The 216,055-nt window shown below is 42.3% G+C and overlaps 2 protein-coding genes across 6 annotated transcripts; one reads left to right on the forward strand and one right to left on the reverse strand.

The window, feature by feature from the left end:
- Positions 1-8,830: 8,830 nt before the first annotated feature.
- On the reverse strand, positions 8,831-43,868 carry LOC144668175 (regulator of G-protein signaling 7-binding protein-like). Its single transcript, XM_078529924.1, has 6 exons — positions 43,714-43,868; positions 43,239-43,405; positions 33,529-33,659; positions 20,890-21,049; positions 19,473-19,543; positions 8,831-9,394 (listed from the first exon to the last, which is right to left on the reverse strand). The coding sequence occupies exons 1-6, from the start codon at positions 43,744-43,746 to the stop codon at positions 9,309-9,311; spliced, it is 648 nt and encodes a 215-aa protein (XP_078386050.1). The 5' UTR covers positions 43,747-43,868; the 3' UTR covers positions 8,831-9,308.
- A 41,760-nt stretch (positions 43,869-85,628) lies between these two features.
- Positions 85,629-206,635, forward strand: LOC144668356 (SHC-transforming protein 1-like). Of its 5 annotated transcripts, none has more exons than XM_078530286.1 (13): positions 85,646-85,660; positions 122,778-122,900; positions 139,356-139,426; positions 172,287-172,350; positions 175,931-176,050; positions 178,110-178,163; positions 181,431-181,482; positions 182,047-182,173; positions 182,352-182,529; positions 183,174-183,246; positions 189,380-189,568; positions 202,020-202,285; positions 205,204-206,635. In XM_078530286.1, exons 2-13 carry the CDS (start codon positions 122,805-122,807, stop codon positions 205,318-205,320), a joined length of 1,407 nt encoding a protein of 468 aa, XP_078386412.1. In that variant the 5' UTR covers positions 85,646-85,660; positions 122,778-122,804; the 3' UTR covers positions 205,321-206,635. The 5 variants fall into 5 exon arrangements, with proteins under 5 accessions (XP_078386413.1, XP_078386412.1, XP_078386411.1 ...); XM_078530285.1 differs by lacking the exon at positions 85,646-85,660 and adding an exon at positions 92,052-92,216; XM_078530287.1 differs by lacking the exon at positions 122,778-122,900 and having other exon boundaries at positions 85,629-85,660.
- The last annotated feature ends 9,420 nt before the right edge of the window (positions 206,636-216,055 follow it).

Consider the following 216,055-nt stretch of genomic DNA (forward strand, 5'->3'; position numbering starts at 1 on the left):
CACTGTACCTGTGGTGCTGTCGCTTAAGCAATGACGGCAGTAACTGAGTAATATACTCGATGGATTATCTTTGTGAATCTAGTTACTGAGGTAACATTTTTATGTCTTAATAGCATTTAAAAATTGACTCTACATTCAAAAGTTAACACATGAGTAGCCTAGATCCATTTAAGCTGAAATTTATTTAGCAGAATTTATATACATATGACTGGTCAAATCATACCAGTGACTTTACTTGCATCATGATCGTTGTGCAAACTTATTTTACATTGAATTGCTGGCAGCAGTTTCAGTAAATCCACAGGTTGTATTGTATCATAAAATACACAGGGGCAGCATATTTTTAATGTCATTAACAATTAACTATCAGATCTTCAGCTCTGCTTGAATATTTACAAAGTAAATAGGTTTGCTAGTTGCAGGACTGAATGTAAAGAAATTATGCTTACTTTTATTACTCTGAGTTGCAAGGCTTAAATGAAGTGTGCATTAACCAACTGCAGGTTTTCTTTATTGACATTTCTCAACTAACGCAAGCTAATCTCGACAAGTGTTGAGTTTAACAGTGGGCAACACTATGTTGCACATGTGCCAGAGCTAAATTTTCAGATGGCTTATGATGAAACCAAATTGAATTGAATGTTGCGTCACATTCAAAATGGCATGGAACCCCGACTGGTGATTCTGTCACTCATTAATGCAAAGGAGAAAACATTTACAGTATGAAAACTTTGTTGCTTTATAGAAATGATGGGATAAAACTACTGGTGTATGGTGATGTTTTACAGAGGGTGTTTGCTGATTCCACAGTAATGCACTTAAATGTACTTGGAAATTTGTATTTTCTGGTAGCACCAGTAGGTGGTGTAGAACTTGATCTATAGCAACATGTGGTGCTGTTAAGACTTTTAGGAAAATATTTTTAACCTTTTTAGAGAGACCTCCTTTACCTTTTCGTTTGAAATAGTTAATTGCATTTGTAAATTTATACCTAAAATAGAACAATTGGTATACAAAACAGTGGAGACTTTTGAACAATCTCCAGTATTTAATTCTTAATAAAGAACTAATATATTAAGCAAAGCAACTTTCAAAATGAATTGGTTGCCTTAAGTTCTTAAATGATTTGGCTCTTTTCTAATGTAAGCAAATGTCCTGAACCATCTTAAATCCTACATTATATTAATATTGTTCAAAAGGAGGGAAGTGTATTCCATCAAGGTGATGGTTTTAAAACTAACTTAAAATACCATCCAAGTTGAATTTCAAACCATGGTTATCTGCAGTTAAGATATTAATGGTGTGTGGATAATCCAGTGGATCCTCCTTCATATTCCAGTTAATAGGAGCCAGGATTTTTTTTCATGTACATTGCTTGTTTTGAAAAGCAAACGGTTGTGAGACATAAACATTTCTGTTTGGACACATTCCCAGTTTTGCATCCCGGTGAATACAGGATTTATTAGGCTTCTAATGCTCAGTGCTAAAGGAATTGCAGTTGAGAGATGTGACCTGAACATGAAGTGTACTATTTGGAAATGTTAACCAGATTTGCCTAATCAATCCTGTAAATTAAGTCGTGCGATTGTGTTTCCTTCGAAGAGGCAGAGAAAACTGAGATTGTTAACAATCAGTAATGTACCTCTTGTTTTATGTTAAATAAGAAATACAATTAATATCTTTGTATTTTATTGTCTCATAAGTTATTTTTAGAATATGAATCAAAACAGAAAAAGTGCAAAGTAAAGATTGGAAAATTAGTTATATGAAGGGTGATCTGTTTTGTGCATGAAATGACAGCATACTGCATCGCATTGTAGTGTACATAATTCAGTAATTAAAGCATACTTTGCACTATGTAAAATATCAGTAAATTTTCCCTTCTGTAACTAATAAATTATCCAGATTATTGAAGATTGTCTTGCATTGTGTAATTCATTCATAGTTCAATTTGTCCTCTCAGCATTTAAACAGGGGTTCAAATGTCTAAGATTAACTGAACTGCTTTACTTCCACAACTTTTACTTTGCTGTACAAATTCTTTTCCACAGCTTTAGGAGGTAAACAAATTTGGAGTAATGCTGGAGCATTGTGCAGTAATACTGAAGAACTAGGGTAAATAATACTGTTCTCTCGCATTGTCTAGTGTGTTTTTATACATTGCCATCCCTTTGTGTTTCAGTTACACCGATATTATATCTTGCCTTTCAGTAAATCAAAAATAAAGTACTATTAGCCATCCTGTATTGTTATAATTGCTAGTAAAATTGAGAACACCTCGACTACAGCTCCTCACACCCCGCTTCCTGTAAGGACTCCATCCCATTCTCTCAGTTCCTTCGCCTCCATCGCATCTGTTCTGATGATGCTACCTTCAAAAACAGTTCCTCTGACATGTCCTCCTTCTTCCTTAACTGAGGTTTTCCACCCACGGTAGTTGACAGGGCCCTTAACCGTGTCCAGCCCATCTCCTGCGCATCAGCCCTCACGCCTTCTCCTCCCTCCCAGAAACATGATAGGGTCCCCCTTGTCCTCACTTATCACCCCACCAGCCTCCGCATTCAAAGGATCATCCTCCGCCATTTCCGCCAACTCCAGCATGATGCCACCACCAAACACATCTTCCCTTCACCTCCCCAGCAGCATTCCGTAGGGATCGTTCCCTCCGTGACACCCTGGTCCACTCCTCCATCACCCCCTACTCCTCAACCCCCACCTACGGCACCTCCCCATGCATAGGCAAAATATGCAACACCTGCCCCTTCACTTCCTCTCTTCTCACCGTCCAAGGGCCCAAACACTCCTTTCAAGTGAAGCAGCATTTCACTTGCATTTCCCCCAACTTAGTCTACTGCATTCGTTGCTCCCAATGCGGTTCCCTCTACATTGGAGAGACCAAACACAGACTGGGCGACCGCTTTGCAGAACACCTTTGGTCTGTCCACAAGAATGACGCAGACCTCCCTGTCGCTTGCCATTTTAACACTCCACCCTGCTCTCTTGCCCACATGTCTGTCCTTGGCTTGCTGCATTGTTCCAGTGAAGTTCAACGCAAACTGGAGGAACAGCACCTCCTCTTCTGACTAGGCACTTTACAGCCTTCCAGACTGAATTTTGAGTTCAACAACTTTAGATCTTGAACTCCCTCCTCCATCCCCACCCCCTTTCTGTTTCTTCCCCCTCCCTTTTGTTTTTTCCAGTAATTTATATAGACTTTTCTTTTCCCACCTATTTCCATTATTTTTAAATCTATACCTTTTATGCCCTTTTAGTCTTATTTCACCCCACCCCCACTAGAGCTATCTGTACCTTGCGTGTCCTGCTATCCATTCTTAATTAGCACATTCTTTTAGATAATATCACCACCTTCAACACCTCTTTGTTCTTTTGTCTATGACATCTTTTGGTTATCTGCTCCTATCACTGCTTGCTTGTCCCAACAACCACCCCCCCGCCTTAAACCAGCTTATATTTCACCCCTCTCCTATTTTTACTTAGTTCTGTTGAAGGGTCATGAGGACTCGAAACGTCAACTTTGTTCTTCTCCGCCGATGCTGCCAGACCTGCTGAGTTTTTCCAGGTATTTCTGTTTTTGTTTTGGATTTCCAGCATCCGCAGTTTTTTCTTTTTATCTTTGAGAACATGGGTGTTCTATCAGAATCCTTTGTTACACACATGTTTAGATCCAGAATCACAACATTAAACAAATGTAATTAGAACATGTGAAGTGACATCAGGCAAACTAGTTTTAAAATTAAAAAATTAACATTTTAAAGTGCCAGTTTACTCATGCAGATCATTTTAAATGTTATTGTTTTGTTTGTCGTCTTGCCCTATGATCTTCACAAAAGGAGCCAAGGACTTTGCAGAAACTGGTTTAGACAGCATTCTATAATTACAAAGGCTAAAAGTTGTAACAATGTCCCTGATGCATGTGGTTTTTTTTTTTTTGTTTGCACCCTGATGTGCTCCAATATAAACAGATTTTCCTGGCACATTGTTAATTTTCTCCCCAAATCCTTGCTGAAGTATGGTTCCTCAGCACCTCCTCTGTTTCTGCCTGGGTAGCCACTCACATGTGCGCCTTAATGGTGAGCCTCAGGTTTTCTGAAACAGAGCATCAAAACTAACCCCAGATTAATCCTTACATGAAGTTGACACACTTTGTTTCACATAAAGCATGATACTGGATGTTGCATGTAAATTAGTCTTCATTTTTCCATCTACAATAGGGATCACTTCCAAGCCTTTTAAATATTCACCATGTTAGGCGGGCTAGCTGTTAATATTTGCCTTATTAACATTCTTAAACTCTCAGCTATGCATACTCAAGTAACACAGTAGTAAAAAAGGAAGGTAAATTCTCTTTATCCCCCTTCACCAAATCTCAGCTGAGTTAGATTATGCATCAGGAAGGTTACTGGCACACAAAATACTAATGATCTAGATACTACTTCATGTATGCTAAATTTTTTTTAAAAATGCAGCTGTTTATCTTTTTTCTTTATTTATTCTTTCACGGGATATGAGCGTCGCTGGCTAGGCCAACATTTATTACCCATTTCTAATTGCCCTTGGTGGTGAGCCACCTTCTTCAACTGCTGCAGTCGATGTGGTGTAGGTACACCCGGAGTGCTGATGCAGCAATTTGATGAAATAAAGTACAAAACAACCTCAATTCTGCAACTTTCCATCAAAGAACCTAAGCAACTATCTCCCACATGCCATAAAAATTGCAAAATTACGTTTTCAAAATTGCATTGAGGAAAGTAACAATATGAACGTAACTGCTTAGACAAAAAAAATTCAACTAAATAACCAATCATTATTTCTTAACTCCTTAATCCAAAAATATTATAGTTGACTTAACTAAAATGTGCCTGAGCATCATAAATCAGCAGTCCATTGTAGTTGCTGCTTCAGCAGCCTTGTGCTTATTTAGTTTAACAATTGCCCCTAGTACTTTGTTTCTAAATATTCAACTGCAAAAAAGCAGTGAAATGACAAATTTTAATTTTTATTTCCAGTTTTCTCATACAGTCTGTAACAAATTCTAGTAGGCTTTCTGATATCTCACAATACTCTCCTTAAGAAATCAAGGTCTTCAAAAGCATGAGGGGTCTGGACAGAGTAGAGAGGGAGAAACTGTTCCCATTGGCGGAAGGACCAAGAACCAGAGGATATTGAAAAGGAACAGTGGTGACATGAGGAAAATCATTTTTATGCAGCACGAGGTTAAGATCTGCCTGTGTGTGTGGTGGAGGCAGATTTAATCAAGCCCTTCAAAAGAGAATTGGATAATTGTCTGAAATGAAAAGAAATTGCAGTACTCTGGGGAGAAGGCATGGAGTAGGACTAGGTGGGACTAGTTGCTCTTAAGAGAGCTGGCACAGACATGATGGGACAAATGGCTTTCTGTACTGTAATCATTCTTTGATTCTATAATAAGATTTACAATGACAAGATTATGTATAAATCAGATGGTGCACCCATAAAATGTGATATATTGCCGCTTGTATATTGGTTTCACCAGTTATGCATGCAGAGCTTCAGCAGCATCTAACTGAGTTATGGGACTCTTTTTGTTACTCAGAAGGATTTCCAATATCTGTTGCCTGTTAAGTGAAAGATATCCATCTTCTATGGGTGGATACACTAGAAAACCTTTCACGTTAGAGATATATCACCAAGGGTAAGAGACTTCTGAGATGTCTGATGGTTTCACAACCATAAATTGGTATTCTTACATTCTTGGTTTATTTTCATAAGTTGTTTCCTGAGCCTCAAACAAAGCCCCAGCAATGTTTGTACAACTTTCCACTGTCAGGAGGCTAATAAAATGCATTAACACTATCATGCAATCTTAATCTTGTTTAATAAATGTTTCAGCTGTTACAACCAGGTGAGAAGGGGGTCAAATGGCTCCCCTCTCCTCGTTTTACCGCAACAAGCTTTTTTTGTTTTAAAAGGTTATACTTGCCAATTCAGTGAAATATTTAACTGTTTACAAGCTGTGATCACAAAAGAATCAATAGGAGAGGCTTTTTTAAGTTTAATAAAGAGAGGGGTTAGCTTTATTATCCTTGAACCGATCTAAGTAAGATAATATATGCACACGCCTTCCTCTCTCACACGCTCAAGTTCGCACACACACCTACAAATTAGAGTGGGAAAGGATAGGCTGGCCAAATTAGAGTCTCTTTTTTAAAAAAAAAATGAGTATACAGTTAATACTTTCGTGACTTGGCAGGCATCAGGCTGAATTCGATGCTCTCAATGCTTCTGATTTTAAAGATATGGTCGACTGAGTTGGTTCTTCTGGAGACATGGCTGTGGAATTGAGTTCTTTCTTTTAAAATTTCTGTCTGCTGCACATGGAGAGAGAGTCAAAAATAGCAGATGTGGCCCAAAAGTTTGCAAGTTGGGTGGAGAGAGAGAGAGAGAGAGGGAGGAAGGATCTTTCTCGGCTTCTCAGCTGCTTGTTCAGTTCTGCAGAAAAATGTGTTTAAAATGCACTAAAGGTTTTGCTTATCATGTGACTGCCCTCTCCATTTCACCAGTAATTCAAACATGGTTGTGTATTCAAATTGTAAATGATTAGGTCAGGCCTAGGAATTCCTCCTCTTAGACAAGTACCATCTTTCAAGTGATTAGTCAAAATGGCCCTTCTCCAACAATTGAATACATGGTTGTCATAGATGACTTGCTAATAAATCAGGAGATTAGAGTCCTTCAGACTCCCTTGGAGCCATTGTATTTGATGGGTTTTGCAAACATGCCGTCTTTATCTCAATGGAGATTAGTATGTGGGATGTACAGTAATGCAAATTAGGTGACCATCTTGGCTGTGAGTTCAAGTTATTTTTAGTCTGTTTTAAAAAATACTTTTTTTAAAAAGCTTAATTCATGTTTCCAGTCAGTGGATTAAAAGTTATTGTTTGGCATTAAGCACATCTTCAGACTTAAAATTTTTTAAAATCCTTTTCACAGGAGTTGGGGATCGCTGGCAATGTCAGCATTTACTGTCAATCCCTAATTGTCCTTAAAGGTTGTGGTGAGCTATTTTGCAATGCTGCAGTCCATGTGATGAAGGTACTCAACATTGATTGGTAGGGTGTTTCAGGATTCTGACCCAGCGCCACTGATGGAACAGTGATATATTTCAAAGTCGGAATGGTGTGACTTGGTGGCGGCCCTACCTGCTGCCCTGACATTCTAGGTGGGGTAGAGCTTTGTGGATTTGGGAGGTGCTGTTGAAGAATCGTTGAGAAGTTACTGTAATGCACCTTGTAGATGGTGTACACTGCAGTCATGTTGCATCAGTGGTGGAGGGAGTAAATGTTTAAGGTGGTGTATAGAGTATCATTCAAGAGGGTTGCTTTGTCTTGAGTTGAAGCTGAACTTATCCAGGCAAGTGGGGAGTATTCCATCGCAATTCTGGCTTGTATCTTGAAAATGGTAGAAAGTCTTTGGGGTCTCAGGAGATGGGTTTCTCACTGCAAAATACCAAGCTTTTGTCCTGTTCTCGTAAGTACAGTATTTATGTGGCTGCTCCAAGTTTCAATGATAACTCCCCGGGATGTTAAAGGTAGGGTTAAATATGATCTAAAGTACCCACATCATGTTTCTAAATGGATTAGCATTGCAAGGTGGTGCAAGAAAAGCTCATTTAGGTTATCATGACTTTATGGAAGCATTGTTAAGAGTCAATTGGTTGGATTAATTGATACAGTGGGTTAGCCAATTCTTTTTTGGGATATGGATTTAAATCCAACTCATTGAAAGAAAATCTCTTTGAAGTGAATTTTGGATGCTCAATCTACCTTCTAATGAAAACAGGCTCTCAGCCCAAAGCTGTCCAAAAGTGATTAGCTTACTCAGTCTAGACAAAAGAATGGCTTGTGTGTGAAAACAAAAAATTACATCTGTGTAGCAGAGGTATTCTTTTAAGTTTGGCCTTGTTGATGTAGTGTTTTAAATAGTGTTGTGCAACAATGCTTAAGGCACCTCTTAATATTACGTCCATTCCCATCTTTGGCAAACATAGTTTAAGTCACGTGATGGATAAATAGGGGAAAACATTTCTTTGCTATTTTCTTGCTCTTGAAATTTATCCCACCCTCTTTACCTCCTTGCTCTGTGAGATTTGGAGTGTTTGGACGTGGTTTAGTTTTAACTGTTTTGTTTACTGTGCATTCATTACACACGTTACAAAGTCTGTCAGCCGAAATGAATCGGAAGCTGATCCATAGCTTTGAGCTGTAACGAGATTGGAATGAAGTCATGTGACTTCAGATTATAGCATTTCTGATTGAAGAATAAAATACTTGTTCTGCCCTTGGTGCTTCCTTAAAACATTAGGATAAAGTTTTTAGCTCGGCGGGCAGCCCGACCTGCTTGACCATAAAATGACGCACGTTGATATTTTGTTCGGGTACAGGCCAGAGTCTGCAGCCTATGAAGATCATTAAATTATCAATTAAGTTGAATTTTTCGCTGCCCATCCAACCTTCTGTTGGCAGGCAGGCAAAGGCTAAGCGGCCTTTGCACTTTTTAGGAAACCTCATCCACAGGCAGGATGAGGTTTCCTAAAGCAAGTAAAAATAAAATAAAAGTTTTAAAACTTAATTAATACCATGTCCTACATGATCAGACGTTTCATTACGTTTTTATTTTATTTTTTTTATATAACACTTCATCTCCCTGAGGGAACCCTGTGCCTCAGGGAGACTGTGAAGCACGCACTCGCCCGACTTGCACCGTAATCTCTTATATGTTTAAAATGTGCACTATCCATTCACCAAAAAAAATCATTTGAGAAGAAATTATTGCTGCATACAATTTTATTTTTTGTTACTGAGTCATATAGATTCCTGTAGCTTCTTCACACAATATAAATTTCATTTAACCACATCTTACTGGCCATATCAGTCTGTACAGCAGGTTTATTTTTCCATGTTTAGTGCTCACTTAAGTAAATGCTTTTATATTTTTCATATTTCAATACAGAGGAGGGGATTATTGTAAAAACAGCAAGGCACAAAAGACGCTAACACGGCATTAAATAGTATTATAGCGTTTTAAGAATCCAAAATAAATACCCGAGTGTTGAGACAAAAAAACAATTCTACATTGGTAACTATTCTACACCACTGATTAAAATTGCTAAAGCCGTTTCTTTGATATTACACTTGGTTTGCTGAATGTTTCATAAACAAATGTATTCAACAAATTTAAATACCTATAATTCCAATTATCCTAAGCTATGACTTTTTATTAGTAAGAATTGATGGGCATAACAAATGGTTTCATTTCTTTATACAACATAGTCCGCATTTTCTCCTCTTCCGAATTTTTGGATGTGTGGGAGATGGAGTCAACAAGCAGTATTCATCTGTGGGGGGGGAAAAAAAAGTACAGAGTAAGGAATAAATCTTGGCGTTACCAAGAGTTTAAAAATAATTAAGCACCTGTGGCAAGTGTTTTTAGTGTGTCATGTAAAAGACTTTCTGATTTTCTAGCCAGAATGTGTGGTTGAGTGGGTTTGTGCATTTGTTCAAAAGCATGTTGCCAGCCTATGGGTTTAACAAAACATAAACCAAGGATGAATCCCCTCCAAAATATTAGTTCCTCATCTCTAATATATAAGGATTCTGGAATACTTTATTTCTGTATTGGACAACATTACTCCTAAGGAAAAATCAATTTGATAGTTCAATGCGTTGTGCCATTAAATGTTAAGATCTGAAACTGATTTTAGGTCACCCTTGTTGTCTTGTATCAGGCAGCATTGCAGAGCCATGGGACCATGTCACGTATTTGATTATAGGCTGTAAAGTGTACAGAAATTGAACGAATGGCCTGGTTGCCATCAACCAGATGTTTATTAATTTAATTTTTTTCATGCCATTTATTTCCTCTGTGGTGACTGCAGTATTGCCGTTGCGTTTTTAAAAAAGAGAACTTTATTTTGTTGGGTCAAAATTACCTTTATTTCATTACTTTGGGGAAATCATAACACTAGTAATATTTAGCAGTAATGCCTGCATGTTTAAATTGAATGAAATGGGTATTGTGCTGTGATTTCCCTTCCCTCCTCATCAACCACACCCTAGGAACATTCATATGGATTGAGTAAAAATTGCATCCCTCACTTAACAATGGGCACAAAGGAATCTGTTAAGATAGTCATCAAAAAGCTCCCCACCCATTTAAAGACAGTAATTAGCTCAGGGCTAACATGCATAATGCATAAATCAGAGAAATTGAACCTAAGCCCTTTCCAGATTAATAAATTTCAGGCACATTCAGAAACAACAGGTATTTATGGAACTACACAAATCAGCCAATGCAATGCTGCCCCCTGGAGATGGTCTGGAGGAACCTAGGTGAGCATTTGCTTTGTTGACACTGCCTCCTTGCCTTCAGCTCCAGTGCTGCAGTCAACCATTTTAAGCATTCACTTTATCAATCCTCACCAAGTCGCAGTTTTCTGAGTACCTTAAGCCAACTAAATCTTCAGTCTATATAGTTAACAACATAACTCACGATTGTGCTAAATACAAGATCACAAGTTTTCAGCATGACAGCTTTATATAGCTATATGGTGTAGGTTTTGTTTCCACAAAATCATAAAGCATAGGAGGTGGTTATTCGTGTCTGTGCCAGCTCTTAGTCACACTCCCCTGCTCCTTTTCTAGCCCGACAATATTTTTCCTTTTCGCGTATATATCCAGTTCTCCTTTGAAAGTTAGTATTGAATCTGCTTCAACCACCTTTTCAAGGAGTGGATTTCTGATCATTATGGGCAGGATAATCCCCCCCCCCATCGGGGGCGAAGTTGAAGGGCGGGGGCGCACAGGCGCCCTTCCGATCGGTGCCCCCGATCGGGGACGCGGCGCCATTTTACGAAGGCGGGGCCAATTAAGGCCTGCCCAGCGTGACGTACGCACAGAAGCTCTCCCTGTGCGGGCGGAGGGGGGATTCCCGAAATCGAGAGCGCGCTTTTTCACGCGTGTGCACGATAGAGCGCACTCGTCTCCCTGAGGCTAAGTGCAGCCTCGGGGAGATCGGCTCTAAATGTCAAAAAGCTAAAAATAAATAAATAAAATTTCCCTAACGTCCCCTCGTGTGACACTGTCGCACGAGTTGGGACATGTCCATAATTTTTTCAAAAATTTTATTAAAATTTTTAAAAACCTACATGAAACCTCATCCTGCCCGTAGATGAGATTTCATACCTTTTCTAATTCACGCCTGGGATCCTGGTCTGCCTGTCAACCTTAAGGTTGGACAGTAGGTCCTTTAATTACTTAATTGACTCTGTCTATGGCCTCAATTGGCCATTGACAGGTCAGTGGGCGCGCAGCTGATTTTGCTGCGCCCCCACCTTCCTGAAAATTTAAATGGGGCGCAGTGACGTCAGGAGTTCCACCCGACGTCGCCATGCGTCATTTTACGCGTCAGTGAGTGGGCCCCGCCCCTGCTCGCCAACACGTAAATTCCTGCCCTATAACTTGCTTTTATCAAATCTCCTCTTAATCTTCTCTCCTCTATGGAGAACCATCCCAGCTTTTATAGTCTCCTCACATAACTGAAGCCCTTCATCACAGGTACCATCTCCACTACTGCCTTGCTATAGTTTTTGAACTTAAATAATTGAAAAATATATACATACAAAACTTTACAAACATTTTTTTAGAAAAGGGGTTGTGTTATAACAAATAAGAGAGAAATCGCCTCTAAATCTCTCAATTCTTGTAATTTAATGTGCTAATGGTTACATGTAATTTTGTCTGTATGATACACCAGGAACAGGTTATACTTTCTACAATGTCCTGCCATTGGATGTCATTGTTCTGCTCCGTGGATTCTATATTTTTAAAAAATCGTCTAACCAATTATGGTAATAATTATAAAGTTTACATGTGAAATAGATTTTTCAAAACACTGCCAAAAAAACAGTTAAAAGTTCTAATCAGAATGAGTTTAATATAGTTACTTTGTCCAGCATACTTTTTCTCACTTTATCACTCGGACTATTATAGCACCAGAATATATAATATATTGCTGAGCCCTGACATGTCTTCTGCTTGGATTCAAAAATAACCTAAATCTACACCATGATACCCAGTTAATAGAGTTGGCATGTTGCTTTCTATCCCACTTTTCATTCAGATCTCTTAACGTTTGCCATTTTAAGCAGATATATATGTAAAATTTTAATTTTAATTAACTGCATTGGGAAGATAGTTTAGTGCTTATCAAGGTGAGATGTATTACTGCTGATAAATGGAACACACCTATATCTTTTGTACCTAGTCTGCAGCAAGTATTCCCAAAGGGGTCATAGAGCAGCCAGACATGGAGTACAACTCCTTATCCTCAGTCTCTTCAGAAACATTGGCATATCTGGGCTGGTCAGTAAAGCGCTGATTACATCTAGCAGAAGGCGCCTTCTCAGTTTTTGTTTTAACCGTCCATTCCCCAGCGTCCTTTAAAATCCTGTGCATTGGATCTTTGGGGTCCCACTCACCAATTCTCTCATGCTGCTTCTTGCAGTTTTGAAGTATAACAGCTCCGATGCCTACAGGAGTAAAAGTGGGAGGGGAGGGGGAGACGGGGAAACAGTTGAGGAGGCAAAGCAAAAGAGAGGTGAAAACGAGGGAGGAAAGTAACAAAAATGGAGAAGACATGTACGCAAGGTGAAAAAGTGGAGGAAAGTAAAACAAGCGAGAGGAGTAAGTGTGGGGGCGGGGGAGAGAAAAGGGAAGGAGATGAAGGTACCGAAAAAAAGGAAAAACAAAGTAGAAGACTCTATCCCTGCATCAGAAATTTTGTCTGGTTATTGCCACAAGTGAGCTTTATTGTGTGGAGGAACTCCTTTTGAATATTGATGCACTTCTGAGGAACTGTGAACCAAAACTCCTGAAGGATTTGTAATCTTTCATGGGATGTAGGCTACAGTAGCTAGGCCAGCATTTGTTGCCCATCCCTAATTGCCCTTGAGAATGTGGTGGTGAACCACCTTCTTGAACCACTGCAGTCCATGTGGAGTTGGTACACTCAGCAGTGCTGTTAGGGAAGTAATTCCAGAATTTTGATTCCGAGACAGTGAAGGAAGGGCAACATAGTTACAAGTCAGGGTGGTGCGGGGTTTGGAGGGGATCTTGCAAGTGGTGGTGTACCCGTCCATCTACTGCCCTTGTCCTTCTAGGTGGCAGAGGTTTGGAAGGTGCTGTCGCAGGAGCCTTGGTGAGTTGTTGCAGTGCATCTTATAGATGGTACACACTGCTGCCTCTGTGCATCAGTGGTGGATGGTGTGAATGTTTAGGGTGGTGGATGGAGTGCTTTGGCCTGGATGGGGTTGAGCTTCAGCGTTGTTGGAGCTGCACTCATCCAGACCAGTGTAGAGTATCCCATTACATTCCTGACTTGTGCCATGTAGATGGTGGACAGGTTTTGGGGAGTCAGGAGGTGACTTACTTGCTGCAGAATTCTCAGCCTCTGACCTCTCTTGTAGTCACAGTATTTACATGGCTGGTTCAGTTTCTGGTCAGTGGTAATCCCCAGGATGTTGTTAGTGGGGTAATACTATTGAATGTCAAAGGGAGATGGTTAGAATATCTCTTGTTGGAGATGGTCGTTGCCTGGCACTAGTGTGGCTTGAGTGTCACTTGTCACTTATCATGCCACGCCTGAATGATACGGACTGCTTCAGTATCTGAGAAGTTGTGAATGGTACTGAACATTGTGCAATCATCAGCTAAAAGCCCCACTTAATTCTGTACTTATGGCGGAGGGAAGGTCATTTATGCAGCAGCTGAAGATGGTTGGGCCTAGGACACTACCCCGAGGAACTCCTGCAGCAATGTCCTGAGACCGAGATGATTGACCTCCAAAATGTGGAGATTTTTCCCTCTGATTTCCATTTATTTCAATTTTGTTACGGCTATTTGCCATATTCCGTTCAAAAGATACCTCAATGTCAAGGTCAGTCACTATTATCTCACCTCACCTCTGGAATTTAACTCCTTGTCCATGTTTGGACCAAGGCTGTAATTGGGTCATGAGCCGAGTGACCCTGATGGAACCCAAACTGAGCATTAGTGAGCACCTGCTGTGTATGTGCAAGTGCCGCTTGATGGCATGTTGACAACATCTTACATCACTTTGATTGAGAGGAGGATGATGGGGCATGTTGGATCTGCCAAACCTCAACACAGAGGTTTCTGTATCTTCAAACATATCGATACAGAAACCAAATCGATACTGTGTAAAGATACTGGGATATTATCATCTCAAAGACACAAAGCAAGTGCCATCAGACAATCCAATTAAAGGAACTGGGAGCCTATCACTGCAAATGGTCCTAGACAGCAGCCACCTCACAAACAAACATCAACAACAGCTAAGGAGCAATGGATCTTATAAAAGCAAAAAACTGTGGATGCTGGAAATCTAAAACAAAAAGAAAAGTACCTGAAAAAACTCAGCAGTTCTGACAGCATCTGCGGAGAGGAACAGAGTTAAGGTTTTGAGTCCGTGTGACTCTTCAACAGAACTAAGGAAAAATAGAAGAGAGGTGAAATATAAGCTGGTTTAAGGGGGGAGGTGGGACAGGTAGAGCTGGTTAGAGGGCCAGTGATAGGTGGAGATTGCCAAAAGATATCATAGACAAAAGGACAAAGAGGTGTTGAAGGTGGTGATATTAGCTAAGAAATGTGCTAATAGGTGACATTAAGGGTAGAAAGCAGGACGAGCAAGGTACAGTTAGCCCTAGTGGGGGTGGGGTGGGGGAAGGGATCGAAATAAGCTAAAAGGTAGAGATAAAACAATGGATGGAAATACATTTTAAAATAATAGAAATAGGTGGGAAAAGAAAAATCTATATAAATTATTGGAAAAAGGGGGATCGGAAAGGGGGTGGGGATGGAGGAGAGAGTTCATGATCTAAAGTTGTTGAACTCCATATTCAGTCCGGAAGGCTGTAAAGTGCCTAGTCGGAAGATGAGGTGCTGTTCCTCCAGTTTGCGTTGAGCTTCACTGGAACATTGCAGCAGGCCAAGGATGGACATGTGGGCATGAGAGCAGGGTGGAGCGTTGAAATGGCAAGCGACAGGGAGGTCTGGGTCATGCTTGCGGACAGACCGAAGGTGTCTGCAAAGCGGTCACCCAGTCTGCGTTTGGTCTCTCCAATGTAGAGGAAACCACATTGGGAGCAGCGAATGCAGTAGACTGAATTGAGGGACGTGCAAGTGAAATGCTGCTTCACCTGAAAGGAGTGTTTGGGCCCTTGGACGGTGAGGAGAGGAGAAGTAAAGGGGCAGGTGTTGCAACTTCTGCGGTTGCATGGGAAGGTGCCGTGGGAGGGGGTTGAAGAGTAGGGGGTGATGGAGGAGTGGACCAGGGTGTCCCGGAAGGGGTGATCCCTGCGGAATGCCGCCAGGGGTGGTGAAGGGAAGATGTGTTTGGTGGTGGCATCATGCTGGAGTTGGCGGAAATGGTGGAGGATGATCCTTTGAATGTGGAGGCTGGTGGGGTGATAAGGGAGGAATTAACTTGAGATTCAAAGACATCACATTGTAATGGGGTCCATTGTTTCGGTTGTGGAAACAACATCGCGATGAATGGGTTGCCTGAACCAAGGCAAAAACCAGACTCGAGATTAAGGGGTGCTAAGCACCGACCATCCAAATAGAATGTGCTCCAGGAAATGTACTTTGATACTATCAACAAGATTTGTAATAAAAGGCCAAGGCCGTGGGGTCTGGCATTGCAGTCATCAAGGAGGATCAGGAACGGTCAACCTGATTCACCGACCTACACCTCACACCGGAACGACCAACCGTGTGGGGAGTTGTAAGTATCAGCCAGATCCACGGGTTTTGGGACTGAGAATTAAGGATAGCTTTAAGGGTAGTAACTAAATCCTGAAAGGGGGTTTGAGTTGGACCGAGTAAGTTTTGGGGCAGAAACGTGGGATTTTACCTGTGGCTCTACTTTTCAGTGGAGTTTTATAAATGAGTTTGTGGTTTAGAGTGTTGTGCGGTGTCATTACACTAGTTTAGAGCTCTTGTATTAGGAGCAGTGGAGGTGTTCTGTCAATAAATAAGTTTGACCTCAACCTCAATTTAGCAGTCCAAACGCACCACAGACAAGCCAAAGACTGATTCATATTTTTTTTAAACTTCTATTTGGACTCTCAACTTCTCATTTCTGATCTGTGTATTTGTTTTGCATTTTTATTATTTTTCTCAGGTTCTAGTAACTAATAAACTTGCTTTCTTGAGTCAAAGTGTTAAATTGGCTCCTTCTAAAAAAATACATTGGGACTGCGAAAAGGTATCCACAGGGGGCAGGGATTCCTTTTAAATTAATCTTGTTACAATCAGTAAAGAAAGGGAGCCAGCTCATTCCACCTCACCCAGGCGCATAACAAAATTGGGATCCCGTTCGGGAAATTAACAAATTGGGGGACCTCGTCTGGGACCCGGTCGCAACATTGTGGAGTGAATCGAATTGGCTGAAGATTGGCAACTGTGATACTGGGGACCTCAGGAGGAGGCCAAGATAGATCATCCGCTCGGGACTTCTGGCTGAAGGTGGTTGAAAATGCTTTGTTTTTTGCACTGATGTGGTGGGCTCCCCCATCATTGTAGATGAAGATATTAGGGATCTTTCTCCAACTATTAGTTGTTTACCGCCATTCAAGGCTGGTTGTGGCAGGACAGCAGAGCTTAGATCTGATCTATTGGTTATGAGCTAACTTGGCTCTGTCTATTGCATGTTGCATCCATTGTTTGGCATGCAAATAGTCCTGTGTTGTATCTTCACCAGGCTGACACCCCATTGCCTGGTGCTGCTCCTGACATACCCTCCTGCACTCTTCATTGAACAAGGGTTGATCCTTTGGCTTGATGATAATGATAGACCGAGGGATATGCCAGGCCATGAGGTTATAGATTGTGGTTGAATATAACTCTGCTGCTGCTGATGGGCCACAGCGCCTCGTGGAAGCTCAGTTATGAGCTTCTAGATCTGTTCTGATATCCCTTTAGCCCGGTGATAGTGCCAAACAACACAATGGAAAGTCTGTATGGTGTAAAAGCGGGACTTAGTCTTCACAATTACTGTGTAGTGGTCTCTCCTGCCTTGAGTGTCATGGACAGGTAGATTGGCGAGGACCAGCTTTAGTAGGTTTTTCCCTTGTGTTGGTTACCTCACCACCTGCCAAAGACCCAGTCTAGCAGCTATGACCTTCAGGACTCTGCCGCTTGGTCAGTTGTGGTTCTACCGAGCCACTGTTCTTGATGGACTTTGAAGTCCCCCACCCAGAGTACATTCTGTGCCCTTTCCATTTTCAGTACTTCCTCCAAGTGGTGTTAAAGATGGAGGAACACTGATTCATCAGCTCAGGGAGAGTGGTAGGTGGTAATCAGTAGGAAGATTTCCTTGCGCATGTTTGACCTGACGCCAAGAGATTTCAATCTCGAGGACTCCCAGGGAAACTCTCTCCTGACCTTTATATCACTGTGCTGCTGCGTCTACTGGATCCAGTCCTGTCGGTGAGACAGGACATACCTAGGGATGGTGATGGTGGCGTCTGGGACATTAGCTGTAAGGTATGAGTCCATGAGTATGACTGTCAGGCTGTTGCTTGACTAGTCTTTGGGATAGTTCTCCCAATTTTGGCACAAGCCCACAAAGGTAAGGAAAACTTTGCAGGGTGGACAGGGCTGTGTGCACATAATTTGATGCCAGGAGGTCCATCCAGTTTTTTTCTATTTTGCTGTAGTGATTTTGTATAACTAAGTATCTTGCTAGGCCATTTCAGAGGACAGTTAAGAGTTAACCACATTGCTGTGGGTCTGGAATCACATGTAGGCCAGACTAGTAAGGACGGCAGATTTCCTTCCCAAAAGGGCATCAGTGAACCAGATGGGTTTTTACGACGCTTGATAGTTTCATGGGCATCATCACGGAGACTATTGAATTTAAATTTGAGATTTGAACCCATGTCCCCAGGGCATTAGCCTGGGCTCTGGATTACTAGTCTGTGACATGACCCATTTACGTTCAGGTAAAATGCTGATGCACTTCTGGGAACATTCTGTCCCACACTTTTTCTCTCTCTCTCCCTCCTCATGCACTTTTATTACACTTCCTCCATTTCTGTTTTATCCCACTCTTAGACCCACTCCCGCAGCCACTTTGCTCTCACTTCCAAAGCAGAGAGAGTTGGATGACATGCTCTTCCATTGTGGAAAACATGCTTTATTGACGTATCGCCCCAAAATTAGCCATTTAGTAAGCTAACATGCAAAAAAGGGCAGAAATCAGGATTTTTTCATGGATCCTCTGGGTGCCAAGGAGCCCAATTTGAAAATCTATGCCCAATTGTACCATTGTGGTTTTTCTTATTTCCCACACCAATCATTTTATTCATTTATGGGATGTGGGCATCACTGGCTAGGCCAGTATTTATTGCCCATCCCTAATTGCCGTTAAGAAGGTGGTGGTGAGCTGCCTCCTTGAACCGCTGCAGTCCATGTGGTGTAGGTACACCCACAGTGCTGTCAGGGAGGGAGTTCCAGGATTTTGACCCAGCAACAATGAAGGATCAGTGATATATTTCCAAGTCAGGATGGTGAGTGGCTTGGAGGGGAACTTCCAGGTGGTGGTCTTATGCTGCCCTTGTCCTTTTGGACGTTAGCGGTCATGGGTTTGGAAGGTGCTATCGAAGGAGCCTTGGTGAGTTGCTGCTGTGCCAAATTGTCTCTTATGTTTTGAACTTGTACCCCTATGAACCAGGTTGAGATTCCCAAAGATTTTAATATTTAAACTTTTTAAAATATAATATTCCTCCTCCAGGATATTGGCATCCATGGACTTCCATTGGATTGGTCCTTGATTATGCTTGGCAAAGTTGTGCAGTGATTTGCCATTGCCGCCTTCAGTGTGGCTGACCAGGAATCTTTCCCACCCTTACCACCTGCCTTCAGGTGTATTGGAAAGATTTACAAGTTGATAATCAACCTGTTCATTTGTGCTATGAGCACACTGCCCGTGGCCAGCAAGCTCTGAAGTGAGCCTGGAGATTCTGGCCCAGCGGTAGGGATGCTACCACCATGCCACAGAACCTCCTATTTCATTTTAGACCACTATAATGAGGTGCAACTTTATTATCATCTCATTCAAACCCAGGGCCAAAGATGTTGTAACCCACTGCACCACTTTGTTCAGATATCCTGTCTTTCTAAAGTTTGCTGTTGTTGTCTGCTCGCTGCTTTTAAGAGTTGTGCTTTTAAATAGAATGGAAACATTTCAAGGTTATATGAGTATATCCTTTGCCCCTATGAAGATCTGTCTAGATGGCATGCAAATATAAAGTGAACATATTGTTCAAAAGGAACTTTTCAAACATGCAGTTTTTTTATATGCTTACACTTATAAATAAGTGAAATACATACCCTGTATTTTAAGATATTGTGGCATGGATTCCCTGAGATTTCTCATAAGGTATCTCATTTCCTGAATGTCACTGAAATGACAAATATAAAGTGTTTAAATGCTTTTTAAAACATTTATCAGCACTGTATTGATCACACCTGTAGTGCAGAGCCCATACTGTATTTGACTGGGTGTCTGGTTACTTTTAAACCCATAATAAACAAATTAATTATGAAACCATTACATTATTTGAACATGTAAATTAGAATTCCTGTTTTTTCACTCAGGCAGTTCCATTCATGGCAGAAATCATGACATTTTGAAACACGATCACTATGACAAAACCACAAAATGGCATGTTGAAGCTATCAATAAATAGTAAAAGATAAAACTACTACCCTGATTAAATTGAGCTAAAATAAAAGTACAGTAATTGTAAAGGCAGTACCAGCTTTTAACACACACATTGTATTAATTCCTAACACCATTCTACACCAGGGAAACCTAACACAAAATGGCTAAATACAGGAACACTGTAGTAGAAGGATCCAGTTCATTAAGGGTTAATCTGGGACTGAGTACATTACCGCCCACTGGTGATGTAAGAAGGCACCTGACCTAGAGCTAGGTAGCAACCAAGGACATGCCATGAAGTCCTCTCCTCCATACCTCTACCTTCTACTGTAAATATGTGCATAGTTCAGTAATGTTAATAAAAACTTCTTGGTAACTTCTACCTGACTGCTAAATGGTGTCTAAGCAGTACACACCACTGGTAGCGACAACCCAACCACAGCTTCCCTGCAACACATCAATTCAATCCCCCTGCCCCACCAAGTTTGACCTTTTCTGTCTCTAGTGTCTTAACTGCTACCAACAGATTCAGCAAAAATACGAAGAAAGGTATCTTATCTTCCTCCTGCCTACGTGCAGTCTTCTGATGTCAACATTGACGTCAACTTCAGACCTTAGCGGCTCCCACAACTTTCCTGTGAGAATCTCCCAATCCATTTCCACTGTTTCCTCTTTTATTTGGGAGCCATTTGACTCGCCTATTACTTTTCTAATGCCTTTTCACAGGCCTCACTGAGCTGAGTTCTGTATAGTACTCTGTTTTGCATTTTTAAAAAATCACTCGTTATTAATTTGCTTACTCTTTGCGAAGAGCCAGCACATCTGTCCTCATGATCTCCTTCTGTTATTGTCTTGCCCTCTTTGCTTTCTTTAGTCCTAACCAAGAGAGATTTAATGATGATGTTTATCCAAAAGGTTAACCAGATTTTCAGCATTCTGTTTGATAAGGTCTCCTGTTTGGTAGGGTTAAGGTTGCGTTTTATTTAACTGTCCTTATCTGCACTTGTATGAAAAGTAATTAATATTAATAGATGTATGAAATATTGTAACATCACGGCAAAATGTAAAGCCCAAAGAGCTTACCTTTCTGTGGATTCAATTTCCAGCGCTGTATCTAAGTGACATGCCAACATGTCCAACTCTTGTGAAGACGATGAGCAGGTGACATCTTCTAGGAATGGGGCCTGTGAATGTTCCTCTTCTCTTTCATAGGGAATTCCAGAAGCAGGACAAATGATTTGTTCTGAAACGGAAGAATACTTTTTTAAAAAAAAAAATTACAGGCTTCAAAAAAAGTCAGGTAGTGGCATTTTGTATTGTTGTTTATGAAAATATTAGAGATGGTTTTGTTTAAACCATTTCAAACTAACTTCTTTATTTATTCATTCATTTTGGCTTTCCCCATTAAACATGTGTCTGTGTGTGTGCACATACACTCATTTGTCTGAAGCTGTGCTCGGTGCTCTATCATCATCAGAACTGTTGCATCATTCCATCTTTTCCAATCCAAGATGAGGATGATTTTGCCAATGGTGAAAGTGTAATTTTTTTAAGGGATAATGATCCCCCTCCTATCAGTATGTCACTGAGCTCACCCTGCAACTTCTGACTTTGCTTGCAACCTTTAGGTTACTTTTTGACCTTGTGAATATGACCAAGTACTTGTTAAATCCTATTCATTTTTCAGTTAACTATATTTGCACATGCACCATGGATTTCAAGTGAAATTAGCTTAAAACTGGTACGTACGCTAGTGATCACAACCTCCGAATATTTCTGTCCCGTTTAAGGTGTTCTTTAACTCGTGCCTCTCCCACACTCGGGGGATCATTTTTCGCTCGGCGTGTAGGCGCGTGCCTGACGTGCTCGAGCATAGAGTAGCGCGCGATGATGTCGGGTGAGCGTACTTGTGTGATATTTCACTTGGCAGGTGCTGGAAACTGCACCCGCCATTAATTAAGAGGCCAGTTAAGGCCATTGAAAAGCCAATTGATACTGATTTTTCGTTGCCCGTGCAATTTCACGCTGGTCACACGGGCAAAACGGGCGGGATGCCAGCCGACATTTTCAAAAACCTCATCCACGGGTGGGATAAAAGAAGTCAGCAGCGTTGCCAGTGTGAGTCGTGAGGAGTTTGGTAGAGAGTTTGCTGTTGGTGACTTATTGATATATGACAGCTTCACCTCTGTTCAGGGCTTCAGTCTTAGCACTTTCAAGCTTCATTTCAGGATTTATCGGTGTCTCCAAGGCCCCTGGGGGATTTAGACCGTGTGGACCCTTCCAGGTATCAGGCAGCCTTCCCTTACCCTGGGAATGAGGATTGTGGTCTCCGCTGGTGACACCTCCTCTGAGGAGGAAGAGAGGGGCAGAAGGGAGAGGAGGCCAGGTGTCCCAATGCAGCCTCCAGGGGAGGGACCTGTGGGAGGAGAGGCGCAGGCACAAGGGGCACAGGGCCAGAGGAAGTCCAAGGCGGAAGGGGCCGCCAAAGGCACTACTATCCTGCTGCCATGGTTTATAGGCGGCGATGCAGCTAACTCTGTCTGAAGTGCAATGCTGACAGAGGCTCTGCCTCTCAAGGGAGACCGTGACCTCCATCTGTCAGATGATTGGGCTGAAATCAGCTCTGACTGTGGGTGGACACCCCATGCCTGTGGCTCTGAAGGTCACAGTGGCCCTCAACCTCTAAACCTCCAGGGGTCAGTGGGGGATCTGTGTGAAGTCTCCCAATCAACTGTCTACAGTTGTATCAAGCTGGTGACTGAAGCTCTGTTCGCGGGTCCTGATCTTTGTTCTTTACCATACAGACGAGGTCAGCCAGGCTGAGTGATCCAGAGGCTTTGCAGCGATTGCTGGGTTCTCCCGCGTCCAGGGTGCCATTGACTGCACACATGTGGCCATCAAGGCACCAGTGGGTCAGCCGGGTGCCTTCATCAACAGGAAGGGATTCCACTCTATGAATGTGCAGATAGTGTGTGATCACAGGATGCAGATTCTGCAAGTCTATGCAAGGTACCCTGGCTGTTCCTATGACGCCTACATCCTGAGACACTCCCAGGTGCTGAGGCTCTTCAGTGCTCCAGCCCGACTGGATGGATGGCTGCTGGGTGATAAGTTCTATCCGTTGAAGAGATGGCTCATGACACCTCTCCACCACCTAAGAAGAGAGTCAGAGCAGCGTACAATAGGAGTCACGCCTCCACAAGGGGGGTGGTAGAGAGGACCATAGGCCTTCTTAAGATGCACTCCCGATGCCTAGGCCGTTCTGGGGGTACGCTACTGTATCCCCCAAAGTGGGTATCACTGATGGTGGTTTATGCTGTGCTCTCCACAATCTGGCACTGGCAAGGGTGTACCCACTGGAGGAAGAGGATCTTGACATAGCTACACAGGCCACAGATGATGAACCCAGTGGTGAGTAGGAAGAGGAGCAAAGTGAGGAGAATGCTGAGGGCATGGAGGCAGACCTCGGTAACCTCTAGGGAGGCAGGTAGACCAAGGATGCCTTGATCCAAAACTCCTTCAACTAGGCTACGAAAGATCTGCTTCCATCTCATGCCAGGGCTGCCGCCTCCATCCCAGAGTCTGAAATGACTCTTTCATTTGCACCCAAAGTCCGCTCAATGCCTGTGCAATAAAGTATCCAGCCACTCACATCCAGCATTACATACTGGCGTACCCTGCACTAGAAAGAAAAAAAGGTGAAGCGTACTCAGGCCATAATGTTATCGTCAAATTGAAAGCATAATGGCATTACCATTACTGGTGTTGATATCCACACCAGCAGACATATAAACCAAACATAAATGAACAGAAAATCACTCATGAACTGTCCCTCTTGTGCTCTTGGTGCCCTACCCTCCCCCCTCTCATTGGCACCGGCGTTGGAGACAGCCTGCTGACCGGCCTTGATGGCCTTAGCAGTCGTCCTCTAGTTAGTGGAGCCTGTGCTGGCCCTGCCTGGGAGGGAGAGGCCAGTGCCACAGCTGGCATCTCCCCAGTCATCGCAGCCTCATCAGATGCGACGGTCACTGACGGAGTTTTGGAGGAGCTGCTGCCATCATCCAGAGCGCCCTGAGAGGAGCCCGCAGAGACAACAAGCAGCTTATGCCCCAACGTGAGGTCGCTCTGGATTTCCCTGCTCACCATTGATGGACGGGCTGGGATACTGGGTGCCTCATCCATCCCCCACGTGGACACTGACCGCCTGAGGTCATTGCCAGTGTGAGGCCTTGCAGGTCCAGGCACAGCCCCAGGAACCCCTCATTCTGTTCCTGGAGCTGCCTCTCCATGAGAGTTGCCACTCTCTCAATGGAGGAGGCAGTGTGCTCGGCTATGAGAGTCAACGCAGTGCTCATGCTCCGCACGGTCTCCTCCACAACAGAGACCACGGCACGCAGACCCTCATGGATGTCCGCCGGATGCTCCAGCACATCTTGCTGGATATCCAGTATCTGCCGCCTAATGGGTGACTCCAGAGGCCCATCATCTGCCTTCGACTGCCGACGCCCTGGGCACTCTCTGCCTCCGCCTGTACCTCAAGCGAGTGTGAAGTGCTCTCACCAACGTGCACCAACATTCTAGCCACTGATCTAATGCCCACCGAGGTGCTGGTATCTGTGCTGGTGCCTGGTTCAGACAGCGGGGGTGACGCAGGTGTAAATGAAGCCAGGTGGTCCTCTGGTATCAGGGGTGGCCCTTCGGGTGCCAGAGAGCGAGAGCGTGCTGGCGAATCTAAGGGAGAACAAGGACATGTCATTAGTTAAAGTCATCACTCTGTCACTGTACATGCCAGGCACCCTGGCGAGGCAACGGAGATCTGCATCACGGTGCCCTCATCTTTCAATGATCAATGGGGACTCCAGGTTCAGGCCTCCCATCAATGAAGAGACTAGAATGGTTGCACAATCTGAAACTCCCTCCTCTGTGCACTGCACCCTTACCTTCGTCTTGCACCCCCGCCACTCCACACCCGGCTGCAGGTCCCCATCTCAAGGGCATCCTGCTCGAACCTGGTGAGCAGCAGCGGGTTGGGCGTGTTGTCCGTGACTTCTCCAATCGGTTATGGCTTGTCGTCTCCTGAAAGAACAGAGGAGCATTGAATTTTTTTTTTTATTATTCATTCTCGGGATGTGGGCATCGCTGGCTGGGCCAGCATTTATTGCCCGTCCCTAGTTGCCCTTGAGAAGGTGGTGGTGTCCCTCCTGGCAACCACTGCCTCCAGGAGGACCGCGACTCATCTGAAAAGTGAGGGGGGTGGGGTGGGGAGAGAGGGGGCGAGTGCCCACCCGACCTGGCCCCCTGCCCGCCCGCCGGGTCGCCATTGGTCCTGGCGGCCGACAGGCACCCGCCCCCGTCCGCCCTTTCCCGACCAGTGAGAAGCTGCGTTTCACACTGGGCCCGCCAGCGCGAAATTGCGGTGGGTGGGGGGGGGGGGGGGGTGGGGGTGGGGGGGGGGCGATCACCGGCGGTGGGCCATTTCCCAGCCGCTCCCAGGCCCGTCGACCACGCCCGCCTGCCAACCTCAACATTCCAGCCTGGGTTTTCTATTTATCCCAACATCTTATTCCAGGTGTTTTCTCCTTTCCCAGAACAGCCAACCTACTTTCATTCCTGTCCATTTTCACATGTTCTTCTTTATTCCTTCCACTCTGTTGTGGTTCAGTAATTCAGGACACAGTGGGAACTAACAGCTGCTCCAAACAGTGGTAATTACAAAACATGACTTTGAAACCAAAACTCTATAATTCTTCTTTCAACACACAGGCATCTTTTTGTTCTAAATATAAGCTGAAGCTCCTCTAGCTGTCTGTTTCTAAGGATTACCCCTCAATGCGTTCCTTTTTGGCTTTTCGGTTACAAAACACAAATCTTTCCATCCCATTTCATTCTGATATATGTCATTCAATGGCTATATCTAAATGTGGGCTGTTACCTTCCTGTGAGCTGTTTGCTGCACACTTGCATTTCCGTTCTTTTCTCTTTCTCTCTCGATGTCAACGTGTCCACTATTATTGTCAGCTTCTCAATGACTGACTGACAAATAATAAATCAGTGCACAGTTGGGATACTGTTCATTTATGAATTTGAACCACTATCTGCAGACTGCAGAATTTTACCCAATATACACACTTGTGTTAAATGCCAGGTGAACACCTATTGTTGTGGATCAGTGATGCATGGTAAGGATGACCTTTTTTTTTTGCAACTTGACATATGACACGTATGTCACATGTGAATAGGCCCTATATGATCACATCAGAATCAGACTTCTCCATATACAGAAAATTCAAATAGCCTCATGCACCAAAAAAAATCTAAACTCCCTACAACATGAAAAAAAATACAAGTCCTCATGTACAAAATCTCCACGGTACACAAAACACCAAAAATCCTTGGGAGCCTCAACTCTAACTGCAGCTCTTTAAAGTTCCCAGGCTTCAATTCTTAGCCATGATGCCTGAATGGTGCAAAAAAAAGTTGCTCCCTCATTGGTCTAAAGCTACCAGTCAGAACAGCCTTTTCCAGTAATGAAAAAGCAAAATGCTGGAAATCTGGAATAAAAGAAACGCATTCTGATGAAGGGTCATCAGGACCCCCAAACGTTAACTCTCTTTCTCTCTGCAAGATACTGCCTGACCTGCTGAGTTGTTCCGGCATTTCCTGTTTTTATTTCGTCTCTTTCCCAGTTCTGCAAACCTGTGAAGTTTAAAGTTGAAGCCGGAACCCCCATTTCCCAAAAGTGGCCTGCCTTTACATATCTGGGTCATTTAGGCGCTCTTCCCTATTCGTGTAAAGAAATGAAATTGAAACGGGTATTCAAATGATTGGAGCATGGAAGACCAGTGGGTGGGCAGGGGGACATTTAAGCTAAACGTGCAACTGCTGAACCCAGAGAACATTGAGGAACTTGAGGGATTACAAAGGTTGGAGAACCGTGAAACCTCTCGTCGAGTCCCTGACACACTGGTGGGAAGCGATCAAGGAGAACATCAAGAGGTTTTTCATTCTCAAAGGTGTCCAGAAGGCTAGAAAGGAACAGAGGGAAATGTCTCCACTCCAGAAAAACGTGTAGAACCTGCTCCGGCTGCAATTGATGGGGGTCGATGTCAAGAGGTGAAGAGCCAGCAAGCCTCGCTCTTTGCCTCAGAGGCCTCCAAGATCATCTTCTGGTCCAGAGTCCGCTCTGTGGAGCAGGATGAGATGTGTTCACATCTCATCTTCCAAAGGGTACACAGAGAGAGCTCTGTGATCAGTAGCCTGAAGGAAGAAGACAGCTCAGTAAAGTCATCGCAGTCCGACATTTTGAGGATCAGTAAATCCTTTTGTGCCGGATTGTATGAGGTGAAGCCCACAGACAGCACGGCCTCCCAGTCCTCCCAGTCCTCTATCATGGAGGTCTTAGACGACAGTAAAAGGGAAAGCCTGGACAAACCGCTAACTCCTGATGAACTGACTAAGGCCCTTGAGTCCTTCGAGAAGAGTAAAACTCCCGGAAGCGACAGCTTGCTGGCGGTGTTCTATTCTGCTCTGTGGGACTGGATCAGCCCAGACCTGCTAGAAGTGTTCGAGAATATGCTCCTGGCTGGCAGCATGTCAGAATCCATGAGGAAAGGCATCATCACCCTCATCTACAAGTACAAGGGGGAAAGGGAGGAAATTAGAAATTGGCGATCCATTTCACTGTTGAATATGGACTATAAGATTCTGTCCAAGGTCATCTGCTCTGGATCCACCCTGACCAGACTTGCACTGTGCCAGGCAGGAACTTCTCTGACAGCCTCGCGCTGCTCAGGGATACGATTGCCTATGTGCAGGATAGGGGTGTGGACACCTGCCTCATTAGCCTGGATCAGGAGAAGGCCTTTGAAAGAATATCACATGGTGGATGTGCTCTCCAAAATGGGGTTTGGGGAGGGAATTTGCAATTGGATCCAACTGCTCTACACTAACATCAGTAGCGCCATCTCAATCAATGGGTGGGAATCAGATAGCTTTCCTATTAAATCTGGAGTCAGGCAGGGCTGCCCTCTCTCCCCTGTCCTGTTTGTGTGTTGCATAGAACCCTTTGCTGAGTCCATCAGGAAGGATCCGGGCATAAAAGGAGTGACGATCCCAGGCAGTGGAGGCACTCCGGTCAAAGCCTCCCTGTACATGGACGATGTCGCTATCTTCTGCTCGGATCCGCTGTCGGTGCGCAGACTGATCCACATCTGCAACCAGCTCGAACTGGCCTCGGGAGCTAAGGTAAATCGTGGCAAGAGCGAGGTCATGTTCTTTGGGAACTGGGCTGACCGATCCTTTTATCCCCTTCACCGTCTGGTCAGACTGCCCGAAGGTGCTGGGGATATGGTTCGGAGGGAGCAGGACATGCGTTAGAAACTGAAAGGAGCGAGTGGCTACGGTGAAAAGAAAACTGGGCATGTGGGAGCGACACTCCCTCTCCAATGCGGGTAAGAACCTGGTCATCAGGTGTGAGGCTCTCTCAGTCTTGCTGTACGTGGCGCAAGTCTGGCCCATTCCTCACTCCTGTGGAGTTCACCCAAGTCATCTTTTGCTTCAGTTCTGCTGAAGGGTCATGAGGACTCGAAACGTCAACTCTTCTCTTCTCCGCCGATGCTGCCAGACCTGCTGAGCTTTTCCAGCTAATTCTGTTTTTGTTTTGGATTTCCAGCATCCGCAGTAGTTTTTTGTTTTCATCTTTTGCTTTATCTGGAGGTCAAAAATGGATTGTGTTCGCAGGGACAGGATGTACAAGCCCCTAGATAAAGGGGGAAAAAACATGCCCAACATCGCCCTCATCGTGATGGCCACCTTTTGTGTGCGGCTGCATCCAGCTGTGCGTTGACCCTCGGTACGCAAACACCAAGTGTCACCACGTGCTGAGGTTCTACCTGTCCCCAGTGTTTGGAAGGATGGGTCTGGCCACGCTGCCACATGTCCAAGCAGTTGGATCGTGCGGCGTCACCTGTCTCTCGTGGAAAAATTTATACAGAGAAACAGCCTTGACCACAAGTCCATCAGGCAGTGGTCGGCAAGTATCATCCTAGAGTCCCTGCGGGAAAAGGAGAGGGTGGATCCTATTGGATGGTTCCCCGAGCAGACTGTCAAAGTTATTTGGCAGAATTCTTCATCGCCAGAACTTTCCAACAAGCACCAAGACGTAGCTTGGACTGTGCTGAGAAAGGCCCTCCCCGTCAGATCCTTCCTACACACCAGGAGTCTCACCCCCTCTGCACGTTGCCCTCGAGGTGGCTGTGGTGGGGAAGAGACCATTGTTCACCTCCTTGTGGATTGTGCCTTTGCAAAGAAGGTCTGGAGAGAGATGCAGTGGTTTTTGTCGAGCAGTTGTGTGACATAGGGCTCTATGCTCTGCAGGCTGTTCCCAGGGACACACACCGAGACAAACATCAACTGCAGCTGGAGGATCATCAACTCAGTGAAAAACACTCTTTGGTCTGCCCGAAACTTGTTAGTCTTCCAATGCAAGGAGTTGTCTCTGACCGAGTGTTGCAGACTGGCACATTCCAAAGTCCAGGACTACGTGCTGAGGGATGCACTAAAGCTTGGGGCAGTCGCCACAAAGACCCAATGGGGAAAGGTCGCTGTCTAAGACCTTTCAGCCATAGTGCACCGAGGGGCTAGGAATTGTATTGACCCCTCAGGCTGCATTACATTGCATTACTTACATTGAATGTATGCACTGAATATTACATGTATCACAGTTGTATTGAAGCACTCAGAGTGCAACATGATATATGTAGATAACTTAAATACCATTGCACTGTCTGACTGTTTGTAATGACCATGTTGAAATGTCTGTAATGTTCATTGATTGTATTGAAGCACCTCATGGTCTATGTGGAAAACTTGAGTATGATTGCATTTTTTGTGATGGTCATTTTGAAATGTTTTGTAATGTTCTTTCAGATATTTTATGAATAAAGTATATTTTTCCCAAAAAAAAAGATTGGAGCATACTCAAAAGGCTGAACTTAAAGTAAGACTAATAATAACAGTAAAAAAAAGTTGCCGTGCTTTCACCTTTGCAAGCCTCTTTTTACTGTAAAATGCCTCACTCATATATTACTTTCCTGCTCCAACCCATTTTGTAGATGGCTTTCTCTCATTAAGTTCCCAATACCACAAAAAAACTCTGCAACTTGGCACATGTCTGGCCTCTTGCCAATAACACCCTGAACTGCTTATTAGTATTGTACTATCTTTCAAATACCTTCCAGGAACAAAGAAGCTAAACAATAGTGCCCTTTGTTCACTCTCTCCTTTGATGACCAGTACTGGTCTCAACCAGGTAATTCAATCTCCACCTGGAGACAATACCCACTAAACATTTATCACTAACTAGATCTCCAAGTTACCTCCAGGAGCTCACATAAAGACCTACTCATCAGCAAACTAGTGACTACTTGTTGACATCCAACAACTGCTGTACAATGTCACCTCCAAATGTCTTTCGCAAAATCGGATGGTGGAAAAGAAAAATGCCACAAGTTGAGTTTTCCAATTTGACAAGCTCTAAAGTGGTTCTGAATCTACATCCAATATTTGCTCATCATTTGGAGGGCTGCATTACTTTTCACTGATTCTCACATTTCCTTTTGAATTGTTACTTACGATGATAGGGTTTGAAATAATTTTTGGACCTGTGTACAATGCGTTTTGAAGATATTGTTTCATTTCTGTAAACCTAGTCAGGATCAGTTCGAATTTATATGGAATATAATGGTCTTTAGGAAATGTTCTGTATAATAGTTCCTCAAAAGTAGCAAGCTAGTTTTAGCGACCTGATAGCCATATTATTTTCAGGTGGAGCGACATGTTTTTATACGATGGATTTCAAAAGTGTTCACTTGTAAATCTGTTCTTGTTTTTAAAAAAAAAAATTGCGTAGCCAATTTATTTTCTTTTTGAAGGGAAAGGAGAGAATAGCCAATCTTCCCTTGTATTGGGAAAAAATTCCAAGCAAGCATCTGCTTCCCTCCAGTAACGCCAGGCGGTCCAGCTCATTTAAACTAATGTAGAAGTAAAAAGAGTTAGCCACATGAGGGAAAAACATGATCATTTTAGGTACTTCCTAAAGTCTACTATTTAAATTTAAAATTACAGTTTCAGATTATCGATTAGAACAGGAGTGGGGATTTAAACTTGTTCGAAGAGGTCATTTCTGGGTCTCTAAAACAAACCCAACAAAATAATTACCATTTCTTCAAAACTGACAATGTTTTAACAAAATTAGTTGATTTAATCTTGTTTTAATTTAGTCTCACTTTTTTTTTAAAAACTTAGGAGTTTAATTTATATTGTTTTCTTAAATGTTTAAAAAGTTCAGGTAACCATCTAATTTGCCTTTAACTGCCTTGGATTCCATCTCTGTTTTACCACAGCATTTCTGAAGAAATGTAGGGAACCTTTATGTGAGTTGAGTGAATGGTTTTGCTTTTAGGACTGAGGGTTTATTCCATTTAAGGATGTTCATGAAAAATGCAGAAGTGCAGTTGTTTCAGACCTTTGGTTTGCAATCTTGAACTAAGAAAAATTCCTGCATTCTATTAACGTCCAATTCTTACAATAAATTTACCTAATTTTGAATTTAAAAAAAACACGAAATGGCAAGTATGTACACTAATTTTTCTGCATTGAAGCAGCCCATGTTTGGCATCTGGAAAGGAATATTATAGCAAAGGCTTGGCTGTATGGCATAACTAATCCTAGAAGTACTTAAGTATAATGTTATGACCAGGAACTTTCATTCCAGGTAGGAGTTAGGGGAAAAATATTAAAGTTGATGATATGAAAATCTTTTTCAATGCTTTAAAGTGCAACACCCCAACTAAACAGCTATTTATTGGAATTAGCTTACACCATCTGAAGGAAAGATGCTGTACAAATAATTGAAGAAATGGTTAGACAGGGAAGCATAGCTCCCTATGTGAACAGATTGTGGTCACCACACGTAGTCAATCATAAGTGGTGTGATAAGATCCTGAATGTACATTTATGTAGGAGGCCATCAGGGTCAAGTGATTAGCCTCATTTTATTCCTCCTCTTCGTCTATGATTAATTCACCATCTTAAGGTGAACTGTGATTGTCAGTAAATATGAACAAAAACTGGAGGGTGAACAGACAAATGACGTTCTACCTTCAATAGTTAATAAGAGCATGATCAAGTTAGGAAAGATGCTTTAGTGTGAACTATTCTCCAATATGTACACTTGAGTCTCTCCAGTCACAGAGATTCGGTTCCTTGGCTTTGGAATCATGTCTGAATAATACCAAAACTAACAAATGGTGAAAACATTTTGAAAATTAGTAGAAGAATGGGTTCTATACAACTTGCCAATATTGGCAACATTGTGCTCTAGAAAATTTATATCCATTCAGTCATGAATATTAAATTTAGCATGATACAAAGGAAACCTGTCTTCTTCATTTGGACATGACATAGTCCAAAGCCATGTGGACCATTGATTTTACAGAGATGGGCTTGCAACCACATATCAAAACTCAGCCTATGGAACATCGGCGAGATGTAGCTGAGTTGACAGTCATCTGTAAGGTTGTAACCGTAACAGACAAGAGTTATGCCAGAAATAGGACAGCTGCACCTCACAATTCTGTATAAAAAAAGTTGGTATGATATATATCTTTATACTGTATTTTCCTTGCCACTGGAGTATTTTCCAATACCATGTCATTAATAGAATTGGCCATTGCATGTAGACTTGTCAATGATTGTTCACACCACAATGAAACAATGTTATTGGAATCAATTGAAAAATCTCTGGCTCATTCACTTGCATCTTAGAAGAACTTCTCTCAGTTGATTTTTGCCCCCACCAAATGCCATGGTCAAATTCATTAAACATCTTTATAGTGATCACCCTGCCCACACCCAACGTGCACCTTTCTGTTTCTTGTTATGCCCTTAGTGCACCCAAAATAAATATCAACTCATGAACCAAATTTCACGCAAGGTTACAAAGTTCTAGGTGTAAAATTATTTAAATTTACTGTACTGTCAAAGGATCATAGTTATAATGATATTTCTAAGATCAAATAATACTTTGGTTCACTATTTCAATTGATAGTTATTTAATATGAAATTCCTTCCCATGTTGTAAAAACTTGTTAAATCAATCAGAATGGTTTATGTGAATAGTGTTGGTACAATGACCCTATCTGCTACCAGATGTCCAGCACCTTGTGAAGATGCTTTATTCTTTACACTGTACTGTGTACACTTTACAAACTGAAATAGCAACATCTAATGGCAGATTCTGCACTGACGCTTTACCAAGTCTGCTGCAATCTGATTAAATCCAATCCCTGTTGAAACTAATCCCTTCCTTGGACCTGTGAAGGGTTCCACTGCAGGAACGTTTAATAGAGAGAATCCAAAGCTTTGTTTTGTTTATTTTTTATTTTGTTTTCTGCACACTTTTAAAGGTAAGCTGTGTTGTGAGGCCATTAGCCTCCATACCGATATGAACAACAGAATAAATGCAGGTAATCTCCTTATTCCCAAGGTGCAATGATATAGCCAGTGGTATACCTTTGCTAAGATGATAATGTTTATCTAGCATATAAAATTCTGTTTCCAAACAGCAGTTCGATACTTTTCTTTACATATTCAGTTCTTCACAGTTAGTTTGAAATCTAATCAATTTTCTATTTGTAAGAATGTCAGTAAATTCAAAAATACCTGTTTTTCGAAGTTGAAAAGATTCCATCAAGTATGCTGATTTAAGCATTTCAGTGATAAACATCTCCAGACACCCATAAAACAGCAAATGAAGTCTGCAGATACCAGGCTGCAAATTTTCATCTTCGAGACTATAGAAATTCCAGCACAAAAAAAAATCAGCAACTGTTAAATCAAAAATGCATTCTTCATAGGGTCTTGTCATGCGTTTTTCCCCCTGAAACGTGTTTCAAACAATATGTATTGTATATAAATATTTTATTGATAATTGTTAAAACAGAAATGCAGAGGTTTAATTTTCTAGACGTGCGGGGTTTGAAAATACAGTCACTATTAGCGCAGGCAGCAATGGTTTCCTTTTGATCAAAGGCACAAAATGTTAGGGGGGGCGGAGATTATCATGTGGACCCAAAATGAATGAAAAGGGAGCTTTGGAGTCTGTGGCACCTGTCCAATGCCATGATCAGGAGGCCTAAGCCACTTCTAGGTTTGGAATCAATTGTTCATACGTTATTGAAATATAAAATTGAGACACAGCAGTAGCAAATTAAGTCCTCAGCAATGACTTCCTTGATTCCTGAATGAAATTAGTCCAAGATTATGAGGAAGGTCATATCTTGCGATTATGAAAAAAGACATTGACAGTGTAAAAACTAATATGGGCTTTGACCCGTAAGTGCACTAGTTTAAAAAATGTACTTTTTGTAGAATTGACCTGCTCCACAATATCTATCTCATTGACCTCTGGATTCCACCACCCATTCCATTAGCTGCTGCTCAGTATCCATTTCTCCACCTTGCAAAGGTTTTTTTTATTTATTCATTCATGGGATGCGGGCATCACTGGCTAGACCAGCACTTATTGCCCATCCCTAATTGTCCTCTAGAAGGTGGTGGTGGGCCGCTTCTTGAACCACTGCAGTCCATGTAGTGTAGGTACACCCACAGTGCTGTTAGGGAGTTCCAAGATTTTGACCCAGCGACAGTGAAGGAACGGTGATTATAGTTCCAAGTCAGGATAGGGTTGGAGGGGAACTTGCAGGTAGTGGTGTTCCCATGCATCTGCTGCCCTTGTCCTTCTAGGTGGGTTTGGAAGATGCTATCGAAGGAGTCCTGGTGAATTGCTGCAGTGTATCTTGTAGATGGTACATACTGTTGCCACTGCGTCAATGGTGGAGGGAGTGAATGTTTAAGGTGATGGATGGGGTGCCAATCAAGTGGGATGCTTTGTCCTAGATGGTGTTGGGCCTCTTGAGTGTTGTTGGAGCTTCACTCATCCATCACACTCCTGACTTGTGCCTTGTAGATGGTAGACAGGTTTTGGGGAGACAGGAGGTAAGTTACTTGCCACAGGATTCCCAGACTCTGATAGGCCCTTGTAGCCACAGTGTTTATGTGGCTGGTCCAGTTCAGTTTCTGGTCAATGGTAACCCGGTTACTATCAATGGTTGATAGTAGGGAATTCAGTGATGGTAATGCCGTTGAATGCCAAAGAGAAATGGTTAGATTCTCTCTTGTTGGAGGTGGTCATTGCCTGGCACTTATATGGTGTGAATTATACTTGCAAGTGCTCAGAGCCATTCTTTCATGTGAACTATAAATATGTATTTGATGTATATGCCATGTTTTAAAAGGAAATATTTCGGGTCTTGTTTAGAAAGCTTAATCACTTTTCAAACTACTTTAAAGTTTATTTGGAAAATGCCATTTTAATATTGTTGGGTTTGCTTGTTTTCATTGTAAGGCCTTTGGGACAATAACTTACCATCAGGTCTCAGTGACATTTCTTCCTTTGCCTTATTTCCTACCTTTTCATGTTCTGACATGTTAGCTAATTAACAAGTTAACACCCCAGCACATCCTTACAACAGTTCTTTGTTTATAATGTCCCTTTGTCATTGCACATCTTCTTTCAATAGAATTGGCTATTCAGTAAAGATGTAAATGCATTAGAATCAGTTCAGAGAAGGTTTACTAGATTAATACCGGGAATGGGTGGGTTGTTTTATGAAGAAAGTTTGGACAAGCTAGGCTTGTATCCACTGGAATTTAGAAGAGTAAGAGGCAACTTGATTAAAACCTTTAAGATCCTGAGGGGTCTTGACAGGGTGGATGTGGAGAGGATGTTTATTCTTATGGGAAAATCTATAATTAGGAGTCACTGTTTAAAAATAAGGGACCGCTTATTTAAGACAGAGATGAGGAGAAATTTTTTTTCTGTCAAAGGGTAGTGGGTCTTTGGGACAACCTTCCTCAAACGGCAGTGGAAGCAGAGTCTTTGAATATTTTTAAGGCAAAGCTAGATAGATTCTTGATTGGCGAGGGGGCGAAAGGTTATTGGGGCTAGACAGGAATGTGGGGTTGAGATTACATTCAGATCAGCCATGATCTTATTGAATGGCGGAGCAGGTTTGAGGGGCTGAGTGGCCTACTCCTGTTCCTAAATCGTATGTTTGTATGTAAATCTAACCAGCTAACTAACTGCCATTGTACAGTAAGTGCAATTCCCAGTTTTTGAAGATATAACACATCTTCCCAGCAAAAACTAAATCTACTTTATGTTCTAGTATCTGTCTATGAATCAAAATTAAATGTATTTTAAGTCATAATTTGTATCAAAATAGTGTTACATAAGTTATATTTGTATTAGATTTTATATGCTAAAAACATTTATTTCTATTTTATTTTATTGAAATAAGTTGTCCTAATTTTTAAAAGCATAATTTCCAAATTTAGAATTATTCATGCTAATTTAACAACTATTTCAACTCCTTTTTTACTTTATTTTCTGAAGATCTTACTTCAGAATTAACAGCATGTTGACAACAGTGTTTCCACTAACAGTGCTCAAGAAAGTATGAGTTTTTTTAGGCGCAGGACAGAATGCGTCTGCACAGAGATGGTTAAAGCTAAATAGAAGTACACAATGGCAAGAGATGTGACCGAATGGGAAGGACATCAGGGATAATTCAAAGATTTAGATCAGAAAAGAAGGGGAATAAATAACTCATAGTCCAAAGAAAGACCCATCACCGCCTTTATGTTTATGCATTTAGGCGCAATGGCAAACAGGACCTGGAAGTAGAGAAAGGATATTTGGATTTTTAACCAAAACTAGAACAGGGGAATTATTACTAATGAAAACACCAGCCAACTGCTTCTTCTGCCCACCAACCCACATAAAGTACTGCTCCCTTTAGAATAAGCTTGGGAAGCAACACATTGATGTCTGATATGCGTGCTCTGCCCAAAGGCAGGTCTTTGGCTCATTATCTGCTGATATTTCATCCTGAGCCATTTTCCATGGCAGTTTTTGCCATTTCCTTCCACTCTCAGACAGGGCAAGGAAGTAGGTCCTGAGTCTACCTCAGCCAGAATGGGAATCGAACCCTCAATGCTGGCGTTATTCTGAACCACACACTAGCCATCTAAGCTAACTGGCCCCCTAACATATGGGTAGGGTGGAGAAAAGAAACCTGCCAGTTTCAGGTCTTGTTTGTAGCACTGAGTGACTATAACATTACAGGATAACTCAACATTTGCAGATGGAGGTTTCAGCAAGGCCTGAGCAAGTGTATAGCGATTAGCACTGTTTCAGTAAGGGGGACAGTGATTTGCCTGCCATAACTGCAGAGGAGTTACTAGCAGGATGGTAAATACTTTAGCAATTGCTTCTTTCTTAAGAAGTGCAAACTAACCATTATCTAGATGATCTGGCAGCATCTGTGGAGAGAGAAATGCAGAATTAGCATTTCAGACCGATGGCCTATCTTCAGTTTGAAAGACCATCAACCTGAAACCTAAATTCTGTGTCTGACTTGCTGAGTGTTTCCAACATTCTTCTATTCTTATTTCAGATTTCCAGCATCCACAGTATTTTGGTTTGTGTAGCTGTTATGCAGAGTGCTTACACTGGTTTAAATTCGGTTAAGCATGTCATGGGCCAGGTGATATAGCAGAGAATCCAGTGGTAAAGTGATTCTGTTCCAATGCATGGTCTTGTGTTGGCTGGATTTGACAGTGCTGGCAAATGAATCGTTTGACTGTATAACTCAACCATTATGCTGCTGGAATCAAGGTTTTTTTTTTACTGTTCAGGTTTGTCCTATTGATTCTGCTGCTCCTCGATTTTTCTTTCCAGCATTTTATTGAGCTGCTGTAAGGAATTATACCTAAATTAATCAGCTTAAACTTCTTTGTTGAAGTCTAGACATTCACCTCAAATGAATTCATCTATGTCAATAACCAAGAATCTGGGCTGTTTCTGCATTTCAATTACCCAATGCCAACAATATACACCATCTCGTCATTCATCTCATTTGCTGTTTGTGGGACCTTGACAAACAATTCAGTGACTACACTTGAAGATTATTTCATTGTCTGTGAAGCACTTTGTGATATCCTGAGGACATGTTAGGCATTATTCCAAAACAAGTTCATTGCTTACATTTACCAAAAGTACATACCAGTCACATTTTTCTAACCTCTTTAGGAGAGACTTTTGTTGCCCAATTGATTACAAAACAATTGTCTATACTCCAAGACCTTGGTAGAACATTAGAATGAAAGTACATCAGTACAGAATGGTATTTGGATATTTATTCGTAGTGACGTGTGCTGAAGAATGCTATCTGTATTTGTAGCATAATGGAGTATGTTACACCAAGTCCCACAAAGGGTTAACTGTAATAGTGTATGATGTGATGGAAGGGAGTCACATACACTCATGCGACTGGAGAGTCTAAAGTCAAAGTAGAAGAAAAGCAAGCATGATTAGAAGTTTGTAATAGTGTTCTCCATAATCTGTAAATTTGTTAAAATAAATGTTAAAGTGTTTATAGCTAGCCGTCTTCGGAAATCATTGAAACTGGTCCTGGGAAGACTTATCGTGGGCGAAGGTGGTTCAATTAGGTGGGCAAGCAGAGATCAGAAGGCAGAACCGATCGGTAGTCAGAGGGGAGAGAGAGAGAGAGAGAGACACAGCCCAAGTCCCAAACTAACAGATACAGTTGAATTTGTCCGACGTACAAAAGAGAAAATGGAGAGAACGAGAGACATGAGGCATGAAAAGCAATTAATAGCAGCAGCCGGACTAGCTGATGCTGGTGCGGGGAAGAAAGGAATGGGCGTGGGAAGTGTCCCACCAAAGACACACAATGCTATTGGTGCAAAAAGATGAGGCATTTTCAGGCAGTATGTAACAGTAGCAAAATGGGCAGAATACTCAGAATGAAAATTTTTTTAAAAGAAACAGATTCTATGAAGTTGGAGATTCACAGGGCATTGGGATACCCTTCTTAGGGGAGATTAAAGGTTAAACAATTGGTGTGCAGAGATCCTAGTAGAAGGTCACAGGACACACTTTAAATTAGATACTCGAACTGTAGTTTCAGTTCTTTCAGACTCTGAACCATGGTTAAACAAGATGGTTTTTCCAGGTAATTATGTTTTTGTTTTGGATTTCCAGCATCCGCAGTAGCTTTTAGCTTTTTGTCGTTAAACAAGAGAGCTGTTCATCCATCCTACAAAAAGCTACATGGACCAGGAGGAGCAGAGCTGAAGGCTCTGGGAGAAGTAACAGCTACTTTAAAGCAGAGAGAGAAAGTAATTATCTGAAGTACTATAGGGAACTCAGGATCAGAGTTGTTCACTTAAATTAGAAAGGCATGCATGGAATTGAATCTAATCCACAGAATAGAAGAAATAAAGAATGGTGAAGATCGATCAGCAGACTTCAGAGCAGAATTCCCAAAGTTGTCTACAGGGCTGGGAGAGCTAAAAACAGCATATTGTATGACACTAAAACCAGAAGCAAAACCAATACACCAGGGAAGGTTCCACACCTTTTACTTCCAAAAGTAAAGAAAGAGATCAACTCAATAGTAAGACAAGGAAAAGAAACCAATGTGTTGATGCTCAGGGATGGTACTGATTCCAAAGCCACATGGTTCCAAAGAATGTGTTCATCTTACACAACTCAATAAAACTGAAAAGAAAGGTCCATCCAATGGTATCAGTAGATGAGAGTTGAGCAAAATTAGGGAAGAGCTCACTGCTCTGAGTTAGACACTAATAATGGATTCTGGCAAATACCACTAGAAGAGGAGTCCAAGCTTCTCACAACTTTCACAACACCATTTGGAAGATTCAGTTTTAACAGGCTATCCTTTGGAATAACATCAGCACCGAGGGTCTTTCAAAGAATAAATCTTTTAGAGGGCTTACACGGAGTTGTTTGCCACATGGATAATGTGTGGATACATGGGTCCACTCAAGCTGAGCATGACATGAGAGTGAGAGCAGCACTGGGAAGGCTAAAGGAGGGAAGTTTGACTCCCAACAGCAAGTTTTCACAGATATCAATTAAGTTTCTTGGTCACATTGTGAGTGTTGCAGGAATAAAGGTTGATCCACTAAAGACCAGAGTCAAAAAAGAATTTTCAGCTTCAAGGAACATTACAGAGTTACAATGCTTTATGGGAATTATGAATCAAGTGGCAAAATTTCTAAAAAAAAACTTAACAGAGCTCAACAAACCAGCATGCCAGTTGTTACACCAAGACAATGAATGGTGTTGGGAAGAAGCATATCAGAAACAATTCAAAAAATTATGGAGAGGTTGATGTCATCAGAGAACACATTACAATCCAGAATTACCTGCAATAATAGCAGTGGACGCATCCTCTACAGGATTGGACGCAGTATTTTTTTCAGGTACAAAGAGATGGGAAGTGCAGTCTATTAGCCATCACGGTCTTTATTAAACACAGAGAAGAGATATGCAGTGATCATTAGCAGTCACGTGGGCACATGAGAAATTTGATGATTACACCTTAGGACTTCACATTACGATAGGGACACTACTGAATTCAAAAGAGCTTGCAGGAATGCCATCAAGAGTTCAATGGTTTAAATTAAGACTGAAGAGATTTGATACTCATATGTTCAAGGCAGATGCATTATCATGCTTTGAAACAGAGAATCCAGAGCAACATGATATTGAATTTCTGGAAGAAGCCAACAAGTTTGCTAAAATGATGGTCCATACATTACTGGCAATAACACAAAGATTCAGTGAAATCAAAGAGGCTCAAAAATCAGACCAGTAATGTAAGCAGATGAGAATGGCCAACACGCATACCACATAGTCCTATCTTGAGACCATATTTCGAGCAGAGAGCACATCTGACAGTGATCGATGATTTACTGGTATACGATGATAGAATAGTAATCCAAAGAGCATCGAAACTTGAAATCTTACTACCCATACATCAAGAGCATTTAGTTATTATCAAGTGCAGAGCCGGAACACGGTATTCGGTTTGGTGGCCAGGTCTTTCGAAGTCACAAGAAATTATATCCAGATGTGTCACATATACAAATCACATGGGAATCAAAAGAACCACTAATGCCATCATCTTTTCGTACAAGGCCATGGAAACACATAGGAATGGACATATATGAGCATGAAGGGAAAATGTTCATAATAGTAGTAGATTACTACTGGAGATGAATTGGAGTGAAACGGTTACATGGGCACACAGTGGAAGCAGTGTTAATGCCCTTGAAAGAAAGTTTTGCAGTCCATGGGATTCCTGATATTGTGATATCAGATAACAGTCCAAATATACGAACATAGAGTTTCAAGAGTTTACAGAATTATTTTGATGTCAAGTTCACTGAGGTTTCCTCAGGCTAATGGAGAAGCTAAGAGAGGTGTCAGAATTGTAAAGGCATTACTGAAAAAGAATGAGGATTTTCAACTGGTGCTCTTGAGGTACAGGTCCCTCACCCTTGCAGAATGGATTGGTCCATGTGAGTTACTAACGGGAAGAAGGTTGCAGACAGATTCCTACCCTGCCACACACATTGAAGCCACAGGTCAAAAACACAGACTTTGAGAGAGATTGAGAAAAAGAGGAAACCCACCAAAGTAAACAGATGAAACACTATGGTAGTTGTCACAGAGCAAGAATGTTATCAGATCTTCAACAGAGATAACAGGTTCAAATCAGAGGTCATTCAAGATTTGGAAATATAATGGAGAAATCGCCACAACCAAGATCTTACATTGTGCAGATGGAACAGGGGACAGGGAGGAGAAACAGAGGAACTTTGATTGCAATTGAGCAACAGAGTGGAAAAAAGAGACCAGAGAGGTCACAATCATCTTAAATTAAAGAAGACACTGAGGCAGTTGTTCCCAAACCATCTACCATTTCAAATTCTGTTCAACAGCATCCAGAGGACCAACAGTAGAATGAGAATACCTTATTCCCTACAAACGAGAGAAGAATGAGCTACATTAGACTAGTAAACACACCACAATGCTTATCAGCGTAAGAGGAGGTGAGAATCTCAAAACAAAAACTGGAGGCAGGAGAGGGAAGAGAGAACGAGAAGAGAACGTGGAGAGAGAAAGAAATGACATTTAGGTAAGAGAGCACAAAGAGGCTACATTCCCTATGAGACTTCAAAACATTGAAATATTCAGAACGATTAGGAAACTGAAACATTGGGTTCCTAGGAACGTCAGAGAGCGTTGAAATCTGAACATAGACTTGGCGGAGGTGGAGGAGATGTAGTATAATGGAGTATGTTAGACTAAGTCCTAAAAAAGGGTTAACTGTAATATTCTGTGGTGTTATAGAAGGGATCGACATACACACGTGTGATGTGAGACTCTGGTACAGTCTAAAATGAAAGCAGAAGAAAAGCAAGCATGGTCAGAAGCTTGTAAGAGTGTTCTCCATAATCTGTGAATACATTAGAATAAATGTTAAAGTGTTTATGACTAGCAGTTTTCAGAAATCATTGAAGCTACTCCAACCCAACAACACGGTAATATAATAACAACTGGAGGCTGTCAGGCAACTCAGGTCAACAACTATTATTGAAGAATTATTGCTAAAATCACTGATACGACACAGATCAATGGCGATTTACATTTAGACAAATTACACAGCAATCAAGATATTTCTGCATTCAAAATAGTCAAAATCACCTCCAGCTCACCCAGTTAATATAATCTACAGTAAGATCCCTGTATGTGACAGCACAGTACTAAGCATAGGGACGATTTCAGTCTGGTGTATGTAGTGTAGACCATTGCCTTGGCTGGAAAAAAAAGGCTTTGAAGGACATTGATGCACTTCACTTGCAAAATGAAAGCTTGAGTCTGGAAGTCAAGAGTCAGACTGGGCGTTGGAACCGGATAACCAATGTAGCAAAAACAAAAACCTTTTCACACGGGGGCGGGGGGTGGAATCTCCAGACAACAAGGACCTAGTGACCCATCTGAACCTAAAATGAAAGCAAAACACTGCGGATGCTGGTTATCTGAAATAAAACCAGAAAGTGCTGGAAAAATTCAGCAGGGCTGACAGCATCTGTGGGGAGAGGAACCGAATTTCGAGTCCAATTTGAATCTTGGTTCGAACCTAGAATGATGTTCCCCAGCTCGGCTGATTGACTCAGAAACCCAAATGACCTTTTTAACAGCACCAGATGTATGCGTCAAACACTGATTCGATGAGCCAGTCACTCCAAGCGTGTTATATTGGATCCTGCACACTCAGAATGACCAAATCAGGCAGGTGTGCAATTTCCTGTAAATTGCCACAATTCAGGAGGCAACTGATAGCACCGCCCTGACTGTTAGGAGTCTTGGGGATGAGACAGGTTGATAGATAGGCTGGCGCTCCGCTTACCTGTATAGAGGCGAACACACCTGGTCGGATTTTTTGGCGAGATTTTTGCAGGTGGACCTGACAGTTTTGATCTCCTTGCGGACGGCAGGAGAGTCACAGGAGCCATTCCCAATGGAGATGACCAATTCCCTGAAGACAGCCACCTGAGTATTGAAGTCCTGTATTACCTGCAGGGGTGGGTGAGAGGGAGGATGCAAGAGTTCAGCTGAGAGAGCAACTGCATTGGACAATACAAAACCAGGAGCTCCCTGGTCGGCGTGGAATCCCAAACTTCTAACTTAGGGAATTGGGGAGCGGTTATTTTAGGAAATCCGTTGAATTTTAAACACTTGACACTTGCTAATATTTTTTACCTTTGAGAGGAGGGGTTTGAACTACTCCTGCTCGCCATGGTCAGTTACCTGAATGAGTCCCACTGGTCCCATGTTGTGACACGGTTCGATGAGAAGGATTAAACCAGTGAGATCAAACCTACCAGGTTACATTCTTCGATCTGTCCTTTTGTCATATTAGTCCGCCTCTCTCCGCCACTGCTCTCTCATCCCAACGCTCACAACCAGCAAACAGGCGGGTCTCTCCCTCTCTCGGTTCCGCATACATCCAGCGGTCAGGACATCTCAGTCTCACGCCAGGCAGCACGGATTGCACACACTAACTCTCTTTTTATGTGTGTGTGTGAGAGAGAGAGAGAGAGAGATGGAAATCCAGTTTCGTGTCAATTACGCCGCCCTTACCCGCTCTAATGAGGCGCACACATCGCGCAGGAAGGGTGCATCTTAACCTTGCGCCCTCCTCTTGGCTACAATGTGGTGATCACGCTGCTCCTGATACCAGGCAACCGTGCAGCCAGTCCCCAGTGAGTGACCTGTAGATGGTATCTCTCACTGTAAATCTCGGTCAGCCACAACCACTGGTTTTTTTCACTGACAGGACAACCCTAATTAGACATTCGCCTGTCCCCACCCATAACTCACATCCCTGTTATCCACCAAATGCTGTACAGAAAGCTTCTTGTTCACCTGGCACAATTTAAGTTTAATCATTTCTTTGATAAAATGTTTCCTACTATAACGCTGATGGGGAACACAATCTACACAGTCAATATTAGACTGTTCTTATAACTGAGATGCGAAGGAATTTCTTCTCCCAGAGGGTAGTGAATGTCTGGAATCCTCTACCACAGAGAGTTGTGGAGGCTAGGTCACTGAAAGTATTTAAAGGGGAGGTAGATAGAATTTTGAACCGTCGGGGAGTTGAGGGCTATGATGAACTGGCAGGAAAGAGGAGTTGAGGCCCAGGGCAGATCAGCCATGATCTTATTGAATGGTGGGGCAGGCTTGAGGGGCTGAATGGCCTTCTCCTGTTCCTATTTCTTATGTTTTTATTTGAAAGGAGAGAGTGGGCAGGGTTATGGGGAGAATGGAACTAGGTGAGTTGTTCATTCCGGGAGCTGGTGCACACATGATGGGGCAAATGGCCTCCTTCTGCACCCTAACAATTCATTGCAGGTGCTTCAGAGGTTCTATGTTGAGAGATTATATAACAAATTACAATTTACAGCATTCGCCACCCCCATTCTCGCCAAACCAAACCCCCTCTCCCCACCTTTCCCATCACCCTGTCCTTTCCAAGCTCTAGTGGCTCTATGTGCCCCAGAGAACTGACCCCCAAGATTCTTGTCCTTGTTCTCAATTCCCTTTAAGTCCTTGCCTTACCGTACCTCTGCAATCTCCTCCATATATACCTACTAATCCTTTGGATTATCCCTTGTTCCCTCCTTCACCCCAATATTGCCCTTTCAGCCACTATACTCGTGTCCTCTGCAATTTTCCTCACTAAATCCCTCCATTTTGCTGACTTGCTCCCTACTTTTTAATACCTTCTCAAAGTGCTTCTCCTATCGAGTGGTGGGTTTCCCTTTTCTCCCCCATCAACTTGTTTTTCTTCCTCTGCACCCTGCAATGTACTTGTCCTTCTGCCAGCCAGGGACACTATACAAAGCTAAATTGTAGGTGAGCTTGTAAATTGTAAACTAATTCCTGTCTGCTCATTCAACTCAGAAACTGCCCATTAGTTACTTACATGTAATAATTTAAGGTCAATCATTTATAATTACCAGATTTATTTCTGCTAGATAATTATATTAGTTCTGATCTTCAAGAGAACACAATGTACTGGTTTTCAAAATTTGACTTTTATGTATCACAGTGGATGAATTAATTCCTCATTCCCAGAGCCACACAGCTGATGTTATTCCAGGTCATATAGTTGATATTTATGGATAGTCATCTGTATTAAATATGTAATATAGGCACATTGCTGACATTACCACGATTTATCCTTGGATATTGACCCACATAAAGTAATTTTATGGTTGTAATGGGCTCTGGGGTATTTTAAAGTTTTGTGGTGCAGCGGTAGTGTTCCTACCTCTGAGCCAGAAGCTCTGGTTTCAAGCATCAGTTCAGGACTTGATGTCCAAGGAAGGTGTGTTCATAATGTGGCCAAACAGGTTGACTATTAGCCTGTAAATCCTCCCTGTAGGCCTGATGGCAGGCAGTAAGAGTGGGAGATTTCCTGGTCTTTTTTTTGGAAAAATATACTTTATTCATAAAATACCTGAAAGAACATTACAAAACATTTCAAAACGGCCATCACAAAAAGTGCAATCATATTCAAAATTTCCACATAGATCATGGGGTGCTTCAATGCAATTAATGAACATTACAGACATTTCAATATGGTCATTACAGACCGTCAGACAGTGCAATGGTATTTAAGTTATCGACATAGATCATGTTGCACTCTGAGGTGCTTCAATACAATTATGATACAATTAGTATCCACTGCATACATTCCTTGTGAGTCATACAGCCCAAGGTGTCTATACAATTCCCAGCCCCTCGGTGCACTATTGGCAGAAAGGTCTTAGACAGCGACCTTTCCCCATTACGCCTTTGCGGCGGCTGCCCCAAGCTTTATTGTGTCCCTCAACACGTAGTTCTGGACCTTGGAATGTGCCAGTCTGCAACACTGGGTCGGGGACAACTCTTTGCACTGGAAGACCAGCAAGTTTCAGGCAGACCAAAGAGTGTCTTTCATCGAGTTGATGATCCTCCAGCTGTAGTTGATGTTTGTCTTGGTGTGTATCCCTGGGAACAGCCCGTAGAGCACAGAGTCCTGTGTCACAGAACTGCTCAGGATGAACCTCGACAGAAACCACTGCATCTCTCTCCAGGCCTTCTTTGCAAAGGCACATTCCACAAGGAGGTGAACAACGGTCTCTTCCCCACCACAGCCACCTCGAGGGCAGTGTGCAGAGAGGGTGAGACTCCTGGCGTGTTGGAAGGATCTGACGGGGAGTGCCTTTCTCAGCACCAGCCAAGCTACATCTTGGTGCTTGTTGGAAAGTTCTGGCGATGAGGCATTCTGCCAAATGACTTTGACAGTCTGTTCAGGGGACCATCTGACAGGATCTGGTCAACCACACTGCAGAAGGCAATGCAGTAGTTTGCTAAGCATAATCATGGACCAATCCAGTGGAAGTCCATGGCTAACAAAGCCCTTTTAAGGCATGGTAGCCGATCGAGGAGGAGTATTTATAAACTAGATAGATCTGTGTGGGAGCCATCTCAATCATTCTTTGGATCTCTCCCATTAAATCTCTCTGCCTCTCGCCCTCTCCCTCCACTCTTAACAATGTTCTCAAATCCCATCTCTTCAATCACCTTTTCTTTCAATTCTGGTCTCCATCTTCTATCAGTTAGCCAGTCCTCTATCCATGCTAATATACTACCCCCAACACCATGGGCTCTTAAATTATTAAGTAGTCTTATATGCGATACCTTATCGAAGGCCTTTTGGAAATCCAAATATATTACATCTACTGGTTCCCCTTTATCTATCCTGCTTGTTGCCTCCTCAAGGAATTCTAATAAATTTGTTAGGCATGATTTCCCCTTTATGAAGCCATGCTGACTCTGCTTGATTAGATTATGTATTTCTAAATGCTCTGCTATTACATCCTTTATAATAGACTCCAACATTTTCCCAATGACAGATGTTAAGCTAACTGGCCTATAGCTACCTGTTTTTTGTCTCCCTCACTTTTTGAATAAGGGCGTTGCATTGGCCTTTCTCCAGTCCTCTGGGACTTTTCCAGAATCTAAGGATTCTTGGAAGATTACTCCCAGTGCATCCACTATCTCTGTAGCTACTTCCTTTAATATCCCAAGATGCAACTCATCAGGTCCAGGCCTTTAGCCCCATTAGTTTCCCCAGTACTTTTTCTCTAGCAGTAGTTATTGTATTTAATCCCTCCACCACCCCCCACCCCCCCTCTTTTGCCCCTTGATTATTTAGTATTTTTGGAATGATATTAGTATCTTCTACTGTGAAGACTGAAGCAAAGTATTTATTCAACTCCTCTGCCATTTCCTGGTTCCCCATTATTATCTTCCCAGCCTCATTCTCTAAGGGACCTTTGTTCACTTTGGCATCTCTTTTTTTTAAATATATTTAAAGAAATTTTACTATCTGTTTTTATGTTACTTGCTAGTTTACCCTCAAAGTGTATTTTCTCCCTTTTTTTTTGGTCATCTTTTGTTCGTTTTTTAAAATTTTCCCAACCCTCTGGCTTCCCAGCAATTCATTTCTTCCATTTCTGACAACAGCAGGTCTGTCTGAGTGACTTTGTCTCTTACTGTTGAATTGGAGTTTTGTGTTGATAGCCCCTACCCACTATAAACTGTACTGAGACTGTCCAAGCTCATCTCATATAACAGCTCTATAGACAGATTATCATATCATCAACCTTGGCTGGATTTCAACCTAGGTCCAAGAAGTTAAATGTCAGTGTCTAAATCACAGCATTGTCTGGTTCCCCAAAATTTCTATGATCTCTATTCTATGTAACTATATTTGTCACATTTTAGTATATAACATCTAAATGTCCTTGGTAAGCAGAAGATACAGATTTAAGATAATTGGCAAGAAATAAATCCAAGGCTGTGGCGGAATGGGGAGAAATATTTTAATGCAACAAATGTTGAAAAGATGGTGGAAGCAGATGAAATGGTAACTTTCAAAAGAGACTTGTGTTTATATATGTACTTGAAAATAATTTTCAGGTTTATGGAGAAAGAGTAAGAATAACTGAAAAGCTTTTATAAAGAGCTGGCACAGGCTCAATGGGGCAAATGGTCTTCTTCTGTGCTGTATGATTCTTCTATGTCAACACAAATCGGTTGAGATCTCCTCAAAATCAGAGATGCAATACCTGAATGTAGCAGTGGGAGGAAGACAAGAAACTGAAACAAAGTCATTTGAAATGAGCTACACTGAACAAGTCACAAAGTGCAAAGAGGTATAGCTATATTGACGGATGTGATGTCAGATGTTGGTGGCATCGAAGTCCATAACGTGGAGATTGAAGCTAAAATACAGGAAATCATGGTTCATAGAACTGGTGGATCAATTCACTGGATCCAAGGATATTTTCTTTGTAATTTAATGAACTCTACCAACTGCAATAAACAATCATATCATATCAAACTAAAAAGTCTGAAAAGCGCCTTACAGCATGCAAGTAATAATCCTTGCAAACAACCTCATTCAGTATGTTCTCTGAACATTAGCATTCTACTGACTATGAAATATGTTGTCATTGTGAACACCACTCCCTCCCTCAAGCACCAGCTTGAATCACTTTATATTTCTTTAATAGATTTGCTAATATTGTAAAGTCTGCAAGTTGCATGAATAACATCCTGTGTTCATAGTCTTCAGTGGTATTCAAGCTGTTTAAACTATTCTGTGCCTCTCTGATGTCTGCTGCAGTCAGTTATTGCATTTCAGGCTGCGTTATTAAGGGAGCTGCATTCGCTATTCACTAATGAGTCACCTCCTGATATGAACTCCTGGTGTGCAGACTAGCCTGTGATGTAACAGACATTTGCATAAGCACATCTTGCTACCTTCCTATTCATTTATAATTATCTCAGGCTGTAAGTTAGTAATTAATTTATGGTAGAAGTGGCTGTTTATCTTTTTTTAAGTAGAAGACAAAATAATTTCCTCAACTACATTTGCAGTGTCATCTTTTGCCCTATGTCAGTTGCTCGATTCTATTTCAAAGGTGCTGTAGAAACCATCATTATGCTAGTTGTCCATATATTTGGGTGAAACGGCAATATTTTCTGGAATGTTCAGTAACACGTGGCACTTTCCTGTACTGGATATCAATGGATCTACTCCTTTATCCTGGGCAGCTATTGATCTGCTCAACCACACCTTAGATACTCTTGTCCTCATCAAAACCATCATTCTCTCTCACCCTGGCCATTCCCTTAGTATAGGCCTTCTCTCCACTTTCTTAACTTCAAGGGACTTGGACAACTAGTTTAGCTATTCATTGGTTGACCTGGCTGGACCACATAAAGAACTATTGGATCCTGCTCTCCTCTGCCCAAACCATTAGCTATTCCAGGATCATCCTAGAATATTAAAATAACCGATAGCTGTTCTTTTCTACTACAAACCACTTTCCTAAATCTGTCCCTCCTACCTCCTCCAACCTCATCTCTATCAATGTTTAAGGAACATATAGACTTCTTTGTCTCAAAGTTTTGAATCGGTTGCCTCTGCTGTTACTCTCCCTTTCCTCTTGCCCACTCGACCAAACTTCCCCTCAAGTCCTCCCCACCTAACCCCGAGCTCTCATCTTTCTCTGGTTTCTCTCCCATCTCCAATCCTGCACTCTCTCATCTTGTCAATGAGTCCCACCTTCTGCTCCTGTGAAACACATTTGGGCTTTTTAATATATTAAAGGTGTTATATAAATGCAACTTGTTGCTGTTATATCCCACTGGCATCTATCCATGCACAGGGACTATTGACCTGTGCCAATTGTAAGAAAGCAATCATTTCCTTCATCCCATTGTCGCATCCATGTTAATATGCCCAATTAAAATGATTCGCTCATAATGATGCAGGGAAGGTTTGTTACACACATAGATGTGCATTAACATGGTCAAAACTGATCAAGATTATATAATATAGTACAATATACTGATCTTACAAGGCAAATTCCTGCTGATCTTAATTATAACTGGTTGGATTTTGCGATAAGAATAATGGTGACTGCTCACTAATATAACTGGATAAATCAGTCAGAAACCTATGGCACCCACACGTGCACAGTGAGTTACACAGTTAAAAGCACAATTCCGGATGCTGGTGTCAGAGGTATCCTGTTCCTCCAGTGTTACATTCCTCACCAATAGACTTGGCATTGAAATAACTGCAACAATGTGAACAAGGGGTACTTGCCCACTAGTTTCACACTAAACACAGCAGAAAGTTAGGGCTAAAAATACTCAGCAGGTCTGGCAGCATCTGTGGAGAGAGAAATAGAGTTATTGCTTCGAACCCAATATGAGTCTTCTTCAGAACTGTCGGTTAGGTGAATGGTGTACACCAGTCATTCACCACTGACTGCAAAATCCTGTCCGTTGAACATCTGTTTACATTTTCTGTGCATAACCTTAATTTTCCTATTGTCACAAAGTTTGGTTATACCTTACGTGTCAATATTTAACATTAAGAATGTTCATTAATCCATTCCAGTTGGAAGTCCCAATGTAAACAATCCCTAATAGTGCTGTAATTGCACACAAGGGCCACTAGCTGATGCTGTAGCTCCATTGTATCCTGTACCACTGTATCATCACCATAAGCAACATCACAGTAGTGTGCCTGTTTTAAAAAGATACTTGAATCATTTTGACCCTAGTCTGTTGGTGAGTTATAAGGGCTGGCTTAAGTGTAACTTATAGGTTGGTATAGTATACCACGTGATTCCACATATGTAAATAACTTAAACCAATTGCATCCAGTCCTCCCACACTCAGTAATGAACTTGGTTCATATTTCAGTCCTGTGATTATGAAGTATTTACCCCAGTGATAAACTGTTTTTGGATATCTGCATTATTTTTATACTCCCTCAAGCAGCATTAGCGCCCTGACTAACATTTTCAGCATTGTAAGAAGAAGAAAAAAATCGCTAATGTTATGAATGCAAATTTTCATTGTGTCACTATGTCTTTTGAACTTTACCTCTTCTAATAATAAGACCTTTCATAATACCCACTTTATTAGTGATCCTTGGGAAAAGTAAACAAACACATTGTTTCTGAGCTTTACCTGCGTAGGTGTAAAATTTCACCCATTCTTTTGAATGGTTTATTTAAAAATGCGAATTGCCCCCTTTATGCTTCACCTTGTAACTTCCTTATATTTACCTAATTAACCTTTCAAACCTACTTCTCTTCATCAAAGCCTCTAGACCAGCTGGCAATAATCCAATTAAGACACACACACATAGACACAGGCATCATTAAACTCTATTTTAAAATAATTTCCAATAACGTTATAGACATGATTATTATCTTCTTGACATCAGGTAAACTCGTCAGCTTTAGCTCAGTCTTGCATCTGAGTCAGAAGTTCATGGAATCAAGCCCCATTCTAAAGACATGAGTAGATGATCTATGCTGGCACTTCCTGCAGTACTGAGGGAGTACTGCATTGTCGAAGATGCCATTTTTTTTGGTTCGATGTCAGGTGGATGTAATAGATTTAAAGACGAACAGGAAAGATCACCTCAATCAACATCACTAAGGCAGATTACCCCCTACCATTTACTTAATTATTGTTTGTTGAACCTTGCTGTGCATAAATTGGCTGCTACATTTCCCTCGATTGCAGCAGTGACTGAATACTGAACTGGCTGTAAAGCACATTGTGAAAGTTGCCAGACAAATGAAAATTCTTTTAACTTTCTTTGGAGAAGGTGCACATAAATTGCTGTGTCACCTAGAAGGACAGTGGTGAATGAAAGAAGAAAGAAAGACCTGCATTTACTTAGCACCTTTCATGACCTCAGAATCTCCCAAAGCACCTAGCAGCCAATGAAGAACCTTTGAAGTGTAGTCATTGCTGTAATTTAGGAAATGTGGCAGCCATTGTGCACACAGCAAGCTCCCACAAACAGCAGTATGACAATGACCAGATAATCTGTTTTACTGATGTTGATTGAGGGAATAAATATTGGACAGAACACTGAGAATAACTCCCCCGCTCTTCTTTGAAATAGCGCAATGGGATTTTTTATGTCCACTTTAGTGATCATATGGTTGGCAGCATAAGTGGCGGAAGATGATCTGATGAACATGAATACGAGTGAGGAAGGTGAGTTGAAGGGATGCTGTCACAGTGGTAAAGGGAGGTTAAGGGCTAGTGAAAGCAGAGTCATAAGAAATGGGCAGACACAATCAAGAGCCCTTTCAACCACTGTCAAGAGGAAACCTGATTTGAGGAAACAGGAGATATTGTATCTGTTATGATTGAAATTCCTATATCCTAGCTGCAAGGTGGGATTATTGTATGTATTTTTCTAAAATTCTTATGTTGATTTTTAAAAATTAATTCTTGGGATGTGTCACTGGCAAGGCTAGCATTTATTGCCCATTCCTATTTGTCCTTGGTGGTGGGCTATCTACAACTGAGTGGTTTGCTGGGCCAAATTTGCTGGGCCATTTGCTTGGCCATTTCAGAGGGCAGTTAAGAGCCATCCACATTGTTCAGGCTAGAATACTGTCGTCCAATCATTCAACCATTTCACAATTGCACCCCTAATTAAAAAGACAAAGGGGTGGACTGAAGCCTTAGGCTCCTCCAATGATTGCCATGTCCCTCCAATATTGGCATATCTCTCCAGTATCAGCACCATTCTGAATGAGACATAATGTAAGTTCTGAATTCTGCCAGAAACTGTCAAGACCCAACTTGCGTAAGTATAATATTTAAATTAGGCAATTCCTGCTGCACTATGTGCACTGAGGAAGTTTAATTTAAATTTCTGAAACTTTCGTTAGTAGAATAACAACATAATATAAGAACATAAGAAACAGGGACAGGAGTAGACCATTCGGCCCCTCGAGCCTGCTCCGCCATTCAATAAGATCATGGCTGATCTTCTTGTATTTCGATTTCCACATTCCCATCTAACCCCGATAACCTTTGATTCCCTTGCCTAACAAGAATCTATCTACTTCTGCCTTAAAAATATTCAATGACCCCACCTCCACCACCTTCTGAGGCAGAGAGTTCCAAGCCCCTAAGATATTTACCGCGTGGTATCTGTGTACTCTTATGGCCATGTGCTTTTCTTCAAACCCCCAATTATTATCATCAATTTTATCAGTTATGCTGATTTCAAATGCTCACTCCTCCCCTCAGTGTGTTCTGCCCTTTATTCTTTCTCTAACTGGTGCATTATCTAACATTAACGTTATCATTTGCAAAGTGAAAGCTTCCTGACCACCCCCCCTACCCCCTCATTTGGAATGCTGGGCAACAGTCCGCTCTTCCTTCAATTAGCAGAGCAGTGGGGTTAAAAGCAGCAGTTTGAGTAATGATCACCGCTCCAACCAAGCTCCTTTCTGTACAGCGTGGTAGGAGTAAATCTGACACCTTTGGGATTTGTGGAAACATATCTGTGATGGTATCCAAGAAACCCTCTGTGCTTTGAAAAAAATAATGCCTTGTCCCTGCAGTTTTGATATATATCACAGTCGATGTGGAGCTACGACAGAACCAAATCTGATTCTGTAACGCTGTGCTCCCCTCATTATTTTCTATGCATATAGTGGGATGTAAGTGGCACTGCTTCCATGCCAGAAGATGAGAATTTGCAATGCCATGCCAACATAAACACAAGATGGTTGTTGTCAAGGGTAATCTGTAGATGAATTAATTTAGACAGGATGAGGAGGAAATGAATCATATCCTTGCTTCACACCTCTCACTGTGAACCATTCAGTGAATGCTGATGTAACTCCTAACCTGTAACAAATAATAACACTATTCAGTGAGAGTAATAATGGGTGAGATCAAAAATAATTCCTGGAAATAACTTGTATCATCAAAATAATTCTGATTTTTTTTTTGCATTAGTAATGTTTTCCGGAACCATCCTCAATTTTCTCTTTGAACTCGAATGCAATAATATTTGACAAAAGATCATTGTGCTGTTATTTTCTACAATGAAACCTGGTGATGTGGTGGTTTTACAGTTGCTTTCCATTGTGTAAATTAAAGGTTGCACAGGTGAAAATGGGGTCCTACACTATTCAACTTTTTTCACACTGTGAAAAAGGTTTTCTAATTCATGCACTTTCTGTGTAGTTTAAAATTTCTCAAACAACCTGTCTTTCAAGCTAACTTGAATCGACCAAGTGAATCAGTCCTAAGTCAACACAGAAATGAGGTTTTCGTGAGAGAGTGTGGGGCGTTGAGGGAGGAAGGAGAGTGAAGGCAGAGATCTGCCCCACAAGCTCTGAGGTAATGCTGTCCTCTCCTCAATGTACCTTGTCTCTCTATGTTTCCCTATTCACCCAGGGACACACAAGTGTAAACTCAACCGCGATAATATCACATGCAATGAGAGCATTGTTTGAAGATATTTCTTAGAGGCTGCATTTTGACCTACATCCTGCTTCATGACTTATACACATGGAAGATGAGAATGCCAGCAAAGCTTGTGGTCCTGAGCAAGCCAGAGCCTCAAAGCGTCCTGCGTCATTCACACCTACCTTGGCATGGTCACACACACCCTGGAGGATGTATTTAGTCAGCTTGAGGAGCTTGTACCAGGTGAGACACAACGCATGGGTGAGGAGCAGCAAATGGTGGTGACAGATGATGAGATCAAAGCTCAGTTGCAAAGGCCTAGGGATTGTGACCTGCTGGGGTAAAAGAGGATTACAGTCCAAGCAGGATAAAGTATGGGAGTCACTCACATTTGTACGAAATACTCTGTAAAGTCTGCCTCAGAGAATGGAAGAATCCACTAGGTGCATTTGCACAGTTGTGGATGATCAGCTGCCCACACTACAATCTACCGTGCAGTGCATGGCAACTCTAGGCACCTGAAGTTGCGTCTTCCAGTGGCACAGGTGCCATGTCTCATGAATGCTCAGACTGTTGCTAGGGAGACCTTGGGTCTCAATCTGCAGGAGATTGTCATGTACAGCTTCAACATGATTGGATTGAGAGAAGCTTGAGGCAAGATTTCAATTGGAAGAAGAAAAGACAAGGCTACAGTTAAGAGCCACATGCAGCCCACCCGGCAACACTGCAGAGAGTAACTGAAGAAAATTTATTGTTTATGTGGACAGATTCCTTAATGGGGTAGTTCAGGATTAGTTAAAAGTGCCTTAGACAAGCATCTGCCACACTAGTATAATTCGGTGCATTGGTGTTTTTAGGGAAAGTCAGTGTGTTTTAATGTGTGTTTAGGTAACGTGGATGACATCTATAAGGATGCATTTATTGCCCGTTCTTAGCTACCTTGAGAAGCTAGTCAGGGGACAAAGTGGTATAATGGCAATATCACTGGGCTAGTAATCCAGAGGCCCTGGCTAATGTTCAGGAGATAAAGGTTCACAGACCCCCACAGCAGCTGGCGAAATTTAAATTCAATCAATAAACATGGAATAGCTAGTCTCAATAATGGTGACCATGGTGATCATCAATTGTTCTAAAAACCCATCTGGTTCACTAATGTTCTTTGGGGAAGGAAATCTGCCATCCTTACCTGGTCTGGCCTACCTGTAACTCCTGACCCACAGCAATGTGGTTGACTCTTAACTGGCAGTTAGGGATGGGCAACAAATGCTGGCCTTGCCAGTGATACCCACATCCCCTGAAGGAATGAAAAAAAGATCCTTCAACCATTGTGCCTTTGCGGTGATTGTGCACCCATGATAAAGTTAGATAGAGAATTACAATGATGAAGGGTGGGTGAGATTTGAGCAAGTCAAAATAGTGTGTGATTTGGAGGGAAACTTGGAGGTGTTGATGTTATCACAATATCACTTTTCTTATTCACATTGGTGGGAGGTATTGAATGCATCCTGCTTTTGTTTTGATTCCAGATTTTCTTCTTCCATGGTTCGACACCTTTCAGTAGCAAAGTCATGGAGCAAGAAGAAAATGATGAAACCAAAAGGAAAGCACTGCTGGAAATCAGAAATAAAAAAAACCCAGAAACTGCCGGAAATACTCAGCAGGTCTGGCAGCATCGGTGGAGAGAGAAAACAGAGTTAATGTTTCAGCTCGATGGCCATTCCTCAGAATCGGACAAGAAACAAAAGACGGTGTAAGTGGGAATAGCAAAATCATCACCAATGATCATAAAGGTATATTCTCTTTATTTGGGAGACATTTTATATTTGAAAAGGGAGAAGGTCAATTTGGGATGGCATCATTTACAAGTGACATGTTGATGGTGCAGTTTACATCATTGTGTCGTGCACTTCAGGTCAAATTTAAAGATGGGCTGGGATTTTATGAGATGGCAGTGACCCCCACCTACTGGCTGGAAAGTCGGAGGCAATCCCACCTCTGCCAACTCTGGAAGCCATGACTGGATTTTACAGTCCCCAGGCAGTTAATTGCCTTCAGTTGCTTCCAGCCCCTCAGTTGCATACCAGAGGACCAGTCTCCAGTCCCAGCAGCATCACCCAGAGGCCACTGTTGGGACTGCAGCAGGCCCCAGACCAGCCACAATGGAGGAGGCCTGGAACAGGTGGAGCCAGGGATCGGCCTGACCAGGCTGGCAGGCCCTGGCAAGGGTAGAGGGGGCAATTGTGAGAGTGGGGGGGGTGGGGGTCTTCCAGTTGGGGTGGCACTTATGGGGGTTCTTCCATGGCCACAGGGTGCATGAGCAGCAGGGACACACCCACCCAAACAGCCCTGCAAGGAGGCCGCCAGGTTTTATTGGGTGGCCTCTCCATGTGGCGAGATACCCATATGCCGCTGGTAAACACATTAATTGGCCACTTAAGGACCTCGCTTGGCCTGGGTAAAACTGTACCTCTAATTGCATTAGAGAGGGTATGGAGGAGATTTACAAGGATGTTGCCAGGACTGGAAAATTGCAGCTATGAGGAAAGATTAGATAGGTTGGGGTTGTTCTCCTTGGAACAGAGGAGGCTGAGGGTAGGATTGATTGCGATGGACAAAATTGTGAGGGGCCTGGATAGAGTGGATGGGAAGGGCCTATTTACTTTAGCAGAGAGGTCAGTGATGAGGGGACATGGATTTAAAGTGATTGGTAGAAAGATTAGAGGGGAGATGAGGAAAACTTTTTCACCCAGAGGATGTGGGTGTCTGGAACTCATTGCCTGAAAGGGTAATAGAGGCAGAAACTCTCGACTCATTTAAAAGGAGCCTGGGTGTGCACCTGAAGTGCTGGAACCTGCAATGGCTCATTTTTCAGCTGGCACTGACACAATGGGCTAATGGCCTCTTTCTGTGCCGTATGATTCTATATAGCATAAGGGTTGGCACGTACAGGGTTAATGTGAGGCTGATTACAGGACCCCTCACCTAAGGTAAAATAACAGTCTAGGCGGGAAGACACTCTGCCATCCGACCCGATTTTAGCCCCCACCCCTCCCTCCCCAACCTCAAGGCCTGCTCTCAGCTGGCTTCAAATATCCACCAGAGTAGCAATATCTTTTCATGACAATAGTGCCCCTTTAAATTATTATGTTTCTGGACACACTTTGTACATGGGGCACACAAAGTGATGTGGAACCAGCTGATCTTGGTGATAGCAGCTGCACTTACAGCAGTTGCTGTGTTAATGTCAGTGCCAACATTCACTTGTTTACAGTACACCTCAGCAAGAAAGAAGCCAATTGTTATTGAGATCACAAACAAGTTGAGTATGATTCTACATATTTTAATGGTACATTAAAATAAGATTTATTTGGATGTGCAAATTAATCTAAGTGCAAAGTAATGCAGTAGCACTTTAAATCATAGATAAGAAAAGCATCTTTTTTTAAATTAAATTTTTTCAAATATCAGTACATACGACAGCATTTTTTTTAAAATATAAAATTATACAATGTGCAAGCATAGTGCCAGAGAGAGATGGAGAGAGCAATAAGCTGTTATCTCAGGCTGGTTCTTACTTCTGGGCATGGAAATTGGAGTTGCGACTGTTTTCAGGCCCCTGTTCAATTCAGGGTGGCTGGTGGGCTCTCAAAGCTGGAAAGCCAATCAGAGGCCTCCCAGCTTGAGAAGAGCAGCAGGCTGCACTAGAGGGTAAGTAACTGAGAGGTCTCTTCAATAGGGAGACACCCTGTTACCCATTTTTTAAAATTGCCCCGCCCCACCCATCGCTTCAGGAAACTGGAGTTTGACTAGAAGAAAATCCCAGACGGGCTCCTTTAACTGTCGTTGACAAGGCTCTGAATTTACTTATTTGGCTGCCCACCTCTTTGGTGCGGGTGGCCTTGCCAGCCCTGAACCCACCTTGGCAAAAGTGACCAGTGCCAGTAATAGGGGGCGGGAAACCCCCTACTACGCTGGCCGGAGCTGGTATTTTCAGGCTCCATTCACCTTTGTTCCTGACCCTCGGCATGCCCCGAAAATTCAGCCCCTAAAATCCCGACCATTTTTGGTTGAGTGAGGTCTTGCTCACCACCCCCAACCACCACCACCTCCTCCACCCCTCACTCCTCCCTTGTGACTCATTTCAGGTTCTCCAAACCCAGCTTTAGCAGAAGATTGAAACCTTGCTCATGTTTGCGTCTGCAGTTTCTGCTGAATTTACAGCAAAGGATCGGCAGTACACCCCACCACTGCCCCCCGCTCCCCAAATTATCCTCTGAGGAAATTCGCACTGCAGCAATCTCACGGAGGCAGGTTGAGTGGGAAATTGAAAACTGTCATAGTGGCGAGTCAGGGGGTGATGTGCTGAGGGAAGGGGGCTGAAATTGGTAAGTGATACACTCAAATATTGCTTCATCTTTCATCCCTTATGTTACAAACTGTGAAAAAATCTGTTGCACAGCGGGAGGATCTGGCATTGAGATCACAGTTGGCAGCGAAGCCAATTAGTTATTGCAGCACACGAATATAGATTCAATAACTGACATAACCCGGAATTAATTCTAAGGAAGCTGGCCATCGTACCTTTTGATTTATTCCTGTTTCAAATGCCTACTGATTTAAAGTGAGGTGATTTTATCCTCATCTAAGCACTAATTGCGCCAATATGCTCTTGCCTCAGTCACTGGGGATTGTGCAAGTTCAATTAACTCTGGAAACAGTTGCTTCATTCCAAAGGTTCCGAGTTCAATCCAGAGCTCGAATGCAACAGTCAAAGCTGACACTCCAGTATCGTACCGACAGAGCACCACATTGTTGGAGGTGCCATATTTCGGATCAGGCATCCTCCTGTTCAGGTGAAGGTAAAAGATTCCATGGCACTATTTTGAAGAAGAGCAGGGAGTTATCCTCGGTGTCCTGGCTAATATGTATCCCTCAATCAACATCACAAAAACAGTTGATTTGGTCATTATCATATTGCTGTTTGTGAGAGCTTGCTCTGTGCATATTGGCTGCTGTGTTTCCTATATTACAACAGTGGTTACACATCAAAAAGCACTTAATTGGCGGTAAAGTGCTTTGCGATGTCCGGTAGTTTTATGTTTTGGGTTATCGGGTTCACTATGTCCCATGAACACGAGCTGCGCCCTTGATATCTACAAACTAGTCGGTGCTTGAAACAACATCGGCAGAGAAAGACGGATTTACTTAACAAACACTGGTGGTTTATTGGAACTAAGAACAGAGCAACTAACACGTTGTGTGTTCCTTCAATCACCTCCAGCTCTAGACTCACAGGGCAGAATTTACTGCCTGTCGGGCGGGCGGGCCCGACCCAATCTCCGGCGGGCAGGGAGCCGATCCCCTCCGGAGAAGTGGGCCCCGCCGCCATTTTACGTGGGCGGGCCAATTAACGCCCGCCCAGCGTGACATCCGGCAGGAAGCGCTATGCGCTCCCTGTGCGGGCGAGGGGGAATTTCCCAAAAGCTAAGTGCTGCCTCAGGGAGATCGCTTACACTTTTAAAAATATTAAAAATCGAAAAAAATAAATTCCCTAACATGTCCCCCTCATGTGACAATGTCACATGAGATGGGACATATTCATAATTAACATAATAACTTTATTAAAAATTTTAAAACCCTGCATGAAACCTCATCCCCAGTGGATGAGGTTTCATGTTTTATCTGTTTGCCGCCGGGGCTCCTGGTCTACCCGACAACCTTAAAGTTGGACAGGCAGGTACACTAAGTAATTGATCCTGTCAATGGCCTCAATTGGCCATTGACAGGTCGGCGGGCCCGCAGCTGATTTTGCTGAGCCCCCGCCTTCCTGAAAATTTAAAGGGGCCGGGATGACATCGGGGGTTCCCCCGGACATCATCCCGCGTCATTTTACACGTCGGCGAGCGGGCCCCGCCCCATGCTCGCCAATGGCAAAATTCTGCCCACAGATACCAAAGTAGCCCGTGCTGTATAGCAATTGGTCGATACAGTCACGTGTTCGATTAATTACATTCTCTTAAAGGTACATGGCACTCCACTTTACCACAGGTAGTCATGAAATGTACTATATAAATGAAAGCCTTTTTTTTACGGTTTGTGAAACTGTACCCACTCAACTTGGAACTGGTAATGATTACAGAGAGGCTTACAACATAGACCTTCCTGCGACTCCTGCTCTCCTGTTGCAGTTGACACACGTTTGCACTGGACGTAAATACTTGTAGGTCAAACAAACTCATTTTCAGACTCAGAAACAGCATTGATCATGTCAGTAGAAACTCATAGCGGCATGAAATGTTCCTTTTTTCCAGAATGGCATGACTGCAGTTATCATTTTATTTATTCATTCAGTACAAACATGACCCATTTGACTCATGCAACATTACAGCCCTGACAGTCCAAGGTTCTTCCAGATGAATTAATGGAATTAAAATGCTTGAGTGGGATAACGGGAGAGAGGAAAAAAATCAATAGTGCTGAATACTGCCATTGTTCAAGAATGAAAGTCTTGTTTAATGTTCCTTGCTGTACATTATATTTATCGGAAGCTAATCTGGTGGACTCTTGAAAATTAAATAAGGCAGAATAATTTTGTTACTTCGAAAATTAATGACTATAGAGTAAACCGAAACCAGTTTTTAGAATATTTTCTTTTAAATCATTTTAACTTTTGCCTTTACACAAGCACGAAAAAATACAAAAATCGTAGGAGGACCCATCTGTTAAATAACATTTAATACACCTTAAATTCAACCTTTTTAAGATTGGTTTTCAACTTTTCCAGCGAATTGTTGTCATTTCCAATTTAATTGAAAAAATGAAGACAGTGGGAATGTAGTTATAAGTTTTATTTCACTTGTGGGTTGGTTTAAGCCTAAGTTTATCAAATACTGAGTAAATGATATGATTCAGGAAGGAATCTTAATGAGCCATCCTTGGGTCATACTCTTACCTCCTCTTCAAAACAGCAGATACTTGCTTCCAAACTGTTTCTCTGATTGGGTGCATGTTGAATTAAGAAAAACGCTTTCAATTAGTCATGGGCCCATTGCAGAAAAGCGCCCAGACTTTGACACTCACAATCATAAATTTTCTTAGCACCTTTCCCACTTGCATGACATAACATCAGTGGATGATCATCAGAAACCTTGTTCATGCATCTACTTGGGATTTCTGCCAATATTCCTCTAAAGTCATCGTAGCCAATCAGGAAAGCCTGTGAGGAAATTCCTGACCTAACTGGGAAATCATTGAGAGGCTGGAGTGGGAAATTGAAAACCTTCTCAGTGGTTAGAGGGGTGGTGTTCTAACACTGGGGGGGCTGAGGTACAATAGGAACTTTGCGCTACATCTAGCTGTATCGTACCTCAGCGCTATCCAATCTTTTTGGGCAGGGAACCAGATTTCAGTGCCAGAGTGAGCAGGTGGCATATGATTTAGCAATGAGAACTGAATGACTTGGCATGTCATACTTTCTACTTCAAACAACAGAGTTATTAAACCAAACCTTTCATATCTCAATATTACCAGCACTCACAACTTATATGAGCATGTCATTATTAAAGTTTTTTTTTTATTAACATTCAGGTTTAATAAAAGAAACTTATCTGTAGAAAACTAACTTTTAAATTTCCTGTTTACCTCAAATATTTAAACAAAGGTCTTCCAATGATCACAAATTTTGTGAGTGTTGGCAACACTGACTACATTCTTCCTATTGATCCTCAGGAAACAAATTAATCTGCTGTACGTAAACATTCATGTTAGTCTGTACATAAAATATTAAAGCCACCATTCATAAAGCCTCAAAGCTCTTAATACACGGCGGCTGGATTTTATAGGCTGCTGTATCTCTTGGCCACCTACCCCCAGCTGGGGAGCCCTCCCATCAAAAAGCCAGCTGTCCTGCAGCCATTTTATGCTCAGAGGGGCGCTAATTGGCTCAGGGTGAGATTTCTGCACCCCCCCCCCCCCATCTTGGCGGGGGGGTCCCGTCTTGCAGAGCCAATCTGATGGGCCAGTAACCCTGTAGTCCCAGCAGGGCCAGGTTCAAGCGATGGCCCCTGCTGGGATTACAGGTAGTCACCAGTGAAGAGGAGGTTATGGAGGCAGGAATTCAGGTAAGTCTGGGCTATCAGCGGAGGCTGGTTGGCAGACCCCAGTGAGGGGTTGAGGAGGGTGGGGGCTGAGTTTGAGAAACTGGGGTGAAGGGTTAAAGAGCGGGTGTATGACCTTGTGGGGGGGTGGTGGGGGGGGGGTGGGGGGAGGTGGGGGTGCCTCTGATGGGCCTCAAAAGAGGTCACCCCCCCTACCCCTTGCCTCTCTGTTCCCCAGTAAAAACTGCAGGGCTGCCCACTCCCCCTGATGTGGCGAAGGTGGGATGATTCACTTAAGTGGCATTAATTGGCCACTTAAGGGTCTCAATAGGCCCAAAGGCTGGCTGGCTGCCTCCACTGCCCTGTGTAAAATGGGGAGCCAGTCAGGGAGGAGGCAGCGGGCAGGCCACACACTGCATTTTAGAAGCTTCTGCTTTCTAATGTGCTGGCAAGAGACTGTGAAATCTAACCTAAGCCCCTAGTGCACGATTCTAAAGGCCCAAGTGTGATTCCAAAGGCCCCAACATAAGATTCCAAAGCCCCTCACAGGATTCCAAGCTTCATTCACAAAATTCCAAACTTCCTTCATCAAACACCAGAGCCCCAAACAAAAAATTTCAAAGCTTCCTCCTACATAAGCCCCCAAAGCCATCCCCATACACAAACCATTGAAGCCTCCAAACACAACATTCAAACTTCATTTGCAAAATCCACCGGTTGGCAATCTTTTTGTCACCCCTCCCCCCTCCCTCCCTCCCTGGCTTGTCCTGGTCCATCATCTTTCACTGGTGTTTGCTTCTCACTCTAATTTCTGCCACTTTATCTCTGCCTCTGCCTATTCCCCAGCACAGCTCAGTGTCATTCCTTCCATGTTCCAATCTCCCTGAATTCTAACACCGGAAAGCCTTTTGACCCTCCCACCCTGGTGCGCTCGTAATAGCTACTCCACAATTGATGATAAAATGCCTGCACTCATCAGTCGTGGATTAGGTGGCCTTTTCTAATGCTCCAAACTGGGGAAGTTCAAACAGGCTAATGGTTATGCACATAAGAAAGAAAAATTGAACTTGTGTTTATATGGTGCCTTATCACATCTCTCAGGATAGATGAAGGCATTTCACATCCAATGAGTTACCTTTGACTTAATCGGCGGGATTTTCCACACCCGCCCGCCGTTGCGATCTTCCGGTCCCGCCGCAAGTCAATGGACTTCTGGTTGGGGGGGCCAACTCACCCGCGGTGGGGCAGGCAAATCCCGGCCACTGGTATATATATCTCACTATCTCATGCAAAGGACAGCGTTGCTGACAGTGAAGCACTTACTCAATAATATGCTTAGTGTCCTTGTGCTCACAACTTCCTGAGTGAGAGGCAGGAATGTTGCCAACTGAGTCAAGCCTACACAAAGAAGCTGAGTAATGGAATATTTCAGCACTTGACATGCCTCCTGACTACCTCTTTGACACCCCAGGGACATCTGACTTGGGAATGCATGAATATTCTGAGGCTAGGTGCCTGAATTGGGAAAGGAGGGCCCTAATAATATGTCTCTCCAGTAAGCACACACATTCATTAATAAAGGTTAAAGAAAACCATCAGTTTATTGTTATGAGTGCTGTTGACAGCAGATGGGCTGGGCACCTTTAATTGACAGGTTCTTAGTGTGAAGCTGAGTATGGAGTCAGTAAAGCAGGTGTAATAACAGCAATTTCCAGCAGAAATAATTTGCAAGTAGTCAAGTGACTATTTTTTTTTAATTCTTGGGCGATACAGGAGAGAAAGGGATTGTCACTGTTGTCATAGTAAGTTCATCAGAGCTCACAAATTAATTCCCCATTACACAAAATAAGCTTTTAGTCACCAGGCATTTCAGTTCACAATAGTAATAGTGATGAATGTCAGCAATTACATAGAGACTTTATGTGTTGATTCCTGCAATAGCATAAACCTATGTTTAGGCTTGAAAAAAATAACACTTGGGATGCATTATCCTGCAGTTCTTTGTGCATCATTGGGCAACATGAATGAGTTGCAGATAAAATCATTGTAGTTTATCTCTGCCTATAAGGGTCGTGTACCAAAGTACATTGAAAAGACCAAAAACACTGTAGTTTCCATGCTTTGAAGATTTATTAGTCATTAAATCAGCTGTCACTTAGAAAATTGAAAGAAGATCTGTATATCCTGCCATGTAGATCAGGAAAGCAATAATCACAAGGATTAGCTATTGGGCACTGCTGATTAATGTAAATTAAAGGCATTAATGCATTATTGAGGAAACAGGATGGGAATGGTAACAAATGGTGTAAACATCTACATTTGTAGAAATTTTCATTACTTTTATTATTAAGTACCATTCCTTAGAGAGCAATTTTTAGAACACACGACTTAATGAAAAATGTAAAGAGAAAAGTAACTTGCATTTATATGTCACCTTTCACATCCTCAGGACAACCCAAAGCACCTTGCAGTCAATGAAGTTCTTCTGAAGTGTCGTGATTGTTGTAATCTGGGCAAAAGCAGAGATTAATTTGTACATGGCAAGATCCCATAAACAGCATTGAGCTGAATGACCAGTTAATGTGTTTTTCGTGACATTGGCTGAGGGGATAGTGCTGCCTTTCCACTAGCAGAATTTCTATGTACTTGATCGAATAGTTCCATGGGATCTTTTTACATTCACCTGAGGGAGCAGATGGGACCATGGTTTAAAATTTCACCTGAAAGATGGCACCTCTGGGCCTCAGCACAGCACTGAAACGTCATGAATAAAGTAAGACTTCTTTTTATAAAAAAGCATTCTCACAAAATTAATTTCATCAATGCACGTCGCCAAGATTTAATATTTGACTGATCATTGGAATAGTTAAGTAAATATTCAGTATGATATAATTGTGCAGAGTTCTATACCCACAGTTATTAGGAAGCCTGAATCACAGGAGGGAAAAGAGGTGGAATGCTCGGAAGGGAATTCCAGCATTTAGGACCTGGACATCTGAAGGCATGACAGCCAATGCTGGGATGTGGGGATGGGGTGAGAGGCTATAATCAGAGGGAGGAAGTTGATGTGTTTGTGTATGTCTTTGTCTCTGGGTGGGTTGTGGTGGGGGCTTGTGGGCAGTGGAGTTAGAATCTTGGAATGGTTGCAGCACAGAAAGAGGTCAGTTGGCCTGTTAAGTCCATGCTCTGAAAGAGCAACCCAGCTGGTCCCACTCCCCTGCCCTTTCCCCATAGCCCTACAAATGTTTTCCCTTCAAGTAATTATACAATTCTCTTTTGAAAGCCACATTCAAATCTGCCTCCACCACCTGTTGTGTGGTGCATTTGTTACGATCCTTGTTCTGACCCCATCTTGTGGGTAGGATCCAGCGAGGGACCAATAACGTTTTGTTTTAAGTAGACAAAGTTTGAGATTCAAGGCACTCAGTCAGTGAAGAAAGCCACAAGATTCCATGGATTTTGAACAAACAAAAATAAACTTTTCTATACAAGGTCAAAAAGATAAAACAATTCACAATATTTATCTTATTTCTAGCATTCAGGGTAATTATGAAGTACACGTGAATTAACAAGGCAACTGTGGTCAAACATATCACAATGAATGACAGATACGACCAAAATGGATTCCATGGATTTCTCAACAACCCATCTAGGCTCACAATGTGAGTCAACAAATCTCACTGAAACTCCATCTTTCTCCTGAGGGTTTCCAATCTTCACCTTCAAAGATCTTGCCTCAGAATTCTCTCCAAAAGTCACTCCAATTCGGACGGCCTCAATGATAGTCAACCTCGCAAGGTTTCATTCTCACCTTCTGAGATTCATTCCCATGGATTCCCGAGTACACTCAAACACCATCCCACAAGCACAGTTTCAGCTTTTCGGTCAGGCCAAGCAGAACACGGCTGCTGCAAAGGGGTACTTTGCCCCAGCGGCCCACAGCGCAGAGTCACCAACCTTTAGCTGCCTTCTTGGATTTTCAGGGCTTCTCTCGAGACCACTTCACTTAAAGTCAACTACCCAAAGGCCTTTGGAGTCTGTATCGCTGTTCCTTTCTTTTTTCTTAACTTAATTGGGTACTGTTTCTATCCCCTGTCTTTGTCCATTACTTGGGACTTCCTTTTGGGACCTCTCATTGTCCCTCTCCCTGAGATACCTCTTTTCTGATTAAAACTGACGGCGACTACTGACTCAAATTGACTGTTAACTGACTCTTGAATTGATCTGGTGACCTATCAAAACACCCCAAGAGGATTCTGCCCTTGTTACTAGGCAGGAACAAATATATCAAGCTATGGAGCATCCTGTACCTTAAATGTTACAATCTCCATAGTCTGCTAATTTAGCATACAGAGACATAGGAAGAATGGATTTCATAACACATTCCAGCTCCTACCAGCTGATGCGTGGTAAAGTGTTTATTTTTCTTTGTTACTTTTGCCAATCACATTAAATCAGTGTCCATTGGTTCTTGACCCTTCTGTCACTGTGAATTAATTGTTAGGTAAAATTTAATTCAAAGGTTTATAGGGTTGGAGGAATTTACACAGAAAGGGAGGGGGCAAGGCCATGAATGGTTTTCAACACAAGTACAAGAATTTTAAACTTGAGGCATTGGACGGACCAAGAACTGTTTGCCAACTTTTCCGTCTGGTTGGCTTGCAATGATTGTAAATGTGTGGCTTGTAATTCCATCTGGTTGAATGCCATATCTTGAAATATGTAATAACTAGGTGATCTTGCCCTTTGAAGGACCCAGCACAGAAAGGCTAAAAGAAGTATTTCATTACAGCAATAAACCTGAATAGGGTAATTTTTCTGTCTTCACATGTGTGCACTTGGTTAACCAATCAGTATGAGCGCCATCTTGCTGAAACAGAATCCCCTGAACCTGTGTCTGTAAAACATATTTATCGGCAGATCGGGGCTCAGCCTAACTTTTGTAACTCGTGACCTTATCAGCATTGCTTCCGCTTGAAATGAACGTTTGCTGTGATGTTTTATCACCCCCCCGCCCCCGACTGAATTCATTTTAACGTTAACATTTGTAAGTTTACACTTCATTGCTACCTTTTACCTATTTAACGATTCTGTCCACAAAAGGCATGCAGCTTTACTGGAAAGGAAGTCTTCCCTCGGGAAAAGAAAACGTTATTAAAAGTTAATCATCCGCAAATTAATTGCTTTGCTCTTCCTGTTGCTATGTGATTCTTCCCTGGTATAACACCCTGGGATGCCAATAGCCCATGGTACTGCTCTGCGTTTTGATGTCAAAAATATCAGTTGCAGTGGATTCGACATCTTCAGAGTTCCGCTGTGGACGACTTTTCTACCATGGAACTTCCCGGTTTCATAGATAAAATTAGCCCCTTTTTCCTTATCTGTGCAGAACAAGAAAGCCGTTGCAGCAGTGTGCTTTTGGTATGGGGCTCCATTTCTAGAAGAAGGGCCTGGAACAACCACTGATCAAATATACCCCACCTTCAAAATACATCAGTCGGCATCATGAGAATTTTGTAGTTTTTAAATCACTTTTATGAAATGTAAACTGTATTGGAGCACAGGAAGGTCACTAGGCTGACTTCCTAGCTCAACTTAATTACTTTGAAATGCCTGAAAAAGTAAGGAAGATCGAGTTAAATATTTTAGTTAAATCACCACTAAGCTAGGAAAGCAAGATGCAATACTGCTCAGAGATTGATCAGATCAAGGAATAACAGCTTATATCGTAACCGCTTAAATGGAAGCTCACATTTAGGTCTGAGAAATATTTGCTGTAATGGTTTATAAATGTAATCGTGATATAATAATAATTATCTTGGCATAATTGAATTTTGTGGTTGAGAAATTGCCAATAGTGCTACTTGTGCTCAGGTTTGCTTCTCTACTCAATTCTGATGGCATTTTTCAACTTTGAGGACTGTTATCATCATTGAGAAATGTACTTTCCTCTTTTTGAAAGGATCAATTTTTTACCGCACACATCACCATCTATCCTAAAGAGATTCAGAGTACATGTAAGAGAGAGTGTTAATTTCTCATTGAACTAGTGATGATTTGAAAGAAGAAAAATAGCCCATCTCATTGGCAGATGTTCAAGCAAATTTTATCTGTTATACTGACACATTTATAGTAAGTGCCTCCAAAGAAATAGTGGACTGAGGAATGGCATAAAACTCAATGGTTGTTTGCTATGATTACTGACAGAGATTTCTAGCCCATGTTGCTCTTTTCATCCTCTCAAAAAAATTTAATTTCTAACAAGGTTTGACTATTCAAACACAGTCCTACTCAGCCTCCCACATTTCTACCCTTCAGGTTATCCAGCTGCCTGCGTCCTAACTCTCACCAAATGCCTAAACCCATCATCCCTGTGTTTGCTGGTGCGCTCATCATTGTCTTAAAATCCTCCTGTCCCCTTCCTGTCTCCATAATCTCCTCCAGTCCTATAATCCTCTGAGATAACTGTGCTACTCTGATGCCAGCCTCTTGAGCGTCCCCAATTTTAATTTCCCTGCTATTGGTGGTTGTGCCTTCATCTGCCTAGGCCCTAAGCTCTGGAACTTCCCCCACTCCCCATCCAAACTCTCCACCTCTCTACTTCACTTTCCTTCTTTAAGACACTCCTTAAAACCTACGTCTCTGGCAAAGCTTTTGGTCATCTGCCTTATGTGGCTCAGTGTCATATTTTGTTTTATAATGCCTCTTTGAAGCATCTTGGGATGCACTGTATAAATACAAGTTGTTGTTGTAGAAATCATTGCATATTGCAATCGTTAAATAAAAACATGCAAACGTGAATTGCAGATACAAGAATGGGTAGCAATGCTTTTTGGCACCAAACCTCTCCAATTCAATTGGCTGAATGGCCTTATTCTGTGTTATAAATCTTTCTATATTTCAGCAACGCAGACCCAGCAGCAGTGTGAAGAAACTGAATAGTTTGCCAACGGGTAAGCAATGGGCAAGTGTGCCGCTCGTTGTCAATGAGCTCCCTCAAACGTACAGACATACGAATTAGGAACAGGAGTAGGCCATTTGGCCCGTTTGTGCCTGCCCCACCATTTGACAAAATTATGGCAGATCTGATTTTGGCCTCAACTCCACATTCCCGTCTACCCGTCTAATACCCTTTGACCCCTGTGTTAGTCAAGAATCTATCTACCTCTGCCTTAACAATATTCAACGACCCTGCCTCCACTGTTCTCTGGGGAAGAGCATTCCAAAGACTCACAATCCTCTGTGAGAAAAAATTTCTCCCCATCTCCATCTTCAATGGGCAGCCCCTTATTCTTAAACTGTGCCCCCTAGCTCTAGTCTCTCCCACAAGGGGAAACATCCTTTCAACATCCACCCTGTCAAGCCTCCTCAGGATTTTATATGTTTCAGTAAGATCATCTCTCATTCTCCTAAACTCCAATGGATACAGGACCAGCCTGTCGAACCTTTCTTCGTAAGGTAACCACCCCCCCCATCCCAGGTATCAATCCAGTGAATCTTCTCTGAACTGCCTGTATTGCATTTATATCCTATAAGGAGACCAAAACCATACACAGTTCTCCAGATGTGGTCTCACCAATACCCTATACAACTGTAGCAAAACATCCCTACTTTTATATTTCAATCCCCTTGCAATAAATGACAACTTTCTATTTGCCTTCCTAATCACTTGCTGTTTCTGTATCTTTCGTGATTCATGTACCAGGGCACGCAGGTCCCTCTGTACCTCAGAATTCTGCAATCTCTCTCCATTTAAATAATAAGATGCTCTCATATTAGCCCTCTCAGGTTAATCGGAGCATTTATATGCAACTCTATGCACAATGTGACATCTGAGGCTGAGGGACATGTCCTCATTGCATAACAAGGCTCAACAAGGATGCCAGTCAAATGTCGATCTAATAGCCATTACGGAAACATGGCTACAGGATGACATAGATCGGAACCTGAATATTGAAGGGTATGTCGCATTTAGGAAGGACAGGAAGTTAGGAAAAAGTGGAAGGGTGGCTCTGTTAATTAATGATGGTATTGGCACATTAGAGAGGGAAGGCCTAAGTTCAGGAAACCAGGATATAGAAGTGGTTTGGGTTGAGATGAGAAATGATAAAGGCAAGACGTCACTTGTAGGAGTGGTGTACAGGCCCCCTAATTGTAACTACACAGTAGGACAGAGTATAAAGGAAGAGACAATGGGAGCTTGCCAGAAAGTTACAGCCATAATCATCAGGGATTTTAACCTACATATTGACTGGGAAAATCAGATGGGCAAAGGTAGCCTAGATAAGGAGCTCATGGAATGTTTCTGGGATAGTTTCTTAGGACAGCATGTTGTGGAGCCAACCAGAGAGCAGGCTATTCTAGACCTGGTATTGAGCAACAAGATGGGAGTAATTGATAGCCTCATAGTGAAGGGGCCCCTAGAAAGCAGCGATTATAATATGATTGAATTTTACATTTGTTTTGAGGGAGAAACAAGTGTGTCCAAGACTAGTATTTTAAACTTAAATAAGGGCAATTATAAGGGCACGAAAGCTAAAGTGAACTGGCAAATGAGGTTAAAAGATAGGTCAATAGAGGTTCCGTAGCAGATATTTAAAGGGATATTTCAGAACACACAGTTTTAGATATATTCCAATGAGAAAGAAAAAGTCCTAGGGGAGGGCCCACCATCCATGGTTAATTTAAAAAGTTAAAAGACAGTATCAAATTTAAAGAAAAAGCTTATAATTATGCAAAGATGGGTGGCAGATCAGAAGTTTGGAAAGAATATGAAGAATAGCAAAGAATGACAAAAAGATTAACAGGGAGGAAAAAATTAGAGTACAAGAGAAAGCTATCTAGTAATATAAAGATAGTAAGAATTCCTAGAGATATTTAAATAAGAAAAGAGCTAACAAAGCGAGCATTGGTCATATAGAAAGTGTGTCTGGGGGATTGATAATGGAAAGTTGGGAGATGACAGATGAATTAAACAGGTATTTTTCTTTGGTCTTCACTATAGAGGACACAAATAACATCCCAGAATTGGTGTAAATCAGGAAATGGAAGGGAGGGAGGAACTCAGGAAAATTACAATCACCAGGGAAGTGAGTGGTATTGAGCAAATTGTTGGGGCTGTGGGCTGACAAATCCCCAGGTCCCGATGGACTTCACCCTAAGGTCTTGAAAGAAATGGCTAGTGAGATGGTTGAGGCATTGGTTTGAATTTTCCAAAATTCCCGAGATTCAAGGAAGGTTCCATTAGATTGGAAATTAGCAAATGTAACTCCTTTATTCAAAAGGGGAGGGAGACAGAAAGCAGGAAACTACAGGCCAGTTAGCCTAACACCTGTCATTGGGAAAATGTTAGAAGCTATTATTAAAGATGCTATAGCAGAGAACTTAGAAAAATTCAAGACAATCAGGCAGAGTCAACATGGTTTTGTGAAAGGGAAATCATGCTTTCCCTTGGTTAATTTATTGGAGTTATTTGAAGAAGTCACATGTACTGTGGATAAAGGAGAACTGGTGGATGTACTGTACTTAGATTTCCAGAAGGCATTTAATAAAGTGCCATATCAAGGGTTATTGTAGAAAATATTAGCTCATGGTGCAGGGGATAACATATTGGCATGGATAAAAGATTTGCTAGATAACAGGCAACAGAGAGTAGGCATAAATGGGTCTTTTTTTGGTTGGCAGGATGTGATGAGTGGTGTGCCACAGGGAACAGTGCTGGGGCCTCAACTTTTTACTATTTATATAAATAACTTGGATGAAGGGACCGAAAGAATGGTTGTTAAATTTGCTGACAACACAAAGAGAGGTAGCAAGGAAATTGTGAAGAGGACATTAAGAGGCTACAAAGTGATATAGGTAGGTTAAGTGAGTGGACAATGATCTGGCAAATGGTATATAATGTGGACAATTGTGATATTATTCATTTTGGCAGGAAGAATATAAAAGCTTATCATCTAAATGGTGAGACATTGCAGAGCTCTGAGATTCAGAGGGATCTGGGTGTCCTCAAGAATGAATCACAAATGGTTAGTCTGCAGGTACAGCAAGTAATTAGGAAAGCTAATAGAATGTTATAATTTATTGTGAGGGGAATTGATTACAAATGTAAGGAGATTATGCTTCATTTGTACAGGATGCTGGGTAGACCATGTCTGGAGTATTGGGTACAGTATGGTCTCCTGAGTTAAGGAAAAATGTAAATGCGTTGGATGCAGTCCAGAGAAAGTTTACTGGTCTAATACCAGGAATGGGCGGGATGTCTTATGAGGGAAGGTTGAACAGGTTAGGCTTGTAACCCCTGGAATTTAGAAGAATAAGAGGTGACTTGATTTAAACCTTTAAGATCCTGAAGAGTCTTGACAGGGTGGATGTGGAGAGGATGTTTCCTCTTGTGGAAGAATCTATAACTAGGTGTCATGGTTTAAAGCTAAGGGGTGGCTCATTTAAGACAGAGATGAGGAGAATTTTTTTCTCTCAGAGGGTAGCAAGTCTTTGGAACTTTCTTCCCCAAAAGGCGACGGAAGCAGAGTCTTTGAATATTTTTAAGGCAGAGCTAGATAAATTCTTGATTAATAAAGGGGTGAAAGTTATCAGGGGTAGGCAGGAATGTGGGGTTGAGGTTACAATTAGATCAGCCATGTGGGTATAAATTCACCTTGGGCAGTAATGCAAAAGAGGCAATGATGAATCAGACACCCCTTTTGCACTGCACCTTAATTTCTTTTCCGTGGATAGCATGCCACTGTTTTGATAAATACTCGTTTTGCACCACAAAGTCAGATTTAAATCCCATGGTCTCAGGACCACCAATTCCCTTGATCAAAACAATTTCAATGTTCTGCAGAAAAATCTACATTTCTTTTTAGTGTGTCATAAGTCGACTCTAACCTCACCCTGAATACTGTGAACACTCACAATCAGATTTAAAGTTAAGATCTGAAATCAGTGTTCAGGGAATACAGGTAGATTTGAACATTTCTCATTACGATTTTAATGAGGTAACTGCATGTTGCAGGGGTCATTTTTGGAAATGCTGTTTTCGAAACACGAAGTCCTACAGTTCACATCAGTCTGAAAAAAATTGCAGTGCTGAATAAAATAACTTGTAAACAAACATTTGTCACCTATGCTTCACTATAAGTCATCTGTGAAGTGACTCTTCTCAACTGTGGGTTATGTATCACTAACAGGCGGTGTCTATGGCTAGATAAGTATCACATTTTTCTCTTCTCTGTTTGGTAGGGCAGCTTAGTTGCTGTGCTGATCATCTACTCATGGATATTATTTTATACAGAGCCTGAAAACAACGCATTCCCAGAGCTGTCCAGTCAGATTCTGGTTTGGTGTTACACACAGACGGAGGATTTTATGGCCACACACATGTTTTACATATTGCAAAAACAGAATCAAGTTCTAAGATAAATTAGCAGTTTGACTAACAGAACTGAAAACACAAATTGAAGTGTAGAAAGTATGTAAGGGTAGAATTTATGAATTTGCTTCATGTTACGGGAGTTTATAGCGGGCATATGGGTGCAGATGTCAGTACATGTTTATATCGGACATATGGGTGCGGATGTCAGTACATGTTTATATCGGGCATATGGGTGCGGATGTCAGTACATGTTTATATCGGGCATATGGGTGCGGATGTCAGTACATGTTTATATCGGACATATGGGTGCGGATGTCAGTACATGTTTATATTGGACATATGGGTGCGGATGTCAATGCATGTTTATAGCGGGCATATGGGTGCGGATGTCAGTGCATGTTTATATCGGACATATGGGTGCGGATGTCAGTGCATGTTTATAGTGGGCATATGGGTGCGGATGTCAGTACATGTTTATAGCGGGCATATGGGTGCGGATGTCAGTGCATGTTTATATCGGATATATGGGTGCGGATGTCAGTACATGTTTATATCGGACATATGGGTGCAGATGTCAGTACATGTTTATATCGGGCATATGGGTGCGGATGTCAGTGCATTGCCAATTTGTGGGCTGTAGAAAGCATAAATTGCTTTGTGGAGGCCTGAAAATGGGCCAGATCCCAGCTCCCCCATGATTCTGCCACATTTTGACCCATCTGCTCCATCAGCCACATCAAAGTAATGTTGTCAGAGATGTTCCCTGGCTTTTCATCCTTGAAAGTCTTTAGCAGAACTCACATCAGTGGATAGCTGGTTTAAGTCCCAATAAGGTCTTCTAAAGGCCCCAATATTGGGCAAGAACAGACAGGAGTATCACTCCACAGCACACTTACATTAGCAGAGCAAGGCCCCAGAAAATTCAGGACCAGGATGTGCACAACCTCCTCATGCACATCGTATCTCAGAGGAGGTCTCCGACATTCATTTCTAATATCACACCAGATGTTCTGAAGTGCTTTAGGCATGCAACATCTTGCATTGGCATCAACAGTTGTTGCACTTATTTTCCAGGTGTGAAGATCACAATTTCCTTAAGCCAATCTTATTTATAAAGCCATTGGGTCCATTTATTCTTCTGTATGATCAGCTGTCTTAATACAGATCAGAGGGATATAAGATTCTATACAGATATAAATACTGTTTTGGGACACAGGTACTCTGATTTAAATTTGTTGTTCAGTACGTGGTTACAACTTTTTTTTCACCCAATCTTTTTTTGAACCTCAGGACTGATTTTCCACATTGGAAGAGCACAGGGTTGCCAACCTTCCAGAGTTGGCCTGAAGCCTCTATGAATTGAAAATCAATCCCCAGGACACTGCTGTGTGCAACCCTGGAGAAAAATCATAGGGACATCTAAAAAAGTTTTTTTGTCATTTTCTTTGAACATTTCTCTGTAAATATAAATATATTTCTCTGTAGGTGTAAAGATATTGAAAATGGGAAAAAAGGCTAAATGGCTGACAGTCAAGCATCATGCAATTGGGTAATGAGTTGTTTTGCTCTCCAATTGGCATAGCAAGGCAGTATATCACAAGGATGGGTGTGTTGGCCGACTAATGGCAGGAGTGTGGGGGCAGGCTTTGTGATGAAACCTCCAGGAATACATTTAATTGGAGTTGGCAACCCTAGAAGAACAAGGCTGCCAAAGTCAGCTAGGCAGTGAGCATGTGCTAGCTCTGAAAGCATTGAAAGCTATCACAGTGTGTTCCCACACTCCCTCAGACTGTTCATCTTGTGCATTGGGCGTCTGTGAAGCAGATTTGTTTTTGCCACTATTTGAATTGTGTGAGAAGGAAGCCTGGAAGATAAGAGTGGAAAAAAGCTGAAGGTTGTTGTAGAGAAAGTAATGCAGACATGAAAAGCTGAAAATTTGTCGTTAGGCCCACACAAGCACACATATACACACAGGCTGTCATTTTGACTTTGAACGAATGTGTAAAACAAGAGGTATTGATTCAACCACCCAATTTTATGTCTCTCCTGGTTTTAATTTGCATTGTTCTCTAATAAATAGATAGAGTATATTGTGGGGAAAGGTGAGGTTTTTCACATTGGTAGGAAGAATAGAGTAACAGAATTTTCTTTAAATGGTAAGAAACTGTTAAATATTGGTGTTCTGAGGGACCTAGATATCCTTGTACAAGAAACACAAGGGGCAGGATCTTTCGCTCGATGTGTGGGTGGGCGCCTGACACGCCCGAGCGTGAAATAAAGCGCGTCGACGTCAGTCGAGCGTGCCAACGTCAACATGCACTCTCAATATAGTTGGGTCGGTGGGCGCTTGCCGGAGCTGACAGCGCATCCTCCGATAATTAAAAGGCCTATTAAGGCCATTAAGTTAACAATTGTGCTGAATTTTTCACTGACAATTCAACCTAACGGTTGACAGGCAGACGAAAAGGCCAACTGGCCTTTGCGTTTTTTAGGAAAGCTCACCCATGGGCGTGATGAGGTTTCCTAAAGCAAATAAAAATAAAATAAAAATTTTACACTTGAATTAAAAACATGTCCCTGTTTATGTGACAGAGTCCCCGCCCACCCCCGCCGAGCATCCCCGCCAAGGGCAAAATTCTGCCCAAGAAGTTAACATGAAGTTACAGCAAGTAATTAGGAAGGCAAATTGTATTCTGGCCTTTATTCTAAGGAGTTGGATTACAAGAGGAAGGAAGTCTTGCTATAATTGAACAGGGCTTTGGTGAGACTACACATGGGATATTATTCATAGTTTTCATCTCTATAACCTATAGTACCTAAAGGAAGGATATATTTGCCTTAGAGGGAATGCAACAACAGTTCACAGATTGACTTTTGGGATACAAGATTGATTTCTAAGAGGAGAGATTGAGTGGAATGGGCCTATACTCTTTAGAGATTAGAAAATGAGAGGTGAGCTCATTAAAACTAGATTCTGAAAGGGCTTGAAATAGTCGTTAATGGATGGCTGTATCCATTGACTGGGCAGTCTAGAACAAGAGGGCGTAGACTAAGAGCAGTGCCATGTTGGACAGAAATGAAGGGAAATTTCTTTACTCAGTTGGTTGTGAGCCTTAAGAATTCTTTAACTCAGAGAGCTGTGGATGTTTAGTCATTGAGTAAATTCAAGGCTGAGGTTGACAGATTTTTTGACTCTAAGGGAATCAAGAGATCTGGGCAGGAAGGTAGAGTTGAAGTCGAGGATGAACCATGATCTTTGTTAAATGGCAGAGTAGGCTCGAAAGCCTTGTAACCTACTCTTGCTCCTATTTTTTTATGTTCTTATAACCAATTCACTGTGATCAGGGTTAATTATTAAGTCTGGTCCACATTAATTTAGTGCAGCTGAAAGTACTAGGTGCAGATTTCAGTCCTTTTGTATTATGGCCTGCTTATAGAAATAGCCATGAAGCCATATACACAAGAAAGCTATTGGAAAAAAGACAAAGTCTAACATGCTAATAAACAGTCAGGGCCTCCCCCTAGTTTACCCATTTAGAAATGTCTTTACATAGAAGTGCTAATCTCATAACAGAACTCTGCTTAGAATTAGTCAGCATGATGTTATGGTTAAGCTGAGACCAATCACCTGCTTCTTTTATTTCAGGTTGGCATAGCATCATCGAAGTTAGCAAGGTAAGTATGAGTAAAGGAGGTTGTCATAGTTTATTCATCTGTGAAAGAAAAATACTTTCCATCCTTCACAGTATCAAAGCAATTTTTTTTTTTCTATCCTACCCAGATATCCATTCTACATGTAATCACTGTGTAAGGAAGAACTCCTGACATCAGACTTCTCTTTCATTAATTTGAACTGTGAACTCTGGTTCTACAGTCCTGGATTAATTTGAAACAGTGTTCCAGATTTATCTTTTCCAAGCCATTTACTAACTGTCCGTGCAGATCAACAACAAATTGATCACGCACAATTACAAGGCATCTCTTCATGCTCTCAGTCTGACTCCAAGCCAATAATACAGTCACTATTTCAAGGGAATGTTAATAGACTAGGCACACAAGCATCATATGCCTGTTATATTACAGACACATGTGAGCCTGGATTCTGCTCAGTGGCACAATTGACCCCATCCCACCCTCCACCACCAACCAGCACACTTATAGTGACCCCTCCCTTCATTTTTTGTGGCCAGTTCAGTTTAATTGGAATAACGTGAGTGAGCTCCAATTATTTGTCACTGGGAACTCATCCATGTAAATGCCTGCAGCAGTTTAAAGGCCTGGGCATCATTGAAAGACTTTGTTACAAACAGGACCTCGGTCAGAAGAAGTTCAAAATCAAACAACTACCTCACACCCTCTTCCCATTCAGATGTTACCTCGGAGAAGCACTAGGGTAGCGTGAGTTCACAGTACACACTCCAACACACAAACACAGTGGTCAGAAGCAATAGGCATGAACATACATGATTGACTTTCATTAAAATGAAGATTTCACTGGAGATATTGTGCATATTGACATAATTCTTGGCAGGATTTGGAAGTGACTTTCTTTTAGAGCTTTGAATGGAACTGTGTGATTGTTATGTAGAGAGAAGGGCCTGTGGATGGTGACTTACTTGTGTTGCTACCAGTTGCCCATGGCAAAGTGAATGGATTGGCTAACTCTAGTTAACATTGCAACTGTAACTTTCTTGATGTATCTTTGCACGACCAATTGGCTGATATTAATAATGACTCCAGTGCCAGCCTGGAATGCCCGTGTTGAATAAATGGTCAGGACATTTGGGATATTCAGATCAACAGATGTTTGTGGTGAAAAACCCTCATGTCCCAACCAACTAAGTACTTTTTGAACCGTGGTTACTGGGAATGTAGCATATTTACATAGAAAATGGCCTCTAATTTTACCCAAAAAGCAAAGATCTGGGAGAATTGTCAATGGGAAACTTCTTGTGGTCTCACAGTAGTGGAGAGGTGGAGAGGAGAGTATGGTAGGGTTAGAGAATAGCAGCCCCACAGAAAAAGGCACAAATGTGGATGATAAAGTAATTGCGACAGCAGTGTAGAAACAACATAAATATCAACTGAGAGCCCTTTGAGGATATGTACTGGGCATTTTATACCACTTCTGCTTTTACTGTAGCACTTGACAATATTGGACAGCCAGTTTACACAAGAATTGATTGCAAACAAAAATACTGCTGGAAAATGTCACCTATATTATTATCACTTCACCCCGTCTCATTTAAAGACTCAGGCCTGTTTTGAGATGGGAAGTCCAACATTTATGGCAACAATGGCAAAACACTGCAGGCAGAAATTGGGCAATATTCATAGGAAAATATGGTAACCCCACATTTGCAGAGACACCATCACGAGGGTGGGTCACATGACTGGAACTGATTCTTTCTCCTAACCTCATGCTGAAATGAAAGGTCTGTTCATTATAATATTCAATACTGCTGGGTGCTCAGTGCCTGATACGCTGGGAGCTAGAAGTTTAAAAGCTGTGTAAGCATCTCACACGTGAGTCGTTCTTCACAATATTCATGAATGCTTGTGTGTCGTATAATATTAAATATTAAAGAAAATCAGCTCTTTGCATAATTTTGAATAACTTTTTAGCCCATTAATTTTTAGCAACGAGCTGATAAAAAGTTGATCTTGCTGTCCAATGACTGAGCCTTGTGTGTCAAGGGAGGCACATCTCGATTCTCAGAAAATTATACAAATTGGCTGACCGCATGTTATCTCGAAAAGGGTTGGAGGCTGTCAGTTGAGCCAGTAGATGAGCTGTCTGTGACTCACTCTGACTCACTCTGACATGCCTATCAGTACCAAGACTGCTGTGTGCAACAGATGTTGAAGGCACATTTTTAAAATTCATTTTTTTATCATTCATAGAATGTGGGTGTCGCTGGCTAGTCCAGCATTTATTGCCCACCCCTAATTGCCCTTGAGAAGGTGATGGTGAGCGGCCTTCTTGAACGGCTGCTGTCCATGTGGATTTGTGCAAAACTGATTAATAGAATCACAGAATTTTTATGGTGCAGAGGAGGCCACTTGGTCCATCGTGTCAGCACCAGCTCTGCAAATGGCATCATGCATTGTCACTACACTGCTCCCGTGCTCCTTGACACTGCTTCAAGAGACATCACTTCATGATGTCCAGTGATTTGTCAAAGCGCAAAAGAGTGGCTATCTACAAGATCAGTCTTTATAAGATGTTTGATTTTTTTCTCTGCTGACTGTCATTAAGCCTGCTCAATGTAAGTCAACCTGTGATATTTCTTCAATTTGGAATCCTAAAGCAATCGTAGCAGCAGTGTGAGCATTCATGAGAGATCCATCTGCATGTCTTTTTTTTTATTCTTTCATAGGATGTGGGTGTCGCTGGCACGGCAGCATTCACGGCCCAGCCCTATTTTCCCTTGAACTGAATAGCTTGCTAGGCCATTTATTGGGCAGTTAAGAGTCAACCACATTACTGTAGGTCTGGAGTCACACGTCGGCCTGACCGGGTAAGGACAGCAGATTTCCTTCCCTAAAATACCTTAGTGAACCAGATAGGTTTGTATAACAATCGGTGATAGTTTCATGGTCATCATGAGACTAGCTTTCAATTCCAGGTTTTTTTTATTAATTGAATTTAAATTCTACCAGCTGCTATGATGGGATTTGAACCCACGTTCCTAGAGCATTAGCCTAGACCTCTGGATTGAATACTAGTCCAATGACATTACCACTACACCCCCATCTCCCCTCTATGAATATTTTTACTCCACAGAAACCAGAGCTGTTACTTCATCAGTGCAGGAACCAGTTGTCCTTCCTTTACAATGCTGTGGATATGGAGCCAAGACTACTCAATACAGTGTATGTATTCAAACATTCCCTGTTAAAAAATAGAACCACTAAGGACTATTTCCTACAACTCATGATGGGCATTCAGACCTCTGTTCTCTACCAACTGACCCCTAGGTAGCCCCATATATGCTAAATTTTGGCCACTATGACTTGTTCTTCACCCAAAGGTGCCTCATCCTAATGATGAAACGATAATGCAAAACGCCCATTTTTGGGTTGTGGATTAGGTTGGTTGTGGCTTATTATGTTTCCTGCTGTAGTAGTTGTCCTGGGGTTGGTTGATCTCAGTTTCTAGCCACAACCCTACTCCACTCTCTCTACCGAAGGCTCCCAGATCTTAGACTCCCTACCAGCCCACTTTAAGTTCTGCCATGCCCTAGACCCAAATGCTGCTAGATCAAAGTGCCTCCTTCTGCCTGATTGCTGAAATGTCATAACCCCCCACCCCCAGAATGCTCAGAAGACCACAACACTTCGTGTCACGGGTGCTCCTAAACTTCAGAGTTCTGCTTGGCTCCGAACTGCTGATTGCTCCCAGATAGTGCTACACATCAGCCATGGTTTGGAGTGGTGCCAAGCATTGATGCTCTTTCATTGAGCCAGAGCTCCTCCATCAAATGCTGCAAGGGCTCGCTCATTTGCTCACATGCTTTAGCCCTGAGCTTCCAGGCTCCAGATTCACCATTACTGCCAGGTCCCAGAACACCTCTTACATTTAAAACTCTGGCTTGAATCCAGGCTGTCCTACTCCTGCCCAACACCCTGCTGTCCCAACCCACCCACTGGATCGCATCATCTGCTCCAACCATCACTGCACCCCTACTGCTACATCTTCTACCTTCCTTCCTCTCGCCCTGAGCTTCTCTTTAATTTTCACCAGGCCACCCCAACCCAATCCCCATCTTTAACCAACTACATGTTAGTTGCCATTTTGCAATATGTCCTATGTTTTTAGCAATAGTAACATTGCAAACATGAGTACTTTAGTTAAACAACGTGTATGAAAGCCAAATAGAAATATTGGATGAGAGAATAGGAAGACAGAGTGAAGAAGAGATTCCAGAAAGAGTGATAGAGAAAGAGTGAGGAAAGGAATTGAACAAAAACGCAAAGATACAGACTCCAGAATGAAAAAAGTGTCTGATATTCAGTCTGAGTGAGAAAAAGAGAGAGATAAGAGGAGTGGAACAGAAAACAGGAGAAAGGGGACTGGGGGAATTACAGAATTGGAAAGCAGCAGTGAAACATTTTCAGAAAGATTTATATTTCTGCAACTCCTTATCATGTTCAAACACTTTGAACAAAATGCTACATGCATAATGAAGTACTTTTGAATTGCAATGTTTGTTTTGCACAAGCAAATGTGAAAGGCAGTCAGGAAGATCCCACAAATAGCAGTGAGTTGGAAAATGAGTTCATCTGTTTTTGGTAGTATTGGATAAGGGATGAATGTTGATCAGTGCCCTGGAAGAACTCATTGTTTTCCTTTGAGTGGTGTAATGGGATCTATAAAGCATTTATGGACCCCCTGAGCAAGCAGAAAAATCCTCAGTTTAGCTCCTCATCAGGAAAATGGCATCTTGGACAATTCAATGCTGCCTCAGTAATGTCCTGTAGTACCAATATTAGGCACTCAATAAAGTGACAATTTCTCTTGAACATGAGTAATGTGGGAGGCCTGCTAATATTTTGTGAAAAGTGAGGGTCAGGCTGTACACTCATTGAGCTCCGCAAGTACAGACAGTCCAGATACTGGCATATTTTCTCTGTGTAAAGTGCAGCTCTTTATTATGTTGGGCAGTTAAGTCCCTGTGCTCTTTTTGAATGTTGCCGTCTGAGATTTTAACCGAGAGGAAAGCACATTACTATTTCTGTGCTATGAGCCAAGCTGCTTCATCAATATTTTCAGAACAATGTGTAGTGATACTAATCCTGCTAAAGGGCATTGAGTCTTCTCAGGCAAATGTTTTGCTAATTACTTCACTGTAATCATGGAAAGCAAGGCCAACTTCAGCTGCTCTTCTCCATCACAGCATTTCTTCCAACCATTGCCTCAGGCTTGCTTCTTGTGCTAAATGGGAGGAGCGCTTTCAATCAAAGCACTACATTTGAGGAGTTCTCCTGAATTAAAACTGTTGGTTCAGCTGCCTCTTCCTGAGCTCCTAAACTGCTGGCATTAAAAAGAGCTCCTTAGCACTTGCTGGAAATGGCTGGTTAATGTTACAAAGCACCTTCATTTTGTGATGTGGCTTTGCAGGCATTTGCTCAGGATGATCTCCCTTCCGCACCCCCCGAAACCCATCAATGGATATGCTAAAGAAGATATGCCTAAGAAAGCTGGAATGGGCATTCAGAGATTGTTGCCTCTCAAGGCATAACCCCATTCAACCCTCTCCCATTCATAATAATAAATGGTATGCAAACAGACAGGACCAGTTATCACAGCATCTCATGACGCATCACAAGGAGATCCAGAGCCTTTTAATGACAATGGTCTTCCACTGTTGAGTTAGTGTGGAGAGCAAAGTTGGGCCACTGCACTATGAATGTGTGTAGGACTATTTGAGCATTGCATGGACATGGCACTTAGCTGAAGGTCTCCTCTAAATACCTGTTCCATAGTTCTTGTTGCCTATAGTGTTGCTTTTGTGGTAGGGTTGGCAGCTCTGGTTGAATATATTTTGGGAGGTTTCATCACATGTCTTACCTCCGACTGCTTTACCCCCACACTTGCACCATTGGTCACTTGACTGATCCATTCTCACTTTGCACAACCTTTCCATGCCAATTGGAAAACAAACTCTTCCTCACCTGATTGGCTGATTCTTGACTGTCACTTAAACAGCACTTTTTCCCCATCATCATTATTTTTTATAACCAATAAATAGGCATTCAATGAAAATCAATAAAACTCACAATAATTTTAATTCCCATATGATTTTCTCTTGGGTTGTGTCCAGAGATTCATCCTTAATTTAGAGAGACACAACAGTCCTAGAAGTGTTGGCTGCCTTACTCAGCAAGGACATCTTCATAGAATCAGACGGAGATGAAGTAGCCATTCAGCCCATCATGTCTGTGTTAGCTTTTTGAAAAAGGCCATCCAATTAGTCCTAGTCCCCGCTCTTTCCCTACAACCCTGCAAATCTTTCCATTTCAATTTTATATCCAATTCCCACTGGAGATTCACTATTAAATCTGCTTCCACTGTCTTTCAGGGTGCATTTCAGGTTCAAATCTTCTCCCTGATCATCAATGTATTGTATTGCTGTGCCTGTAGCTGCAGGTGGATAATTTCTTCCACCACCTGCTCCGCCTTTTGGGGTATCTGGATAGCAAAGTTGTAAATTGTGCAGTAGCCTATGATAATCTTTGAATAAGCCTTGCGCGGGGTTGTGTGGTGGCCCTTACTGCCACTGGCAGATTTGTACCCCTGTGGTAGAGGCTATCTGCAGGTCATTTTCGAGCAAGTCACAACACTTTGTCTCTGCCCCTTTGTGAAGAGCAGTCTACAAAGACAACTTAGCTGGCACAGCCGAATCCAGGCTTATAGACTTTTAAAAAATTAATTCTGAGGAAGTGGTTATCACCGGCAAGGCCAACATTGATTGCCCATTCTTAGTTGCCCAACGAAGATGTTGGTGGGCCTTCTTGAATCATTGCAACTGGTTGATACAATTTGCTAGGCCACTCCAGAGGACAGTTAAGAGTCAACCACTTTGGAGCCAGGCCAAGTAAGGGCAGTGGGATTCCTTCCCTAAAGGACATTAGTGAATCAATTGGCTGAATAGGCAAGAGTACGGAAAGGCAATCCATCCCAGATGCAACTGAGCCTATCTCACAACACTTACTTCATCCACTTCTTCCTTCATTAAATAACAAATAAAGGAAGAATCCCCACTGGAAATGCCATCTATAGAGTTTTGATTGTAACAGTCATACATTTTGTTGGCAAAAGTCTGGGCCCTCCATTCATGGAATTGCATTCATGGAGTGAGCACAAAGTGCATACATGGCATGAGTTCAAAGTCATTCTACCAATGTTGCATCATCACTGGCGACTGGGAGAGCAATCGCCTCTAACTGGAATATTTAGACTTGTCCTATTGGAGTTCATTATGACTTTACACAGTAAAGAATTTATCTTGATCAATTATAAAACACAATTCATAGATTTAGTATTGTTGTAAATTAATGGACAGCTTGAGTGGTTACCATGAGCATATGAACATACGAATTAGGAACAGCTATAAGCCATTCAACCCCATAAGCCTGCTCCAGCATTTGATAGGATCATGGCTGATTTGATTGTGGACTGAATTCTACTCTCCTATCTACCCCCTGATACCCTTTGACACTCTTGTCAATTGAGAATCTATCTATACTACCTCAGGTATTAATGAGTAGTTGTGCCGAGCAATATATCTAGCAACATAAAAAGCAGTATTACTAATAGTTTTAAAATAAATTTCAAGATACTACTCCCACTACTTCCTTAGTTTCTGTTCACAACTCACTAAATAGTTATTGAACTCTAGTCAAGTTCCTCTTTTTCTCTGAGGGGTTACATGCAATCGTTTGGTCTAGCTGAAAAAATCACTTTTGCACGTAAGTACAGTTTATTTTTGAATAAGAATCTGAACTTGAGCCTAAGGTTTTGTCTTTTCACAATTAATGTACTTGATTGGGAGGCAAGCAGCTTTTCTCAAACTTTCAGCTTCCAACTAACGGCTGCCCTCCTGCAGCATACTATAGACACGGGTTCCATTTCATATTTTTCATATCTTCTCCACCAGATCCTGCAGCTTTTCTGGGTCTGATTTGCTAATGTAAGAGGGGACTTGTTGGCTTCACTTAGGCTGGTTAAGCTGCCCTTCACACCCACCATTTAGCTCAGTTTTCTTGATCTCAAGAACGATTAAGGGTGATTGTTTTTGATTTCAGCTAAAATAATACCAGGATTGGCAGAGTGGTGTGCCAATGAGTGCAAAATGAATACAGCTGCTGCTCAGAACTAAATGGATGATCCACTGAAAGCTAAGGGGAACTTCCTTTGCTTCCAGTCCAAATGAGCACACAAGCAGAAATAAAGCAAATGCCTCTGAATTTTGCAAAGTGTTCATTAAATTATTTCTGCATCAAATTTGGAATGTTAATAAGCCCCTTGCATGAAATGTGCATGAAGGCATCAGCTCACCAAATGAAGAAGAGCACTGAACTGCCACCCAGAAGCAGTCCAACAAGTGCCAGACGATGTGCTTATTCGAATACGCCAACAAGAGAGGATCCATCCATCACCCCTTGACATTCAATGGAATTACCGTCATTGAATCCCCCACGATCAACATCTTGGGGGTTACCATTGACCAGAAACTGAACTGGACTAGCCATATAAATACTGTGGCTACAAGAGCAGGTCAGAGGCTAGGAATCCTGTGATGAGTAACTCACCTCCTGACTCCCCAAATCCTGTCCACCATCTACAAGGCAGAGTTCAGGAGTGTGATGGAATACTCCTCACTTGCCTGGATAAGTGCAGCTCCTACAACACTCAAGAAGCTTGACACCGTCCAGTACAAAGCAGCCTGCTTGATTGGCACCACACCTACAAACTTTCACTCCCTCCACCACTGACGCACAGTAGCAGCAGTGTGTACCATCTACAAAATGCAGTGCAGGAATTCACCAAAGCTCCTTAGACAGCACCTTCCAAACCCACAACCACTACCATCTAGAAGGACAAGAGCAGCAGATTAATGGGAACACCACCTCCTGGAAGTTCCCCTCCAAGTCACTCACCATCTTGACTCAGAAATATATCGCCGTTCCTTCACTATCATTGGCTCAAAATCCTGGAACTTCCTTCCTAACAGCACTGTGGGTGTACCTACACCACATGGACTGCAGCGGTTCAAAAAGGCAGCTCACCACCACCTTCTCAAGGGCAACTAGGGATGGGCAATAAATGCTGGCCCAGCCAGCGAAGCCCACACCCCATGAATGAATTAAAAAAAACTCAAATTGAGATGGGCAGGGGGAGACAGGGCATTCTCTCCCAATTCTGCAGTCCCTCTCTGAATCCCTGACACATAGGACAGCAGAGCCAGGCCTTTAGTTTCATCTTTTACGTCAGCTCAGTGAGGTATTTAGCACTTTCATGCTCCTGCCCATTTGAAGCTTGCGTCGGTTACAGTTAAAGTACCTACCCTGCTTTGGTTTTTTTTCAAGGGTATCATTTGAGGAACCTCTCACCCAATAATGTAGCTGAGGTCTGGAATTCACCAAGTGGGAAGTCACAGAAGTAGTAGAATCTTTGTACCTCGCTCTTTCCTGGATCAGTACGTTAGCGTGTGCTGTGGCTGATGCCAGCACTTAGGTGCTATGAGTCAAGTAACAAAGACTCTATGCATGGTCAGCTGTGTGCCCCCAGGGTGGGCATCAAACATTCACAGGTCAGAATTGGCACAGCCAGTTATAGGGTGAAGCTCTTTCTGCACCCTCAATTGACTTTGAATATAAATAGGACATCATATCCCCTTAACTCATAGCGGGATAGGCATGTGTATTTACCCAGAAAACTAGGGAATGAGAATGTGCAGCTCCAAACATGTCAGCCGTTTATATGTACAATGAGAGCTACTTGACTTTTAGTTAATAAAAAATAGATTGTTCATAGAATTAATGATACTACTACTAACATATCCTGCCTATGGTACTACTCCTCTGATAGACTTCATTCATTGGTGTTACATTATGTCCAACATTTCAAATGTTGGTCAGCCCGCTGAATGAATCCTTCAGACTTTTTTCTTTATTCTTTCACGGAATGTGGGTGTCGCTGGCAAGGTCAGCACTTGTTGCCCATCCCTAATTGCCTTTGAACTGAGTGGCTTGTGAGGCCATTTCAGGGCACAGTTAAGAGTCACATGTAGGCCAGACCAGGTAAAATTGGCAGATTCCCTTCCCTAAAGGACATCAGTGAACCAGATGAGTTTTTTTAATGACAATCCACGGTGGTTTCAAGGTCACCATTGCTGAGATTAGCTTTCACTCCCAGATTTTTATTAACTGAATTCAAATTCCACCAGCTGCCTTGGTGGGATTTGAACCATTTGAAACCCATGGATGAGGCTTCGTTAAAAGTGCAAAGGCTGCCTGGTCTATTTGCCCACCTGCCAACCGAACAGGGCAGCGAAAAATTAATTATTAATAATTAATTAAATGATTGATTAAGGGCCTTAATAGGCCTTTTAATTGTTGGCGGGTGAGATGCCACCTCTCATGCTTGGCCGCTGAGCGAAATATTGCAAGCTTGCCCGACGTCATCGCGCACTATTTTACTCCTGTTTGAGTCAGGTGCGTGCCCGCCCAACGAGGGAAAAATTCTGCCCCTGGACTCTGTATCAACGATAGAAAAGAGCACTAGAGAAATTCCATCAGCAATGCCTGTGCCGCATCCTTTGTGTTCAATGGGAGGACCGTCAATCAAATGATATTTTCCTTCATGAAGCCTGCTCCACGAGCATTCTGGCAAAATAGCAAAATCAAATTCCACGGGACTGGACATTATGTCCAGGGGACTGGACATTATGTCCAGGTGACTGAAAAGCGTCTCCCCGGCCAAGTCCTGTTTTCTCAACTCTCAAATGGCCAATATATCAGGTGTAAGACTCTTAAATGGAGGGCACACTTCCTTCAAAGGTCCGGACCCCGTAATAAGTATCAATGACACGAAACAACTTTGGATATAATTTCTACTTTGTGTGGAAAACCTTTATTAACCTACTAAGCAATAGTATTTACTTACAAAGCCGGTTGCTTAGTAAGACCTGCATGCAGGAGCTTGTTCCCGGGTGGTCAGTCCGCTGAATGAATTCTTCCGCAAAACCTCCGGTGACTGACCAAGCCATGCTTTCTTGACTGCAACAACAATGTCCTTGTAGGCGCTGGCTTTATACCCCTTTCTGACCCTGATCCCTGAGATTGGGCATCTCTGGCTAGGCCAGCATTTATTGCTCATCCCTAGTTGCCCTTGAGAAGGTGGTGATGAGCTGCCTTCTTGAAACGCTGAAGTCCATGTAGTGTAGGTACACCCACAATGCTGTTAGCAAGGGAGTTCCAGGATTTTGACCCAGCAACAGTGAAGGAACAGTGATATAGTTCCAATATTTTGGGGGGGGAGTCAGGAGGTTAGTTACTCGCTGCAGGGTTCCTAGTCTCAGACCTGCTCTTGTAGCCATAGTATTTATATGGCTAGTCCAGTTCTGTTTCTGGTCAATAGTAACCCCTAGGATGTTGCTGGTGGGGGATTCAGCGATGGTAATGCCATTGAATGTCAAGGGGAGATGGTTAGATTCTTTAATGTTGGAGATAGCCATCAACTGGCACTTGTATGACCCAAATATTACATGCCATTTGTCAGCCCAGATATTGTCCAGGTCTTGCTGCATTTGGACATGAACTGCTTCAGTATCTGAGGAGTCGTGAATGGTGCTGAACATTGTGCAATCATCAGCGAACATCCCACTTCTGATCTTATGATGGAAGGAAGGTCATTGATGAAGCAGCTGAAGATGGTTGGGCCTAGGACACTACCCTGAGGAACTCCTGTAGTGATATCCTGGAGCTGAAATGATTGATCTGCAACAACCACAGCCATCTTCCTTTGTGCTAGGTATGACTCCAACCAGCGGGGAGTTTTCCTCCTGATTCCCATTGACTCCAGTTTTGCTGGGGCTCCTTGATGCCACACTCGGTCAAATGCTGCCTTGATGTCAAGGGCAGTCACTCTCATCTCACCTCGGGAGTTCAGCTCTTTTGTCCATGTTTGAACCAATGCTGTAATGAGGTTAGGAGCTGAGTGACCCTGGCAGAACCTGAACTGAGCATCAGTGAGCAGGTTACTTCTAAGCAAGTGCCACTTGGAAGCACTGTTGATGACCCCTCCATCACTTTGCAAATGATCGAGAGTAGACTGATGGGACATATTGACATATAAGGTAATACCTCGAATCGGGCCATCTGCCTTATCAATCCCACCATGGTCATGCAAGACCACCTGCATGTAGTAATTTCCTGCTTTCAGCAGGGGGGTGTATCCAGGTCCATACTGGCAATGGATGTAATATCTGCATCTTGATAAGGCAGGAAGAAAGCCATTCACACATATCCATGCAGAGAGGCAATTGTCCATATGAGAGCTGTTATAGAAAGAGTGTCTGGTGGTGAACCACAACCACGGTGACATGTCCTGACATGCCTGTGTGTGCATGTCCCCATTTAGTTGAAACCCTCTTTATTTTTAAAAAGTTCAATATGAACCTCAGTGACGATACCTCTGGTCAAAATTCTTCTTCCTTCATCCCAATGTCCTCCACACTCCATGTTCCCACCATCCGGTGTTGAGCTCTGCACACTGGTCTACACCACAACTTACATTTTACTCACAAACAGAAATACAAGACATATTAAAATGCCTCACAGCATAACAGGAATACACAAAATATCAAAATGTCTTACACAGGAGAGGACAAAGAAAATGCTTCAGAGACATTCTGAAGCTCACCCAGAAGTACAGCAGCGTTGACATTAATGGCTCGGAGGAGCCTACTACCAATCGTTCAAAATGGTGTCAATTTGTCCATCAAGCAGCATCATGCATTGACTCACAACTTCTTAATGATGAGGCAGAGCAGTGACAGAGAAGGAAAGGAAAGGAAGCAAATCCTGCACTCCAGATCCCATTACCTCATGGGACCTCCTGCCCCACGGAGCCAAAAGATATGTGGGTCGGGAATCAGCCTATTCAGTCATACAAAGACCCACGGCAGAAACTCGCAACCCTGAATAGACACTATCCTCAAGTTGAGGGACAGCCGACGATGTCAACAATGACGACAACCTCCAACGGTGGAGTGATTAAAATCTCGGATGCTCAAAATTGCTCAGAATCGGCGGGGCATAGTCTCAGAGGCTGGAAGAGATTAAAGAACTAGGGAGGGAGTGATTCCACGGAGGGAGTTGAAAACAACAATAAGGATTTTAAAATTGAGGTGTTGTTTAACAGGGAGTCAAAGCAGGCCAGCGAGCACAGAAGTGAGGGTGAATAGGACTTGGTATGAGTTACGACGTGGGCAGCACAGTTTTGGATGGCCGTGCATGGGCGATGGGAGGCTGGCTGGGAATGGGTTGGAATAGTCAAGTCTCATGGTCAAAGGCGTGGATGAGGGTTTCAGCTAGCGGTAAGCTGAGCCAGGGTAGGAGTTGGAAAATGTTACAGAGGTGAAAAATGACAGTCCTGTTGATGATGTGGATATGTGGTTGTGGGGGGTCCAAGGTCACTAGCAGTCTTGGTCCAGCCTCTATGCACTGGGAGCTGTGTGATGCTTGGGGTTTTGAACACCTCACATCCAGCGTCTGTGCATCTGGTGCTGATATTCTTGGGAGGACCTCAGTAGACCCAGTAGTAGTCTTCATTGCATGGTTGCAGCAACTCTCCGCTTGACCAATCACTTATCATTTTGGGGACCCCCTTGTCACTTGGGGGCCCTGTGCCACAGCACGACGTGTTTCATTGCAAATCCAATCTAGTCCTCATCGTCAAAAGCTGAGGCAGATCCCTGGGGGACCCCACTAGTCACATCCTGATAGTTGGAATACAATCCATAGTAGTCAGCAAACTTATCAACTGAGCCATTTAGGAACTCAAAAGAATACATATTTCACAAAGCTGAGATGTTTTCTCAGCTGCAGCTTTTGAAAAGTTTGCAAAACACATTTGATAAACAAGGGCCCACAACTGATGGTAAAGCCTGATATATATATATTTTTTACAATATGTATGAATTATACTGGATTTACTTTGGCAAAACCTGTATTTTTGTAGTTTGCAGGGTTTCTGAAGGAACTCACAAATTATTTCCTGTGCTTTACAGCTTAACGTGTCTTATTTTGCAAAAAATAGCAGGTTCCACATGGTTTCCTGATCCGTTACAGTATATTGCATGCAGCTGTATTGCTGCTAATAAATGTAGAGTACGCTTTGTTCAGTTACTTTCCTTCTGAATGTGATAAAAGTAAATATCCAAGACTGGGACTTAACAAAAATTCCAGCACGGCTAGCTCAGCATCTTATTTTTCTTACAGTGAAACTGATCCTTGTGAGGTAAGCCATAAATGTGTCATTTTTGAATTTGAGTTGAAACAGTTCCGTGATATTTATCCATACGGTTGCACAACAGAAGTAAAGCTTCTTTCTGTGTGTGGAAATCCAGCAGATGATCACAGCTTTTTGATGTTTCATTCCAATTTAGATCCCATCTACCAAAGATTTCTATTTTATGTTGCCCTTTGTTTTTTTGCAAAATGGATGTGTGCTGCAGCTCTGGCCACTATGCCACGTAGAATACAATGAATGGAATAGAATTAGCATTGAAGAGTTGGAGAAAGGGACCTCAAAATAAAAATAGATGCTTCTCTTTCAATGTGTGGAGAATGTGACAAAGTAACTGAGAGATTAATAGAGTGTTAGATATATAACTGGAACATGACAGCACATATCAAAAAACATTTTGCTAAGGTCTCAGGAAGTACGTGATATTTAAATTGCCTCCAGTTGTGGTCACAACTGCTGCAAAAAAGGACAAGCATTCATTGGAAGAATGGTCTCAAGTGTAAAGGGAATGAGATGTGATGAATCTCACATTCACAGTCTAGAGAGGAGGCAGGGGGATGTGGCAAACTGACAATACTGGATGGGAGTTTCACAATGCTGAGACAGTACATTATGAACTTGGACAATGACCTCAGCGGGCTCCATTACACCAGCCTGAATTTTGTAAAGTCTTTTTCTAAGAAGGGGGCAACTTCATTCAGGTGAATGAAATAAATGGTGCATTTGAATCACATAAAGTTAGTCTGCAGGTACGGCAAGTGATTAGGAAGGCAAATGGAACATTGGCGTTTATTGCAAGAGGAATGGAATATAAAAGTAGAGAAGTTTTGCTACAGCTGTACAGGGTGAGATCACATCTGGAGTACTGTGTGCAGTTTTGGTCTCCTTATTTAAAAAAAGATATAATTGCTTTAGAAGCAGTTCAGAGAAGGTTCACTGGACTCATTCCTGGAATGAAGGGGTTGTTTTATGAAGAAAGGTTGAACAGATTAGACCTATACCCATTGGAGTTTAGAAGAATGAGAGGTGATCCTATTGAAACATATAAGGTCTTGTAGGGCTTTGACAGGGTGGATACTCGGAGGAGACTAAAATCAGGGGACATAGATTATAATTAAGAGGGTTATCCTTTCAAGACAGTAATGAGGAGAAACTTTTTCTCCCAAAGGGTTGTTGGTGTGTGGAATTCTCTACCCCAGAAAGAACTTTATTTGAATTTGTTTAAAGCAGAGTTAGACATACTTTTGTTAGGCAAGGGAGTCAAGGGATATGAGGGGCAGACAGCAAAGTGGAGCTGAGACTACAGCCAGATCAGCCATAATCATATTGAATGGTGGAGCAGGTTCGAAGGGCCAAATGGACTATTCCTGCTCCTATGTTCCATTTATATCATCCACAATGACTATATAGGAAGGCACCTGTATCAGGCAAAAAATATCACTAACCATCCGTCATAATCATAGGCGTCAATTATAAAGATACTGCTTATGTTGTATTAAGCACACTGGCTATTTCGGGAAATCTTTCTCCTTTTAATAGATTTTCTAGCTTCAATAACTTCAGGTTTCTGTGCTCCATTGTTTTACTTTGTCTTTTGGTTTCTTCTCTAACTGTGCCACGTTGGTGCTCTCCTGTTCTCTTGGATAAAGGTCAGTGCTACAGTCCCACAAAGGCTGCCTCATGCCATCTGCCATTTGTTGCATCTTCCATCACTTACATTGGGCAAATTGTGCTAACACCAGCGCCCATGTTTGATAAGGCTGCACTGAAACTGTCACTTTTTTTTTAGATTCGTTCATAGGATGTGGGCTTCGCTGGCTGGGCCAGAATTTACTGCCCATCCTTAATTGCCCTTGAGGAGGTGGTGGTGAGCTGCCTTCTTGAACCTTTGTAGTCCATGTGGTGTAGGTACACCCACAGTGCTGTTAGGGAAGGGGTTCCAGAATTTTAACCCAGTGACAGTGAAGGAAGGGCAATATATTTCCAAGTCAGGATGATGGAGGGGAACTTCCAGGTGGTGGTGTTCCCATGCATCTGCTGCCCTTGTCCTTCTAGGTGGTAGAGTTCGCAGGTTTGGAAGGTGCTGTCGAAGGAGCCACGGTGAGTTGCTGCGGTGCAATTTGTGTATGGTACATACCGCTGCCACTGAGTGTCAGTGGTGGAGGGAGTGAATGTTTAAGGTGGTGGATGGGGTGCCAATGAAGCGGTCTGCTTTGTCCTGGATGGTGTTGAGCTTCTTGACTGGTGTTAGAGCTGCACTCACCCAGGCAAGTGGAGAGTATTCCATCACACTCCTGACTTGCACCTTGATGATGGTGGTCAGGCTTTGGGGAGTCAGGAGGTGAGTTATTTTCCATAGAATTCCCAGCCTCTGACCTACTCTTGTAGCCACAGTATTTATATGGCTAGTCCAGTTCTGTTGCTGGTCAATGGTATCCCCCAGGATGTTGATGGTAGTGGATTCAATGATGGTAATACCACTGAATGTCAAGAGGCGATGGTTAGATTCTCTCTTGCTGGAGTTGCACTTTGCCTGGCACTTGTATGGCACAAATGTTACATGCCACTTATGCCCAAGCCTAAATGTTGTCCAGGTCTTGCTGCATATTGACACGACTGCTTCAGTATCTGAGGAATCACAAATGATGCTGAACATTGTGTAATCTTCAGTGAACATCCCTGCTTCTGACCTTATGATGGGGGGAATGTCATTGATGAAACAGCCAAACATGTTTGGACCGAGGACACTACCCTGAGGAACTCCTGCAGTGATGTCCTGGAACTGAGATAACTGACCTCCAACAACCACAATCATCTTCCTTTATGCTAAGTATGACTCCAAACAGTGGACAGTTTCCCACCCTGATTTCCATTGACTCTAGTTTTGCTAGGGCACCCTGATGCCCCACTTGGTCAAATGCTGCCTTGGTGTCAAGAGCAGTCACTCTCACCTCACCTCTGGAGTTCAGCTCTTTTGTCCATGTTTAGATCAAGGCTGTTATGAGGTTAGGACCTGAGTGACCCTGGTGGAACTCAAACTGAGAGTCAGTGAGCAAGTTATTGCTGAGTAAGAGCCACTTGACAGCACTGTCGATGACACTTTCCATCACTTTACTAATGATCGAGAGTAGACAGATGGGGCAATATTTGGGCAGTTTGGATTTGTCCTGCTTTTTGTGGACAGGATATACATGGGCAATTTTCTACATTGACATTAGATGCCAGTGTTGTAGTTGTACTGGAACAGCTTGGCTAGGGGTACGGCAAGTTCTGGAGCACAAGTCTTCAATACTATTGCCGGAATATTGCCAGGGCCGATAGCCTTTGCAGCATCCAGTGCCTTCAGCCTTTTTTTGTTATTCATTCATGGGGTGTGGGCTTCACTGGCTGGGCCAGCATTTATTGCCCATCCCTAGCTGCCCTTGAGAAGGTGGTGATGAGCTGCCTTCTTGAACCGGTGCAGTCCATGTGGTGTAGGTACACCCACAGTGCTGTTAGGGAGGGAGTTCCAGGATTTTGACCCAGTGACAGTGAAGGAACAGCAATATATTTCCAAGCCAGGATGGTGAGTGACTTGGAGGACAATGTCTAGATGGTGGTTTTCCCTTCTATCTGTTGCCCTTGTCCTTCTAGATGGTAGTGGTTGTGGGTTTGGAAGGTTCTTTGGTGAATTCCTGCAGCGTATCTTGTAGATGTTACACACTGCTGCTACTGTGCATCGGTGGTAGACGGAATGAATGCTTGTGAATGTGGTGCCAATCAAGTGGGATGCTTTGTCCTGGATGGTGTCAAGCTTCTTGAGTGTTGTGGGAGCTGCACTCATCCAGGCAAGTGGGGAGTATTCCATCATACTCCTGACTTGTGCCTTGTAGATGGTGAACAGGCTTTGGGCAGTCAGGAGGTGAATTACTCATCGCAGGATTCCCAGCCTCTGACCTGCTCTTGTAGCCCCAGTATTTATATGGCTAGTCCAGTTCAGTTTCTGATCAATGGTAACCTCCAGGATGTTGATAGTGAAGGATTCAGGGATGGTAATGATATTGGACATCAAGGGGTGATGGTTGGATTCTCTCTTGTTGGAGATGGTCATTGCCTGGCACTTGTCTGGCGCGAATGTTACTTGCCACTTGTGAGCCCAAGCCTGAATATTGTCCAGGTCTTGCTGCATTTGGACATGGACTGCTTCAGTACTTGAGGAGCTACAAATGGTGCTGAACATTGTGCAATCATCAGCGAACATCCCCAATTCTGACTTTATGAAGGAAGATCATTGATGAAGCAGCTGAAGATGGTTGGACCGAGGACACTACCCTGAGGAACTCCTGCAGTGATGTCCTGGAGCTGAGATGACTGACTTCCAACAACAGCCACAACCATCTTCCTTTGTGCTAGGTATGACTCCAACGAGCAGAGAGCTCCCCCCACCCTGATTCCCATTGATTCCAGTTTTGCTAGGGCTCCTTGATGCCACACTTGGTCAAATGCAGCATTGGTGTCAAGGGCTGTGACTCTCACCTCACCTCGGGAGCTCAGCTCTTTTGTCCATGTTTGAACCAAGGCTGTAATGAGGTCAGGAGCTGAGTGGCCCTGGCGGAACTCAAACTGGGTGTGAGTGAGCAGGTTATTTCTAACCAAGTGCTGCTTGATAGCACTGTTGATGACACCATCCATTACTTTACCGATGATCGAGTATAGACTGATGGGGCGGTAATTGCCTGAGTTGGATTTGTCCTGCTTTTTGTGTACAGGACATACCTGGGCAATTTTCCACATAGTTGGGTGGATGTCAGTGTTGTAGCTGTACTGGAACAGCTTGGCTAGGTGTGCGGAAAGTTCTAGAGCACAAGTCTTCAGTATTATTGCCAGAATATTTTCAGGGCCCATAGCCTTTGCTATATCCAGTGCCTTCAGCCGTTTCTTGATATCATGTGGAGTGAATTGAATTAGCTGAAAACTGGCGTCTGTGATGCTGGGGACCTCTGGAGGAGGACAAGATGGGTCATCTGCTTTGCACTTCTGGTTGGAAGATTGTTGCAAATGTTTCAGCCTTATCTTTTGCACTGATGTGCTGGGCTCCCGCATCATTGAGGGTGGAGATATTTGTGGACCCTCCTCCTCCAGTGAGTTGTTTAACTGTCCACCACCATTCACGACTGGATGTGGCAGGACTGCAGAGCTTAGATCTGATCCATTGGTTGTGGGATTGCTTAGTCCTGTCTATCACTTGCTGCTTATGCTGTTTGGCAAGCAAGTAGTCCTGTGTTATGGTTTCACCAGGTTGAGACCTCATTTTTAGGTATGCCTGGTGCTGCTCCTGGCATGTCCTCCTGCACTCTTCATTGATCCAGGGTTGATCCCCTGGCTTGATGGTAATGGTAGAGTGGGGGATATGCCAAGCCATGAGATTTAAGTTTGTGTTGGAGTACAATTCTGCTGCTGCTGATGCCCAAGGCGCCTCATGGATGCCCAGTCCTGAGTTGCTAGACCTGTTCAAAATCTATCCCATTTCTCACGGTGGTGGGGCCACACAACACGATGTAGGGCATTCTCAATGTGAAGGCGGGACTTCGTCTCCACAAGGACTGTGCTGTGGTCACTCCTACAACTACTGTCATGGACAGATGCATCTGGTTGGATGCATCTGGCAGGTTGATGAGGATGAGGTTAAGTATGTTTATCCCTCTTGTTGGTTATCTCACTGCCTGCCGCAGACCCAGTTTAACAGCTATGTCCTTTAGATCTTGGCCAGCTCAGTCAGTAGTGGTGCTGCCAAGCCACTCTTAGTGATGGACATTGAAGTCCCCCACCCAGAGTACATTCTGCACCCTTGCCACCTTCAGTGCTTCCTCCAAGTGGTATGCGGTATGGAAAAGTAACGATTCACCAGCTGAGGGGAGATGGTAGGCGGTAACCAGCTGGAGGTTTCCTTGTCCACATGATGCCCTGAGACTTCATGGGGTCCAAGGTCGATGTTGAGGACTCCCGCCTGGCTGTATACCACTGTGCCACCACCTCTGCTGGGCCTGTCCCGTCGGTGGTACAGGACATATCCAGGGATGGCAATGGTGGTGTCTGGGACAGATTTGATTCTGTGAGTATGACTATGTCAGGCTGCTGCTTGTCTAGTCCATGGGACAGCTGCCCCAATTTTGGCACAAGCCCCGGGATGTTAGTAAGGAGGACTTCGGAGTGTCAGCTTGGCCGAGTGTGCCATTTTCACCTCCGGTGCCTAGGTCGATGTTGGGTGCTTCATCCATTTTCACTCCTTTTAGACGTCTTAACAGTTTGATACAACTGAGTGGCTTGCTAGGCCAGTTCAGAGGCCACTTAAGAGTCAACCACATTGCTGTGGGTGTAGAGTGACGTGTAGGCCAGGCCAGGTGAGGATGGCAGATTTCCTTCCCTAAAGGGCATTTGTGAACCAGATGCATTTTTACGACAATTGTTTTGTGGTCACCATTAGACTAGCTTCTAATTCCAGATTTATTAAACGAATTTAAATTCCACCAGCCCAGAGCATTCGGGCCTCTGAATCCAGTGACATTACCACTATGCCACCACCTCCCCTGAAAAGTGAAGCCTTTATTTACAAGTTGCTAAGTGTTTGGGATAATTTGCCAGGTATAGTAATAGAGAGAAAAGTTCAAAATGCCAAGGTGTGTGTGATTTGGGATACTTGAGGGATCCAATATGATAAATCGAATGGCCATTTTCCTGTCCGTGGCTGTTCTTATACAGCCACGTAAGGAGTAAATCATTTGTATGCATCTACTAGCAATCTTTGGGATTTGGACCATATCAATAAAAGTAATGAACATTTCCTTTAAAAAAAAACTTCCAGGGTGCAAGTTTCTAGTACCAGAAGGCTATAGCCAGCATCCTGAAACAAACTGGTGTAGGTGCCGGTATTTTTATACAGTCCTGTGATTTTATGGTTTTTAAAAATTGGCAATTAGATCTACAAGCCTTTGAGTTTGCGGCACTGTCTCCCATGTGCAAGTTCAAACCTGTTTCTGGTTATTTTGCTGCAGCTTCGCTTTTGTGCTAATCCTATATTGTTTGCAGAAAACCTAACTGATACCATACAATTGTCAAACAAATGTGACAGTTCAAAGAACAGGAGCCAAGAATCTAACCTGTGACACCCTGGCAACAAACCCTGACACCAGCAAACCTTAGTTACACACTCACCCATACACGCACACAGTCACACACCACAATCACACACAGTTTCATACACAGTCACACATACACATACACACAGTTTCATACAGTCACATATACACACACATATACACACACAGTCACACGCTCAATCATGCACACACACAGTCACACAGACAGACACTCACTCATGCACACAGACACATACACACAGACACAATCACGCGCACGTACTCACGCACACGCAGTCACACACATACATCTACACACACACATACACACACACACTCATGCACACACACATTCACGCAGGCACACACACAGTCACACAGATACACTCACTCGCTTTTGCACATTCTTGAGTTTCAATTTGAGTTGATTTCCTTCATTACACTCTGTCACTTCTCTCTTTGGCTACTATTAGATGTGTTAGCTCTACTGCATCTGTACTGGAACAACTCCTGGTCTAGTGTCTTGACGGCTATTGCTGAATATACAGAAGAACAAAATATTGCATTGTAAAACAATAGGGTGTAGAAAGTTGCAGGAGATATTTGATGGACAGATTTTATATCTATGTTTTCTTTCCCTGCTGTTAATTTTCCTAAAAAAAAACTCTTAAATGAGTTTCACAATCTGTGCTAATGGAGGGCAAGCTGAGTTTAAAATGCTATAGCTGTCAGCTTTCTTCACTTTCAGGTTTGATTGAGAAACATCAAAGGCATGCACGAGCTGCTGTGACATTGGGTATGGTAACCAACCCTCCAAGGTCATGAAGCTAGAAATATGTAGGGACAATGATAGTGATGATGAGCTGTATTGGAGGGTGACTGTTAGATAACAATTCCTGTAGCTTGAATACTGGATAATTGAGTGGTGCAAATTGTCTTGTGATATTAGCATGAAAATTAGTTACTGGGTTTGTCTAAAATCCCCATGCTTGCTAACACAGGCTTTAACCTGTTTAGATACAAATATTTGTATGCCAATATTGAAGGCACAATTTCACCCAGTTGTTCCTCCTTTCCTTCTATATGTGCCCCACATGGTGTATTCGAGGCATATGGCAATGGTATAAGGTCCACATTTGGTATAAACGTAATGCACCCAAAAATTTTCATTTAACTTTCTGAGGGTCAGTAAGCATATTCTCCTGACTGGATGGAGACAGCATTAAAAAATAAACAATTAAAATAAAACTACCATTCTTTAAAAAATATTGTTCCGATGCCCTTCTTTCATAAAGGTACTGACCCATTCTGGTGTTCAGTCTGGTGGGCATTAGCCATCGTGCTCACAACAATGAAGGAACATCAGCAGGCTGAGGGAATTGACCTATGAGGAGAGATTGAGTAGACTAAGCCTACATTCTCTAGAATGAAGAAGAATAAGATGATCTCATTAAAAGATATCTAATTCTTAAGGGATTTGACAGGGTAGATGCTGGGCGGATGCTTCCCCTGGTTGGAAAGTCTAAAGCTAGGGGGTCACAGTCTCAGAATAAGGATTTGACCATTTAGGATTGAGACCACTCAAAGGGTTGTGAATTTTGGGAACTCCCTACCCTACCCCAGAGCTGTGGGTGCTCGTTGAATATAGTCAAGGCAGAGATTGATAAGTGTTTGGGTGTTAAAGGAACTAAGGATGGTGCGGGATGGTGGAGTGGAGGTGCAAGCTCGAAGGGCCAAATATTCTACCCCTGCTCCTATTTCCTATGTTCTTATGGAAAGTTAAAATAGCTCAAAGTTACAAAAGTTTCTGTTGAGGTAAATAGGATAAAATCTGTTTCTGCTGGTCAGTAACTTGAGGGCATACCAAAAAGAATGCAGAGAGAGATTAAGACCATTTTTTTAATGCAGCGGGTTGTAAGGACGTGGAAAGCCCTGTTAGAAACAATGTTGGAAGTAAAATCCATAATAACTTTAAAAGTGAAGTAAGTAAATAATTCTATAAGAAATGAAAAGATACGGGAAAAGATATGGAGTGCTGTCTGAACTGTAGTCTCCTCAATCCTGATTGTAGGTTTGCACCAGTGAAAGGGTTAATTCAGACCAGCAGGAAATGCCTTTATTATACACGACTGTGCGCCCCGTAGCGTTGTGAAGAGGCAAGAGTTTGATTCATGCACGGATGTGTTCAGATTGTCATTTGCAGTGAGCAGTCCACAGTGACTACAACCCTCAATATTGTGTCAGGGAGGTACACTGCGCTCACTAATTGATTAGCCACTGGCTGCTCAGGAAGTCACCAGAATGCTGAAGCTGCTAAAAATACTTGATGGCAAGTTTGCAATTATGCTTTAGGGGATTACTTTCCATACAGCGGGAAACAGAAGTCTGCTGAATTGGATATGGAATATCACGACTGTCAAATTTGGGCACCAGTTAGAATCAATGCACATTTTCCTTTCATTTGTTGTCTTGCTCCTCTATTTGCTCTTAATGGCCCTGTCTCCCTTTCTTCCTTCCTTTATTGATTAAATTTCATAAGAGTTTAAACTATTCAACATCATCTGTGTATGAAAGTGGTGTTGTAAATTTTCAGTGATGTCCTTATAGGCAGACTGTATTATACTGAATCAAATTAGATTATACCAATATTAAATTATTAAATTACAAAATTTACATGAATAACTCCATTTAGAAGAAACACAAGCAGCCTTAGTAAAATGCCACCTCCGCCTACGATCTCAATCTTTTACAAATAAAAAGATCAGCTACAGTTAGTAGTTCCCCTAAGTAAAAGTAACTAGGCATTCACATAATTTCTGCATATGTAGTTTGCCTGAGAATTTTAAATTTTTTTAAAAACTTGCCTAACTGAAAAGGGAATAAGTTGGAGTGATGGAAGTCCAAGGATCTCAAACGACTCAATAACTAGGACCCTGCTCTCCCTAAAGCAGTTGTTTTCCAGTTTTTTTCCCCCTGTGAATATTAACAGACAGCGGTAGATCACTTCCAAAATATTTACAGACCCAACTAGGGCTCCATGCAAGGATCCCTTTCTTTGTTTGCAAATGACTAGCATCAACTATCTGAAGAAAAGTACTCCTATCACTGCAGAATTTGCTTTATATGAATATAGATACAGAAACAAAAGTGACATCAGAGAATCAAAAAGTGCAAAATTCTGAAATAAATCCAAGCTTATGTGTACTCCAGGATTCTGTTACAAACCTCTTCATGCCCAGGAATCCCAGATTGAAAACTTATGGCCTAAAGAAAGCACAATATTCTCATTAGCAGATTATTTTGATTTCTGTTTGCTGTGCAAAAAATGGCTGCTGTGTTTGTCCATGTGACAACAATCACTGCTCTTCCAGTTAACCTTTGGTATGGGTTGGACCGTTCTGAAACATTTCTGAGAAAAGTTACAATGTAAATAGGGATCCTACTTCTGTTTGTGTGGACACACAGAAATGTTGGGCAGGAAGTGAGCAGCTGATCTATTGAGCCTGTTGTTACCTTAAGCAACGCGATTCACCAAACCCTCCCAACTCACCCCCGCACCTACAAGCGGACATATCATCTCCTGGGAAGGGCAAAAAAAGTTTAAAATTATAAGGGAGAAACAAATTTGGAAACTACCACCCTGATCCTCTCCAAAATGGTGCAGGAGACCACGTATTGGCCATTCTTGATATTACTTAGTATTCCACTACCTTTTTCATGCGGTGATCTCTGCCCCAACCAGCAACCAATCCCAATCTCTCTTCTTCCATAGCTCCATTATCCTCTGGGAAAACTCTGCTGCTGAAGTGTGTGTGGCAAAACAGAGCTTCAGTTACCTCCTTAACAGAGTTAGACATGAAGTGGCTGACTCCTGATATGACTGTTAATATCTGAAAGAACCCTGATATAAAGCTTGATGCAGCAGCAACCTTCTCTGTTACTGATAACATAGAGAAAAGCTGTTGATTGTCCATGCAGGTCCTTGGATGGACTGTGGGCAGCAAATTTTGTTCACGCCGCTTTGAAAATTCCTTTTATGAATCTCTTCAATTTAGTTTCCAATCTGTCTTGATCACTGACACTAAGTCAAGGAAATTCTCTGTGACTGTGGTCATGGCCCATTATCTATCCTCAAACTCCCCACCCTGTGTGCCATAGTTGACCACTCCATCCTTTCCCACCATCTCTCCTCAGACATCCACCTCCAAAGAGACTGCTCGCAGTTCCATTCCTACTTGTTCTAACGGAACCAGCATATGTCCAGAAACGGTTTCTCCTCATGACCTTGCAGGAACATCTCCAGAATATCGTGTAGTTCTATCTTTGGTCCCCCTACTTTTCTTTATTTACATGCTCTCCTCCTAGAGACCTTATCTGTGGGCCTGGGATCAGCTTTCATGTACATGCTGATGACACCCAGCTTTGCCTCTCCACCACCACCACCACCACTTTGACCACTTGCGTGTTGTCAGACTGCCTATTTGACATTAGGTTGTGGGTGAGCCTTTGGGAAAACCAAATCTATACTATGTCTCACTCCAAATAAACTCCATTCCCTTGCCTCTGACATGTCCCCACTTCCCAGCTGTTTGTTTAAATTGAACCAGATTGTGCATATTTTCAGTGTCTTGTTTAACCATGAGCTGAGCTTCAAACAACATATCCTAGTCGTTGCTAAGACTTTCATTTACTTTTTGCTTTTGTGGCATTGCCCACCTCCACCCTACTCCATGGAGTGATGCATTTTGGCAATAGGATAGGGAGAGGAAATATAGAATAAATGCACAGGTCTCAACGATACGCAGGGACAGAGGGTCCTGGGGTTCATAGATCTTTGAAGGTGCCAAGACATAGCGAGAGGATAGTTAGCAAAGCATATGGGATTTTGGGCTTTATAGATAGAAATATTGAATACAAAAGCAGGGAAGTTATGCTGAACCTGTATAAAGCTCTGGTTAGGTCACAATTGAGTATTGTGTTTGGTTCTGGTCACCTTCACTTTGGGAAGGATGCAAGGCTCCTTGAGAGGGGGCAGAGGAGATTTACCAGAATGGTTCCAGGGATGAGGGATTTTAGCTGCAAGGTTAAGTTGGAGAAACTGAGGTTGTTCTCCTTGGAGCAAAGGAAGTTAAGGGAGACCTGATGGAGGAGTGGAAGATTATAGATAAGGTAGATAAAGAAAAGCTGATCCCATTAGCTGATGGTACACGAACTATGCGACTCAGATTTAAGGTTTTTGGCAAGGGGTACTAGGGATTGCGGGGGGCGTGGTGGAGGCAGGGAGTGCAGCGGTGGTGAATATGAGGAAGAACTTTTTATGCAGCAAGTGGCAATGACCTGGAACTCAGGAAATTGAATAGGCATTTGAAGGAAGTTAACCTGCAGGGCTACTGGAATGGAATGAGGGAATGGAACTGTGAATTGCTCTACAGAGAGTCAGCATGGACCCGATGGACCAAATGGCGGCATCCTGTGTTATGATTCTATGACTTTATGACCTCACCCCCAATACCATGGAAAACCTGAGTATTGCTGAAAAAAAAGAGACATTTTTTGTCGGCTTTTCATCTTGCACTCATCAAGACAATCCGCAAGAAAATGCCAATGTCTCTTTTTTCAGCAATACTCAAGCTCTGTATTACAAAACGATTATTTGTATACCATGGAAGCCCTTATCTATAATTGTTTTACCTTAAGCTTAACTTCTTCAAAGCCCTCAATTCTGGTCTCCTAAGTGTAATCTTAAACTCATGTAAAACTCTCCTCAACATTTACTCCTCTTGTTGCTACCATCACTGTTACTTTGTTTCCCAACTCACTAAGTTCAAAGTTCCTTCTTTGAAAATCGCTCTGTAGCTTCCTCCAGCACTACATTCCAACCCGCACCCTATTCCTTTTCAACTCTGGATGCCAGAATGTCCCTTCTCTTGTTACTGCTCAACCATGAAAAGGCTTTGTGATCTGAGGCCTACTACTGACATGTCACTAAAGCCTGTTGCCATACTATTTGTGTCCCCACTGTAGGGATTTAGACTCTATACTAAACCCCAGTGTAAGAAAATTCTTGTTGAGGAAGAACCTTGTTGGCAAAAGGGACAATCATTAACTCAGAATGCAAACTAGCAAGGTTTATTGGACAACAGAGATTAATACTTAACATTCCACTAGTCGAGGCACGGCATGATACATAAGTTCAATGCGTATTGGTCTGTCTTTCCATGGATCCCAGGATTTCTGGGGTCTCCTCTTCTTCCTAGTTCCTTGAAACTGGCCTCTTGACTCACAGCATCCTTCAATATTTTGATTTATCAACTTAACTCTAATATACCTACAAAAATCCTTTGCAGCTTTAAGACTTCAACTCTAGTAGATCCTTTTCCCTCTCTCTCTCTCTGATGGAGACAGTTTACAAACAAAGACTATTCACTTTCTCTTAAGGCAATCACCTTTAGCCCTAACACTGGATTCAAATACTGGTGTCTATACTGGATTCTTATGGCAATCCTCAACCTATGACAATTATGTTAGTCACTTCTGGGTTCTTACTGCAACTCCCAAACTATGACAATTATTCTCGACTGGCAATGTCCCATATAAGTACTAGCTTCCTAGCAAGTTCTCTACTACTAACTCCTAGCTTTCTCTCCTGACAAATGCCCCCAGCATGTGTCCTAAGGTGAATGCTACCCAGTGGCAAGTACAAAACCCCCAGTGATGCTTCCCTATTTTTATACCCTTATTGCAGGCAGCTTTTGCAACATCCAGCCCAAGAATATGCGCCTGTGTCAGCACAACAAACGATTTTTAACCAAATATTTGCAATTCTTGACCAATGGGAAGAGTGCTCCTGGTTTCCCCAGAACAATACCTGGTAATAACCATTCTACCTATGCTCTGGAACATCAAACTCCTCTGTCCCTGTTGTCCTGATCCATTGAAATATTAACCTTCTATAGTGACCTTTTCTGGGGTCTTAACAAGAAAAGAATTCGGTGTTTCTGTCACTGTTAATTCATGTTCATCCATTTTGGAGTAGGAGAAACTTACAATGGGACACCAAACAGAGTCAAATACTTGTTCTCGCTGACCTACACTGGTTCTCTGTCCTCCAAAGTATTACATGTTAAATTCTCACGTATACATCCTTTGCGACCTTGACTAACTCAATCTATACAAGCTCCTCAAGCCCTTATTATTCTCCTTGACCCTCCACTCTGCAAATTTTGGCCCGCTGAGCATCTGCCATGCCCCCTCACCCCATCTTTGGTAGCACAGCCTTCAGCCGCCTTGGCTTTGTCCTCCGGAACTTCCTCCCTAACCTGTCCACATCTCTCCACCTTTTAAAAAACCTCCTCCAAACCTGTCTTTTTGACAAAGTTTTCGGTTGTCTCTCCTAAACTTTCTTAATAAGCGATTTCTCTATCTATGTTTATCTGTGATGCACCTTGGAATACTTTTTTTACATTGCAGGCGCTCTATGAATTCCAGTTATTGTTGTTCAAAAGAAAGAGCCTTTTATGGACAACCAAAACCTTTTGCAGCCAATTTTGAAGTGTAGTCACTTTCGTACAGTAGAAAAAGCAGCATCCAATTTGCACACAGTGAGGTCCCACAATCAACAATGAGATAATGACCATTTTTGGTAACGTTAGTTGAGGGATAACTGTGAGGAGAACTTCCCCACTCTTCTTCAAAATAATGCTTTAGCAGCGTTTAGATCCACACCTGAGAGGGCAGTTGGGGTCTCAGTTTAATGTCTTATTCAAAGGACGGTATTTCTGACAATGCAGCATTCCTTCAGCGCTGCACTGAGGTGACAATCTATCATTTTGTACATAAGTTTGAACACAACCTTCTAACTCAAAGGCAAGAGCCGTGGCTGATACCTTATTTAGTTTAGTTGTTTCTATAAGAATTACATTACTCATGTCTGTTTTACTAGGAAGGAAAGTGTGGGCCTTTCCAACCAATGTTATTTTAAATAGATTGTTAACAGTGCTAAAATAACGCTGACTGAGAAATCTAGATTAATAAAAGGAATTCCCATATATAACCACAAGGTGGCATTTTAAACTTCCTGAAAATATTCAGCTAAATGATTATTGTAAGCGTGTTCAGAATGTGGCAGTGTAAATACTGCTTAAAACCAAATTCATAAGAAATATAGAAATTGGTCTCTCATGCATTCTAAGGCCTCAATGTAGGTCAGTGAGAACAACTATTTCACTCTGTTTAGTGTCCCATTGTACGTTTCTCCTACTCCAAAATGAATCACTTTTTCCTCAATAATAAAATATATACATTTATATACAGGACTGAAGGTGTTGTATCTGAACGCATGCAGTATACGAAATAAGGTAAATGAGCTTGTGGCGCAGATTGAAATTGGCAGGTATGATGTGGTGGGCATCACGAAGACATGGCTGCAAGGGGATCAGGACTGGGAGCTAAATATCCAAGGATATACATCCTATTGAAAAGATAGGCAGGTTGGCAGAGGGGGTGGGGTTGCTTTGTTAGTAAGATATGAAATTAAATCGATAGCAAGAAACGATGTGGGGTCAGATGATGTAGAATCTGTGTAGAGTTGAGGAACCGCAAAGTTAAAAAAACCATAATGGGAGTTATGTACAGGCCTCCGAACAGTAGTCAGGATGTGGGGCACAAGATACACCAGGAGATAGAAAAGGTGTGTAAGAAAGGCAAGGTTACAGTGATCATGGGGGATTTCAATATGCAGGTAGACTGGGAAAATCAGGTTGGTAGTGGATCCCAAGAAAAGGAATTTGTGGAATGTCTACGAGATGGCTTTTTGGAGCAGCTTGTGGTGGAGCCCACTAGGGAACAGGCAATTCTAGATTTAGTGATGTGTAATGAGACAGATTTGATAAGGGAGCTTAAGGTGAAGGAACCCTTAGGAGGAAGTGACCATAATATGATAGAATTTACCCTGCAATTTGAGAGGAAAAAGCTGGAATCAGATGTAACGGTATTACAGTTGAATAAAGGCAACTACAGAGGCATGAGGGAGGAGCTGGCCAGAATTGACTGGGAGATGAGCCTAGCAGGAAAGACAGTGGAACAGCAATGGCAGGAGTTTCTGGGAGTAATTTGGGAGACACAGCAAAAATTCATCCCTAGGCAGAAGAAGCATACTAAAGGGAGGACGAGGCAACTTTGGCTGACAAGGGAAGTCAGGGACAGCATAAAAGCTAAAGAGAAAGCATACAATGCGGCGAAGAGCAGTGGGAAGCCAGGGGATTGGGAAGCCTACAAAGACCAACAAAGGACAACTAAAAAAGAAATAAGGAGGGAGAAGATTAAATATGAGGGTAAACTAGCCAGTAATATAAAAGGAGATTGCAAGAGTTTTTTTAGATATTTAAAGGATAAGAGAGAGGCAAAAGTGGACATTGGGCCGCTGGAAAATGACGCTGGAGAAGTAGTAGTGGGGAACAAAGAAATGGCGGAGGAACTGAATAGGTACTTTGCATCAGTCTTCACGGTGGAAGACATGAGCAACATCCCCAAAGTTCAAGAGAGTCGGGGGGGCAGAGGTGAGTATGGTGCCATTACCAGGGAGAAGGTGCTAGGAAAACTGAAAGGCCTGAAGGTGGATAAATCACCTGGACCAGATGAATTACACCCCAGAGTTCTGAAGGAGATAGCTGAAGAGATAGTGGAGGCGTTAGTGGTGATCTTTCAGGAATCACTGGAGTCAGGGAGAGTCCCAGAGGACTGGATAATCGCTAATGTAACCCCCCTGTTTAAGAAGGGAGTGAGGCAAAAGATGGGAAATTACAGGCCGATTAGCCTGACCTCGGTCGTTGGTAAGATTTTAGGGTCCATTATTAAGGATGAGATTTCAGAATACCTGGAAGTGCATGGTAAAATAGGGCAAAGTCAGCATGGTTTCATCAAGGGGAGGTCATGCCTGACAAATCTGTTAGAATTCTTTGAGCAGGTAACGAGTAGGTTAGACAAAGGAGAGCCAAAGGATGTTATCTACTTGGACTTCCAGAAGGCCTTTGACAAGGTGCCGCACAGGAGGCTGCTCATTAAGATAAGAGCCCATGGTGTTAGAGGCAAGGTACTAGCATGGATAGAAGATTGGCTGACTGGCAGGAGGCAGAGAGTGGGGATAAGGGGGTCCTTCTCAGGATGGCGGCCGGTGACTAGTGGAGTTCCACAGGGGTCAGTGTTGGGACCACAACTTTTCACTTTATACATTCATGATCTAGATGAAGGAACTGAGGGCATCCTGGCTAAGTTTGCAGATGATACAAAGATAGGTGGAGGGACAGGTAGTATTGAGGAGGCAGGGAGAAGGATTTGGACAGGTTAGGAGAATGGGCAAAGAAGTGGCAGATGGAATACAACGTGGGGAAGTGTGAGGTCATGCACTTTGGTAGGAAGAATAGAGGCATAGACTATTTTCTAAATGGGGAGAGAATTCAGAAACCTGGAGTGCAAAGGGACTTGGGAGTCCTAGTCCAGGATTCTCTTAAGGTTAACTTGTAGGTTGAGTCAGTAGTTATGAAGGCAAATGCAATGTTGGCATTTATTTCGAGAGGACTAGAATATCAAAGCAGGGATGTGCTGCTCAGGCTTTATAAGGCTCTGGTCAGACCACATTTAGAATATTGTGAGCAATTTTGGGTTCCAGATCTCAGGAAGGATGTGCTGGCCCTGGAGAGGGTCCAGAGGAGGTTCACGAGAATGATCCCAGGAATGAAAGGCTTAACATATGAGGAACGTTTGAGGACTCTGGGTCTATACTCGATGGAGTTTAGAAGGATGAGGGGGGATCTGATTGAAACTTACAGAATACTGAAAGACCTGGATAGAGTGGATGTGCGGAAGATGTTTCCATTAGTAGGAGAGACTAGGACCTGAGGGCACAGCCTCAGAGTAAAGGGAAGACCTTTTAGAAGAGAGATGAGGAGAAACTTCTTTAGCCAGAGAGTGGTGAATCTATGGAATTCATTGCCACAGAAGGCTGTGGAGGCCAGGTCATTGAGTGTATTTAAGACCGAGATAGATAGGTTCTTGATTGGTAAGGGGATCAAAGGTTACAGGGAGAAGGCGGGAGAATGGGGTTTAGAAACTTGTCAGCAATGATTGAATGACGGAGCAGACTCAATGGGCCGAATGGCCTAATTTCTGCTCCTGTGTCTTATGGTCTTATATTTTGGTATTCTATAAATTTAGATTTATAATTAGAAATTGTAAGGATGGAAATGTTATGCAAGCTTTAGTGAGTTGCAAAAAAGCAAATATTGAATTCCTACAAATTGCCAACATCTTGTTATCCGATTTCCACTGAGTGATCTTGGTCAATGGGTTTGGTTCCCAACCCACTTTTTGTCTTTGGACCTTCTGAACATGATCCACTCTATAGGGGTCATTTTTTGATTTGGCATTTCCGTGGGGAACTTTGTTCATTGGAGCATGTATTGGAAATTTGGGCTTGAACTGTGCAGTGTAATCTGAGTAATCAAGTTCAATGGTCAGGAAATCATGTGTGGCACTTGCTCAAGTTTCCAATTTGGGCTGTCCATCGGCAATAAGGCTCACTGTCACAGTGTGGAATTGGGAAATTACCCGCCAGCACGCATACTTGTAGTTATTTGTGCAACTGAACCACTGAATTATTCCCCTCAGGAGCCAGTTGGAATTCCCAGGATTTTAGGATGGTGAGGTTTCCCGTCCTTCCATCCAATGAGTGGGCAGAGAACACATCCCTGCTAACAAATGTTAATTGGATGGAGGTAGGATTTCCACCCATCACTCGGGAGGAAGTCCCCGCCCCCGAGGGCCGCCAGCCAACCAGATTAGCCAGCAGCTTTCTAGGCCCTGCAGCGCCAGAGGTTGTAGTGGGCAACACTGGAACTGCAAGCAGTCCCCACACTCTTAAGACCTGGGAGTCCAGGATCGGGTAAGTGTGGAGGCCTCAGGGCAGGTGGGGAGGTGAGGCCCCGGAGTGGGTGTGGGGGTGGTGGGTATTGGTGGAGAGGTCAGGGAGGTGGGAGTATCTGCAAGGGCCAGAACCTTTTGGGGGGAGGGACGCCCAATGTTAAAAAGAGGCTGCTGATGGAGAAGCTCCCCCCGACCCCCCCACCCTCCCCACCCAAGGCCTGAACATGGTTCATTTTCGGGCATCCCTCCTGCCCCTGAACTCCCTCCGCCAAGCCTAAAAATTGAGGTTAGGCGGGAAACTGCCCTTAAGTGGTCAATAATTGGCCACTTAAGGGCCTCAATTGGGGGAAGGGTGGGCAGGCCAGCCCAGGCCTCACCTGTTCAAGCGTAAAAATTGCGGGGAGGTCAGGGCGAGTGGGAATCTAGTGGGAAGGCCATCTGATAAATTTTATGGTTACTCCCTAGCCATAAACAGCAGGGGAACTTAAAATTCTGCCCTTAGTGGGATCTAAGACACTGCTTGTGTTTATATCTTTGAGATACAACACAAACATGGTCAACAGTAATACATGTGAAGTCATTTTGCTCTAAAACTGGTCACATTAACCTAATACAAATCTCTAACATTATGTCCTTCGAGGCCAAAAATTGGGGGATATTGTTCCTACGTGTCACTAGAAGAATAAAGGTACCTTAACCATTTGGCTTTGATATTCTAAAGCATATCAGTGTAAAATTTACAATTAATTGGAGAAGTAGTAACTATAGTATAATATGGTGCAGCTATGCTTAATGTGAGTGCTTTAGGGAACGTATTAATGCAAACATGCCCTTACGACTCGCAGAACAACCAAGTGTACAGAAACCCTGAGATATTACATCCCCACTAGGAGGCCCTCTGGCCTGTTTCAGTTTGCAGGGAGTGCAGTTTATGACAGTCCAGCCTAAGAGGTATCTTTGAGAAAGATTGCGTCACAATAAAGATATAGAAGATATCAACTCAATGGGCCAAATGCCCTCCTTCTGTGCAGTAATGACTTCATGACAAAAAAAAGTGCTTCTTTTCACCCCCACCTATATCCTTACTGGTTTCCTGTTCTCCAACAATTTGTATAGGGGAAATTCTGTTAAACTGTAGTGATCTGAGCAGGGGCCAGAGGACAACTGGGTACAGTTACTGGGACCCTGAGTGTTAGAAAATTCTGGAATGCCAAATTGTTTAAGTTTAGCTTCGTGTCAACATTGTGGAGCCCCAGGAAAGTGGGTTAAGTCACCTTGTCTATTGTCAGAGCACAGAGAAGCATTTTGACTTTGATGGCTGGCTGATGCTTCAGGTGTTGCTGGCATAAACAATGAGGACTGTGGTTAATTCGAACTCTGCAGAACTCTAATTTGCCTGACACACCAAACCCTCCTTAAATTCTTCACAAGGACATTAAATCAATTATTTGCTTAACTGAAATTTAGTGGTGATTGTGTCGCTTAATAAAGGAAACCAAATGTGACCTTGATAAAGTATGTCTATATACCAGTAAAATTGTTTTTACTGATTTCTACTGATATATTCCTGGATTGCTCTGGACTGGTGTGTCAGTAAAATCTAATTTGGGGTCACTTTTCATCTTCAAAAACCAGAATGTTCCCTACTCCAAGTGACAGGGCCACATGTTTGTACACAATGATACCATGAACATGATGCGTGCACAACTTGGGATCCAAATTTCAGCAGGAAATTTTGGATGGGAATCAACCCGAGCGAAGATATTTGATGATGTTGCTGACAGACTGTGTAACAACAGCAAGAGATATGAAAATATTGCTCTAAATCCTGAATAAATATGAATGCTTAGGTTTATCTTGTCAGTATGTTTGCTGACTGTTAAATGATTCCTTTAACTGTGCCTTGTTGGGCTCTTGTTTATTTTCTTGTGGTTTAATACTGTCCAAAATAAAAAATATATACATTTACTGGGTTTCTCTGAACTTTAAACAAGACAGGTAAAGAAACAAAGGTTGTGTCTTGAGGAGGTGTTAATGGCAGAATCATGAACAGATGCCATCCGAAAGCAAAAAAGAAAGATAGAAACAAAAGAGAAAATCCAAAACCAGCAAAGAGAAAGGAACAAAATGAGGACAAAGGTTATGATCTAAAATTGTTGAACTCAATGTTAAGTGCCAAGTCAAAAGGTGAGGTGTTGTTCCTTGAGCTACGTTGGAGAAGGCTGAGGACAGAGAGGTCAGCATGACAGCAAGGTGGAGAATCCAAATGACTGGCAACAGGAATCTTGGGGCCATGCTTGCAGACTGAATGGAGATGTCAAAGTGGTCATTTAATCTGCATTTAGATTCCTCATTGTATGGGAGATTGCATTGTATGCAGTGAATGTATAGGAAATCGTATTGTATGCAGCAAATGTATAGGAAATCATATTGTATGCAGTGAATACAATCTACTAGATTGAAAGAACTATGAGTAAATTGCTATTTCGCCTGGAAGGAGTATTTGTGGCCTTGGACAGTGAGAAAGGAGGAGGTAAAATGGCAGGTGTTTCAACATGGAAAGGTGCTGTGAGAAGATACTGTTGAAGCCGTAATCAACCACATTGGGAGGGAATCCTTGGTTGAGTGAAAAATAAGACATATTGGAAGTGCTGATATGGAAGGTTGCAGCGTTAGAGAGGGGAAAACTGGGCGAATAGAACCAAGCCCTCAGAGGCTGTGAGGAAATGTGGTCAAGATAGCTATGGGAATCAGTGGGCTTATAGTGAATTTTGATTGATAGCCTATCCCAGAAATAGAGCGTCACAAAACTACCATACTTTTCAAAATATTATTGAGGGGTATTGTAAAGTAGGCTTATGTTTGTGTGTGTGTGTGGCTGGTTCTGTCTCTGTGGCTGATTTAACTAAATTAGAGTCGGATAGACTGCAAGGTTGAATTTATCAAGAGTTAGGTGTAAGAAGTGTGTTTGAAATGCTGATGAGTGAGCTAGGGTAAAGTCAGTAGATAGGGTGTGAATCCAATTTGTACTTTTAGGTAAGGGGAAAAGTTGTTGGATTTTCAAAGAAACACATTTCATGTTTAACTGACAGGATAAATAGGGCAAGGTTATTACATTTATTTTTCCCAAAAGGGAAAAGACCATATTGACAACATGAAAGATTTTTATATTATGGGAAAAGTAATTTCCAAAGACATGTGGGAACAATGGGATTTACAGATTAAAGGGGAAGAAATATATTTAAAGAAGGATAGAAGGTTGCATCAAGGGGTGGCCATGTAAGATCTAAAAGATACACCGTCTAAAACAGACTCTAGCCACTTTGCAGAATTTTGGACTGTTGCCTTAAAGGGGGTGTGTAGTTGGGAGTCAGGTTAATTAGAAATTTTGGGATTTGTTATAATATTAAGTAACAGTGTAACTGTAATCTTGCGTATCTGCTTTAATTTTTTTCTTTTGTTAATAAGTGTTTTAATTTAATTTTTAAAAACTCTAAAGGTGTTAGTGGACTCTTTGCTTCTGAATTCGCTCAAACCTTCCTGTAATAAATATAAACTGTAAAACCATTGTGATATCGTGGCCAAGTTTTCCTTGTGGATTTAGTCAGCCTGGCAAAAACAACCTGCCGTATCATAACAAGAGGCAGAGAACTCAAGGAAGAGAAAGTAAAAGTCAGAGATGGAACATGTGAAGGCAATAGAAGGGTGGAAATTGGAAGCAACGTGGATGAAATTGTCCAGTTGAGAGTGAGAACAGGAAATGGCGTCAATACAGTCATCAATATACCGGAAAAAGACTGCAGGAGTCAGCCTGAGTAGGACCAGAACAACAAATATCCCACTTATACCACAATAGGGCAGGCATAGCAAGCAAGCATGTACCCATTGCAACACCTTTTTAATTGGAGGAAGTAAGTGGAGTTAAAGGAGAAGTTGTTCACTGTAAGAACAATTTCAACCAGGTGGAGGATGATGGTGGTGGAAGGAAACTGGTTGGGCCTCCACTGAGGGAAGAAGTGGAGAGCCCTCAGGCTGTCCTGGTGGGGGATGGTGTAGAGAGATTGGATGACTATGGCAAACAGGAGACGTTTAAAGCCAAGAAATGTGAAATTGTTGAAGTGATGGGTGGCATTGGAAGAGTCACAGATGTAGGTGGTAAGAGACTGGACAAGGGGAGACAAAATAGAATCAAGACAGGAAGAGCTAAGTTCAGTGGGGAAATGAGTCTGCCAGGGCAGTCTTGTTTGTGAATCTTGGGAAAGGGGTAGAAGCAGATTGTTCAAGGACTATGAGGTTGGAGGCCATAGACGGAAGATCTTCAGAGGAGATAAGGTCAGTGACAGTCCAGGAAATGATGGCTTGATGTTCAGTGGTGGGGTCATGGTCCAAGATTAGTACACCAAACAATAACAGCACCACCCTTGTCAGCAGATTTGATGAAAGTGTAGGGTTAGTCCTAAGAGAATGGAGCGCAGCAAGTTCAGAGGGAGACAGGTTAGAGTGAATGAGGGGACCAGAGAAATTAAGAAAGCTGATGTTGGAAGTTCTCAATGAAAAAATCTAGAGAGGGTAAGAGGTCAGAGGCAGGAATCCAAGTGGAAGGAAAATAGTGGAGATGGGTAAAAAGGACTCCTGGCCAACGGAATGGAAGAAGAAAAGGAAGCCAATGGAAGAAGAGCTCAGCATCATGCCAAGCTCAAAATTAATTAATGTAAGGTCATAAGGTGATGGAACAGAGGCCTTTGCTGAGGCCAGGTCATTCAGGGTCAGAGAGGAGATGGTCAGAGGGTATTTTGAAAATAGAAAGGAGTGAAATTGGAAGAAGGGATGGGCTCAGAGGGAGGTGAAGGGGAAGAAGGATCCAGATGAGTGTTGGTACCAGTGAGTTGTTGAAGCTCACGATCCTTCACATTTGAAAGGAATGAAACGTTTTTGCTTAAAGCGCTGGATGAGAGGAAGGATAAAATTAAATTGTGGACCAGGACACACAGAATGATTTGGTGCCGTGAAGAGAAAGGTCAAGAGTGTGCATTGACGTTGCATGGTGTTGAGTGTGGACCTCACCAGGATCTGGTGAGAACAGTGGTTCAAGGAACACTGAATGTCTCACAGATACCTGTAACCATGGGTGGATCTGAAACGTGAAGGGTGGAATTTCAGTTGGAATCCACATGAATACGTCAGAGCTGGAGACAGTTGTTGAGGAAGGAGATGTGGTTGTGAAAGTGAGTTTTGGTAGTTAGCTAATCAAACACAACGGGGGAAATAAAAAGCAATGAAGGCGAACTAGGTAAGAGAGACAGAGATTCCATTGGAGAGAAGAGCAGGTTTCTTCAAGGCGAGCATTCCTGGAAAAGAAATGGCAGGTGAATTAAACACTAATACAAAAGCAAAATTCGGTGGGTGCTGGAAATCTGAAATAAAAACAGAAAATGCTGTAAATACTCAGCAGGCCCAACAGCCTGAAACTCCCTCCCAAACAACACTGTGGGTGTACATACACCAATTGGACTGCAGCAGTTCGAGAAGGCAGCTCACCACCACCTTCTCAATGGCAAGTAGGGATGGTCAATAAAAATGCTGGCCTAGCCTGTGACACCCATGTCCCATGAAAGAACAAAGAAAAGCATCTCTGGAGAGAGAAACAGAGTTAACCTTACAGAACCAATGAAAATTCATTGACCTGAAACATTAACTCTGTTTCTCTCTCCACAGATGCTGCCTGACCTGCTGAGTATTTCCAGCATTTTCTGTATTAATCTCAGATCTCCAGAATCTATAGTATTTTGCTGTTGTTTTCTGAACTTAACCTTTTTTTTGCTCTAATTGTTTCCCCTTGATTTTTTTTCTCTTTCTGGTTTTGGATGTCACAAAGAAAAGCTAAAAAAAAACCCAAAATATAATTTATTTTTAAAAATTGTTAAGAAAAATAGATTTTAAAAGGCCCTAACTACATCCAAATAATGTTTTATTTTGCCTCACATTCATGTGTGATTGTTAGTTGGTCTAAGGCCATCTTTATTTCTCTGTCGATCCCTCTGTGCAAGCCCCAGGAGTATAATTTAATATTCTGTACTTGAAAAGGCCTTGCTGTGCTTTTGAACTGGGTATTGAGTCAAACATGCAGAGCAATTAATGGCAATAGATAGCTCTTTTGTGAACTTAATATGTGCATTGCAGCAAGATCACAAGCAAATAACGCATAAAATAGTAAAACAGGGAAACTTGTTGGGGACTGCAGATGGATTTTGGATTATAACATTGCTGGCGGGGGATGGGAGGGAAAGTTTTTGTGAGTCTGCATAGAATGTAAAATATGACCCTATGTTCACCAGCTGAGGAAAACAGGGCTGTCCCTAAGTTGTGACACTCCACCTAGTGGTCCACCTGCAATATAAATTTATTGACCCAGCATTTGCAGGGGTGGGGCACCTCATAGTGAGCAGCATGAGTTGAACTTTCCTCTTTACTCTTCAGTTCCAATTATGTTTATGTTGCAAATAGCTGGAATTCCAAGTTAATAACAGTGTGGTGCAATCAACAGGACATCTGGGACCTTGATGAACAACTGAACCAACAGTTAATCTCTATAACCAATGAAATATAAGGATAGAGAAAGAAACAGCAAATAATGGAGAAGGAAGTGGGATGAATTAGAGTTAAAATTGGTTACAGAAAAAGAAATAGAGAGGAAGAGAAACATTGGGTTAAGAGCGAGTGAGATAAAAAGACAGAAAGGAAAAGTAATGTTTTTTTAAATTAAGCTTTAAAAAGATTTAGGAACAATTTATTACCTACAAGGTTGAGATGTCACGGTTTTAATTGTTCTTTTTCTAGGCCTCCAAGTTTTACTGGCATGTCAGGACCATTAATAGGGTCCATACACTGTGAAATAGTAGCCCTAACTTTCTACTGCTGGTTTAACTTGTTTATGCCACGCAAATCCAGCAATTTCTTGAAGCTATGCAGTTGTTGACAATGAGATCTACACATGTCATCAGCACACCTGTAAATTCCAATAGTAGCTGGAAAAGTATGCCTTTCGTATATAAAACCAGTCAAGTATTGCTGAGTAATTCAACTCTTCACCTTTAATAGAGACACAAATGGCCCAGTAACAAATATTTACCAATATTTATTAAGGGAAAAATCACAATGGAAAGCCAATCAAATCCACAGTTGGGTACTCCTCCTTGTTTTTAGTATTTAATCACTGAAAATCTGGAGTAGCACACTCAAAGGACTCAGTCGTCCTCCAAAACAAGCCCATGCCTTTTGTAAACTCAATCTGGTGTCTTTACTTCTTTCCCAGAAATCCACTATTTTGGCATAATTAGAATAATAAAAACAGTTTCAACTTCTTAAGTTAATGCCTGACCTTTACATCTGCTGTGAGAAAAATAACACCATTTCTGAAAATCTGCTAAAGATCAAGAGACACATTTTGAAAAAGTAAACACAGATCAGTGAGACCACAGTATATAAAACGAAGTGGATGGAATGAAATTGGACACTGCTGGACCAGTGATAGAACATTAGTGCACTGCAAACTGCAGCAGCATAGACGAACAATTTTGGTGTAGATTTCAAAAGTGCTGAAAATCCAAGTTCACTGCAAGAAGTAACCTCTTAATGAGTGCTACTCAGGTGAAGGTACTTGCTTTCACCTAAGCCTTAGTCATCATAATTTCTTGCATCTGAATGTCGCTGATAATACAGTAATCACCTGTGTGCTTGCAACAATGGAAGGGACAGCAACAAACCCACAGGGAGTCATGTTGGAAACTTGTTGGGCTTTTCAAACATCTCAAGAAGAGTGCAAGTGTGGACATTATATAAAACTTCAGATGCCTGAGTGTCTTCCGAAGTTGATCGGAGTGCTTAATGAGCCACGTTACTTTTACACCCACAATTGATAGCATCATCCAAACCCCATGATTGTGTTACATTCTTGGAAACACATTTTCAGGCGCCTGTTGTTCTTTATGTAACACATATGAAGTGACTGCATAGCATAAATCATAATTTTAATCCAGAGATTGAGTTAGAGATCTTAGTACATTCTGAGGCATCTTACTTTTTTTATTCAAAGGTAAATGTTACAAATTAATAACAGATAGAACAGGGAGGAGCCAGGAAGTTATGCACAATACTTCTTGATCCTTAAATATAATTAGGGGAAATCCTGGAATATCATCCATCCCAAAAGAACCTTTGATTTCTTCTTGCTACCTGCCCTCCTATATGACACCCCACTCCTAACCGCTTGATTTCTGCAACATAGGATCCATTAAATCACCATGTCTTGTAGAATAATTCAGCATCTCAATCGATGCACATTAATGTATAACCCAAATAATTGGAAGCACATTAAACATGAAAACATAATTATGCATTAATCATGGGAAAAATATAAAGATAGGGATGGAAAATGTAGGAGAGAAAAACTGTTCCCACTTGTGGAAGGATTGAGAATGAGGAGGCATAGATTTAAGGTAATTGGCAAAAGAAGCATTGGAGACATGAGGAGACTCTTTTTCATGCAATGAGTGATTAGGATCTGGAATGTGCTGCCTGGGAGTGTGGTGGAGTCAGGTTCAACTGAGGCGTTCAAGAGAGAATGAATTATTATCTGAAAAGGAAGAATGTGCAAGGTTACAGGGAGAAGGTGGGGGAGAACTGATGCAGACACAATGAGCCGAAAGTTGTAACAATTCTGTGATTCTATGATAATGGAATTACAAATGCTGCCTTGGCATCAAATCTCTCCCATATCATAATAACCCAGCTGGTAAGGGTTATATGAGGATGCAGGGTGGTCTAAATTGTTCTCTCCTCAACTTATCTCTGCTGGCTCAACAGAATAATTAAGAAAAGGTCAATGCAGAGACTGTACGGATAGTGAGTTAACAGTGGAATCTGGATTTTAATACCACCCACCTGTTAGCTAAATTAAGTTATTTTGTCAACTACAGAGTCCAAAATTAGCTTAGGCAATAAAGATCCCTATGAGTACAGGCCCACAAGGACTGTGTGGGAAAGGAAATTTGTGCACTTGTTTGTAGAGAACCTTTTTCTTGGGTCAAAGGCTAAAAGTGCATTGTTAGGACCAAGGAGAGGAAGCTTATTTCTGCATCCAATCTGTCTCATGGCTGACGTAGCCTGGGGAAATGTGACACCAACATCGCATCGGCAACAAAATAGAAACGCTTTCTATTCCCTGGTTGACAGAAGCACTCAAGCGGCTCATTAATTGCATCGGGAACACTGAGGAGACACTTTTCAAGGACTCTCGTCTACTGTAATTTCCTGAGCCTAGTTTTTGATTGGCTCTTGGTTTTTAATGGTCGTGAAGCTTGGGTTTAAAGAGAGCCTCGTCAGTTAATATAATATTTGTTTCTCACATTTTTAGCCAGGAGTGTTGAGGGCCAGAATGAGAGTCCATCAGCAGTAAGCTGCTCTCTGATATTCCCATCTCTGCTCAACATTTCAGTTGAGATCGTTTAATTAATTGCGTGGTAGCAGATTGCACATATAATTTACTCATTCTGTACGTCATTGTCGTGATTCACAACAGGCAGAGTCAGATCTAAGTGAAATATTCTTATGATAGGTCAGCCGTCAATATTTAACGAAATGTTAAAGTTTAACGAACAAAAGCGGATTAGTTTTCTTTTTTCCTGTCAGCCCACTCAATTCCTGGCTTCCTGTGTGTTTGCCTTGCCTTGTCGTTTTCATTAGGTCTTCAGAGTAAATTTGAAAGGCTCAGGAAGTTGCAGCAGACCGGAGATTGAACAAGCGCTCAATAAAAGGAACTCCAAACTCGGAGGAAGATGCATCATGTCTTCCCAGGGGATTAGTACCATATTTTTTTCATGTGTGGGTTCGACACCCTGCCTGCTTTGTTTTCCCTCCTGAAAATTGATCGAGGCTCTAGCCCTAATTTTCACAACACAAGCGTTCCCCGAAATGTCCTGCTGTATGCTATTTCTAGATAGAATTCCTTTTTGTAAAAATGCGAAGGGGGACAAATATCGAGTGCCGCTCGTTTATTGTATTTACGGTGTGTGAGTCAGAGAGAACTTTCTGCTGATTGGATGAAAGGAAAGCACCCCAGGGATTGTCAGTCAATTACAGCAACCTACACTTCATTCACAGATTTATTAGCATCTACACTGCAGCAGGGCCAGGGCCAGGGCGAGGGGAGGGGAGGGGGGGGGGGAGAGAGAGAGACTCATTCATAAAAGTTCATTCATAAAAATTGCAACAACTCCCCTTGTCCATTCCATGCACAGACCTTAAACGCGGATGCCTCCGGCTTGTAATTCCAGCTGAGGGTGGCTATTGTGTAAAGTCGGCTGCAATGTCTGGAGGAACATGGTGCGGTTGGGGAATGCTGTTTAATTCGCCCGCATAGTGGGGGCAGCTTTTTCCTTAAGGAAGCGGCTATGCGGGGTCTCTGAGGATGAACCTGTCCAAGACAGACTTGCGGAACCCTCCAAGCGCCGGCGTTGTTGAGTTTGTTGAACAGACCTTGAGAAGGCAAAGAGTGGGGGCGAGGTGCAGGACACGTCCACAGTGATAGTTGAAACCATTTATTTTTTTTGGGGGGGGTGGTGGTTGGTGGTGGAATCTAAACCACGCTGGCGCTTTGAAATGGAAACGCTGAATCCGTTTTGCCTTTTCAAGGTGATTTGTTTGGTCGGCTCTCGGCTAGATTGAGGGAGGATGGAGAGAGAAGCCAACCGGGGTTGTAACAGGCGTTTCGGGTTGACTGGGATTGCAGCAGCTTTGAAATCGTTTCCTCCCAGTGCTCTCCCATTTCAAGCAGTGATACAAACTTGCACCATTGCGGTTTGATCTCTCTCTCTCTCTCTGTCTGTGTGGGTTCGGGGAACAGCCGATGGTGCATTAAACCTGCATCTAAAAAAAAAAGTTTCTAATTTACTGTGCTAGCAATGAGAAACAGGATATTAGCGACACACCGATGAAAAAAGCATCGCCAAATCTAGTCTCTAGGTAGTTTTTTTTTAATTGAAAGGGTTTGGAGGAGGATCGCTTACAGCGGTAGGCTATGAGAGAACGGATTCGCTGTAGTTTCACTGGACACCCATCACATGTAGAAGGACTTTTCAGACAGCCGGGCATGATTCACAGGGCAAAGTACAACCGTTTCAGAAACGATTCTTTAACATCATTAGACGACCCACCATCCAGTGCTTCACTCAGAGTCAAGAATCCATCCTCGTCTCCCTGCTCCTCGCTCACGCCCGGCTCCCCAGCAGATGGACTTGCATCTGAGGCACAAGACATTTCGACCACCCTGTGCACCTTCATCCCCAGGATGACCAACCTGAAACTCTCTAACCCGGCCAGCTTGCTCGGCCTCAAAAGCTTTTCCCTGGGCGCGAGAGAGATACCCAGAGTGAAACTGACCAACACCTTTAGTGCCCAGAGCCTCACCCCCTCAGCTCTCGACCTAACCCGCTGCCTGTCTGCATCCTCTCACCCCAAACAGGACCTCCCCAAGGTGACCACAAGCACCATGCAGCTTGGAGGCGGACAACCCGTGAGCGAGGCCAAAGGGTCGCTGCATCCCCGAGGTGATGTCCTGGGCTCTGGCGCACTCTACGCTGTGCGAGTAAGTAAGTTTTTCTTGCTTAACCTTTTTAAAGTTTTTAACATCATTTAACTCAAAGCGATGGAAAACATGAATCCTTTGCCCTGTGCAAATCCAGATGTCTGCCTACCAGTATCTGCATATTTTATTTTAATCTGTGATTTAGTAACTAAAATTACCTCATTTTTATATGTAGATAACAATCAGTGCAGTCAGGCAATAGTTCTGATCATAATGGACTCGAAACATTCCTCTCTTCACAGATGCTGCCATGCATACATGCTGAGTTGCCCAGCACTTTGTGCTGCTTGACTGAAATAAAAACAAAGTGCTGAACTCTAATTCACTCCTTGTAATCTCACTATAAACAGCATTGCCCTGATTTTTTTAAAAAACACTGAAAAACATTTGGTAAACTAATAGAATGTACAGATCATGGACTACATTGCATTTATTTTCTCTCTTGAGACCGACATCCTGATAGAATATTCCAAGCCACAGTATTGATTTGTTTTAGACTTTAGAAGCTGCATGCTGTTTATCCATATGTTTCCTGTCAACAGAGGCTGCTAGCGAGTCTCAGCAGATCGCGTGTGTGTAATTTAAGTATAAGATGAAAGGATTTTGTTTTGTTATTTCTGAATCCGCCGATTCAGTTTTTAAACCCTTCCATTTCTTAGTGTCGGCGCAATAATTATTAATAATTAAAGACATGGTATAGCTGATCTGGTTTAGAACAATTCGCAATTGTGGAAGAAGTAAGTTTTGTTAATTGGGTGGGCAATTAATGTATGTACAGGCTGAAGTTGTGGCTAGTGTAACATAGTGTTGACTGGTATTTATAGAAGGTACTAAATCTGTCTACCTATTATATTAAGGAAAAGTACCTCTGTGGGATGTCAGGAAATGCACCATCACACTTTTTATGCCACACTGGGGTGTCACACTTGTAGGCACATTTGGTGTAGTTAATTAACTCTTGGCCAATTTCTTTCAAATTTTTAAAGAAAAAAATAATACTTCAGTCAGTATGTCTGTAAAGGCAGCCAGATATTTCTTCATGGATTATGAGCATAAAAGGCAATTAAAATCTGATTGCCCTTGCCTTGCACACTTTGCCGGTCATGGCTCAGTTGGTAGCACTGTTGCCTTTGAGTCAGAAGTTAGTGGGTTTAATTTCCACTTCAGGACTGGAATACAAAAATCTAGACTGACATTCCGATGCAGCACAGAGAGTGCTGCACTGTTGGAAGTGCCAGTTTTTGGATAATACATTAAACCAAGAACCAGTGTGTTTTCTCATGTGTGTGTGTGTGTGTGTGTGTGTGTAATAGATCCCATGGCACTATTCTGAGGAAGAGCAAGGGTGTTATCCCCAGTGTCCTAGCCAATATTTATCCCTGAATCAATGTTGCAAAAATGGATTATCTAGTCATTATCACATTGCGGTTTATGGGAGCTTGCTGTGTGCAAATTGGCCGCTGAATCCGGATACACTTGCATAACAACATAAAAAATAAGAGCAAGAGTAGGCCATTTAATAAGATCATGGTTGATCTGATTGAGGTCTTGACTCTTTCTTGCCTGCTCCCTATAATCTTTTAGTCCCTTGTGGATCGAAAACCTGTGTAACTCAGCCCTGGATATATTTATTGATCCAGCCTCCACTGCTCTCTGGGATAGAGAATTCTGAGATTAACAACCCTCGGAGAAGAAATTCCTCCATCTTAAATGAGTGATCCCTTATTTTGAAACTTTCAATGTCCTTCATTAGCTGTCAAGTGTTTTTGGGACATCCTGAGATTTGAAAGGTGTTACATAAATGCAAGTTTTTAAAAAAACTTTACTCACCAATCGATTAAACTCTGACCTCAGACTTTAAGGTTACTATGTCCAATTGTTAAGAAAATAAAGGAATGTAAATTAGTCACAACATTGTGGATTATATGACACTTTTTTCAATGAAACAGTATATTATCTGGGTTTTCATGTCAATGTATAGGAGTACACTAGTATACAATATATTTCAGACAATTTGCCTTTTTTAACTAAAACAATGCATTAAGCAACATAATGAAAGTAGGAATTTGGAGCTAGATGATATCAATTATCAGATCTTCTGAATTTGAGTAACTTTGGAGTGAATTATAGAGGTTCTAAACATCTAGTGTACATTTTGTACATCACACTTTCGCCTGGCACTGTCTTGTGTCACACTGGGTAAATCATGTAAATTTTTATGGCATCCTTGCATTTAATTGAGTGCTATGACTACAAAGTTTCAGTCATTTGCAACTGAACCAGTAAGGAACACAACTATCATAAAGCAAAACATGTACATACATTTCCACTGAAGAGGACAATATCTGAGGAGTGAGTGGAGCTTGGAGGAAGATGACAGGGTGAAGGAAGTGCGGAGATAGCTTCCCACCCTGATGCACTTCTGACATGACTACCTGCCATAGCAGAAAATGCAGGCCAACGTTCAGGATCTGTATTAGAAGTACATTTATCTGATGCATAATTATTAAGTGCCCTCATTTGGTAGTTATGATCCCTTTGTCACCTTTTAAATGATACCTTTCAGCATTCAGTACATATTTAATCTATAGTTCAGTAAACAGATGTTACATTCTGGTCTTATTCCAGGGTCTGCATCTAATGTGGGTTTAGAAAGTAAGATTTATCCTTGTCATTTGGAAGTATGATTCATTCTGAAGCTGTATGTACACACAGATATTTCTGGCATTGTGCCCAACCTGTCAGAAACATCTACAAAGTCTCATAGGAAGTAGATTAGCTCCAGTGAGTCACTGCTTCTGCCACTTCATCTATCATTCATGATACTGAATATATATTTAGCACTTTAGCTGTTCTTTCATGCTGACATGCAGTAGTTTCTTTTCCATTAGCATATAAAGAATAAGCTATTACTAGACACCTGTTTATTTTGAACATCATGGGCCAAATTTTGGTCTTTTGTGCGCAGAGAATTGTACATATTTGCATAATAAAATACACGTGCACACAATCATGACTGCATATTACAGCATATCCAAAATACAATGAATGATTTTTATATGGTCAAAATAGAGATGCATCACCCATGTGTCTGGGGTCTATTTACGACTAATTACATGTGCCAATGTGGACAAATGGAAAAAGTAGTAGAGAGGCAACTGACCAGGTGCAAGGAATTGGGGTTGACTTAATCATATTTTTTTTTTTAAAAAGCCTTTGGATCACAACTTCTTGGTCCTTCCCAATCTCCAGTCAGGTTACAAATCAGAAAGCATGATGGAAATATACTGCAAATGTCACCTTCAGAACGGGCCAGACCAGTGATCGCAGAAAATAGTACAGTAGCTGAAAATAGGTTCATGACCCAATCTAGTAGGCATCAATGAAGTCCCTTGCCTCTTACCTTGACAGGGCAGAGCAGTACTGCTAAGCAGACAATAAATCTGAAGTTTATGTAAGGTGCCTGGTAGGATACAGAGAGCTTGGAAGTGAGAAGCACAGAAGAATATTAAAATGGGGATGATTAATTTTTTGGTTTTCACAAAAATGGAGCACACAGAAATGTAGTCAGTGAGACATCAGTAAGAATCCCATTTAATAAAGTGAAATTTGATTTGGCCAGTTGCTATAAACCAATAACACTGATTATAATGGTCACAATGTTTTAGAAATATCTTAAAAATACGTTGTTGATATATAAGCACGAATGAGAGCTGAACTAAACAAACCATTTTAAATTGAGGTTCTTTTGTACATGAATGCCACTGCTGTTTTTAACTATTCAGAAGAACAAATTATACTTCTATAAATATTACCCATTTTGTAAGTCACGCAATACTGGCTATGCCATAAGCCATAGTAACATTTTTTATTAATGAGTGCCATGATCTCTTAAGATGGCTTTTGATCCTTGGCAATCTTGAGGGGATGGGATGCATCTCTACTTATTTGTAATCTTACTGAGAGATCAGCTTGTAGGGTTCTCCAATTGATTCCTGCTGCACCAGGTTTGGTTCCAATTGTTCATCTCTAGCATTAAATTCTCACCCTCGTAATGTTCCTTTGGACACCAGAATCAGGCTGGAAACACCAGATGAGTATGGTTGTACTCGATCATTCTTCAGGTCTTGATCCAACACCCTTGCTCACTATAATAAAAACAAAAACTGCCGGAAATACTCAGCAGGTCAGGCAACATCTGTGGAGAGAAACAGAATTAACATTTCAGGTCAATGACCTTTCATCAGAACTGAAGAAAGATTGAAATGTAAGAGTTTTTAAGCCAAGGGAAGAGGGGAGGGGGCAGGAAGAACAAAAAGGGAGGTCTGTGATAGGGTGGAGGACAGGAGAGATTAAAAAATATTTCATGTTGCAGAAGCCAAAGAGAGTGGGAATGAGTATTGCAAAGAGGCAAAGTTTGTGCCCAGATGAGGTTTGAATATTTATGTAGCAGCCATCTGAATGAAACATGAAGGGATAAAGAAGCCAGCAAAAAAAAAAACACATGCCGAAAAAGTTGGAGGCAGAGGTCATGATCTAACGGTGTTGAATTCAGTATTAAATCCAGAAGGCTGTAAGAATGTCAAGCTTAAAATTTACAGCATCTGCAGTATTCTGCCCTTGCTCACTATGTTTGAAATCCTCCTTTTTACATACTGAAGGAAATGGTACAGCGACCCCAGCTGCTATCCTGAAGTCTTATAGGATCCCAAAGCCCCCTGAGATGAAAACAGGTGCAATATTACTCCACCTGCTATTGAGGTCAGTGAGAGCTGGTAAATTGGGAATGATGCTCAGTTCACCGATACCACGAAGAGCTATGGGTGATGGAGGAAGATGGTTCATGTCTTAATGGGTTGCATATGTGCAGCTGATTCCTTTGCTTCTTGCATTTTAATATTAAAATTCCTGTTCCGCTGGTTTAAGCTGTCTCCATCAGAAACTAGGTTACACCCATCTCATGAATTTGGTGACACACTTGACTACTTTAGCAAGTGTAGAATCCTGTATTATCTGTCACGTTTGCGAGAAGTATATGAATCTTGTAAGAAATTTCAGTTATGGAACTTTTAGTCTATGTTTACCTAATCTCCAAATTAAAAACAGATTGTACTTTGGCATCATAAATTATCCCCAACAGACAGTGATAACCTTTGGTAAAAAGACATTTGCTGCTTTGTTTTTTTTTGCTCAAATCAGAACAGAAGTAGTATCCTGTATTCCTTGTGGTATTCTCCTTGGTCACTTCCTCCTTTTAGCTGCCATTTCCTCCTGTGTTTTTTCTCTAATTCCCTTGGTCTACCATGCCTGGCAAGTAGACTGTAAGGCTGAAACTTACCGGTATATCTGTTCCCAATTTAAGGCATTGATTGTTAGAATTAAATTGGCTTTATCAATGTCAGACAGGCCAGTTTTATTAACTGTACATGCACTTGCCACAATATCAGCTTGAAATCATCTCCTGAGCCTTTGTTGGTTTTATCTAGTTTGTTCTCCAACTGGGCCAATTTGGATTGCATTTAAAAGCAAGAGGGGGAATTTCAAACATAAAATAAAAACAGAAACTGCTGGAAAAACTCAGCAGGTCTGGCATCACCAGAGAGAGAGAGAGAGAAACAGTGTTAATGTTTCAAGTCTGTATGACTCTTCTCCAGAGGGGCAATTTCAACAATTTTACTACACCAGCAACGTGCGTTGATTGTCTCCAGTTAAGGCATGGACAAAAATAATTTGACGCTGAGTCAAAGAGGAGATACCAAAAACTTGGTCTTCAAGGAGGATGGAGGTGCTGAGGTGGATGGATTTAGGCTGATTATTTCAGAGCATGAGGCCTAGGCAGCTGAAAGCATAGCCACCAATAGTGGGATAAAGTGGCTTGGGTAGATGCACAGAAGGCCAGAGTCAGAGAAGGAGGGGTTGGGGCAAGTATTAGAGGTGCGGAGGAGCCAGGCATGAAGGGATTTAAACACTAACATTGGAAATTGAAATTAAGGGGCCTTTGCAGGTCAGTTAAGTAATAACTGAGTGGGACTTGATGCGGGATTGGATATAAGAGAATTTGGATGAGCTGATGTTTACAGAGGTGGCTTGAAGAGCAGGTACAATTGAGTCTGGAGGCGAGTTTCAGCAGCGCATAGACTGAAGCTTTAAGCGGGTGTTCTGGATGTGGAAATAAGAAAGAATTGTGACGGGAAAGGATCTGGTAATGGAAGCTCAGGAAACAAACAGGGTGCTGAAATTGCAAAGAATGTGGCTCAGCCTGAAGCGCTGTGTGGGGAGGGAGATGGAATTGATGGCAAGGGTATGGACTTATGACCAGGAGTGAAGATGATTGCTTCAGTCTTTCCAATGGATGAACTGGATGAAATTGCATCTCTTCCAAGACTGGATGTCAGGGAGAAAGCCTTACAACACTGACACAGTGGATGAACATTAGAAGTATGGAGTGAGAGATAGCTGTAGCAGCATAAAAGCAAATGTGGATAACATTTCATTAGGTAACAAGCAGAGGAGGAATGGAAGGGAGCCACGGATTGATCCATGTGGCACTCAAAAGATAACGTGTTGGGGTGCTGAGCAAAGATAATACTAGGCATGCCCTAGGTATGACCAGAGAGGTAAGAATAGAATAGATTGTGGGAAATCTCACTGAGCTGGAAAATGGAAGAGAAGTGTTGAAAGAGGATATTGTAATTAAATTAAAAGCAAAAAACTGCGGATGCTGGAAATCCAAAACAAAAATACCTGGAAAAACTCAGCAGGTCTGACAGCATCTGCGGAGAGGAACACAGTTAACGTTTCGAGTCCATATGACTCTTCAACAGAACTAAGGAAAAATAGAAAAGAGGTGAAATATAAGCTGGTTTAAGGGGGGGTGGGACAGGTAGAGCTGGATAGAGGGCCAGTGATAGGTGGAGATAACCAAAAGATGTCATAGACAAAAGGACAAAGAGGTGTTGAAGGTGGTTATATTATCTAAGGAATGTGATAATAGGTGACATTAAGGGTAGAAAGCAGGACGAGCAAGGTACAGATAGCCCTAGTGGGGGTGGGGTGGGGGAAGGGATCGAAATAGGCTAAAAGGTAGAGATCAAACAATAGATGGAAATACATTTAAAAATAATGAAATAGGTGGGAAAAGAAAAATCTATATAAATTATTGGAAAAAAGGGGGATTGGAAAGGGGGTGGGGATGGAGGAGAGAGTTCACGATCTAAAATTGTTGAACTCAATATTCAGTCTGGAAGGCTGTAAAGTGCCTAGTTGGAAGATGAGGTGCTGTTCCTCCAGTTTGCGTTGAGCTTCACTGGAACAATACAGCAAGCCAAGGACAGACATGTGGGCATGAGAGCAGGGTGGAGTGTTGAAATGGCAAGCGACAGGGAGCTCTGGGTCATGCTTGCGGACAGACCGAAGGTGTTCCGCAAAGCGGTCACTGAGTCTGCGTTTGGTCTCTCCAATGTAGAGGAGACTGTATTCAGAGCAGCAAATGCGGTAGACTGAATTGAGGGAAGTGAAGTGCTGCTTCACTTGAAAGGAATGTTTGGGTCCTTGGACGGTGAGGAGAGGGGAAGTAAAGGGGCAGATGTTGCACCTTCTGCGGTTGCATAGGAAGGTGCCGTGGGAGGGGGTTGAGGCATAGGGGGTGATGGAGGAGCGGACCAGGGTGTCCCGGAGGGAACGTTGGCGGGGGGGTGAAGGGAAGATGTGTTTGGTGGTGGCATCATGCTGAAGTTGGCGGAAGTGGCGGAGGATGATCCTTTGAACGTGGAGGCTGGTGGGGTGATAAGTGAGGACAAGGGGGACCCTGTCATGGTTCTGGGAGGGAGAGGAAGGTGTGAGGGCGGATGCGCGGCAGATGGACTGGACACGGTTGAGGGCCCTGTCAACCACCATGGGTGGAAAACCTCGGTTAAGGAAGAAGGAAGACATGTCAGAGGAACTGTTTTTGAAAGTAGCATCATCAGAACAGATGCGACGGAGGCGAAGGAACTGAGAGAATGGGATATTGTAATTGTTGTCTATGCCAAAGGCTCCAGAGAGGTTGAGAAATGCTAACACACCACAGTTAGTCACAGAGAATGCCACTTGTAACATTGATTAGGATTGTTTTGGTGCAGCAGCAGGAATGAAAACCTGACTGAAGAAACTTAAACACGGAATTATGGAAAGCAATGACATTTGCAAAGTCTTTGAAGGGGAAAGGGTTCTTGGAGATTGTGCGAGAGTTTGCAAGAATCTTGTGGGTTTTCTGGAGAATGGTGATGTCAGTGGTTTTGAAAGGAAGGGGATGATACCTGAGGGAGAGAACCATTTACAATGTCAGTTAGCACTGGGGCCAGGTTGGCAAGTTGGATGCTCAGCAATTTAATAGGGATTGAGTCAAGAGAACAGGAGGTGGATTTGAGATCAGATGATGGGGTGAAGTTGACATGTAGACAGTGTGGAGACAGCTTGTAACATTCACAAAATAGTGTCCTGATTTGGAGATAAACTGGGGAGAGGTGTTGAACCTTAGGATCTTTTGAGGGGCAGAATATCAGAGGACATGCATGGTTTAATGTAATAAAAGTGATACAGGTACAGTAATTGTATACACAAAGTTGGCCACTGTGGGCTGTTTTTCAATTCAAAGTTGGGACACTTGGTGGATGTAATTGTCTAGTATTGAATTGTGCCCAATATATTTTCTTTCCACAATTTGGTAAATCTCCAAGACAACTATGGGCTTCTCCAAGTTTTGGTGATGTGGCACAGTCTTAATCACATGCTCCTCAACCACTTCAGTGCTGATCTTCTGAGCAATCACAGGTTGACAAATCTCAGCTTCAGCCACAGGTCCCATGTTGTCTAAGGTGATGTCAATGTGAAGCAGTTTGTCATGTTATCTGCCAGACCAGCGCCTTTTCTTTTGTTGGTACAGATATTTCGACTGGCTTATGCAAACTCATTTGTTACTCTAGAAGGTTTACCATGAGTATGTCAATTTTATCAAGGGAAGTAATCTTAGCCATTTAGGTTCTTTGCTCTTTCATTTTCAATGGCATGTCATTTGCAGACAGCCATTCTATTCTAATAAAGCTGTTTCAAGTTTTGAATTACCTTAATGTATTTTTTTGTGTGTGTTTTGAAGGCAGAAAAAAGGTTGACATTTTGTGAAAGGATGTGCTGTGCAGTTTTGTTGATGACTGCACTTTTCAATGCTTGTACCTGCACTGGTCACTAGCTGAGAAGCTTAATCAGAAATTGGAGCTGAGGTTCCACTGGGGCCTTGCCCATGCCAGGAATTGGTGCAACTGGCAGGATAATATCCAGCAAAATTCATGCATCCCCAATCTAGGTATGCCTCCAATGATGGAGGCACATATAGCATGCCAGGATCAGATCCGAGCAGAAATTGGGTCCACAAGTGTTTAAAACACGTGTCGCCAAATATGAAGTTTGAATTTTACTTTTGTGGCACCTTTGACCAGCGTAGACCCCTTTAATGTTGCAGCATGATCCTGTTCCAACACTGTCTTTCTCACCAGAGGTGGGGGGGACTTCCTCCTCAGTGAGGGACAGAAGACCCAGTTGCACCAAAAATTGCAGGTCCCTCCAGCTGTTTGGTAATCTCTGACCTTGGGATTTATGGCTAAGAGTTATAGGTGCCACACGTCAGCTGGAATCCCTGCCGCACTTCTTAGGACAGAGTGGAGTGCTACAAATTTCAACCCTGTTGTTGCCAACAACAAATGAGATTGTTGGTTCCAATTCTGTGATGTGGTCCAACTTCGGGTGCACTTGACTTATGTTACTTTCTGAGGAGAGAAGTGGATAAACCACATGTGCATTTGGTCATGTTGACCTTCAGGAGTGTTCAAACTGCAGCTTAGAAAGACAAAGGTCTGGCTCTTTCCTCAGTGATTCCAGATTAGGTTAAAAGATCCTGACATTTTTGATGTTTGTAGACCTTTAGCAAATTGATCTCTTTTAAACAACACTTGAGTAACGGTAACGTTTGCCGCTCTGTTCACATCCAGCTGATTCCTGCTACTTCAGCAGAGTTGGCGTTACATATCTTGAAGAATTTTAAACACTAATCTAAATCTAAAAACTACTGTTCTTGGAAGAATTTAATTTTATGAATATTTCTCTTTCATTGTAGAGATGAGTCTTCAAATATTGAACATGTGAATGAGTCAAAACAAAGTATATTCTAAGTTTTGAAAGTCAGCAGCAAAGGCAAAGTATTAAGTGGTTCTTGCTAATTCCCTTTTCAAATATCACAAGGAAGAAATTTTGGGAACAATTTTAACCTAACTCACCAGGCAGAAAAGCCAAGGGAGTTGGGTAGACCATTGGCTTTACACTTTGCTGAATTTCACTCCATTGAAATCAACATGTGATATTGAGTGGGGTGTAAAACCATCAATCCTCCTGATCCCAGACGTTTTCCACCCAGTGAGTTAGCTTAAAATTACCTCCTTTGAGTCAGAAAGTGATTTACTGAAGTATTTTGGGTACCTCTCCGTAAGGAACACAGTGTATCCAATGAATACCATTTTGGCTACAGTTGTTCCCTGCTGCCAGCCTCCTAGCGGTAACTGTGAAGTGGGAAATGCAGTCTTCAAGGCACAGCTTCACTTTTAAGCCATGGTTTGTGATCTGTCGGCCACAGTACACCCAAGATTAGCTTTCCCCGTCAGCACTTTCTTTTTCAGGTTAGGAGTGCAGCATCAATTTTACAAAGAATTACATAGGATATATAGGTCACAATGAGGCCACTTTCAGCCCAACCAGTCCATGCCAGTGTTTATACTCCACTCGAGTCACCTCTGATCTTTTCTCCTCTTAAATCTACCATGTAAGCTCTATTCCCTTCTCCCCTCATATGCTCGTCCAGCTTCCCCATTTGCTTCAACCTTTACATGTGGCAGCGAATTCCACGTTCTCACCACTCTTTGGGTGAAGAAGTTCGTTCTGAATTCCTTATTGGATTTCTTGGTGACTATCTTATATTGATGGTCTCTAGTTATGCTTTTCCCCTCAAGAGGAAACATCCTCTCTACATCCACTCTATCAAAATCTTTTATAATTTCAGCCTTCTTATTTTTCAAGAGAAAAGAGACCCAGCCTGTCAATTTTATCTAAATCTGATATTCAAATCCTCCCCAGCTTTAGAAAGCTTCTGTGTTTTGGTCTAGGTTAGTTTTCTGAATTGGTCAACAAGGGAAAAGATGGCTGCTTTGTTCTCCAGCTGGCTCACAGCTGCTATGTACTGCTCGTTTCCCCCACTGAATCTTGATCACCATATAAGAATTGTCCAGAGAAATATGGTTGAATCCACTTTGAATGTGCACCCACACAAGTGGTGCTTTGCACAAGTGCAGTATTTTCCTCGTCCTTTCAAAATCACCAGGGCTGCTGGCTGGGAGGAAGGAGAAATGAATTTTTTATTGTCAGAAAAAGTGAGAAAGTAGCGGAATCAACATTGGGCACTGTCTGCTTTGTTATCAGACGTTATCTGTGATCGTTGAGCACTCCAAATTTCAGTGAAGAGAAATGGGGGACTGGCTGCAATTGTCCTGATATTTAACAGTGGCCAAGTGTATGGAATTGCAGGAAAATTTAGATCATCTTGTGTTGTATGATCCGTTGATTTATCAAATGAGGCTCATGCATAAATTTTGCAAATCTTTCTTTCAGTAATGTCAATGCAGGGTTGATTATTGGGCAATAGTTTGTCATTGTTCTAACAATTTTATATGGCTGTAATTTCACCAACAAAGAGAGATGTAAATGAGCATAGTCTAGATATCTTTTTTGCTTCTCAGGATATGGATATATCAATCTTGCACTATTTGCCCATTCCTTGTTGCTGCTAAGTAGCCATTATTTTCACAGCCATGTAGCTTTCCACTTCATAGAGCATTAAGAGTCAACTACACCACGTGGGACAGGGTTCATGTGTAGGCCACACTGGGTAGGGGTAGGGGTAGTATTTTTATATATTTTCTGGGGTTCTTCAGAGAATATTCTCTGCAAGTAATAAACTGCCAGCATTTCATACACAATGCAATTGACTTTCTTAAACTAATAACTTCCATAGCAGTGCTGTGGGAAAGCGACAATCAAGTCATTTCTCACCTTTCCCAAGTCCTACTGAAGATCAGCTGTCAAGTTCTTCTGAGACTACACCAGTTTCTTTTTCCAACCATCCAGAATCTTCCATAGTGGTCTTTTTCCTCTGATCCCAACCTGCAAAATTACCAACATTTTAAAAATTCATTTCGGAATTTGACATATTTGGAATTGAACTCTCAACCTCTGCTTTGCTAGACCAGAGGCGCAACCATTCCAATGCTGTACCCCTGGAGTATGAGCCAGATTGCTTACTTTGAATATGCATTTCCTGATTTCAGTAAGGTGCTCGATGTAAATATCCTCCAATTATGCCACTGTGACTAGGATGAGTCACAGATGAGATCAGTTTTCTTCCAAAATAATTTATCAAAACAATATATTGATTTTTTTTTTCAATGCTTCTTGTTGGGTTGCCTCCTAGGATTAAAGCTCAAGAAACTAGGGTGTATTCACTCATGTAACCTCAAAGAATGAATCACATACGAAATGTTTTTTCCTCTGTTAAGGGAAAATACTGGTAATCAATTTGTAGGGCAGGCCATGTTTTTTTGAGTCTCAGTTTGTTAGTAATGACCTTTTTAAAAAAAAATCTTGAGTTCACTCTTGTTTCAAATGCAAAGAATATCTTTGTTTGGAGTGTGACAATGTTCTACTAGCTTTTGAATAAATTCCATGTCCTTTTTTTTTTACTCTGCCCCTAGGTGACTGTATAGTGGGAGGAAATAAGATAATTGAATGATCTGGACGATTGCAGTAGTATTCAGATTGCTCACAGCGACTGAGTCTGGAAATGGCCCATTCAAAAGCATTAGTTGGTTCCCAGAGCTTGTGGCCTGTGGTTGATTCAACACAAGAGAATGGGCTACTTTAATAATAATGCAGGCATATTATGTTAAATTCATGATTATATTATCAGGAGGATTTGGTGGTTAATTCTCAATAGAACATGAGAGACCTGTGAAATGAAATATGGAAAAAGACTGCAATGTCACTCTTTCACCATACAGCTATGAAAGATTCAGCTTGAGAGTCAGTTACGTTGTGCATGAAATGTGGAAGGTATAATTCTTGCAAAGGATATTTTATGAAGAATCCCAGCTACTAATAAAAATAATTTTCAATGCCATACAAAGGAAGTAAGGCACAATCCCTTGATCACTATCATTCGTCAGTGCTTTTTCTATTGCCTTAACTGAGACGATGATATAATTGGGAGGTAAGCACAGTATGTGCAGCGATCAAACTTATACCCAAATTGGCCTGTGATGCCATTAGAACAGAGTTTCCCAAACGGTGGGTCATGACCCCCCCCCAGTAGGGTAGTGTGACAAGATTTTGGGGTCATGAGCTCCAAAACAGCAATGGCTGCCACAGAGCTTGGACTGAGTGCTAACAGCTGCAAGGCCCCTTTAAGCCCTCATGGTTTTTCTATTTGTGCGCGTGGCCTAATGGACAGATTTTTGAGACCTGATTGTTGCTGCAAAAAAACATGTGAAAAGGTAAGTATTTTTTTTAACCCTGCAGTTTAAATAGTTCTCATCACATTGAATTTCTACTGGCCCCTAGTTCAGGAGTTAAACTCCCCCCACCACTCCACTCAGGAGCTGAAGCTACCCCCCACCCAGGGTCACACAAAGTCTGAAGTATTAAAATAGGGTCACACCGGGAAACAGTTTTGGAAGCACTGCATTAGAAATTGATTAATGAATTCCTGGCAGAATGTAGTGCAAATCTTTTGATCTGTAAATGTTTTGAGCCTACTATTTTGGTTGAAGTGCAGTCCCTAACCATAGAATTCTCATGGAGCTCAGTACCCCAGCAATTCAATCTGAAAATCCAGATTCGGCAGAAAATAGATTTCACCTTGAGGGTATTGCCTATGTTGTGTCCTTTCCACAAGATGACCACCTGAAGGACCTTTGCTAGAGGGAGCTGTGAATCACAAGTGCAACTCTTCTGGAACAATAGACTGTTGATACTTGTGTTTTAAAATATAGGGTTGGATTTTTATGTGCCTTTGCTGGGCATGTTTTCAGTCAGGGAATATGTAAAATAGGGTGAGTGCCAAAATTCACAGCCATGTTTAAATAACAAGCTCAATTGCCCCTTCACTATTTAACAAGCCAATTCACCTGATAATATGCTGCCCACAACATATGACGGTTGAACTGAGCAATCAGGTGGAAGTGGACAGTCTATCTTTTTTTAAAAACCTTTTTAAAAGGGCGGGAAGGAAGGGAGTGTACTCTCTTTGGGGCGGAGTGCCCTTTGCACATCAGGGGCAGCCCCCCTAAGACAGTACCTTCCCCCCACTTCCTACCAGCCTGCTCCATAAAGCACACAGCCCCCACCCAAGACCCTGGACTTACCTGGCTCTGGGATCCATGGGCCACCTTCTTGGGCCTGCTTGCAGTCCTGGTAGCGTCCACCAATGTGCTCTTGGTGCTGCCAGGGCTGCCAGCCAATTGGATTGGCTGGCAGCTCCAAAGAGGGGGGGGACTTCCTCCTCAGTGAGGGACAGAAGTCCCAGTGTCAGGCTATTTAGCCCTCCTGCAGTGTGTAATGGCTGTGGGCCCCACCACCTCCTTAGAGCCAAATTTTCTCATGCTGGAAAACTGATCCCAGGATCAAAAGAACTTTGTAATCTTCAAGCAGCAGAACTCTAACCAGACTTTCAATTTCTGGACTGATGGTCACAACCTTTTCAACCCTTGGTGCCACTCCTCATACAACCCTCTTCAGCTAAATGCCTTGGCACTATAATTCACCTCATCAGGTGATTAGGTGGGCTTGGCTGCAGCAAAAATTTCTCTATGGTAGAGCAAACACAGTGCAACATTTGGATGTTCACACCCTGACTACTTCCTACCTTTAGTCATTGACCCTGACAGAGTTAAGTCCCAATTGTCGATTATCTTCCAAACTCTGGTGTAGAAACTGGTTATGGCCTTTTTCCGGGTCTACAGTGTGGCACAACCAGGAGACCCAAGGCTGGGCCAAATTGAGTCACTGTTTCTTTTCAATAAATTGGACAAGCTACTGGCCACGCCTCCAAATACAGCTCGCCTGTTTGAAGCAGAGAAATTTTGATCCTCTTGCCTCTCCTACACTGCCACTTGGGTAAGTCCCAAGAGGGGGTGGTGACAATGGGATGGCCGGCCCCTGTGGAGCCAGGAGGAATACTCCTGAATCTCCCGGCTCCGCATCAACCTTAAAAATAAATCGATAAACACATTGCCGCCTTTTCAGTGGTGGCTGTATACCAGGCTGCACCCGCTCTTGTAAAGCACCCCCCAAGCAGAGTAGGCTTGATACCCCCTCAACTGGGTGTCCAATTTTTACCCCCTCTTGTCTTTTTAATGTTACTTTGTTCTTCCTAAAGAGTGTTGAACCTCCTATGTTATGAAAGAGGGTGATTTCTGGAATTCCACCTGGCCTAACTAAGTGGCTTCATGAGAGATAAATCCTTCAACCTTTCAGACTACTATAGCTTATCAAACTTACTACACTGAAGCTTTAGAATTATAAGTCCGAGTGCTGTTGGATCTAGTCTCGGTCAGAAGAGGTTAATGAACTTCACATGCAAGTGGCTAAGCACCTAATTCTATGGGGACATGAAGAAATAATATGCATATATATAAAGTTTTGTATGACGTCAGGTTTCCCAAAGCACTTTGAAGTATAGTCACTGCTTTTGCTTTATTTACGTTGGCATCACAGACTGATCTCCATTTTCCGCCAACATTTATATGGATAGAACTATGTTAGACATGACCTTATGAAATGGTAGTCTTGATGGAAAAACTTATAAATGGAAATAATATAAAGATGGTTTTTGGGGATTTCAAGTGATGGGACTGTGGCTATTTCCTTTGGCAGCTTATTTCATTGTATGGAAGAAAGACTGTTGATACACCATTACCTGAATTAGGCTCCCTGTAGTGTATGCTTCACTCCAACTAAGGGCAGACACCAACCTGCTCCTAAATTCTACACACACTGCTTTTTAACCATCTGTTAGGGAGTCCACATCAGTTAAGTGAATTCTATCTCTTTCAGCTTGTCTTCTCCCTTTAGGAGAAGCCTCAACTTTGGCCTTCTTGGAGAGTTCCAGGAACTGGTTAGGAGGCCCAAGTCCTATCACTGTTACAACAACTTGCTGTGTTGCTTACCTTTAATATATATTTTGGTGAATAAGTATCTAAATTTGTTTACATGGTTTCTATTTATAAAAAAATAAATAAAACAAATTGTGCTCTCATGATTACTTTGTGTTAAGAATTTTGCAGTGTTTTGCTTCCTTGCTGATTGTCATCTTTATTGTTTCAGTATATGGGCTGTGTCGAAGTATTGCAGTCAATGAGGTCACTTGACTTCAATACAAGAACCCAAGTCACGAGGTAAGCATCAATGGAATAATGTAATGCTGGAGAAGAGCAATCTGCATTGTTAAAATATGTATCTCAACATATTTTCTCTTATTTTGTTTAATGGTAATTACAAATCAAGAAATTTTTGAATGTCATTAGCATTTCAAAAATGTTCTTGGTCTTTTTAGGAAAGCAGGAACGTTGGATTAGGTGCTGTGAACATATTTGTGGTTCTGTACGCAGATTTGTGTGATAGGTAGGGAAAATGAGATGGTCCAACCCAGGGATTTCTCAATGGATGCTGCCGATGCTATTGGTGAACTAACATTATGCCAATTAATCACAGAATGAGGCCATTTGGCCCACCATGTCTGCATCAGCTCTCCGAATGAGCATTTCATTTAGAGCCAATCTCTTGCCTTCTCCTCGTAACCCAGCACATTGTTTCTATTCAAATTCCCTCCTTGAAGGCCTTGATTTGAACCTGCCTCCACCACACTCCCAGGCAGTGCATTCCAGAACCGAGCCACTCGCTGTGTGAAAAAGTTTTTTCTTATATTGCTTTTGCCAATTATTTTATACCTGTGCCCTCTTGTTCTTAATCCTTTCCTGAGTGGAAACGGTTTTCCTCTTATCAACTCTTACCTGGCCTCTCATGATTTTGAATACCGTTACCAAATCTCCTGGCCTTCTCTCCTCTAAGGAAAACAGTCCCAACTTCTCCAATCTAATTTCATAACCGAAGTTTTTCATCTCTGGAACCATTCTTGTAAACCTCTTATGCACTCTCTCCACTACTTTCACATCTTGTACTCTCTGCCCCTATTAATAAAGCCTAGGACACTGTATGCTTTATTAACTGCTCTCTCAGCCTGTTCTGCCACCTTTAATGCCCTATGCATATGTATACCCAGGTCCCTCTGCTCATGCATCACCTTTAGAATGGTACCCTTTATGTTATACTGTCTTTGCATTTTGTTAGGAAGAACATGGATCGTTTCTGCACATTGAACTTCTTATGTATGGTTAGTGATTTTGTTACTGCATCTATCTGATCCACTGACTGTTAGGAAATGCATAACTGTAAAATTTGGGCAGCAATTCATAGAATAGTTACGGCACAGAGGAAGGCCATTTGGCCCGTCATTTCTGTGGGTTTGCTGCAAGAGCAACTCAGCTGGCCCCACATCAAAGTAACCCAAGAGGAAAACCAACAGCTGTATGTGTGAAATCGCTAACCATTCCTTAAGGTTTGATCAGTATAAGGTTGCTGGTCAATAAGAAGTTTTATTTCACAGTTGCCTAAAATGTAGTTTTTCAAGCGAAATGGGCTGGATTTTATGCTCCCCCCACTGGCGGGTTTGAAGGTAGGGGGCACGTAAAAATCCAGTGGTTGGCTTTCTCTCCGCCTGTCCCCAAACTGTCTGAAATTTTACAGGGAGCAGGGGGATGTGTCAGGCAGCCCAATTAATAGCCACTTAAAGGGCTCATCTGTCCACCGCTGGTATTTTACCATGTGGGAAGCCCAGCAGCTATAGCTGTGCGGGGCTGGTGTCGGGCAAGTGGGAGGTGTTGGGCAAGTGTTGCTCGTGCTCCAGCTGGCGCTGCTGGGACTATGGAGCTGCCAGCCAATCGGATTGGCCAGCAGCTCCTCTCTACAGGCGGGTTTTCCTCCTGAGATAGGGGCAGAAGCCTTGTCTTAAAGCAATTGATGCTGCCCGCTGTGTTAAATTGCTGTGGGGCAGGCTTCCCACTGACATTTTAGCCGGGGAAGCCGGACCAGGGCGCCCCTAATTCAACCCAATGTTTCCATGGCAACCCGTTAATTTACAGGCAAATCATAATGAAGCATATTAAAATACTATTTTTAATGAGCACAAATTTGACCAGCAGCATTTTACAAAGGTGCTTTTTGCACATAGTGCAACGATAATATATTTTTTATGGTTAAACTTTAGCATTTGGCATTGTGTGCACAAGATATTGGTTGATAAATTTAACACTTCTTAACCTGGTCAGCCCCCGAGGCTTTTGTTTCGCTGACTGTTTTAGCCCTCTCCTCATTAAATTTTCAGCCCAGTTAAATATAAAATGGACAGCCCAGACCAGTGGAAATTCTGTGCTGTATCCAAACTTCCTTCCTGGCACAAAATGAGCATAGATTTTATCAGCAAGTGGGAGATTTCCCCCTCCCCCATAACTTACAATGTGCTACTCCGGAAAGAGAGTGATTTACTTTGTTGTAGGTGAAAAATCTTGTTGCTGGGAGATGTAAAACAAATTAACTGGCTTCCTTAATATGACAGTGGATCAAACAGTACTGTGCAGTCACAATAATTCAGTGGAAATTGCATTTGGCCAATTTCCGGTTTAAAATTTTATTCAGATCTTGGCAGGACCTTAGTTGCTCAGATTTAATTTGTTTCCTAAGGAAGTTATTGTTTCTGACAATTTTTTGTGGTCAAGTCATTCCACATATTTTGACAGTATATTTGTCAAAGACTGTTTATAAAATCACTGTTAATCTAAATATTGTGGGGGTCAGTTAGCTCAGTTGGCTAGAGTGGGATGCAGGATGATGGCAACAGCGCGGGTTCAACTCCTGAACCAGCTGTGGTAGTTTATAGAGGTGGGCCCGGAAGCAGCCAGGGAAGGGACCACTAACCACGATCGGCCACCAACCGTGATTTCACACAGGCTGGCCAATTAAAGGATCAGCGCTGCTGGGGGTGGGGGCGGGAAGGGGGCGAGCGCTGAAGTCTGCGCGGGTGGCGGGGAGCGCACAGTGAAAGCTCCCTGAAGGCAGAGAGCTGCCTCAGGCAGCTGAAGAAAGTCAATCAATAAAGATTTGAAACTGCAGAAAAAAATGTCCATACATCAGATTCGCTCACATGAAAACTTAGATGATTTTTTTCGGAGCATTTTAATCCTTTTTTTTTAATTAATCATGGAAACCTCACCCTGTCCTTTCCTCAAAAATGCAAAGGCTACCTGGCCGATTCGCCCACCCACCGACCATAACGTTGGACGGGCAGTGAAAAATCAGCGTCAATTGCCTTTTTAATGGCCTTAATAGGCCTCATAATTGTCAGTGGGTGCACTACTGACCCTCATGCGCGCCCGCCGACCGAAATATCACGTGAGTGCGTGATGATTTAGGACGCTCGCCCAGCGTCATCACGCACTATTTCACACTCGAGCGTGCGCCTGCATGCTGAGTGGAAAATTCTGCCCGTGGTTTTGGGATGATATATTGGCATCGATAGAAGGTTGGCTAACTAACAGGAATAGGAGATTGGGATAAATGGATCATTTTCAGGTTGGCAGACTGTAACTAGTGGAATGCCACAAGAATCAGTGCTGGGGCCTCAACTAATTACGATCTAGATTAATGACTTGGATCAATGGACAGACGCTATTGTAGCCAGATTTGCTGATGATACAAAGATGGGTAGGAACGCAAATTGTGAGGAGGATACAAAGAGTCTGCAAAGAGATATAGGTTAAGTGAATGGGCAAAAAAATTGGCAGATAGAGTATAATGTGGGAAAATGTGAACTTGTCCACTTTGGAAGGAAGAATAGAAAAGCAGTATATTAATTCAATGGAGAGAGACTGCAGTACAGGAGGATCTAGGTGTCCTTGTACATGAATCACAAAAAGCTAGCATTCAGGTGCAGCAAGTGATTAGGAAGGCAAATACCATGTTGACCTTTATTGCAAGGGGGACGGAGTATAAAAGTAGGGAAGTTTTGTGACAGCTGTATAGGGCATTGGTGAGACTACACCTGGAGTACTGTGTGCAGTTTTAGTCTCCTTACTTAAGGAGGGTACACTTGCTTTGGAAACAGTTCGGAGAAGGCTCAATAGGCTGATTTTGAAGGGGATGTCTTATGAGGAAAGTTTGAGCATGTTGGACCTATGCTCATTGGAGTTTGGAAGAATGAGACGTAATCTGATTGAAACACATAAGATTCTGAGGGGGCTTGACAGGGTAGATGTTGGGAGGATGTTTCCTCTTGTGGGGGAATTTAGGACTAGGGATCACAGTTTAAAAATAAGTGGTCTTCCATTTAAGGCCGAGATAAGGAGGAGCTTCCTCTCAAAGGATTATCAGTCTTTGGAATTCTCTTTCACAGAGAGTGATGGTGGCTGGGTCATTGTCTAGCCCGAATATATTTAGATTTTTGATCAAGGGAGTTGAGGGTTATGGGGGACAGGCAGGAAGTGGACTTGAGGCCACAATTTGATCAGCCGTGATCTTACTGAATTGTGGAGCAGGCTTGATGAGCTGAATGGCCTACTCTGCTCCTATTCCTTATGATCTTAGAGTCACCCTGCTCTAGGTCTCATTACGGCCTTGGTCCAAACATGGACAAAAGAGCTGAATTCCAGAGATGAGGTGAGAGTGGCTGCCCATGGCACCAAGGCAGCATTTGACTGTGTGGCATCAGAGCCCAAGCAAAAAAGTCAATGTGAATGAGGAGGGTGTTGGGGGTGGGAAATATCTGAAAATGAACTTATTTATTGACTTGTTTATTGTTCTGTTGTTTTCTTTAGTCAATATCCCTACTCCCACTGTTGCAAAACTAACTGTAAACTTCAAGTGCAGTTTTGATCCCTACCCTGTGTAAGCTAACCATCCTTAAAAACTATGGTGGTAGCAAGTGGATGAGCTTAACTGAGCACAGTACCCCTGGATCAAAATTACGGTGGGGGGAAATCAACCAGGATTCCTGATCACTATTCATTGATCTTGCCAGGTGACCATTTGTGATCAACACTTTTGTCCAGGTCCATTCTCCTTGCCTAGAACATTTGGATGAGATATTGGTGGCTGTAAGTTTAGTTTAGTAAAGTTTAAGTTGGTTCGTTCATGAAGGGAAAGTATTAGGAACATTTAAATTTTATTTTGTATGCACTATTGTAACTAGAATTTTATCAGATACTCTAGAAAATCTGTTCTACAGTTGACATACAGATGGTGAAAATCCTTTTTCTGCAATAAATCTTTTGTCCCTTTTTATGGTACAGAAATTTGAAATGGCAGAGGAAGCAGTGTTCCACTTTTGTTGAGTTTGGCATCAAGCTGTTAGCATACAATGCTTGCCATAGAATCTGGCTTTGACTTATAAATGAGACCAGGATTCGAGTGAAGGACTGTTCTTCATTATTCCATGTCTTCAGATTGTGCTGCATTGAGATTGTCACTCTGGTAAAGGATGGCTGATTTCTTTTCCTATTTTGCTTAAAAATAGTGCCCATTTCACAAAATTATAGTTTTTTAATATTCCTAACATTGCTATTCTAAGAATTGTTACAACCATATACTTTGCATATTACCTTAGATGATTTGTTTCAGAAATAATGAATGAAGTCCCTAGTTGTAGTATCTTCATTCCAGTGACATAACCGGCCACAAGAAGAAGCATGCTCACTGTTCTAATCAACTGTCTACCAATGAGATAGTGGAAAAGGAGATCTACTTTGCTGTTCACTACAGAATGGTCTTTATGCTTGTGTGTCCCTACTTCGGACAGTACACCTTAAGACTAGGCATTTGAAATCCTGATGGTTACAAGTGTAGCTGAACTAACCTACTAACAGTATCACTTTTTCTCATCCATGACTTCGACCTCATTTTACTTCTTTAATAGACATAATAAGACTGCAGTTAAAGATTGTAATGTTAATTGCTTTCTGTATTGACTTAATCAAGTATTTTTAAAGACTGAAGCTCTTGCAAATGATTTGTAAAATGCAGCTTCTAGAATTTATATTTTTTTAAGAATGGAAATGGAGGAATAGGCATAGAAGCGTGAGAGAGTAAGACTTTGTGGGCTGTTTGTTATCTTTATGGGGAATATAACTTCCTTCTGTGCCAAGTATAGCAAAGTAGCAAATGTATCTTAATAAGTATATTTCCAATTTTATAACAGCCAATACGCAGAGGATCTGGAAAAACTCAGCAGGTCTGGCAGCATCTGCGGAGAGAGAAACAGAGTTTATTGGACTTGGAATGTTAACTCTGTTTCTCTCTCCACAGATGCTGCCAGAGCTGCTGAGTTTTTCTAGCACTTTTGATGCTAGAGATCTGAAATAAAAGCACAGGGGGCAGAATTTTGCCCTTGGCATGCCAGATCGGCGTGGGCGATCAGGAAGCCGACCGCCAACCGCGATCAACAGCGCACTGCAATTTCCCGCTGGTGGGCCAATTAAGGCCTACCCAGTGTGATACATGAGCGGCAGCACTGAGCGCCACCTGTGTGGGTGGTGGGGGGGGGTGGGGGGTGGCGAGCAGGCCAAGTGTGAACTTTGCACATACGCGCGAAAGGGTGCTGAACAATCTCCGAAGCTTGGAGCTGCCTCGAGATGAAGAATGTATTGAATAAATTATTAAACGGCAGAAAAATTTAATGTGACATGAGCAGGGACGTGCTTTTAATTACAAATGAAATAAAAACTTTTAAATTTTTATTTGCTTTTGGAAACCTCATCTCGCCCGTGGATGAGGTTTCCAAAAAAAATGCAAAGGCCGCTTGGCACTTCTTGCCTGCGTATCGACCATTAGGTTGAATGGGCAGTGAAAAATTCAGCACAATTGATAACTTAATGGCCTTAATAGGTTCTGGTGTGTGCCCGCCGACCAAACTATCGCGCGACTGTGCGTTGACGTCAGCATGCTCGGCCAACGTCATCGTGCATCGTTACACGCTCGGTCGGGTCAGGTGCGCTCCCATCCGCCAAGCTAAAAATTCTGGCCCGTATTTCACTTTTATTGCACAGAGGATCTTCCTCATTCTATGTTTGAAATTGGGTTTTTATAATGTGCATTGGAAAATAATATATTTGGTATTAAAATAATTTTTCATGTATCTTTTGCCGAATTGTTTTTTTTTTCTTATTAAGACAGTGTCTCTCAAAAGTGCAGAAGAATCATTTTTAAATTTTTTTGGAGCTTGGCGTAAAGGGTTGAAAGGATTAGTTTTAGAGCCCATCTTTGCAGGAATACAATCCAGCACTTCATTATTATACAATGATTTCATGGATTGGACTTAAGGAAATTACTGGAAATCTTGTCCAAAAAAAAAAGCGAAATTGGCAACGGGTTTGTTGTTGAGATATGATTTCAAAACAGGATTTAACTATCGTCTGTGGAGGCAAACAAAAGGGCAGTTGTCCTGTCTGATCCAATGCTGGACAACACTTGGCTTCAGTTTGAGATTCACATGGGTTCAGCCAGATGTGCTGTCCTATATGTACTGGCCAGGCCTGGCACATTTCTAGCAGTACATACAGATAGCCAACTGACTAAAGTACATTCCTAAAAATTAAATTCTAGTCACAATGGGGTGTGTTATGCATGCTCGTTTCATGTCATGTGGTACATAGTATCAGCTGTTTGACGGAAGGGGACATTAGAAAATAATTATAGAATATGATTGGGAGGCTGATCAACCTTCAAACCTGTCATGCGTCTAACTGAAGGAAATTCAATTTATATTCATACATGATTACAATTACATCACATTATAATTAATGGAATGAGTCATTCCCAACCTACAAGCTGTTGAAAATGTAATCTGAAGAAAAAATGTACTGTTCTCCTTACTTAATATATCCCAAAATCGTATTTTTCTTTTATCTGTGTTTTTTCTTTAGAACTGCCCCATTTTAGTTGAGACTAGTGGCCTCAATGTGACTTCTGACTCCCTAATCCTTTCATGTATTGTGATGAAAAGTTTAGTTAACGCCCGAATACCTATTGTCTAAGTTAATGATACTGATTTAGTTTGCACTTTGTTAATGGAATATTTAATAACTATTTCTATTTATTTCAATCAACAATGAGCTACTCTGGAACCTGAACCCATCACAAAGAGAACCAATTGAATCACTCTGATTTCTTTACACTGTTTGCAGTAGTCCTTTCCAATTAGTCACTTGGGTCAGCATATGCAGCTTTAAATAATGGGCCTGAATTTCTGAGATAACTTCACGAAATTAGCAGAATTCCTCCCCCCCCCCACCCCGCAACCCAGAGGAACAGCATGAATAGCCATTTATCCCATTCTCTAGAGATTCTACCAATCTCCCCCTGATCTTTACAATGGGCATTTGGAGCAATCATCATGAAAAATTAAGGACCAAAATTCATAGCACGAGAAAACAGTTTCTTTAAACACGTCACAATTCTGGGGGGAAAAAATCAGAAATTTAGTTACTTTCTACTATAAATGCTGCCTGCACAAGATTACCCCTTTTGTCTGGGGGATGTAGGGTTTGAGTCTGCAAATTGGAAATTTCAATGGACCCTTGGATGTTATGGATTTCCGTTGATTAATTCTGTGCGAGCGATGAAAAGGGGGAGTAGTAGTTCTCACTCTGCTCCAGAATGCACCATGGCAACCAGGTGAACGTTAATCATTGACAACACAAGCTGCATTTCAAAAAAACTCTCAAATGAATGGATTCAGTTATTTCAGTTTTATAGTTTGCGTAATCAAATGAAGATTCTAAGTTAGTGGTGTTGTTTGGTAGCAATGTTTTAGGTGTTGCTGGGGGGAGGAATTGATGTTTGAATTGGGGCCAGAAGGAAATGGTTGAGAGATTTTTCTGCTAAGACTGGACGTTCAAGCTGGAGTTGGTTAGTCAGCCAAAGGTTAGTCATAACAAGATTCAGCAGTGGGAAAAGCCTTCCTGGTGCTGGGCTACCAACCACAGTTGACTGCAGAGAAAAATGACCTTTTATAATAATTGTATAAATAGCCAGGAAAAAGGAGGAGCTATCAAGGAAGGAGAAGAGCCAGCAAATAATATTTACATTGTAAGCAAATGTAGAAAACCCACCTAAGGAACGGGAGAGGAAAAGTTTGTAATGTAAATAAATGCGAATACGAGGTGCCTGTGGGATGTAGTAGACAACATGCTGGCCCCTTCAAGTTTCTGTAAAGCGGAGGGCAAACATTATACATAATGAGCCCTGTGCCTTTCCATATCAGTAAAGTGTCACTCATCAATTGTTGCTTAATTACATTTGCTGTATATTGAAAATGGCAGAACTACTATTGTTTGAGCTGCAGTAGGACCACGTTTAACATCAGAAACCATGCTCCAAGTGCAGAACTACTCCCAACAAAGCCAAAAGAAGATTTAATACAAATTTATACCAGTGCATCTCTGGTGGCATGAATAAAAATTGAATTGTCAAGAACAACAATAAATTGGTAAATCTGAGCCCCTCAAACCCTCTACTTATTCAAATAAATAAATAAGCCAGATGACCTCCCCCCACCAACCCCTCCGCCACCCCCACCAGCCAGTTACAAGATAAAGATAAATGAGGACATAGCATAAGAACATATGGAATAGGAGCAGGAGTAGGCCATTTGGCCCCTCGAGCCTGCCCCGTCATTCAATAAGATCATGGCTGATCTGCCCTAGGCCTCAACTCCTCTTTCGTGCCAGTTCCTCATAGCTCTCAACTCCCCGATAGTTCAAAAATCTATCTACCTCCCCTTTAAATACTTTCAGTGATCTAGCCTCCACAACTCTCTGGGGTAGAGAATTCCAGACATTCTCTGCCCTCTGAGAGAAGCAATTCCTTCGCATCTCAGTTTTAAATGAGTGTACCCTTATTCTGTAACTATGGCCCCTCATTCGAGATTCCCTCAATAGTGGAAACATCTTCTCAACATCTACCCTGTCAAGCTCCCTCAGAAATTTGTATGTTTCAATAAGATCACCCTTCATTCTTCTAAACTCTAATGAATAAAGGCCTAACCTGTTTAGCTGTTCTTAATAAGGCAACCCCTTCATCCCAGAATCAGCCTAGTGAATCCTTTTGAACTGCCTCCAATGCCAGTATGTCCTTTCTTAAATACGGGGACCAAAACTGTACACAGTACTCCAGGTGCGGCCTCACCAACCCTGTACAGTTGTAACAAGACTTCCCTATTTTTAAACTCCAACTCCCTAGCAATACAGGTCAAAATTCCATTTGCCTTCTTAATTGCTTGCTGTACCTGTATGCTAACTTTTTGTGTTTCATGCACAAGGACACCCAGATCCCTCTGCACTGCACTTTTTGGAGTCTCTCTCCATTTAAATAATAGTCTGCTTTTTGATACTTCCTACCAAAGTGTGTGACCTCACAGTTTCCTACATTAAACCCCATCTGCCAAGTTTTTGCCCATTCACTCAACCTGTCTATATCCCCTTACAGATTCCTTATGTCCTCATCACAACATGCCCTCCCACCTATTTTTGTATCATCAGCAAATTTGGATACATTACACCCCTTCCTCCAAGTCATTAATATAGATAGTAAATAATTGAGGCCCTAGGACTGATCCTTGTGGCACTCCACTAGTTACGTCTTTCCATCCTGATAAAGACCTATTATTCTCAACTCTCTGTCTTCTGTGTGTTAACCAATCCTCAGTCCATGCTAATCCATTACCCCCAATACCATGAGCTCCTATTATTGGCTGTGCAATAATCTTTTATGTGGCACTTTTATCGAATGCCTTCTGGAAACAAAACCATGTTGACTCAGTTTGATTGCGTTAAGCTTTTCTAAATGTCCTGCTATTTCTTCCTTAATAATGGACTCTAGCATTTTCCCAATGACACATGTTAGGCTGACTGGCCTATAGTTTCCTGCTTTTTGTCTCCCTCCCTTCTTGAACAGGGGCATCACATTAGCGGGGCATCACAATCCGCAGGGACCCTCCCAGAATCCAGTGAATTCTGGAATATTTTGACCAATGCCTCTACTATCTCTGCAGCCACTTCTCTTAAAACCCTTGGGTGCAGGCCATCAGGTCCTGGCGACTTGTCTGCCTTCAGACCCATTACTCTATCCCTCATGGTAGAGACTGTTACAAGATCTTTCCTCCCATTATCTCCTTGTTTATCTGATATCTTTGGGATGTTTATAGTGTCCTCCACTGTGAAGACCAATGCAAAATATTGGTTTAAATTATCTGCCTGTTCCCCGTTATCAATTCTCCAGTTGCATCCCTCCAAGGGTCCGACGTTCAGTTTTGCCACTCTTTCTTTTTATGTACCCATAGAAGCTCTTGCTGTTTGTTTTTATATTTCTTGCCAATTTACTTTCATGATGAATTTTCTCCCTCTTCATCAGCTTTTTAGTCATCCGTTGCTGGTTCCTAAAAAAAAAATTCCCAATCCTCTGGCCTACCACTAGTTTTTGCTGCTTTGTATGCCTTAGTTTTTGATTGGATACTCTCCTTGACTGCCTTTGTCCTGGTGGTTCATCCTTCTCAACAAATCCTTCTTTTTGACCAGGATAAATTTTTGCTGAGGGGTATGAAATATCTGCTTAAATGTCTGCCACTGCTCATCCACTGACCTTCCCCTTAGCTTATTTTCCCAGCCCACTTTAGACAACTCTTTTTTCATACCTCTGTAACTGCCCTTATTTAAGGACAGTGGTTTGAGACCTGAGTTGCTCGCCCTCAAACTGAATTTGAAATTCCACCATGCTGTGATTGCTACCCCCTAGACGATCCTTAACTATGATATCTCTTATTAATCCCACCTCATTACACATTGCTAGATCTAAAATAGCCTGTTCCCAGGTAGGTTCTGCAACATATTGCTCTAAGAAACAATCCCTGATGCACTCTACAAATTTGTCTTCCATTTTACTCCTGCCAATCTGATTTATCCAGTCAATATGCACATTAAAATCACCAATGACAATTGTAGCGCCCTTCTTACATGCCTCCATTATTTTCCAATTTATACTTTCTCTTACAGTGAGGCAACTCTTGGGGGTCAAAGTTGACTCCCACCTATGACTTCTTCCACTTGCTATTCCTTACTTCCACCCAAACTGATTCCACATCCTATTTCCTATGCCCCTGAATTTGTTTTGCCTCAAGTATTTATCTAATTTGAAGTCTACCATTGAATCAGAATCTACTAACCTACCCATCAGGCGGTGCACTCCAAATGGAGTCACTCATTCCATAACAAGGCTCTTCTTCATGTTGCCTCTGGTTCTTTTGTCAATTATCTTAAATTTCTGCCCTATTGTTATCGAGTCTTCAACTAATGGAAACGGTTTCTCCTCATTTACTCCTGTCTAATCCCTTCATGATTTTAAACACCTGTGTTAAATTTCCTCTTGGCCCTTTCTGATCTCAGGAGAACAATCCCAGCTCCTTCAGTCTATCCATGTAACTGTAATCCCTCATCCCAGGAACCATCCTATTAAATCTCTTCTGTACCCTTTCCAAAGTCTTCCTAAAGTGTGGTGCCTACTTTATCTTTTCTACATCACTTTCTGCCTTGTAACTGAATTCTCTGCATAGCCACATCCTTCCAAAGCTGGTTTTTCTGTTAACTCAGTCTTATGACTCCTTGAACATTTCCTTTGTGTCTCAGTGACTAGAACTGGACACAGTACTCAAGATGTGGCCTGAATAGTGTACCGCACAGTTTAAGTATGACTTCCTCTAACTTGTCCTATGATATGTGGTTTTGCTATGCACCAAGCATTCTATATTCCTTTTTGGCTGTTGCCCATTGTAATTGGGCAAAATGACTAAGTTTAGGATTATGCCTGGATCTCTGACTTCACTCAGCTGTGGGTGTGTCTTCCATTTTCTTTTCCTCCATGTGTTCAATAATTTATGCTCATCTATATTAAATTTTATCTGCCCTTGTTTCACTTGTGTGCACATTTTATCTGACTCATTTTGTAGGTTCTGATCTGTGCCCTCAAGTTGTATTATTTCCCCTTATCACTCTATTAAATTATACTGTACAGCTCACCATGAAACTGAAATAAATACATCTATTGGCCTACCCTTGGTTCAGTCGTAGTTGGCTCTGGGTCAGAAAGTCGTGGGCACAAACCCCGCTCCAAAGACGAGCGTCTAATCAATGCTGACATTTCAATGAAGTATTGAAAGTGCTGCACCTTTTTGGAGGTGTGTTTCAGATGAAACATTTAAGCTCAAGCCCCATCTGTCATCTCGGACACTATTTGAAGGAGAGCAAGGAGATTTTCTGGTGTGCTGGCCAATATTTATCCCTCAACCGACATCACTAAACGGATTGATTGGCTCTTTACCTCATAGTTGTTGGTGGGATCTTGCTATGTGCAAAATAACTACTGTGTTTCCCTACATTACAACTGTGACTGTCCTTCAAGCTACTTTGTTAACTATGAAGCGCTTTGGAATGCCCTGAAGCTATGAAAAGCATTATATAAATGCGAGTTCTTTCTTTGCCAACTCCAGCCTCTTTAAATCTAATTCAAAGTAAAAAATAGATTGCATCAGAAACATGATAAAGATATTCGAAATGTGTAATTAACTGTTAGGAATGTATCTCTATGATATGTATAAATCTAAATATGCCAAATTATATAACAAAATCGAGTACCTATGGATGTTAAAAATTTGTCACTGATTTATAATCCAAAATATCTATAATTCAATTATTTAATGTTATTTTAAAAGCTGAAACTTTTAACTTGCTTTTCCTTCATCTCAATGTAAGATGTGCAATTTTACATTTTGTGTGTTTTTAAATTGTTGCTCCTGTCTCTTTAAAGGCAGCGATCCTGCCCAATCCTATTTCGGAGCTCAGTAATTCTATGTATTTAACATGTAATTATTCTTTTAAAAGCAGTCCAATCTTTGTAGTGGATCAGTTGAGATTTTGCATAAGTGATCTTTTACATCCAGTCTTTTAACAGAGCCTTTGATCATCCTCCGTGTGCTGACTTAAGCTTTTAAATATAGCAATTTCTTTGTCCTTGTTGTGAACTTTTGAAAATAATTTTTTTAAAAATCCGAGGATATCATTTATATTTTACACCATATTTTCCACATAGGCATCCTAGGAGAATGATCCCATTTTCAATACATTCCAGCCTAACTGAACAAATACGTTACCGGAATCAGACCACCGAAAGTTTAACAAGCAGTGTTGATGCATGTTTTACACAAATCAAAGCAGATATTTCAAATTGTTATTTATCTAAATTTTCTCTAAGCAATGCCAATAGTACATCTGTCCAGGCTGAGCCACCTCACTCTGCTAAGCCACAGAAGAAACGCTAATGGGTACAGTAACCTCTTTGTGCCATTCTTGCTACTCTCCTCTGCATCGGTAATTTGAAGTATCTGCTTTGATGTGGCAATTGCGTAACAAGGAAATAATAATCAACACAAAACCAAATGATGAGAATAGATACAATATGTAACAGTACATGCAATAGGTTCATTCTTTAAAATAGTTGATCCACCAGTTCTTTCAGTGGCTTTGGGAGTACTTGATTGGGTCTGGGACCACTCAGGGCAGGCTTCAGCTCTGGGAGCAAGTAAGACATGGCTTGGGAGCACCCTGCTAGCATGTTACTTAGCAATGCAGAGGGGAGAAGCAAGAGTTGGCCCAATTAAGTTTGTATATGCATGAGCTTTTCTTGTGTTGCTCACTGGAGTGAAGTGGCCAAGTCTGGGGAGTGTTGTATCGCAGAGGAGTTAACCGTGGGATCGAGGGTATCACTGGGTCAAGCAGGGCACAACAGGCTGTACAATTGAAAGTTGCTGAAGCAGTTGTTAAATTGAGATGGCTAAGTTTGTAATCTCTGTTTTTCTCCTGGATTTTTTTTTTTGCAAGATTATATTTTAAAATGTGTTTATGATATTTTTATTTTTGGGGGGTGTGAAATGGAAAAATATCATGCCATCTGTATTGGTCTTTTTAACTGCAATATGATTTGGGGAGTGTTTTTGATAGAGCTTTTATGAAGAGAATTCTTGTGAAGGAAAGCTTCTACGCGGTATGATTGGTGAGATAATAGTAATTAACCAATTACAAAATAAAGTGTAGTAACTACACACGCTTTACAATTTAGCAGGAGAAAATTGTCATTCAGAATGCAAACTACAATCACCATGTTGACTATGGGCCATGGCCAGGGAGAGAAATTGTGTGCCCTTGTGCTTCTCCTCTCCCTGGATCCCTTATTTCTCACAACCACTCCCTGCCGCTCCTCCCCCCACCCCAACCCCACACTTAACCCCACACTTAACCCTCCCCCTTAATCATGCATAAATATTTTTCTCCCTTTCAAGATTCACCAATCACAGAAAGGTACTAGTAAAATGATGACGCCCATTGTTGGCAACTGGTTACAAATATCACCCAATATATATGCAGCATGGCTCATTACTATTAAGAGCAGCAACGATATAATGCAGTGCTGGTTTGTGTGTGCCTTCTGGGGGTTCCACCATGACTATTAAACAAACCAGAGAGTACAAATTTTCCTGTATCTGATCCAGGCAATATTGTTAATTTGACAGGGAAATATGCCATTAATTATTTATAACACTGTGCAGACAATAACACTGATTTCAGCGACTGCCTCAGCCCTCATTAACATACTCATATGGTGCAATATGCAGAACACGGTGACAGTAAATTCATAGTTTGGGGAAAGATTCAATACTTGCAACCCAGATAAACGGCACAAGGTCTTTTCTATTCTGTCGAAGAATTAGAAGACTTTCTCCTGCCTGGGTGCATGATATTATTCAATATAATTATTTCATAGAAGAGGTGTAATTGGATTTTATTTTATCAGTAATCTCACAGGGGAGAAAGATCAAATGAGGCCTGAGCAGAATGATTGAACAACACAGGTCATCACTGTCGGTGACGAGCATTGAAACCCTCGGGTATCTCTGTGCAACACAACTTTTAAGAGGCCAGAGGATAAAGACTGAATGGTTCACAATTGTATCTTGTATCTCTTGAAGTCTGAAGACTCTGCTGCTTCTAATATCTACTATGCAACACAACCATATCATGATATTTCATTCCTTAAAAGACTCAAAAGCACGGAGATAGAGTGGGATAATAGGTAAGTAAACAGAAGGACAAGATTGAAGTCGATGGAAGACACTGTTGAGAATAATATGCAGGATAAAACAGGTTACTGATTCGTTATGAGCCCATCATACACTTCTGTCCTAGCAATTTCACCCTACAAAGCCTGGCCACATTAGCAACAAAATAAACACAACCTCTGCCATGATTCCACCCCCCACCCTCTGTTTGCAGGATAATTATGGGTGACAAAGGCCATCCAGTTCAACTCATCTCATCCATGCAGAATAACATACAAACGTATTAGGAGCAGGTATAAGTCATTCTGCCCCTTGAGCCTGCTCTGCCATTTGATAACATAGCCTACATTATACTAGTGACTCCAATTCAAAAGTATTTAATTGGCTCTAAAGCAATTTGAGACATCATGCAAGGTTCTGTATAAATGTAAGTTTGTCTTTCTTGCATTATATCTGCATATAGTAGGCAGCGTGACTGTAGTAATGGTGAAATTAGAGGCCCAATGCTGATTCCATAAGGATAACGAATCACAGAGCAATCAACTGATGTTAAGAAAGTGGCTACAAATAAATCACTGCATTTTCAAAACAATTAAACTCTGTAGCTAATACAATCTTACCATTCTGACTTCTTTGGCACCAACCCACAATATACCATAAATGGCATTTGCCTCTTTTATGCTAATGACACTATCCCCGGGAATGTCAGTCAGACATCTACCAGCGGCCTAGGAAAAATATAGATTGAATTGTTGATCTGAATTTTTCAGGGAAGAATGATACATGGTAAATAAATTCAGTGTGGCCTTAACTCAAGAACTGGATTGTTTCGCCTTCCCTCAGAAGCTGCCATACAAATTGCATCGTACGCTGTGAATTTACAGCCTAAAATGGAAAAATGTATTTAATAAATTAAACTCCAACTGCAAAAAAAGTGACACTGCCACCTCACACCTGCCACCCCACCCATCCCTCCAAACCCTCACCTCTCCAACACTCTCCAACCTCCACCCACCCCTCCAACATATCCAACCCCTCCAACACCCCCATCCCCCATCTCTTCCTGCCCCCACCACCACCACCTGCATCCAATTAGCTCTAAAATAGAGATATCACTCATCATTTTTTGAAGCAAGAACACTCGGTTGCTGTGCTGCTGTTGACCTACGGACAACTTTGTGGTTTTCTGGCGGGCTTTTTAAAAAAAAATCAGAATCAGGAAGCTGCCCAAAGGTTGGCAGCAGCAGCCACAGTAACTTGGTGAAGTTGACCTGACCGGCTTTATATATAAAAAAAATCAAACTTTCAGCCAAAGTTCCGATTTTTTTTCTTTCCAAGTTGGTCTTTCAGGTTTGAAGCTCTGGCTGCACAGGCTGGGAGAAAACAAGAAACTCAATTTAGAGCCACAAGCCCGGGTCCTTCTACCCACCCCAGGTCCCAGTGTTTTGCATCATCTGCACCCCTCTCTCCCAGGCCCTGGTATGGATACACTAAGATTTGTTACATTGACGTACGCTCTGTGTATTACATCCTTGTAACCTGCTGCAGAACGAGTTATGGTGTAACAGTGTAAGCCGCATGCTGCTTCCGTTCTTCAGTTCAAACAATTTCAGCAGCTTTGCTCTCGGTTGATCTTCTTGGTACTGTTCCCAACCCTTACTATAAGTATCGCCCCTGCAAAGCAATTGGGCATAAATCATAAAATTGTGGTTTAGGAATATTTGTTTCATTCGGCAAAACGTTATTTCAAACACTAGTTCCCCAAGTCACACCCCCACCATGTTCGTGCTCTGCTATGCTGGCAAGACAGGCTGAGGAGACTGGGCCAGCTATTTTCAAGAAGGTTGTAGTGGTTACATTTTACCAAGCAACCGTTATTTAATGAACTGAGTTGGACTTGTATGTTAGAGCTACATTAAAGTTTTTACATTAAGGCAGTATTACACTTCAGAACTGTGAATGCTGTAATACATGGAGGCCATGTGAACTGTGACAGTTTTAACTCTCTCCCTCAGTCCAGGTGAACAGTCAACGAAGGAACACAAACAGAATTACCTGGAAAAACTCAGCAGGTCTGGCAGCATCGGTGGAGAAGAAATCAGTTAACGTTTCGAGCCTTCACAGCCCTTCTAAGGGCCGTGAAGGCTCGAAACGTTAACTGATTTCTTCTCCACCGATGCTGCCAGACCTGCTGAGTTTTTCCAGGTAATTCTGTTTGTGTTTTGGATTTCCAGCATCCGCAGTAGCTTTTAGCTTTTTGTTTTTAGTCAACGAAGGAAATTCAGAGTAAATTAAACTTGTCACAGCAGAACTTGAGCAATAACTATTTGTTCTTGTGGGGTATGGCTGTAATAACCTCTCATTTGTTTTGCTTAAAATGCCAAAATTTCTCTTTTTAATTTCAGCTTATAAAATGTAAACACTTTTTCCCAGTTTATTGTAGTTTTCAAACTGCATTATTAATTGCACGATACTTTGATATATTTCAAAGACCCGAAACGAATCTCTGCATTTATTTGCTCATGAGCAAGGCTGGGGAGAAGGATCAGTCAGAAGACTTGTTAGCCATTTAGATAAAAGTAAAATACTGCGGATGCTGGAAATCTGAAACAAAAATAAAAATAGCTGGAAAATCTCAGCAGGTCTGACAGCATCTGCGGAGAGGAATACAGTTAACGTTTCGAGTCCGTATGACTCCTCATCAGAACTGAGGAAATATAGAAATGTGGTGAAATATAAGCCGATTGAGGGGGGTGGGACAGGTAGAGCTGGACAGAGGGCCAGTGATAGGTGGAGGCAAAGAAGACATTGCCAATGACGTCATAGACAGAAGGACAAAGGGGTGTTGTCGGTGGTGATATTAGCTAAGAAATGTGCTAATGGTGACATTAAGGGTGGAAAGCAGGACGAGCAAGTGACAGATAGCCCTAGTGCGGGTGGGGTGGGGGGAAGGGAATGAAATAGGCTAAAAGGTGGAGTTGAGACAATGGATGGAAATACATTTTAAAATAATGGAAATAGGTGGGAAAAGAAAAATATATTTAAAAATATAAATTATTGGAAAATGGGGGATCGGAAAGGGGGTGGGGATGGAGGAGAGAGTTCATGATCTGAAGTTGTTGAACTCAATGTTAAGGCCGGCAGGCTGTAAAGTGCCTAGTCGGAAGATGAGGTGCTGTTCCTCCAGTTTGCGTTGAGCTTCATTGGAACATTGCAGCAGGCCAAGGATGGACATGTGGGCATGAGATCAAGGTGGTGTGTTGAAATGGCAAACGACAGGGAGGTCTGGGTCATGTTTGCAGACAGACCAAAGGTGTTCCACAAAGCGGTCACCCAGTCTGCGTTTGGCCTCTCCAATGTAGAGGAAACCGCATTGGGAGCAGCGAATGCAGTAGACTAAATTGAGGGAAGTGCAAGTGAAATGCTGCTTCACTTGAGAAAGGAGTCCTTGGATGGTGAGGGGGTGGGGGGGCGGGGGGGAGGAAGTAAAGGGACAGGTGTTGCACCTTCTGCGGTTGCATGGGAAGGTGCCGTGGGAGGGGGTTGAGGTGTAGGGGGTGACGGAGGAGTGGACCTGGGTGTCTCGGAGGGAACAATCCCTGCGGAATGCCGCCGTTGGGGAGTGGCGGGGGTGGGGGGGGTGGGGGGGGAAGATGTTTGGTGGTGGAATTTATACTGTTTAAGGGGGAGCTGGAGCAGGTAAATCAGGGTAGAGGGTCAGTGAGAGATGGGGGCTAAGGAGAGATTGACAAAGATGTCACGGGCGCAAGACAAAGCAGAACTATTATGTGCTATTAACACATTCTGCTTTCTTACCTTTATGCCAGTATCAGCACCTTCTTCAGTCTTCACCACCACAATTAACACTCCCTTTGTCTTGTGCCCATGACATCCTTGTAAATCTCTCCTTAGCCCCCACCTATTGCTGACTTTCTATCCATCTTTACCTGCTCCACACACCCCCGCACCCCGCAAACAGTATAAATTCCATCACATTTCTACTCCTCTTTAGCTCTGAAAAAGAGTCATACGGATTCGAAACGTTAATTCTGGGCAGGATTTTCCCCCCCATCGGTGGGGAGGTTGAAGTGCGGGCGCACCTCCGATTGGCGCCCCCGATTGGTTAAGGTTGGACGGGCAGGTCCATTAATTAGTTTAATGACTCTATCAATGGCCTCAATTGGCCATTGACAGGTTGGCAGGCCCGCAGCTGATTTTGCTGTGTCCCCACCTACCTGAAAATTTAAATAGGGCGCCGCGATGTCGGGAATTCCGTCCAACATCTTTGCACGTCATTTTATACGGCGGAGGGCGGGGCCCACTCGCCAACAGGAAAATCTCGCTGTCTGTTTTTCTCTCCACAGATGCTGTCAGACCTGCTGAGCTTTTCCAGCATTTCCTGTTGTAATTTTTTTATTATTAGCCATTTAGTTGGATAATACATGCTGCCTGTGAATTTTTAAGAATGACATAAGGTTCATTGCCAACTAATGAGTGATGTTGCAAACTTTTATGATTATATGTTGAATGCTACTTGCAAACATTTTTGTGGTTGTTGTAAGTTGAAGTTGGCCATGACTACAATTTGAGTTTAGGATCAAGGTTACAGCATTGGGGACACTGATGGAAGATGCTCCTAAAATGCCTATGGCCTGTATAACTGATGTTACTGCTGCAGGTGTGATTAGTGTTGCCTCATGCTTGATTTACTTACTCCATTGAAGACCATTACTTCACATCATTTATGTGGGGGATATTACATATCTGGGCACTAAACTTCTCACATTACCCTATCCACCTTTCGATGTATTGTGTAAGAAGGCAAGAGACTCGAGTATAGATCTGATCCTGGACCAGCCTTCATTTGAAAACCAGAGGCAGGATTTTACATCGTGCAGGCGCGCACCCGACCTGATCAGGCGTAAAATAGTGCGTGATGATGTAGGGCGAGCGCCCCAACGTCATTGCGCACTTGTGCGATATTTCAGTTGGCGGGTGTGCGAGTGTCGGCAGCATGCCCGCTGACAATTAAGAGGGTGACTAAGCCCATTGATCAAGCAATATTTTTTCCTGCCCACCCAACCTTGCGGTTGGCGGGCGGGTGAATCGGCCAAGCAGCCTTTGGATTTTTTAGGAAACCTCATCCACAGGCAGGATGAGGTTTCTGAGATTAATTTAAAAAAGCAAATAAAAATGTTTTGGCAGAATTTTTATTGGCAGCTCCTTGTCTTCAGGGAGTTTTCAGTTTGCGCCCCCCCCCCCCCCCCCCCCCCCCCCCGCGCATGCGCAGGCCTCTGTGCTCATGCTCCTCCCACCCCCCCACCCTCCCACCCTGGCAGCACTGAGGTTCTCAGCGCGCATTTCACACTGGTTGGCCGTTACTTGGGCGGTCAGCGTGAAATCGCAGTCGGGGTCTGGTCTGACCGCGGGCGGTAGACCGTTTCCTGGCACCTCCCGGGCCCGCCCGTAGCACTTGCCTGATGACCAGAAAATCGTTCTCAAGGTCACTGAAGCATCTCTCTTTCTTTCTCATAAATTCAGCCTATCTGCAGAACAAAAGGGCAGCTTTTTTAGAACAATAATCCTACCCATTAAAAAAAATCAATTAATTCATTAATTTTAATACTACTTTATCGACAAAAATTTCCCCCAAATAAACATTGGGAAGGCTTTTAAACCATTGCCTTTGGTTCCCACCACAAACTGGCCAACAATTCCATCCCTCTCCCTGGAAACTATCTGTGGCTGAACCAGATGATTGGTGTCATGTTTGATATTGCAATGAACTTCTGACCACACATCTGTGCTATCACCTAGGGCAGTCTGTTTTCACCTCTAACATTCTCTAACTTTGCCCCTGCCTCTGCTCATCAACTGCTGAAACCCTCACTCATGCCTTCGTTACCTCTAGACTTGACTATAATGCACTCCTGGATGGCCTTCCATATTTTACCTTCCATAAACTTGAGCTTACCAAAAACTCTGCTGCCAGTATCCTAATTCACACCTAGTCCCGTTTCCCCCATCACCCCTGTGCCCGCTAACCTACACTGACTCCTAGTTAAGCAACATCTCAATTTTAAATGTTCACCCTTGTTTTCAATTCCTTCCATAATCTCATGCCTCCCTCCTCCATAATTTCCTCTAGCTGCACAACCGCACAAGACAATTTGAATCTCTTGAGCATCCTCAATTTTAGTCGCTCTGCTGTTGGTGGCTACACCTTCAGCTTCCAAGGCCTTTAAACTCCGGTTTTCACTCCCAAAACCTGTTTACCTCTTCTTTACTTTAAGACATTCCTTAAAACCTACCTCTTTGACCTAGATTTTGGTCATCAGTTCTAAATACCTCTTTATGATAGCTCGGGGTCAAATTTTATCTGATAACACTCCTGAGAAGTGCCTCAGGGCCTTTTACTATGTCAAAGGTGCTATATAAATACAAGTTTTTGTTGTTGAAATTATGCTTATATGTGATTGGACTATCTGAAGGGACACTTGTACATATATAAATTTTAAAATATTTTTTAAAAAAATATGCATTATAGCAATGCCTTGCAATGCAGCATGTACAGAAATGCTTTAGTTTAAAATGACTGTGAAGTTATTACGTTGGTGTTTCATTGTGAGGAAAAATGGTTGATGCTGTACTGCATATCTCCAGGAGAAGCTACTGAGACAACCAGAACAGAGCACAATAGACACATAGAGAATTGCTTCCGTTGTACAATAGATGCTCAGGGTCATGACTTGGTGGCTATTAGTTATGGCAGAGTTTCAAGAAGATTGAGAGGAGGCGTGGGAGTATTGCAATCTACTTTCATCAGCTTCCATTTATGTGCTGTTGCTGGATCAGTAGCTGTGACCCAGAGTGGGTGATGTACGGAAGAGAACTGAAGGAGGGAGGAAATTTGTTATTGATTCTTTTATTTGCTTCCAATTTACATGAAGGTACAATAGTCACAATATCAATTGAAGCCTTTTATTGAGCACAAAGGTGCATTTTATTAATTTTTTAGATTTTAATTTACAATTCAATATTTGGTTTCTTTTTATGAATTATTAGCAGTTCATGGGAGATGAGGGATACCTGATAACATACTTCAATTGAAAAGTCTGACTACTGGAAAATTTCATGCATAATCTCTCTTTATTCAGGCAAAACTAGCATCGATGCAGGTACGAAGCTTAGATTGTAGATGATTGATATCAGATAATACTGCATCACTGTGAAGGGGCTTTCTGTTTTATTATTGTAGGCACTTCACTTTTATTAGAAGAAATTTGTTTTCTCGCTGTTCATACTGCTTGCCTGTTTCTCCGCAGCTCATTTGATTATAGCATGATGCAAAGAAAGAAATTGAGTAATCATATTTTATTTGATGTCGTTGAAACTAAGGATTAACATAAGTGAATCACTATTTGGACAATGAAACCTGATTTATCAATGGGATTTCAATTAAAAGTTTGAGTGATCCGGTCAGTGCTAATGATACTATCTTGCGCAGAGTGGCTGACTCCAATCTGAAGGACAATCAGTGACCAAATTACTGCAGTAGAGAAGATCAAAATTGCACGGTGAATAGACAAATAGGGACTTAAATCCCTGATGGCCTATTTCACGACTCACTGGGGACAGTGCACTGTAATATCAAGCCCCACGAACTGAGACAAATGTGAAAAGTTTGACCAAACCACCAGATTGCCCTAATTCTACCCAACTGTTTAATTTAGGTTAACAGAATACGAGCACCAGGTTTGTAAGCTTAATAAGTAAATAACTGTTTATTGAACAAATTGTCTTTAACTAGAGGCAAAAGAAAGAAATATGAGCTGCTAACTTCTATCTCAATAAATTAAACTCTACCCCTTCTTACGCACACGTGCACACACACACAACACACAAAACATGGATTTTAAGGGTGAGATAAAACAGTTCAGTAGCACCAATCTGGAGTACAGGATTAGATGAGTTGATTTTGATTGATGTCTTCCAAATTCCTTGCAGTTTGTTGTTGAAGACACGAAGTGGTCTCCCAGCACTTTCAGTCTATGGTTCACTGGTTGAAAAACGTGCTTTTTAATGTCTCTACTCTTGATTTTTCCCCTTTTCCTCTCGACAGGGGTTTTCGGAGAAAGCAGGTTACAGAAATGTGAGCGATAGCCAGCTAGCTATTATGGCAGAATTGCTGGAATCTTACAAACACAGAAGAAAGAGGATTTAGGTCTTTTCTCTTTGCAGGCTGGGAGCTGTTCTGCCTCTACTGTTACCACACAAAACCCTGATCACCTGGTCAGGAGCCAATTAAAATGCTGTTGTTAGGCAGTTCCCCCCCCAGTCCAGAACTCCTTTCCAGCACCATCCTGTTTCTTTATGGCACCCTCTGTTCCAGGATAGCAACATTGTAGATATTCTTCATCCTGCTCAAGTGAACATGTCTTTTAACTGCAGCCATGGTAGTTTTTAAAGCACAGTCCAATTTTCGAGCCACAGTCCAAGAAAAATAAAAAAAAATGTTCTTTACACTTGTCCTGCGGCACTCCTGACAGTAGAGTATGACCCATGGCTCCAAATCCTTGAGGTCAGACTAATTAATGGGAAGGTAACCACGCTTGGTACTAACAGGAGTTTCAGAGAGGCACTTTGCCACCCTGTCCAGGGGTCTAGCTGTAGATGGTCGGAAATTTAAAAAAGATTTCAAACATCTTTAAGAAACCAATATTACGAGCCTTAATCTTCCAGGTCGACCTGCATCAGGTCCCTGTGTCCATGCCTAACTTCCCACTGGAATTTCTCATTACTGGCAGGAAAAAGAAAAGACTGCCTATAATGCCCATCACCACCTCCTCCCTCTCCACCCACCATGCCACAGTTTGGCTCTCCCAGGCCCAGGTGTTTTAGGTTCTCAGCATCTCTCTTCATTGTGAGGACTGTTAGTGACTCTGTCAAGACTGATTGGCTGCAATGTTACTCACATACCTTTGCTCTTTAAAAGTCTCAAACTCTCTTAGATAGTGGTTATGTTATCACTTTGGCGCAGTTGCGAAACAGTTTCTGCCTTGCAGAAACTTCAAAGTGACAGCATAACTCTGGACTTGACACTGGTGCTTCATCCAATTCCCTTTTGAAAGAAATGATTGAATCTGCCTCCACCACTCTTTTAGGCAGTCCATTACAGATCCTAATCATTTGCTGCCCTATTTTTTTTTAGAGCAAAAGCTTTTCCTCGTGTCGCCATTGTGTCTTTTGCTATTCACCATATCAATGCTGTCTGGTTCTCGACCCTTCCACCAATGGAAACAGTTACTCTTTATCTACTCTCTCTGGACCCCTCAGAATGAACCCTCTATCAAGTTTGCTCTCTGGAGAAGCTGGGACTGCTCTCCTTAGTCTATCCATGTAACTGAAGTCCCTCATCCCTGGAAACATTCTTGTAAATCTTTCCTGCACTCTCTCTAATGCATTCACATCTTTCCTAAAGTGTGGTATCCAGTATTATGTACAATAGTCCTGTTAAGACAGAACTAGTGCTTTATAAAGGTTCATCATAACTTCTTTGCTTTTGTATTCTATGCCTCTATCCATAAAATGCAGGATCTGGTATGTTTTTTTTTAACTGTTCTCTCAACCCACCCTATCACCCTTCAATGATATGTGCACATGTAACTCCCACCAACCCCTACTCTCATCGCCACTGGTTCCTTTGACTCTGTACCATAGAACCATAGAACACTACAGCACAGAAAACAGGCCATTCGGCCCTTCTAGTCTGTGCCGAAATATTATTCCCCTGTACTCCCCATTAAAATTGCATACTTTATTTTAAAGCACCTCTCCTTCATTCTTCCTACCAAAATGTATCACTTCACACTATTCTGCATTAAATTTTATCTGCCATTATGTCCACCCATTCCACCAGCCTGTCCATGTCCTCTTGAAGTTGATCATTCGCCTCCTCAGAGTTCACGATACTTCCAAGTTTATGTCATTTGCAAATGTTGAAATTGTGCCCTGTACACCCATGTCTAGGTCATTAATATATATTAAGAAAAGCATTGTTCCTAGTACCGATCCCTGGGGAACCCCACTATATATGTATATCATACTCTAGTCTGGAAAAACAGCTGCTCACCACTGCTCTGTTTTTCTGTCACTCGGCCAACTTCATATCCATTCTGCTCCTGTCCCTTTTATTCTATGAGCTTCAACTTTGCTGGCAAGCTATTACCTGGCACTTTATCAAACAGCTTTTGGAAGTTCACATGTACCACATCAACTGCATTACCCTCACCGACCCTCTCTGTTACCTCCTCATAAAACTCAGTCAAATTAGTTAAACATCATTTGCCTTTATCCAATCTGTGCTGGCTTTCCCTAATTAATCCACACTTGTCCAAGTGACTGTTAATTTTGTCCAAGAATGTCGCTTCTAAAAGCGTTCCCACCACCAAAGTTAAACTGGCTGGCCTGGAGTTGCTAGGTTTATCCTTGCACTTTTTTTTTGCAAATATTGAACCTTTGTTCAATTCTCCAGTCCTCTAGTACCACCCCTGTGTTTAAGGAGAATTGGAAAATTGTGGCAAGTGCCTAGGCAATTTGAACCCTTAGTGCCCTCCATATCATTAGAAACATAGACATAGAAAATAGGAGCAGGAGTGGGCGCACTACTCCTTGAGCCTGCTCCACCATTCAATTTGATCATGGTTGATCCTCTATCTCAATGCCATACTCCCGCTCTCTCCCCATACCCCATGACACCTTTAGTGTCTAGAAATCTATTTCCTTCTTAAATATATTCAGTGACTTGGCCTCCACAGCCTTCTGTGGTACAGAATTCCACAGGTTCATCACCCTATGAGTGAAGACATATCTCCTCATCTCAGTCCTAAATGGCCTGCCCAATATCCTGAGACTGTGACCCCTTGTTCTGGACCCCTCAGCCAGGGGAAACATTATCCCTGCAACCATGTCAGAATTTTATACATTTCAATGCTATCCTCTCTCATTCTTCTATACTCCAGTGAATACAGGCCTAGTCGACTCAATCTCTCCTCATACGACAATCCTGCCATCCCAGGAATCAGTCTGGTGAACATCTGCTGCACTCCTTCTATGGCAAGTATATCCTTTCTTAAGTAAGGAGACCAAAACTGCACACAATACTCCAGGTGTGGTCTCACCAAGGCCCTGTACAGCTGCAGTAAGGCATCCTTGTTCCTGTACTCAAATCCTCTTGCAATGAAGGCCAATATACCATTTGCCTTCCTAACTGCTTGCTGCACCTGCATGCTTGCTTTCAGTAATTGGTGTACAAGGACACCCAGGTCCCTTTGTACATCAACATTTCCCAATCTATCACTGTTTAAATACTCTCTCATTCTGTTTTTCCTACCAAAGTGGATAACTGCACACTTATCCACGTTATACTGCATCTGCCATGTATTTGCCCACTCACTAAACTTGTCTAAATCACCTTGAAGCCTCTTTACAACTTCCTCACCACTCACATTCCCATCTAGATTTGTATCATCAACAAACTTGGAAATATTACATTTGGTTCCCTCATCCAAATCGTTGATATATATTGTGAGTAGCTGGAGCCCAGGAACTGATCTCTGTGGTACCCACTAGTCACTGCCACTCTGAAAAAGACCCATTTATTCCTACTCTCTGTTTCCTGTCTGCTAACCAATTCTCTATCCATGCCAATATATTACCTCCCATGAACTTTAATTTTGCACACTAGCCTCTTATGTAGAACTTTATCAAAAGTATCCTCAGAAGCATCCCATTGATCCTTGTGACTTATCAACTTTCAGTAAAGTCAGCCTCTCTGATACCACCTCTTTATCAATTGTTAGCCCATCCAGTCTCTCAACTATCTCCTCCTTTATTATGACTTAGGCAGCAGCATCTTCCTTGGTAAAGACCGATGCAAAGTATTAATTTAGAAACTTGGCCATGTCCCTGCCTCCATTTGTTGATCCCCTTTTTGATCTCTAATTGGTCCCACCCCTCCTCTTACTAACTTTTTATTAGTTAAATGCTTAGAGGAGACTTTTAGACTCCCTTTTAGGTTGGCTGCCAGTCTCTTCTCATATTCTCTCTTTACTGTTTTTTTTCACTTTCCCTTTGCACTTTCTATGTTCAGCCTGGTTCTCACTTGTATTGTCAACCTGACATCTGTGATATGCACCTTATTCTGCTCTATTCTCTAGCTCCTTCGTCATCCAGCGAGCTCTGGCATTGTTTACCTTGCCTTTCCCGATCGTAGGAACGGACCTCTACTTGAACCATTTCTTCTTTTATAGGCAGCCCATTGTTCCATTACTATTTTGTCTGCCAATCTTTGATTCCAGTTGATCTGGACCAGATCTGTTCTCACCCCACTGAAATTGGCCCTCCTCCAAATTAAGTATTTTTACTCTAGTTTGTTCCTCGTTCTTTTCCATGGCTCTTATGATACAATGATCACTGTTCCCTAAATGTTCCCCTATTGACGCTTGACTCACTTGACCCATCTCATTCCCCAGAACCAAATCCAGAAATGCCTTCTTCCTTGGTTGGATGGGAACATAATGATCAGAAAAATTCTCCTGAACATACTTCAAATATTCTCTGCCCCTTTACAGTCTATATAGAACAATTAAAGTCTCCCATTATAACCACTCTGTAGTTTTTGTAAATCTCTGTAATTTCCCTGCAAATCTGCTCTTCTATATATTTCCTACCAGTTGGTGGCCTATAGTATATGCCCAATTGTGTAATACCCCTAACTTTTATTGACTCTAACCAAATAGATTCTGTTCATGACCCCTCTAGAACATCCTTTCTCTCTAGCACTGTAATATTCTCCTTAATACTGTAACTCTTCCTCCTTTCTTCCCTTTCCTATCTTTCCTGAACACCTTGTATCCAGGAATATTTAGTACAGTCCTGCCCTTTTTTTGTTTGAGCCAGATCTCTGTTATCGTTAAACATCCAATCCCAAGCGGTTATCTGCACCTGCAGCTCACCAACCTTGTACACCATGGTTTGTGCACTTGCATATATGCACAGTCAACCTAATTTAGATCTTATGGTATGCCCTCTTACTCTGATCCCACAGAATACCTTACTTTTTTTACTCCAGTGCTATCCATCTCTCCTAATTTTTTGTGTGTGTTGTTTTTCCTTTCTGTTGCTATATCCTGGTTCTCATCCCTCCTATAAAGTTAGTAAAACCCTCCACAACAGCACCAGCAAACCCACAAAGACATTGGTCCCGCATCTATTGAGGTTCAGCTCATCCAGCATCTTCCTCCATGTCTCAGGAATCTAAAGTCTCCCTCCTGCACCCTTAGTCCTGGTGCCAGGCACAATCTGGGGAGAATCAATAGATGAAAGAAAATTGGCTTGGGTCATGAGTTCAATCATTGCACAGAGTTTTTCAGTTAATATTTGGAATATTTCAGGCAATTGGGGATCGGCAATAAATACTGGCCTTTGACAGAAATGCTCGCATCCCATGAAAGAATTTTTTAAAAATTGAATGAAACTGCATGTCGATTAGCCATTGTATACAATCATGAATTAACACCAGTAGTATTTAATGGCATTAAACTTGAACCCCAGATGCTGATACATAATGTGTTGCAATTGATTAAGATCGTTAAAGTTTTGCCAACGAATGTAAATTGGTGACAGCTGAAAAAGAAGTATGCTAACAAGAAAGGTGTCTTAATCACAAACACTATATTTGGAGGAATATTTGGTGGCATTAACCTCATTGCCCATGAACAGCAGTTATAATAGGTTTAGTAATTACCAGATAATCATGAAATGTTTGCCATTTCACTGACTCTCTCTTGTTTCTTCTACTTTTGTGTCATAAAAGTGTTCCAAAACTGGAATTTTTTTTTTCTGGTAGATGCTTGCTTGGAATTGTAGGTGAAAGATGATTGTGTCAATTCTAGCCCCTGTGTACAAAGTGAATCACTGTGTACAGTAAAATGTTGTTCCTTCATTGAATGGATCACCTTCAAGGCATGAGTATCACATGTCGCAAAATATGTTTCTTCATATGTCCTGCAAGGGGTGTGTGTCTGTGTGTGCACATGCGTATACGCGTGCATGCGCAGTTTGTTGCAGGTTTCTGGTCGATACAGAGTATCTTTTCCAAACATCACTTAGTACCTTTTAACTTATTCATAAAATGTCTGGTATATATTTACAGTCTTTGAATATAAATGTGTACACTGAAACACAGTCAGTTCCCATTACTGTTACTTTTAATAAAAATGAGAAAATGCTGGAAACACTCAGCAGGTCAGGAAGCATCTGTGGGGCGAGAAACAGAGTCAAGGTTTCAGGTTGATGACCATTCATCCGCACCACAAATCAGAAAGTTCTTCCAGCACCTTTGGAAGTGGAAGTAACAGATTTGGTTCTGTGTTAAGAGAGTAATGAAACAGAAGGGCAATGCTAAAGTAGCAGCTTAGCCTAAGACGACCTGCCCCTGAACATGTATGGTGGGAATCCCAAGAGTAAGAATTTCCCCCACCCCACCACCATCCTTCTGTGGGGAGCAAAATCTCTGTCTCAGATCCGCCAACCCCCATTGCAGTCAATAGCAGACATCTGGTAACCTATACTGTGCTACTTGACCTATTTCCCAAGCAGAGCAAATAGAGCACCTTACAATAGGGGACCATTTGGGAAACAGTAAGCATAATATAATTAGATTCATTCCAAGAACAGAAATGAGAAAAAGTCGAGGACAAGGGAACTTGAATGAAACAGAGCAAATTATAATGAAATATTTTTTAAAAAAAACTCCACCTTGCCCCGATTAATTGGAAGGAAAAATTAGAAAGATAAGTTAGCAATGGAAAATATTTAAACAGTTTGGAAAAGGTACAATCAAGTACACTCCAGTAAGACACAGGAGTGCATTGAAAGAATGGAAAGATTAAATCCTATTTCAAACAAAATAAAGAAGCATTTAATGTTTACAAAAATGAAAGCTAGAACAAAAATAACAAATTTCCAAAAATTGAAGCTAGGAAGGCTAAGACAAAGTATGAGAACATTTGTAAATATAGTGAATAGTGAAAAAGCTTTTTATGGACCAGTTGGTAGTAAAAGAGAATTGGGTATGTTTTTCACATAAAGAAGATGTGGTTGAGTAGTGTTCCATAAGGGTCTGTCTTGGGGCTGTTTCATTTACTAAATATATATAAATGATCTGGACTTCAAATTGAACAATACCTCAATTTACTACTAGCACTAAATTGAGAGTATGGAATGAAGAATAAAGATAATAGTAGGCTTAAATTGAAACTTAAAACAATTAACTCCCTTCAAGTGTCCATGGAACACTTTGTATTGATTAGAACTTGTGTATAAACCTCTCCAAAGACGTTACAGATGAATTGAGACTGTTACGATCCAGTTAGGGGGCAGTAACTTGTTCTTTTTAGAGTAGATGAAATTTAAAATCCCAGTTACTTACTAAGAGAAAACCACAAAGATTCTGCTGTTTTTGAATGAAACAAAATAATTTTTACTATACAAGATTCAACATTGCAAACAGTCAATACTATCTATCTTATACTCTTAACATCTGGAATTAACATGAGATAAACATGAATTGACAGAAAAACTGTGGTTGAATACACCACAAACTGCACATCAATTGGCAGACACAACCAAGACCGATCCCACAAATTTTCTTGACAACCCACCCAGACGTCAATGATCACTGAGTCACAAAAGAATCTTCAAATGCTGTGTTTCTTACAAGGGATTTCAACTCTTTTTTTGAGGATTTAGCACCTGATTTCCCTTCAACAGCTGCTCCAACTCAGGATGCCCCAATGACTGCTCGCCTCCACATTACTCAATCTCTTCTCCTGAGACTGCGTCCTTCCAGGTTTTGAAAGGCTGCACCTGACATCTAATCACCACCATGATGCCAGCTGTCTAGCTGTGCTGAGCAGAACACCACTGTTCACAGGCTTTTCTTTGGCCTAACTCTCACTTCATGGAACTGACAACTACTCCCACGGGATTCCTCCTGTGCGCTAGCTTCCAATTGCACTGAGCAGATGCTTCTTCAGCTTCACTGAGCTGACACTTTTCCTGGGCTTCTGTGAGCCCAGCTCCCTAGCAGCATGGAGCTACAAACTGTTCCTGGGCTTTTGCTCTGCTGCAGCTGCACAGAGATAATGACAGTGCTTCAGCTGCATGGTGCTGACCGACCCTCTTCTTCTCCTGACTAACTGTCACATGGGCTCATTTACATGCCCAAAATACTGGTCAGTTGAGCAATTTTTCCACACCATATCCGACCAGGGGACCTGGGGAGCTTCGTCCGCTCTTTGAGCGTGCACAGCCTGTTGCCCTGCTGCGCTCTGTGCCAAAACCCTGGGCATGCTGGGAAATTTAATCCTCAGCCCAAAAACACACAGCACAAACCCAAAAATAAAAATTGCCTCTCAAGACCTGACAGTTTCGGTGAAGATCCAAGTGTCATGTGTCCACTCCAACCAAATCTCTCCATCTTCAAGACTAGGGATAGTATTGGTTAAATAGGTCATAGGGATGGAGCTTGGTTTGGAATGAGAAATCTGTAAAATTAATCTTAGATTGTATTGCCTTTGTCATTGTAGACAATTTGCTGCTAGGAAGCATGAACTGGAAAACTTGTTATTCTTGATCTTCATCCTCTCTCACTTGCAGGAGCTGTAATAGACAAATAAGTTATTTGGATGTTCTTGGTTGATGAACTAGATAAAAGGGCAAGACCTACTGTGTAGGGCATTGACCTTCTGAGGAAAGGTGATGTTATTGGGATTAATAATTTGCCTGAGTTGCCATGAGTTTACTGTTTCTATCCTGAACCAACTGCTATCATTTCTGCATCTTTACAGGACTGAAAATCACGTTAATTTTATTTTGTTTGTTTTTTTGATGCCACGTCAATAATTGCAATAATTTCCATTCCACAGAGAAGCAATAAGCAGAGTGTGTGAGGCTGTACCAGGTGCAAAAAGTGCTACGAGGAGAAGAAAGGTAAATATAGTCTCAGCATAGATACTTTTTAGTAATGATCTTTGCAAATCAGCATTAAATGTGGCATGCGCAAGTGTGAACCACTTTGTATATTGTGTTTGTATATTGTTCTGTTCATTCATTTGTAATTAAACAAATTATACAATATTTCACATGAATTCTAATGTAGAAAATCCATTGAGAAACAAATATAATAATCACTATAACTTGTAATTTACTCTCTCAAAATTTTTCTTCCAATGAATGGGCCAATTGATATCAGTCACTGTCCTCTAGAAAGATTGTTCTGATATGTAATCTTCTTCATTCCAATGAGTAATACTGTTCCATACCCATGGGTAATACTGCTCCATTCTAGGCCAACAAGCTGTGTTGTTCATTGGTCTATGTCAGCTTATCTGTGCCCAGGTTAGAAAGTCCAGGTTCACAGAGCTGTCCTTTGAAAACCTTGGTCCAAAACTAGTGCAGCTCCCCAAGCCAAAGCTGAAGTGACCAATTGTCCCAGAACAGAACCTCATTTCTTCCTGACTAGGAAATGAGCACCAGCATCTCTTCATCTGTTGAGCCAACACATACAATCTGCTCCTTTTTTAATATTTATCTAAACCCATTATTTAAAAAAGTCTTTGTTATAACAGTTAATAAACTATATGGAGGGTCAAAGTGGAGACCAAGGCCGGAATTTTCCAGCCCTGCTGTGGTTTGGGTGTCATGGCGGGCGGGGGAGGACAATATGGTAAGGCCAAAAATTGGTTTCATGCCGGTGTGAAAGCACAGCAGGAACATCCGATGGTGCCCGCCATGGCACAACGCCAATCCTGCTGGAGGCTGGCGTGAACCTACTTTTCTTCCAACCAATGGGATGCAAAGTAAGGCCCAACCAGAATTGTCCCCCTCACGCCAGATTTACCATTACGCTGGCAGGAAAACATGCCGGCCCAGAACATGTCTGGGCAAGTGTCACGTGCAGAAGTAGGGACTTACTGTTAGGGCCTTGCTGAGATCACAGACATCCAAAGGTCAGAAGATGCTGGAACGCTAAAGCTACTGGTCCCTGAAGGAACATGTGCATCACATGCTGGGTGGATTCTCATGGATATGGCTCCACTGCATTGCAGCTCACGGAAGGTGGGAGGTTTCCGTTGATGTCTTGGGTCTGCCTTGGAACATCATGGTCTTGGCCATGGGCTGCTATGGATGATCGGCAAGGGGGTAGAGAGAAGGTCCAGCTGTGAGTAGGAGAGGAAGGTGTACTGAGGGGAGTGGGAGAGGACAGTCTAGGTTTGACTGGGAGAGGAAGGTACTGGGGAGTGTGAGGTTGGGAGGCAAGATGAAGGTATTGGGAGTGGGGACAGAGGTGTTGGAGGAGGTAAGGTTGGGAGGGGAGAAGAAGGGAGTACGGGAAGGAGGGTGTAATGGGGAGAATGTGGCAAGTAGGGAGGAAGGTGTAAGGGAGGAGGAAGGTGTAAGGGAGGAGGAAGGTGTAAGGGAAGGGAGTGGGTGTAAGGGAGGAGCAACAGTTGGGCACCTCTGGGTCATCTACTTAGGAATCTCAGGCTGTCCACTCTCTCCAAGCTCCCTTTGCCTGTGACCCCCTCAACCTCATCTTCTGTCACCGCTGAGAGAGCAGCTGGCCCACAGGAGGACAGCTCTGTTGAGGTCTTCCTACAACTCTGCATGATGTTCCGCTGCCTTCTGCTGACTCTTCACGATGAGTTGGAAGGCTGCCAGAGGCTTGTCATCTGACTCAGACCTCACAGATGCCTCTTCCCCAGCAGTCCTCAGAGTGCGGGGAGCTCATTGAACCTGCTGCCTCCTGCTGCGGTCATGTGTCTGTGTGGTGACCACCAGATTGTGATCCTGAGTCTGCTCTGGATCTAGGACCCACCAAGGTGTGTGTCTCAGCACTGGTGGAGGGTGTGGGTAAGTGCTGTGACGGGTCTTCCAGGCTGCTTATTTCCAGCTTTTCAATGGAGGAGGTGTCCTCTTGGCTGGAGGGGAGGACCTGGATGGAGCTGATTGACTGACTTGCTGAGGGTGTTGGCTACTTAGCAGACCTCCCTGTGAACCAAAGTAGAGATAATTAGTGCATGTCAGCAGAGTCAAAAGCAGGAGAGAGAACACTCACGTTTGCATTGAGAGAGGGATGATGAGGTGCAGGATCCTGACATGGGTGTTCGCCGCCGACCTCGCTGTCACTGTCGGCATGGTCCATGTCCTCCCCAGTCACCACAATGGCACGCACCTCAAAGTGAATGAGGGGCCTAATGTGGGTCACTCCACCCCCGGTCTGGGACCTCGCCCTTCTGTTGTGACCCAGCTTCTCCTGCATGAAAACAGATGGAGAGAGTGTGAGCAAGCCACATGGCACTACGTGGAATGTTTGTGCGGTGAGCGGAGCCATGGATGGGTTGAGGATGTGAGTCCAGAGGATATGAGCCTGATGGAGATGTGAGGGTGTGTGTGAGAGTTAGTGGTGTCCCTTGAGGTGTGAGATCCCTGTGGATGTGTGACGGGTTTGAGAGCGTGTGAGTTGAGGGTGATGAGATAGTTGACTTACCCAGGCAGAACGGATGAGAGCATTCATGCTCTTCCTGCACTGGATGGCTGACCTCCTCTGTGCTCCGGTGGTGCTGACTGTGGCTGTCAGCCTCTCAGGCTGGATCGGTGACTCTGGCGGACCTCCTGCGGAAAGACGTAGGGTGGAGGACATCGTGGCGCCCTTCCACTGCATCCAGCAGGCTCCCCAGAGAGGCGTCACTAAATTCGGGGGCTGCCGTCTTATTTGCTTTCGGGGCCATCTGTCACCTGGAGCAGTCCTGGTCTGGAGACATGAAGTAGGCTACGCTCTGATGCACTTTAAATATGGCGCCTGGAGCAAGGAAGCGCTGAGGTCACAGCAGGGTGGGCAAATCCGAGCCCACCACCAGCGATCCGGTGTGTTTCCTGTGAATGCATTATTAATGAGATGGGACGATGCAGCGTGAAAACCCGCCATTGCGGCCGGCGAGTAAAACGTCTTTTTTCCCGCCCGCTACCACGCTTTGTGCAAGTCTGGGACGATTCTGCCCTAAGACATGTTCAAAGTTGAAAAGAGTAGGAAAGGCAGCTTTGTAAATCAAGAAGTAGATGTCGAGTGACACCAAGCTTAACTTTTAAAAAAGTTATAGATTGCAGGAGGGTGAAAGGCTGAAGGAAGTAAGAAATTTCACAGTTGGAACCTTTCTCTTTTTAAGGATTTTTTTGTTTCTGAAGTTGATACAATTGGATTATTTAAATAGTCAGATTAATTAATATTTAATTTCCAGCTGAGGTATTTGACTTTGCTTTACCTGGTTGCAGTTACCATTGTTACTTAGAAACCCATCACGAGGAGGAAGCTCCTAATTTTCCCTCCCACCCTCTGAGGAAAGGCCTGGCTTCACTCAGCATCTCCCCATGGTGACCTAGCCAAGATCCAAAACAAAAGATCATTTTAGCACAGCAACCATTTTGACACAGCCTGCCTTTCTGCCTTTACTTAAAGTTAAGAAATTAATATTTAGGAGACAAGTTACTCTGGCCATGTTTGTACTTGCAGCCTCCCAGTAAAGGGCTGTCTACTATCTTGGGGAAGAGTAACCTCCAGTTTGCAGGAATGAACATCATAATGAGCATCTCTACAAGCAACCTCAACTTGATGATCCCACACTCCAAGCAGGTAAGAATTTCTCATGAACTGAGATTGCCCCAATATTTCGAGGGTAATTTGGCGATGAAGTCAACTGCATGGTACTGGTTATGTGATTTCAGTGGGTAGTCTGCCCTGTCCCAGATCTCAGCCATTTGTGTAAAATTGGTGACTGCCCATGCCATTTACGATGCTACTAGGGGTTGACTGCATCACAGAGGCACTGGAGTGGCAGAGCCACACCATAACACTCTTGTCAGAGAGTGAGAGCCAATCTGGCACAGTTTCCCCAAGAAGGAATTTTGTCCTGATCTTCTCCATTGATGACATGCAATCTTCCTGGTGGCAATTTGTCTGAAACAGGTTCTGCATCAAATTCTTCTTCCCTGGTTTAGATTGCTCCACTTCAATACTCAAAATAGTCAGAATTCTGAGTATATTAAATTTGCTGCATGGTAACTTAAAACCTCTTTCTCAAGCATGCCATTATTTCTGTTTTCACTTATGGGCCTATTTAATTATGGTGTTTACATGCCAAGCTAATTGGCACCAAATTGAAGATATTGTTTTCAATTCTACTATTTTGTATATATTGACTCATACCAAAGAAAAAGGATACAAAACAGTTGGACAATCATTTCTCATTTTTTGTTACACCCACTTGGCAAAAAAAAGCAAAATATATCAGGCATTGTGACTTAATTAGCTGGCAATTGGATAGCCTCTATCACTGGCACGTGACAATGTCCAATCTATTGCATAGTTGGAAATGAACCCAACCTTTCAAACAACACTACAAAATAAACTTATTTTTCTTTGTAACAAACCCCTTTCTCCCTCTGTCTCTTAAATCAAAACGCCAAGCTTTAGACATGTATCTAGGCCCGTCCCAGAAATGAACTTTTGCCTTGGAAGGTGTGGAGAGTAGCCTGGGCTTACTGGGCTCTGAGTACACTGCAATGTCACGGAATGGGATAAGCCAGTCCTTTTTTAACCGCACTGCAAACTGGAGGAGAAGGATATGAGCAACATTAGGACTGTAACTGTGACCAAAATATAATGTTTAAAGTACAGAATGAGCACCTTATTCACCCATCAAAGAATATAAAGGGCCTGAAGCAAGCTTTGGTTACCTTGGTTGGTTATGATGTATGCGGTGACTGTTATGCAAGGCAAAGCAGATGAGTCATCCTTCATTTTGTAATTCATTATTGTGCCAGCATTTACGTTGGCTGTACATGTCAGGCGGAATGCAAAATGCCTAAAAGAAAATGCAAAAGAAAAGAGTATTAGGTAAAAGATGTCTATAAATCAAATCAGTGGTGGGTTTGATGACCTACAAGCTGCCTAACTTTTGATATAAAATGTTCATCTTGGTAAAGCACTGACAAAACAGTGAAAGAGGTGAAGAATATGCTAATATCTGAAGTGCTGAAAGGACGAAGAAAAAGGGAGGGAAACTGGGGACATTTGGAGGAAAAAAAGGGGAAATAAACTGCAAGTGCAAGAGGTCTGAAATTAAAACAGGAAATGCTTGAAGCGCACAGCCTCAAGAGGAGAAACAAATATACAAGACGACGTGCCAGTCACTGACTGAATCTCCGGACCCTGATGTGATCTAATGAAGGGCAATACCTGAAATGTTAACATTCCTACACACAAGTAAAATAAAAATTCAGGTCCGAGAGCTGCAAAGTGCCCAGGAGAAAGACTACGCCCGATTTTAATTCACTCAAACCCCATTCACTTAAGAGTTGAAATTGGACCCATTGTTCCTGAATCGTTCCTGGGTTACAACTTTGCTACCCTATTTGTTCCTCCCAAAGCTTGGTAATGCAAAAACTTCAGGTACTCCATTTACTCTCTCCCTATGTTTCCCTTCAATTTTTCTAATTCCCCATCATTGGTAGCTCTTCCTCTCTGCTGAAGGAACCATGTTTGCTGATACTGACAAAGTGCTAGCCTAAAAAAAAAATCAAAATTCTTATTTCTAATTCATTCTAGCTTTAAGGTTTAGGGGTCATTTTAAACTAGAAAACTAAATCTCAGAAATCCAGTTTTAGATTAGTAAGTGCTTTTTGTTTTACAGATCATTGCCAACCACCACATGCAGTCAATCTCATTTGCCTCTGGAGGAGATCCAGTGAGTACATCATCTCATATCAGATTATGATGGATCATTACATTTGCAGAAGGAGATGTGTGTCTTGAACTGGGTGTTGTTTGTAGTGGAATATTGTGATTAACTAACGCAAATATATGATGTACGAATTAATTGGAACTAGACTTGCTCTCTTCCTACCCTGCCATTTGATGGGGTGAACAGACTGCAGTTGTATGTTGCTATCTTCCCCTGTCACCCCCATCTATCTGCCTGATGCATCTCCTAGACTGCATGGTACAGTAACCATCATGAGAGGGTCACTGTCAAACCTATCCCTGCAACCAAACTAGAGCCAGATATAATCTATCAAGTTAGAGAATCAACTTTCTAATTTTTTAAAACATTGACCCCCCCCATGATGAATTAGATTACATGAAAATATTCTGAAAATTATATCTTTAAAAAAATCAAACTGTTAGTCAGTGGTGTTTACATATAAACATAGTTGGCAGTACAGCTAAGTTTGCAGAATAACAAAATTGTTTCTGATATTTGGAAATGGGCAAAAGAAGCATAGGAATCTGGATTATGGGTGGTGGTTCAGATTTCTATCATTAGCTCCATAGAACAACCACTAATAAATACCTATTGAGTAAAATGGCAGAATTGTTACTGATTGCACCTTTTTCACAAAAAACACAATCTATTGGTCCATGTATCTGCAATCAAATTTATTTTGTACAAGAAACTATATGTCAGAATTGTACTATAAAATATAAATGAGACGTTTCCAAAAAAAATTACCCCTCTGTTATATTATATTGTTCCGATATGATTTAGGAACTATATGTTCATGCGAATGTATCCAGAGTGCCATGTCACTCACTACTGTACTCTGTGTATTGAACTAACAATGTATCAGTACTTGGAAAATGAGATGATCTGAGAAATACATTCAATGAAGCTCCAGCAATTGAGTCTAAAAGGGTGATTATTTTGAACTTCTGGGAACCTCAAGACGTAACACCTTCCATTCAGTGTTTTAGGACTTTGTAAGCAGGGCAGGGGACTTTATTGTACTCAACTATAAATGGATGGCTTTTATTGCCCATCCCTAATTGCCCTTATGAAAGTGATGGTGAGCCGCTGCTTTGAACTGCTGCAGTCTATATGGTGTGGGTACACCCACAGTGCTGTAATGGAGGGAGTTCCAGGATTTTGACTCAGTGATGATGAAGGAATGGCGAATATAGTTATAAGTTAGGATGACTTGGAGGGGAACTTGCAGGTGATGATGTTTAGGCTGCATTTGCTGTATTAAAGATATAAAATTAATCACACATAGTGCTCTGATATTTCAATCTGTCAGCAATTTCACCAATGAGCATACCTCTGCTAATCAAACTGCTAAGGTACCCTTTACCATCCTGGCTACAACAACAGCTTGTACTTTATATATCGTGCCTCTAACATAATAAAACATCCCAATGCACTTCACAGGAGTGTCATTGGACAAATGTATTAAAATGTAGGTTGCTTAACATATGCAGAGATTGTTGCTATCCATTGAAATGTATATTGGTGAGATTTGGGCATAGCCTATTTGGAGATTAATCTTTTTTTCAAGTATATACTGGCAAGGTGGGCTTTAGCATTCTGTTGAAAACAAGGCAAAAGCGCAGAGGAGAGCTGGGTGCTTAGCTTAGACACCTGGACTTACCCCTTGATGAGGAGGTCACTGGAGATTATGTCTGCCAGGTCCTAGTTTGGTCTGGATGCAGGACAGAAAGCTAGCTGGATAGGTAAACCTTTCCTACATCTTGTAAAAATACAACACAATAGGTCATCTAAGCAACAACAATAATGGTATCCATCAAGATGTTTGATGGACAGATTATCCCATTCACCCAATAAATATAAAGTAAGAATTTGGATAGCAAGATAATTTTTAAATAATCTCAGGGGCAGGTGTATGAGATGGGAATGAATTTGATGAAATAAGAATGACCCAAAGTGGATTTCTGTTCCCAAAGCTGTAGGAATAGTAATCACTACAGTTAGGCTAATGCAGATATTTTGAATGGCAAATAAAATATTTTATTAAAGCAATTCAAGCTCTCTTTAATGAACATTTGTTAGAATATTTTTACTTCAAGTTACTGAATTGACACAAAAAAGAGAAAGGAAATGAGAAAAAAATCCACTCATACTGATTAGAGCTGCAAACATTAAACATAATCAAGGAAGTGCCAGAACCACATTGCTGATTTACTGAGGCATCCTGAGTTCTGAACAAGCACTTCCTGTCCCCAAGTGACACTTCTTTCATGATTCATTGCTGATCTATCAGTGATTATTTTTGCTTGCTCTGCAGACATGGATATTTATTTCCTGTCAATTGATTAATATTACTTTACTTGTTCATCATTGTTCTTAATTGCAAATGATTGGAATTAATTTTGGAAGCTTTCAGAAACAGCTTCGTGATTACCTGATGGATGCTTCTTGAAATTTGTTGAATATTTGTTTGGCAGTAGAGTCTTATTTATTAATTTTATTACCTCACTTTATATTGGTGGGACCTATAGCTGCAAAGATAAAAGCATACAAATTGCAGTCATTTATTTATCAGCATACAGGAATCCTTGATTTTTTTTTAGTTTTTAACAAAAAAGTTTGCAGTGATCATTCTGTTCTGGATTTGCTCTTTTTTAAAAAGATAAAAATGGAAAATGCTAGAAATACATAACAGGTCAGTCAACATCTGAAAGAGAATTGGGCGAATGTTTTAGGTAAGATACTTCATCAGAATTGACAGTCAGTTAGTAGAACCCCTTTATATGCCATACTGTTCTGTAAGCAATGTTCCCCTTACTTATACTTTTTGTGCAGCCTGTTTCTTGCACTGTGCGGTTCATTGCAGATTGTTGCACGGCCATTTACCCACACAATTTAGTGAAACATTGCCTGCCAGACCATGCCAAGTCTGTTGGAGACTCCTGTGTGAAACATAGTGAGCTTTCTCTTTCAGGCATTGGCAGGCCTGCTGTATATTTCCAATACATGTGTTTTTATTTCAGATTTTGAGCAGATGTGGTCTTTCTCTTTAATCTGTAAGGGGTTTGTGTTACTTTGTATATAGAGCCCTCTCTGTTTCCTCTGTGCCCAAACTCTACTCCATTACTAGTGTGGAAGTGCATTCAGCTTCCGTATTTTACTATTAAATTTTGGATGTATTATTACAATGATGCTGAACTCATTTTTGGCACAAGTTACAAGTGTTAACTGTAAATCTCTCTATTTTAGGACACAACTGATTATGTTGCTTATGTTGCCAAAGACCCAGTAAATCAAAGAGGTATGTAACAGCTTTTGGGATTGTCAGCAAATTCTTCTGCACATTGCATTCCAACAAATCTAATGATGCTCATTATGGCGATTACATTGTATTAATATCCTTGAAGTATAGGCTGTCTAATTCTGCAATTTTTCAAACATGATGCGTTTTGCTTTTTTTCTCCAGGGCTTATGGAAAATAAAATACATCACTAGAATAATTAGAAAGGCAGACTATAAATTGAGTGCTACAATTGTATGCAGTCATGAGCTACCCACAACATTGATCATTGTGAATATGTATAACTCTAATTTATTGTTGAACTATTTCGTAAAATGCTCAATTATCTTTTATACCAAATACAGAAGTTAATAGTGAGCTAAATATGAATATTTTATTCCTGTATTTCATTAATAGTGTTAATGCTATTTAGCAATAATTAAACTTGAATACAAAATACAATCATTTCACATTGAGTGTATAGCTCATTTTTTTTTAAAAAAGTGTAGAATTCATGTGACTTTCTACTGTTTAAGTACAATCATTTAACAAGTAAAACCCAACCTTTTTTGCTTTCTTTTCCAGCCTGCCATATTCTGGAGTGCTCTGATGATCTGGCCCAAGATGTTATAAATACCATAGGAAAAGCATTTGAACTTCGCTTTAAACAATACTTGAAGAGCTCGCCTGTAGTTATTACACCTAATGAAAGGTCAGTGCAGTTTAAAGTCCCACTTAATGCATATATTCAGGTGTTGCAATTTTTGTTTAAGAATTTTGAAAACATTAATAAGCGTAACAAACTAATAATTTGCAAAAATTGGCCACTGACAATTCAGAAACGAGAAGATATGATGAAATAATTTGCAAATGCTATAATGTGTTTGCAGAAGACCAGGCCTTGCAATATGGAATGTGGAAAGTGAAGAAGATCAGAATCATGGATACTATAACGAAATTCCAAGTAAACCAGCACCTCCCGGAAGCCCACAGAGTGCAAAACTAAAAGAGGACTCTGCAGCCTACGATAATAATAGTCAATTAAAAAAGGATGGAGACTTTTCACAGGTTAGAGATGGTTTTTGCTAAGGCTAGGTGAGTTTGCTAAAGAGCAACTTTACCAGCATGGTGATTTCATTGACCACTTATTGATTTAGTATTGTCTGAAGCTGGTATTAGTCATGTGCAAAATGCAGCTAGCAAGATCAGAGTTATAGTCCCAGGTTTGCCCCCCAGCAGGACAGAACTTCCATCTCCCACCCACCCACCGACGCCACTGGAATCCTGATCCAGTTTCCTGCATAGGCAGAGTCTTATGTATTGGGAGGATCACTGCCATCAAGAAGGGTCCACTCAGCAAAAGAGGGTAATTCTGTCAATGGTGCAGCAAAAAGGTTGAAGATGTCTCACTGAAGGCATCAACCAAGACATGGACCTTCAGCAGGCAAATGCTGGGGGCAGAGCTGAGGATGAGGAGGCTATGGCAAGTCCCATCTTTCAAAAATCTTTTGAAAGTCCATCTCCCTGACTGTGGATTCGGTCCTTTCTTCTTGTGTTATTTTGATTTGCCTGCTTCACCTTTCATGAGATGTAGTTCTCTTGAGGGACACTGTGTCGGACTGAAGTATTGTTACATATAAGATCCTTTTATATGTTACACTTGTGTCGAAACAGTTTGCTGTTCCCTTGATGTTGAATACATTGTTTTACAGGCTGCTAACCCATCATCTATCACCATTTATGAAAATTATTCAGATCCACACAAACAAACCTTCATTATGGCAGGTATGTCATGTATCTCACAGTTTAAGATTATAAAATTTGATTAACGTTGCTTTCAGAGGCGGAATCTTGTGGAGGTGATGGGGTCTTGGCCGCTGGCTCTCTTTTCGAGCAGTCCCATTGCATCTTGCGCCAATCAGGCACTTAACAGGCCAGCTGTTGGCTTCCCCTAGAATTATGGACCACAGGGGTGGAAGTCCGACCTGCTGAGAGCTGCTGGCCAATCGGAGGCCAGCATCTCTTTCGTACTCAGCAGTGCCACTGTGGAGGCAATGGCTGCTGCCGACAGTACACCCACCCAAGGCCTCAGATTGAGGAGGGACTTAGACACAGGTTAGAGATGGTGGGAGGGGTGTCAGCAGGAAGTAGCTCTCAGCAGTGTCCCCCATTCCCAATGCCAGGTCCCTCAATCAGGCACCACAGCAGCTGGTGGAATTTAAATTCAATTAATAAATCTGGAATTGAAAGCTAGTCTCTGTAATGATGAGCATGACAACTATCATCAACTGTCGTAAAAACCCATCTGGTTTACTAATGTCCTTCGGGGAAGTGTCCTTACCTGGTCTGTCTACATGTGATTCCAGACCCACAACAATGTGGTTGACCAAGCCACTCAATTCAAGGGCATAAGACGTAGGGGCAGAAATAGGCCATTCGGACTATCGAGTCTGCTCCACCATTCAATGAGATCATGGCTGATTTGATAATCCTCAACTTCACTTTCTTGCCTTTTCCCCGTAACCCTTGATTCCCTTACTGATTAAAAATCTGTCTATCTCAACCTTGATTATACTTAACGACCCAGCCTCTACAGCCCTCTGTGATAAAGAATTCCACAGATTGACTACCCTCTGAGAAAAGAAATTCCTCCTCCATCTCTGTTTTAAATGGCCGCCCCCTTATTCTGAGATTATGCCCTCTGGTCCTAGACTCGCCCACAAGGGGAAACAACAAATCAGCATCTACTCTGTCAAGCCCCCTAAGAATCTTTTATATTTCAAAAGGTCGCCTCTCATTGTTCTAAACTCCAACAAGTACAGGCCCAACCTACTCAACCTCTCCTCATAAGAAAATCCCTCCATACCCAGGATCAACCAAGTGAACCTTCTCTGGACTGCCTCCAATGCCAGTATAATCTCCCCTTAGATAAGGGGACCAAAACTGTTCACAGTATTATAGGTGTGGTCTAACTAGTGCCTTGTATAGTTTAGCAAGACTTCCCTATTTTTATACTCCATTCCCTTTGAAATAAAGGCCAACATTCCACTTGCCTTACCTATTACCTGCTGGACTTGTATGCTAGTTTTTTGGGATTCATGCATCAGGACCCCTAAATCCCTCTGTGTTGCAGCTTTCTTCAGTCTTTCTCATTTAAATAATATTCGGCTCCTCTATTCTTCCTGCCAAAGTGTATAACCTTGCACGTTCCCACATTATATTCCATCTGCCACGTTTTTGCCCACTCACTTAACCTGTCTATATCCCTCTGTAGATTCTGTGTGTTATCCTAACCACTTGCCTTCCCACCTATTTTTGAGTCATCCACAAACTTGGCGACGGTACATTCACTTCCCTCATCCAAGTCATTAATATATATTGTAAATAATTGTGGCCCCAGCACTGATCCCTATAGCACTCCACTAGTTACAGGTTGCCATCCTGAAAATGACCCCCGTATCCCAACTCTCTGGGGAGAATTTTCTGAATGTCGGGCAGGTCGATTGGGAGCAGGCGCTGAGCCGATCACTGCCTGCAATCGGCTCTGCACCACCATTTTGCGTGGGCGGGCCAATTAAGGCCCGCCCAGCATGACACCTGGCCGGTAGTGCTCAGTGCTACCTGTGCGGGCGGGGGAGGGGGAGGGAGAGTCGGGGCCTGCACTCTTTCACGCATGCATGCAAAAGTGCGCAGAAATCTCCGAGGCGTGGACCTGCCTCAGGGAGATTATGTACATAATAAAAGGTCAAAAATAATCAAGTTAAAAATTATTTATTCATGTCCCCTTGTGACAGTGTCACATGAGCTGGGTCATGTTTATGACCCGAGCAAATATTATTTATTTATGTAATAAAACCTTCAGGAAACTACATCCTGCCCATGGATGAGGTTTCCTGAAAAGCGCGAAGGCTGCTTGGGCTCTTAGCCTGCCCGCCAACCTTAATGTTGGATGGGCAGCGTTGACAATTACTTTAATTGTTTTTTTTAATGGCCTTAATAGGCCTTTGACAGTTCGGTGGGTGCGCAGCTGCCTCCAGCGCACGCCCGCCGAATGTAATATCTAAATGACGCACGCTGATGTCAGGACGCATGCCCGACGTCACTGCACATCATTTTACGTGTCGGCGTGCCGGTCCCACCCCCGCACGCCAACGTCAAAATTCTGGCCTCTGTCTTCTATTAGTTAGCCAGTCCTCTACCCATGCTAATATACTATTCCCAACACCATGGGCTCTTATCTTATTAAGTAGCCTTATGTGTGATACCTTATCAAACGCCTTTTGGAAATCCAAATATATTACAAATGCTGGTTCCCCTTTATCTATCCTGCTTGTTACCTCCTCAAAGAATTCTAATAAATTTGTCAGGCATGATTTCCCCTTCATGAAGCCATGCTGACTCTCCTTGATTATATTTTGCATTTCTAAATGCTCTGCTATTACATCCTTTATAATAGACTCCAACATTTTCCCAATGACAGATATTAAGCTAACTGGCCTATAGTTACCTGTTCTTTTGTCTCCCTCCCTTTTTTGAATAAGGGTGTAACATTGGCCGTTCTCCAATCCTCTGGGACTTATCCAGAATCTAGACTTTGGAAGATTACTACCAGTGCATCCACTATCTCTGCAGCTATTTCCTTTAATATCCTAGGATGCAACCCTCAGATCTAGGTGACTTATTGGCCTTTAGCCCCATTAGTTTCCCAAGTACTTTTTCTCTAGCGATAGTTATTGTATTTATTTCCCCCCTCACTTTTGCCCCATGATTATTTAGTATTTTTGGTATGCTATTAGTGTCTTCTACCATGAAGACTGAAGCAAAGTATTTATTCAATTCCTCTGCCATTTCTGCTTCCCCATTATTATTTCCCCAGCGTCATTCTTGAAAGGGCCTATATTGACTTTGGCCTCTCTCTTCCTTTTTATATATTTAAAGAAGCTCTTACTGCCCATTTTTATATTACTTGCTAGTTTACCCTCAAAGTTTATTTTCTCCCTCTTTGTTTTTTCCTTTCGGTCATCTTCTGTTGGTTTTTAAAACTTTCCCAATCCTCTGGCTTACCACTAATCTTTGTCACATTGTATGTGTTTTCTTTCACTTTGATACTATCCTTAACTTCCTTGATTAACCATGAATGGTTTATCCCCTTCCTACAATCCTTCTTTCTCACTGGGATATATCTTTGTTGTGAGTCATGAAGTATTTTCTTAAATATCTGCCATTGTTCATCCACCGTCTTCTGCTAAACTCCTTTCCCAGTCCACTCCAGTCAACTCTACCCTCATTCCTTTGTAATTACCCCTATTTAAGTTTAGCACAGTTGTTTCTGAACTAAGTTTCTCACTCTCAAACTGAGTGCTAAATTCCACCCTGTTATGGTCACTGTTTCCTAGGGGATCTTTTACTCTGAGATAATTTATTAAACCTGCCTCACTGCACATTACCAGATCCAAAATAGCCTGATCCCTGGTTGGATCCACAGCATATTGTTCTAGGAAACTGTCCCAAAAACACTCAGAATTCATGCTCGTGGCTACCTCTGCCAGTTTGATTTTCCCAATCTACTTGGAGATTAAAGTCCTCATGATTAATATACTGCCTTTTTCACATGGCCTCATTATTTCCTGATTTATTCTCTGTCCAATAGCATAGCTACTGTTAGGGGGCCTATAGACTACTCCCACTAGTGTCTTCTTCCCCTTGTTATTTCTTACCTCCACCCGTATGGATTCTACGTCTTCTGATCCAAGATCATTTCTTGCTATCGTGCTTACTCCATCTCGTTCTAACAAAGCTACCCCACCACCCTTTCCTTCCTGCCTGTCCTTTTGAAAAGTCACATCCCCGAATATTTAGTTCCCAACTTTGATCTCCTTGTAACCATGTCTCCGTAATGGCTATAAGATCATACCCATTAATCTCTATTTCTGTCGTTAATTCATTTATTTCATTCCAAATACTATGTGCATTTAAGTAAAGAGCCATTAATTTAGCTTTTTTACCATTTTCCCCACTTTGACCCTATTTGCTGCTTTTTTTAATGTTTGTACACTCTGTCCTTTCCTGTCACACTCTGGGTATCATTACCTAAGTGACTGCCCTGCAACGCCACCATATCCTTTTGCTTTGTAAGCCTACTTATCCCCTCTCCAGAACCCTATCCCCTCTATTTAGCTTGAAGCCCTCTCTACAGCCCTAGTTATTCAATTTGCCAGGACACAGGTCCAGGCATGATTCAAGTGAAGTCCATCCCACTGGAACAGCTCCCTTCTACCCCAGTACTGATGCTAGTGCCCCATGAACTGAAACCCATTCCTCCCACATCCATCTTAGGGATGGACAACAAATGTTAGCCTGGCCAGCGACACCCATGTCCATGAAGGAATAAATTAACATAAAATGTTGACCAACCTGTCTTCGATTATCTCTCTTTCTCTAGGCTTCTCCCATTTTACTTGGGGTTGCCACAATGCTGGTTGATGACCCTTCTCCATCTCTTCCTGTTCGTCACCCAGGCCTTTTCCAATCCTGCTGCACTTAAGTCTCTCACCATTGCATCTTTACATCTGGTCTTGAGTCTTCCTATTCTCCTCCTTCGGGGCAGTCCCATCTCTAACACTCGCCTCACCACATTCCTCTTCCTCTCCACAACAAATGATACCATTTCAGTCTCTTCTCAACTACTTTCTTCGATGCACCCACAATCATCACTGAACCCCTGATGTACCGGTTCCTGGTGTTGTCCTCTCTCGTCACGCCACACATCGATCTCAGCATCCACATTTCATTAGTATTCAGCTGTTGTTCCTCCCTTTTCTTCAGTCCATTCTCCCCCTCAATTTGAAACATAAGTAAAGGAAATTCAGCTGCTCACCTCTTTTGAAAAAAAAATTACAACATACTCATGAAGTTTAAAAAGTTGAATGATTTTAAAGTTTATTTGTCGCACCCAAGTATGCTGCATTTGAATATGGTAATTTTCATTGTTAACCATTGTTAGCTTAGATAAAGTTCCAGTGTTTATGCTTTTTGTTGCTTTTGATACTTTATTCTTAAAGCACAATTTCAGTTACCTCTATTTGTAATAATGACTTCCTTAGAGGTTTTGGCACTGAGTCTTAAACATTTCCATTTATGGACAGGAGGGAGAGCAAGGCCAGCATTAATTGTCCATCTCTAATTGCCCTCAAAGGTGATGGTGAGCCAATGCAATCTGTGTGGTAAAATAAGCAGCAAATCCAGGCTTGTTTTATAAATACTCTTAATCATATACAAAATCCTGAGGATATTGGTCTGATACTTTAAGTCTCTTCAACTGGCAATAGCTCTAGAAAGCACCATTTACTTGTATGCTAAGCTTCTGAGGGGGATACAGGCCACCAGTGCAGAATGCTGTTCGAGACACTTTATATACACACACACAGCTGCAGAGTTGCTAAAGTTGATAATTCTTTTTGTACTGCTTTGTCCTTTTTATTATTTCTTCCTCTGCTCTTTATTATTGGTGTTTTGCTTACTATCTTTATTTAATTTTAGAACATTTTGTGACTGGTAGTTTTCATTTCTGGTGGCTACTTACTCATGAGCATGTTCCAAACTCCTAAGTTTGATTTATTGTTTGAGATGTGATGGAAATAGGTACACACAAGACACACAATTTTTGTTTTAAAATATACAAGAATATCTCCTCTGGCATTGTTCTGGCCAGAGGTTTTCCAGGAACAGAAATGTTTTATGCCAAGTAGATTTATCAGGGACACTAATTTGTCTGCATATAAACAGCTGACTTGAATTCAGAATTGCTTTAACCTTACTGTTTGGAACTCAAAAATGCAGTATCCAAGTTTACTTTGTTTGTCAAAGCATAACTTTAAAGATTTTAAGATGTAAAGATCCTACATAATTAATATTTCAGGCAATGCGTGGACTAGATTTCCACAGACCAATAGTAACATTCTGCCAATCAAAGCCACCAGCAGATCTGATCTTTTTGATGATCCATCTTACATGAACACACAGAATGTGGAGAACCTCACCTCTTCTGCCAGGGATGGAGCATCAGGACAGATCTTTGCTAACGTGCGCAAAGATGTATATGACCAAAGTAAGTTTATTCAAAGACTAAGAATCTACATCCAAAACTGAAGTTTATTGTTACACTGCTACTGATCCAAAATTTCAGAAGCCTCTGTTATTTTGTCATCTCTAAAGAGAGGCTATTCATTTTAACAATTTTAGAACTTAACAGTGATGCTTACATCCCATGAATGAATTTTTTAAAAATTCAACCCATTGCACTCCTTTCCTCCACCTATCATGTACAATTTACCTTATGGACTCCATTGGCCTCACTCGACCACAAATAACCAAAGGCACAGTATCTGAAGACTGAACCTTGCTTTTAAAAAAAATTCCTTCCCATCTTGTAAAGGTTGTCAAGAGACTTAAAATTATTAATACAACCTACACTATTCATGTGTTATCAAATGCATTGCAGTATGGCAGATCTGACCATGTGTGCATCACCTGTAAAGATTCTACCTTTCTGTTTCCAGATGCTGACTCAGTTCTTCTATATTTTTAGCACTTTGCATATAGGAGAAATAGTCAACTTGGATGAGAGGCGTAAAACTGGTGCTAGTGAATTGCCTACCTGTTCTACGCTCCCGCCCGATCAAAAGGAAAATCGGGTGGGGCAACAGGCACCAAATCTGTAACTTCCCCTTTTACTCTCAAGCTAATGTTGGAAGATTCGTCCTATACTTAGATTTCCAGCAGTGACCTTTTTTCTTCACTTCTATTAGTATAGGCTCTACTCATCTATTAGCTCTACCTATTAAAACTTTTATGAAAAGAACATCCAATATTTTAGAACTTTGCAGGGGATGCACTGTAGCCGTCAGGAATGTAATGATGCTGCAGGATGGTTGGGCACAAGTGTGATCCCCCAGTCTGTTGAAATCCCCCTCTCATCTGTTCTGCACAGAAGGCAAGTGCTACCCTATGGAGTTTTCACCAAGCAATTCGTATGACCCGTAGACCAGGAGTAGCACTATTAATGCCTTGGATGCGCGAGGCTCAGTAGGGATGGGCGAAGGGGAGAAAATAGATCAATTTAACTTATTAGACAAAGGAACATATTGTTGAGAAAACACATCCGTAGCTTTGGCAGTGGTATTGAAATCGGTTCAACAATTCTTAAATCATGGACACTTTTGTGGTTAGAAATATTTTGGTAGGGATACTCCTAGGAGAATATGTTGCATGGGATTTAGCACATAGCTGGAATCACACTGCAATATTGATGAGACAGGCCTAATATTGTTGATGTTGGCTGACTTTCCTGAGTTAACCTTATTTAAATAATTTGGGATCAGGGAATGCTGTCTGCATTAGCTCTGGGGGTGGAAAGTGGGAAATTGCTAGTGTAGGTTTCAGGTATCTGTGGGGTCAGGTGGCAGCCTCTGGAAGCTGAAGGGAAAATTATTTTCTCTTAAGTTTGTAGGGTAGAGTGATCATAGTTAATTTAGTCCTGTCCATCTTCCAAAGGAATTGTGCAATTATGGAATGCACTCACATTCTTAGCTCCACTAATGCTATGGGGTCAAGGATGGGAAATGCAGTATTTGATATTTTCTCCTCACAATTTATCATTTGGAATAAAGACGCACACATTTGTTTGGAAATATTCAATGCCTGCTGTCATTTCTCTCAGAAAATTCTGGACATGGTGGCAATCCATACTGGACAAGCAGAACATCTCCCAGCCTGACCTCCTACTTCTGCTTTGGAAATTCCCAGAATCAGATGATTAGGAGCACAAAATTGGTCCTTTTATCACAATGTTATAATTCAGTAGGCAGGTTAACCTGATGGTAGTTGTCTGAAAATCTAAAATCAGAACTAAAAATCAACTTTTCTAGTTATATATTTTCAATTTAAAAGGAAGGTTCTCCACTACTTGGTTAATCTATCACAATATGTGGAGAAGAATTAACCCCTGCAGTATTTTTCAGACATCTGCAAAACTCAACCATAACTCACCACCTGACTCCCTAAAACCTGTCCTCCATCTACAAGGCCCAAGTCAGGAGTGTGATGGAATACTCTCCATTTGCCTGGCTGAGTGCAGCTTCAACAGTCAAGAAACTTGACACCATCCAGCAGCCCACTTGATTGGCACCCCATCCACCACCTTAAACATTCACTCCCTCCACCATCAACACAGTAGCAGCAGTGTGTGCCGTCCATAAGATTCTCTGCAGCAAATCATCAAGGCTTCTTCAACAGCACCTTCCAAACCCACCACCTCTACCATCTTGCAGGATGAGGGCAGTAGATGCATCAGCAAGTTGCCCTCCAAGCCACACACCATCCTGATTTGGAAATGTATTGCTGTTCCTTCATTGTCGCTGCATCAAAATCCTGGAACTCCCTTCCTAACAGCGCTGAGCGTGTACTTACATCACAAGGTCTGCAGCAGCTCAAGAAGGCGCCTCACAACCTCCTCCTTGAGGGCAATTAGGGATGGGTATTATATGCTGACCTAGCCAGCGATGCCCACAAACCGTGGAAGAATTTAAAAAGTAGCCCCTGACAAAATCTGAACACACAATACAGAGACACCTTTAATTGCAACGTCACACTTTGGTTACAACTGTTACACTTAAGATAGAAGCTGAACCTTAAAGGAAGAATGATGCATTATCCAGCTTACATGTACCACTGCCCTTTGAATGTGATTAATGAACAGGGTCCTGTTTCACAAGGGGAGACAAATATGGCACAAATGTTTAGTCGGTATTTTTTGCCTCAGTTGTTATGGAGAAAGGTGAACATGGGACCGTAGGAGTACCTGGGGTGAATGGTAACCAACTATATATCTTGATGGTCTTCTGTCTTCTCCATCCCTCTGAGCTCCTTCTACTGTCTCCATGTCTCATAGAGATGTAGGAGTTCTATCTCATAATCCCTGAAACCATCTAATTCATCTAAGATTTGTAACCCTTGTTATATAAAGCCTCCCTCAGTATAGTTAAAAATGTCTCATCTACTTTCATTCTCCTGACCCTTACCCTCTTTATCCTGACCCTGCCTCAGGGAGATTGAATAGACAATGAAAGTTTTTAAAAATCAAGTGAAAAAAATCAAGTAAAAAATTATTTAAACATGTCCTCTCATGTGATAGTGTCACATGAGCTGAGACATGTTTGTCGAGTTTACCAGCCTTATTTATTAATTTTATAAAACCTTCAGGAAACTTCATCCCACCCGTGGATGAGGTTTCCTAGAAAACGCGAAGGCCGCTTGGGCTTTTCGCCTGCTTGCCAACTTTAAGGTTGGACGGGCAGCGTTGCTAATGACATAAATTACTTTCTTAATGGCCTTAATAGGCCCCTGACAGTTCGGCAGGGGCGCAACCACTCCCAGCGCGCGCCCGCCAGACGCAATATCAAAATGTTGTGCGATGACATCGGGACACATGCTCGACGTCATCTCGCGTCACTTTACGCGTCGGCGTGTCGGGCCCACCCCCGCATGCCGACGGCAACATTCTGGCCCTGATATTGCTCTTTTATAAGAGTTCTAAAGCAATAGGGCGATGAAAGAATTCTGAATACCAGCTCCAGTAGTGTATATATTTGACTGACGTTCAGAATACTACAGTAGGTCCCACTGCAAACAGCGCACTTTGTCTTATTGCAAGTATAAGGCGGATGGGGAGCAGCAGCCTACGTGATGAAGGGAAAGGTATGGATCGCTCACGAGCTCACGGGGAAGCAGATTGAGCTGAATACTGGGACGGACATATGTATTTGTATGGTAGGGATAATGGTTCTAATGACTGTGTTTCAGAAGCAGAGAGTAATTCTTGATATCCATGTAACTCACAGCAATAAGTTAGTCTTCCATGACCAAAATGACTTACTATTAATAATTGTATCACAGATGTTCAATTAAGTATACTCCAAATTCTAATTTTCTACCTGGTGCACAAGCATCAGAGGACAACAAATTTGTCACATTTGCTGACTTTTTCATGCTGTTTGAAAATGTATTGAATTATACAATTTTACAGTAAAAGGACTGCATCATATTTACCGATCAACAGACCTTTTCAATGAAGGAGAATACAATGTTGAAAATGCAGCAGTTTTTGTAATGTTGTGACTTGTCTACAGTTTGTCCTTGTGATGTATGACTATCCCCACCGGAAGTGGCTATCGCATTTACAATAAACTATGTTAATAGAACCCTTGCTCTGCAGGGTCCAGATGGAAATTAAGACATTAAATTAGATCATCTGCTTAGTGCAGATGAAGCATCTCATTTACAAGCGAGCATTTGCTGAAACCTCTGAACTGGAAACCAGCCATTCCTGAGTTTCAATCATTAGCACTGCAGGATTTTTGTTTTATCTGATATATATATATATATATATATTAAACAATGTGATCGTTTTTTTTCTGAAAGTTGTGCTTACCTATAATATGATTTTATGTCTATTGTTTTCTGTTAATTTTCAACAAATTAACTCAACATATGGTTTGAACAGATGAGCACATTAGATATCAGTGCCTCTGCTGTCAGCCCACTAATTTTAACTTTGAATTGCAACTCTCAACATGTAGCCTGTGGTCCATAGTAAAATCAAGGAATAAGGACCACTTTCTGTTTAAGAAGCATCAAAAGGACATATTTCTAGCACTCATAAGAACATATGAAATAGAAGTAGGCCATTTGGCCCATCGAGCCTGCTCTGCCATTCATGGCTGGATCTGATTGTGGCCTTAACTCACTTCCCTGCCTGTCTGCCCATAACTCTTGAGGCCCATTATAGATCAAAAATCTAACTCAGCTTTAAATATATTGTCATGAGGCTATGCCTCTTTATTTTTGACAATATGATTTTTCAACTTTCAACTAACTGGAAACTTTGCAATCTGAACTTAAATAGAGCAGACTGCTTAAAAATGCAAGGTCACATTCTGAGGTGAAGATGAGAAAGAAACAAGTCACCCTCAGGGGAGTGTGAAGAGAGAGGCATTTCCTATAATTCAGACACCCATTGAAATTTGTAACTGTCTAAGGAAGAGACATTAAAAATGCAAAGTACTGGATATTGAAACAATGGCTGCCACAGGCTGCAGGAAAAAGCAAAGACTGTGTCGCGACAACATGATAAAACAATATCACAGCCAAGAAGAAAACAAGCAGGTCATGATCTGTCCATTAACAACAGACCTGGGCGAGAGGAACAGTGAGGATGAATTGGAGGAAGACATGGGTGAGGCCCACATTGAAGCCCCTATTGTCCAGCAAGCTAAAACAGAATTTCTAGTGAAATTGGGCACCATATTCACCCACCTAAATACAGAATAGCAAGGAGACTTGATAAGTCTGCTCACTGCATTTAAAAACATCTGTAGAGACAAGCCAGGCTGCACTACTTTAGCTCTATGTGATGTAGGTGTGGGAGAGGCCCCTCTCATAAGGCAACATCCCTGCCATCTAGGTCCAGAAAAGCTGGCCCAGGTTTGGGAGGAGATTAACTACATGCTGGAGCACCAACTAATGGAGCCTAGCAACAGCTGGAGCTCCCCAGCTGTGCTCGTGTCCAAGCCGGATGGCTCCACAAGGCTCTGCACTGACTACCGAAAGGTTAATGCAGTGACCAATGCTGACTCCTACCTGATACCAGCGCTGAATTCTACCCAATTCCGTGCCTGGAAACTGTATACATAGAATAGGTAACGCAGCCTACGTTACAAAGATAGCTTTACTCAAGGGATACTGGCATGTTCCCTTGACCACCCATACGAAGGAAATCTCCATCTTCGTGACTCTGGATGGGTTATACCATTGTTGACTCATGCCATTTGGACTCCCGAAATGCCCCAGCCGCCTTACAAAGGCTGATGAACCAGGTAGTGGCGGACTTATCCAATTGTATAGTGCACCTAGATGACTTCCTAGTGTACAGTGACACCTGGGAAACTCTCTTGAAGGAACTGGAAACCCTCTTCCAGAAAATACAGTTAGCTGACCTTGTGGTCAATCTCGCAAAGAGAGGGTTCACTAAGGCTCAGGTGACCTACCTAGGACACATGGGTGGTCGAGGACAAGTACTGCCCAGAGCTGCAAAGGTACAAGCAGTAGTCCAGTTTCCCATCCCCACAATGTATGGGTTCTACCACAAGTTTGTCCCAAACTTCAGCACTGTAGCTGGCCCACTGACAAACCCACTACAGAGAAAACAAAAGTAGTATGGACCGAGAAATGCCAGACAATTTTCAAGAAACTAAATGCCATTTTAATAAACGAACCAGTGCTAGAAGATCCAGACTTTAATCAAGTATTTAAAGTAGCCATCGATGCTAGTGACCTCAGGGTAGGGCCTGTCCTCCTCTAAGAGGATAAATCAGGAATAGAGAGACCAATTGGGTACTTCTCCAAAAAACTGAACAAACATCAGAAATGGTATTCCACAGTAGAAAAAGAAACTCCAGATATATTACTGGTTCTCAAACACTTTGAGATATATGTACAAAATGGATACAGAGAGACCACAATCTATTTCAACCACAACCCTTGTGGAGAAATTCAAAACTTAGAATGCCAAGGCTATTCTTTTGGAGTTTGTTTCTCCAACCGTATCACCTAAAAAATCATCCACATTGTAGGGAAATCAAATATGAATGTGGACATCCTGTCCAGAACTTAGAGATCCAGTTAGAACTGATGGGAGAATCCAGAACAAGGTTTAGGGTGTGAATGGAAGTGAATGTGTTATTGTGTTTTGTTTTGTGTTTTTACACCTAGCAATGAAATAAGTGTCAACTTTTTTTTGTGATGGAGAGGTGTCACGAGGCTATGCCCCTTTAGTTTTGAAAATATGATTTGTCAACTTTCAACTGACTGGGAATTTTGCAATCTGAACTGAGACAGAGCAAACTGCGTAACAAACCCACATTCCAAGGCGAAGGTGAGAAACAAACAAATCCCCCTCGGAGGAATGTCAAGAGAGAGACATTTCCTGTAATCCAGGCACCCAATGAAATTCATAACTGTCTGAGGAAGAGACATTAAAAATGCAAAGTACTGGATATTGAAACAAGGCAAGGCAGGCAGCCACTTTGGAGAGATTGCAAGTGACATAAGCGGTGTGAAGAAAGTCTTCAGCAGAGGAAACAGGCTGAAGGCCCCGTTCTCTCTCCCTCTCTCTTTTTTGGAATAAGCTTGTCAACCAGTTTGAGAAGCCAGCTCTACAAGAAGCCAACCAGCGAACCAAGATCTTGTAATAATTGCAACATTTTCTACATCTGACCGCATCCAAGAAACCAGCTAACCTAAATTGACTACAGCATTTAAAATCTATGCCTCAAGGACAATCAAAGGACACTTAACCGTATATTTTGTTACCTTTTTTTTAGACTCTAACTCCCCTTATTTCTGATACCTGGGGCAGAATTTTCTGGGTGACGTACGGGGGGGCCCGGCCCCACACAGCAGCGCGTAAAATAATGCGCAGTGATGTCGGGTGAGCATCCCGTCACCGTGCGCCATTGCGATATTTTGTTGGGCGGACGCACGATGAAGTGTGACGCGCATCCACCATTAATTAACGGACTAGTTAAGGCCCTTAAACCGGCAATTCAGGCTCAGCGCACGGGCGCAATGGGCAGGCGGGTAAGCGACTTTTTAATAAAACTCATCCAAGGGCGGGACAGTGGGCTCAGTGGGGTTGTCAGTCTGGTTTGTGAGTATTTATTGCAGAAAGTTTTTTTAAACTTGCCTGTGTGATCTGTAGCAGTTCAGAACGAATTCCAGCAGCTTTCTCTGTCCTTTTGAACCTTCAGTCAGGAATCTTTATCGGGCCTGCAGCTTTCCGGAGGCCTCCCTTTATCCTGAGTATGGGTTCTGACATGGAGACAGCTCCCCTGAGGAGGGAGGGCTAGAATAAGGAGGAGGCCAGGACTGGACAATCAGCCTCCAAGGGAGTCACCTTTGGGAGTACAGGCGCAGGCACAAGGGGCGCAGGGCCAAGAGATGTTCCAAGATGGAAAGGGCTGCAGAAGATGCCACTATCCTGCTGCCAGGGTATACAGGCGGCGAAGCAGCTACCTCTATGACTGAGGTGCAGTACCGAAGGAGGCTCCGACTGTCAAGGAAGACAGTCAACTATATCTGTCAGATGATTGGCCCTGAGATCTCTCCTAACTGTGTGGGCGGACACTCCCATGCCAGCGGCTCTGAAGGTCACAGTTGCCCTCCACTTCTATGCCTCTGGCTCCTTCCAGGGCTCGGTGGGTGATCTTTGCGGTGTCTCCCAATCAGCTGTCCACACTTGTCAAGCAGGTCACAGACGCTCTGTTCAGGCTTGCGTTGACCTTCATCCACTTCCGCTGTGACCAGGCAAGTCAGGCACAGCGAGCCAGAGGCTTCGCGGCCATTGCTGGCTTCCCCTGTGTCCAGGGTGCTATAGACTGCACACATGTGGCCATCAAGGCGCCAGCAGATGAGCCCGGTGCCTTCGTCAACAGGAAGGGCTTCCACTCCATGAACATACAGATAGTGTGTGATCACAGGATGCAGATTCTACAAGTCTGTGCAAGTTACCCAGGCAGCTCCCACGACGCCTACATCCTCAGACGTTCCCAGGTGCCGGGGTTCTTCAGTGCTCCGGCTTGGCTGGATGGATGGCTGCTGGGTGACAAGGGCTATCCCCTCAGAAGGTGGCTCATGATGCCTCTCCACCATCCAAGAACAGAAGCTGAGCAGCGCTACAATAGGAGCCAGGGCACCACAAGGGCTGTGGCAGAGAGAGCCATTGGTCTTCTCAAGATGCGCTTCCAATGCCTGGACCGCTCAGGGGGTGCACTCCAGTACCCCCCAGATCGTGACTTGGTGATGGTGGTAGCATGCTGCGCCCTGCACAATCTTGCGCAGGAAAGGGGGGGACGCAGTGGATGATGAAGATGTCAACACAGGGGATGTAGTTGCACATGATGAGTCCAGCACTGATTCGGAGGATGAAGAAGCACAGGTCAATGATGAGGGGCCGAACGCTGACTCGGCATTACACCAAGGAGGCAGGGACACCCAGGAGACTTTAATCCAACGAACCTTCAGCTAACTCCACACAAATGGATCAGGAGGACCAGCCTTGCCTGGCACTTCCATACATGGCACTTAAATGCTACATCTGCCATTTCATCAGCTGCAACTAAGGGCTTTGGACATAAACCTCAATGTCCACTCAAAAACTCATGACATGTATGTAAAACATACAAATGCAGCACAAAGGAGCCACCCTCAGCCAAGGTAACACATCTGGATTTAATTTCATCCATCATATGGTCCAACAAAATGAAAGCAAAACGTTTTTACGACAGCAAGAAATAATAATTCCCTAATCTCGGACCAACACAAAAGTACCAGTGAGAAACCCGTGGTGTGCCTAACGTGCCTTATGCTTACGTTTACGGATGATACGTCTTGGTGCCGCCCCATTGCTCGGAGTGGCTTCTGAGCCAGCCTGCTGACTCTGCTGTCCCGTTGACCTTGATGTCCTCTGGCCCGTGGAGCCTGTGCTGGCCCCGCCTGGGAGGGAGTGGCCAGTGCCACAGCTGGCATCTCCCCAGTTGCCGCAGCCTCAGCGGATGCAACGGTCACTAGCAGAGGGGTGGAGGAGCTGCTGCCCTCATCCGGAGCGCCCTGAGAGGAGCCCGCAGAGACGACAGGCAGCTGCTGCACCTACGTGAGGTTGCTTCAGACCTCCCTGCTCACCGTAGATGGATGGGCACCGAACCAGGAAACGGTGCCCAGACCATCTCCCACATTGCCAATGACCAGCTATGGCCACCGGCACTACACTGGGCTTGCAGGTCCGAGCGTAACCCCAGGAGAAGCTGGTTGTTCTGCTGGAAGACCCTCTCCAGGAGAGTCACCACTCTCCCCATGGAGGAATCTGACGCTCTGACATGAGGCTCATGGCATCACTCATGCTCCGCATGGACTCCTCCACCACGGACACCAAGCGAAGCATAGTCATCTGCACGTGCACAACCACAGTGGCCCATATCAGACCTCCAGTGCCTCCTCTCCACGCTACTGCTGATCAGTCACAAAAATATAGTACGACTGCTCCCAACCGCCCCCCCCCCACCCCTCAATGGCCACCTTGGACACATTCTGCGTCCATCACTTTAAGAAACACACGGTCTTATCTCCCATGGCAAAGAGGCGCACTAGGTGTGGCGCCGAGGGCAGCAGATGGCTCTTGGCCACGAGACCTTGAGGCTCCCCTTCCACAATCTCATCACCGTGAATAGGACATGTGTTGGAGCTCTGAGTATGCGCCGAGCTGTATCTCCTGCAGGCTGCCCCCCAGACTAGTCATGTGCGACTAAGACCAACGCATGGTGCCGGGGAGAACCCACCTCCTCATGAATCACTGAGGCTGCTGTAAGCATGGGCACTATCTGCTTGCCCACCCGGCGTACAAGAAATGCCCAACATGATTCAATGCAGTCACGACAGTAAGACTTTGGTTGTGGGGGGGGGCCTCAAAGGCTAAAGCTACCTGCTGGGTTAAATGCCCAACATCAACATTGTACTCACCCTTCCAGAGTGCAATGAATCATTGAAGCGCTTATGGCACTGGATCCAGGTGCGCCGCACCATGTCACGGGAGCTCACCACCTCTGCCGCCTCCTCCCAGGCACACTTCGTCACGTGGGGGGGCCTCCTCCTCCCGTCCTGGGGAACCAGCACGTCCCACCGTGCTGTCATCTCCTCCACAAGGGCAGCAAGGCAATCATCAGAAAAGCGAGGGGGACATTGGGTCTCCCCCGCTGGCCTACCCTGCAGGCTGCCCTCCTTCTCTGCCCTTCCCCCAACATTGGCCTGCTGAGCAGACCCCCCCCCCGGGGTACGACCTGCAGCTGGCCACAGGAGGCTGCCAGGCCTTCTTTTAAACAGACTGCTGGGTCGCCATTGGACCCGGCGGTCTATACACACCCACCACAAAGTTCACACTCCCGCTCCCCACGGGAGTTGGGAATGTGCTGGGCAGGCCTTAATTGGCCCGCCCGCCCAAAATGGCGGCCAGCCCCGATCGTGGGCGGCAATCGGGTCTGCGCCTGTCCGCGTCAGCAGCTGCTCCGCCCACCCACCAAATGGAAAATTTTGGCCGTGTGTGTGTGTGGGCCTGAATGGATTGTGTGAGGGCTGGATGCTTGATGTTGCATTTTTATTATTTTTCTTGGGTTTAGTGGTTAATAAATTTGCTTTTTCTTTGACTCAAGGAAGCTTTGTTGGATTGGCTCCTTATTGCTCACAGCTTAAAATGTTAAATACATTCTGATTTAGAAAAGGCATATCCTCATGTAAAAGAAATGTAAACCTTTGTTGTGACCAACTGAGGAGGTTGAACAAAGGGGAGCTACTTCACCCTTCTCAACTGGCCATAACAATATTCGATGACCTAGCCTCCACTGCTCGCTGTGGTAGGTAACACGTTGTTGTCACTCAGTACCCGTTTTCATGAAATCACAAAGGTTAAAGTTCCAAACTTAAGAAAACCTGAACGGCCACTTATTTTCATATCACCAGACATGAAGCCTCTGGTTGTGATTTAGGGAAAAAAATAATCTTAAGGGCAAGCTACTTAACAGTGGCATAAGTAACGTAACTATTGTTGAAGGCAACTAAATGTGGTTCTGAACTCTTGTGCCGCAATATGTAATTATCTGAACAGTCTTCAGAGGCATTTGCCAGCAGCTTTTGGACATGCATTGTGGCGTTATTACATTAAACATAAAAATGGGCTTTCATGTATTGAATAATGCTTTAACATGATATGAACATCTCAAAATTGATATGCTTAAAAACAGTACAAAATAATCCCTACACTATTAATATTTGATTTAAAAATTTGTTTAGAGTGTCCTGCTGATGGCTCAATGGACAATATAGTATGGGACTTAGCCATAAATTTTGCAAAGTTCACAGATTTACTTGCTGGTCTGTCCTGAGTTAGCCCAACACAACAAGGCATTACTGGAGACGCTTTAGTTGGTGTTGGGCATCCTTGGGCTGGGGAGGGAAAACTCAGCCATAGCTGTCAACCTGATCACTGACCTGTTACTGTGTCAGGTGAGGCCACAATTAGACTTGGCTCTGATCTCTTGTCTTGCCTGCCATTGTTAAATATCCTAAAAATGTCACTGCCCAGGCTTACACCTGGAAAATGGTCATGATAGTGGGGTTCCAGAAAGTTGATGGCTTCTGGGGAATCAAGTGCCACCATGAGTTACCATCGTTAGAAAAGTACATAAAATTGGTAAAGGAACTGCAAAAGTACTGCGATGATGAAATACAGTGTAATTACAGATACATTCCAAGACTAATGTTTGATATATGTGATGTACGCTACTTGTCCTCTGCCTGTGTTAAATTGAATAATTTTTATCATTCTCAGTTTTAGTCTTTTTGTAGTAAATAAGCGTGACTGCGCAGTATAATTTTCCAAACTGTGATTCTGATCATAGAACATGCTGATGTTGCTCAGAGCAGTGCAACAGTCAACAACTCTACAGCTGTTCCATTGCCCACTACCCTGTCTTCCATGAGGGCGCAGCTGATGAAGGAAATCTGGTACCGTGGAAGGATGAGCAGGCAGGAAGCTGAGAGGCTGCTGATAAAAGATGGTGACTTTCTGGTGCGGGAAAGCATGACCACACCAGACCAATATGTCCTGACTGGGCTGCAGGGAGGACAAGCTAAGCACTTGCTACTGGTGGACCCTGAAGGCATGGTAAGATTTAAGGGTGCAGAAGCAACTTGCTTTTTTATTTTTGAATTTTTTTTTATTAAACAATTACTAAAGTATCTAAATGTCATACATACCCATTTCATTTTGGCAAGCTAACTGCTGCAGAGGTTTTGAGTAAACATGTTTTGCTCTATCATGCAAGCATTGAAATATTCCGATCATAAATTCAAGTTAGCTTGTTATTATGAATTGTTAATTTCTTGCCAATTCGTAGCCAACATTGTTGATGAAGGAAGCACCTTAACAATTTGCATAACTGCAGCAAAAAGACCATGGACAGGGTACGTGTGCTTTCACTAACACTGTTCCTGGAGCTATGAAAATCTCAATCCAAACCCTTACCTTCGATTTTTTTTTTGTGTGTGTTTTTAATCAAAGTTTTCTTTTCCTTACTACATTTTTAATTATTATATTATTGCTGACTACTTCTCTATCCTTTTATTTATGTTTAATAAAAATAAACACAGCTGAATAGTAATGCTTTGTAAAACTTAATGGCAGAGAAAGTTCAGTCCCTGTAGTTTTATGTGAACTAAGTTTTGCTATCACACTGAAACTCTAGGATTCATGTATACTTAAAATAGCCACAGTCTCCAAGTTTTTAAAACCCTATCCTGTCACCTGCAGGTCATGACCACTACCTTTTCATTGGTCTTGATGGTTGATGCATTTTGACGCCTGCAGTATAAACTTCACCTAGGCATCTCTATATGAAACAAAAAGATTACACGTATAAGTTCTGACATTCCTTCTTATTCTTTTGTATATTTCATTCCCTGCCACACATTTTTCCCTGTTTGAAATACTGAGCTGTTGACATTGGCTGAGCCTATGGCATGAGAATTCTAGTAACAAGTTAGCCACAAGTTGTTCACGTGACTGCATGAGAACTTGATTGAAAAAAAAATTGATTTATTCTCCATATGTGTGTCTCCATATATTAAGATTAATGGATTTAGTGGACACTCTTTTGATGATAGGGTTTTTTTCAAATGTTTTAATTTACTGTGTACTGGTCCGCTATTTAATGACTTGTTAGGTCATTTATTTGAATGTATAAGCTGACAGAGTAGAATTCCAGTTGTCTCCAAATTTGAGTTGGTTTGGATCATATTGAGTAGGAGCCATTAGTGGGAGCTTGGTTAGATTGGGGTTACAAGTGGGAGTCAAGTTGGGTATGTTTGGGTCAGATTGGGCTGGGGTCTGGGTGGCGACTTCCCCAAGTCTGCCCCAGTTGCTGTCAATTTGAATGTTTGTCAACCAATTTAAAAAGAAAAGTATGCGCACCTGTAGTTTTAATTTTGTATTTTCTGTAATTGACCTTTTTAAAAAAATTTTTCAGAGGGAAAAAAGCAAGTTGTGGCCCTAAGTGTTTCAGATGTTCATTCTCTTATAGCTCTTTAGTTATTTGCTCCAACAATTTCCTTCCACCCTCAAATAAGTAAAAATATAATTATTTTTAAAATTCCCAAAATCTGTTTTAAAAAGTAATATATTCTAAGAAGGAGTGCAATATGAAAATATTTTTCAGTCCTGGAAATGTCTGACACTCATTCAATAAATCTGTCTTACAAATGTTTAGACTAACCTATATAAGTATTTAATATTCCACGTTCAGCCATTCCTGTAGAGTGCCTCCTCTATATATTCTGTTTGTCATGGCTTTTGTTATTATTTTAAAAAGTGTAGTGCATTACTAAATAATTTACTGTTTTGCATTTCTATTGTATTATTTCCTAACTTAGTTCCTTTATTTCTTTCCACCATGGTAAAAATGTTCTTTCTGATTTTCCATTAAGCCCATAATCATAACTTCCCCTGATGGCTTACTGTGTAACTACACTGACCAAGCTGGCACTCATTCAGACAGACCAAAAGGTCCTAGATTTGGTCCCAAGCCAGTGCTGAGTTAGCTTATCTCAGTTGGGAGGGCCACTGGGGCACTGCAATTGACCTCACCACCTTAGCCCAAGAAGGAAAAAAACATCCAAGGTTCCCACTCCTGATCGTTACCTGGTGATCCCTGATGGAAAGTCTGTCTGTACTGAGATTGGGTGAGAATAGGTTTGGGTTAAGCTGTGGAAACCTGCATTGACAAATAGTCTGCTAGCATTCACTGATGATAGTTTGAGTTGGCCAATTGTACTTAAAAGCTTCTCAAGCCCATGAGACTTTACCCCAGCATTAGGGGCTTTGAGGGAAAGTTTTCAGACAAAACAAAACAAGCATTTCTCTATTTCTTTGGTCCAATTTTAAACTGTTACCTTTCTTTTCATTCCAATTTTGCTGTCTAATGCAGACTTATGCCGACAGAGCTTAAGGCAAAATATTTGAGGCGGTGTGAACTCTATTCTGCAGTTTAGAAATGATATTAAAGGCATCAATGAATAGGTCAGGTGCTGTGAGAAAATTATTATAGAATGAAACTGAAATGATTGCCAAATGCAGACAGAGATCATAGAGACTGGAGAAAATGATTGCAGGCAGCAAAAAAAAAAATCTCCCAAGTACCGAGAAATAATTTTGAAGGTAATAGGAACTTTGGCACTTATTTAACTGTCTTGCTTCCTCCTGTGTATGTGCAGCAATAAAGGTGTTTATTGTTTCCTTCGCAGATTCTTCCCAAAAAAAGCTTCCAATCATAGATAATCATTGAACTGATTATTAAATTGAAAAGAGCTCATACTGACAGCTGTGCCTCATGTGCTTACTTATACCATGCCCCCAGTCCAATATTTACCAGTATTGATCTTATTGTTTTTAATTATCTAAACATGGAACACTGCATTTTGCATCCTTTGCATTGCAGAATTTATTGTTTTAATGAAAACTAAAATGTATCCTTAAATTTAATTTACTTTATTTAAAAGTGTTTTGCCTCCCTATTTTTCCCTGTAAAGGTGAGAACAAAGGACCGGATATTTGATAGTGTCAGTCATTTGATCAGCTACCATGTGGACAACCAGCTGCCAATCATCTCATCAGGAAATGAACTCTATCTTAAAAGAACTGTCTAAAACAAACAGTAAGGAACTTGGACAAAGGAGTTTGCTTTTGGATATAGCCATTTGCACTTGCCAGAATATTTCAGAAAGCTGTCTTATTAGTGGGAAACCATGGACTGACTGCGTAGTTCCTTTCAAGAAATTTTAAAAATGTAAAAAAAGACATTGTAGGCTGCAATGATCACAATCACTTTGCACTTCTGACTTAAAGTGTTTGCTAGAAGAAAGTAATAACTTTAACGTGAATCAGTGTATATAATGATATTTTAGGAACATAAATCAAGAAATAACAACAGAGTAATCACATATACTGTGTGAATGTTTGTTTTCTTTATTTCTAAGCACAAATGGCATTGAGAACATGCAAAAGCCAATCCTAATGAGCTACAGACCATAAAAATGTGCCTTGATTCTAAAGAGATATTACAGCATATGAAGAAGCTTTTCTTTTACAGATGGTTTAATTTGTTGTATACAGGTCCGCTTTTGTTTGAAACCTGTTTCACTGCCTTTACACCAGAATTCTAGGAAGCAAAAACCTTTAGGAAATGGAATGGAGTTCAGTATTGCTTTGCTCTGTGCTAAGACCATTTGCATTTTGAGTATCAATCCCTTATTGCTTTGAAAAGCACTTTACCAATGCAGGGCTTTACTGTTTCTCTTTCTTTTGAAGTATTAAAAGATTTATCACAAATATATTATATATACACGTACATATGTGTAATTACATATGCATATTAAATAAATCAGTTAAATATTTCTAATGGAAAATTGATTTTTCACATTCAAGTTATGTTATTTACTAGTGTTCTGAAGCTGTTAGGAAAACAAAAACTGTGCAGGATCAGACAAATCTTTTTTGTAAATGATAAATAGTGGATAATTTTGGATATGGCTTGTTAATTCTATAAGTGTATCCGCTTGCTGTATATTGTGAAGGGTAACAAAGAGAAAATTAGAATTCCAGAAGCAGAGTAATATTTTTGGCTGAGTTTCCACATTGAAGAACAATATAAATGTGACGATTATTTTCATCCTTGTATCAAACATGGCACGATTATGAGATTTCTTTTACTGTTCTTCTCCCATGTCTGCCATAGTCTGACTTAGTGCCAGACTTCAAAGAACGGATACAAGATATTTCCGTTGCATGATGACTCCATCTAATTGAAACAGTTTATTAAAGCAAATCAGTTAATGAAGTATTTTTAAGGCTGAAAAATTTTAAATGGTGCATGACTTCAATTGCAGTGTCATTTGTAAATAATTCTGTGCAGCTCTGCTGTGCACTTTTGTGAAGAATAAAAGGTTATTTTATTCACTGCTACCTAATAACGCTTTGTGTTTTTTTCAATAATGAGCAATGTACAAAATAGTAAACAGCCTTTTTTTTAAATTATTCAGCCAATTTTTACATTTTAACTGTTTCACTTTATAATGTCAAAGAAATTGTAAATGGACTAATACAATGTATACATTAGTACACAGTAAGTTCATAACAAAAACAGAATTACCTGGAAAAACTCAGCAGGTCTGGCAGCATCGGTGGAGAAGAAATCAGTTAATGTTTCGAGCCTTCACGACCCTTCGGCAGAACTGAAGCATAGTTAGGAGAAAGGAGAAATATAAGCTGGTTTAAGGTGGGGGGCGGGGGGAGAGAGAAGTTGAGGGTGTGGTGATTGTGGAGATAAGTCTTTTGTTTATCTGCTCCTATCACTGCTTGCTTATCTCCACAATCACCACACCCTCAACTTCTCTCTCCCCCTGCCCCCCCACCTTAAACCAGCTTATATTTCTCCTTTCTCCTAACTATGCTTCAGTTCTGCCGAAGGGTCGTGAAGGCTCGAAACGTTAACTGATTTCTTCTCCACCGATACTGCCAGACCTGCTGAGTTTTTCCAGGTAATTCTGTTTTTGTTTTGGATTTCCAGCATCCGCAGTAGCTTTTAGCTTTTTGTTTTTATCACAGTAAGTTCATCCCTATTCCAATTTTTATGATAGATTTCATAGCATAATAAATTTGATGTAAAAATCCTGAACAGAAATGCAATTGTTCCTCTGAAATAATCCCAAATGATGCCCATGAATACAATTAATATGAAATACTGCTTTGAGCCTTTAATGTTGCGATGAGTCACCATCTGAAACTACAGTAAGCTATCTTCACAGCTACATTTTCAAAAGATTTTTCTCCCCTATTTGTCAACAATGTGTCTCCCTCTGGTGGAAGAAATATTAATCTTTGCAGCTTTCACTATAATTAATGCTACACTACTGAAAACATGCTTTGCTGAGGAATTGTTGCACTGTGCAGCAAATCTGGAGGGATATGTGGACCCTGCACAACTTCCTACATTCTGTGCAATTGAGGTTTCAATAAAGGTTGCTGATCATGAAATTGAAATTTCACCTTGACACAATACAAACAGGATTTAAATCAACAGAAGCCCGTGTTGGTTGACCGGCACGTGTTTGTGGGCTGTGCTTAAGTTTATTCTTGTCTTCATGCTATTGAATTTAATGTAAGGATTTTCTTCTGGATGCTGTCAATACAGAAGTGCCTAAGGTGCCTTATGCTTACGTTTTTGGGTGCTACATCTAGGTGCCGCCCCATCGCTCGGAGTGGCTTGAGAGGCAGCCTGCTGACTCTGCTGTCCTATTGGCCTCTATGACCTTGGCGGGTGTCCTCTGGCCCATGGAGCCTGTGATGGCTTCGCCTGGGAGGGAGTGGCCAGTTCCTGAACTGGTACCTCCCCAGTTGTCGCAGCCTCAACGAAAGAAACGTTGACTGGCAGAGGGGCGGAGGAGCCACTGCCCTCATCCCTAGCGCCCTGAGAGGAGCTCACAGCGACGACAGGCAGCTGCTGTGCCGATGTGAGGTCCCCTTCAACCTCCCTGCTCACCACAGATGCATGGGCACCGAGTGCCAACGCTTGGTGCCCACAACATCTCCCACATTGGGAATGACCACCCGTGGCCAGTACCGCTGTGAGGGCTTGCAGGTCAGAGCGTATCCCAATCATAAAATGTTCCATTCGATTGAAGCCCCTCTCTATGAGAGTCACCAATCTCATTGGAGGAAGCCTGAAGCTCTGCCCTGAGGGTGGAATCTTCACGTGCACTCTGCCTGGACTCCTCCGTCACAGACAGCAACTGAAGCATTCCCTTATGCAACCCTGCCAGATGCAAACGCACTTCCTGCTGCCTGTCCTGCAGCTGCTGCATTGGGGACAACTCCAGAGGCACGTCATCAGTGCCGGACTCAGCATATGCCTGGTCCCCTGCAGCCCTCCAGCTGCTGGAGCCATTGGCACTCTCTGCCCCTAACATTTCCTCCAGCGATTGTGATGTGCCCTCTACACTGTGACCCGGGACACTAGCCGACGTTAAAGTCCCCACCAAGGTGTGTGTGTTTGCGCTGGTGCCTGGCTGGCTGAAATGATGTGCCGCAAGTTTCACATGTTGGCCCTCAGGTGTGGAGGGGGGGCCACGGGGTCGAGGTGCGGGTCGCTCTGGTGGTGATGCTGAAATTAACAACAAGGACAGTGCATCAGTTAGCGTACAGTCAGTACAACCTTCCATCCCTTTCCCCCCCAGCCTCATAAGTCGATCACCCTTCAAGACCCCAAGGAGATGAACATTGGTGAGGTGGAAAAGAGTCAAGAGGAGCCCCAACCATTAAATGCACATGCAGACAAGCTGGTCAGATGGCCTCAGTAATGCCACACGGCATGTTATGTACCATCGGAGTGGGAAGAATGCAGAGGTACCTGACCTGGATGTATTCTGGCCTGGATAGTTGCGGGGCTGAGGAAACATCGCAAACAGTTGCGACATTGGCCGTGGATCACAGGAGATTCAAAGGTCACATTATTGGCCTTCATTCCGTTAGGAGGGGCATAGACCGGGTGGGCAGAAGGCAACATTTCCCCTTGGCGCAGAGATGAGTAACGTGGTGGCACTTATCTAAGTTGAGTGCCATAAGGTTCACAGCTGAGGTGCTGAGGACCTTTTGGACAAAGTAATGTGGGGTGCACTGGTTGAAAGGGTGCTGGAGGCCCCAAACCCCCTAAGATGCAATAACTCTGGCTGTGCAGCAGCGATCCAATGGTATGTTAGACCATGGTGATAGTGGTCACAAATGGGATAAGGTGACTTTGGAAGGTGGTGGAGACGCGATTCCTCAAGGGGACGAAGGTCCGTTCTGTATGACCCCCATGTCAGAATGTCTCAGTCTGTGAATGAGCAGTGTTGCAGCATTAACGATTGCAGCAACCATCAGCGGTTTGGATGATGGGCAGACAGAGTGGATGGGACTGTGGACCTCAAATACCTGGCCACTGGACCCCAGCCTCGCCGCCCCCAGCAGCCCTGGCCTCCTGCCTCCTGCCCAGCTCCATGGCCTGCTCTTCAAAGGTTGTGAGGCACTGCAGGAGGACGCGCCCACCTCCAGTCCTCTGGTGCTCCAGGGCATTGTGGTGAGTTTTTGCCTGCAAAACAGAGAAGAGGGTTTATTGGGGCTGTTCACTCATGTAGTCTGCACGTGCACGCCGCACCCCAACCACAGTGGTCCATCTGAGGCCTCCAGCGGCTCCTGTCCACACTACTGGTGATCAGTCCCCAGAAGATAGTATGGCTGGTCCCAACCCCCCTCCCCCAACGGCCACCTTGGACACATTCAGCGTCCATCACTTTGAATAGCACACAGGTCTTAGCACCCATGGCAAGGAGGCGCAACTAGGTGTGGCGCTGAGACCAGCAGATGCCACTTGGCCAAAACACCTTGAAGCACCCCTTGCACCATCTCATTACCATCAATATGACATGTGTTGGAGTTCTGAGTATGTGTCTAGCAGCCTCCCCTGCAGGTTGCCCCCAGACTACTCAAATGCCACAAACACCAATATATGCTGCAGGGAGAACCCTTCTTCACCTCAACGCCAAGGCTGACGTAAGCATGGTCAGTACCCATTTGCCCACCCAGCGTACGCCAGATGCCCTATGCAGTAATGACAGCAAGACATGGTGGGGGGGGCTCAAAGGCTAAGGCTGTCTTCTGGGTCAAATGGCCAAGACCGACATGGTACTCACCCGTCCAGAGCACAGCAAATCATTGAATCTTTTTCTGCACTGGGTGCCAGCGCGCCGCACATCATCATGGGCACTGACAGCAGCACCCACCTCCTCCCAAGCCTGGCTGGTGACATGGGGGGCCCTCCCATCCTCCGGACAGTGCATGTGCCGACGGATACACACCTCTTGGAGGAGGACAGCAAGGCAGGCATCTGAAAATCGGGGGGCACAGTAGTCCCCCCTGCTGGCCTTTCCTGCAACCTGCCCCCCTCCTCCTGCTCATGCTGTCATCCAATCAGTCCTCCCTCCCTCTCTCCACGAGTGGCCATGGTGCACTGCCTCAAGCAGGCTGCCTGGCCACTCTTTATACAGACTGCTGGCTCCCCATTGGAACCGGCAGTCTGAGGCCGCCTGCCCCCGCGACTATTTTCCCGTTCTCCATGGGAGTCGCTTACCCGCTGGGTGGGCCTTAATTGGCCCGCCCGCGGAAAATGGAGGCTAGGCCCGTTTCTCCAGTGGCAATCGGCCGCCCGCCCGCCGCCAAGTTGGTCGGGCCCGACCGACAAACGGAAAATTCTGCCCAGTGTGTTTATTTTTCCCAAAGATTACTGGTAAAATTCTTTTTTTATAACCAGGGAGGTAAATTCCAAAGGCATAGTGAAACAATGGGAATTTGCATTCAAAGGAGAAACTACGTTTAAAGGAGAGAAGGCTTTGTATAAGGGTAGGCATTTTAAGATCTAACAGGTGTGAAAAGCCTTCAGCATCTATGCCTCAAGCTGCTGTCTACAAAGAATTGAAGTTAAGGAAACTCACTTTGAATTGGATTGTTCAGGGATTGATTGTTTCTTTGCCTGGGTCTTTTAAAATCTATGGGCAGAATCTTCTGCCTGTTGGTCGGGAGTGGGCGTGGGCGGGCGCGGATTGGCTACACGCCGCAATTTCACATGGGCAGGCCAATTAAGGCCCGCCCAGCGTGACGTGCACCTGGTAGCGCTCAGCACCATCTGTGCGGGCGGGGGGGGGGGGGGAGAATCAGGGCCTGCGCTCTTTCGTGATGTGCGCGAAAGAGCGCCGAAATCTTCCTGAGGCACAGAGCTGCCTCAGGGAGATTACATTCAACTTGAAAGTTTAAAATAAAGATTGAAATTATTTAGACATGTCCCCTCATGTGACAGTGTCACATGAGCTGGGACATGTTTATGAAATGTGTAAAAAAAAAAATGATTAATTTAATAAAACCTTCATGAAACCTCAACCATTCATTAAAAACACGAAGGCCGCTTGGGGTTGGACGGGCAGCGTTGACAATTAGTTTTATTGGTTTATTAATGGCCTTAACAGGCCTTTGACAGTTCGGCGGGCGCGCAACCGCCTCCAGCGCAGGCCCACCGAATGGAAGATCTGAATGACGCGCGGTGACATCAGGACGCACGCCTGACATCACCGCGCATCGTTTTATGTGTTGGCGTGCAGGGCCCGCCCACGCATGCCAAAGAGAAAACAATGTGTCTTACTGTTGCCTTAACGAAAGTGTAACTAGGAATTAGATTAATTAGGGGATTTAGAAGTTATCATAGCAGTAATTTGTAGATCTAAGTATGTATTTAAAATCATTTCTTTCATTAATAAAGGAGTCATTTAGCTTCGTAAGAAACCTATAAGACTCAGTGGTCTTATTATTACCGAATTCAAAGCACACACGTTAAAATTTATACAAATTGCAAAACAAGTAGTGGCAGTTGTTTCAAGTTTCTTTGGGATTTGAACAACTCAGCATTTACCATCAGCTGTGCCATAACATAGTTGGGGGCTCTTTACAGGATACATTTGAAATTCCTTGATTGGGTTGGAGTTGGTGAATCTTAAAGTTACGAGTATGAGAAGCACTTTGAATTCAGGAATTGGTGTGAGGTTTTTTTGAAGAGGTGAGACTGCAATATGGCTTAAGCAGTTGCTCAGACTTGTCTGGGAGTTGAAGTTCTAACTTTGGCTGGTTTACAAAAGGTAACTTAAGTTAATGGAATTGGCGGGAAAATTACAATTGGGTTTACCTGTAGGGGCTAAGAAGGCAGACATAACTGAAGGTATAGCACAGCTATAAAGTTGGAAGTGATACCTGACACAGGTGAGTCACAGCTGGAGGTAGTGAGACTTCAGTTAGAAATGAAGAGGCTTGAATTTGAACAGGCAAAGGAACTGTGACAACTTGATTTGGAGGCTAACGAAAAGGAAAAAAAATTGGAAATGACAAAAACTGGAACTAGAGGCAGCAGGAAAAGAAAGGGAAAAAGATAGATTATTTCACAAAGAAACAGAAATGCAAAAACTTGATCTCCAGAGGGAAAAGTTAGCAATGGAAGAGGGAATGAAGGAAAGAGACAGAGAATATTGGTCTAAAAAGCTGAATTTTAAAAAGGAGACATCAGGTGCTGAGGAGAGTTCTGATGACGAAGAAACCTTTAACCTAAAACCCAGTGGGAAGATGTTTAAATTTGTACAAGCTCTTTGAAGATTTGAGAAAGAGATGGGGAAGCATTCTTTATTTCGTTTGAAAAGATATTTAATCAGATGAAATGGTCACAAGAAAACTGGACATTGTTGTTACAATCCAGGTTGGTGGGTAGAGCACATGAGGTTAATGCTTCACTGTCAGAAGAAATGTCGGTGAACTATGATCTGGTAAAAAAGGTTATTTTGAGTTCATATGAGTTGGTTCCTGAGGCATAAAGGCAGAAGTTTAGGAATATGAGAAAACAGCCTGGGTAAACTTATATTGAGTATGAACGAGTAAAACAAAGTATTTTGGCCAGTGGATACGGGCATTAATGAAAGAAACAACATATGCAGCTCTTAGGGGAGTAATTATTTTGGAAGAATTTAAAGACTCAATCCCTTGAGTAGTGAGAACTCATGTGGAGGAACAGAGGGTTCAAACGGTAAGACAAGCAGCAGGGATAGCTGATGATTATGAGTTAGTTCATAGAGCTAAACCTTCTTTTCATCACCCTTTTAAATCAGAAAAGGATAGAAAGTGGGAAGATGAAAGGAAGGTGGGTAGTCAGGGAAGAGAAGGAGTAGGTGGGAAATTCAAAGGAAGTTTTTTCTCAGAATAAAAAGGAAGGTGCTAAGGGTAGAAGTGACATTTGAAAATTGAGGTGTTTTCATTGTCATAAAGTTGGACATATGAAATCTGTGCTGGAAATTGCAGGGAATTATAGGGGTGCAGAAAAGTACTAGGAGTATAAGTACTGTGGGTTCTGAGGTTCAGGCACAGGAACAACCAGTGGTTTGTGTACAGATAAAACAGAGAACCAGTAATAGGTAAAGAAATGGGAATGTGCTCATAATTTAACCAAGAGAATTCTGAGGAGCAGGTTGCAGAAATGTTTAAAGATTTTGTGTGTTAGGGGAAAGTCTTTCCATATGTACAGGGTGGAGTAGGTAAAGATCATAAAATTTTAAGAGACACAGGAGTTGGTCAAACCTTCATGTTGTGAGGTAGTGACATTTGTTGTTCACAGGGAGTATTGCAAGAACAGGTGATAATAAGTGGGGTTCATGGAGATGTTAAACCTATTCCATTGTGGAAGGTAAATTTAAAGAGTAAGTGGAAGACAGGTGAAGTTATTGTTAGATTAGAGGAACAATTGCCCATTGCAGGGGTTCAATTTATTCTGGGTAATGATATAGCTGGATCACAGATGTGGGTGATGCCCATGGTAGTTGAGCCGCCTGTAGAAGTATTTTCAACAAAGGTGTTGCAGAGAGAGCATCCTGGACTGTTTCCAGATTGTGTGATAACGAGAGGCTCATAGTTGAAACAAGAAGAACTGGAAGTTTAAAGGCAGGGAGAAGGTGCGGAAATTCAACTAGCTGACACTGCGTTTGATAAGGTTGTTCAGGAAGAAAGACTGGAAGACAATTCAGCTGAAGTGTTTAACTCAAGGAGGTTAGTGAAGTTACAGAAAAATAATTTGCAAAGAGAACATTTATATCAGACAACTTACTCAGAAACAGAGGCAAAATGTATTCCAGAATACTATTGCCTTAAGGGTAATGTTTTAATGAGAAAATGGAGGCCGTATCATGTTTCAGCAAATGAAAGCTGGAGGGAAGTGCATCAGATTGTACTACCATTTGGATATTGAAATGAGATTCTTATGATAGCTCATGAAATTCCAATGGGGGACATTCAGGAATTAGAAAGACACAGGCGAAGATACAAAAACATTTTTTTGGCCTGGGTTGCATAGGGATGTAGTCAAATTCTGTAGGACATGTCACACATGTCAGGTGATAGGGAAACCACATGCAGTGATTAAGCCAGCACCTTTAATTCCAATTCCAGCATTTGAAGAACCTTTTACTGGGCTCATGATTGATTGTGTAGGACTCCTCCCTAAGATGAAAAGTGGAAATCAGTACTTACTGACAATAATGGATGTGTCCACCAGGTTTCCTGAAGCAATATCTTTGAGAAATATTACAACAAAGAAATTGTGGAAGAGCTAACTAACTTTTTTACAAGATATGGTTTCCTAAAGAAATACAATCAGATCAGGGTTCAAATTTCATGTCACAGCTATTTAAGGAAGTGTTATGACACAGCAGTTGGTAAAGGCTGAGTTATTTAAAATCCCAGATGGAAACTTTAAACAACTGTCATGACCTATATTTTTAATTGGTATGTTTGAGATGCAACTCTGAATGCAGAAATGAAACCACAAAGCCTCCAGAGGTTTTTTATATAAATTGAATTAAACATTTATTAATTTTATAAGGTATTAAACACACACACACATCTACAAATCACTACCATAATGACTATTGAACAAATCCCCAAAATAATCACTCCTAAAATCTTCACCAAGGCAACAATAACCCATAGACTTTAAACAGACACCAGGCAAAGCACAAATTCAAAATGAGGTTCCTTATAATTTGTTTCCTTTGCAGACGGTTGTAGGCTTACAGGCAGCTTAGATATCACATGCCTCTAACTTCCACACACAAAACTCTTCTGTAAATACCAAGCCTTCCCTTTGAATGCAAATTCTCATTGTATCAGCAGGCCCTTTGAACCCAACCTCTTCTAACAATAATACCCCTTTCATAGTACCAATTTTATTAGTAACATATTGCTTGGTGTCTCCTAGCTAGGTGCAAGAATTCACCCCCAGTCTTTGAATGGTTTATTCAACAAAATGCAAAGGTGCCTGCTACCTTACTGTTAACATCTCAAAACTACTATACATCAAAGCACCCAGACTAGCTGGCTTTAATCCAATTGAAACACACACAGAGACCCTACAAGTCCAATTTAAAATAATTTCCAATAACATTATATACATTAATATCTCTTCATGACAGGAAGTAAGGAACAGTTTGGGAATAAAACAGTTGAAGTCAACAGCTTATCATCCTGAGTCACAAGGGGCTTTGGAAAGATGGTCAAACTCTAAAAACTATGATGAGAGCGTATAGTCAGGATTATCCACAGGATTGGGTGGGGAATTCCATCCTTGTTGATTGCTATTAGGGATGCTCCTAATGCATCGATTGGTTTTAGTCCCTTTGAACTAATTCAATGGTCATGAGGTGAGAGGACAACTGAAATTGATGTATGAGAAATTGGTGGGTCAAAATTCAGAAACTACTCTCCTGGGTTATG

This window comes from Cetorhinus maximus, chromosome 26 (genome assembly GCF_964194155.1).
Source record: "Cetorhinus maximus chromosome 26, sCetMax3.hap1.1, whole genome shotgun sequence".
NCBI classification, from domain to species: domain Eukaryota; kingdom Metazoa; phylum Chordata; class Chondrichthyes; order Lamniformes; family Cetorhinidae; genus Cetorhinus; species Cetorhinus maximus.

What these genes read in the sequence shown, in the direction of transcription:
- LOC144668175 (XM_078529924.1), bottom strand. Translation starts at nt 43,746, where the DNA reads ATGACAAAAGGACAGATCGAAGAATGTAACCTG. An exon ending in GTGTGTTCGCCTCTATACAG is followed by an intron (nt 33,660 to 43,238) that starts GTAAGCGGAGCG and finishes GAATTTCTATAG; the next exon opens with TCTCGAAGATGAAAATTTGC. An exon ending in TTTTCAACTTCGAAAAACAG is followed by an intron (nt 21,050 to 33,528) that starts GTATTTTTGAAT and finishes CTTCCGTTTCAG; the next exon opens with AACAAATCATTTGTCCTGCT.
- LOC144668356 (XM_078530284.1), top strand. Translation starts at nt 122,334, where the DNA reads ATGAGAGAACGGATTCGCTGTAGTTTCACTGGACACCCATCACATGTA. An exon ending in GCGCACTCTACGCTGTGCGA is followed by an intron (nt 122,901 to 139,355) that starts GTAAGTAAGTTT and finishes TTATTGTTTCAG; the next exon opens with TATATGGGCTGTGTCGAAGT. An exon ending in TGATCCCACACTCCAAGCAG is followed by an intron (nt 176,051 to 178,109) that starts GTAAGAATTTCT and finishes TTTGTTTTACAG; the next exon opens with ATCATTGCCAACCACCACAT.